Source organism: Prionailurus bengalensis, chromosome F2, assembly GCF_016509475.1.
Source record: "Prionailurus bengalensis isolate Pbe53 chromosome F2, Fcat_Pben_1.1_paternal_pri, whole genome shotgun sequence".
Lineage (NCBI taxonomy): Eukaryota > Metazoa > Chordata > Mammalia > Carnivora > Felidae > Prionailurus > Prionailurus bengalensis.
The window spans coordinates 63,984,374-64,213,462 of NC_057353.1; the positions used below are offsets into that span (position 1 = coordinate 63,984,374).

Consider the following 229,089-nt stretch of genomic DNA (forward strand, 5'->3'; position numbering starts at 1 on the left):
CTCTAGGGTGAGATGCAATATTGATGGCAGGGACATCCATCAATTAGAAGGTACATCAGCCCTTGACTATGGGGCAGGGTCGGGAAGGTTCCCTGCTGTGCAGGAGGTTAATTCTCTCTTACTAGCTGTGCTGATGCAAGATCATGACAAACACTAGGAGTCTCAAGAGCAGGGATGGGATAGTCAGCATGGAAAGGGGGAATATGGGAGCAGGGGCGTGGGCCATGGGTATGGCTTGAAGGCATGGTGTATTGTCAGCTGGTGCCTGCCTACTGGCTGAGGGTGAACCCTCTGTTAACAAAAGAAGGGTAAATGGATGCTAGGCTGAGGAAAAAAAATCATAGCTGCCTGTTACCGGGGGGTTGGAGAAGAATTGCAAATAACTCATGAAGCTGGAAACTGTTTTGCTACAGAGTGTATGAGAAAATGCATGGTGGTATTTTGGGTTTTCATAGTGACTAGGTGAAGAGGAGAGTGCTACTGGAAATTGGTGATGGAGTCAGAAATAATTAATATCCTGCCATGATGGGGGAAGTCATGCTGTCCTACCAAAATGCCAATAGCACTTCTGTTGAGAAACATCGCAAGGAGAATTTTCTGGAAGGGGCTGCTGAAGAGGGTATAGCCATATGCAATGGGCAGAAGAGGGACAGTCCTGGTTTGGGTGATACAGCTACCATTTATCATTATCATGGATAGGTCCATAAACCCATGTGTCCTTTAATCCACATGGCCATGCCCTGAGATGCAATTACTGACTCCCTTCTTATACACAAGGAGTTAGGCTCAGAGAGGCAAAATAACTTCACCAAAGTGACACAAGCAAGAGACAGAGGCCCTTCAATTCAAGTTTGGATGCACAGTCTTCTTGTAAGTTTTCAGGTGATTGGCGGGAGAAGGGAAACAGTGTGTGTGGGGTCCTTAGGGAGAAACAACGTCACAGTCATGTCAAGCTCAGGATGAGAGTCTAAGAAGAGTTGCTGAGTCCTGAAATCAATTACTGTGGGAAGCTGACGTTTTTTGGATATCTTTGGGAAGGCCCAGATGTTCACATGTTCATTCAGATATAGTTTTTTCTAGATTGAGGGAGGAGACCATCTAGTCTTGTTTCTATGATTCTGTTCTCAGTACTCTACCAGGTTCTGAGGGCTGACCTTAAGATAAATGTTGAATAAACACCCCTTTGAAGGGGCTGGAAATTTACACACAACTGCAACCTAATGGACAGCTGATTAAAACCAGTCATTCTGATTCAACATTAACTGAAATTTGTTTACATTCAAAGCGAAATGCCACAAGTCAAAAGTTAAAGAGATGAAGGTAGGATGAGTTAAACTTTTAAAAAATAACCTTTTGTACCATTACAAAATCAATATTCATTATTGTATAGGATTTTTACCAAATAGTATGCTCCTCTATTTGCTGCATATGGATTCTTGTGCACATATTTCACATTTAAAAACCATTTCTACTTTTCTATAGTTTTATCCTAAATACTTTTTCTCCCTCTGCCTAAAACTTTGTGCTAATATGCCACTACCTCTCCCAGTGGAATTGCAGAAGCTGATTTTACACTAGTCGTCTACATCTTGGTAAAAATGAAAGACATGAGTAGATTTTTTAATGTTCATTTATTTTTGAGAGAGAGAGAGAGAGAGAGAGTGTGTGTGTGTGTGTGTGTGTTTGTGTATGTGTGTGTGCGTGAATGGGGGAGGGGCAGAGAGAGGTAGGGGACAAAGGATGCTAAGTAGGCTCTGCACTGACAGCAGCGAGCCCAATGTGGGGCTCCAACTCAGGAGTAGTGAGATCATGACCTGAGCCGAAGTTGGACGCTCAACCAACTGAGCCCCCCAGGCACCCCAACATGAATATATTTTATTTAAAAACAGAAATATCATACAATCATGATCCCAAGGTTCTTGAGTTTGAACCAAGCATCAGGCTTTGTGCTGACAGCTCAGAGCCTGGAGCCTGCTTCAGATTCTGGATGTCCCTCTCTCTCTGCACCTCCCCTGCTCACGCTCCGTCTCTGTCTCTCTCAAAAATAAACAAACATAAAAAAAATATACAATCCAGTAATTCCACCATTGGGTATTTACCCAAAGAAAATAAAAACACGAATTCAAAAAGATATGTGTACCCCTACGTTTACTGCAGCATTACTTACAAAAGCCAAGTTATAGAAGCAAATTAAGTGTCCGCCGATAGAAGAATGGATGAAGAAAGTGTCTCACACACACACACACACACACACACACACACACACACACACACACTGGAATATTACTCAGCCATAAACAAGAACGAGATCTTGCCATTGTGACAATATGGATGGACTGAGAGGGTATTATGCTAAGTGAAATAAGTCGGAGAAAGACAAATGCCATATGATTTCACTTATGTGTGGAATTTGAAAAACAAAATGAAGCAGAAACAGGCCCATAAACGCAGAGAACAAATTGTTGGTTGCCAGAGTGGAGGGGGTAGAGGGATGGGCAAAATGGGCGAAGGGGAGTGGGAAATAGCGGTTTCCAGGTATGGAATGAATAAGTCCCAGGGATGAAAGGCACGGCATAGGGAATATAGTCAATGATACTGTAATCGCATTGCATGGTGACAGATGGTAGCGACACCTGGGGTGAGCTTAGCATAAGCTAAATCACTGTGTTGTACACCTGAAACTAATGTAATATTGTGAGTCGGCTATACTTAAATTTTACAAAAGAGATTTTATTAGTGAAAAGAGGGGACCGGCACTTGCAGGGGGAGGTGGGGCAGAGGAGCAACCAAAGTGGTTGCTGTCTCCAGGAGTAAATTTTGCATTTCCCTCCCTCTCCCAAACCCCCAGGCGGAACCAGCAGGTGGCGCTCGCACCCTTGCAGTCTATCTGGAGCGCTCGGACGCGGTCGGCCTCCTTGCACCCGCTGCCTGACCCCCGAGAAGTGAAGCCCAGTTTGCAAAACCGCGCCTAGCTTGGGCCCCGCCCTGTGGCGGACCAAGGCCAATTTGAAAAGGGACCAATGGAGGCAGAGCGTCGGTGCGCAGGACCAGCGAGGAAGTTCAGAGCACTGACAAGGAGATAAAACAGCACGCAAAATCGGGGAAAGGGGAGTTGGTGGCTGACAGCGGTTGGGCCGGTTAGAATGTCCAAGGGACCTCCCTCTAAAGGTTTCAAACGCCCCTCTTTCTGTATTCTCAGCTGGGCTTGTGGGAAGCAGGTTAAGAAGACCGCTTGCCCTTTCTCTTCTATCATGAGCCGTTAGCTGTTTTCCAACGTGAGAGAGCGTTTTCCTGCACAAATGAGTTCTTGCTAAATTGTTTCTGTAACTCCCTCCCCAACGTTTGTGTGCACACAAGCTGTAATGTAAAGAACGCCGAAGGGGACTTGTGCACGGTTCAAAAATGGGTAACCATGATGACTTTTTTAGGGGGCCCAGAGGGTGACTGCGCAGCCCCAGTCCCTTGACACTGGACACGGGGTCTTCATATCTCAGGGTAGAGACCCTCACAGGGTGGCCTGCATGCATCAGAACCACCAGGGCGTTTGAGAAATGCAGAGTCCCGGCCTCAGCCCAGACCTGTTGAAACAGGATCTTTGCGAGTGGGAATCTGCAGTTCGGGGAGTTGCAGCTGTGGACACTGCCGACATTCGTCCTCATAAGCCTACAAAAACATCCATTTCAACACCCTCAGATGATTCTGCACGTCACAATTTGAACGTCGCTGCGTTGGCAGCCCCCGGTTCGGACAAGGAAGCGAGAAGAGGGGAGGAAGGGTACCTTCCGCGCTCAGTGGGTGCGCGCTCCCAAGCTCAAAGTCCTTGACGCGGGAAGACACGCCGGGTTTGGGGGACGGGTAGTGGGCGCACAGTAGCTGAGTCCTGGAGGGGGTGCCACACCTCGCAAAGCGGCCGCAGGGCCTGGCTCAGCAGCCCCACACTAGCCACGGTCCGAGGGGGCTCACGACACCCGGCTGCGGCGCGCACCTGGGGCCGCAGCCAGGTCAGGGGCGGCGCAGGGGAGGCGCCCGGGCGGGCTCCTCTAGTGGGGAGGGGGTGGGGAGAGGAGGAGGAGATAAGGTAGGGGGCGTTTGAGACTTAGGCCTGCCTCCCACCCCCCCCAACCTCCGCCCCCGCGGCCACCTTCCGCTCTATAATTGGCCGCCCGTTGGCCTTCCTTTCCTCTTATCTGATCCTGGGCGCCTGGCAGGAGGGAAGCGCCGGAGAGGAGGTAGCTCCGGGTTGCCGAGTGGGAGCTGGAGTGGGAGAGGGAGAGGGGGAGAGGGAATAGGGAAGAGGGAAAGGGAGAGCGAGAGGCTAATTAAAAGGGGCACAAGGCGGGAAGCGAGTGAGAGCAGTGCGCCGCCAAGAACCAACTCTCGGCGGAACTTGGATCCTACCTAGGCATCGAGAGGTCCCCAACCTGGGCTAGAACATTCCCCTGCACAGGTCAGTTCTAATGTTTCTCTGCCCTACTTCGGGCCGGCCTTGAAAAATCTATTTGTGAGGAAGGAAAAGTGGAGAGAGAGGGTGAGCCACCTGCAGACGCAGCGCAATTCCATGGACCTTATCAGAGCGGGCTCCCCGGATGGCCGGGGACCTCTGGGGTGGGATGGGCTGGTGCACCCAGATGCCTCCTAGCGGGGTTCGCTGGGCAGGGAGTTTGGAGGTGCTACGTGCTGCGAATGCAAAGCCAGTGTGATGCCTTGTGTTGCTCCCGGGAACTTTGCCCTGTACGTGGGTGCCTTGAGCGCGCGGCGGCAAGAAGAGGTTTTGGCTTGGAGTCACGGGCAATTCCAGCATTTCCAAGTGGAAGCGGCTTAGTCAAGGCGACAGTCTGGTGAGAAAGGGGTTTAGGAATTTGTCTTGGAGGGCTGTATATAAATAGACAGCACGCTCTTTTCATTTAGATTGTATTTGGGGGCTCTTGGAAGAGCAGTTGATAGAGGTCATGGGAGACCAAATTTACCCAGCCACAGATCAGCGCTGGGGTCAGGCGCTAGACGCAAAGAGGAGCAAAAAGAGCGCATAGATGGAGGACGTTGGCGGTAGCTGCTCTTCTGTGTCTGCGCCAGGAAACCCGGATGCTGCGGGCTTTTTTCTCGCCGGAGGTTGCGGCTTTGACGCGCACCGCCAGGCAGTGGTGTCGGAGGGTCTTCTCCGCCCTGGCTTTTCCGTCCCTCATCTCCTCCAGGTTTATCCCTCTGCACCCCTTCCCTGCTTGAAGCCTCCGGGTACGCACGCTGCCCCCGGGCAGGGATGCATCCAGGAGAGCTGGGCTTTGGCGTGCAGCGCGCACCGGCAGGGCAGGGTTAGGGAAGGGCCAGGAGGAACCGGCGTGGGGCCACAGGAGTGCCTTCTGTCCTAGGCGAGTCTGGACGCCGCCCGCAAGTCCAGGACTAGAGGCACTCGGACTGTAGTAGTGGGTTCTTGGGTCCTCTGTGTGAAGCACGCCCTGTGGCACACGAGCTCAGGGTTGACTGGGGGTCTCCCTTCCTACGTAGGCCCAGGCTTTGGACTTGTCTTTAGGGAAGATGCCCAAATGGAGCCCGTGTGCAGCTCTCACCGGGGGCCAGGATTTCCCCCCTGAAAATTGCTTCTGGAGCTGCTACTGAAAGCCTCATTCCCTCTGGAAGTTTTGGACTCCCTTTTGGAAGTTTTAGAGAGTCTGCTGGGCAGAGGCTGAAGGGGGAGGAACAGGGAGAGGGAGGAGCAGAGAAAGATAATGGGATAAGACTTGGTGGCAAAAATGCGAACAGATGTTCCTGAAACTCCCCTTTAAAGACTTTGGGGCCCCTCACCTAGGAAGGGCTTAGGAGGGCGCTTCCTAGTTTCAGCCTGTGACAAAGGGGTTGTATTCAAATCCAGCAAGCAGACTCGTGCTGGGTGCCATTAGGAAAATTGGTGTTCTGTTTCTGATAAGGTGGTCCAGTTGTGCACACAGAGAACTCACTGGTAAATTTAGAATGAGTGAATGAAGGAGTGACTGAATGAAGGGATAACGTTTGGACTTTTGCTTATTCCAAAACAGCAGCTTGGATGGATTTGCTCTGAATCTGGCCCTAATGGCTTGCTTACTGTCATAGGCTTCAGGATGTTTTTTTTCAACAGCTTTATTGAGATATTAATTCTTATACTATACAAGTATACAATTCCATGGTTTTTATATTCAGAGAGTATATTCACAGAGTGGTGCAGCCATCCCCACAATCAATTTTAGAACATTTTTATCATACTTATCATATTCCATACTTCTTGGCAGGAACTTCCCATTTCTTCTCAATCTGACCATCCCCCACCCCTCAGCCCCTGGCAACCACTGACCTATACTTTCTGTTGACATTTCATGTAAATGGAGGCATACGATATGCACGTGGTCCTTGTGACTGGCTTCTTTCACCTGGCAAAATGTTTTCAAGGTTTATCCATGTACAGTATACACACTCACTAAACACTGGGCATCTCTGTTTCTGCCTGGAGAGCCCTGTGCCAGGATGGACCTGAGCCTCCACTGCAGCCCTGGCCTCCTGGGGGTCCCTTTGGAAGGACGGGAGCCACACTGGTGAGGCCTCTCAGTAAATCCCCGAGAAGGCTTTCTTGGAACCCATCAGAATTCCTGGAACAATTTTGGGCAGGTCCCAGGCTTCAGGATTGATGGGAGGAGCCCTTTGGCCCTTTTCCTGCTGCTAACGGTCCAGCTGAGGATTTCGGAGAACTCTTGGGGCCTTCCACGTGCGCGTCTTGGTTTTCCGGATCAGCCAGGGCTGCCTGAAGAATGGGCTGAGCAAAGTGGTATGACTTAAGGGGCACTAGGTCAAGCCCCAGCCCACACACCAAAAAAAAAAAAAAAAAAATTCCTTGGGGTGTGTGCCCTTTGGCTCCTAAATGCTTCCTAATGTCACCTAGTAAAGCACAAAAATCTTTTGCCTGTTTTAAGCTGACAATTTTAGCAGTTATGTGACTCCAGAGCCACGTTTGCCGTCATTTTTATCCAAACGCAGCCAAATGACTGCTGTTTTCCTGGCCTGTTGTGTGTAACCCAAGATTCCTTTAAAGGACAAAGGCCTTCCTGAATTGCCGCAGGCTGAGGTGGTATTATTTGAGTACCGCTGAGCTAACAAATTATCTGAGATGAGGACAGTTTATATAGAACAAGGTTGTTGTTAAATGAGACACTAGATGGTGCCCCCAAGGTACAGAGGAGACAGCTGGAGTCCGGGGTGGGGAGTGGAGAGCTTAAAGGAAAATGACAAAAACAAACTTCCTCCTTGGCAGTTTTGCCCTTGATAGTGCTGGGTGTCGGGAAAACAATCTCTTCTTGCTTCTTCTATAACTAAATACAAAGTGGCAGGGATCCAGTTACTCTTCTGTATACAATAAGCCTTGAGTGAAGACCAACCTGTTCCAGCGGAGGTGGTGAGTGTGTGTGTGTGTGTGTGTGTGTGTGTGTGTGTGTGTGTGTGAAAGAGAGAGAGAGAGAGAGTACTGGCATTTTTTTTTGAATACCTATTGAATACCTGCCTTTTTGTCTTTCAGAAACACATTTAAGTCTCTCAAATACTTGCAGAAGTAAATATTATTCTTCTTTTAGAGTTCACATCACTGAGCTCCCAGGATAGAACTACCTTGCCTGGGGTCACAAAACAGACACACGGTTAAGGAAAGTCTGTATAAGATTTGAATGGGAATGCCTGGGTGGCTCAGCTGGTTAGGTGTCAGGCTCTTGATTTTGGCTAGGGTCATATTCCTCAGGTTGTGGGATTCAGCCCTGCATGGGGCTTCATGCTGGGCATGGGTCCTGTTTGAGATATTCTCTCTCTCTCTCTCTCTCTCTCTCTCTCTCTCTCTCTCCCTTTCCCTCTCCCCTGTCCCTGGCTTGCTCTCTGTCTCTGTCTCTCTCTCAGTCTCTAAAAATTAAAAAAAAAAAAAAAGATTTGAACCCAGATCCCACTGGATATATTCTCCATCAGCTTCTTTGATGGGGTTGGGGAGGGGTGTGTGAATGACATGGACGATGTCAACTGAGGCCATACAGTCTAGTAGCTGAAACAGGGGATGGAACTTGCTCCTCTGTGCCCCTGTCCATGTTTCTTAACCTCTCTGAGCTTTATTTTCGTCATCTAGAAGACAGGGATAACAATAGCCACACTGGAGGGTCAAGATCTATGATCCAGTACAGAGCCTGAAAAACAAAAATGGCTGCTCTCATCCCTTATTCTCCCTTCCCACTTTCCCCCCTCTCTCTTTCTCTTCTCCATTTTTGAGAGGGTGGTGACTAGAAAGGCCATGGGAATTTCTGAGAGTTGAGGGTCTAAGTCAGGACTTGGAGACTAGACTCCCCATTTCTTCAAGGTGATTTTTTTTTTTTTAATTTTTTTTCAACGTTTATTTATTTTGGGGACAGAGAGAGACAGAGCATGAACGGGGGAGGGGCAGAGAGAGAGGGAGACACAGAATCGGAAACAGGCTCCAGGCTCTGAGCCATCAGCCCAGAGCCTGACGCGGGGCTTCAAGGTGATTTTTTTTATCTATGCTCTTGGCAAGCTTAGCCGTCAGTGGGCCTTTGTTGGATCTATCTGTTATGCCCAGAATTCGTGATCCCCAAAGACCACTAGGGAGCCGAGTCCGATGCAAAAGCAAAGAGCCTTTATTCGAGCTAGCTCGAGCTCAATCCCCTACCTGCACCGACGCAGCGGTGAGATACCAGGGAAAGAGAGCGAGTTTCAAAAGCACAAAGGTTTTATAGGGGTCTAGGGGCAGCCGATTGGCTGGGGAAGTGGCGTGTTTTGATCAGGAAGCTTGAATGGGTGAGCGGGAGGTCACTCAAAGGGAGGAGGCGTGGTCTAGGTGAAGGACACAGAACAAGATGGAGTCGGCTGGTGTAGGCCCGCCCTTTCATTCCCCCCTTGTCATGTAGCTTACGGACCCAATCATGGGACCGGCTGCATTTATGGTGACAAAGAGAGCAGAGTCTGGAGGTTTACGCAAAGTTCTGGGAAGCAAGTGTCCCTGGGGTGGCTCTGGGAGGTCTGATTAAGTATTGTCTCTGAGCTGGTGTCTATGATCTGCCAGGTGATGTTTTGGGGGGCATATGAGCAATGACAAGCAGAGTTAACAGAGTTACCAATATTAGGTGGGTCGAATGTGCTGTAGCTTGAGCTTGAGCGGGTTATGTTGGTCCCGACTGATGGCCCATCGCGTGACGAAGTCCTTCCGGATCGAGGAGGGGTCCGCTGGCTGGGCGTGGGTGTGATGGACCCAGGTCGCAATGCCGTCTACCTTGAGAGCGGTGGGGGTTGTCAACACCACGATGTAGGGTCCCTTCCAGCGCGGCTCGAGAGTCTCTCGGTGGTGCCTCTTGACGTAGACCCAGTCTCCCGGCCTGTACTGATGAGGTGTCGGGATCGGGCCAGCCTCGTAGATGGCACGGAGACGCGGCCAAATGTCCTCGTGCGCCCTCTGGAGCCCGCTCAAGGAAAGAAAAAGTTCTTGATCTTTAAACTCAGCAATAAGTTCAGCTCGAAGGCTGGGAATAACAGGGGGTGGCCTGCCAAACATGATCTTGTAGGGAGTAAAACCCAGAGTGTAAGGAGTGTTTCTAACCCGGTAAAGGGCAAACGGTAGGAGAGTCACCCAGTCCCCGCCAGTCTCCATGGTTAATTTGGTAAGGGTCTCTTTTAGGGTTCTATTCATTCTTTCTACCTGTCCTGAGCTCTGGGGCCTATAAGCACAATGTAATTTCCAGTTTGCCCCCACCACCTTGGCTACTGCCTGTGTTACCTGCGAGATAAAAGCTGGTCCATTGTCTGATCCTACCAGGGCAGGAAAACCATACCTGGGTAAGATGTCTTCTAGTAGCTTCTTAGCCACCGTCTGAGCCGTTTCATGCTTGGTTGGGTATGCCTCCACCCAGCCAGAGAAGGTGTCTGTAAATACTAAAAGATATTTAAAACCATACTTTCCTGGTTTGACTTCAGTGAAGTCGACTTCCCATTGGGCTCCCGGTCTGGTGCCTCTGAGCCTGGTTCCTTTTTTATTTGATGTGGCCCTCGCGTTGGTGAGTTGGCAGGTCTTGCAGGCAGATACAATTTGCTCTATTTTGGTGTCCTGTTGGTGAATCTTAATTCTGGCATGTCGGATTAAGTCTTTTAATTTTCGGGCCCCCATGTGAGTAGACCGATGCATGTGCTCTAATATTGAGACTCCGAGCTGGTCTGGCAACACGAGCTCCTTGTTAGGTGTATACCACCATCCCTTTATCTCCTGGGCCATGGGGAGTTTCTTGATCCGCTGTAATTCCTCCTGGGAGTACTTGGGCTGGTCTGGTAAAACTGGGTCTCCCGGGTCTGGTAGTTGTATGGTCATGGTGGGGACTGGAGTAAGGGCTACTGCCTTGGCTGCCTGGTCAGCCTTTCGATTACCTCTAGTTACTGGGTTATCAGCTTTTTGGTGCCCTTGGCAGTGGATAATGGCTAGCTTGGCAGGAAGCCATAAGGCCGTAAGCAGGTTAAGTATCTCCTGCTTATTTTTTATAGTCCGTCCTTCTGCCGTCAGTAACCCCCTCTCCTGATAAATTGCCCCATGAATATGAGCTGTGGCAAATGCATAACGGCTGTCTGTGTAGATGTTGAGCCGTTTTCCAGCTCCCAGCATCAGCGCCTTGGTGAGGGCTATGAGCTCTGCTCGCTGGGCTGACGTTCCGGAGGGTAGAGCCTCCGCCCATACGGTATCGGTTTCGGTGACCACCGCTGCACCCGCATACCTGTGTCCGCCTCGCACAAAGCTGCTGCCATCAGTGAACCAAGTAGCCTCAGCATCGGGGAGGGGCCGGTCGGTCAGGTCCGTTCGGAATCCATGTACTTGTTCCAGGATTCCCGCACAGTCATGTAATGGAGCACCTAGGTCAGGGTCAGGCAGCAGGGTTGCAGGATTGAGGGCTGCACTGGGGTGGAACCGCACTCGTGGAGGGTTGAGTAGGAGGCTCTGGTAATGAGTCATGCGTGTATTGCTCATCCATCTATCTGGAGGCTGTTTCAGGACCCCTTCAATAGCGTGTGGGGTCGTGATCCAGATCTCCTGTCCTAGGGTCAGTTTGTCTGCATCCTTGACTAGGAGTGCTGTCGCTGCAATAATTCTTAGGCATGGCGGCCAGCCGGCAGCCACTGGGTCTAGTTTCTTAGACAGGTAAGCCACTGGACGGTTCCAGGGGCCTAAGGCTTGAGTTAGAACTCCTTTTGCTATTCCCTTATGCTCGTCTACAAAGAGGTGGAAGGGCTTCGTAATGTCCGGTAGGCCCAGGGCTGGGGCACTTAGGAGGGCCCTTTTTAACTGATTAAAGGCAGTTTCTTCTTTTTCAGCCCATTTAAATGTTTTCCCCTCTTTGGTAGCTTCATATAGAGGCCTGGCGATCTCAGCAAAACCTGGAACCCAGAGGCGGCAGTAGCCGGCTGATCCTAGGAATTCCCTCACTTCTCTTCGGGAGGTGGGAGTAGGGATCTTTAGGACAGTTTCTTTTCTGGCTTCTGATAACCGCCGCTGTCCACCCTCCAGGATATATCCCAGGTAACTTACCCTCTCCCTGCATATCTGAGCCTTCTTCACGGATGCGCGGTATCCTAAGGCCCCCAGGGTAGCCAGCAGGTCCTGGGTCCCTCGCTCACAGTCTTTGGCAGTGTCGGCAGCAATCAGGATGTCATCTACATACTGTAGAAGGGTGAGGCCAGGTTGCTCCCTTCTGTACTCACCCAGGTCCTCGTGTAGTGCCTCGTCGAAGATGGTGGGTGAATTTTTGAATCCCTGAGGTAGCCGTGTCCAGGTGAGTTGTCCACTGTAGCCCTCCTCCGGATCATGCCACTCGAAGGCGAACAAGGGTTGGCTCTGGGGTGCCAGCGGCAGACTGAAGAAGGCATCCTTTAAATCTAGTACAGTATACCAGACCCTAGAGGGCGCTAAGGAGCTCAAGAGAGTATATGGGTTGGGAACAGTTGGGTGTATGTCCACGACCCTCTTATTTACTTCCCGGAGGTCTTGTACCGGTCGGTAGTCATTTGCGTGAGGCTTTTTGACCGGCAGTAAGGGGGTGTTCCAGGCAGACTGGCAAGGAACTAGTACCCCTAGGCTTCGTAGTCTCCGGATGTGTGGCTGGATCCCCTTCCGGGCCTCCTGAGACATGGGGTATTGTTTGATCCTTACCGGACTCTCTCCTGGCTTGAGCTCTACCAGGACTGGGGTCCTATGAGCGGCTAGTCCCATCCCCCCTGTCTCTGCCCAAACCGAGGGGAATTCTTGTAGCCATCTGTCTATATTATCCTCTCTCGGGAGCGCCTCCTGGTGGAGGAGATATTCATCCTCCAGTTTCATGGTCAGGACCTGGATGGTGTGGCCCTTGCCATCGGTGACCTGAGGCCCCCCTTGTCTGAAAGTTATCTGAGCTCCAATCTTGGTCAGTAAGTCCCGTCCTAACAGCGGGTAGGGGCATTCTGGTATTACCATAAAGGAGTGGGATACCCGGCCCGTTCCCAAATCTACTGTTCTTCGGGTAGTCCATGAATACTGGCTCATACCAGTTGCCCCTTGTACCCAGGACTTCTTGCTAGCTAGTTTTCCTTGTGGGGTGCGGAGGACCGAATGTTGTGCTCCGGTGTCGACAAGGAAGTCAATAGGGGTCCCCTCCACTTTAAGAGTTACCCTGGGTTCGGGGAGAGGGTCCGAACCCTGACTCCCCTAATCACTTAGTTCATCCAGCTCTAGGACTTTTACTCGATCCGTCTTGCTTCCCTTCCCGCCGGCCCTTTTCAGACAATCTCGGGCCCAATGCCCTATCTCCTTGCAGTATGCGCACTGATCCTTCTGCAGCCTCTGCTTCCCCCCCTTGGTGGTGCTTTTACCTTTTCTTGCGTCGCCTGCCAGTTGCCGGAGACGGCAGTCTCGTTCCTCGGGGAAGTCAGCAGTGGTAGCTAGCAGTATTCTGGCCAGGTCTCGAGTCTGCTTACTGCTGGTAGCCGCCATGGCGCGAGCCTGCTTGTCCTCAGGAGGCTCCCGGTTATTATATACCTTTTCAGCTACCACCAGTAAGTCCTGCAGACTTTTTTCTCCTAGTCTATCTATTTTCTGTAATTTTCTCCTAATGTCTACGGCTGATTGGTTTACAAAGGCCATGATAACAGCTGCCTTGCTTTCCGGAGCCTCTGGATCCATGGGGGTATAGGTACGGAATGCCTCCATGATCCTTTCTAAAAAGGCAGCCGGAGATTCATCTTTTCCCTGTTGTACATTTCCTACCTTGGCCAAATTGGTTGGCTTTCTAGCAGCCATTCGGAGACCCCCCATTAGAGTCTGGCGGTAGACCCGGAGCCTCTCCTTACCTTCTGCCGTGTTGAAATCCCACTGGGGCCGAGTTAAGGGGAAGGAGGCATCTATCTGAGCCTGGTTGGTGGTGGGATTCCCGTCTGCGCCCGGAACTAGTTTTCGGGCCCCATTGAGGATTCTTTCTCTTTCTTCAGTCGTGAACAGGACCTGCAAAAGCTGCTGGCAATCATCCCACGTGGGCTGATGGGTAAAAAGAACAGAGTCTAATAAATCAATAAGCCCTGCCGGTTTCTCGGAAAACTTAGGATTCTGAGCTTTCCAATTGTAGAGGTCACTAGTGGCGAAAGGCCAATAGTGATGGGGCTGATTCCCCTCCGCGTCTGGGGGTCCGGTGGCTCGCAGGGGCAGAATAGTGGAGTCGGCGGCGGAGGCGGATTGCTCCCTCTGAGCCCTTTGTCTGGTAAAGGGCGGGCTTCCCCCTGGAGCGTTTCCGCCTCCCGCTCTCGGAACAGCGTCTGCCTCCCCCGGAGGGGGAGGATGGTGTTCTTCCGGCATCCTAGAGGGGTTATACGGGGGAGGAAAAATTAATTCTTCTTCAGTACCCCCCTGTAAGACAGGGTAGAGGGGTGCTGAAGGCTGGATAAGACGTTTCCTCTTCTCTGTCTCCTGCAAAACAAGAATGGGTTTTGGCTCTGGGGGGAGCAGGGTTAGGAAGGGCTTAAGCCAAGAGGGTGGGTAGAGGCGTAGTCTGAGTCTGTCCCATAACATCCGTCCAGTAAGTCCACAGAGCAAAACAGAGAAACACAAAAACAGACAAACAGAGGGCCCCTAGAAAGTCTTCCAACTCCATGGAAGCAAAACTGAAAGCTAGCTTAGACCTTTGAGGGGATTCCACGTCCCTCCAAAACCGATGAGGGGATTCCACGTCCCTCCAAAACCGATGAGGGGATTCCACGTCCCTCCAAAACCGATGAGGGGATTCCACGTCCCTCCAAAGACGACGGCCTCACGCCGACCAGCGGGAGCGACCCGCCTCGTCTCAGACCTTTGAGGGGATTCCACGTCCCTCCGAAACAGATGAGGGGATTCCACGTCCCTCCAGAAGGGAGAATCGGAACGTCTTCCGAAACTCCCGGCCCGTGGCCCTCCAGTGCGTCCACTTAGACCGCGTCGGGCACTACCAGAATTCCAGAAATGAGCTCACACAGAAAAGACAGAACAAACAGACACTAACCGTGGCCAGTCAGGCTCTCCGGGTCGGGGGTCCCTTGGGGGTCTTGGGGATCCCGGGCCGAGCCCCCAAATGTTATGCCCAGAATTCGTGATCCCCAAAGACCACTAGGGAGCCGAGTCCGATGCAAAAGCAAAGAGCCTTTATTCGAGCTAGCTCGAGCTCAATCCCCTACCTGCACCGACGCAGCGGTGAGATACCAGGGAAAGAGAGCGAGTTTCAAAAGCACAAAGGTTTTATAGGGGTCTAGGGGCAGCCGATTGGCTGGGGAAGTGGCGTGTTTTGATCAGGAAGCTTGAATGGGTGAGCGGGAGGTCACTCAAAGGGAGGAGGCGTGGTCTAGGTGAAGGACACAGAACAAGATGGAGTCGGCTGGTGTAGGCCCGCCCTTTCACTATCCAGGCAGGTGTCTCTAACTTTCAATTTTTGGGAGCAGCGCTTGGTCTCTTGCTTCCCAGAAATTACCTGGATTGTTTATGAAAATTGATCTAGAGGGAGGCTGGGCTTTGCTGAGTCCATCGATTGTCTTAGGATGTGTCTATAACTAGGGGCACTAAGGGGACACTATTAGACAACCGTCTGTTCCTTCCTGGGTGGCTCTCTGTCTGTTTTTATAGACAGATTGATAATCTACATTGAAATGAATTGATACCTAAAAAGAGTTTACTGCAGGTTTTTGGCTTCCATTCTTCCTCAACTTCCCTGAGCTGCCTCCTGCCATGTACCAAAATTGTGCCAACCATTCAAAATACAATACGCGTTGGTAGGTGAAATACAAATAGCCAATTACAGTACAGTGTTAGGTGCTTCAGAGTGCAGTATAAAGATTACTACCATAGGCCCCATGGTGGAGCATGTAACCCACACCTGGGAGATCAGGGAAGCCTTCCTAAAGGATGAGATACCTACACTGAGATGTGCAGCTACTTATAGTATAGAGTTTAGTTAAAGACAACCCTCCAGGGGTGCCTGGGTGGCATAGTCGGTTAAGCGTCCGACTTCAGCCAGGTCACGATCTTGCGGTCCGTGAGTTCGAGCCCCGCGTCAGGCTCTGGGCTGATGGCTCAGAGCCTGGAGCCTGTTTCCGATTCTGTGTCTCCCTCTCTCTCTGCCCTTCCCCCGTTCATGCTCTGTCTCTCTCTGTCCCAACAATAAATAAACGTGGAAAAAAAAATTTTAAAGACAACCCTCCATTTCTTTGACCAAGGAGTTATGTCAGTCCTTAAAAAAAGAAGGAGGTAAAAAGAAAGAGCCAGCTCATGGATCATTCCTGAATCAAGGAGTTGTCACTCTAATTTGTCATGCTTTGGGGATGGCTGTGCCTTCTATCCTGTAGAACTTACAGTACCTAGTTTAAGATTGAGCGGTCTTCTGAGGTCAATTTGCAGTCAAGTCCCTTGCATTTGAGTCATTCACAGGACTGCTGTTAATCTACATAGGGTCTTTCTATGAATTAGAAAAAGGTGGTCTCTCTGGGCAAACCCATGCCATTGGAAGAAGAAAATAGTACCCTTTCCTCTGAATAACACAGCTTTGCATTCAACTCGGAAAGCAGAGTGCCAGTTTCAAGCATCGCTCACTCTCGGCCAAGTGCAAATTGTACAGTGCATCAACTGTAACCTATACACATCAGCCCTGATCATTCAGTCATCTATTATTCAATCAATCAACACTTATTCATGACCTATTATGCACTTTGAACCTTTTTTATTATGGGCTAAGCTGCCATCTAGATGTCTTATAGTATCCAAAACCCAGAAGGTAAAAATAGTTACCAAGGCTCTGTGGTTTGCTGGAGAGTTACGCTGGACAGAGGGGTAGATGCAATCCGTTGGGAGGTCTGCAGTGAGGGATCTAAGCCAGTGCTAGGCAAATTATAGTCTGCTGATTGGTGTCTATCCACAAACTGTTACTTCTGCCTGCTGAGATAAAACTGTACCAGGATGTAAATCAAATATGTCAGTAAGCAAACTGTTAGTTCAGCATAGATATTTTTTTTTCATAGCAAAGCTTTCTTGAAGAAGAAAGCAAACCAATGCATTGATTTACATTTTGGCATAATTTCCTTATCTCATCGTTCATAGACTGAACTATTTTGAGGACTACCAATCTAGGCAACACTGGCCCATATTTGGCCAGGAAGGTGATCTTGGATCCTTTCTGTCTTTCTCTCTTTTTTTTAATGTTTATTTACTTTTGAGAGAGAGAGGGAGAGAGAGCGAGCAGGGGAGGGGCAGAAAGAGAGGGAGACACAGAATCTGATATAAGTCTGTATAAGATTTGAACATGGGGCAGTATGTACTGTCTTCCTCTTTCCTTTGTTTTTTTCTGTATTTTTACTACTTTCTCGTCTTTATAATTTTTCCTCTCCTCCCTGTTTCCTTATTTCTAGCTTACTGCTTCTTTTCTTTCTACTTTGATGTTGTGAATTTGATAGTTTTTTTATTTTTTTTTTGTAATTTAAGAAGCAAAGTGAGAGGAGCCCAAATGTTTAAGTAATGAAAATAGAAAACAATCACAAAATTACAGGAATTTATAAGAATTGAATACTAATTACAATTATTGTATGTTGATAAATTAGAAAACAAGGATGAAATGGATTACTTTTAAGCAAAGTACAAATTAGTAAAACATCCTAAGTTTATAGAAATTATAAATAAGACAACAGGCATAAAAAATTTGAAAAATTTGTTAAAAAGTAGCCTCCCCCTTGGGGCACCCAGGTGGCTCAGTCTGTTGAGCATCTGACTTCGGCCCAGGTCATGATCTCACAGTTCGTGAGTTCGAGCCCCGCATCGGGCTCTGTGCTGACAGCTCAGAGCCTGGAGCCTGCTTCAGATTCTGTGTCTCCCTCTCTCTCTGCCCCATCCCCACTCATGCTCTGTCTCTCTCTCTCTGTCTTAAAAGTAAATAAAACATTAAAAACAATTAAAAGAAAAAAGTAGCCTCCCCCAAATCCCAAACTTCCATGATTTTGTAATTAAATGGTTAACAAAAATGTACAAGAAATCAATAATACCAATACTGTTATAACTGTTCCAAAGGACCATTTACAGAAAGAAAGGAAAAATCAAAATTAAATTTATGAAATCAGAAAAATAATGCTGATATACACACTTGACACAGCATAAAAAGAAAGCTACAAACTAATCTCACTTATTAATATTAGTGCATTTATTCATATGAAAATTTTATTAGCAAGTTTTATCAAAGAATAATCTGCCTCTCTATTGTCACTGCAGTTGCTTTTATAGTAAGGCTTGTTATCAGGAATTATGAGTCATCTGACTTTGTTCTCCTTTTCAAAGATTGTTTTGATTGTTCTAAGTCCTTTGCATTTCCCTGCAAATTTTTTGAACCAATTAGTTAATTTCTATAAAAAATGACCTGAAATTTTGATTAAACTTGCTTTGAACATATAGATTAATTTGAAGACATTTTAACAATTGGGTTTTCAATCCATGAACATAGTATACTGGGTTTTTCAATCCATGAGCATAGTATACTACTCGATGTATTTAATTAAGCCTTTTTAAATTTCTCTCAGGAATTCAGTTTTGTATTTTTATAGTTTTTACATCAAAGAGTGTAGAGCATACCATGTCTTAATTGATTTTTAAGTATTTTGTGTTTTTTGATGTTATCATATATGGAATTTTAAAAACTATTTTCTTTTCCATTTGTTTGTTGCTATAAGAATATGATTAATTTTCACCTATTGATCTGTGTTCTGCAGACTTCCTAAATTTACTTATTAGTTCAAGTAGGTCTTTTTTTTCTTTGATATGTTTTTTTTTTTATGAAATTTATTGACAAATTGGTTTCCGTACAACACCCAGTGCTCATCCCAAAAGGTGCCCTCCTCAATACCCATCACCCACCCTCTCCTCCCTCCCACCCCCATTTGATATGTTCTTTAGGGTTTTCTGTGCAAAAAATCATGTTGGTTTTATTTATTTATTTATTTTTTAATTTTTTTTTTCAACGTTTATTTATTTATTTTTTGGGGGGGACAGAGAGAGACAGAGCATGAACGGGGGAAGGGCAGAGAGAGAGGGAGACACAGAATCGGAAACAGGCTCCAGGCTCTGAGCCATCAGCCCAGAGCCTGACGCGGGGCTCGAACTCACGGACCGCAAGATCCTGACCTGGCTAAAGTCGGATGCTTAACCGGCTGCGCCACCCAGGCGCCCCCATGTTGGTTTTAAATAAAGATACTTTTACTTTTGCCTTCCCATTATTTCTGCCTTTTCTTTTCTTTTCTTTCTTTTTTTTTTCCACCTTATTGCCCTGGTTAAGACCTCTAGTACAATGTTGAATGAAATGGTAAACATGTTACAATGCTGACATCCATTTCCTTTTTTTTTTGTTTCATTCAGAAGGAAATTTTTTTAATTTCTTTTTTCAATTAATTTCTTTTTTATTTTACATCCAAGTTAGTATATAATGCAACAATGATTTCAGGAGTAGATTCCTTAATGCCCCTTACCCATTTAGCCCATCCCCCCTCCCACAACCCCTCAAGCAACCCTGTTTGTTCTCTATATTTAAGAGTCTCTTATGTTGTCCCCCTCCCTGTTTTTATATTATTTTTGCTTGCCTTCCCTTATGTTCATCTGTTTTGTATCTTAAAGTCCTCATATGAGTGAAGTCATATGATATTTGTCTTTCTCTGACTAATTTCGATTAGCATAATACCCTCTAGTTCCATCCATGTAGCTGCAAATGGCAAGATTTCATTCTTTTTGATTGCTGAGTAATACTCCAATATATATATATCTATATATATATATACCACATCTTCTCTTTCCATTCATCCATCGATGGATTTTTGGGCTCTTTCCATACTTTGGCTATTGTTGATAGTGCTGCTATAAACATTGGGGTGAATGTGACCCTTCGAAACAACACACCTGTATACCTTGGATAAATACCTAGTAGTGCAATTGCTGGGTCATAGGGTAGTTCTAGTTTTACTTTTTTGAGGAAACTCCCTACTGTTTTCCAGAGTGGCTTCACCAGTTTGCATTCCCATCCATTTCCTATTCTTGATCTTAGGAGAAAAGCATTCAATATTTCTCCATTATATATGATTTTTTTTCATAGATGCCCTTTGTCAGATTAATAAAGTTCCCCTCTATTATTCGTTTGCTAGGTTTCTTTTAAATCATGAATGGGTAGTGAATTTTCTCAAGTGTTTTCTCTGTTTCTATTGAGAGGATATGTATATTTATTTATATATTGTCTAACATGCTGAGTGATATTGATTTTAAAATATTAAACTAGTCATAACATTTCTTGAATATACCCCATTTGGTAATGATTTTTATATATATTGGTGAATGGATTTTTTATCTATGTTCATGAAGGACATCCTGTAATTTAAATTTTTTGTAATGACATTGGTTTTTGATAAAAAGATACTAGTTCACCTCTGTTTTCTGAAAAGTTTTGTGTGGAATTGATATTATATCTCCCTTAAATATTTGATAGAATTCACTAGTGAAACCATCTCTAACTTTGCTTAACATATGTATACATATATATACATATATATTCATAAAAAGAAAAAAATATATATATTTGAGTATAATTGGCACACAATGTTACATTAGTCTCAGATTTACAACAGGTGTGATTCAACAAGTTTATACATTATACATTATATTATGTTATGTTATGTTCACCACAAGTGTAGCCACCATCTGTCCTGATACATTACCATTATAATGTCACTGACATATTCTTTATGCTGTGTCTTTTATTCTCATGACCTATTCATTCCATAACCACAAGCCTGTATATCTCACTCCCCTTCACCCATTTTGCCCAATTCCCATTCCCCTCCCCTCTGGCAACCATTAGGTTGTGAATATTTTTAATAACAAATTTAATCTCTATAATACATATAGGGCTGTTTGGATTTTCTGTTTCTTCATATGTCTGTTTTAGCAAGTTCAGTGTTTCAAAGATTTTTTCCAATTTAACTAAATTCTTGGACTTACTGGCATAAAGTTATTAATGTTTTTCCTTTTTATCATTTGTTGGTTTGTGAAATATGTAGTGATATAATTTCTTTTATTCCTGGTATTGTTAGTTGTGTTCCCTATCTTTGTTTCTTGATCACTCTTTCTTAAGATCTTTCAAGTTTATTACTATTTCAGAGAAGCAAATTTTGGCTTTGTTAATTTTCACTAATATGAGTTTATGTAGTTCCTTGGTTTGTACTCTTTATTAATCCCTTTCTTCAATTTAATTTGGATTTAATTTGCTCTTTTTTTCCTGGCTTTTTTAGGTAGAACATTAGATCAGTGATTTTAAATGTTTTTTCTTTTTTATGTAAATATTTTAACTTAGAGATTTCTCTCTAATCCCTCAACTGCATTCCACAGATGTTCATGTGTTGTCTTTTTATTTTTATTGACTTCCAAATATTTTTAATTTCTATTGTGATTTCTTCTTTGACCTATGGATTAATTAGAAACATGTTCAATCTCTAGATACTTTGAATTTTTAAAGATATTGTAATATTTTTGATTAAAAAAAATTTTTTTTAAATGTTTATTTACTTTTGAGAGAAAGAGGCAGAGACAGAATGTGAGCGGGGGTGGGCAGAGAGCCAGGGAGACACAGAATCCGAAGCAGGCTCCAGGCTCTGAGCTGTCAGCACAAAGCCCTATGCAGGGCTCGAACTTGTGAACCATGAAATCATGACCTGAGCTGAAGTTAGACACTTAACCAGCTGAGCCACCCAGGTGCCCCTGATATTGTTGGCTTGTAATTTAATTCTGTTACTGTCAGAAACCATACTCTGTAAACTTTCAAGCTTTTGAAATTTTTTGAATCCCATTTTATTGTCCAGTATATGGCCCGTTTTATAAAACTTTCTGTGTACACTTAAAAAAAAAGAAGTACATTCTGCAGTTGTTGGATGTAATGATCATTACAGATTAATTTGGTGGTAGAGTTATTCACATCTGCTGTGTTGTTATTGATATTTTGTCTAGTTTTTCAGTCAGTTTCTGAGAGAAGTGTTAACATCTGTAATTTTGCTTATTATTCCTTTCTTTAGTTTATCATATTGTGCTTCATGTATTTTGAAGCTCTACTATTAAATGCACACACATTTATGATGGCTAAGTTTTCTTGATTATTTGACTCTTTACTATTCTGAAGTATCCAGGATTTGAGGAGAGTTTTTATGCTGATTTTATTTCTCCTCATTGTGGCACACTCGTCTCTGACATGTCCCTTCTCAATTTGCAGTTTCTAGAGTTCCTGAACTCTTTTTGCCCTTTGATACTTTATGCTAATAAGACTATGGCTTTCCACTTAATTTCTGGTCACAATGCCATGCGCAATGGGGAGTTCACTGGGGGCAGGGGTGGGGGGTGGGAAAGGCTAATCACCAAACTAATAGCATCAAAGCTAGGTCTTCTTTATTCCTAACGTAGAGTTGTTTTCTACTATGTCATGGTGCTCACAGATAAGAGTAATAATCACTAACTTCCTCTGGGGCTTAAGTCAACCTCATTAGCCAATCCTAGAAACTTCTTTGGTTATTCTGGATGTGAGGAGGGTGGTATTTTCACTGCAGAGAAGAAATAAAGAATGCTAAACGATGTTAACACACTGGACCAAAGCAATAGATCTAAAAACTATAGACCTGTTTTTAGTCTTTGCTTTTTTATCTGCAAATCTGTATGACCTAGATAATCAGTTGACTATAAAATTCTCCTTTTATAAAGTGAACATTAAAGTATAAACAGTAGAGGGTTGGAGAAAGCATCTTAGAGGTCATTTTGTCCAGTTCCCTTTCCCTTCTATAGTATCTCTTATAGGCTACTGCCTCAGAACTTCTAGTAAAAGAGAAGACCCAGTTCTAAGTTAGAGAGTTTTTACATCTAAATCCACATCTCTTTGGGTTGGTTCATTGATTCAACTTCGATTTGCAGAAGTTGCACAAAATAGCTTGTTTTATTTTCTATGTGAAATCTCTTCAAGTATTTGAAGACATTCATCATATGCCTCTGATTCTTATTTTTCCTAGGCTTAAAACATGCTTCAACATTCCCATTTTTTTTCACATCCTCATTTCTTTTAAATCTTTGCATGAACTTGTCAACTAGAACTGCTAAGTCTTTTTTTTTAAAGTCTATGAGTTGCTCTTAAGTCAAATTTTTCACATGCTCGTATGGTTGATGATTTTCAATCTATATAGAGCTGTCATGTAGGAAATGATAAAACATGGATAGGAGCATATTTTGAAAAGTTTAAAGCAGTTCACTCATGCGAATAATTGTGTCTCTGTCATTATCTGGGTCTTCGGTTTTTACCTAAGCCTTTTGCCAAGTTAGTCCTACAACCGTAACATGATGGGATAGATAAAGACATCCTGCATTTCCTTCCTCCTTTAGTGTCTACTCCAGTAGCAAAATTTATTGATTCTATCATTCCCTTGTCCTTCATGTTCTTAGAATGTGTTGCTAACTTGGAACTAGTTAGAACTTTCTGAGAGCTACCTTTGTTCTAAATACATTATCTGCATTATCTCAATCACTGTATCAGATAGATGCTAATTTGCACATTTTGTATGAAGAAACCAAGTCAGAGTGGTTACACCAGTTAGCCAAGTACCCCTAACAAATTATTGGCAGAATTGTCCTCCTAACTCCCAGTTTTCTATTTATATTACCACTTTGTGCTAAGTCTTTCTTCTATTTCATACTTACTTTTATTAAGCTTTGCAATGTATTTGCTTGTGATCTTTCTTTTCAATAAAATTGTGAGATCGCTGAGGGCAGGGATTGTATAGTATAAAGTTTTGTATTTTCCTTAGTAGCAAGTAGAGAGCTTTGGTTATATAGTGGGACTCTCAACAAGAGATTGTTGGAATGGAAATCTCAATACTACAAATAACAAACTCTCTCAAGACCAAATGCCAGATAGCTAGCAAAGATTTTGTTGAAGTTCATGGTTTGTTTGGTTGGGTTTTTTTTGTAAGTCAGCACTGATTGAAGAGAACATTATGCAAGATTGGAATGTACATGTGTGTGTAAGTCTGTACAAGTGTTCGTGTGTATGTACGTTTGTGTGTGTATCAGTGGTTTACAAAAACTTTAGAATAAATATTTTAAGGAATTTTGATAAAACTGGCTATACTCAGGGCCTTTGCTCCTTATTAATCTCAACTATACAAATGAGATTAAATAAAACAGAACACATGAAGTAGAAGGGCAAATTAGCCCTAATTGGGATAGTTTTAAATTATGGACCACAAAATTGTGACAGTGTTTTGAGAAAACTTATACTAAACATTATCAACTTTCCCAGAATTGGGTGTATACCTTCTGAACTTAGAACTAAGTACCCATTTTTAATATGATGTTTTTAAACCAACAAAACAAAATGAACGAACAAACAAACAAAAAAAACCAAGGCAGAGTTATTTGTGTTGGGCAGGATTTTGGGCAAAGTTTCAACAAATTAGGCTTTGACATTTTGGTAAATGTTAAAGTGTCTCATGGCACTTTAATAGGAATTGGGATTCTTCTTGCCCCTATTTTACTGTCCAAAAATTTGGAGACTTGGCAGAAAACCTTGGGAAAACTAAAATTCCACTTCTCTCAATATGGTATTACTCATCCTAATTTAAAGTAAACAACAAAAAGGAAGATTTAAAGATAAGCTATGGCACAATTTTTTCCATCTAAATAATACTGTTTGTTTTTAAATTACCAAGAGTAGGGTAGAATAGTTGATTAGTTAATTAATTAGTTAAAATTAAATTTTGTGAAATGCAAATTAGCTTCCATTGTGTTGCGTTAATTATTGCTTCAAAACACCTGGACACAGGACTTGTGTTTTGAAGAGAACAGAGAAAGTCTTTTGGCTTATGGTTTGTAAAAGGATCGTTTTCTCCTATGTTAAAATCCTATCGTGTGGTATCTAACCAAAAGTCCCCTGATCTTAAAATGTATGCCAGAAACACAAATGTGGCCTATTTCCTTACCTTTCTTCCCCTTGCCTGGTTCTGGTTGAAACCTACAGTTATAATGTTGGGGTACAAAATCTTAGAATATTTTGTTTGAGTTGAGAGGGTGATTCTGCTGGTATGGTTTTTTGGGGGCTGTACAGGACAGCTGTCTGGGTGACTGGCAGATTTATTGATTTCTTGGTTGTGTTAGGGCTGAAGCCCACTCCCATATCTTTTGAAATCCTCTGTATTCATGCCTTCTGTCTACATAAGTGCCACTCATATCTCTTTGGATAATCCATCTAATCTTATTCTTGCCTTTGTAGAGTGAGGGTTCTATATATACCCCAAGGTCTTTGCTCCTTTAATTTATCAAAATTTGCTCACTGTTTATTCAATTTCCTTTGTGTTCTGACAAATGGTTGGTTTACTAATCTGTGATGAATCAACCCATGCTAAAATGCTAAATATATATATAGTAAATACATATATTAGTCACTTAATGTGTTGCTTATTCTTTTAGAATAGGCACTTAATGTATTGCCTTTCCATTTGGAATTTTAAGGAGCTTCCAGTATGTGAATATTTCAGTCCAAGGAAATATTCTTTGAAAAAAATTTTTTTTTAATTTAAAAAAAAAATTTTTTTTTTCAACGTTTATTTATTTTTGGGACAGAGAGACAGAGCATGAACGGGGGAGGGACAGAGAGAGAGGGAGACACAGAATCGGAAACAGGCTCCAGGCTCTGAGCCATCAGCCCAGAGCCTGACGCGGGGCTCGAACTCACGGACCGCGAGATCGTGACCTGGCTGAAGTCGGACGCTTAACCGACTGCGCCACCCAGGCGCCCCTGAAAAAAATTTTTTTAATGTTTATTTTTGAGAGAGAGAGAGAGAGAGAGAGAGTGTGTGAGCAGGGTGGAGCAGAGAGAGAGGGAGACACAGAATCCGAAGCAGGCTCCAGGCTCTGAGCTGTCAGCACAGAGCTCAATGCAGGGCTCGAACCCACGAACCGCGAGATCTTGACCTGAACCGAAGTCAGATGCTTAACCGACTGAGCCACCCAGGTGCCCCAAAGAAATAGTCTTTTGTAATTAGTATTTTGGAACTATGGTAGGATGATAGGAGAAGATATTTTTTGGGTTTCTAGGCACAATTGAGTACATTTTTAAATTTTTATTATAGGATCTTAGCTTGTTTATTTACATGAATATCAAAGCTTACAGATTTCCCTTTTATTGGCAACACAAAAGAGTTGTACACAAGACTATTATTGGGTATTATACAAAAAGTACTTGTCCCCCAATTTGTTTTTGAATGATTGCCTGAGGGAAATACAATTTATTCCTCTGGATATACACTGTATTACTCTGGAATTACACCAGAATCTCAGAGGTTTAAATGCATTAGTCCTATTGCTTTCTCTGTTCATAGACTTTTAGGCTTTGCTGCATTCACTGAAATAACTCTTCAGTTAAAAAGGAAGTTGAAGCTTATATGATGTGGCCAAAGCATATTCAGAGGAAAATTAATGGCCTCAAAAAAAGAATAATATCACATTAAGATTTGGCAAAAAACAAAATCACAAAGAAAAACAAAAAGCAAATAAAACAATAAGAAGAGAAAAGCAAAAAGAAGCAATTCCTGATGATACGCGCAGAAATAAATCAGAAAACAAAACAGCATTGATGAGTAAAAAAAAAACGCAAAAAAAAAAACTTGTTCTCAAAAAAACCCTCGCAAAGTGGATAAATATATAGATTCTCTATTCTGGAGGGAGAAGAGAAGTCAGAAACACACCCCTTGAATACTGATAAGGGAGCAAGAACCAAGAAAGATAAGGTTTAAGCTGAGAGATCACACAATTTTGCTAATAAATTGTGTAATTAAATATGTTCTAAATATCACAGTGGACATACTAAAAACATTATTTGCTATTTATCTGAAATTTGCCTCAGATCTTTTGTGAAACAATATTGGAGAATGAATGAAAGAATACATGAATGAAAAAATGCCCTAGGTAGAAGAAAACTTTTCAGATGTCTTTTTATCCTTTGAGGAAATTTCTTGGAATTTCTCCTTTGTAGTGGCTTATAAAATAATTATGGTCAACAATTTGTAGACTGCGCTCGTAAATTGACCAGTCACTCTTGCTTCTTCTCTCTTCACACTTCCTCTTTCCCTCCCTCCCTCTTTTCTTCCTTACCTACCTTCTTTTGCCCCTTTTCATTTCTCTTTTCCTTGTAGTTTTTCTTTCGTTGATTTCCTTGTGAAAAAGAAAACCTCGGAAGAGTTTTTAGATTTACACGCAGGACAAAAAAATTTATAAGAAAAGGTGAAACGCTTATAGATTTTTCAGCCCAGTGAAATAGAGGCAGAACAGTGATTTAGTATTAGCACAAAGTGGTTTTTCAAATTCTCTTTAATTACCAGAAGAAAGGTCCTATATATCTTCACTTTGTAGGCAGATAGAAGGACTTTTGACTTTATGTGAAAAATCCTGGAGGAACACATTCCTGTCAAGTAAATTGTGATTGTCTCATTTATAATGCTCATTTCACAGAAACTTTTGGAATGTAACCATTTGGAAAATTCACTGTGCAATTTATGCCTTACAAGGAGTCACAAAGTACTTTCTGAACTTCTTTCCCAAATCTTTCAGATCATTCTCTCCATTTGCAGCATCTTCTCAAAAGGTTTTCTTTTATCAGTTCATATTTCAGAGTGAAGTATACGGTGCCCGGGAGAATGAATTACTTCCTGACGTTACTAATCCATGTTGGGTGGTTGGCCTGTCTTAGAGGACGCATATACATTATTTTCAGGCTTCTCAAAACATTCCTGTGCTCTCTATTTCCAGGATTGCTGCATCTCATGTGAAAAGCAGAGGATAAAATGAAGATTTTTCAGTGCGACATGCAATACTGGTTGTTTCCAGCTTTTCTGGCAATTGCTTATTTTTGCACCATTGTCCAGGGTCAAGGTAACGCAAAACTTTAAGATAATCATTAGGGCTGGGACTCTAGCTGCACTGGTTCCGATTATTATTTTTTATTTTACCTGCCCTAATAGTGTTTCACTGGTTCTACTGTGTTTCTAGGCAGGGTCATATGTTGGCTTTTACTCAGTTTTACCAACTGTTTGCCTTGTAGAAATGTGCCACGCAACTTTGATGACGGTTGAGACCTCACCAGTGACTGAGCATAGTCATTTTGTGGTGGTTTGTTAAATAGCTCATTCTTCACGTGCTTCTGAAAAGGCTGTGCAGATTTAATCGGCAGAAGCCAAATTTGCATGCTACCAAATCAGTTCCATTAATGAGGAGCTATAATGTGTGTATGTAGGTACCTGAGTCATGCCTTGTCTCTTAAATAGAAGGTCTACAAAATATTTCTACCACTTGATACCTGGTCCTTATTTTGTTCCTTTCTTTAAAAATTGAGCACACAATGTAGAGTTTCCTAAGAGTCTGACAGAAACTGCTGATACACCATTTTAAGCATTTCCGGCTATCTCTAGCTTCGTTTTCATTGAACTTCATTTTTGAAATCTACTGTTTGTATTACTGGGATCTGCACCTTTATTTTTGGTTTTGACTCATTTTTCTAAAGTATGTTAAGAGTGGGTAAACTACCACTCGTGGGCCAAATAACAGAAGACTGCTTGCTTTTGTCATTAACGTTTTATTGGAATGCAGCTATCTGTTTACATATGTCTGTGGCTGCTTCACATTGAGAATTTGAGTAGTTGTGACAGAAACTGTATAGCCCCCAAGGCCTAAAATATTTATTATCTGGCCTTTTGCAGAAGAAGTGTGCTAACCTCCGGAGTAAGTGCACAACGCGTATAAATGAGCAAAACTACCTTACTGGGTAAACACGATAATCTTGCAGAAACAGAAATGTTGGTACAGAGATCGTCATTCATCAGCTTAGCAAGGAAATGTAAATGAGATAAAGAAAGTTGTTTTAGGAGTGTTTATGTCTAATGCTTGGAATTTACAGTCGTAGAAAAGTCAAATGTTAAGAACCACCACACCCTGCTTCCTTAAAGTGAGGCGTGCTTGTTTGCAAAGGCATGGAACGTGACTCTTGGCAGGCTCGAACAGTGTTCAAACACTGAGCAAAAGACCATATTTCTGACTACTTCATGCAACACACAGGGAACAGTTAGACAAATTCCACTTACCCTGTTTACATTAATGTAAGAACACTTTCCGCAGTGGTACTAGAAATCTCAGGTAACTCACCATCGAAACTGTGGGATACAAGCACGGGTCCTTAGGAACAAAGAGCAGGCAAATCACAAAGCCCTTCAGAGCCACTATCTTAGTCTCACTTAATTCAGAAATGGTCATTGGTGGAGTAACTGATCGCACAGAGACCCTTCTGGGGTGCTTTCAGGGATGCCGTCAGTTAAGCAGATAACTCACAGTATAAGTTCTGTGTGTGGGGTGGGGTTGTAGCAAAAGACAAAGCTGGAAAGGTAGATTGGAGCCAAATTGTGGAGGATTTTAAACAGCTCTGTTTTTAGAGACACTGATAGCAATATCGCTGCTACTCATATTTGTGACCCATAGTGGCTTGGGGAATAAGAATTAAGTAGGAGAGACCATTGGAAGATTATACTAATGTGTCTGGGAAGTAGAGGTTGAGGGTCTGAGCCAGGTGGGGGAACAGAGAGAAGAGAGTGAATCCAAGAACCATTTCAGAGGTAGAAGAGAGAAGACTTCCTTCCTGATTAGATATGGAGGGAGGTGTAAAAGGGAAATATCAAAGAGGACTGTAAGGCTTTTTGCTCGGTAGACGGGACCTTTAATTTCAACTCACGTGTTATTATTGCTTCTGTACCTTTGCGTCATAATTGCTTGTTTACCTATACTTCAGTACGTCTCTTATTGGTGTCTGTATCTCTGATGCAGACCAATGCCTCAGTCATAGTAGACATTTGTTGAAGAGATTAATAAAAGAATAGGGGTGACTGGGTAGCTCATTCGGTTAAGCGTCCGACTCTTGATTTCAGCTCAGGTCATGATCTCATGGTTCATGGATTGGCCCCGCGTCAGGTTCTGTGCTGACAGGGCAGAACCTGCTTGGGATTCTCTCTTTCCCTCTCTCTCTACCTCTCTCTGTCTCTCTGTCTCTCAGTATTAAAAGAAAAAAAAAACTTGAAAAAGAATAAATGATGAAGCAAGTTTAATCTGCAGATGATGTCAGTCTCAGACACATATGTGGAGCTTCCACTGTTTGTGGAACATCCAGGACAAGATGTCTGGTGGGTAGTGGGTGGTCTGGAGCTTAGGTGAAAGGGATGAGACAGGGGATATATCTGAACTGTTTTGTGCTTGGAGGTTATCTGATGGGGACCTTTGAGGTCTCAGAGGTGAATTGAAAACGCATGGTCCAGTGGAGAAACTTTCTAGAAGGAAGATGGTGGGCACCTGCTGGAGGAAATCCCAGTAAGAAAAGACTTCAGATGTCATTGGCTTCTTTGGCTTTTAGGAAAGTACGTGAGATGTTTGAGAAACTGGATCTTATTTCTATCTACCATGACACCATTTATTTATGTGATTGATTTTGAGCAGAGAATAGATCATTGGAGTTGCTTAAAAAATTTTACTTTAAGTTTTATCTATTTGAAAGGGAGAGAGAGTGTAATTATCACTGGAAGTTAAGTGTACGTATAGAAGGACCTCCTTGGGGCTGCAGAAAGAAAAAGCATGGGTCTGGCATTAAAGATCCACAACTTTTTGTTCCATGAGACATTTATTTGTGCACTGGATTTAAAATGTTTCTGTCGGTCTTGCTACCCTTGCTCTGGCACAAGTCCCAGTGTCTTCCATACAGAGAAAAAGGAGCTAATTTTGAAGTTTGATACTATGACCTCATGCCTTCTTCTTTCTTAACTAGCATTTTTTCTGTTCAATGTTTTTCCCCGATAGGCAAAAACCTAAAGGAAATGTGAACTCTGTGTCTACCCAAGATTTTCTTTTAATGATTGAGAGAGTATTTTTGCGTATATAGGCAATAGGTGTGGTCTGTTGATGAAAGAAAATGGTGGTATTGCTTTTTGCTAGCAGTTGTAATGGGACTGTAGTCATCCGCGTCCTTTATAAATTGTTTAAAAAGTTGAACGTGGATGGATATTGTTGTTGTAGTTGTTTCACATTGTATTTCTTTGAGCAGTTCAAAGGAAGCCAGTGCCCTCTGGGTCTGGAGCACCCTCTGTATTTTCTGGGCATGGAATCAGAGCATGACCATTGTTATCCCAATCACTTTCTCCTGGAGGTTCAGGAGGCTGTGGCTGTTGACTAAAAAAATGTGTCAGGCTATAAACTCAGACCACATTTGAAGAACAGTAGCCTGGCCAGAGAATGCTGAAAAGATTTCTAATCTTTAACCTAGGAATCCTGGGTTGACTTATTTGCCCTCCTTGAGAAGTCCGCACACCTGGGGTACCAACAGAATGGGTTGATCTTCTTGCAACTGCCTAGACCTGAGGCCCTCATCCTATTTACTGTACTTTTCCACTTGACGATTCCCAGGCGTGTCAGCTGTCTTTCACCAGGGCGTTCGGGCAGAAGTCTTTCATGAGCTTGGCCCGTGATGTCTAGCAGCCCACTGGCAAGATTTGGTGGAGACACTTGATATATTGTTTAAAATGGTTTAATTCTTACTTTAAATTCTCTTCCATAAGTAATAAGAGCCTACCTATGAATACATTATTCTCCCCAAGTTCCAGACTGAGCAAAATAGTAATAGTTTTTCTGTTCATCCAGATGTTAGGTTCAGCTATCTTCCTCTTGAATTGCAGTGTAGTTGTTCTTATGATAAATCCATATTATCCCATAAACCAGAAATGTAAACTCTTCCATTCATGTCAAATTGAGAATGGTAAGCTAATGTTTTTGTTTTGTATGGCTAGCATTCTCTGCTAAGAGGCAGTAAAGGACAACAGGAAGAGAATAATTATTCTTTTTAAAAAAAATTTTAATGGTTTTATTTATTTTCAAGAGAGAGACAGAGCATGAACAGGGGAGGGGAGGGAGAGAGAGGGAGACACAGAATCTGAAACAGGCTCCAGGCTCTGAGCTGTCAGCACAGAGCCCGATGTGGGGCTTGAACTTGTGAACCGTGAGATCATGATCTGAGCTGAAGTTGGACACTTAACCAACTGAGCCACCCAGGCACCCCAGAGAATAACTATTCTTGATTATGTCCTTCACTGCTCATTGATTTTGAATGAGTGGATAGTTTGTAGAGAAGTAAATCACTCATTCACCTAGCTCATAAAGGGTGCCTTCTTAATATGGTTCTTCTGCCAAAGAAACAGAGCATTTTGCTTGGGGTCAGAGCTTGTCATTCACCAGTATGTAAACTTGGACACATCTCTAGCTTCTCTTTGGTTCCTTTATATGTAAAGTTGGGATAGCTGTGTATTTTTTGTGAGAATCCAGTGAGCTTTTGAGATCACCCATTAGTTGAAGTGAGGGCAAGAGGAGCAAACATTTACTGACCACCTGTTATAATACATTGTATCCATTATCCTATTGTCTATTGCCATCTATGTTGTGCAGAAAGTATTGCTGTCACCTTTTCTAAAAATAAGGCTTTGGAAGAAACAATCACTTGCTCAAGGTTCTTTATCTAATAAGTGACAGAACTAGAATCGAATTTGTGTCCAAACTCCATGTCATGCTACATCCCTGTGAAAGAGAATGTTTATTTCCTCCCCCTCCCTGTGTTTTCTCAAGCGAGAAAGAAAAGCAGGGCATAAAAATGGGTAGTAAGTGCTAACTTTTCTGTTATACATTAACTTTTCTTTTTTGACAAACTAATTTCGATATTATATCATTAAAATCTTCTTCTTAAAGGATTTCTTTTGAAATTCTGGGACACTGATAGTAGGGTTCCAAAAACATGTTTTGAAGTTTGAATGACATATGTAAAAAGTAATATAGACGTACCCATTGTGTGAACTATCAGAAAAGATTAAATATACTGGGATGATTCATGACCATGTGCTATGGATCTTGCCAAAAGATACAAATCAGCCAAATTTCAAGAATGGATCAAAGTTTATAAAACATAATTATCTTTTATTGGTCTTTTTTATTTTGGTCCCTTTTAATCTCTTTCTCAGATGTTTTTAAATGAAGATCTTATTACTCTAATATGTCCATGATAGCCTTCTTAAATGACCTTATCATAAAATATATTGGATTACTAAAGTAAAAAACCTGAAGGCATAAAACAGGCCCCAGGAGAGTAGATTATAAAAGCTCACATGTTCCAAGTAGGGACACACACACACACACACACACACACACACACACACACACACACAATGTTTGTAACATAATGAACACATTTTGCAAGATTGCCTTCAGTTTAAAGTCGACCAGATTATTAAATTTTAACCCTAAGTCACAGTTTTTTGTCATAAGGTCAATACTATTTGACAAATGCTTATCTCTTAAGAAACAGATACTCTTGGGTTTGTATCATTGTGCAAACTGATCAATTCATTAATGGGGTTATAGAAAGAGCATATTTTGAGGTTGGTGAAGTCATATATTTTGATTTCATTACTTTGACTCTTCAGTTTAACTAATGGAAACTTAAATGTTTCAATACTTAAGCAATTTTTTGTTTTTCTTTTTCAGTGGCTCCACCCACAAGGTTACGATATAATGTATTATCTCAGGACAGTATACAGATTTCATGGAAGGCTCCAAGGGGAAAATTTGGTGGATACAAACTTCTTGTGACTCCAGCTTCAGGTAAAATAGAGCTGTTTGTATTTTGTGGAGTATTAGCAACTTTTTACACATAGATAACTAAAAATGTGAAATACTGAGTGTTGCTTTAAAGTCATTTGTAAGAGGATTTTTGGAAAGTTTTCTTTTTAATTTAATATTTGAACTTGAAATCTCACCCTCTAACCAAGGAAATAATGTTCCTAATAATGTTCCTAAAGTCTAAAGAGTCACTATTGAGCTCACCATAATTCTCCGCAGGAGAAGTTTCCAGATTAAAATCTTCACTTCTGTTTTGACATAGGATGAATATTTTTGGTGTGTTGACACTTAAAAAAAAATCCAATACATCTGGAAGGCCGATGGTTGTGACCAGCTGAGTAAATTATGATTAATTAACTTGATAGTATATTATTCAGCAATTACACATTAAAATTATAAAAACTAAGTATACATTATAAAAATAAGTGAGAAGTTAAAACAGGAAAGACAAAAGTTAAATTTATTGATCATGAAGATAAAGTAGTTATGTACATTTTTATACATTAAATTTTGGTTGACTTTTTTCTTCTATTTTATGTTTTTACTGTACACATCTGATCAACTAAAATAATACAGAGTATGTGGAGGAATCTCCACTGCCGCATGGTGGTCATGGAGACAAAGAAGGGATCAAGAAAACAGACTGCTTGCTTTTAGAACTTGGTTCTGTGGGGCGTAAGATGTCATGTGGGCAAGTTATTCAGTCTCTCAGTTCCTCAGTTTCTTCTTACACAAGATGCACAAACAGCACTAGTACCCACCTCGTGGAGTTGTTGTAAGGCTTGGAACTCAAAATGTGCTCTGGGAATCAGCAGCAGAAGCATCAGTTGAGAGCAAATGCAGACTATTGGTCCCCACCCCCCACTTACTGAACTGGCATCTAATTTTTACCAAGACTCACAGAGGATTCCTATGCGTATTAAATTTGGGAAACACTTGTTGTAAGGACTAAATTAATTTATAAATGCCAAGCACTTAAGAGAGTGACTGCCAAATAGTAGGAGCTCAGTCATATTCACCCATGATTGATTTAAAGATGATCTTGAGTACGTCTCTCAGGCCTCAGTTCCTTTCCTAGGATACATTTTCACATAGTACATAACAAATATTTCACATCTGTATAATATATTTATATAAGTATAATTTTTTCCTCTTTACTGGTGATAAAGAGATTTATAAGAACCTGGACTCCTTGCTGTTAGACACCTTTCTGCAACTCATTTAATGAGGTCAACAGATGCTCTGTTGTTCATAGTTGTGGACATTTTACCCAATGGTGGATTTAAATTTTTTTTTTCCAACGTTTATTTATTTTTGGGACAGAGAGAGACAGAGCATGAATGGGGGAGGGGCAGAGAGAGAGGGAGACACAGAATCGGAAACAGGCTCCAGGCTCTGAGCCATCAGCCCAGAGCCTGACCCGGGGCTCAAACTCACGGACCGCGAGATCGTGACCTGGCTGAAGTCGGACACTTAACCGACTGCACCACCCAGGCGCCCACCCAGTGGTGGATTTAAAACAAGCAGATGAAACACCTGGTTTCTTGCTCGGCCACTACTAAAAAGGAACCTTCTTCTATTAACAAATTTTACCCATAGGCTCCTTAGAATGATTCTTGGTTCAGTGTTACCGATGCCAACTTTTCCCATGGTGGCCCACAGAAGTGACTCACTTGCAGAAAACGGTATTTCATTCTCAAGCCTGGTTCAGAATTTTCATTTTGAAGCATGGCCCACTTTTGAAATAACTTTGACTTCTGAAAATGCAGTTTACATTCTAAAATAAGTCATCATGGGAAATTCAAGTTAAAGAGATTCTTAAACATCATGACTTTAAAGGTCAAAATACAAGTTTTCAATTTGCGGTACCTCTGAGAATTCCCCATATTGGATCTTGAAAGGTTATTCTTTTTTTTTGTTCCTTCAGGTTATCAGTGTTTTAACTACCTGATTAATTGATGATAATACTAAACTATTGAGTACCTCACGTAGGTGTCATAAAGGAATCAGGGAGTCTTGGAAGTGACTCGTGTAGCTTTGGAACCAAAGCTCAGCCAGATCTTTCAATCCCCTCCACCACAACATACCCACAAAGCAGACCTCCAGCTCTTGCTTAAACACCTCCAGAGACAAACTAAAAATTGAGAATGAAAGCAAATGATTTCTTAATGAATACTCGTTACATTTTTTCCAGTGACCCCATGTCCTTGCTGCCGTGACCCAAGCCAATAACACAGTATCGACACTCTGGTATCTCCTTGATAAAACATAAACAGCGTAAATAAAGAGTAATAAACGCGTCTAGACACAAAATGTAGACATTTGAACACTGCAAGAGATGTTCCAAGTATTGTTTATATCAGTCTTTCCCAAAGCATGGTCCATGGTAATCTGAAAGATGCTACAGCTCTTTTTTTTTTTAATTTTTTTTTCAACGTTTATTTATTTTTGGGACAGAGAGAGACAGAGCATGAACGGGGGAGGGGCAGAGAGAGAGGGAGACACAGAATCGGAAACAGGCTCCAGGCTCTGAGCCATCAGCCCAGAGCCTGACGCGGGGCTCGAACTCACGGACCGCGAGATCGTGACCTGGCTGAAGTCGGACGCTTAACCGACTGCGCCACCCAGGCGCCCCACGCTACAGCTCTTAATACGACCTAATGGTTTAATGGTCAAATAAAGTTAAGAACTCCTGTCTTAAAGAGTTTAAAGCTTTTTTATTGCAAGATTCTCAAGGCTTTTAGTAAAATAATACACCCTATGCCTCTCAGAGTGGGGCTCTAATACAAAGTATCCTAAGACACTTTTTTTTTTTTTTAGTGATGCACACATTAAGAAAGATTTATTTGTAAGTATTTGTAGGAGGTGAGTTTTAAGCAATAGAACTTTGTGAAACCAGGTTTAACATCTCGGACATAAATGCATTTAAAGAAATGGGTTTTGGCAAGAGAAAGGTTTCAGATTTCAGACATAACATCATTAGTTTTATTAGAATATGATTAAAATTTATTATAAACTGTGTTATGTTTAATTCATTCAGCAAATTTCAGATGCTTTTTGCTATTAGTGTTAGTGAGGCAGAGGTTTTAAATTTCTCCTTTCTCAGACTTAGTAAGTGCTATTAGAAATCAGAAAAGAAATCTATCTTTGGAATTTTGCATAAAAGTTGAATATTAATCAACAGTATTTCCAAGAAAGCCTTAGATGTTAGTCTAATTTGATGGAGAGATCATGGAGGTTTGAAATCTTTTCATGAACCAAGCTAACTTTTAAGTAGCCAGGCAATGATTTGTTCCATCAACATCCTGAGCCAGTTATGCTCAGATTTGAGATAATTAAATTGCTAGTGCTTCAGGGATGCTCTGACTCAGTTTAGAGAGACTATAGCAAAAATTCCACTGTAGACAATGACATTCAGCCTGCCCATACCTTTCCCTGCACTTTTAAGTGGAATTCTTTCCTTGAAGAATATATCTGATGGGAAGGGCTTACTGTCTTCTGATCCTGTACTATGACTTTCCCTAGCATATAAAAGCAATAATGCATTGTGATGAATGATTTTTCTGAATGTGTTTTGTCCTATTTAGACAACTGTTTAAGTTATACAAAGAGTAGAGCTAAGAATGAGAAGGAACAATATATTAAAGTTAAGTGCAACGTACATATGCACCATTGTATATATTTTTAAATGTCTTGATTGCTTGACTAATAAATTTTCTTAATGTATACAGTTAACCTGTTTCTTAGTACTGATTTATCTTTCTGTTTTATTATAGGTGGAAAAACCAATCAATTGAATCTCCAGAACACTGCAACTAAAGCAATTATTCAAGGTCTTATGCCAGACCAGAATTATACAGTTCAAATTATTGCATACAATAAAGACAAAGAAAGCAAGCCAGCCCAAGGCCAATTCAGAAGTACGTTTTACAGTTCTGAAAGTGTCAGCATGGGACTCTGTTCCAGCTCTGAGTTTGCCTATAGTAAACATTGTAACAGGTTAAAATTGGATTGTTTCGATTTGAGGAGATCTTGAAAAGCATTTTAGTACAATCTTCCATGAGTTCCTGTCACTGATGCACCTCTGCTTCTCCCTTTACCCATTTCACTGCACGCCTACTTAAATCCGTTAATTTTTACTTTTTTTAAAGTTACATCACACTTTTTTTTTAATGTTTGTTTATTTTTGAGAGAGAGAGAGAGAGAGAGCGAGAGAGAGCACGAGCAGGAGAGGGGCAGAGAGAGAGGGAGACACAGAATCCAAAGCAGGCTCCAGGCTCTGAGCTGTCAGCACAGAGCCCGAGGTGGGGCTCGAACCCACGAACCACGAGATCATGACCTGAGCCAAAGTCAGACGCTTAAGCAACTGAGCCACCCAGGTGCCCCTAATTTTTACTTTTCAAATGCTTTTCCTAATACTGTTCCCTGAACCTTACCCAGACAACTCATCTACCTAGCACATAGCAGGTGCTCAATAAATACTTAGTGACTCAATAGATGATGCCTGTACCTTCTTTATAGTATCCCTAGCAAATGCCAGTCCAGCCTCTATGTAAACAGTCTATACAATAAGAAATTTAACTTTTTCTCATAATTAATCCGCTGATTTTTATCATTGGCCTGTTATGTGCCAAGTCCTATGACAAACAGATTTGTGAATATGGTAAGTATTGGCTAGAGACATACATTCAGGGCTCTGTGAAGGGAGGTGATCTCTCTGCCCCAATAATGGGCTAGGATGAGAATGGACGGGGGATGGCTTCATATTTGAGACAGTTCTCAAATAGTAAGTTGGGCAGACAGGGAAAGGCAGGGCCTGCAGAGATATTCTAAGCAGGAGAGAAAGCTCCGAGGTAGCCCAATCTGTGTCTGCATTAGAAAGCCTTTCCTTATACCGAGTTTAAAAGTTGTTCATACAGACAGTGATTCTTCTTTCAGGAAGATACTCATTCATTCATTCATGCATTCACTGTTTTTTTTTTTTTTATTTACCAAATATATACTGCATGACTACTAAGTGTCAGGCTCTATTTTAGGCACTGGGAACATGGCAGATCCCTTCCCCTGTGACCTTATATTCTCATGATCAGAGACCACAGCAACTCCCTCTTCCTGGGAGGGGCCATTTAAATGTGGACGGGAAAGTTTTGTGTATCGTGAATGCAAACAGAAGAGGCCTGTCCTAGTTAACTTTCTGTGTTACTTCATTGTTAATATAGACTCTTTAAAAAATCCAACTTATTAAAGGATAATTTTAAACATTTTAAAAATCAGGATAGTATAATAAATCCCTAAGTATCCATCCATCAGTCACTTCAGCAGTGAGCCATTCATGGCCAGTCTTGTTTCATGTATTATCCCCCTACCCCACACTCTGCCCTAATTTTGAAGCAAATCTAGACATTTCAAATAACAATAGCTTTTAAAATCATGCCATTAGATTAATCCACAAATCTGGGAGGCTGTGGTTTCTAGAACTCTGTGTGTAGCAGTGTTCTATCTGGATTTTCTGCCCCTCTTTCCTTTTTTTTTTTCTTCCTCTTCTAAGTAATGTTTTAGGACATGTATTTTGTGATTTTTTTTTTAATTAAAAAAAAAACCTTTTTAAACCAGCTACCTCTTAAAACTTCTGAATAAAGACATTTGGTAAATCCACCTGTCAATAGGACAGGGAGATGTTTCAACATGCCATTCTTTTGAGATTCACATTGTCTGGAGCCTCTGGAAAAGGTTTTTATGTTATTTTCCATATAAATCAGCCTCTGTCTCCCTTTATGGCACCGTATTTCAGTTTCTGGCCTTGGACATTCCGAGTAAGCAAAATAACACTTCTTAAAATTTGTGAGAAGCAGTAAAAAGACAAGGAGACATTTAGCTTAGGCTGAAGTTATTACAATTGATTATTTCAGGTAGTTCACTGATTGAGCAGCGTAAGAAACAGGTGACCTTAAAAAGCTTTCCCAATAGCTATTTACTCAAAACACAAAAGGAAATGCAGTTAGGGGTCCCTGGATGACTCAGTCAGTTGAGTGTCTGACTCCTGATTTTGGCTCAGATCATGATCTCAAGATTCTGGGATCGAGCCCCACATCAGGCTCAGCACTGACAGCACAGAACCTGCTTGAGATTCTCTCTCTCCCTCTCTTTCTGCTCCTTGCCTGCTCATGCACTCAATCTCTCTCTCTCTCTCTCTCAAAATAAATAAACATTTTAAAAGAAGGAAATGTAGTTTTCAGCTTGCTTAAACTGAAATAATCTTAGTGAGACAGTCTAACTAAGACTAGTGGGATAACTTATATGTAAGCATATATATTTCTTAGCTGCATTGTTTTTATTGTCAAGCTGGAGGGATTAGTTCTTCCCAAATAAAAGTGTGTAACAAGGAAATTAAAATAACTTTGGTTGGTTTTCTTTTTTGTTTTGCTCCTTGTGAAATGGAGCTATCAGTCTGGTCTCCCCTCCCTGGAAGACTTTCATGGTTGGGTCCAAAAAAATGATGATCCAGACAAATGCTGTTCATATGGGTTTATAATTAGTGTAGAGACTTGAGTTCCTCATGAGTCCATCTTCTGAACACAGGGAAGCACGAGAAACAATATTTGGAGTTTGAAGATAGAAAAGCATGTTGATTTGGTGTGTATATTTGGCCAAGCAAATCAAGCATGGCCTCAGTTTTCAGCAAATGGGAGTAATGATATATGCCTATTACTGTGTGGATTAACTTACTTCAGCACATACTAGGGGCAAGGTTGCTGTTGTTACGATTAATGCCACTTTGCTTATGACAGTCTGTTTTCCAATTTAGTCTGCCTCCTGCATGAGGAAGACAGCAGCTTGGTATGACATATGTATTACATCTTATATGTAACCTAAGGGCAAAATTGAAAGATGACTTCTGTAGATAGATAGATAGATAGATAGATAGATATAGATGATATAGATATAGATATAGATATAGATATAGATATAGATCAGAATGGTTTATGGCTCTATTTGGCAAACTTTCTTTTTGGCTACCATTTTCCTGTCATTTTGGAATGACATTTTGTTAATCTCTGCCTACAAAATTGTGTTCATCTTTTCATCTTTCCAAGTCTGGCTTAAATGTCACCTTCTCTGTGAAGTTTCCATGAGTCTCCACCTCTGGAATTATTCTTTGCCAGATCTATTTCTGCTTCTATCACTACTCGGCACAATTGTTCTCACATTAAAGTTGCAGCCTTCTTTTACAGAATGTAAGCAATTTGAGGCCATGGCCTATGGGTGGGTGGGGTTGAAGATGTAGATTTGGAAAATTTCCACAGGAGGGTGAGCATTACACTTGTGGGATGATAAGAGTGTAGGCGGGCTGTACGGAGATGCAAGGCAACTTTAGTATATGATCATGTTTCAGGAATGGAAAACAGAAAAAGGAGCCAAAAAATGAGAATGTAAAGGAGGGGTCTGAGGCGTACAAGAAAATCCAGGATAGTGCCTTGGTAAAAACTCACAAGGAGAAGAATTTACAGAAGGTGGTGTTCCAAAGTGGCCAAGACTCATAAAAAAGCCAGAGAGTGAGGTCTAAAAAAAAAAAAAAAAAAAAAAGGATTTAGAAAATTAAAGGTTCAGTGGGAATAGCAGGATCAAGGCATCTTGTACTGTTATTTTTATTTTTATTTTTATTTTTATTTTTAATCTTGGAATTTAACCTCTAGGGTACCAGAAAGCCAAGGAAGGTTTCTAAGGAAACAAATAACAGAACTAGAGCAACATGACTTTGGTAGTTGGCAAGTCTCAAACTCTTTCAGCAAAGGGATCGAAGCCAGTAGAAAGAAGAGGAGGAGAGGAGGGAATGACAGAGATAGCATTAATGGAATAACACCTCAGAGAAAGCAGGAATAATGGTTCGGAGAAAATCATTCCTTCCCCTCCATAGTCCACGGTGCAATAAATTTGCTGATTTCTTTGAAGTGAATGCAACAATTAAATGAAGTATCTCATCATAAGATAGCTTCTGCCTTTTCGTGGGGGTTTTGTTTGTGCAGAAACCATCGCCATTGGTGGTGGTCTTGACTGACTCAAGCAAGCGAACGTGCCAAGCAATAGCAGGAAATGGCTGTGGAGTTTCAAGCAGTGGAAAGTGAAGCTATGAGGGAGTAGATTGGTACAGATGTATTAATTAATTCAGTATTAATTTTATACCGAAATTGACAAAGAAATACTACTCTTTATTAGTAGGGACGCTTTTTTTTAAGTTTGAAAGGAAATTATTTTGGATTCTCCACCTTCTATCGCAGATAGCCCAACTCCAAATGAAGATATTTCTGGACATGATCTTCCTAGAACAAAGGCCAACTCACTGACCTTGTTCAGAGACCAGAAGACTTGGCTTGAATCCTGAGCCAACACTTTCTGGTTTTATGAAATATGTTTTAATTACTTAGTCCTTTGTTCCCTCATGTACAAAATGGGAATAATCATGCTGATTTCATAGCAGTTGATGAAAGGTTGAATTTATTAGATACAGCCGCCCATAATGAGTCCTTGACCAAAGTAATTCCTTAGGTGTTTTCCACACCTTCCCATGACAAGGTTAAAATAGCAGTTCTAATCTTTGGGAGTGGAATTCTACCATGGAGCTAATTTCTACTTAATACTCTCAATACTTGCAAAGATTTTAGTAAAACTCACTGAATATTTTCTTTCAGACATTAACATAACATGTTGCTGTGTTTCTACTTTCCTTCCAGTTAAAGATTTGGAAAAAAGAAAGGATCCAAAACCCAGAGTCAAGATTGTGGATAAAGGAAACGGGAACAAACCATCTCCACCAGAAGAAGGTCAGATTATTTTTTTTATTTGCTTATTTTGGCAGTTGAGTTTTAATAACACAAGCAATACACACATACCTGGCCGTCGCCCCATCAGAAGAGTGCAGATCTGATATGGAACTCTCCTTCATCCCCATGTCACTCCTGCCTTCCTCACTTGTAGAAACTGTCAGCACTTTTCTCTCACTTCCTCTCCATCTTTTAGTACATCACCGGGTTCTTGTGAATTTTTTTTTTTTATTGAAATACTGACAGAATCTGTTCATGTCTTTCCATGTCAATTGCCAGTTCTTTTCTGGTGTACAGGATTATTTAGCAAAATCTCTATTTGTTTTCTACTCAGAAGTTTGAGCAATCTTTTCAAAAACAAATCTGAACTTATGCTCTCCCCACACACATCTTAAAACCCACTCAGTGGCTTCCAACTGCTCTTAGGATACAGGCCAGAATTTTTAACTAGACCTCCAAGCCCTGCCTACCCTTGGAACCTACCTGTATCTTCCTCTCCTTCCTCATCTAACAGCTCACTGCTTTCTAGCCCTGCCGGCTCTCTTTCAGATCCTTTAAAGATCTGGTCTCTCTCTGCTGCACTGTCTGCATGAGATACTCTCCCCATCACTATGCTGCTTAAATACGTCCTCTTCTTCCTGCAAAGCTCAGTTCGATCTCCTCCTTCACATGCCCTCATGCAACAACTAGCTTTCCTTCATAGCATTTTATATTTACTTATAATTTGTTTTTTTTAATATTTACTTATAATTTGAATGTCTTTTCCACTAGACTGTAAGATCTGAGAGAACAACGATTTGTCTATTTTTGCTCCTCACTCACTCCTCAGTATCTAGAACTGAGTAGTAATTACTGATACATAACAGGCATCTAAGTAAAGATTCACTGAATGCAAAGATACGTAAATGGTCTCCTAAAAATGTAGAATACTAATGGATAAAAAATATTGTCACCCAGCAATAAACACTCAGTGTTTATTTTCATGCTTTGGCATATGACTTTTCAGTCACTTTTCTGTGAATATACAGACACATATGCAGAGCCTGCCATATTGTATTTCTTATTCTGTGCATTGACAAAACTTTCCATGTGACTGCGTATAGGAGGTATGACAGCCTAGTGGCAAATTGCATCAACATGCCATTTACCTGCCTGAATTCAAAGCCTGCCTTTGCCTTAAGTTTGAGTGATTCATACTGGTTATACTAAATTCTTTCCTTTTTTTTTTTTAATGTTTATTGATTTTTGAGAGAGAGAGAGAGAGAGCAAGCAGGAGAGGGGCAGAGAGAGAGGGAGACACAGAATCTGAAGCAGGCTCCAGGCTCTGAGCCGTCAGCACAGAGCTCAACATGGGGCTCGAACTCACAAACTGTGAGATTATGACCGGAACCGAAATCAAGAGTCGGACACTCAGTTGACAGAGCCACCTGAGTGCCCCCAATTTTTTTCTTGTTTTTTTTTTTAAATACATTTTTCCCCTCTGCTGGACTTAAAGTCCTTTTGTATTTTTTGTATGGTTATAATTAAATTTTAACATACATATAAAATCAAAAGCTACAACTAATCCATATCTTTACTCTTTCCTAACCAATACAAAATTCTGTAATACTTTAACTTCAACTCTCCATCTCCTGTATTTTACACCACTCAAGGCAGATACATTAAATTTAGCTTCTTTTTTTGCCTCATGAAGTATGCAGTTTAAAATAATTATTTTAACAGTCAGGGTTTGTCCAGATATCAAGATTTCCCATGTTTATGAATTTATTTGCTCATCATTCCATCTTGTATCTCTGATACAGAGAGAGGATCTCTGTTGGTAAACTCAATTTTATTCATACAAAAATATGTTCATCTCCCACTTGGTGTTGAAAGATTAGCTGTCGTCTCCGGTTATTTAGAAGATGTGTCACTATCTTCTGGCTCCTGTTTTTGACAAGCCTGTTGTTAGTCTAAATATTATTCCTTTTCAGGTAGTTTCTCTTTTCTCTCCAGATGCCTTTCAGACATTCTGCCCTTTTTCTTTGGTGTTCTCTTGTTTCACTATAATAACCTAGTTACAGATTTCTTTGTGCTCCCAGAACTAAGAGCTCTATCTTTCACCAGCTTTGAAAACTACTTAACGTTTAGCGCTTCAAATATTTTTTTCTCAGTTATCTATTCCTTTTTCTCTCCTCTCTTTCTCTGTATTTAAATTAGATTTATCATAGATAGTCTCCTCCAATGATCTATATCTCTTCATTTTCATATTTTCTACCTCTGTGACTTTATCAGTGACATTTTGGATAACTTCCTTTGCCTTTCTATTAGTGCACTAATTATCTCTTTTCCTTTTTCAGATCTGCTTTTTAATGTGTACTTTCCAATGAATAAATCTTTCATTTCTAGAAATTGTATTTAGTTCTTTAATAAGTTTGCTAATAATTTTTATGGTAGTTTGTTCTATTTTAGTGCTTTAAAAATTATTACAATATTTCTTTAAAAAATTTTTTGTAAGTTTATTTTGAAACAGAGAGAGAGCATGAGCAGGGGAGGGGCAGAGACAGAGGGAAAGAGAGAATCCCAAGCAGGCTCTGCACCACCAGCCCAGAGCCCAGTGCAGGGCTTGAACCCATGAATCATGAGATCATGACCTGAGCTGAAACCAACTGTCAGGCTCTTAACTGACTGAACCACCCAGGCACCCCAAATTATTACAATATTTCAAAAATATTTCTTTTATATTCTGAGCCCAATAATTATATTATCTAAAGTATTTTGGAGCTAAATTCTTCTTTTCTTTTTTTATGCTGGTTTTCATTCATGGTGCTTGTTTTCTTGTTTGATGTGTCACATTGGTTTGTGAGCTCATTTGTGGGAATTCTTCACAGTATGGTTTAGGGGTGTGCCTTTCCAGAGAGGTACCCTTAGGTAGTAACTATTTATGTTAATTTCTTGTCTTAGAACACTCAGAATTTGTCCATGGTTACAAATTCATAGGAGAGACACTTTTCTTCCACATAGAGCTTAGGCCAATACAAACTCTTTGTTATTGCCCTTGCTGGAAAGTAGATATTTTTCTAGTCCATCATTTCACTAAGGGTATAGCCTTTTGAGGGTGCTTCCTTTACTTGGGAAGTATCAATTTCAACCGCCCACATAGAATGCATGCAAGGTCTTGTTCTTATATGAGTATTAAAGCTGAACTTCTTGACTTGCAAATTCCTGGTTGATATGAAATGTATCAGATATATATTTCTCATTACAATAAATAATTTGTGAGAAGAGATTTTTGAGACTATGCATATGTTGCTTTTCTCATTAAATTTTTACCCACTTGTTTTAACATTCATTGATGATTCTTGCCTCCATCAGTGGCTACTATAGTGTTTATAAAAATGGTAATTTTCTTCACTCCATTGTTTACATGTATTAATGGGCTTTCTACTGTAAGGGCTATCTTTCCCTTTGCCCACATATATTTGTCTATTTGTATCAAAATGGACTCATGGATTCTTATTTTAGGGGATGGATTAAAATCCATTACTATCATTATTTATTTTGATGCTCAAATTCTTCCAGATTTGTTCAGTGGGAGCTATTTCAAGCCGTGCTCTATGCCTATCATTCTTTAAGCTTTTCTTACTTTATGGCACCAACCTTACATTGCAGAGTCTTCTTGTATTTTTTCTGTCCTGCTCTGAAATCAATCAGTAATTCAAGAAATTCTGGTTTCTTTTCATAGAATGGTATTTAGATACCAAGATGTGGGCACTAGATGTGCTCATTGCTTCTAGGTTGTTATTGTTTCTAGGTCCTCTTAGCTGAGAGTACACATGCACTGCACACACACACTCCTCTGTTTATCTATCATCTGTCTTAAAGCTACAACTTGTATCTACTTTAGACTGATATCACGGGGTTCATTCTAGCCCCTCCCCTTTCCATATTTATAATCCCTTTGCAAGGGATTTGGGACACGTGGCTCCCAAAATCTTAAATATATCTGCTTATATGCTCAGTCATAAAAGTCATTTTAGGATTTCTAATCTATACACACTGTAAAAAATATCTGTTAATTAGAGTTCAATATTTGCCTTTAGTGTGGGTCTACAATAAAACAAACATCTGTGTTCAAAAGGATCTTGGGTTAGTTCTTTTCTTCCCTATTCACTGTGGTTTTGTTATTCATTTTTAATACAGCTAGGTTAATTTATGAGTATGTAAAACACTAATGTAGTTCCAAGAGCAAAAAAAAAAAATTATACAAAAGGTAACACTCAAAAGAAGTATCAGTCCCCTTTTCATCTACCTAGCTTTACTCACCCATTCTAAGTAACCAAACTCATTAGTTTTGGATTTGTCTTTCCTATTCATTTTTGAAAAGAGAGATTTGTAAATATTTTTATGGAGGATTCTACATGTAAGCTCTTAGCTGAGTTTTAGCTTAGCATTCTTCACCATGCAGTGTTTAAAGAATGGCACTCAAGGTGAGATCTATCTTCCATCCATGGATTAGAGTTGGTCCCAGAATTTAGGTATAACTAGATATTACTAAATATCCTAAGTTCTTCATTTTTCCCCCCGATTCCCCTTCCTCCTGCCCTTCTAAAATCAAGGATTAAATGAAGTGAATTAAATACAGGAAAATGGACAATGAAACAGTAAGAGTAATGTGGACACATGTTTTGATAACTGTAAATGAACATCTGGAGGACTGGTCCTTCAGCAAAGCATTGGCTTTACTCACTAAACATGATTATGGAAGGACCTTCCCTTAACCCACTGTCAGGCAGAAGCTGTTTCAAGGTCTTTATTGCAGTGATCAGGACGTGGGCTAAGGCAAACACTCTCAGCAGTTTTGTGGAAACAAAGATGGCTTCCACTTTTAGGCAGGGGCTCCTGTGAGGTGTGTGCAGAGACAGTGTGGTTCTGAGGGCACTGGCTGTGGAGAATTGTCTTAAGACATAAATTGTAAACAGTGGTGACAGTCCAGGCCAGAGTTAGGGCTCCCAGGAGATTGAGGAGGAGCGTTCATGGAGCCCACTGGCAACCAGAAGGCCTTCCCCACCCAAGTGTTAATGTACCACTTGCCATAGCCCCTCTTCTAAATGTGCTAGCCCCAGAATTCACGTTGAACCGTGTTGCTGTTTGTTCTATTTATGGCCTACAATTTTTGGTACAAGAGTTGACATTGATAGTGGCTGAGATACAATCAGACATTTCACATAATTTAGAATTTTAGTTTCAAAGGTTAAGAGACTTAACAGAAGTTGCTGTGCAGTGAAATAGTTACGTGTTTTCAATCTACTGTACGTTTCTTCAATAATCCAAAGCAAACTCCCAAACAAAAGTGGTATTTGCCTTTAAGCATAATATTGGCATTTTTGCCTCAACAGCTATTTCTCCATTGTCCAAACAGCTTTCTTCAGTTATTTTTGGTGTTTTGACCAAGAATGCAGAGCCCAACTGAAAAAGATTATGAAACAGATAGGAAAAGTCACATAAAGTTTTTCCCCCCCTCTTAATGGTTTTTAAAGGATCTGACCCTCTTTGTTTTCTTTTAATAAAAAAAAATTATTTTAAGTTTTTTACAATGAGAAGATAAAGTCTTTTTTTTCTTAGGAAAAAATATGAGCTGAGCACAAGTTACTCTTCCAACGATTGGCAAACTGTGGCTCGCAGTCCAAGTGCATCCTCTGTTTTCTTACACCGTATAAGGGTTTATTGGCATACAGCTATGCTCAATCTTTTACATACGGTCTATAGCTGCTTTCCCGCAAAACCAGAGTTGAGCAGATAGAACAAGTATCATAGGACCTGCAAAGACTAAAAGATTTTCTACCCTGCCCTTTTCATAAAATGATCGCTGTTCCTTGCTTTTGAATGTGCTGGAACAGAATCACTTGATGAACTGAGTAATTAATCGCTTTTCTGAGGAGTGCTGGTCTGTGTTGGTATTTTCAATAAGAATTGCATAGGATGGGGTACCTGGGTGGCTCAGCTGGTTAAGCGTCTGACTCTTGATCTTGGCTCAGGTCATGTTTGTGAGATAGAGCCACACATCGAGCTCTGTACTGACAGGGCAGATCTGCTTGGGATTCTCTCTCTCCCTTTCTCTCTGCCCTTTTCCCACTCTTTCTCTCATGCATGCTCTCTTTCTCTCTCTCAAAATAAATAAATAAACTTAAAAAAAAAAGAATTGCATAGGATGTGCTCTTATATATAAAACCTTCAATGGATCCTACTTCTCCTACAATCACATTTGACCTCTTAAAATCTGAAACATGACAACTCCCAAAATTTAGTTGTGAGGACTAAATTTGTTAGCATGCGTGAAGTGCCTAGAACATAGTAAGTGCTACATAAGTATTTGCTACTGATATTGCAGTGTATAATTTGCATGAATCAATATAATCACAGACCAAACTTTTATGTTATTGATTTAACAATAAATGCATAGAGGAGGTTTGGTGATTACCCCTTAGTGCTGAGCGCTGAGTTAGGCACTGAGACTTAACTAGTGATCACAGTTGAAAGGATTCTACCCTCAGTCCACTCATGTAGTCTGGCAGGGACTCAGCACTCTTGGAGAAGAGTCAGTTTTGCCTTGGGTATCATCATTATGGTTGAACAATAGCCAGGGCTCACGATTGTTCTGAAGGTATGTTATTACTAGGACCACCTATTTCCCATTAATAGTTTCATGATTTCTGGGCTCACTGTTAAGAGATAAATTTGAAATGTTAACACCTTTTCCACCAGTTATTCTGGGTCTTAGATCTGCCGAACCCAGGATTATGAGTTCAGTTCAACAGGAGTGGGACTGTTGGGGATGTGAATTTTGGTAAGGCAGGAGTGAGAAGATCAGCCACAGTATGGGAGAATGGGTGGGGTGTGTAGGTTAATGCTGGCTACATCTTTACTCTTAGAGATTAGAGGGAATGGATTGGGTCCATTCATAAACTGGACACTGGAGTTAGGTTGTGGGCTGGAATTCATGTGTTAAAGTATTTAGGAGGGTGCCTGACCCCCAGAGCATGCTCTGTAGATCTTCCTCTTCCTCCTCCTTTTCCTTCTTGTGCTTCACTATCCTCTGACTCCTTTTCATTTTTCTCATTATTGTTATAATTACTATTATCTAGACAGTGGATATAGTGTATCAGCAACAGCACTAGGGTGGACTAGAATATCTCTGCTCATAAGCATAGAGAGAATTTGAGGAAGCACCTCTGTCTATTTGTGCCTGTGCCGAGTGGGGGGAAATGTCTTGAGAATTCATAACGATGGGCCCATACCGTGTTCAAATTAAGCATTCAAATTTACCTTCCTCACATGCTCTGGGAACCTTCCATTCAAGAGATTAATGTGAAAAATTGCTCAGCGTTAGTAAAAGTAGGGTACCTGGCAGCAGTAGACACAAAATCACATTTGAGGCACATATGTATGACTCAAATTCCAAAGATTGCCACAGATACAGCAATGCCAAGAAAGAGCTCAGAATCCAAACTTGTGAAGCATAGAAGTAAACCATGTGCTATGAATAACAATCAGAAGACACAGAAAGGGTGGTCTCAGAATCCCGGGGGTTTCAATTGTGGAATGATTACATACAGACTATAAAATAAACAACATTATTAAAGTCATAGAAATATTAAAAATGAGAGAAGGAAAGATTGAGAGACTATGAAAAAGAGAATATCTGGATTTGAGAAGTGATCAAATAGAAGATAAAGAATTGTGAAGAGCATAAATGGATAGCCACACCCTGAATCGTGTTGGGGAATCTTTGACCAGAGTCAAAGATAAGACTTTGAGAGACAAAATCGGAATGAGGAGGGGTGAAGGGACTGGTTGAAGCCATTTCTTAAAAAAATTTTTTTTTTCAACGTTTATTTATTTTTGGGACAGAGAGAGACAGAGGATGAACGGGGGAGGGGCAGAGAGAGAGGGAGACACAGAATCGGAAACAGGCTCCAGGCTCTGAGCCGTCAGCCCAGAGCCTGACGCGGGGCTCGAACTCCCGGACCGCGAGATCGTGACCTGGCTGAAGTCGGACGCCTAACCGACTGCGCCACCCAGGCGCCCCATGGTTGAAGCCATTTCTAAATGACAGAGAACTAGCTGCGTGCTGTGGTATGTTCTTCAGGGGTTTTTGTATATTAGATACACCACTCTTTTTAAAAAATGATGTTAAGTAATTTTATTTATTAATTCGTTCAGAAAAAGGTTGAGAAGTTTAGCAAGTTCAGCTTGCTCAATAAACTGGTGACCTGTGTTTGAGGAAGAAAAGAATTATTGTATTAATTTTAAAATAAATCCTGATCTGTTACAACTGTGTAATAGAAAAGCTGTGATATAATTATGGCCCTGTTTATCCTCGCTTCGCTCTAAGCATTTCGTAGCATTTCATGGAAGCACAGAACAAGCAAAGATAGTCTATGAAGCACGAGGCATTAGACACATCACAGGTTTCTGGAGTCTGTGTAACATGCTCAGAGGAGACGTCAGAAGGTGATATGAATTGCTTCCCAGCCTGAGGTTTAAGAGAAGAAATAAAAAACATTTTCATCAGAATACTTTTTTCTTCCCATACTGAACCTTCCTTTTTCCATCTTGTTTTCCCTTTTACTTACTGAGATCACTATGACTTAGAATACAGCACACAAGCTTTGTGGTCAAACATCTCTTGATGTAAAATCTTCCCTGGCTTGTTACCTAGGTCTGCAACCTTAGGCACACAGCAGTGCGCCCTTATCTGCAGGAGACGCGTTACAATACCCCCAGTGGGTGCCTGAAAGCACAGACAGTACCGAACTCTCTACATCTGATGCTTTTTCCTATATATATGCACACCTATGATAAAGTTTAATTTGTAAATTAGGCACAGTAAGAGATCAACAACTACTAATCAATAACTACTAATAAAAGAGAACAATTATAACAACATATGGTCATAAAAGTGCTGTGAATGTGGTCTCTCTTTCTCTCTTCAAATTACCCTGGTGTCCTGTTCTCATTTTCTTCCTGGGACAATGTGTGATGATAGCATGGCCACCCACGTGGTGAGATGAAGGGAAGGGGATGACGTGTAATGAAGTGATAGGCCGTTGTTGACCTTCTGATGATACCTCAGAGAGATGATTGTCTTCTCCTAGACCGAGTTGACCTCAGGGATAAAGGAGGACCATGGATAAGGGAGGACTACTCCATTAACCTCCCTAAGCCCTAGTTTCTTCACTGGAAAAAGCAGCATAGTAGTCAAAATAAGCATATGCCTAGTTGTGAGAATGAAATGCTAGCACATATATGACATGCCTGGGCACTTAAGGAATGTCAGGTTCTACCCCATTTTCCATTTCCTTTTTTAAAAAGTATATTTATTTATTTGGAGAGGAGAGAGAGAGAGAGAGAGAGAGAGAGAGAGAATGAGAAGGGGTAGGGAAGAGAGAGAGGGAGAGAGAGAGAGAGAATCCTTAACAGGCTCCACTCTGTCAGCACAGAGCCCGACTCAGGACTCAATCCCACAAACCATGAGATCATGGCCTGAGCCAAAATCAAGAGTCGGACGCTTAGCCAACTGAGCCACCCAGGTACCCTTCCATTTATTATTATTATTATTATTATTATTATTATTATTATTATTTTAATGGCTTGATTTCAAGGAGAAAATAGCATACAGAATGCAACAGAGTATCTTACATGATCAACAACTATTTGTTGAATATTTGGATGTGGCTTCTTTGAGACTCAAGGAGAGAGTCACAATTCTGTGGAGAAGATTAATAAAAACTGCGTTAATGAAAAGAATGTTTTTATCACAAAAAAGGCAGAAAGTTGATTTCTGTTTTTCTCCTTGATGTGAAGCATTACAATTCATGTTTTCAGGAATTCAGAGAGACATGAGGCAGAATCAGTCACTCAGAAAATAATCATTGAACACCTGCAAAGTACGTTATACCTGTACGTGAAATGGCAGGATTTCCTGAGGGCAAGGAGATGAGCTTCACCTCTCAATATACTTCAAGTTTTCTTAGTCTTCCCCTCCCCAGTACTTAATAAGCCATTTTAGAAGGATTTTGACACCTTGTCTGTGGGCTGTTGGCCTCCAGCAACTTTTACCATTCTTAGCCTGTGAATTCTCCATTGGTAAGAAATCATAGTTTTTCCTTAAATAAGTTTTCAAATGTCCTCATTTTTAAGAGCTAGTAATGTGTGTGTGTGTATGTGTGTGTGTATAAAAGTGCTGTGAATGTGGTCTCTCTTTCTCTATATACATATACTATATACTACACATATAGTATACATATAGTATACTATATACTATATGTATGCTATATATATATATATACTATATACTATACATATACTATACATATAGTATACATATACTATACACACAGTATACACACACATACACACACATATATAAATATATATACACACAATTTACACACACACACACACACACACACACAGACAATTTTTCCATCGGGCACCACTATGGGCACTGCTATAGATTTTGGCAGTCTGTCCCCCTTAGGAATGCTTGGACTCATGTGATCGATACCTTCCTTCTTGTCTAAGGATTTTGTGTTAAACATCTTATTTCTATACCTGCAGTCCTGTTGAGCAGGTGTTTCGACCTTAGAAATTGCAAGATGTCAGGATCTGTTCTTTATGGATGAATCGGAATTACAGGGATGATTGAGTTATTGCAATTTTTCAGAAAAGCAACAACCAAAGTAAACACATACCCAAATCATGTCGTACTATCTACAGAGGTGAAAATAAAAGAGAAGGTAATACACTGGCTTCTGAGGTTGAGCAAGTTTTATTTTTAAACCAAGATAGTAAGGTGAAATAGCTTCTCTTGGGTCAGTATTATCTTGGAAAAATCAGGAAATAACCAGATAATTGTACAAATAAGTTTTAGAGTAAACTCTATATAAAAGTATTTTAAAAGGACCATATATTTTCACTGGAAGTAAAACCTATTTTAAGTATTTTGCATTGGGGTAAGTAAAGCTTGGAGAAGGTAGTGGGAAGAAATGGTGGGGGGCAAGTGGAGAGATAAAAATTGAGGCAAAAGTCTCAGAGATGGAACTGTTTTGCGGGGAAAGAAGGGTAATTTTATTGGGATGAAGAGTGAGATAAATATGGATAGGTCAAGTGGATTTGAATTAGGGAAGGTTTTGAAGAGTACAATGAATAGTTTAGGTTTAATTTGGTAGGTGAGGGAGGGAAGAAATAATCTTAAAATTTAGAATTGGGAGGTACTTTGAGAGCCATTTAGGTCAATCAGTTGAGAGGTTGGTTGAGACTCCTCGGTCATGCCTTTGAAGGTTGACCTGCACCTGCTTTTATTGACAGAGATCTGTGGAGGATCTCTGTCTTTCCCAAGGCAGTATCTATGGAAATCTTGACCGTTAGAAAGTGTTTTCTTTCTTTTTTTTTAAGTTCATTTATTTATTTATTTATTTATTTATTTTTAAACTTTTTTTTTTTTTCAACGTTTATTTATTTTTGGGACAGAGAGAGACAGAGCATGAACGGGCGAAGGGCAGAGAGAGAGGGAGACACAGATTCGGAAACAGGCTCCAGGCTCTGAGCCATCTGCCCAGAGCCCGACGCGGGGCTCGAGCTCACGGACTGCGAGATCGTGACCTGGCTGAAGTCGGATGCTTAACCGACTGCGCCACCCAGGCACCCCCATTTATTTATTTTTGAGGTGTGTGTGTGGGGGGTGGGGGGAGGATGAACAATCGGAGGAGGGACAGAGAGAGAGAGGGAGACACAGAATCCAAAGCAGGTTCCAGGCTCTGAGCTGTCAGCACAGAGCCTGATGCGGGGCTTGAACTCACGAACCGCTAGATCATGACCTGAGCCGAAGTTGGACGCTCAACCGACTGAGCCACCCAGGCGCCCCTATTTAAAATTTTTTTAAACGTTTATTTATTTTTGAATGACAGAGACAGAGCACGAATGCAAGAGAGAGAGAGAGAGAGAGAGAGAGAGAGAGAGAGAGAGGGCAATACAGAATCCGAAGCAGGCTCCAGGCCCTCAGCCGTCAGCACAGAGCCTGACACAGGGCTCAAACCCATGGACCGTGAGATCATGATCTGGGCTGAAGCCAGACCTTTAACCGACTGAGCCACCCAGGCACCCCAAAAGTTCTTTCTTGAATTGAGTTGAATCTGTCTCCTGTGGGCATACAGAGCACTCCTAATCCCCCTTTTGTATGTCAGTCATTTAAATAGTTGAAGACAGCTGTAGTGTCTTCTGGTCTCTTACAGCTTTTGAGCAGAGAAGAAATGTAATGAATGTGATGTTTATGGGATTGTCAGTAACTGTTAAGATGCAGGGCTCTGAATGACAGCTGAAATGCTCTTTTGGCTCTGGTTCAGGGATTGGGCTTTCCATACCTGCAAATTGTCATGGTATCATTCATCCCAGGTTGGATATAGGACAAGTCAGTATGACTTTGATGTCATGTTCTTTTTAGTGGCAAGGCTTGACATTCTTCCCCCCCATCTTCCTTCCTTTGTACTCCCTTCCTTTCCCCCTTCCTTCCTTGCAAATACTTCTCTTCTGTGAAAGGAGTTGCATAGCACAATGGCTAAGTGGTTCAGCCCTTGGAGTTGGTCCTGGATTTTAATTTCAGCCTTCCCAGCTGCTCAATGTGTGATGATGGGCAAATTGTTTAACTTTTCTAAGTTTCTAACCTTTCTTTTTCAATGGAGTGAGAACACATACCTTGTAGTATGAATATCAGGCTTAAATGGAAAAGACACAAAGAAAGCATCTGATGAAAGTGGTCACTAAATGGCAAGTCTTTTTATTATTGTAAAAAAAAGGAAACCATGACAACTGTTTGCCTCAGTCAATAAATAAATAACTATATATATTTAAGTTTAATAACTAAATAACTATATATCTATATCAATGCCTATTGAGATCTATATCTCTCTCTCCCTCTTTATCTCTATAGATAGATAGATAGACAGATATATTTATATCTATATATCTCCTTATATTTATTATAAGGAGTTGGTTCACATGATCAGGGAGGCTAAGAAGTCCCTAGGTCTGCAGTCAGCAAGCTGGAGACACAGGAGAGCTGATAATGTAGGTTTTAGTAGGGAAACTGTTAGGTTCCAGGTCCCAAAAGAGCCAGTGTTGCAGTTTGAGTCCACCCCGTTGTTCCCTTTCACTTAGTCTTCTGTTCTGTTCAGGTCTTCAGTGCATTGGATGAGGACCACCCACATTGGGGAGGGCAAGGTACTTACGCAGGCTGTAGATTCAAATGGTAATCTCATCCTGAAACACGCTTACAGACATACTCGGAATGACATTCGGTTCCATTCAACCAAATGTCCGGGCACCCTGCGGACCCATCAGGCTGACCCATAAAATTAACCATTCCACTAAATAACAAACTTCTAGGAAGTAAGAAGTTCCGCAAACAAATAATAAAAACAGAATAAAGGAAGAGAATGATGGAGGGGTGCTGTCGTAGATAGGGCAGACATCTGTCAGGGATGCTCTGAAAGGTAAGCCTCTGCCAAGACTGGATTAAATGAGTGCTAAACTCATTCTGATTAATGTGAGCAAACACAGCTGACGGGAGGCTTCTGTTGCTCACCTGCTAGAGGGACAACTTGTAACATTAATGTGACAGGTAACCAGTGGCCATCCATGTTGCCTTAGGTGAGCACATTTTCTATGGCGGTGGTAGCATGGACCAAACCTTTGGAAGACCTGGAAGCCAGCCCTGGCTGTGCAGAAACCACTGATTCATTCGCTTGTCTCTCTGAACCTCAATTTCTCTTCTGAAAAATGAGGATGACAATGGCACCCCCAAGAGTATTGCCAGAATCAGAATGTGCCTATGTACTGAAAAGCCCTTTTTAGAACCATTGGTAAAATAATGTTAACTCTTAAAAAAAAAAAATCTTCAGTGATGCAGCTGAAGCCAGTCTTGGAAATGAGCTCTTGGTTTGGAAATCTGAACTTAACCTCATGAGAGACTTAAGTGAAAAATTGTTCTGTGACCACAGTTTTCCTTCAGATGTCTTGGTTAATGAATGGCCTCGCTACGTATTTTGCTAGTGGCAGAGAGAAAATAATTTGAAGCCACTAAATGAATCTGAATCTGACCAGTTGTAGCGAAAATCATCATGAGAGCTTTTTGAGTGCATACTCAAATAATATGAGTAAAAATAGTACACGCTCTCCTTTCATTCGGCCTCCAGCATTGGAAAAATAGCAAGTCAGACAAACCTGATACAATATCCCTGATCCCTAAGTAACTTTCCCAGCGTGATAGAACACCAGGGTGGGAGGAGAGACCACGTTTGGGCTGTCGTCGTTCATTTTTTTCTAGTGCTTTGCCAGAGGTATAAATTATGTGAGAAGAGGTATTCCTTTTTAACAACACAATTCAATGTAGTTCCCATTCACTGATGTACTTCATGCCAAAAGCGGAGCCAGACAAAGGAGATGGAAAGATAAGATGCAAATTTCTCATCTCTCAATGAGTTCAGTCACATCGGAGAGGCAGAAATGGAAACAAATCGTATTAGTCCAGCACTGTGAATACAGCAAAGCATGTGCAAATGCAGAGACAGTGAAGAGGGGCAGATAATGAGTCCTATCTGAGGACTGTTGGAAAAGCTGCATGAAGTGGTGAAGTGTGACCTGGGTTTTGAAGGATGAATAGGAGTTTATCTGGCAGAAAAAGGCAGTTTCTGTCAATTCTCTCTTTTTTATTTTCATTAACTATGTTGGTGAATACTTTTATCCGTAAATACATTGTACCTATTTCTATATAAGCCATACTTAGGTCACTAATTTGAATGCTATTAGAACAAAAAGAATAATATGATATAAAAGGAAGAGTTTTAACTTGTAATTTCCTGTCATTTTAACCAGAGTAGTACCTCCCCCCCCCCCACATACACAACTCTCTTTATATCATTCTGTTTATTTTGTTGTAGTTTTATTTTGTTTTTATAAGTAGGTGCCACACCCAGTGCAGAGCCTGGTGTGGGACTTGAACTCATAACCCTGAAATCAAGACCTGAGCTGAGATCAAGAGTCAGATGCTTAACTGACTGAGCCACTCAGGTGCCCCCTGATTCTGTTTATTTTTATAAAGCACTTTTAAAAAAAATCTGAATTCGGGGTGCCTGGGTGGCTCAGTTGGTTAGGTGTCTGACTTTGGCTCATGTTGTGATCTCATGGCCCATGAGTTCAAGCCCCGCATCGGGCTCTATGCTGACAGCTGAGAACCTGGGGCCTGCTTTGGATTCTGTGTCTCCCTCTCTCTCTGCCCCTCCCCTGCTCATGCTCTGTTTGTCTCTCTCTCTCTCTCTCAAAAATAAAGATTTAAAAAAATCTGAATTTATGTTATCTTGTTAGATTTTTTTTTCCCCTCACTGAGAAATTAAGCAGCTGGAAGGCAAGAACGTTGTATGTTCCTGGTTGCCCGGAACAGCGCCTGATATGTAGTAAATGTTAAATACATTTTTTAATAAGTAAATACATTTTATCCAGAGAATTAGTCTCATAATACCAAATTAATAAACAAGTTTAGACTAGACTGATTTATACTAATTCAGGGTTGTTGGGGTTTTTTTTTTTTGTGATCCACTGAAAAGCTTTTATTAAGCACTCTGGGGCAGTGGTGGAGGGGGAAGGTTCAGTTCTGCACCTTGTCTGGAGCAGCTGGCCTGGAGCACAGCCCCTGCGGACAGGTAGGGGTGCTTGAATTAACTTTGATTTTCAACACAGAGTTCTACCATGATGTCAGTAGCACAGTAAAATTGGGATAAAATTGTTAAAGAGACACTTTTCAAAAGGGGTGTTTAGGTCCTAAGTGCATTTACAGTTGGAAGGGAAAAAGTTTTAGAGGGACAATTGGAAATGTTTGCAAATGGCACATACTAGCTGTGGATGTCACAGCAGGGGGAAGTTCTGTGGGGACACTGCTCCATTTTGGAGACTTTTCCCCCTATTTTCTAAATTTATATAATGTTGAGTACCTCACAGACGTCTGTATAGCCCTGTGGCTAAAGCTTAGATTTTATAATTTTTTTAATGTTTGTTCATTTATTTTCAGAGAGACAGAATGCGAGTGGGGGGAGGAGCAGAGAGAGAGAGAGGGAGAGAGAGAATCCTAAGCAGGCTCCACACTGTCAGCGGAGAGCCTGATGTGGGGTTTGGACCCACGAACTGTGAGATCATGACCTGAGCTGAAATCGAGAGTTGGATGCTTAACCGACTGAGCCACCTGGGTGCCCCTAAGAGCTTAGATTTTAAAGACATGTTACTAGGCTTTGCCACTCCTTCACTGTGTGGCCTCCCCTGAGAAAATCACTCAGCCGCATGTATCGTACTTTTTGTCCTGGAGTGGGACTGAGAATAATTGTATGCGTCTCATAGAGCTGTTATGACGTACATCACTAGACGAGAATAGAGGGCTTAACGTTTAGTATCGTGATGTACCTAACTGTCAGATAGGGAGTTGTCATTTTCTCCTGGGGCCCCTTGTCATGCAAATCCAGAAGCTGTAGGACCTAAAGGGAATTGCTCCTTTGGATGCTGTGACCTCAGTGTTATGTTTGTGACCTAGCCCATATATTGGGTGCTTTCCTTTTTTTTTTTTTTCTATGTTTATTTATTTACCGAGAGGGAGAGAGAGAGGGAGAGAGAGAGAGGGAGGGAAGAAGTAGGGGAGGGGCAGAAAGAGGGAGAGAGAGAATCCCGAGCAGGCTTTGGGCTCTCAGCACAAAGCTTGATGCAGGGCTCCAACTTTGAAATGTGAGACCATGACCTGAGCAGAAACCAAGAGTTGGTGGCTTAACCCACTGAGCCACCCAGGCACCCCTGGGTGCTTTCCTTTGATTGCAGTTAGCTGCTTGTTTGTTTGTTTTTCTTTTTTCTTTTTACACTCCCTGCATTTTCAGAATTGCATTTAGACAAAGACTATGTTAAGCCAAGAGCGGAATTAAAATACATTCAAGAAACCATTTTCCCTGCCCCTTTTCTTTAACTTTAAATACAGTGTGAAGAGCAAAAAAGATTTATTTTATTAAAATAATTAATTACAGAATAATGTTTTAACAATAAAATGATATGTACTTACCTCTTTTAAATGCTGTTTTAAATTACATTTGACTGCAGAGTTTTACACAATATTTACCTGGGCTCCCAGGTGTGTCTGGTTTCCACCACTTGATTCCTTAACACATTTTAAGATGCTTAATTTTTGTGTTTTTTTTCTGATTGGTCTCTCTCCATTTGAGAATGCTGACATCGGTCACATATTTTCCAGTGGAAGGAGATATCATTTGCATCAGTGCTGAATCTGGGCTGTTATTTTTTATTTTTTATTAAAAAAATTTTTTTTAACGTTTATTTATTTTTGAGATAGAGACAGAGCTGAACGGGAGAGGGTCAGAGAGAGAGGGAGACACAGAATCTGAAGCAGGCTCCAGGCTCCGAGCTGTCAGCACAGAGCCCGACGCGGGGCTCGAACTCACGGACTGCGAGATCATGACCTGAGCCAAAGTCGGCTGCTTAACCAACTGAGCCACCCAGGAGCCCCTGGGCTGTTATTTTTAATAAGATTTGAACATATTCAAAATTTAATAAAATTTGAATATAGTTTTTAAAAGATTCACTGCAGCAGCTGGAGTTATGTTTGAGATGTGTGACTATTTTTAAAAACATTTTTTCAGTTATTAATTTATTTATTTATTGTGAGAGAGACAGAGACAGTGTGAGTGGGGAAGAGGCAGAGAGAGGGAGACAGAGAATCCCAAGCAGCCTCTGCACTGTCAGCACAGAGCCGGATGTGGGGCTAGAACCCATGAAACCACGAGATTGTGACCCGAGTGAAAAATCAAGAGTCGGATGCTTAACTGACTGAGCCACCCAGGCACCCCAAGATGTGTGATTGTTGAATTTGAGCATGGCAGTTTTAAAACTACCTCCTGTCCCAAGTATTTGATCATTTATCTGCTTCTGGCAGAGACACGCTTATTGGCAAGGTTAAGCATGGCACACACTATATAGCTAGTTCTACCTACGCTAAATTTTTTTTTTTTTTGAGAGAGAGAGACAGAGAGTGAGTATGCACACCCCCATATGTGATTGGGGGAGGGCAGAGAGTGAGGAAGAGAGAATCTTAAGCAGGCTCCGCCCAGTTCGGAGCCCCACCTGGGGCTGTGAGATCATGATCTGAGCCAAAATCAAGAGTCGATTGCTTAACAAACTCAACCACCCAGGCGCCCCCCTGGCATCCATATATACTTCTAAAAAGAGAGTATTTTTTATTTTAGTTATTTTTACCTTTGTAAAAAAGATGTCATGCTAATAGCAATCTTTTGGGACTTATTTTTCCCCCACCAAATGTTGCTACCTACCAAAATAGAAGTATGTTGCTAAGATTCATCCAGATTGTTGCATTTCAATATAGCTCATTTATGTTTGCTTTTATATAATATTTCATTATGCCACAGTTATTGGTACACTCTTCTGTTGATGGGCATTTGCATTGTTTTTAGGATTTTGCTATTGCTAACAGTGCTGTTGCCAAACATCTCGCTTCCTGTCGTACACGTGCAAGCATTTCCTTCAGGTATAGACTTAAGAAGAGAACTACTGGGTGGAAACATAGGCGAATATTCAGCTTTAGAAGGAAACGCCCAGGCGAGTTCAGGTGGCTCAGTTGGTTAAGTGTCTGACTCTTGATTTTTGTCTCAGGTCAAGATCTCACAGTCCCGAGATGAAGTCCTGTGTCGAGGTCTGTGCTGAGTATGGAGCCTGCTTAAGATTTTCTCTCTCTGCCCTCCCCACCCAGCACCCCCCCCCCCCCGCCCCAACATGTGCACACACACACACTCTCTCTCTCAAAGAAAAAAAATGTCAAAAAATGTGTTCTGAGGAGCTTCCAACAATTTACATTTCTACCAGCAAAGTACATATCTTTTCTTATACATAGTATTATTATACATTATTTTTGTCATGTATGCCTTTCTTAAAACTTTTTTTTAGTGTTTAATATTTTTGAGAGAGAGAGAAGGAGAGGGGCAGAGAGAGAGAGAGAGAGAGAGAGAGAGAGAATCCTAAGCAGGCTCTGCACTGTCAGCACAGGGCCCGATGTGGGGCTAGAACTCACAACCTATGAGATCATGACCTGAGCTGAAACCAAGAGTCGGATGCTTACCCAACTAAGCTTCCCAGGCACCCCTGTTATGTATGCTTTTTAAGTTGATTTTTTATTAAGATAATTGTAGATTCACAAGAATAATAAGGAATAGTAAAAATCTGTGTACCCTTTACTTAATTTCCCTTAGTAGTAACATTTTGCAAAATTACAATACAGTATCACAACCAGCATATTGACATTGATACAATATAGCTGCTCAGATCTCCCCAATTTTACTTATTCATGTGTGTGTGTGTGTGTGTGTGTGTGTGTGTGTGTGTGTGTGTGTTTAGTTCTATGCAGTTTCATCACCTGTATGTTTGTGTATCCATAACTATAGTCAAGATGCTAAACAATTGTATCATCATAAAGATTCCCATGTTGTCCTTTTAGAACCACATCTACCTCCTTCTCACTCCCACCCTTGACCTTTAACAACCACAAATCAGTCCTCAATTTCTAATTTTTTTTTAAATTTAAAAAGTGTTATATAAGTGGAATTGTGAAATAACTAGCCTTTTGGAAGGGGGCTTTTTTCATTCAGGATAATTCCTTGAAGATTAACTTAAGTTGTGTATCAATAGTTCTTTCCTTTTTTTAACTTTTAAAACAATATTTATTTTTGAGAGAGAGAGAGAGAGAGAGAGAGAGCGAGAGCTAATGGGAGAGGGGCAAAGAGAACAGAGGATAGAGAATCTGAAGTGGGCTCTGTGCTGAGAGAACCCAATGCATGTCCCGAACCAAGAACTGTGAGATCATGACCTAAACGGAAGTTGGATGCTTAACTGACTGAGCCACCCAGGTGCCCAAGTTCTTTCCTTTTTATTACTGAGTAGTATTACATAGTATGGACCTACCACAGTTTAACCATTAACCTATTGATGGACATCTGGACTAATTTCAGTTTTGGACTATTATTGAATAAAACTGCTATGAACATTTTAATTTAGTTTTTTCTTGTGTGGGTGTCATTTTTGAGTTCTCTGGAATAAATGTCCAAGAGTGCAATTGCTGGGTTGCAGAGTAATTTTATATATATGCGTAAAAGAAACTGCCAAACTGTGGGGCGCCTGGATGGCTCAGTCGGTTGAGCTTCCAACTCTTGATTTCAGCTCAGGTCATGATCTCACAGTTCGTGAGTTTGAGCCCCACATTGAGCTCTGTGCTAAGAACACAGAGCTTGCTTCAGATTCTCTCTCTCCCTCTCTTCATCCCTTCCCTGTTTGCATGTTCTCTGTCTCTCAAAATAAGCAAACTGAAAAAAAACTAAGAAAAAATAAAAGAAACTGCCAACCTGTTTTCAGAATCGTTATGACATTTTATATTCCCATGACACAATGTATGTGATCAGTTTCTACACATCCTTGTAAGCATTTATTATTATCACTGTGTTATATTTTAGCCATTTGATAGGTATGCATAGTGAAATCTCCTTGTGGTTTTAATTTGCATTGCCCTGATGGCTGATGATGTTGAATATCTTTTCATGTCCTTACTTGCCATCAGTATATTCTCTTTGGTGAAATATCTGTTCAAGTATTTTACCAATATTTTAATTGGATTGCTTGGTTGTATTTACTAGTGAGTTTTGAGAGTTCTTTATGTATTCTAGAAACTAATCCTTTGTCAGGTGTGGTTTGCAAATATTTTCTCTGTCCGTAGTTTCTCTTTTACTCTTATTTCCATGGGCTTTCACAGAGTACAAATATTTTATTTTGATGAAGTCAAATTTATTGACTTTTCTTTTTATGGATTTGCACTTTTGGTATCAACTCTAAACATTCTTTCTTTTGTTTGTTTTTAATGTATTTATTGTCAAGTTGGCTTCCATACAACACCCAGTGCTCATCCCAACAAGTGCCCTCCTCAATGCCCATCACCCACTTTCCCTCTCCCCCGCCCCCCATCAACCCTCAGTTTGTTCTTTGTATTTAAGAGTCTCTTAACTCTAAGAATTCTTTATCTTGCTCTACATTCTATTTTGTTCCCAAGTTCTGTAATTTTTACTTTTTACATTTAAGTTGATAATCTACTTTGAATTTTGATGTAAGTTATGAAGTTTAGGTTAAGTTTTATCTATCTATCTATCTATCTATCTATCTATCTATCTATCTATCTACCTACCTACCTATCCATCCATCCATCCATCTATCATTTATCTATCATTTGTCTATCATCATCATCTATCTGTTGCATGGATGTCCAATCGCTTGAGCACCATCTGTTGAAGTAGTTTTGCACATTTGTATAAAATCATATTTAGATTTAAAATCATAGAGTTGAGCATATGTGTATGAGTCTATTTGTGGCTTTTCTGTCCATTTCATTGACATATGTGTCTATCCCTCTCAAATATCACATGTACTGATTACTATAGCTGTATAGACAATAGGCTCAATATCTGGTAAAATGGTTTCTTCCACTCTCTTCTTTTCTTCATGATTGTTTCAGCTATTCTAGGGTCTATGACTTCCCATATAAATTTTAGAATAAGCTTGTCTATTTCTAAAACAAACAAACAAACCTTTTCTGGGATTTTGGTAGGAATCATATTAAGCCTGTAGATCAATTTGAGGATAATTGACATCTCTACTATGTTCAGTTTTTCAGTCCATGAACATGGTAAACCTCTTCATTTATTTATATCTTCTTTTATTTCTCCTATCAATAGTATAATTTTCAGCACACATATTTTGCAAATGCTTTATGTGCAAATATTTCATTATCTTTGGGGAAATTCTAAATGGTATTTATTTTATTATTTTTTCCCACTGAATGAGCACAAATTATATCCCATTGTGATCTTGATTTTTTAATTACTGTGATCACTAATGTAGTTAAATATTTTCTTCATTCATTTATTGTTCATATATATTTCTTATTCTCTATTCTTATTGTCTATTCATGATTTATTTGTTCTCAGTACTGATTCTTTTCCAGTTTCCTATACTGTACTTGTCTACTCCCAGTTGTAACTTGTCTTTTTATTTTCTTTAAGGTGTTTTTGATGAACCACTTTAAAAATTTTAATATCATTAAATTTATCAATCTTCTAACGTATAGTCAATTAATTTTTTTGCTTGCTTTGGATCCATATAGAATTTATATCTCCAGGTCAAAATGACTTGAATGAGCTAAATAAATAGAAAATTTTTATTGGAAATAATTGTAAAATAGAAAATACCAGTTTTCATCATCCTCTTCTAAATGAGCAGGGGGAAATTGTTCCTTTTTAAGAAAGACCCTATATACAATGTACCCAAACAATTAATTAAAAAGTAAAACAGTATCCACCAATAGTTTTGGAAATTAAAGAAAAAGACTCTCCATTTGAAGTTCCCCCATAAAAACTGAGAGAAAGAGATTCTTAAAGCTTCAAAAGATTTTAATTTTCCTTGATTATTTCCAAAAACTAAATTAATTTTTATTCCATGACTTCTGGCAATACTACTATAATATTTCAGTGTAGTAGCGTTGTATTTGGTTATTAAGGAAGGGAGATTTGGTGCCCCAAAATGTAATATATAAACTTTGGATTGAGCTGTTCTGTTGAGCTTTCATAATGAGTATCTGATTATTTCATTGGCAAATACATTTTTTTTCCCCTTCAGGTAAAAGGATCTAGGTATTCCATGCATATTTATGTCTGGGGGGAAAAGAAAAACAAGATTTTTTTTTTTTTAGCATAATGTAGCCTGATAGGCCTAGGGACATATACTGAATTGCCTACTCCAACCATATAGGTTGATTATGTTTCCTCTGGGGGAAAATATATTCAACTTATTCATAATCACTTCTGTGTTTTGGTTTTCATTATATGAATGTATTTCAAATATTGTTTTATTGTCATTTTAATGTTAGATTACAAACAAAATAGGGATTTACTGGACAATTTCAAGAAGTTGACATGGTCACAAAGAAACATGCACCCACTATTCGTGATTGCCAGTCTTAATATGAACATTGAGCAAAGTTATGCAGCCCACTTGAAAGCACAAACTAGGGTATGAATCAATGCCGCTGAAGGTACTACCAATACTGAAGAACTCTAAGGGTTCTGAAATACACTAAAGATATGTTAGTATCTTGGCTCTGTGTGACGGTTAAGTGGTGGTTTTCACCTAGTCAAGCACAGACCACCCTCCATCAGACAGCTCTTGCTTTGTCGCAAAGATCACTGCCAGCTGAGAGTTTCCCTGGGTGTAAAGCTCAGAGTGTAGCACTGTGGCCTCAGGGCATCCTTTCCTGGCTCCTTATTCTAAAGCCTGATTGAGCCATTTAAAAAGATAAATTACGAAGTGATTTTTAGGGACAAAATCTTACCATTACATAGAGACAATATACGAAAGAATTTGAATTTGGGTAAACTCCTGGGCCCTTTCCCAATTTTCTTCTTCCACAAACCTTCCCTGTGTACCTTTCTTAGATTAAATGCATGGCTGCGACTTTTCCGTGGACTCAGGAAGCCCGTGTTTCTCTTCTATCACTTCCGCCAGCACACTTATCAGCCCAGGAGAGTCGCCTCTCTGCTTTCTGGCCGTCTTCCCATCTGTGCTGACTCTCCCACACTGTTGCTAAGACCTTTCCTGGAAAGAATCTAGAGGCTAAAACCCAAATCTGGATGATTTTTCACAGACAGTACTTTCTAAAATACACAGAAGTCTTGAGTTGCCAGGACGGTGTGAACCTGCCAGTGTTTTGCTAACTATTTCCAGAACATTGGCCCTGCTGCCAGCTGTAACCACAAGTTTTCCTAGTAAGAATGCATTTAAGGGAAGAGTTGTAAAAACATGGTTGCTTTCATAGGAACTTTATTGTGTTCTTAGCACTAAGTTATCTGAAAGGTGTAAAATAGAATCACTCTTTTCAAAGTTCCAGCAGTGATATACTTCTCTGGTTTGTGCTGTGCAGAAGTGAAGTTTTTCTGTGAAACGCCAGCTATCGCTGACATCGTAATCCTGGTTGATGGTTCCTGGAGCATTGGAAGATTCAACTTCAGACTGGTTCGGCTTTTCTTGGAGAATCTGGTTACAGCATTCAATGTGGGCTCAGAGAAGACACGGATTGGTATATGTTCCATTATTAGCAGAATAATGTGTAAATCTGCTAGGAAGCATCATAAGAGATTTCAAAAATTTTTTACAGAGCAGCTTCCAGAATTCCAGGATCAACTATCATGATATTCCCAAGAGCGCAAGTTTGGATCAATAAATATTTATTCCCACTAATTTATGCTGAATGACATTCAGTTAATCATTAAGCACATTTTAATTTCCTAAAAAGTCAAAATCTTCTCTGCCTAATAATAATAACTTTTAAAGTTGCAGCTGGTTTAAGAATTTATCAGGTATAAGCTTTCTTTTTATTTAAAAGAATCAGCTGAATCCAGTGGAATTTTGAACTAAGAAAATTGGAAATTGGAAATAGTCTTTTAGTACAAACTAATCTTTGCCAAGTTAATTCCAGCCAAGATAAAAAAAAAACCCACAAAAAATGTTATGAATCTTTGAGCAATATGTCTACTTTATCATATACAGTCTTATAGTTCCACTTTTAAATAGCCATTAAGGAAAGCCATTCCTTTGAGAATAAAAATGCACCAATAAATCTAGACCGTTTATCTACAAATACAATCAGATTTGTTTTTTAAATACCAAGTGCCTAATTAGGTGCTCACTTCTAAATGGCTAGAAAATATGTACATTCCTCCTGCCCCAAGATATGTCCAAACTAATTCCTTAAATTGATGCCAAGAATTCTCTTTGAAAATACATAGTGAGGCAGAGCAAAAAATTGTTACAAAGATCAGGCCCTTTATTATGCTAGTTTCACGAACAGTCCACTAGATCTTTGAATAACTCATCATTTCTGGGTGGGCTTTCTCGTCTTTTTTACCAGGTCTTGCACAGTATAGTGGTGACCCCAGAATAGAATGGCACCTGAATGCCTTTAACACAAAAGATGAGGTCATCGAAGCTGTCCGGAATCTACCATACAAGGGAGGAAATACATTAACAGGTATGTTCTGTTCAGTTCATGTTTTAGCAACATACCTTGCCAAAGATTAGTTTCATTATTTCTTTCTGCCACTTTGTAAGGTTTGGCATAGTGCTTCTAAATCAAACTAAAATCTAAACTTCTTAAATGGCTCGTTTCTCAAACTTAGCATTAAGAATTAAAACCCAGACACCCCATTTTTTATGCTGTATGAATGTAATATCCCCAGAATGGTTTGGCTGGGCCAGAAGGAGACAGAATGATCCTGAAGGCTGACAGTCTTTGCCAGCTGTTCTAGCTTTTGCCATTCATTCGCTTCTTTTCACCTGTTTTCTCCTCCAGCCACCCCTTCATTTAAACAAAAACAAATTTCTACCTTATTTTCAAGGAAGGTATTTTCTTTGGCCTTGTTTTGCCATAAGTAGTTATCATAAAAATATTTGTGAATCTTTGGCTCACTGGTATTTTTGATAAAAAAGGAGTGTAAGAATATTGAGATTATAATTATTCCAGCCACAGAGGTTGTCACAGGTTTTAACCTTGGTACACGCTATTTTCTTCTATAGACGCACAACGTACATGATTGTTTTAAACAGTAATGATGCTGTCAGTGGCTTTTAAGTAAACTGTTGAAATCTTGATAATTTCTTTGCCAATCTGAGGCATAATCTTTTTGTTAATACAACAAAAAATTTTATTAAACATAAATCTTATAACAATATTGCAGTGTTTCTTTTTTTTTTTTTCTGGATGAAAAGTGTCCCACTCAAAAGTCAGGAATTCAATGATCATTTTGGATGTGTCCCCACTATCCCTAAAAAAAGAGAGAAAGAATATTTGGTTCTTCAGCCCAACGTGTATTGGCCATGAATTTAATATTCTTTTAAATTTTTTTTTCAACGTTTATTTATTTTTGGGACAGAGAGAGACAGAGCATGAACGGGGGAGGGGCAGAGAGAGAGGGAGACACAGAATCGGAAACAGGCTCCAGGCTCTGAGCCATCAGCCCAGAGCCTGACGCGGGGCTCGAACTCACGGACCGCGAGATCGTGACCTGGCTGAAGTCGGCCGCTTAACCGACTGCGCCACCCAGGCGCCCCTTTAATATTCTTTATAAATGCTAGTTACTGAAATGATGGAGTATTCAGTTATTTGTCTTACCTCTATTCTGGTGTTATATTTTTCATCAGATCTGTTGAGTAAAGAGTCATTGTAAACAGGAAGATGAAAGTTCATATCTAGTAAAATATTCTTGTAGCTCAATAAGTTATTCATCTTATTGTTATATTTTGCAGAATTGGAAGGCTTTTTATTAGAGATGGTTGGTGTGTGTTTATTTTTCCCCCAGGTCTTGCTTTGAACTACATTTTTGAGAACAGCTTTAAACCAGAAGCAGGAGCAAGGACTGGAGTGTCCAAAATTGGCATTTTAATCACAGATGGCAAATCCCAAGATGACATTATCCCACCATCCAGAAACCTTCGTGAATCCGGTGTAGAACTGTTTGCCATAGGTATGTGCTATTCATGGTCCTGTTTCCACCATGGCCACAGACACACAACCACTTAAAACAATATATAATGCAAAGTGCACTTCACTGAAAGCCAGAAGACCTGGCTAGTTTCTACTCCTGGCTCTAGGGGGAGCCAGTCTTGTGATCTGAGCCCAGTTTGATTTCATGTAAGATGGAAGTGGTGGGAACTTTCATGCGCCCTACAGTGCAAGGCTCTCTGGGTGAGATACCATCGATACAGTGTTGTGAAAAGCAGCAAGTGGAATGCAAAAGTTAGGCACATGTTTGTTAGCTTTTAGTTAGTGACGGCTTTATCTTTAATACCGCTTGATGCAGGTCTTTTCTCTGGTAGTATAGGGAGAAACCAGTTCACTGTTTTTGCGGAATTAAAGTCCCACAGCTCTTTAGAAAGCAGGAAGTTCTAGCTATGCGGTATTATTTCTTTATAAGGTATTATTCTCATGGAAAAGGAGACGTATGGCACACATTCAGAATAACCGCAAAACATTTAGATGATGTCACTGCTCTTGATTAAAATGTTTACGTTCTCTTTGGCAGCAGCAAGGTCTTTTACTAAGTAGAGACCAAGCAAAACAAAGCAAAATAAAATACAGTAAAACGAGGCAAAACAAAATCCCCAAACAAGCAACAATTCCTCTGACCCATTCCTAGATTTTCTACTGGAAATGTGGTTTAAAGAGTGTTCCATTCAAGAAGTTTGTGTATCAGCCATTGTGGTGGGTGCTGGGGCGCAGAGATGAGCCGCGCAAAATCCTTACAAGACAAATTCCTTCCAAGTCATCATGACCTTTTCTTCTCTTTTCCAAGCTGTTTGCAACAAACTATTTAGTTTGGAAAGGTGAGAGAGAGAAGAGATTTGGGGCTATCTTCCCCAGAATATACATGTTGTTGTTGTCAGGGTTTTCTTTTTTCCTAGAATATTCTTTTTCTTTCCTTTTTTTTTTTTCTTTTGAGAGAGAGGGAGAGAGAGAATGTGCACACATGCATGAGCGAGCAAGGACCAGAGACAGGGAGAGAGAGAATCCCAAGCAGACTCCATGCTGTCAGCACAGAGCCCTACATGGGGTTCAAGCTCATGAAGGAACTGTGAGATTGTGACCTGAGCCTGACACCAAGAGTCAGATACTTAACCACTGAGCCACCCAGGCGCCCCTCCCTAAAATATTCTTATATAAATACAAACTTGTTGGTTTTACCTAAATGCCATCAAAAGCATTATTGACATGAAGCTCATTGTCTCTTCATGCACTCAGTGTTATTTTGTTCCTGTGGACACAGATCCAACTGTACATTTTTTAAACATTTTTGTTAATTTTTTTTAATACTTATTTTTGAGAGAGAGGGGCGGGGAGGGGCAGAGAGAGGGGGAAAGAGAGAATCCCAAGCAGGCCCCACACTGTCAGTGCAGAGCCTGACATGGGGCTTGAACCCACAAACCATGAGATCATGACCTGAGCTGAAACCAAGAATCAGACGCTTAATACGCTGAGCCACCCAGGTACCCCAGCTATACATTTTAGAAGCTTTTGTTGAAGTCCTTCAGGCAAGAAACATCAGAGAAATTTACTTAATTTTTATTTTTTATTTTATCCTTTTGTCCAACAGAGGAAATCCTTTCGGATGACCAACTAATGGGGTTAATTTATGTGTTTAGTCTCCATCCTGTTGTCTTATTGGTAATGAATGCATGAGTTTTTATTTATTTATTTATTTATTTATTATTATTTTTTTTATTTTTTTTTAATTTTTGGGACAGAGAGAGACAGAGCATGAACAGGGGAGGGGCAGAGAGAGAGGGAGACACAGAATCGGAAACAGGCTCAAGGCTCCGAGCCATCAGCCCAGAGCCTGACGCGGGGCTCGAACTCACGGACCGCGAGATCGTGACCTGGCTGAAGTCGGCCGCTTAACCGACTGTGCCACCCAGGCGCCCCAAGAATGCATGAGTTTTTAAACAAAACTTTCAGTGACCTCCTACAGATGTGATTTGGGCTTTTTCTCTGGAAATTACCTGGAAATCATTAGTATTTATTATCTTATAACCCCCTGAAGCAAATAGCTTGGAGACAGCCAGCACTTTGTCACTTAATATGCCGAGGTTGGAGAATAAATTACATGGTACAGCCAGGCATCTAAGAAGTAATTCATGCTGCCCTAGGTAATCTCTCTTCCTTGCTTCCACAGTACCTTTTTTTAAAAGAAAGTATACTTAGATGATTACAGTGACAGGGATTTATAAAGAAAGGCTCCTTGTTTGCTGAAGACTGGGGAAGAGAAACCTTCCTCTGCACCCATAAAACCCAACCCTATGCCCACCTTTTCTATTTATGCTTCCACTTACTCATTTTAATGTGTCGTCTTCTGAGAAGCAGCATGAGAAAGTGGTTACGGGCACATGACTTTGGATCTAGACTACCTGGGAATCCCAACTGTCCACTGACTGGTGTGTTTCCTTAAGCAAGCTAATTAACCCCTCTGGGTGTCAGTTTACTGATTCATACAATGGGAGAAACAATAGTGCCAGACTCCTAGGGTTGGTTGTGGGGATTAAATATGTTCATGTAAATGAAACACTGCAGTTCCCAGGATAGAGCAGGTACACTCGAAGTGTTAGCATCCGCTGCTAAGAAAGACTGGAAAAGTTGCATGGGGGCTGAGGATTTTCTGTCCCCCTCTGTTCCCTGCTACATTCTAAACACCCAGCACTGGGCTTGACTTGTAGCAATGGAATTTCACAAACACTGTGGGAGAACCAGAGCTTCCCTATTTGCATTAGCAAAATTGCAGTGGTTTCTAGTCAGCCAGTTGTACTTAAATATGTTAAAAAATTGTTTTGCCCCCAAGCTTTCCCTTAATGCTATATAATAATACTATAAATAATCAGAACGGTTCCTTTATGTATATAATTTTTATTCCAATAGTAGCTCTCAATTTAAGTAAACTTATTTTATAGAAATTTAAACCTAAGGTTTTGATAGTTCAGAAAGCTGGCTTAATTACTGTTGCTTTGGCAATATTCATGCAAGACAAATGTTAATTTCACTAATACATCTTCTTGCTAAGATATACCGAACAAAATTAGGATATAATCATTTAAAAGAGATTCTGAAGGTGACTTTTACAAAACACTCTAACATAAGATGCACCTCTTTAAAGTAGCAGATGCTTTGATTGCAGGTGGGGGGCACTGATGGCTGGTGTTTCAAATGGGGCATGAATGTCACGACCCTCCCTGTTGTCCTCCACACAAGGGGTGAAAAACGCAGATGAGAATGAACTGCGGGAGATTGCCTCTGAACCAGACAGCACTCATGTGTACAATGTCGCTGAATTTGACCTGATGCACACAGTTGTGGAGAGCCTGACGAGGACAGTCTGCTCCCGGGTAGAAGAACAGGACAGGGAGATCAAAGGTAAACAAGGAACAGAGGGCGGTCATTCTATGCATGTGGATATTACCCTGTGCAAAAGTCTATCATGGATTATGAAAATTCTTACCATTTTTTTATGTTGACTTTCTAAAAGAGTCCTTTATTCCCCTAAGACGTGAATCATCAGAGTAGAAAAGGGAATATACTGACATCCCACTGAGAGAGGAATAGTTTAACCACTAGATAATTTTCTCCATGGTGTTGCATTTAGACCATCATGTTTGTTTGCTTTTTTTAACTAAGCTTTGGGTTTTGAGATAATTGTACATTTATATAAAGTTTTAAGAAAGAATGTAGAGAGAGATCACGTATACTTTACCATTTCCCCTTATGGTAACGTAACAAAAGTACAATACAATATCCCAGTCAGGATACTAGCATTGATAGCCACAACACAGAACATTTCCATCACCATGGAGATCATTCCTGTTGTCCTTTTATGGCCACATTCAGTTATCCCTCCCCACAACCTCTCCCTCACCCCTGACGACCACTAATGGGTTCTCCATCTCTAAATGTTTTCCATTTTGAAATTACATAAATGGAGTTATGCGGTATATAATCTTTGGGGACTGGCTTTTTTCCTTCAGGATAATTCCTGGCCATTCATCTTGCTTGTTGCATGTATCAGTAGCTCTTTCCTTTTTACTGTTGTGTCATATTCCAGGGTACAGATGGACCACAGTCTGTTTAACCATGAACACATTGAAAGACATCTGAGTGGTCTCTATTTTTGGCTGTTAGAAACAGAGCTGCTATGAACATTCATGTATAGGTTCTTGTATGAACATAAGTTTTCTTTTCTGTGGGATAGTGCCCAGGACTGCATTTGCTGCACCATATTGTAGAACCATGTTTAGTTTAGCTTAGTTTTAGTTAAGAAACTGCCAAACTATTTTCCAGAGTGGCCGTAGCATTCTACATTCCCACCAGCAATATATGAGTGATTATGTTTCTGTGCATTGTCACCAATATTTGCTGTTGTTACTATATTTTATTTTGGGCATTCTGATAGGTGTGTAGTGATATTTCACTGTGGTTTTCACTTGCATTCCCCCGATGACTAATGAAGTTGGACATCTTTCCACATGCTTATTTTGCATCTGTATTTGCTCTTTGCTTGTTCATGTCTTTTGCCCATTTTCTAGTTAGACGTGTGAGTGTGTGTGCATGTGTATGTCTAGTTTTTAACTGTTGAGTTTTGAGAATTCATTTATATTTTAGGTACTTATCCTTTGTTAGATATGTGGTTTGTTAACTATTTTCTCCCAATCTGTAGCTTGTCCTTTCATCCTTTTAACAAGGTCTTTTGCAGAGCAAAAGTTTTAAATTTTAATGACGTCCAGTTTATCAATTTTTCATTTTATGGTTATTGCTTTTGGTATCAAACCTAAGGATTCTTGGCCATAAATTGTAAAAATCCCCCTTTGTATTTTTATTCTAAAAGTTTAATGTTTTACATTTAAGTCCATGATCTGAGTTAAATTTTGTAAAAGATTTGAAGTTTAGTTCAAGGCTTTTTTTTTTTTTTTTTGCCTGTCAACGTGCAATTACTCCAGCACTACTTACTGAAAATGCTCCATTTCTGCTGCTGAATTGCTTTATACCTTTGTCAAGTATCAGTTAGGCAGATCTGTGTGGGTTATATCTGGGTTCTCTAATCTGCTCGTTTGAATCTATGAGTCTAAACCTTTTCTAATATCATACAATCTTGATGTACTGGAGCTCCAGAAGTCTTGAGATTGAACAGACTGTGTTCTCCCTCTCGATTCTTCTGTTTCAAAATTGTTTTCACTGTTTTACTTTCTTTACCTTTCTATATAAGTGTGAGAAGAATCTTTTTTTTAATTAAAAACATTTTTTTACTGCTTATTTATTTTTGAGAGACAGAGACACGGTGTGAGCGGGGGAGGGGTAGAGAGAGAGAGAGAGGGAAACACAGAATCTGCAGCATGCTTCAGGCCCTGAGCTGTCAGCACAGAGCCCGAGGCAGGGCTTGAACCCACCAATGGCGAGATCATGACCTGAGCCAAAGTCAGAGATTTAACCAACTGAGCCACCCAGGTGCCCCAAATGTGAGAAAAACCTTTATCCTACAAAAAATCTTGTTGGGATTTTGTTTGGAATTGCATTAAATCAATTCTCAATTATCAAATATTAATATGAGAAGAATTGACATCCTTCCTGTGTTGATTCTTCCAGTCCTCAAAATTGGTAAGTCCTTCCATTTGTTTAGATGTTCTCTGATTTCTTCATCAGCATTTTGTAATTCTCAGAATACAGGTTCTATACAGATTTTGGTCTATGTACATCTAAGTGTTTCAGTTTATTTTGAGTGATTTTTATTGTATTTTATTTTTTAATTTGGTATCCACATGTTTATTGCCAGTATATACAGATCCAATTATATTTTTGTATGTTTATTTTGTATCCTATGACCTTGTTATTTGAACGTGCTAATTAATCCTAGGTTTTTTTTTCCTCTAGATTTTCAGGAATTGTCTATTTAGGAAATAAATCATACCCTTCACAAATAGGGATAGTTTTATTTCTGTGGTTTTTATCTCTGTGCTTTTTATTTTCTTGCCTTATTTCACTGGCTAAAATTTCCAGCACCATGATGACTAGGAGTGATGAGATGAACATCCTTGCCTTATTCCTCATCCTGGGAGGAGAATTTCTGCTTTTCAAGGAATTAGTTTATTCCATAGAATTTGTAGAATATAGGTGTGGAGAGTTATTCATAGTATTCCCTTATTATTTATGTCTGCAGGGTCTATAGTTTTTCCCCCGATATAGGTAGTTTTTGTGTTCTCTCTCTCACTCATTTTTTCCTTTTTCAGGCTTGCTAGAGGTTTGTTCTTAAATAAAAAAACAAAAACTTTTAAGAGAACTGGCTCTTGGTTTCATTGATTTTCTCTGTTTTTCTTCTGTTTTTAATTTCATTGATCTCTTCTCTTATTTTTCTTATTTTCTTTCTTTTACTGGTTTTGAGTTCATCTTGCTCATACTTTTCTAGATCGTTGAGGTGAGAACTTAAATTACTGATTTGAGATGTTTCCTCTTTTCTAATGTAATTACTTACATGTGATAATTTTCCTTCTCAGCACTGCTTTAGAAGAGCTCTACAAATTTCAATATTTTGTATTTTCATTTTCATTCATTTCAAAATATTTTTTGATCTTCTTTGACATGTCCTCTCTGACTCATTGATTATTTAGAAGTGGTTGTTTATAGTTTCACAGTGCTTGCATGTTTTTCTATTACCTGTCTGTGATTAGTTTCTAGTTTGATTTCATTGTCATTAGAGAACATTCTCTGTGTGATTTTTACTGTTTTAAATTTTCCGATGTGTGTTTTATGGCCTAGAATGTGGTTTATCTTGGTACATGCTCTGTGGGTGCGTGAAAAGGGTGTGTATTCTGCTGTTGTCATGTACAGTGTTCTGTGAGTTTTGACTGGATCCCGTTGGTTGATGGTCTTTTTGAGTTCTATATCCTTGTTAATTTTTCTGTCTAGTCATCTTATCAATGGTTGAGGGAGAGATGTTGAAGTCTCCATCTATAATTATGGATTTGTCTATTTCTTCTTTCAGTTCCATGGGTTTTACTTTATATATATTGCAGCTTGTTGTTTGGTGCACACATATTTAGGATGCTATGTTTTCCTGGTGGATTAGCCATTTATCATTATGTAATGTCCCTCTTGCCTTTACTAATTTTCTTTGTTATGAGGTCTGATATTAATATATTTGTCTGATATTAATATAGCCATGCCTATTTCCTTTTGATTAATGTTTACATGATACAACTTTTAAAATCCGTTTATGTTCAACCTACCTATATCATATTTGAAGTGAATTTCATGTAGACATATGGTCATATGTTTTAATCCACTCTGATAACCTCTTCCTTTTAATTGGTATGTTTAGGCAGTTTCCATTAATGTAGGTACTGATATATTTGGGTTTAGGCCTGATATTTATTTGTTGGTTTTTTTTTTTCTTATTTTTTCTCTCTGGTTTTCATTTCTCTGTGCTCCTTATCTTTTTTTCCCTGTGGGTTTCTTATAGTTCTTAGAACTCTGTTTTTGTGTATTCATAGTGGTTTTTTTTTTTTTCTGGAATTTCTTCGTATGGCTTTTTTAGTGGTTGTTCTAGGTATGATGTTATATATACATATAAATTATTCCAGTCTGCCTGTGTTGACATTTGGCATTTTGAGTGAGGTGTAGTTATTTATTACCTCTTTTCAAGTTCCTTTATCACAACTGTGTATAATATAATTGGCTTAAATGTTTCCTCTCTATATCTTCAGAACCGTATCAGAAAATATTGTAATTCTTTAACTATAAAACATAACTTAGGAAACTCAAAAAGAGAAGTAAAGTATATTTATCCATATTTTTATGCCCTCATTCTTTCTTCTTTTCTGTGGCCGCAGGATTCTTTCTTTTCATTATTGGGTTTTGTTTTTTTTTTTCTATTTAAAGAACTTCCTTTAACTCATTCTTTTAGGATAGGTCTGTTGGTGGAAAACCCTCTGATTATTAATTTTATTTCATCTGAGAATGCGTTGATTTTCTCTTCATCCTTGAAAGCCATGTGTGCTAGATATAAAGTTTGGGATGGACAGCTCTTTTGTTTTAATACTTGAACAATGTGCCACTTCCTTCTGGCCTGCATGGTTTCTGATGAGGAATCTGCTGTGACTAGAATTTCCCACCACCATAGATAAGGTGTCATTTTGCCCCTGTGGCTCCTAAGATTTTTCTTTTGAGTTTAGTTTTCAGAAGTTTGGTTGTGGTATGCCTTGGTGTCAGTTTCAATGGTCCTTTTTTGGGGTACCCTTATTTCCTTGAATCTGTAGTTTGTTTGTTTATTTATTTATTTATTTATTTATTTATTTTGCCAAATTTGGGAAATTTTCAGGCATTATTTCTTCAAGTACTGATTCACTGCTAGATGTCCTCTGACACCATCCCAGAGGGGACAGGGAGTGGTGTTTCAATACTAGTAGGTGGGGTTGGAAGTCCAGGCTCTTCATATGGTCTCCACTGATACCACAGATGGGGGTGTGGTGGAAAGATTTCTTACCACCTGTCAGGGGTGATTATCTCTCTTCCCTACTTGACCTTTTCTCACACGGCTCTGGCTGTGGGCTGGGAGGGGGAGAATGTTGGAGCATGCCATTACAGCCAAGAAAGTTGGAAGTGTTAGCTACCCACTTAGTAGCCTTTGCTGACATGAATAGGGGTGGGGCCACAGGTTTTTTGTGTTGTATTTGTCGAGAATAGAACAGTTATTGCCTGAAATTTTTCTGTCTTGGCAGGCTGACCCTTTTCTTGTCCTTTGGCTGGAGAGAGCAGGCTTTGTTGGGGCTTTTTTTTTTTGTCTGTATCTGTTGGTGTTTCTAGGTTGCTGGATTCTTTAGTTCCATGTGTAGGACATATGAGGTGAAAGGAAAACTCAGGAACTCATCACTGTAGTATTCCTTGGGTCCTGCCATCCCTTATTTGCCATCCCACATACAAGGTTGTGATCTGAGAAGAGGGTGATATCCATATCCTCCTTTGAGAATTTGGTTTTATATCCTGCTTTCATTGTATCCAGGGTGTGGAATGATTCTATTTGGCTACATGTCTTCCATCATTCCTCTTTCCCTGGACCAGATCTCTTGGGACTAGGTTGGACAGCCAAGCGGTAGTTTCTTGAACACATTTTTCTGAGTATCTTAATGAGACTACTTTAGAGACCGACTTTTCCCACAAAAAAACTCTGCATGTGGTTCTTGATAGAGCATATAATATAGTTCCCAACCACAGTTAAGTGTTCAATAACTATGGTTTCCTCCCCCCCATCATTATTCTGGTTACTAAAGTCCCTAGATGGTAAGAAATCCTAAAGGTCAAGGACTTTTAAATTTACATTTACATGTCCCAATCTTTTATAGAATCATTTGTTTTAACATGTATATAATACACACAGAATGCTAATATAGTGTCTAGCTATATTAGCTAGACTGAGCTATTCAGTATATGTTAGTTGCCTTTTCTTCTCTTTTTACTTTCAGATACTGATCATTTGTTGAATTGAAGTCTTCAGAAAAGACTGTACCCCTTGATGCTTAAAAATATAGACACTTAGGTCAAAAACTCAAGTACCAATCTCAGCTCTGATATTTACTAATTGTGAGAGTTGGTCATTATTTAACTTCATTGTACCTTGGTTTTCTCTCGTACCAAATGGAAACAGTAATAGTAACTATTAGAGTTAAATAAAATAATACTTCTAAAGAACTCAAGAGAGTACCTTTAGATACACACATGCTCAATCAATGTTGTGTTTTTTTTTTTTAATTGTTATATAGCAATGTCTTTAAGAAAGTATTTTGGAGTCAAGGCCTGGCTTATTTAAGTCCATATTCTCAGAACCTAGCATAGTGATTGGTACATATCAGGCAGTTAAATGTTTCAGTGTTTCATACGTCAGAATGAATAATTGAATCAACTTGGCTAGAAATGAAATATTAGAGGTAGCATGAAACCAATAGGCATTTCTAACTAATGGGGTTTCCTGGGTACATAAGAAGTAAGTTTGGGAAAAAGGTTCACTTTATGTGTTTTTCTACTCTAGCGTCAGCCCTTGCCACCATTGGGCCGCCTACACAGCTGATTACTTCTGAAGTCACTGCCAGGAGCTTTATGGTTAACTGGACTCACGCCCCAGGAAAAGTGGAAAAATACAGAGTCGTGTATTATCCTGCCAGGGGCGGAAAACCAGACGAGGTAATAAGGAGATGATATTTTCAAACCATTATTTTCATTCCCTCTAGTCTTCCACTGTAGTGAGGACAAGACAGAAATGCATATATGAGGAGATGATTCTGTCACAAACATTTAAAATTCTTTGGACTGAAGTACGTTTGCATGTGTCCACTTTGTTCTCCCATCTCTCTGGTTGTGGCATTTATACCTTCTCCTCCCACCTCTGTCCAATAACCCTCGGGGCTGGTCATGTGTTCATTTCTAACATGACTTATTTTGACTTTTCTTCTTTGTAAAATCAATACGTTCTAAAGCGGAAGGAATCAGTAGTTAATTACGTGGCCAGAGCCCCTTTTTGCTATTCATGTATTCTTTCTACTTTGGGAGTGGTCTGAACTTTCTGCCTTAATGAAGTATGTACGTTCCAAATTATGTGGTCATATCGTCCTCCAGGGTTTGGGATTTCCTAGACATTTGTGGAGAGATTAGTGCCATAGAGAAGCCACAGTAAAGTATCTGTAGCCAGATTTTTTCATGGTTTGGCCATCACAGGAGAGACTACCTATTGCCAGATGACTGGGTCTTTCCCATTTCCTACCTTTGACACAGTAGTCACAGGGAATATGTTAAAATGTGATGAAATTTCCCTTTCTTGCTTTTTTTTTGAAGTGCTGACCTTAACCTTTTGTTGTTCCAACCTCTGATTGACCTCAACGTGTCTCACAATTTTTTATGTATTATGGCAGGATTTTTAATTTTTTCTTGAATGTTAGAGAAGTAGATCTGGGAGATTTAAATCATCTGGACCCCCCCCCCAAAAAAAAGTGCTTCCAGTGATTCTTTTTCATGACTACTAAGTCACTTAAATGCTTCCCAAAACTCCATGGAAAAATATCACACATCAACTGTTTTAAATAGAGGTGGTTAGGATAACAGTTAGCCAGGGAAAGATATTCTCCGTCGGGTATGGATTACTAAGGGACTTTTGGATATATCCCATGAAAGGTGCCTCGCTTCACATAGGAATTCAAGGAGAATTAACTGCCACAGTGGAAAAGAGGATGTGGCACAAGTAAGAAAATATTTAATGAGGGGAGCCTGGGTGGCTTAGTCAGTTAAGGGTCCAACTTCGGCTCAGGCCACGATATCACAATTTGTGAGTTCGAGCCCCGCGTCAGGCTCTGTGCTGACAGCTCAGAATTTGGAGCCTGCCTCGGATTCTGTGTCTCCCTCTCTCTCTGCCCCTCGCCTGCTTGCACTCTGTCTCTCTCTGTCTCCAAAATAAATAAACCTTTAAAAAATAAAAAAAAAATTTAATGAAACATTCTTGCTAGAGATATTTTGCTGTTTGGTTTCAATTCTGCATGTCAATTCAATTCAATTCAATTTCATATTCTCGTTCCTTGAACTGTTCTTTGATCAGGTGGTGGTGGATGGAAGCGTATCTTCTACGGTGTTGAAAAATTTAATGTCTTTAACTGAATATCAGATAGCAGTCTTCGCAATATATGCTCACACGGCTAGTGAAGGCCTGCGGGGAACTGAAACCACACGTATGTATTGAACGTCTGACTTTGTATGGCGTTGCTTCAGTGGCCTTTCCTAAACTGGAATTCCTCTCAGGTTGTCCTGATGGCCATCCTGAATCAAAGTCATAGAAAATAATAGCGGTGCCATACGTGGTATTGGCCCATCCTGTAATTGCACTTGGCAGATGCTGCCTATTGAGAGGGATATCATAAAACTTGGGTATGTTTAGGTGGTTAAGGGTGCAATACATGTATTAACTCAACAAATGTTTGGTGAATGTGTATTATGAACTAATTTAACTGCTGACTCATTCACGTCTCTTCACTGTCTCTGATTGAATGCGTTGTTGACGGGTATCTATTCACTCATATATTTGTTCATTCAACCACCCATTCTGTCATTTACTAAGTGACATGACTGTTTTTAATTGCTGCTTCATGTCAGACTCTATGCTTGATGATGGGTATAAAATAATGGTCAGAAGAGTCTCCTTGCTCTTGACTGGCTCCCAGAGAAATGTGCCCATCACTGTAGTGGGTTATAAGAAACTAGAAGATGTTGTTTCTGCTTTTAAACATTCACTGTGTTTTCCCTCTCAGAAGGGGTTTGCATGGCTGTACGAACATATTTAAGGATGAGTATCATCTGAAAAATAAGCAAGCACGCTGATAAATGGCAGAGGATTAAAAAAAAATTATCTTGCAGTTGCTTTACCCATGGCTTCTGACCTTGAACTGTACGATGTGACTGAGAATAGTCTGAGGGTAAAATGGAATGCAGTGCCCGGAGCCTCAGGATACCTGATCCTCTATGCTCCTCTCACAGAAGGTCTGGCTGGGGATGAAAAAGAGGTAAACACCTGCTGTCTACTAGAGTCCCAGAATCTTTGACTTCCTGAAAATGAATTTTTTAATTATAAAAATTTAATGTATAATACTTAGAAAATTCACATTAGTAAAAAGGGGAAAAAAATCACCTGTAATCCTGCCACCTAGAAATCGCTATTGTTAACATTTACTTAAGTCCTTTTCAATGCATTTTTAAACACAGCAAATGGGAATGGTTTTGTAGTCTTCTGTTTTCATTTTGTTTATTGTGAATACATTTTCTTACCATTAGAGAATATTTTATATGTTCCTTTTAAACAGTTGGTTCGTTGGTTTGTACCAGGTCATGTTTAATTAATTGCATGTTATTGGACATTTAGATAATGTGTTGTATAAATATGCTTTTGTGATCATTCTTAACACGTAACTTCGCAAGGTTGTCAGATTGTTTCCTTAGGATACATTTGTAGAAACGGAGTTTCTTTTTTCAAATGGCATGCAAATTATTAAGGCTTATGCTAAGCATTAGCAAATGATTCTAGAGAAATTTGTTATAATTTATATTGCTATATGCAATTCACAAATGGCTATTTCCCTCTATGTTCACTGACTTAGAAACTTTTTCTTACAAATTTGAGAAGTAGAAAATGCATTGCATTGGTATGGATTATTTTTTTTTGCATGTATTCCATTTTAAATGTTGAATCTTTGACTTTCAAATGATTTAGTCTTTGTTTTTAATTTATAGGGAATGATGAGTATAATAGAGATATTCAAGGAATAAAGAGGAATTGTCTGTAACACTTGGGAGTGTGAGACCAGGCAGATAGAGTGATTAATAGGGGGGGTTCAGAACTCAAGTCTTTGATATTGTCTAACCATTGTCTTTAACATTGCCTCTGGCGACAGAAATGTTTAGGACAAAAAATGTGGTGAATCTGAGTATCAGGAACAGAGCATTGGTGACATGTGGGTTTTTTCTTATTTCCAGGGCTTAGACAGCTTTACTTCATTTGGATTTAATGTTGATCTGAATTATTTTGGCAGAAGGGAGGCTTCAAAAATGATGCTAGAAAGATGATCAGCTTCACCAAGAAGGAAAAAAATAAGAAAGAAAGGAAATACCAGTTCACACCCAGTAGATTAGCAAACAGTTTTTAAAGTCTAATAATAACTGCATATTAGTGAGTGTACAGGAAACAAAATCATTCATGTAAATTGGTATGCAAATTGGTACAGCTGCTTGGAGAATAATTTGAAATAATATCATCAAGTTGAAGATGTGTACCATTTTTTTTAGGAATATATCTTAAGGAAACCTCCTGCAAGGCTTTTTTTGGATGCAAGCACTTGGTCAGAACAGAATGTTGCAAACGACCAACATGTTCATCAATAGAGGAATGGAAAATAGCAACATATTTATACAAACAAATGCCATAAAAAATATAAATATAATCTCTGTCCCCTTATATCAATGTGGATAAACATAGCATTGACAGAGAAAAAAATTGCAAAAAATTATGTTCACATGGTTCCATTTATGTACATAGTTAAACATACAGAACTATATATTATTTACAGATATAAACATAGTAGAAGTAAAAAACTGGATCAGTAAGATGCATCTCATCCCTAGGGTGGAGGTAGTGAACAGAAAGAATGAGACAGAACTTTGGTTTTATCTGAATATATTAGCTCTTTTTAAAATAAGATCGGAAGTCAATATGACAAAATGTTCCTATCTGTTAAATTTGAGTGGTGGGTGGAGGGTGAATTATATTCTTTTCTCCACATTTATTTTCTATATGTTGAAATACTTCGACATTAAAATTTCTAATTTGACAATAACATTGACAGTTGTGTGGCTGGAGACTGACTATGGAGATATTTTTCTTTCTTCCAAAACAAAAATAAAACCATGCTGTGATGCACTTGTCACACTGCTGAGAATGTTGGCTAGTTTCTTTGACTTCAAGGGTCAGAAAAATCATTCTGGAATCAAAAAGCAAATTGCAACATTGGAGGTCAAGGTGGGTTGATTGGATCTCTTCTGAATCCTGGGAGAAAACTGCGATCCCAAGTGCACGGGCCCCTTTGTTGAATGGAGCGACAAAACTGGTCCAGTTCAATCAGGCTTGAGGCAAACACTGGGCACCCAGCCGAGGGAGTGGTTAGAATTAGCCAGTGGTGAGAGGTGCCCACTTGGCTGTGTCCCCAGTTTGCTTAGAGCTTATACTCTTTCTAGACAACATTTGTGACTCAGTTCCACCCACACTCCTTTGAGGACTAAATTTTTGACACTGTTATCCTCTCTGAGATTACTACTTGTCCAGATGTAAAGAGTTATCCTAAAACAGCATGCGTGGTACATTCATTTTTGTATGGTCCCGTGGCATCTGTTCCTAATATAAAGTGACACAAGACAGTGAAAAATTATGACTGAAGCCTGTCTGAATAAGGGGTTGCAAGGAGACAAAATTCTCACCTGAACTCAGTTGCACTCTGGTCACCAGGAGTGGTGCACACTGGCAAATGATCTGATAACGTGTGTTCTTTTCAGATGAAAATTGGAGAGACCCACACAGATATTGAATTGAGTGGGTTGTTGCCCAATACGGAATACACAGTTACAGTTTATGCTATGTTTGGAGAAGAGGCCAGCGATCCTGTTACGGGCCAAGAAACGACATGTGAGCAATTCAATTGTTCAGAAGAAATGCTGTAATAAAAACCCAAATAAATGTTGGGATTCTAAATTGGAAATACTGGTTTAAGTTGAAACTTCTTAAGAGCTAATTGTAACTTTAGAAAATGTAAATTTTATTTAGGGGAAGGAAATGTACTAATTGATTAAAAGAAAGGAGGGGGCAGTCCTAAAAAGTGATGTCCCTGGGTACCTGTTCCTAGGACGGGCATTGTTTTTTTGGTTGTTATCAAAAAAATTTTTTTAACATTTATTTATTTTTGAAAGACAGAGAGACAGAGTATGAGTAGGGGAGGGCCAGAAAGAGAGGGAAACAAAGAATCTGAAGCAGGCTCCAGGCTCTGAGCTGTCGGCACAGAGCCTGTTGCAGGTCTCAAACTCACAAACCGTGAGATCATGACCTGAGCAGAAGTTGGATGTTCAACCAACTGAGCCACCCAAGGCACCCTGAGGACTGGCATTTTTTTTTTTAATTTTTTTCAACATTTATTTATTTTTGGGACAGAGAGAGACAGAGCATGAATGGGGGAGGGGCAGAGAGAGAGGGAGACACAGAATCGGAAACAGGCTCCAGGCTCTGAGCCATCAGCCCAAAGCCTGACGCGGGGCTCGAACTCCCGGACCACGAGATCGTGACCTGGCTGAAGTCGGAGGCTTAACCGACTGCGCCACCTAGGCGCCCCGAGGACTGGCATTTTTAATGCAGTAAGGAAACTAGACATTGTTCCACCATGCTGCTATATTTAACTGGACTCCAGAAAATTTTAGAGCAAAGTGTGCACAATTCTTGAAATCATTCTATTGCTTTTCTCTCTCCTATACTTTCTTTCCAGCCCTTTAAGTATTAAGAGAGTCACTAAGTTCTATAGGCTCTTTAATGACAAATAATCAATGTGTATTGAATTAATGAAAATAATCAGCCTTTGGGGTGAGGAAGCATTATACTTTGTGGCTATGGCTGACAACCATGGTTATTTGTCTTCTAGGTTTTTTTTTTCTGCTGGCCCTTTCAGCAGTATGTCACAGGCTCTCACATCAATGATCGATTGCCTGGGTTAAACTCTAATTGCTCTTCTGCTCCAACTGCGACTTTGACCAAGTTACCTCAATCTTATGACCTATATAATGGGGATGTTGTAATCTCTTTGCAGTCTATTGTCAGGGTTTAATGAGATACATGAGTTATTATAATGATCAGTTCCAGATCTTCTCTGATTCATACAGAGCACGTGATAGACCTTCACAATGGTTTTTACTGTAAACCTGTAAAAGCTCACGAAACTGTCAAAGATTATTGATAAATTTTAATCTGTTGAATTGGAAGGGGGGCCTTGAAGAAGTACAAAAAGCTGTGGAATTGATGGTCAAGAATCTGCAGAAATACCATTACCTCTTTTTTTTTTAATAACTTTTTTTTTAAGTATTTAACGTTTATTTATTTTTGAGACAGAGAGAGACACAGCATGAACGGGGGAGGGGCAGAGAGAGAGGGAGACACAGAATCGGAAGCAGGCTCCAGGCTCTGAGCCATCAGCCCAGAGCCTGACGCGGGGCTCGAACTCACGGACCGCGAGATCGTGACCTGAGCTGAAGTCGGACGCTTAACCGACTGCGCCACCCAGGCGCCCCTACCATTACCTCTTTAAATAGTTTTAAAACAACAGCAAAGTGTTTGTTTTTATTTAGTTTCACAAAGCCACTGGGATTTATCCAGGGCAGGACTCCTACTCATTGAGTCAACAAATATATATTGAGAACCTGCTATATTGGGGATAAAGCCAAGAACAAAATTAATCCCTAATCCTCTAAAATTACAGTATATTGAGTGAGAGATATAGTAGACCAATAAAAGTGCAATATAAAAAATAAACCAGGGGTAAAAGGTAGCATTGGAGTGGAAGGATTACTTTACATACAGTGATCATGGAATACTTCAGTGAGAAGGTGACGTGTTCAGAAAACTGAATCTTCGATGACTCAAAGGTTTCTGGCCTAAGCAGTGGGAAGAATGGAATTTCTATTTGCTCAGAGGGAGAGATTGAGAGAAGATTGGAAGAGATGGCTGAGTCAGTGGTTCAGTTTTGGACAAGTTAAGTTGGAAGTGCCTAATGGATACCTAGATGGAAAGGACAGAGGCCATCAACCTCATTTTCCACATGGGAAATTGCAGAGAGGAGGAGTAGAGTGACTTTGCCAGAATCATATGACAGTTGAATGAAATAGCTAAGACTTAATTTCAGGTGCTCTGGTTTTTGATCCAGTAGGTTTCTTATTTACAGCAGGTCTTAATAATAGCCTTGATTGGAGAAGAAGGGCACAAAGAATTTATCTAAATCTTACTTATTTCTTAGCATGTATAATTTATCAATACTATTCATTCTTTTCAAGGAAATTTTTTTTTGTTAATTTGTTAATTTTCTTTGTTATAAGTTATTATCTGGGTGAAATTTTTCATATATAAGTAGTTGAGAAGTCAAAGATACTGGGGGTTTTGTGGCTTTTTAACATATATGTTATTTAACATTTTAATTATGTTCTATTCCTCTTACTCCAAAGTGCCTTTAAGTCCACCAAGAAACCTGAGAATCTCCAATGTTGGCTCTAACAGTGCTCGGTTAGCCTGGGACCCAGCTTCAAGAAAGGTCACTGGTTATCGAATTGTGTATAACAACGCAGATGGGACTGAAATTAATGAGGTAAACTGTGGATCACAATGTCTTTTTTTAAAATTTTTTGAAATGTTTATTTATTTTTGAGAGAGAGAGAGAAAGAGAGAGTGGCAGAGTGCAAGCGGGGGAGGGGCAGAGAGCGAGGGAGACACAGAATCTAAAGCAGCGTCCAGGCTCCGAGCTGTCAGCACAGAGCCCAACATGGGGCCCGAACCCATGAACTATGAGATCATGACCTGAACCAAAGTTGGAGGCTTAACCGACTGAGCCATCCAGGCGCCCCACAATGTCTTTTCTTTTGGTGGTTGTATATTAGTTTTTAATGGCTGCAGAACCGAATCATCCCAAACTATAATGGCTTAAAACAATACTAATTGTTTATATTATCTCATGGTTTCTGTGTGTCAGGAATTAATGTGTCAACTACTTGGACATGTAGTTCTGGCTTGGGGTCACTCATGAGATGGTAGCCAGAGAGTGGCTGGAGCTGGTGTCATCATAATGGCTCCTTCATTCATATGTCTGGTGCCTGGTCTGGGAAGACTGAATCAGCTGGGAGCCAGCACAGCTCTCTGTATCTCTAAGTAGATCCCTCCAGCATGGCAGCTGTAGGGGAATTAGACTTTTTGCATGTTTGCTCAGGAGTCCCTAGACATGTGTCCAGAGAGACAGGGAGAGAGACAGAGAGAGAGAGAGAGAGAGAGAGAGAGAGAGAGAGTGCAAATATGTGCTAGGTGGAAGCTGTGTCACCTTCTGCCACACTCCACTGGTAGGAGATATCACAAGTCTCTACATGGATTCAACATGGGGAGGAACACAGGTCCCTCCTATGGTGGGAGGCAGGAGGGATGGGAGACATATGTTGATGTGGCCATCTTTGAAGTATATAGTCTGCCCCTGTGGAAGGAGGTGGAGAAGTAGGTGTCTTCCTAGATGTTGTTAACGAGAAATAATGACTGTTATCCAGGGTATCCTTCTGCTGTTGAGTAAACTAACATCTGAAAGATGCAAGTCAGATGAGTTAAATACAAAACTGAAGAATTCAAGTTTTGTGTAGGAAGATGCTTTGAAATAACAGAACTTATTAAAACTCATGATGATGCAGTATCTTATACTCAGTGACTAATACTTTTAATTAATTCTTTCCTTGGGAATATATTTTAACAGGATTGATAGCAGAGTTATTATTATTTTTCCTCAGCTTGGTCCAAGAAATTAAGACCAAGAGGGAAGTATGTTGGATTACATCACTTCTAGTTTCTGACCAAGTAAAGAAACTGTTTTCATTTGCAGAGACAAACTGTTTCCTACAATTAAATCCAAACAGTAGTTTGCAGAATGGCCCCTCATACAGGACATTGGGTAATGAATGGACAATACTGCACATTTGCTGTTATTTGATATTTGTATATATTGTAAAATGATCAGCACAAGAAATCTACTTAACATCCACTTAAAAAATATATAGCTGTTGTGGCCTCTTATGATATTTTATTTATTTGCCTTAATGAAGAATGACCCCAGGCTATTTATTTGTTGAGAGCTACATATGCTTTTTTTGTAGGGTTTTCAATCTTGGAGATGCCTTTGGCACTTAGTATTTCTACTTTGTGTTGTGCTGGAAAACTAGAAAACTGTATTTAGTAAAACTGAATTTAAAGCATGAGAAAATGGACTACAAATGAAAATCTGAGAAAACATTGTTTGAGTAAAATACATAAACAATGTGTGGTTTTGTAACATTTCCATCTTAACTGGTGTGTGTGTGTGTGTGTGTGTGTGTGGGTGTGTGTGTTCTTATTTCTTAATTCTTAACCATGCAATTGAGATTAGATGTGGCTAGACAAATATCTTTTGTTTACATGTAATATTACTTTGCCTAATTTGTAATATTACTGATTTGCCTAATATATGATTTTAAGGGTGAGTATTCCTACCATATTTTAATAACTTTAACTTTAACTTCTATTAATTAAGCTTTTACTTATAGGTAATACTACAATTGGGCTTTTAGGAAATTTCCAATACATTCTGAAATGAACTTTAAAATGTCCCAAATAAAATCTACTTCTATGTAACATGCAATTGATTGTAAGCTTTTGTTTACATGTTATATATCTGTGCTTTACCTCCTGTTCCTCCCAACTTCCTTCCTTCACTTCCTCTTCCTTGTATCCTTTCTGCATTACCTGTCTCCCCGACTGCTTGGAGACCAAGGAAGAAAAATAAAACAGAGCACCCAAATGTCAGTGATGATGATGATGATGATGATGGTGGTGGTGGCTCACACGTGTTGAGCACTTACCTTGAGCCAGCCACTGTTCCGAGAGCCCCCTCATGCAATCCTTAGAGAAACATGCTGAAAACATGTTGTCAAACGGAAGACAGAGCCGTCTTAGATAGCATGTGCTAGGAGGGGATTTGGGGAAACGTACAAGCATGATGGAAAACTAAAGTGCTGCCATTTGAGTTTTATACACGAAAGGCCAGTTTTCAGACTCCAAGGCAAGTCCAGTTCCCGACAGCTATGACTCAACAACAGAGCCCAAAGTGGAGCCCAGTCCCTCTTTCCTCATCAAGGGCTCTATCTTCATCCCTCCCAGAATTAGGCTGAAATTAAGCTTTTAAGCCAGACTGTTTGAAAAATTTTCAAAAATGGTTGCATAACCGTGAGATCATGGTCATTTGTTACCATTTTCCCAAATTCTTCTACATCTTGAAAGTCCTACCAACAGAATCAGTTCCAGAACTTAGTCTAAAACATAATATAACTAACAAAAATACATGACACCTTAAAGGTTTCATTTGGTCAAATAAAATAATCAATAGTTAATGCATAAAATATGGTCTCTTCAGAGTCAAATAAAATGCTTTAATAAATAAAATAGATCTTTTCAACAGATACAAGGATATATGTAGAAACATATATTGAAAAGGTATACACTTACACATATATGCTTTTATATATATAAATACGTATATAAAGGGGCAAAACTGTGTGTGTATATACACACTATTCCCCTTTTCATCTCTTGGTGTACCTGAGAAACTTTAATTTTTAACTGCTTTTGTGGATGTTTGATATCCTCACTAAATTGCTATTGGTCACAGATTTGAGACTTAGAAGTCAAGGCATAAGTATCCATTCCAGTTAGTAGTTTTGTATCTGGAAAGCTAGTTAAAGATCTTTGGGCCTCCTATTCCTTCTTTGTGAAATAGCTATTATAAATACCCAGGGTTTGGTGGAGGGAGGAGGAGGCTTAATAAGACAATGAATGTAAAGTTCTTGACACATCGTGAGTGCTCAGTAGATAGACTCAGCTATTATTTTTTTAAGTTTTTTTTTTAATATTTATTTTTCAGAGAGAGAGAGAGAGAGGAGAGAGTGCGATCAGGGGAGGGGCAAAGAAAGAGGGAGACACAGAATCCAAAGCAGGCTCCAGGCTCTGAGCTGTCAGCACAGAGCCCCACGCAGGGCTGGAACCCACGAACCACGAGATCATGGCCTAAGCCGAAGTTGGACGCTTAACCGACTGAGCCACTCAGGTGCCCCTAAACTCAGCTATTATAATCCAAAACAACAGAAGCAATATGCAAATATAACTTAGAAGAACATGTCTTGAACTCATATTTTAAATAAGCATTTGTCTTTTTCTGTGAGTTGAAGTAATGAAGCCATACTGTAAATAGTGTTTACAAGCGTAGGATTTAGAATCTGAAACATTTGTGTGGAGGTACTAGGTACTAGCTGGTTTTCCACTGGGCAAGTTCCTTAACTTTTCAGAGTCTCAAGTTTACCGTCTTCAAATTAAGCATAAAGATTAGCTAGACTACAAGACTGTGGGCTAACGATTAAGTGAACTAATACACGTGAACCATACAGACAATACCCAAACCAAAGTAAACATTAAATGCTAAGGATGACCTATAATATTATAAGGCCCAGACTCAGAAGAAGATAACCCCGTATTTTCAGTTAACTCCTGCTGTGTAACTAACACCCCAGCTGAAAATGACAATCCATGATTATGTAACCTGGGCAGAGCTCAGCAAGGACAGCTTGGCTCTGCTGCTCCTTGTAGTGTCAGCCGAGGTGACTCTTGCATTCGTGTGGGAGCTTGACTGGGCCAGACCTTCCAAGATGACTTCACTTCTGCGTCTGGTGTCTCAGCTGGGGTAGCTGAGAAGGCTGGGGACGGTTGGCCCTCTCTGGCGGAGTGGCTCAGGGCTCCGATTGTGTGAAAATGGAAGCTCCTCCTCCAGGGCTGACCCTCTCCTTTTTGACCTGTGGTTGATTTCTTAGTGATGCATATGGTTTCTGGATTGGTTCTTAGTTCAGATGAGTCCTTTATTATCTCTCTTATAAAGGAGATTTGGTGTCTCCTCTATGTACTCAAAAGCAAATATAATTCAACACGCAGTACTGAAGGAGCAAAGCAAGGTCCTGCCCTGAGGGGGCTTACACTCAATGCATAGGATATAAAATAATTTCAGGCTGTGTTTAGTACTGGGGAGGGAACAAAAAAGGACGATGTTAGGGGGTAACACTATGAGATAGGTGGAAAGAGAAACCCCCTGTGAGGAGGTAAAAGTTAAGCACAGTCCTGAGAGATGACATAAGTCTAGTTTTGAAAAGAGCTAGGGAGAGAGGGTCCCAGACAGAATGAATTGTGCATGCAAAGGCCCTGAGGTGGGAAAGACATGGACCTGACAGGTCAGTGTGACTGGGACTCAGCAGGTGATTAGAACTTCGGCAAGAAGGGTGCCTGGGTGGCTCAGTTGGTTAAGCGTCCAACTCTTGATTTCCGCTCAGGTCATGATCTCATGGTTTATGTGATTGATCCCTACATCGGGCTTTATGCTGACAGCAGAAGAGCCTGCTTGGGATTCTCTCTGTCTCTCTGTCTCTCTCTCTCTCTCTCTGCCCCTCCCCCTACTCACGTGTGCTCTCTCTCTCTCAAAAATAAAGAAATTATTATTTTTTTTTTTAAAAAGAACTATGGCAAGAAAAAGGATCACTGCTCCAGATAATGCAAAGCCAAGGCTGCGGGATGCTCTGTTTTGGTTTGGAAGGCAAATGATAGCCAAGGAAGATTTTAAGTAGGAAAATGGCTCATTTTAGATTTTGATAAAGGTCACATTGACTGCTGTGAGCAAATCCCTACAGGAAGCTTAGTCACTTTCCCCTTAACTTCAGGTACTCTCAAGGTTAGTCATCGTTAGTATCATAAATAACAGATCTCACGGACATTGCTCTGAATGTCTCTTGAAAATATTTTAAGTGGGATCTTTTTTTTGGGGGGGGGGGTGTCAGAGTCTGCTTTCAGGTAAATAGATTCATTTCTTCAATTCCCCAGAGTCTCTTTATAGCTAGAGTGAGTGTCTTATTGTTAGTACCTCTCTTATAGGGGTTTTGTGAGGGTTAAATGAGAGAATGTACAGAAAGTGCTTAAGCGGGACACCACTTACTCGGTCTATAATATGCCCTCATTGCAACATACGTCAGAGGCCCAAGATCCAACCTTTCAGTGATAAAGCTGCATCTATTTTTTCTCTTAGTTGAGGATGGTTTCGCTCAGGGTTCTGTATTCTAGATCCTGCTTCCATTTCTTCTTACTTTATGGTTTCTTTCTTCATTTTTTGCTGTTCCTATTTCTAATCCTTCCCTTTCCTATACCCTAGGTCCTTATCCTTGGGCTTCATCCCTTATGCCCTCTAAAGAGATCGGTACATATCTTTCCCAAATATGTCTTTCTGTGACATAAAGATAAAGGGATATTTCACACATTTACTATTATCCTTGTATGGATATCCCCTGCATGGCTGCTCATCTGTGCAGCTTGTATAGAAGTTATTGTGTGTTACTTAGTCACAAGTTAGTGGAGACCAGGCCGTGAAACCAAAAACTGGCCACCCCTAGCTGATCAGGCTGGAAACATTAGATTTATTTCTAGTAGCACTGTAAATTGTGGGCACTTTCCTTTCTATGTCTTTAACGGGTGAGAATAATATTGGTTGCAAAGACATCCTGAGAATTAACTGATAGATAATCTATTTAAAGTTGAAGATTAGAAATGTGTAATATAGAAGTTGTTTGTATAATCCAGTAATTTTTGAAGTATTTAGAGCTCAGCTGCCAGGCCAAATAAACTACAGACAATAATAAAATGCCTATACTTCTTGTGTCTAGAGAGTATCCTGTATAGCTATTATGACTTCTCTCTTTTGCAGGTTGAAGTCGACCCTGTTACCACCTTCCCTCTGAAGGGCCTAACGCCACTCACCGAGTACACGGTCGCCATTTTCTCTATCTATGATGAAGGGCAGTCAGAGCCCCTGACTGGAATTTTTACCACAGGTAAGTCTTATTACGGTTTGAAATTTTATAAGAGAAACTATATAGAAACCAGAAGCTGGAGCATCTTCTTCAATTGTGATTTTGAAGAGACTGCATTTTAATCTTTGTTTACATTGTATTATTGTTAACAAATGAACAATTGGGTGACTAGAATGTGTACTGGCTAATTATTTTCTGTCAAAGCAAGGGAAAAAGAGGAAAGATTATCTGAATTCCAAAGGTCCCAGTTAAGTAAATGCATGTTCTTTTGTTTCATGGATCTAAAAATTTCACAGCTTGTATTTTCATGTGTGTGTATTAAGTTGAACTTCTAAAATTGCTGATACCCAATAATGTTTTGACCTGCAGAAATGTTAGTTTCATACTATTTAATGTTTTATTTATTTTTAAGACAGAGAGAGACAGAGCATGAGTGGGGATGGGGCAGAGAGAGACGGAGACACAGAATCCGAAGCAGGCTCCAGGCTCTGAGCTGTCAGCACAGAGCCCGACGTGAGGCTTGAACTCATGAACTGTGAGATCATGACCTGAGCCGAAGTCAGACGCTTAACCAACTGAGCCACCCCAGCGCCTTTTTTTTTTATTAAAATTTTTAAAAATGTTTATTTTTGAGACACAGAGAGATAGAGCATGAATGGAGGAGGGTCAGAGAGAGAGGGAGACATAGAATCCGAAGCAGGCTCCAGGCTCTGAGCTGTCAACACAGAGCCCGAAGTGGGGCTCGAACCCACGGACCGTCATATCATGACCTGGGACGAAGTCAGACACTTCACTGACTGAGCCACCCAGGCACCCCAGTTTCATACTATTTAACCTGAAACATCAATCGATGGCCAATAATGTATTTTCATGCAGACTGAAATACTAATGCAACAATATGGGGTCTTTTAAATACTAAAATAAAAAAAATAAGGCATGACTGCATGAGTTTCCTTTTTGATATATACCCTGGAGTCAATAAATATAAAGCTTTTTTGCCTCTTGGTGGCAACAATTCTGTTGTTTGCTTTCTGAGCTTAACATTGATTGCACTTGGAAAACAGGTGAGTGCTATACTGAGGAGATGAGAAGCTATTTTGGGGACATAAGAAATATGCCCCACTGAGAAATAATGTTCACAGAAAAAAGTTCAGTAAGTTCACAAAATCTCCTGAGGGCTAATTCCAGTTGGGATTTTCCTGGTATCCTGTGAAAGAGTTTTAAAATCTCTGATTTCAGAGGTGCCTGGGTGGCTCGGTTGAGCATCTGACTATTGATTTCAGCTCCAGTCACAATCACCCAGTTTTATGAGTTCAAGCCCTGCATCGGGGAGAGAGAGCCTGCTTGGGCTTCTGTCTCCCCACCCCTCTCTCTCTCTGCCCCTCCCCCGCTTGTTCTCTGTTTCTCTCTAATAAATAAACTTAAAATTTTTTTTTAAATTAAAAAAAATTTTTTTTTAACGTTTATTTATTTTTGAGACAGAGAGAGACAGAGCATGAACGGGGGAGGGGCAGAGAGAGAGGGAGACACAGAATCGGAAGCAGGCTCCAAGCTCTGAGCCATCAGCCCAGAGCCCGACGCGGGGCTCGAACTCACGGACCGCGAGATCGCGACCTGAGCTGAAGTCTGATGCTTAACTGACTGAGCCACCCAGGCGCCCCCAAATTTTTTTTAAATAAATAAAATCTCTGATTTCATGTCATAAAAATCAAAATGACTGACAATGACTGATAATGGTTGGATGCTGTGCTCTAGCCGTACATCCCAGAAGTGTGAAACTGTGGAAGGTCTGATAAATCCTTTTTCACTTCCGATGACACCCATATATACAAGATTAAAAGGATGAAGGTTCTTCTTTAATTTGTCACTAGTGCATGAGTTAGGCACAAAAGCAAATAAAACTAAAAGGGGCATATCTCAGGCCTCAGGGGCACCCATTTGTTAATTTCGTCAACATATTAAGAAAATAATGTTTTTGTAAAATAATGAATACAGCACTCTTACTGTTTTTTTTACAATTAGTGAAAAGAACCAATAGAGAATCTAAGAGTTCTGGAAATTAGTGGAAGACTTAAAAAATGTGCTGTGTCCATGGTCTTCCTAATTATACTGTGGGTAAATGCTGGCAAAAGAAACTTAAGGCCACACCGGACTGATGGGCGATGCTTTCTCGGCTCCCATGTGCTTTCCTAATGCTAGAGTTCTTCAGAGACTCTTTTCTTCTTGCGGTCCCGGGAGCTGCTTGAGTTTGGCTTTCCTGCCTTCTCTATTCCCTGACAAAGTGTCCTTCCTTGGCTCACAGAGGAAGTTCCAGCCCAGCAATACTTGGAAATTGATGAGGTGACGACAGATAGTTTCAGAGTGACCTGGCATCCCCTCTCAGCTGATGAAGGGCAACACAAGTTGATGTGGATTCCAGTCTATGGAGGGAACACCGAAGAAGTGAGTTGTCTGAAACAGACTGAAAAGTAATCCGGAGCATTTTCTCTGGAAGTGAATACCACTGCTGCATTTGAGGTGGTCTCCACTTTAAAAGAGATTGAGAATCCCAGAAGTAATTAACATTTTGCCTGGCATCGAGTTTTAGAAATGTCAAATTATATGATTTTTGTAAGATTAAAATGGCATTTCTAAGATTAAAATGGCTTAAGTCTGTATTTTATATATTTTTCACATTCTTTGACTTTCATAAATGTGAATAAAACTTCAAAATGGCACTTTTACCATACTAATACCTTATTTGTTGAGGGAATTGAAAGGAATGAAGTCTCTGGTTTGACTTTAAAATTGAATTCAATGACCCTGGAGTTCTTTATGCTCAGTCGAATCTTGCTTATGTTTAGGATGCCATTTTTCCTTTTTATTATTTTTTCTTAAATTTCACCTCTGTTTTTCAAGTAAATCCAGTTACTGAGCACCAAATGCTTTCTAGGTCATCCTAAAAGAAGACCAAGACTCACATGTTATTGAAGGCCTGGAGCCCGGCACTGAATATGAAGTCTCGTTGTTGGCGGTACTGGATGATGGAAGCGAGAGTGAGGTGGTGACTGCCGTAGGGACCACGCGTAAGTCTCGGTCTGGCTGAGATGGACTTCATCAATTCTCATACCCTCCCTCCTCCGAGGTTCCCTTCCCATCCACCTCATCCGGGGCTACAGAGGCTTCCATTTCTCTGTGTCCCCCAGAATTCTTCCTGTGTCTCCACTTTTCGTGAAACTGATACGTGAAGCATAGTAGAATCTTGGCTATTATCACCATAAAAGCAGAGGTCATATCTGTCTTGTTCACCATTATGTCCCCAGGACTGAGCACAGTACTTGTGATATTTTGACTGTGTAATAAACACTTATTGAATGGATGGAGGGATGGATAAAATAATTTATAAGTGAATAAATGAGTGAACGAATAAACCTAGGGCAAGCATGTCCAAGAGCTTTTGGAATTTCCTGAGTCAATCTTGGTTCCAAGAATCTTGTATGAAATGCACTTACTGATTCATTCATCCCTTCATTTTTTAAATATGAGGTATTAACCACATATTAAATTTTCTTTGATTGGGTTCCCTGGAATCAGATTCTGAAACAGCAAATTGCATCCAGAAGGTTAATTGGAGAGTGTAATTGGGAGGTACATCTGTAAGGAAGTAAGGATGGCAGGATGAGGCACAGGGAGAAGCTAAAACTGAGCGTTTGGCTAATTCTATTAGGACTTCTGGACCTGGGATGACCCTCCCGAGTTGTCCAAACTGAGTCAAAGGCGGTAAGCCTTTGTGCCCCTGCATCCCCAGTCACTGGAGATAGGCCATCCCCTGACAGAGCCTGTGACCTCAGACGAGGCAGTTCCCAGAGCTCTGAGCCATTGGCAGCCAGTATTTCAGAAGCTGGTGATGAGTGTGTTGACCCCAAAGAGGGACTCTGGGCGGAGAACCACACAACTGCTCCATTCCACTGGTTGTCCAGGGTGAATACAAGGAATAGAAAACGTGCTTATTTTCCTCCTTGGTGGTCTTGTTTGAAAGCCCTTCCCCAAGGTGATCTTCAGCACTGTTTATCTCCCCTTAATTACCATGGTTATGCCCCATTTCACAGTAACTGGGAGGTTTCACAGTTTTATATGTGTAATTCAGATGTTTATATGAAGGCTGGTGTCTGTGATTAGAAATGTTATTTCTTTGGGTTTTAGTTTCCTTAGCAGAATAGGTATCATGTCTGCCTTATTTACAGCTCATGTCTTCATGCTTGCAACCATCGTCAAGGTGGAGGGAAGAAGCAAGTGAGATAATATAGGTGAAATTTTCCTCAAAAATTATAAAATGCTATAAAAAATATGTAGTTGCTATTATTACAGAATTGTAAAGTAATGAGTATTTTTTTAGTTGACAGTATTTGGACAGAACCAGCTACGACCATCGTCCCCACCAGACCCGTGACAACAGGTAAGGAGAAATAGAAGTCCATTTCCCCATGAGAAAAGTTTGATTAGAAGTCATGTTATCCCAGTTTTATTGATATGATATGATATAATATGTTTATATTATTATCATTTTTTTGGTATTCCAGTTCAAATTTTACCCCCTCAGAACCTCTCAACATCTTCTTAGCTCTAAATGCCAATGAGTCTTCTCACCTCATTGTTACATCTCTCTACATTTTCCATCTTTGTTTTGGGTTCCTATTTAGTCTTTCAGAGGATGTTAGCACAACAAGCCCCAAGAGTTTCTCCCTTCTCTTGATCTCAGTGACTTGTATTGCTGTCTGTTGAGAATCACTCACATCATGGCCTCCTTGCATTTCTGTGGGTAACAGAGACTTGGCTGGTCTAATGGGCTTCCTACCTCTGCTGTTTTCTCCCTCAGCTTAACTTTCCCCCTGCCTTTATAATACACCTTTCAACTAGCTGTCAAAGTCAACTAAGTAAAACACAAGTTCAGTTATACCATTTATTTCCCTACCTAAAACCCTTCAGTGGCTCTCCATTGCCCATTCATTCATTCACGGGTTCATTCATGTTCCAGTTAATCTTTATTGAGCCCTTCTTTATCACAGTGCCCTACAATCTCTTTCCATGACATCCAAGATCCTTCTGCTTTTCTTCTTGGACTCTACCATATTTTTCAAGCTCTCCCATTTCCTGCTGCCATCCAGAACTTCTAGCCCTCTGAAGGTGAGACCTTGTCTCCCATTCCCACTGCCTGAAACCTCCCCCAATTTTTCCTGCTACATGTCCTGCCTCTTCTGTGACATTTTTAATATTTTTATCAAGTGTTAATCACTGTGTATCCTAAGGCCTAACATGATCTGACATACAAGAAAAGCTCAATGAATGTTTACGGGAACAGCTCAATGAATGTTTGCTGGATGAATAAATGAATGAATGAAGAGAAGAAAGAGTCGCTGGAGCTGGATAGAATGACAGGAAGTCAGATGGGATAAATGAGGGAGCTGGCATCTTGGGAGATGAGGAAGAATGTGTCAGAGAGCACAGGTGAAGGAGTTTGGTCAGATATCAGAGAATGGATAATGTCCACGTGGGCTGAGTGGATAGAGGCAGCCATGGTGAGAGATGCGTGGTTTGAGTGATGAGCGTTGAAATAGAAATGGGGGAACAGGGGAATAGGATGTATGTTGGATGGCGAATCGTACACTGAGGCTGACCACATCTGCCCCCCCCATTTCTGCTTCTCCAGTGGAATGGTGAGAGGGCATGCCGCCCTGTAGGCTTCCCTAGTCTAAGGGTTTCTCCCCTCTTCCCTTTACTGGCTATATACAGAGCTGATAGTTTTGAGGGGTCCATAGTCTCACCTTGTAAGCATCATTCAAACTAATTTCTTTTTAACATTTATTTATTTTTGAGAGAGAGAGAGAGACAGAGCATGAGCAGGGGAGGGGCAGAGAGAGAAAGAGAGATAGAATCTGAGGCAGGGTCCAGGCTCTGAGCTATCAGCCCAGAGCCCAACATGGGGCTCAAACTCATGAACTGCGATCATGACCTGAGCCAAAGTCAGATACTTAACTGAGCCACCCGGGTGCTCCCAAACTCATCTCTATTTGCTAACAGGAAGTATGATGGCCCCCCCATTAACCACTAAAGCTGAGTTGTTCTTCATATGGCTCTACATTAGAGAAATACGTTCAGTGATATTTGTTGCCATGCCCACCAATGGTGTCTGGAGCTCATTTTTGAATATGATGAGTTAAAAGTTCTTTAATCCTTGATTGTGCTTATTCCAGTTTTCCGGACAGGAATCAGAAACCTGGTTGTAGATGATGAAACCACTTCTAGCCTGCGGGTAAAATGGGACATTTCAGACAGCAGTGTGCAGCAGTTCAGGGTGACCTACCTGACTGCTCAAGGGGACCACGCGGAAGAAGTGGTAGGAACGGTCTGTATTCAAACAGCTGGCTGGAAACCACACAATTTCCCGATTAACAGACCTAACAAGGCTATCTCCAGATACCAGTGCAAGCTTTTCTGCTCATTTATTTCTTGGTGACTCTACCGTCTCCAGAAACTAATGTTTTCTGTTAATCCAAACTTTACTGGTTTCTTGATGACCTTTCCATCTCTGAAACGTGATCCACATGCAACTTACTTCAAACAGATAAAGCTTCTGAACCTCGTTTCCTGTGCTGCTTCTGTGGCCTTGATGGCTCGTTAGAGCACCGAAGCTGAGTCCATTGCACACTTGTCTCTATGTATAAATATGGTTCACCCTTGAACAACACGGGCTTGAACTGCACAGACCCACTTACATGTGGATTTTTTGGTAAATACAGTACTGTGTATGTATTTTCTCTTCTTTCTGATTTTCTTAAAAAAATTTTTTTTCAGTGTATTTATTTTCAGAGAGAGTGCATGCGTGCATGTGCAGGTGTGCACGAGTGAGCTGGCGGGGGGTGGGGGGGGTTGTGGTGCAGAGAGACAGGGGGAGAGAGAATCCCAAGCAGGCTCTAAAGTGTCAGTGCTAGCCGATGCGGGGATTGAATTCCTTGTCATTTTCTTAATAACATTTTATTTTCTCTAGCGTACTTTATAGCAAGAATACAGTATGTATGCATATGTAATATATATATAACATACGTGTATATATATATATGTATATATATAACATACGTACATATATAACATATGTATGTGTTAATTGACTGTTTATGTTATTGATAAGGCTTATGGTTAAAAGAAGGCTATTGGTAGTTATCTTTTGGGGGAATCAAAGGTTATACATGGATTTTGGACTGTGCAGAAGGGTCTCCAGCTATAACGCCCATGTTGTTCAAGATCAACCATATATAATAAATAAATAAATAAATAAATAAATAAATAAGCCTTATATATACATTAAATATATATATTTAATTAAATATATATATATATATTTTTAAACTCCTGCTCTTGGGAATATGATTACAAGTTTCTAAGCAAAACATGCATGAAAGGTCATCTTTATGTAGTTGAAATGTTCCTAATAAAATAGCTTCCGTTAACACATATTTACATTTTTCACTGACATCAACTCATTTTGAGCAGCTTTATAGTAATTTCTAACTTATTCTTAAATATGAATATGTCCCTTAGGGGATTTGGATTTTTATATGCTGAGTTTTCTTTGTTTTATCTAATTTGTTTTTCTGCATTAGAAATCTGGGTACACTTTTAGTCATGGCCTTCCTGTATTTTCTTTATTTATATATATTTTATTTATTTTTGAGAGAGAGAGAGAGAGAGAGAGAGAGCAAGCGAGCATGAGTGGGGGAGGGGCAGAGAGAGAGGGAACAGAATTCAAAGCAGGCTCCAGACTCTGACCTGTCAGCACAGAGCCCTACCTGGCGCTTGAACTCATGAACCATGAGATCGTGACCTGAGCTGAAGTCAGAGTCTTAACCGAATTAGCCACCCATGCGACCCCTGTATTTTCTTAATTTATACCATATCATTCCTTTTACTCAAGAACCTGAAAATTGTTTCCTAGACATGCTTCCTATGAGACCAGATAACTCCAGTTTTCATTGAAATGAATTTTTTCTTTTTCATCATGGAATATGCTTTAGTTAGCTTCATTACTTGCATTTCTTGCCCTCTGGTGCATTATTTGAGACACTCTAGGAAAGGTGTCTCCAAATTCATTATTGCTCAAGAATGACATTATTGTCCTTTCTTCCTCCTCCTTACTTATAAAGCCTTTGATGGAAAATTATTTATGTGCTTACATAAACAATTATTTGAGCCCAAATTCTCTCAGCAAAGTACTTAATTTCAGGCTGATAGAGGAATTACTGCAGAACACAGTGATAACCCTGAGAATAGACACATCCAGTGTGAATAGCCAGAAGGTCCATGAAATTGGTCTGGGAGGACTTTTAGAAAGTTAATGGACACTTAAAATAAATTGTGTTATAAATTCACTCAGATCATACATTTCAAATGACCCATGATTGAAAAATTCAAAATAAAATTGTACCTAACAATGGGAACTAGGGACATAATTTAGAGGTTTTATTTTCCCTGTCACTGTCCCATATTTCAATTTAGTTTCTAAAAATGAGATCCTTAAAAACTTCCCAGAATAAAAGTTTTATTTTTTATTTTTTTGTTTCTACTCTTTCCAAGAAACACATTAAACATCTTGCTAAATTATTCTTGCTAATTTGGAAAGAGTAACAATTTAATCTCATGCATGCACTTGTAAGCTATGCAAGGTAAAATAATAATAATATTTAGTTTGGGTTGTCTCTAGATAATTTTCCCTTTGCTAGTTTCTTTCATTTCACACTGTTTATTTTGAAACACTTGGACACCTACATGCAGGGAAAAAAAAAAGATCAAAAGTCTGAAACACCCATGTGCCCCAGTTAAGCAAACCCTTCATAAAAATGAAAAATATTGATAAATTTGGTGGTGATTATTTACTGCATAGAAATGTTTTTGCTAAACAGAAGAAAGTACCGTAGAATTCTTTAAATATCATGCCCCCTTCCAGTCAAATTGGATTTGTGCACACTTAATTTACAGGCATATTTTCAGGGACCCAATTGAGGGTTAATTGAGAATTTATATCTCAGTGTTTTAGGAACTGTTACTTCTACATAAGTGTATTATTATTGGAGACAGAAAGTGGGTGCATCTAGATTTAGTTTATAAAACAAAAGTAAGGCAGACAGCTACAGATCTCTATCAAAATCCAAGGGCCTTGAACTCCTACCAAATGAATATCTTGAAATAATAATGCATGTCAGGGAAAAGAAGGTAGCCAAAGCCCATTATAAAAGTGAGAAAGGAGATATGTCCAGATGAGAGAAATGCCTCTTATCATCTTTCCAAATTTTCCTTAACTATAAAAGCTAATTAGATTTGTTTCAGGAAATGATGGATCAAATGAGAGAATGGTTGGTGTATATAACATTTGTAAACCAAAGTAAAGCTTCAGTACATGTAAAACAAGAAGAATTCAACTTATTTTTCCAGTTGAGTAAGTGAAGTATTAATATATTTTCTCCGCACAATCCAATCTACCAAGTCTTTCCAATGAAAAGATTTTGAACTATTAGAAAGTAAAGCTACCCGTCCAGTATTTCGTAAGGATTGACTTCTACCTCTGCTCTGAAATACAGAGGAGTGGCAATGACTTTGCCCTGAGTTTGTTGTCAGGGTCTGGAAGTCTCACATTTCTTTATTTGTGAAAGGCTGATCAGGATTTCAGACTTTTCTAGAGCCCACATGTCAGCATCCATAACCATGACCTGAGTTCTGAGTTGCAAGAAATGTTCCAGAACACGTATGCTCAGAGTGTGGCTCTGTCTCCTATAAGACAAGTTTAGTTCTTAAAATTAAGCTTTTAGAAACATTTACAGCAACTTGGCATTGTGCAGCATCCAATAACATAATCATTTTTTTCTAGCAATTTTGTTTTATTGTATTTTATAAAAATATTAGTCTTCAATACTTTGGAATTAAAACAGCAACACCAACACTACCTAGTTCTCTACTGCAGATAGAATGAGAATCGCTATTTAGACACAGAACTTTATAACATGGGACCACAATGAGATGCAGGGAACCCTATTTCTACTGATGGGATCCAGGCTGCTCTGACAGCTTTGGGCAATATGGAGCCAGACATGAAGTTCCATTTCTAAAATAAAAAACTTAAAACGTGGAAGTTCACGGGTTAGATTTGCATCTCATTTAACCATAAGCATCTTTTACAGAATTGTTTTATAAACAAAACCACCATCTGCAATGATCTATGGCATCTGTTTTTAGTAAGAGCCCATCTTTACCCTGCTTTGTGCAAACAAGCAGAAGCCAAGTAGAAGGAACTTTGCATTCCCAAGAGGAGATTTACATTTTATTCTTGGAACTGAGTATCATTAGTGTAAAAAGTTTCAAGCGGTGTAGCCACACTGAACAGAGTGCAGCCTTTAAAGCAAGGCTCAGACCAGATATCCAGGATTTCCATATGGCTTCTTTACTCACAAGCTGTGGGCCTCAGTTTCCCCATATGTAAAATTAATGTAATGTTCCTCCTTACCTGAAAGAGTTGTGGTGAAGAGTAAGTGACTTACTGTATTAAAATTCTTAGGGTAGCACCTGGTGCATAATAATTGCTAGGTAAATGATGACTGTTACTATAAACCATAGCAACTATTTCCTGGCGAGCTGAGGGATTCCTCCAAAATGGCCCTACCACTTTTCAGAATTCCACAGTCTAGATGTGATAGGTTCCAAGCCCATGTATTTCTCAGCTTGAGTGATGATGACCTTATTGAAGGAGTATCAACATGGGTGGTTTGCTAAACAGACAGCCTGGACCGAATGCCCGGCTCTGTACTCCGAAGGAGTTACATTTACAAGCAGTGCCCTGAAAGAAGCTACATTGACAGGGCAATGCAAGTCAGGGCAACTACTGTTCTTCCTTTACCTGTCTTTAATGCCCTGGTTATTGAATTTATTATAAAGCAGAGCTCTTTTTAAAAAACCTCCCTCCCAGGTCCACATCAACACGCCCCCTAGTGTATTTCAGTGTCCCTTTCATATAAGGAGTAAAATCATACTCATTCAATGTAAATCACCTGATTCAGACTTCCTTTTTAACAATATCGTTTAGAAAATTGCTTCTAGAGCTTAGCAGTATCTTAGCAACAGCTGCTTCTGGGTTCAACTCGAGGCTTCCGAGGGCTTATTCCATGATTTATAGGTCTCTTCCCTGATCCAGAAGTAGACAGCACAGCCCTTTGCCTGCTGGCATTTTATCCAGCCCTTGAATCAAAAAGCATCTCCAGCTGTCCCAGTCTTGTGACTCCTTTAAACGCATTTGAGTCAGTGCTTAGATCTTACATAGCATTTTTCCAGCCATGATTAAATTCCTTAAATGGCCCAGAGGTGTGCCAGCATCTGACTGCTGAAGCAGAGGCAGAAAGTTTTGTGGTTTTAACATTGAGAACATGTGGCTTCCCTAGTCCATATGTTCTTTGAGGGATGACAGAATTTGCACCGTGGAGCCACATGGCACATTATGCCATGGTGTGGACCTCACCACTGCATTTCAGTTTGTGCAGCCTTGAGAGGTAGAGTGATGATGATTTAGATTGAGGAAGACCTCTCCTTTCAAAAAAAAAAAAAAACTAAGCTGCCACATTTTTTAGTGGTAGTGGTAAATCTGTTTCTCTCTGGAAAACTTGGATTCAATCTGTGGTTAATCTGTCGTTCTTGGCTGGCTTTCAGTCTTTTCTAAGATGCTGGGAGTAGATTATCTCTGAAAGGATAAAGAACGGAAGGCTGAATTTTCAAGAGGATACTTAAGTAGAAGAAAAAATCATAAGCAGGCTGTGTTAGAGAATGGACACTCCTAAACTATAAACACCCACTTTCCAAAGCAATGATTATTCTCACTCCTGAATACTTTGCAAAAGCTGAAAAGCTGTGAGCAGACTATTCCTCAGAACCTACACGCTTCAAAGTTAAACCTGCATTAGAGGTTCAAAGCTGAGGGCTGCTGTAAGGGGAATTTCAGGAAGAGATGATTTTGCATGGATGCCTATTTTTCTGTCCTATTTCACTGTCCAAGCGCATCGCCTTGCTTCTGATGATTTCAAAGTCCCCCGTAGTAGTCCTGCTCCATTGGTTGACCAACAGGAACAAAGGTCTTAATTAAGACCATCCTCCTTTGCTTTTCCGTTCAGGTGATGGTGGCTGGAAGCCAGAACAATCTCCTTCTGAAGCCTCTGCTTCCCAATACCGAGTACAAAGTCACGGTGACTCCCATCTATGATGATGGAGAAGGCGTCAGCGTCTCTGCCCCTGGAAAAACCTGTGAGTGAAGCTTTCTCCCTGTGCATACTAGCTGGCCAATTAATTGAAAATGCTCACCCCCTGCAATGTGCCCTGAATGCCACGGTGTAGTGTAGTGATAAGAGCAAAAGAGATCAGGAGACGGGAAATCTGTGTCTGAATCCAGGGAAGCTGTGTGGCTTTGAGCAAGGTGAACTAGCTGCTCTGGGCTTATGTTTTCTTTTGCATTAAAAGCTAAGACTTAAGAAACAACTATGTCTTCCTCAGCAGCATCTGATTCATCACAAGTCCTGCTGACTACCCAAAATGTGTTCTGCAGACCAGCCCTCTTTGTCTTCGTCTGTCTGCTCCGCCCTGATCTACGCCTCACTCTCCGTCACTAAAATGAGTGCACCAGCCTCCTCGGGAGGCTTCCTGCTGACACTCTTGAATCCTCTATTCTCCTCCCTGCAGCCCAAGAAGCTTCTGAAAATATAAATGATCTCATGTCAGGCCTGTTTCAAGTCTCCCAGTGGCTTCCCACTGTGCTCAGGATAAAACCCAACATCCCTCCCATAGCCCTACAAGGCCCTCTAAGACCTGGACCCTGCCGATTTCCTTAATCTCACCCGCTAACAGGTGCCCCAGCCATCCTTCCTTTCCTGCTCTTCACACTTAAGCTTGTCCCTGCCTTAGGACTGATGTACTCGCTGTTCCTTCCATATGGAATATCCTTCCCAGATATTTGCCTTTCTGGCTTTTTCTTGTCATTTTGGCTGCAGCTCAAAGCCACCTCCTCAGACTTTGCCAACCACTCCATGCAAAATAGCTCCCAATCTCTGTGCTATCAACCTGTTTTTTGGTTGTTGTGTTGTTGTTGTTGTTGTTGTCTTATCATGTTACGGCACTAATTACCATCTGATATTTTCTTATGTACTCATGTATTTGTTCATCGTCTGTCTCCCTTCCTTGGAGAGCAGCATCACGAGAGCCCAGGACCTCATCCGTACTGTTTGCCTCTCCATGCAAAGCTCCTCTGGTACTGTGTGGCACAGAGGGGGCACCACTCAATGTTTGTTTGGGGCGAATTGGCCCTGATGATCAAGCGAGGAGCACGCACCAAGGAGCAAACGCTTGGTCAAAGCACCACAGAGTCCTTACCGTGCGGTTATCTGTACTTGCATGAACTACCTCAGAACCTAGTGGCTTAAAGTAGGAGCTATTTTATTATATTGCATGATTTTAAAGGTCAGGAAATTAGTCAGGGCTTGTTGGGAGATTCTTCTGCCCCACAGGGTATGGATTAAGGTCACCTGGCAAGTGGGTTGGTCTAGGGCGTCCAAGACAACTTTACCCACATGTCTGGCATGTTGGTGGGGACGCCTGGAAGGCTGGACTCAGCTGATCCTGTCTCTCTTCATGTCGGGTCGGAGCCTCTCCATGTGCTCTTTCCAGCGGGATAGTCATACTTCGGACATGAATACTTGTTTCGAAGACAAGAGTTCCAGGAGGTGGAAAGCAGAAACTGTCAGGACACTTACGGGCTGTGCTTGGAACTGGAATGGTGTCATTTCTGTTATAGTCTGTTGGGTGAGGGGGTCATAGAACCCACCCAGATTTAAAGGGAGGGCCATAGCCTCCACCGCTCAATGTGAGGAGGGTGAAAAACCTGCACCCATCTTTCATCTACCACAATTACCAAACAGTCATGTGTGATTAGGAACAGAATGGTGGCAAGGGCTGAATGAATTCTGTACCTGGGCACTTAAATGTGGAATTTTCAAGTAAGTGTACACGTCATTAAATTTCCGTAGCTGCAGCCCCAAGTCCTGACTCTGCTCTGCTGAGAAAGTGGATATTATTTCCTTAGTTAACAGTGCTGGCACCTCTCCCTCTTCCTGGTGCCCATGCTGTGAGTGCCTCCACCCAGACTCCCACCAAACTTCCACATTTTGTTACAGATCATACAGAGTATTAGGAGCCTCGGGAGCTGCTACAGTTATTTCCTCTGGGGTCATGTGGAAGGAGGGAGGAAAAGGGGGGGAAGAGCAGAGCAGTGGGAGAACACTGCGCCTTTCTTCCACTCTTACCAGGACGCCGGCAACTTGATCTTGACTTGATCTGCACGTTCAAACTTTGAGCATACTTTGGTATTTTGCTGCTACACAAATATTTGGGAACCAAAGACTTAAACAACAATTAAAGAAGAAAGTCAAGTAGTAGATAGTATGGAGCACCTATACCGTATGCTTTTGTTTGTCTCAAATCCAGGTTATTAGGAGAAAAAGAAAAAGCAAGCAAGAATGGTTTATTTTTATTTAGTTTTTTAAACACTGCTTTTTAAAATTCCTTTATTTATTTTGAGAGAGAGAGAGAGAGAGAGAGCAAGAGCGGGGAAGGGGCAGGGAGGGAGAATCCCAAGCAGGCTCTCCACCACCAAACACAGAGCCTGATGTGGGGTCACAGGAACCGCAAGATCATGACCTGAGCTGAGATCAAAAGTCAGACGCTTAACTGGCTGAGCCACCCAGGTGCCCCAAGAATGGGTTCAAATAAGCATAGTGAATTCTGCTCTGCTGAGTTGGTTTGGGGTTGTTTTTAACTGTCTAATGTTCCATAAAGTTACCATAAGCCCTGCCGCTGTGGGGAGAGGTAGGAAAGGGAGGAAAGGGGTGATGGGGAGGCCGAGGGGCTCCATCTAACTACTGCTGACCTGGGCTTAAAGATCTCCTTTTAACTTTCACATGTTAGAAATTAGCATAATATGTAAAAGGCTTCCATGATAAACAAATATATATACACTTACACAAAACCCATTTAAAGACTTTTACTCTAGAAATATGGCTTAAATCTCATTGCAGAGATACCACCACATGTAACAAAATCTATGTAGTAACATTACTTTGAAGTGCTAGTGGATGGTCTCTTTATTTTATTTTTTTTTAATTTTTTTTTTAACGTTTATTTATTTTTGGGACAGAGAGAGACAGAGCATGAATGGGGGAGGGGCAGAGAGAGAGGGAGACACAGAATCGGAAGCAGGCTCCAGGCTCCGAGCCATCAGTCCAGAGCCCGACGCGGGGCTCGAACTCACGAACCACGAGATCGTGACCTGAGCTGAAGTCGGACGCTTAACCGACTGAGCCACCCAGGCGCCCCGAGGTCTCTTTATTTTAAACAGTGGTCAGCACAACTACATTCTATCAACAATAACAAAAGTGGTAACGATAATATATATCAGTATGCACAATTGTTTACAAAGGTTCTCTATATAAATGGCTTAATGTTGTGATAGAAAATAGGTGAACAATAACATAAAATTTCAAACAATATAGGCAACATGAAGATGAAAGAAAAAAAAATTACCAGAATCTAACCTCCTAGAATTACCATCAGTACCCTGGTGTGAGCCCCCTCGATATTGCTGTACAAATATACTTTGATAGTGGAACATGGTGTGTAGACAGAAATTTTTGATCAACACGATTCAATCCAACTTTACTCAAAATAAGTTAAAGAAAAAGGAACCGGAACAACCATGAATGAACAACTGATCTTCAGATGAATGTGTTTCACCAGAAGAGCAGTAATTTCCTGTACATTCCATTTTTAAAACAACCATAGACTCTCCAAAGATTCTCACTGTGTGTTATAATGCATTTTTTCTTGTAAATACTTTAACGTTATGGGAAGATAGCTTAGATTTTGCTAACAGCATAGTTTGTAAAACTAGAAACCACACCAAATCACTGTTTTTCCTTTTCTCTGCTCAGTGCCACCCTCTGGTCCCCAAAACTTCCGGGTCTCAGAAGAATGGTATAACAGGTTGCGCATTACATGGGATCCCCCGTCTTCCCCCGCAAAGGGCTATAGGATTGTCTACAAACCTGTTAGTGGTAAGTAATGCTTTTAAAAAAAATATTGTTACCATGATTAGACATCTAAAATGGTTTCTTTTTAAAAAAAAATTTTTTAACGTTTATTTAAACAGAGAGAGAGAGACAGAGCATGAGTGGGGGAGGGGCAGAGAGAGAGAGAGAGAATCACAGAATCCGAAGCAGGCTCCAATCTCTGAGCTGTCAGCACAGAGCCCAATGCGGGGCTCGAACTCAGGAGCAGTGAGGTCATGATCTGAGCGGAAGTCAGACGCTTAACAGACCGAGCCACCCAGGCGCCCCTAAAATGGTTTCTTTGTTTTAAAGTTTATTATTTATTTTGAGAGAAAAGAAAGTGAGAGCACTTGTATGAAGAGGGAAGGGGCAGAGAGAAAGAAAGAATTCCAAGCAGTCTCTGTGCTGTCAGTGCAGAGCCCTACATGGGGCTTGACCTCACAGATTGCAAGATCCTGACCTGAGCCTAAATCAAAAGTCAGATGCTTACCTGACTGAGCCCCTCAGGTGCACCTAAAATCGATTTTAAGATGTTATTTTTGTTTTGTTTTTCCATCTATCTTTGATTTCATCTTTAGTTTTGAGAAGTGGGAAGAGTCCCACCTTTTATGAAAAAAACTTTTTTTCCTTGTATGATCATTGTTAGGATAGATATTATTAGAACGTTAAAGTTATGACCCCACCTAAAAAATGACTGGGACCCCAAAAACAAATAATCCAGTGAAGAAATGGGCAGAAGACATGAATAGACATTTCTCTAAGGAAGACATCCAGATGGCCAACAGGCACATGAAAAGATGCTCAACGTCACTCCACATCAGGGAAATACAAATCAAAACCACACTCAGATATCATCTCATACCAGTCAGAGTGGCTAAAATGAACAAATCAGGAGACTATAGATGCTGGAGAGGATGTGGAGAAATGGGAACCCTCTTGCACTGTTGGTGGGAATGCAAACTGGTGCAGCCGCTCTGGAAAACAGTGTGGAGTTTCCTCAAAAAATTAAAAATAGACCTACCCTATGACCCAGCAGTAGCACTGCTAGGAATTTACCAAAGGGATACAGGAGTGCTGACTCATAGGGGCACTTGTACCCCAATGTTTATAGCAGCACTCTCAACAATAGCCAAATTATGGAAAGAGCCTAAATGTCCATCAACTGATGAAAGGATAAAGAAATTGTGCTTTATGTACCCAATGGAGTACTACATGGCAATGAGAAAGAATGAAATCTGGCCTTTTGTAGCAACGTGGATGGAACTGGAGAGTGTGATGCTAAGTGAAATAAGTCATACAGAGAAAGACAGATACCATATGTTTTCACTTTTATGTGGATCCTGAGAAACTTAACAGAAGTCCATGGGGGAGGGGAAGAAAAAAAGAAAAGAAAAAAAAAAGAGGTTAGAGAGGGAGAGAGCCAAAGCATAAGAAACTCTTAAAAACTGAGAACAAACTGAGGGTAGATGGGGGGTGGGAGGGAGGGGAGGGTGGGTGATGGGTATTGAGGAGAGCACCTTTTGGGATGAGCGCTGTGTGTTGTATGGAAACCAATTTGACAATAAATTTCATGTTAAAAACAAAACAAAACAAAACAAAACAAAAATGACTGGGCACGTTTATGAGCAGAATACATACTTGTTATGCACCTAACCTAGGCACATCCCAGACAAGGAACCAGCTGAAGGAAACCTTGACTTGGTAGGAGTAGGAAGCTTCCATGGCCCAGTGGATATATAAACCCTAAACACTTAGAATCTCTAATTTCTAATTCCTCCTCTACCTTTTACTTCTTGGATTAGTAAAAGTTTGACTTACCAACTTCTTAGTCTCTTCATTTTGGAAGCTGTGTTGGGGTATAAAATTCCTCAAAGCCCTGAGGTCCTGGTAGTAAAAGGCTTTTCCATTAGCCCCTTAGCCGCCTTCATGAGGAGATCCCTCCCTCCTTACCTGCCACATCTTTACATCCTGAAAACAGGAGAATGGTGCAAACGGGGGCGGTTGTACCCTGGATCCACACGTCTGTGGAGATGAGGCCATGAATGACTTCACCTGTTACAGTATCAGCGCCCGACACTTAGCACTTGTGTGAAGTTTAAACAGGAGACTAAATATAGATACTAGAGGGGTTTTGTCCATTTTCTGGACCTGGGCCTTCATACTCTGATTATTCATAAGAAAGATCTTCTCTCCTTATGTTTACTTATTTGGCAAGAAAACGTAAAGAGTATTCTTCGGCCATTAAAAAACTCTTTCTGCCCTCAAAGAGCACATTAGGCTCGATGTGTCCTCTGAGCTGTTGCTCTTGCCTCTGTAACACTTTTCAGCTTTTTCTCTTGTGTCCTATTATCCAGGTCCATACAAGTAAAATACCCGCCCCCCTCCAATTTCTCTGGACAAACATCTCTATGAACCATGAAGGTGAAATAGCAAGAATATACCATGGGTGAATTAGCCTGCTTAAGACTGGTTCTTTAGGATCCATCACGGTTTTTTGGTTTCTTTTCTTTAGGCTCGAGGCATGTGTTAATTTGTAAAACAGCGTTGCTGGATTTGTTCTTGGACCATTTTGTAGATGTCTATCAGATTTTCTGAGGGAAAGTAGCTTTGTGTTGAGCCAGTGGTTCTCAATTGATGGAGTTTTGCTGCCCAACAGAGATGTTTTGGGTTGCTACAACTTGGGGGGGTAGGGGGTTGCTATTGGCATCTGGTGGGTACTGTTAAGCATCCTACGAGTCACAGTACCTGCCCCCCGCTGCCCCAGAGTTAAGAATTATCCAGCCCAAAATGTCAGTAGCACTGAGGCTGAGACATCTTGCTCTAAATCAAGTGGAATGTGGTATGTGGTCATTTGAATGGAGAGTTTGGTTCCTGAGAAAATCTCTATGGAGATAACATGTACGTACAGAAATATATAAATGCATTGTTGGAAGGGGGTTCTGAAGTAAAGTCAGAAGTATTTTAGGAACTTGTTACTAACTCAAAACTCTTAAAGAATGAGTACAGATGGGAAAAGGCAGGAGGTAAATAAGTTTGTAGAGGGCTTATCCAGGAATGTTTTTAATGCTAAAGACTCCACTGGGCTGAAAAAGAGGTGAAAAATGTAAAGGCTCAACAAAGCTAACTGGTCAAGGGCCTTGGAACAGTAGTAGTGTCATCTGTCTATTTTTAAAAATGCTAGGAGAGGGGCTCCTGGGTGGCTCAGTAGGTTGAGCCTCCAACTCTTGAATTCAGCTCAGGGTGTGAGCTCATGGTTTGTGGGATCGAGCCCCACATCGGTCTGTACACCGACAGCACAGAGCCTGCTTGGGATTCTCTTTCTCCCTCTTTCTCTGCCCTTCATCCACAAATACTCTTGCGCTCTTTCTCTCTCTCTCTCTCTCTCTCTCTCTCTCAAAGTAAATAAATAAACTTAAAAAAAAATGTTAAGGGGAGGGGATAGAACTAATAGTGGCAACATATAGGCTGAACCCCCATGTGGCAAGGTATAGCATAGCGTCTGTGACAAATTTGCTGCTACTGCCACTTGCATGCCTCCTGGAGACAAGGGGTGTCTCAAAGGGGCAATTGAGAACGGCTTCTTTAGTTTGGCAAGTGCCCCAAAGCCTATGACTAGACAGTAGCTCCACTGTGAAGGCCGCACAGTATGGCGGACGGTGGATTGTGAGGTGGACCCGCTTCTCTGAGTAAGCACTAGGGAAAGAACTATATTTGAGAAGAAGGAGTAGATTCCTAAAAAGAGCCCTAGCATGGTAGTCAGGTATGTAAGTTCCAGAGCCACATGGGGCTAGGTTCAAACCCCAGCTCTGCTGTTTATCTTCTATGTAATTCCGAGCAACTGTAACACAGTCGAATAAGTACAATTCCTGTCAAGAGTGTTTCCATTTTTCCATCTTCTGGTGTAACAGAAATATACTCTTTCTCCCCTAGTTGCTGGCCCAACACTGGAGACGTTTGTGGGATCTGGCACTAACACCATTCTTATCACAAACCTCCTCAGCGGAATGGACTACAATGTGAAAATATTTGCCTCCCAGGCCTCAGGCTTCAGCGACGCTCTGACAGGCGTGGTGAAAACACGTAAGACCGATGTCCCATTGCCTCAGCCCCTGCATGTGGTTTTGCTGCTTTGTTTTCACTGTAACTCAACCCCTGCTTTAACTTGGTGGTTGTTTTTTTATTTTCCTCAGCATTGCCCTTTCTGGATGGTGTTTCATGGAAAGAAAGGTGTGCTCCTTACTCAGGGCTGTAGTTCAGAGTCCTGGTTGGCAGGCGGAATGTCAGAACCTGGCATGCAAATATACTTGATGGTGGCGGATAGGATTTCCTTCTGGAAAGTCTTTGTTGGCATTTTTCACGTTAGGTGAAATTTTCCAACCAGTCTGTAGCGACATGGCCAACGCCAGTCAAAGTTGGACCAAAGTTTAGCTTTTCTCAAAGTCTTTGCCCCTCCCCACTTATGTGAACACACACACACACACACACACACACCATCCATAAAAGATACAAAAAGGACTTCCTTCTGTACCTTTTAAGGGTTTTCACGCAGTCTGCATACCATCTGGGACTTCTCGTTGGCCACGCCATCTGTTTAATATATTTCTTTAAATTGACTTACATTTTTTTACTTAAATACTTTTCAAAACCCACATAATTACTCTAAACAAAAGACCAGGATTTTCAATACACACGAAAGATGATACATAAATGACAAAAATAAAAATGGTGTGGCTGTGTGCTAGTTGACATCATCCTTAGTGCTATCAGCTCCACCTACCCCACACTGGAGAATGATACTTACGGTATAATCAAAAGTAGAAACCTTAAATTTGCTACTTAATAACAGTGACCTTGAGCAGATTACTAAACTTCTCTGAGCTCAAGTTCTCTCAACTCTAAAATGAAGACAATATCCTGATTGTGAGGCCTCCAGAAATAATGTGTAAAAATGATCTGCCATATGGCAAGCACTAGTGAATAACCATTATTATTATTGTAATAATTGTGCTTTACACCTTTGGCCCATATGTCATTGTCATCCCTAACCAAATAATTAATCAATGAATGGAACAATCAAGAATGAGGCATATATTAAACCAGACCCCAAGCCACCTCTATTTGGCCACCTAAATTTTAGATAGGTCCAGGCTTTTCATTAGAGGAGGCTTCCTGAACCTTTTTTAATGGAATATCTTAAGACCTTAAAGGCTAGATTACAGAATCAATTTAATCTCAAAAGAAATAGTCTATCTTCAACAGATCTAGGAAGGCCTTGGTCTATGGTTCTGATGTTGTACTTGGCTGGTAAAGTAATGCCATTCTGGGCAATACAGTAACCTCCAAGTGATTTCCCTCTGTTGTTCTATTACAGCAATCCCATTCCTTAGGAGCACCTAGAATCCCCTGTGCACTTTCCCACTCAGCCTCTCCCCTTCACTAGCTGATTTTAATTTCCTCCTCTAGACTAATTACCCTTTCTGTCTGGGCCACTTTTTCTGTCTCTGTGATTTTTTTTATTGACCTCTCTTCTCCCTGCTCTGTCTTGTTTCCATTTATCTTCCTTTCTTTGCATCTTTCTTTCTTCTGCTCCATCCCTCTTCTCTTCTTCAAGAAGTATGTTGGGTATTCCAAATATATTTTAAAACATTAAGAGCATTGAATTGTTTTATATTCTGTCTTTAAAGGAAAAGTTAGATGGGCTTATTATTTGTTTTCTCTCTTTCTCCCAAGCAAAATAAAAGCCCATACAATGGCAAATAAGTTAATTTAAGGTTTCTTTAAAATTTGGTGTGGTTACATAAATCATTAACAATTTCCTTTTTTTTATGGAACAACAGGGCTCATTTATTTGGCCTTTGGAAAAGAGGTCTTCTCTCTCTGGTCTAACAGAAAAGAACAATGTGAAAATGTAAATTTTGATTAGATAAGATTTTTTTTTTACCATTTTTAAAAATAATTTTAAACTATTTTTATTATAAAGGTAGCTAAGAGAGAGCGAAAAGTAAGAAAATGATGTGGATGAAAGTCAGAGGTCATTGGAGAATATACATATTAATTTTTAATTGTGTTCTTTTTGAGTCTAAATGATAAATGCCAGATACTTACTCCTTTGTTGTATTGGAGAAATACTATTTTTATTGCTTCCCAAAATAACCTTTCTGTGAATCATTTTTGTATATCACAGTATTCTAAAATTAATAGGAATCTTTGTGTTTGATTTTTATAATTTTTTATCTGTGTTAAATCTTGCATTTTTTTACATTTTCAAAAATATGTTCATTTCCCTTCAATCATGTTTTGAAGGCCGGTCCTTATGAAACGCCTGTTTGAGTAAGACTTCCCTTTGTCTATTTTGCTTTCCTTTTTATTTAAGCCAAGGCTATCCTTCGATGGTTGATAAGTGCATATTGTATTTGATTTTTTGTTATAAAAGTATTATATATTAATTGTGGAATATTTAGAAAGCATAAATAAATAAAGAGAGATTAAAAATCAGATAAAAAAAACAGAATTTCACCATCCATTACATCTGGTCTTTTTTCTGTGACTATTTCCCTTTTTGTTTACAAGTGTAAAACAGAACATATTTATACATGTTTTGCAACTTCTCTCTCAAGTAATAAAATAGTTATCTTTTGTGCACTAATTTATCGTGAGTTCATGGATTTCCCACCACTGGCTATGGGAACTTTGAATTAGAATGTTATTGGGTTAAAGTTAATTTCAGACTTGGGGACATTTGTGCCGTTGTCTGTAGTGTGACATAGGTGTGTTTCTTTTGATTATAGTGTTTTTGGGTGTGACCAATCTTCAAGCAGAGCAGGTTCAAATGACCAGCTTGTGTGCCCGGTGGCAGGTGCATCGCCATGCCACTGCCTACAGAGTGGTCATCGAATCGCTCCAGGGTAAGTGCCACCTATCACAGATGATTTTGTCAAGCGCTCACGTACTTAGTTCTGTGCAAATCTCTGTGGACAACATGCAAGTAACAGACTAGAGCTCTCTTCTTGAGGAGCCAATGTTATATGATGGATCATGCGGGGTATGGAGTCAGAATGGCTAGGTAAGCCGATTATTTAACCTCTCCAAATGATTGTTTTCTCATCTGTTAATGGGTATAACCACAGTGCTGATCTTGTGGCATTCTGGAGGATTACGTGGTGATAACTCCGTGTGAAACATTTGCAACAGTGCTTTGCCCACGTTAACCTCCAGAGAGTGGAAGCTGCTATTGGCAATAGACAAATAGCCATGACTAACGTACGTTAAAATGATATGGTGTTATTATTTTAGTGTTACTCCATGGGGATCTCATTTTGATTTTAATGGTTTTCTTACTGACTGACTCTCTTTATTTTGGAGGATAAATGGTGAACAATAAACTCTCATTCAAGAGATGGTTTAAGATCTATGCCATCATAGGCAGGTTTTTCAGCATTACTGTTCTCAAGAACATCTAAATTTGGAACTTTGTTTCAAAGTTGAAAAACTAGAAATATCTGCCTATTTTCATTAAAAGTTTGAAGAACAACAACAAAAGGCTGATTCCCAAAAAGTAAGTTTGTAGGGACTATTATCAGCTTGCATAATATTCAGAAGATGAGATCAAATAATGAAAATTACTTTAATCTGATTTATCAGATTAAATACTGTATTATCGGTGCAAAAGATATATCTTGTTATTTGGGGGAGACTCTAGAAGACGCTGGAGAATTCCAAGTGATTCTTTTAATCTTTCAAAATTGGTAATAAAATTGTTAAAAAATTTTCTTTCTGGACAAATAATCATGGTTTCCTCATGATTATTTCTTATTCATTCTTGTTTAATTGAAAAAAGCAGGCTTTTTTTTTTTTTTTTGGCTCAGTCCATTGAACATCTGACTCTTGATTTCAGCTCAGGTCATGATCCCAGGGTTGTGGGATCAAGCCCCACATTGGGCTCCACTCTGAGCGTGGAACCTGCTTGGGATTCTCTTTCTCCTTCTGTCCCTCGCTTGTTTTCATTCTCTCTCTTAAAAAAAGCAGGAAAGTGGAAAGCACAGGTTAGTAGAGAGGTGAGAGCATTTGGAAATATGTTGAGAATATGAGAATAGAATACAAGTGACACAAAAAGAGACTTCTGTCAACCCCAGCCAAGGCATTGTCTCAATCGACATGCTAAACCACTAATTCCTTGATTCCCTGTGTGTGATACTTCAAGGATCCCTTTAGCCTGGCATGACTAACCATATAGGAGTGGCTTTATGCTGAAATAAACACTGAGTGAGGAAATGTCAGGACAAGTCATATGGATTCTGTGGTTGTATTTAATATGATTTATGAGATGTTTAAGCAGAAGTACATGAAAGGTATGCTACTGTTTGAGAAATGACTACAAAATCTTGAGGAGTCATGTTTCACATATCTTTATGAGACAGGCTAAATCACATTTTCATAGAGAAGGGTTGACATTTAGTGGTATTTGTTAAGCTTTAAAAAATTACTAATGATAAAAATCACATTCCTAAACTGCCCCACAATACTTTTATCCTTTTGCGTCATTTAAGAAGTTGACATGAAGGTACATAGGCTCCTATGGATATTCACTGGCTTTCATAAAAATTTCAGTTATATAGACTGACATAAACATACATTGAAACTGACTTTGTTAATGGAATTAGTAAGCTCTATAAGTATATTTTTTATTTAAATGTTTTCATCGTAGCATATTTGCAAAATAGCACTGGGATTGTCATCAGAGGACATGATAGATGTGTGTGATAGCATTGATCTGGTAGTCTAAAACCTCACAAAGCTCTTTTTTGAAGCCAAGATCTTTGTTAACAAACAAACAAGCAAACAAATGAGTCCACATTTCCTTCTGTCTTCAAGTGAAGTTAACTTGTCCTCCCTTGGTATTATCTCCAGGCTGCCAAAAACCTCTTCAACTGAGCCTTACATTCAAGGCTCAATTAAACAAGAATGAGCAAAGTGTTGCTCAATTGGTTTTTCATCAACATTTATAGCTGGGAGATTTATGAGCCCAATTAGCTTACATCTCATTCATCCAGTTGTCTAACTGAAGAATATTAATTAATGGGCAGCAACAGTTTCTAACTGACAGTCTACCTCAAAGAGGACTGTTGGGAGTGGGGAGGGAGTATGGGGATAGCAGTAGGGAATATGTTTAAATGGTTTAACATATAGTTTATTTAGATCAAGGGATAGTCTTCCTACTTTAGAGTAGGGAAAAATTCAGTTGCATTTCTTTTTTCTTTCTTTCTTTCTTTCTTTCTTTCTTTCTTTCTTTCTTTCTTTCTTTCTTTCTCTTTCTCTCTCTAACATTTTTTAACTTCCTTCACCCATTTCTCCTACCCCCCCCCCCAACACCTGCCTCTGGCCACCATGAGTCTGTTCTCTGTATCTAGGAGCTTGATTTGAGGTGGAGTTTGTTTATTTTACAGAGAAATAAAATCATTATCCTGATTGGTGCCTTTGAAGGACTTGTGGTCAGATGCAGATTCTTCCATGGGGAGATGAGTTTCAGGGCCCCCTCTGTTTTAACTTTGTAGTGTCTCCCATTGGCTACATATGCTACCTGTGCAGAATGTTTAGTCCTTCTATCCCAGAGGAGATACTAGAGAGAAATGGGATCTGATTCCTCCATGTGATGGAGAAAAGCTTTATCCCAGAGTGACGTATTTTTTAATGTTTCTGATAAATTCTTACTGTTTGACAGGTAATTTTTTCCAGTTTTTTAAAAAATATAATCCCCATCGTCTGGTCACATGCACTTGTATTCTGAGATGAAGTCAGTGGACAGGCCCTCGGCTTTGACCATAATTGCTGGTCAACTCTCTGGGCTTCAGTTTCTCTAAAATTGAGGCTTTTTTTTGAGGCTTTTATCTAAGGTAATACCTACAAATTTCCAAGATTTTTGTGAATAAAGTGGCCAGGCTGTATCATTCAGGTTTGTTTGTAAATGGTAGGGATGCAGATAAAAGGAGCTTAAACAAAAGGGTCAATTTATTGACTACTGAGAAGTTTAGAAGTGTCCGGCACCAGGCACATCTGGATCTAAGTGTTCAAACAATGCCATCAAGATGAAGTCTTGCTCCCTTCTCTTGCTCTGTACTCATCCTCGGCCAGATTCTCTGAGTTGGCCCCAGTCGGATCCAGAATGACACCTCCCAGTTTACAGCTTAACCAGCCTGAGTAAAAAAAGAGCTTTTCTTTCATAATAATTCCAACAAAAGTCCAGGAACTGAGTCATACTGGCTTGGCTTGGGTCACATGCCCCTAAATCTGTCATTGAGTTCAAGGGCATGAAATAAACTGACTGGCCGGACCTGGTTGCCTCCCACCTCTGTATCTGGAGGGGAGAAGGGTTGTTACTCAGTTTTTTCCCAAATCATAAAGACCAAGAGTGGGGAAAAATAGATTCAAAGAAAGGGAGAATGGTTGCAAGACAGGCAAAAACAACAGATGTCCTCTACCCATTTAATATTATGACATTTTTTTATAGCCAAGAAGGAAAAAAAAAAAAGAAAGAAAGATTACCAGAAGGATGAGGTCCTCTCAGGAGAGACTGAAATAAATCTGTGTTTGAGTCACTCATCCATTTGCCAAATTAAATTGTAGGCTTTTGGTTAATGATAGGACAGACCAAGTCAGAGACTTTTGGTTGGTCTTAGGTAGCTCAGAACTCCAAGAGAGTTTCCGTTAGTTCTGTGGATGCTCTGGAATTCTGTCTCGTTCTCCAAGCTATTTTTGAGTTGACTTGGCATCCAAGGTTGGGTATATCATTTCCCTTTAAGTTCATGTATTTAGATGCCACATGATCCCAAATACTTTATTCCCTTTGTAGTCCCCATAACTTGGTGAATTTCTTGTTAGACTGCTTAAGGAAGATTTCAAAGAATGCTCAACTTGTCTTCTGTCACTGAATGTTGAAATGCCAATTTTGCAGTATCATCAACAGAATTGCAGCGTAGTGGAGAGCCTACCTTACCAGACACCAGATCCAAAACAAAAGGTCGCATGAAACAAAACATAGTCTCAAGATTAAGCTTTTTGAGGCAGTGACATTATGACCATTTTATTTATTTTTCAATGTTTATTTATTTTTGAGAGAGAGAGAGCGAGTGAGCATGCAAGTCGGGGAGGCGCAGCAACAGGAGGACAGAGGATCTCAAGTGGGCCTTTCTCTGGCAGCAGCCAGCCTGAGATGGGGCTCAGACTCAGAAACCACGAGATCATAACCTAAGACAAAGTCAGACGCTTAACCGACTGAGCTACCCAGGTGCCCCGGCAGTGACATTATGATTGTGTGTCAGGATATTTGAGAGACCTAGGGATTGGAAGCATTTATGTCATAAAATTCCAGCAGAGTATCCTGGATCCTGGATATTCTTTGCTTGTGCATCTCGGTAACTACTCATAGGACATTTTGGTGAGTCAAGCTGGTGGCATCGTTTTCAGCACAATAACCCAGAGAATGTATTTAGCCATGGTTCATAAGAATGAATGCACAAAGACAGAATTTCTTCTCCTGTTCCAAAAAAATAAATTAACTCCTTGCTTTCGGCACAAAGAGTTGAGGAAATCAGTCATCATTTGATCAGTTTAAATGTTTTCTTTTAAGGCTAAGCCATTAGACCTAAATCACACATGCCAAAAGCAACATGGGTACATCCCCATTCATGTAACCCCTCTTTGTTATTATTGGGAATTAAAGTAATATCATTTCCCAAAATTTTACAGTGCCTGTTCCAGTTTTCCCATGGCTTTGAGATTTTTATGTTGTTGCTTAACAGTAAAATCAATTTATATTCTATTGTTGAGGGTTGATAAAGTGCATGAACATCCATGAGAAATAGAGATGACAGAAAAGCACTTTTCTAGAATTGATTCCTGTAGAGTTCCTGGAAGCTTTTATGAAAATGGATAAATATCCATGCCATAAGGGTTTAGAAAATTTTTGTTTTATAGGTGACTCACAAAAGCTTGCAAGAGGCTCCAAAGTTGTGGGTAAGGGTTAGAAAGAAACAGCTCATGTGGGGTCTTGAACCTGGGAACCACAGACTGAACTGGGACACCAACAAAACAGAGTGCAGGGTTTATGAACATTTCCTTACTATCAAATTCCTATCACAGCAAGATGTAATCTGACAAACACCTGGGAAAAATTTTAAGTCATTTTTAAAATTTTATTTTGAGAGAGACAGAAAAAGAGAGAGAGAGAGAGAGAGAGAGAGAGAGAGAGAGAGAGAGAGAGAGAGAACCAGCGGGGGAGAAGCAGAGACGAGGGGGCTTACAGAGGATCTGAAGTGGTCTCTGTGCTGACAACAGAGAGCCTGATGCAGGGCTCAAACTCATGAACTGTAGATCATGACCTGAGCCAAAGTCAGATGCTTATCCAACTGAGCCAACCAGGTGCCCCAACAATTTTTTATTTCATCATTTTTTCACATAGATAAGAAAATTTTTGAAGTAGACCTTAAGTCACTCTGAACAAATATATTACTAAAGATTATATGAAGTTCACTTTTGAAACTCCTTTATATTATCAATCATAAAAATAAAAAAATAAATTTCATGTTCCATTTAATAAGTGGCTTTAATTTACTTACAGTTTTAAAAATCTTATTTGTATTTTTCAAAGAAGGATTTTGTCCATGGACAAGTTTTAAATGATATATATCATGTCTGTTCTAATAAATGTATGTTATAACACATGTATGTTTTGTTCCATTATATATTAAATTACAGATTGAAATTTAATAGATGTTATTCTTTCAAAATAGAAAAATTAACATTTTTATATTTTATGCTGTTCTGTTTTTGTTTTCTATATTTTATTTATATTTAATAAACTTCAATTAACAGTTTGAAGGAGTTCTTTTTTAACCAGCAAATAATATGTGTAATGTGTTTAATCAATGCAGTTTTTTAACACTGGATTTTTAAATTCCTAGAAATAAAGTTATATAAGGCATTAAGTAGATGGATACAACTTATGGGTAAAACTAAGATCAATCTAGATCTTTTTAAATAATTGTTCTTTTCATGGTAGCATCAATTCTTCCTTTTAACCAATTAACTATGTAGTATAAAATAATAAATGCTCTATGCCAATGAAGAAAACCCATTTGAGACTCTTCAGTAATTAAAGCCACCAAGGTAGGCAGCTTTGTCCAATGGAGTGATAAAGCCCCGACTCGTAAGGGGTCCTCATCTGATCTCTGCAAGCTATCATGTTTGCTCATTTCATATGCACTCAGCCTCTCTGAAACTTTTATTTAGAAAAACCATTTAACTTACATTATTTTATGATATATTAATGGAAATTAAAGCAGTGTCCTCTGAGACTGTGATTTAGAGTTCTGAATTTAATTTCAGTTCTGCTACTTAGCCATATGGACTTGATTAAGTTACTAACTTTTCTGGCCTTCGGTTTCTTGTCTTTAGATTGGAGCAATTATAACTATTATAAGGATCAAATGAGCCGATACATGTAAAATCTTTAGGATAGTGCCTGGCACATGGTCAGTGCTCATTAAATGCTGGCTAATATTATCTTTCTGGTTATTGTATCACTAAATACAAAGCACAGAACCTGGCACATAGTAAGCCCTCAGAAAATGATGAGTATAATAAATCCAACTACCCTAGACTCCAGACCCAAGGGCCAGCACTAATTTCTCCAGAAAGGGAGAAAGCAATCTTGCTGTGAGTATGGGAATAAAGAAAGTAGCCAACAGTTAATCAGGTCTGCTAGGTTCTTTGTGCTTCTGCCATGGTGGAGACAAGAAAGAGAAGGTTCTTTGTGGAGATGGCTGTATACTGCTGTCTTCTTCGTAGAACAAAAAGAACTTTGGAACTAGGGCCTTGAGCCACCGAAGCACCATGGTTTACTTACTCAGTTGTGATTTTGAAAGAATAGAAAATGATTTTCAGAGTAGAGGCAGCTTTCTCCAAGCTTCCTAGGAGTCTTTATTGCAGTTGAAAGAAATCATGAGTGTTGGTTAAAAATTAAGGCTGAGAGGTAGGAAATCGGACATTCTGAGGACTTCCTGGCTGTCTCAGTGACGCTCTAAGCTCTTGCCTGCATTTGTAGCAGTTCTGAAAATAATCTGGACCTGTGGATGAAGTTCCGGAAACCCTGGAGGAGCACCTCTTCATCCACAGGCATAAGGATTGCCTAGCATCCTATAATTTCTAACTCCATACCTATATTTTTAGGCCACTGCCAAGAAGGGCATCTTTTTGCATGGTAGTAAGTTGTATGGGGCCAAAAGGATGTATCTTTTTGTCAATTTGTAACTGCTTGACTATATTCTGGAGAATCATGTTTGTAAAAGAATATTCTAATTTCTAAAAAATATACTCACCTCCACACCAAGAGATCCAAGAGATCAATTATGATGTGCACACACAATTATATGCATTAATAATTTTCCATTAAAGGGTTGATCTCTGGAGTCTTTTATTCTCATTTTTTTTAACATAGAAAATGTGATTTTCAATTACAAAAAAAATCAGTGGATGTATTAACTCTTTAGGAAAAGATACAGCACCTAAACAAGTGTAATTCGTTCTGAAGTTATCTGATTAGGCCATGCATAGTAAGTGTTTCAGAAGCAAGTTATCTACTGGTAGCTGTTTTTAAAAATTTCATGCATGTACATTTTGTTCTACTTTTATTTTAGATACAAAAAAGCAAGAATCCACTGTGGGCGGAGGGACAACCAGGCATTGCTTCTACGGACTTCAGCCTGATTCAGAATATAAAATCAGTGTTTACACAAAACTTCAGGAGATTGAGGGACCCAGTGTCAGCATAATGGAAAAAACACGTAAGTTAAGTGTGTCCTCTCCTGATCCCTGTCTCTGTGAACAAACAGTATTTTAGGCATCCTGTTTTGATTCAAAAACCTTATTCCATTTAGAAAAATGTTAGCTATTGCTGCCCAGGAATATCTGTAATACAAGTTTTTGGTCCTCTTCTCCAGTCCCATAATTCACCGCATGTGGCCCACTGATGTCATCTGTATGGGTTTTTTCCATCCTCCATATGCTTCACAAGGGACTATAAGGCCATATGATAGCAAAGTGCCTGAAACAATGACCTATATTGTGATCTATATCCATAAGAAACTTTTGTGGTATGTGGAGTGTGAAATGAAGTTTAAGGACCGGGTCCTGACATTCAAACAATGGCATATTACCACAGCTATGAGGTGGGAATGGAGCCAAGATGTTCCAAATGGCTGACCCTCGAGTTATTGCCTACTTAAGAGGCTCTTGCACTTTTTCCAAGTTGGCTGCAGATCTGATGTACTGAAGGGAAAGGCAAAGTATAAAATTAAAACAAAGCACTTTTTACATGTTCTAAAGACCAAGGAGAGTGTCAACTTCTTAGAATGGCTTTTAATAAAGGATTCCTGACGTAAAGGCCACAAACATGAGAATGGTTTTAATTGTAGTGAATTCTGGGAAAACGTTTGTGGGCTAACTCAGTATCTTGAACTTAGGCTCGAAGTCTCTGATGATTTAGATCTGAATAGGTGGAAGGCGATGGGTTTTCTTGGTAGCCCCTCTATCATGTATCTGACATTTGGAAAGTTCTATTGTCTATGTGGTCTGGCATAAGCAGGAAGAAATCATCAACAATGAGTGACCTTCAAATGAAACCGTAATAAATGGAATCATCCATTTTTTTTTTAAATAAAAGACTTCATTTCATAACTCTAAAATAGAGTTTGCATGTGCACTATATATGCATTTTATATTGCGTATGTAGTTTTGAGGTGTAACCTATATATCATAAAGGTCACCCATTTTAAGTGTACAATTCAGTGATTTTTAGTACATCCCAAGAATTGTATAGTCAATACTACAATCCAGTTTTAGAACATTTCTATCCACCCAAAGAAATCTTTCATACCCATTCACAGACAATCCTCTGTGTTTAACCTCAGGCAACTTGCTTTCTTTTCTTACACATTTGCGTTTTCTGGACATTTTATTTAAATGGAAATAAGGAATATGTGGTCTTTTGCATCTGACATCTTTCACTTAGCGTGTGTTTTTGAGGTTTATTCATGTTGTAGGATGTATCAGTAGTATGTTTCTCTTCATTGCTGATTAGAGTTCTGTTTTTTGGATAGAGAGGATCATATAATTTTAAAGTTATTAGGGTCCTGGTAGTGCACAAGATTTAGAGTCAAACAGGCTTGGTTGGGACTCTTTCTCACATTTACAGCCTTGGGCATTTGTACATCACTGAGCTTCTCTTTGCTCGGCAGTAAAATTTAATACCTACTATCTCATGTCATATGGTGGTGAAGATCCAAGAGAACCTGTTGAGGAAATTTTCTACCTGTATCTTATTGAACATGTATTTGTTATCACCATGACTTTCTTCTTAGAAGTCACAAACTGATACTCATGGGTTAGATATCACCATCAGATATGTTTTCTCTGAGCCATACTTCCCTGCCCCCCGCCTCCCCCCCCCAAGCTTTAAAGTATTTGTTGAAGGTTCAAGAGATTTGACAACACAGGACAGGCATATATCCTCATGGTGCTAATCTGCTGAGACCAACTGCTGTCTCTTTTTACACACTAAATGTGCTCTCAAGTTTGCCACTCAATGTTTAGGCTAGTTCTTTGCTCATATTCATTACTTGCATGACCTCTAAAAATTTTTGAGTTTGCGATCCCTGGTCTATTTCAACTCCCCCTAACCCTAACTCCACAACTGTTAACTACCAACCCAGGGTTAATTTGGATAGCTCTGTGTGATGTAAATGTTTTCCTTATATTGGGGATGTCTATCTTCTTGTAGCTTCTACCCACTGGTTCTAGTTCAACCTTTGGAAGCAATGCAGATCAAGACTGCTCTGTCTTCTATGTGACAACCGCTCACGTATTGAAGTCAAGGGCCATCTGTATGCCACATAGAGAATATAAATATGTGTTAATAGTTCGTTGTGGTTCTTCCCACCCAAAGGATTCTTTGGCCAGATGTTCTGACCCAAACATACTGATCTGTCTGCCATTGCTTCTCATTGATTTGGTTCTTAGGATTTAGAACTTAGGATATGCCTCAATTTTCCACATTAAAGAAGATGGACAATTATAAAGATGACCCATTACTTCCACAGATTTTAAGATAAATAAATCTGGCTATGGAAGCATTTTACGGTGTTTTCAAGAGAGCTTTACAATCCTAGTTTTGGTATTAAGATATCTCAATTTGTATTTTATTTTTGAAATGTTTTAGCTTCAAAAATTGTCTCTAAAAGATAAAAATGATGTGTGTGTATATATATATACACATATATATATGTATATATATGTATATATGTATATACATATGTAGGTATATACATATGTATACATATGTATATACATATATATATGTATATATACATATATATATGTGTATATATATATATATCCATAATAATGCAACAAAGGTATAAAGCACTTTGTTGACCTCCCTCTTTCCCCATTTTTCTTCCCAGTTTGGTCTCCTTCAAGAAATTCTACCTGATAGATTCTATCCAATCTACATCTATATAGACATATACAGATAAATTGATATATATATATATATATATATATATATCAGATTTTTTTATGTTTCACAAATGGGATCATACCATGGTATTATATGTCTTGCTTCATTTCACATACTAATTAATCTCAGTTTCCATGTCAGTAATATGCAGTTATCTCATTTTTTAATGTTGATTTTACTTAAATAATTTCATTTGATTGTCTCTTAGAATTGGAAAAGACCTTAAAATTAAAATTCATCTCTTCCAACCTTCCTGCCAGTGAAGGAATTCTGTTTACAACCATCCTGAAAAATAATCAGTCTGCCTGAACTCCAATCTTTCCCGCTGTTTGGTGCTTACTATCTCCAGAGTGAATGGCTATGCTTAGTTGAGAGATTTCCCTCAAATTAAACTAAGATAATAAAAAGACATTTCTCAGTTTTCCTTAAACTTTTAGTGTCAGATGAGAATAAGAAAAGAATATAGTAACATTTGGGATGTTTACCTAATGATGCCATAATTTTCTTGCCCTTTGCCACATGAACGGCTATGATAGGCACCGCTCTCACTGAACTTTCCTCTGTTCCTTTCGCTAACCACACTTTGCATATTACATGAACTTCTCATCCCTCCTCATCCAGGTTAAACTGATGTGGATACACAGTAGTCTCCCAATGTCCTGCCATTTGGTCCTCAGAACTGAAAGTTTTCCAGATTCAGTCTGAGCAGAACAGAGAGCAAATTAGATTCCACTGGGGACCATATCTGGGGGATGCAGGGTGAGAAAGGAGAGAGGGCTATTGAGCAAGGATTGATGGTCAGTCCTTAGTTAGGCAGAATGGAAATGACGTTTATTATATGTGTGAAAGCAGCCAGAGACTAATCTGAAATAGGTTGGCAAGATTCTTGCCTTAAATCAGCATTAGAACCACTTTGTAGTTGACAGTTTGATTGCATTGACTCCTGCTGGGTAAACTGAATTGTGGCAAAATGGTATTTCAAGCTTTCAGTCTGAGTTTTAGGGGATGCAGGGAGCCAGTTTTCACAGGCTGAGGCTGATTTATAGTAGACGCTAAATTCTCCAAGAAGACAATAGTCAAAATCATTGACTTTCCTGAAGAACTATGACTCCATGACCTCCCTCTCTTCGCCACAGATGTGATGGCTAATTGATGTTCTCTTGCCCTCTCCTTTACAGAATCACTTCCTACTCAACCACCTACTTTTCCTCCGACCATTCCACCAGCAAAAGAAGGTAAAAGAATAACATGATAATGCTGTGATTTTAGGTTTAGGGTTTCTGTTGGGTTTGTTTATTAAACAAACATTAAAAAGTAGAAAAGAGTACAAAGAAGAAAATTAAAAACACAATTTCATATCCCAGAGGTAATTCCTTCGTGCATTTTGGTGTATTTGTGCTCTCTGATTAAGTAAAATTTTCATTTTGAGTATATTTTCAAATAGATTTTGCTCTCATTTCAAAGTTGGAATCTAATCTTGATTTAATTTTTCCTTGGAAACAGAGGACGGGGTTTTCTTTAATAAGCTTATAATTAGCATATCTTGTGATCCTTTTTAGCTTTAAATTCAAACCATAAATTTATAAAATTTTATTAATCTCAGAATTTAAGAGAACAACCACACCAGATCCTGGAGTATTACCTCACCTGGAGATGGTTTATTCTATATTATAAATAGCTTTAAGGGAATAAAGTTGCACTTAATAAAATAAAAACCCAGTATGTTTTTTTTTCCCTAAAGAAAGGAGAAAGGCACATTATCTCATAGAATATTTGTGTGCAGCTGGCCTAAGATTAAAAGATTCAGATTATTGAAGATTAAATTGTTTGTTTCATCATAAAACAGAGTTAGCCACAATGATCCATACTAATAAGGGGAAGAGAGGCATAGATAATCTGAAACAACACAGGATACCAACAAAGGACTACTAAAAAATGCTTTCAGTAGAGTAGGTTTTTCTTGGTGTGTTTTTTGCTTGTTATGTTGAAATCAGTAATACCCACTGATAATAGTTTCCCTGGGCTAGCGTTAGGGTACATTTCTTGACATGTACCTATGGGTGGCAGGAAAGTATAGAGAGAATTGTAGAGCAAGGCTGAAATCTTGCTTATGGCCTCAGCCCAAATGCATACCACGTTGCAGATTAATCTGCTTCCATTGTGTCCCACGGTTTTCTTCTGAATTTGAATCTCTCTGAAGTTACTGACTCAATAAGCAGAGGACAGGGTGCTCAGAGTAATAGTTTGGGCTTTCTTTTAATAAGTGAGCACTATAGAGCATTTGTTGATACTTCTGTCTCTAAATTGCTTTAGTCCCTCATTTTTCTATTCTTTCATTTTCTGTTTTTGGGGACTGAGATTGGTGGATTTTTTTTTTCCTCTTCTGATTCCACCTGTTTGATAAAAGCTTCTCAGTCATGAATAGGAAGTTGACCATAGGAAAGAAATGATTGTCAGGAAGTGTAATGATTAAAAGCTTAGAATATTATTTATACCTTTTCTATGGGAATGGGCTCTAGTTACCAGAAGGAAAAGATCATCTACTTTGTTTATTTGACAACTACTATGTTTTCTCCTTATCTCTGATTCAAAATTCATTCTTGGTCTTTAGTATGTAGAGCTGCCAAGGCAGACCTGGTGTTTATGGTGGATGGATCCTGGAGTATTGGAGATGAAAATTTCAATAAGATCATTAACTTTCTGTATAGCACTGTTGGAGCCCTGAACAAGATCGGTGCAGATGGAACTCAAGTAAGGCTAATAGAACAATCTTTTTTTTTTAATAAATTTTTTATTAAGCTTATTTATTTATTTTGAGAGAGAGAGAGAGAAAGAGCAAGTGAGCATGAGTGGGGGAGGGGCAGAGAGAGAAGGAGAGAGAGAGAATTCCAAGCAGGCTCCGCACTGTCAGTGAAGAGCCCAACGTGGGGCTTGAACTCACAAACTGTGAGATCATGACCTGACCCAAAATCAAGAGCCAGATACTCAACCAACTGAGCCACCGAGGCACCCCCATAGAACAATCTTTAACTCATTGTATGTATTAAAAAAAAGTATCCCAAGCTATTGTTAGGGCTAGTTGATATGGGTAATATAATGATCGGATTTGCCCTTGAATGAGAGAATAGACAAGTCTGAGTTTGGAAGCAGCTTACTCATGCCTGACAGAGCTTGGGAAGATGCTAGTCCTTAAAAGCTATTGAATTCAGCAAACTAAGACAGGTTGGAATGTTAACATCAGTAGATGTTTATGTACACAACAAAGTAGCTCCTCTAAGGATATACCCAATATTTTCCCTGCCCTCTTAAATTACATTAAAATCTTGAAAGAGAGGGTTATGGCCACAAATTACTGTAGATCAAGTAACACATAAAGCAAATCAAATTTATTCATTCAATCAAATAAATATTTATTGAGGATTTATTCTGGTCAGGTATACTGTCACAATGGTCATGACAACATCCCCAGTTTCAGAGTGCTCATCTTCTTAAAGGCAGGAAGAGGATGAGGATGAGAGGCAGATGTAAAACAGGAAACAAATAAATTCATAAAGTAGGGATGCAAGCGGGGTGCCTGGGTGGCTCAGTCAGTTGAGCGTCCGACTTCAGCTCAGGTCATGATCTCACAGTCCGAGAGTTCGAGCCCCACGTCGGGCTCTGTGCTGACAGCTCAGAGCCTGGAGCCTGCTTCGGATTCTGTGTCTCCCTCTCTCTCTGCCCCTCCCCCACTCACACTCTGACTCTCCTTCAAAAATAAATAAACATGAAAAAAAATTTAAAAAGTAGGGATACAAGCTATGAAAACAGTTATATGATTTAAGTTCACTGAAGATTCTCTTAAACTGTGTGGTCAGCAAAGACCTCTTTGAAAGGTGGCCTCCAAACTGAGATGAGGATGATGTGAGGAGGAGCCCGAAAGTAGAATTTCCAGAAAGGGAAGGTAGGAAGTACAAAGGGCCCAAGATGAAAATAAGTTTTGGGGCTTCAGATGCTAAAACTTGTGGCTAGAACATAGTGGGTAGGCATGTAGGGGGTAGGAAACAAGGTGGAAGAAAAAGAGAAAGCCAGATCATCTTAATTCTTGTGAAACATTGAAGGAATTGATGTCATCACAAATGCGGTGGGAAGCCACTGGAAAGCTTTCAACGTTTATTTATTTTTGGGACAGAGAGAGACAGAGCATGAACGGGGGAGGGGCAGAGAGAGAGGGAGACACAGAATCGGAAACAGGCTCCAGGCTCTGAGCCATCGGCCCAGAGCCCGACGCGGGGCTCGAACTCACGGACCGCAAGATCGTGACCTGGCTGAAGTCGGACGCTTAACCGACTGCGCCACCCAGGCACCCCTGCCACTGGAAAGCTTTAAGGAGAGATCCGATGTGCTTTTTTGTTGTTGTTTTTTTAATGTTTGTTTACTTTCGAGAGATAGGGAAGAGCACGAGCAGGGGAGGGGCAGAGAGAGACACACAGAATCCACAGCAGGCTCCAGGCTCTGAGCTGTCAGCACAGGGCCCGACACAGGGCTCGAACTCACTGACCGTGAGATCATGACCTGAGCCGAAGCCAGATGCTCAACTGACTGAGCCACCCAGGCGCCCCCCGGTGTGGTTTTTCAAAAAAGGTCATTTTTGGCTTTTGTGGAGGGAATAGTCACACGGGTAAGAGTAAGAGTGGAAGCGGCAAGACCGTTTGGGATGCTGCTCTCATGGTCCGGCACGGAGATGAGGGAGGCCTGGGGGTGGGTGGTAGCAAGGAGATGCATGGATGGGAACAGATTTGGAATAGATTCTGAAGGAATGGCTGAGGAACGTGGGATGTAAGGGGAACATAAGAGAGAAATAGATAAAGTGCTGAGGCATTTCGGGGAAGAAGAAACTTCTTGGGAAAGGCAGAGACAGGGTCAGTTCTCTAGAGATGGTAGCCTCCTCGGCTGTGGACCTTGATAAGCTGGTGGCCACTGAAGTCTCACACGATCAAAGAAAGCACTTTGAAGATGCTGTATTTACTCCCTCCATCATCATTCTGAAAAACAAACAAAACCCCAATAAATTAAAAATGGCTCCAGAGTTCCACTGGAATAAAAGCAAACTGTAAGAAATGAAGCCAGGGAGGTTTTTATTGCAGTGTTTAAGAACACAGATTTTGAAGTAGGATTTATCTGGCTTTGACTGTGGGTTCTGCCAGTGGCCGCTTTTGGGATTTGGGGTAAGGTAAGGGGCTTTGAGTGCCTCCATCTCCTCGTGTGTAAAACAGTGGAAGAGTAGTAATTACTTTACAGGTTTGCTTCATGAGGAAAGCCTTGTAAATAATCCACCTCCAATTATCTGACATTTGTCCAATTACAGGGGTGCTTTTTTCCCATCTGTCAAATGACATAGCAAAAGGCCTATATACTATAGAGAGAGTTTTGTGAGCCCAAGGGAGATTTTAAAAGATTAACTGCTTCCACAGGGCGCCTGGTTGGCTCAGTCAGTTAAGCATCTGACTTTGGCTCAGGTAATGCTCTCACGGCTCTGGAGTTCAAACCCCATGTCAGGATCTGTGCTGACAGCTCAGAGCCTGGAGCCTGCATCAGATTCTGTATCTCCCTCTCTCTCTGCCCCTCCCCTGCTGACAGTCTGTCTCCCTCTGAAAAATAAATAAACATTTAAAAATTTAAAAATAAAATAAATTGCTTCCATGGAATATTACTTGGTGATCAAAAAAGAATGAAATCTTGCCATTTGCAACAACATGGATTGAACTAGATTAGAGTGTATTATACTAAGTGAAATAAGTCAGTCAGAGAAAGACAAATATAAGATTTCATGCATGTGTGGAATTTAAGAAACAAAACATATGAACATAGGGGAAGGGAAGGAAAAATAAGATAAAGACAGAGAGGGAAACAAACCATAAAAGACTCTTAAATACAGAGAACAAACTGAGGGTTGATGGAGGGGAGGTGGGTGGGGGGATGAGCTAATGGGTGATGGGCATTAAGAAGGGCACTTCTTGGGATGAGCACTGGGTGTTACATGTAAGTGATGAATCACTAAATTCTATTCCTGAAATCATTATTACACTATATGTTAACTAACTTGGATTTAAATTAAAAAAAATAATAAAATAAAACAAAATAGACTGTTTCCTGGGGCGTCTGGGTGGCTCAGTTGTAAAGTGTCTGATTATTGATTTCAGCTCAGGTCATGATCTCACAGTTCGTGGGCTTGAACCCTGTGTAGGGCTCAGCGCTGACAGTGTGGAGCCTGCTTGGGATTCTCTCTCTCCTTCTCTATGCCCTTCCCCCACTCTTTCTCTCGTTCTCTCTCTCAAAATAAATAAATAAACTTAAAAAAACTGCTTCTTGAAAAATACTTAGAGAACAAACCTGCTCTTTAATGTGTTGTCAGATTTGGTATGTAACCTGTGTAAAATTTTAAGCCAAGGAAATTGTGTTTGGGAAAAAGGAAATTAAAATTATAGGTGAATCATGCCATTGTGTGTGCTCTTTGGCCCAGGGAAAGTTCTTTATATATGTGAAAACAAATACATCTTCTCTCTCCAGGTTGCAATCGTTCAGTTCACTGATGACCCCAGAACAGAATTTAAACTAAACGCCTACCAAACCAAAGAGACCCTTCTTGATGCAATTAAACATATTTCATACAAAGGAGGAAATACCAAAACAGGTAAGAACAACAACAACAACAACAAAAACTCAGCAAAGACCCAAAGTAATTAATTACTAGTAATTACTGATATGACAATTTTGGAGGCATAGTAATATAGATTTTTTTGAAAAAGACTTTTCACTCATCTAAGAATTTCCTTCCCACCCTTCCCTCCCCAGTAAAACAAAAGTGGGAAGGAATAAAATTGAACTGTTGTCTTCCTTTGTTTCAGGAAAAGCGATTAAGCATGTCCGAGATAGTCTGTTTACTGCAGAGTCAGGTACCAGGAGAGGCATCCCAAAGGTCATCGTGGTCATAACTGATGGCAGGTCACAAGATGATGTGAACAAAATCTCTGGGGAGATGCAATCAAATGGTAAGTTTTACACAGATAAATAGTAGTGACCACCAGTCATGTTGCCATTGTTTTGTGAGTACAAATTTATAGGCTACATCAGAATGACTTTAATGTTTCTAAATCTTTCTTAATATTTAATCTAAACCTTTCTTAATATTAACTGGACAATGTACTTTCTAAGAACTTTCCAGGTCATAAATCTATTATTTTGCTGTATTTTCCCTAATACTTTATTTACATACAGGGCACCCTATATAAGAAATTATAGCAATTAAGTGCAATACTGTGAAAAGGCCCATTATAAAGGGCCAGGGAGGGACCCTGATCACAGGAACTCCTCAAGCCTCCTCATCTGTAAAATGGAAATTCTCCTTGGATTATCATGAAGATTACATTATTTTTTTGAATTTCTTTTTTAATGTTTATTTTTGAGAGAGAGAAAGAGAGACAGAGACAGAGACAGAGACAGAGACAGAGACAGAGCGTGAGCCGGGGAGGGGCAGAGAGAGAGGGAGACACAGAACCCGAAGCAGGCTCCAGGCTCTGAGCTGTCAGCACAGAGCCCAATGTGGGGCTCAAACTAACAAACCATGAGATCATGACTTGAGCTGAAGTAGGACACTTAACCGACTGAGCCACCCAGGCGCCCTGAAGATTACATTATTTAAGACATGCCTGGCAAATAATAGGTTAATATTTATTTGCATTGAAGCATGACCCATTTCAGGCTGCTAAACCTATTAATATCTGGGCTTTTACATGGAAAAAAGAAAACTAAGATAAAGTTTCTCTGTTTCAACTCCATTTCATCCCATAAATCTTAAAATAATTATTATATATATGTAGAATAAAGATGTTCCTCCAGTGGCAACGATATCGTCTCAAGCACTCATTGGGGCATTGATCACCCTGGGTTTCTTTAAAATGGAAAACTGCCTCAGGGATGATGGAGTCATTATCATGTAGTGAAATATGTGCATGCAGAATTCTGGTGGACTGTGGAAAATGACTTTTCCACCCCCCACCTGGCCTCCTTCATAAACACATTTTAAATATTGGAACGTGTCTTATATTGCATTATTTGTATCTTGTACAGTTTGAAGTAATCGAAATCCCTTCCCCTTCCCCAGGCTACAGCATCTTTGCTGTTGGTGTGGCCGATGCGGATTACTCAGAGCTGGTTAGCATTGGCAGCAAGCCCAGCTCACGGCATGTCTTCTTCGTGGATGACTTTGACGCCTTTAAGAAAATTGAAGATGAGTTGATTACTTTTGTCTGTGAAACCGCATCAGCAAGTTAGTTCTTTGGAATTTGTACTTCACTCATGTTGCTTAATGGTTGAAATATTTAATACCGGTTAAATCATGAGTCCTGTCTTGATCCAAGGAAAGGGTATTGACTCGCAAGCTGTTTATTATGCGGACATGAAGTTTTGTGGTTTTGAGCATTGGGAAGTAAACCTCCCCTCTCCCTGTTTTCGGGTTTTAGGTAAAGACTTTTCCTAATGAGGGGAGAGTCTGTGCCTAAAAACAGCCCTGCTTAAAAGCTGCAGCAAATGGTTTCAAATGTATTAAGACTGCTCATCAGGGTAGCACATTAGAAGTGAGACTTCTCCCAACACGTGCTCTCAAGAGACCACCATAGATTTTAATAGACGCGTGAGAGGAGAAGGAAGCCTTGTCCTTTTGGTTGTAATGGGCCAAGCGAGAGCATTTCAGTCTTTAGGAATCCACAGAAAACCATAGGCACATCTGGTTTGGATTCCCTTCACAGTTGACTTCCGCAAAGATTATGTTAGCTTCCTGTTCTCAGGATGGGGAAAGAATATGTTTGGAAAATATCTAAATTAGTGTTTTATATTGTTTGTTTCGTTTCCTAGCCTGCCCACTGGTGTTCAAGGATGGCATTGATCTTGCAGGTATGCATTATCACAATTTTTCCAAAAGCAAATACATTAGCTCTCATTTGGGGTCCAGAATTTTTTCATAGACTAATTTTGAAATTTAAAATCCTTAAATGCCTGTGTTTTTCTTTCTTTCTCTCTCTTTTTAGGATTTAAGATGATGGAAATGTTTGGTTTGGTTGAAAAGGATTTTTCATCTGTGGAAGGGGTTTCTATGGAGCCTGGTACCTTCAATGTGTATCCCTGTTACCGAATTCATAAAGATGCTTTGGTTTCCCAGCCAACCAAGTACGTTTCCTTTGCAAGATGTTAAAGCCAATCATTTGTTACTATAGCTCAATGTGAAAATTGTGTCAACTTGAAATACGCTATAATAGTTCCCAGTAGGATTTTCCATGATGATAAAAACAGGTGATGTTCAGATTGCTTTGTTTAGAAACCTCAGACTCATGCATAATGCTGGTTGAATTTTAATATCTGTTAGTCTGAGGAAATGTATATAGATAGTTTACACTTACCTAGTGCTGCTGTATACTAGTTTCTCTGTTTCAAGTGATTATGTATATTAACTCACTCAAAGCTCCAAACATTTCTATGGATTAGATTCAGTTATTGTCTCAATTCTGCAAATAATAAAACTGAAGCACAAAGAAGCTAAAAGACTTGAATGAGATCACATGGTTTGTTTACTGAAAATACTGGGATTTGCACTTGGCAATCAGGCTCCAGGGCCCACACCCTGAACCATTTCATGCCAGTGCCGTGAATTCAGCTGATTTTTAATCTTTGAGAGATCACAACAGCAACTCCATATAGTTGAAAAGTAGTGTCGGGATTATGTAAAAGTCACATTAGCTACTCGCTTTACAGTTTGTGATGCACCTATGGATTCTTGCCCATTTATATCAATTCTGCAAACTCTGGGGGTACTTGAGATTGCAGGTTGGGAATTCCTGGTTCAAGGAATCATCTCTCAAGATGTTGGATATTTTACATTCCAAATCAACATTTGTTTTTGTCTCCAAATGCCTTCGGTATTGTAATGTGAAACATTTTCAAAGTCCAGATTTTGATGTAGTGCACGCGTGTGCATGAAAAAATGGGAGAGAACGTATTAGAGTATTAAACTCATCTATCCAATTTATCCACAAGTTGCTTTTCCATCTTCTTCAAAATATTATTTATTAAATTCTAGCCTATTACAGTAGTATCCAAATTATTGTGTTGTGCTTCATTTGGGGGAATAATATTTGAAATGAGATCTCTATTAGTAATTTAAACTATTTACTGTTAAAAGTATAGCTTCATTTTCTAGAAAAGTGTTATAAATGCCTTTGACCTATATAGAATATATGTGGTTTTCGTTTTTTGTTTTCTTTTTTTTACGTAGTCTAGGAATGAATATTAAATTTGTTTTTACATTTATTTATTTTTGAGAGACAGAGAGAAACAGAGCACAAGTTGGGGAGGGGCAGAGAGAGAGGGAGACCCAGAATCTGAAGCAGGCTCCAGGCTCTGAGCCGTCAGCCCAGGGCCCAATGAGGGGCTTGAACTCACGAACCGTGAGATCATGACCTGAGCCGAAGTCAGACGCTCAACCGACTGAGCCACCCAGGAGCCCCTAGGAATGAATATTAAAATGGATATTTGAAAAGTTCTTCCTGGAAGCCTAGCCAAAAATGAGAATTGTCAAAGGGAAGATCCTCTGCCCCACTGAAATGGCTCATCCAGTGGGCAATGCTGTCCAGTTGCTAAATCCATTCAATGGCTCCCAGCCCTCATCTCACTCCACCTGTCACCAGCATTTGACAATTTCTCACTTCCTCCTCCAGGTTTCACTCTCCTCATTGGACTTCTGGGACACACCCTCTTGAGCTTCTGTCTACATTACTGGCTGTTCCATTTCAGTGCTGCCTCTTGCCTCCACTTCTTCATGTTGGAGGGATTAGGCCTGGACCCTTGTTTTCCCTGTCTATACCCTGATGATCTTTTGAATAGTATTCAGCATTGTTTATATGCCAATGACTCCTAAGTTTGTATTTCCAGTCTAGACCTATTTCCCTAATTTAGACCTGTGTGTGTAATGGTGTACTAGACATCTTGCTTGGATATCTAAATGGACATTTCAAACTTTGCATGTTCAAGACCACATCCCTGACCCTTACTCCAGAACCAGCTTCACTTATTACCTTTTTCATCTTAATGACAGATACATCTAATTAGTTTCTCATGCAAAATATTTGACACTTGCTCTCATGCTCTATATCCATTCTACCGAGGAATCCTATTGTCTGTGCCTTCTTATCACCTCCATTGCCTTCACCCCATATGAGGCACTGTCATCTCTTCCCTAGATCACTGCAGCAGGCTTTTAATGCTTCCTGCTCCTACCTTTGCTTTCCCAGAGTCTATTCCCCAAGAAGCAGTCAGAGTGATTCTTTTAAAATGTAAATCATGCCATTCCAAAATCTGAAATTGATTCTCCATTCCCCTTGAATTAAAAGTCAAAGCTCTTGGGGCACCTGGGTGGCTCAGTCAGTTAAGCGTCCGACTTCAGCCAGGTCACAATCTCGCGGTCCGTGAGTTCGAGCCCCGCGTCGGGCTCTGTGCTGACAGCTCAGAGCCTGGAGCCTGTTTCAGATTCTGTGTCTCCCTCTCTCTCTGTCCCTCCCCCATTCATGCTCTGTCTCTCTCTGTCTCAAAAATAAATAAACGTTAAAAAAAAATTAAAAAAAAAAAGTCAAAGCTTTTGAATGGCCCATCTGGCTCAACCTTATTTGGGTACCTATCACCTCTTTGACTTTACTTCCTTCTTAGCTGTCTCCTTCAGTCCATTCTCCAGACACATAAGGCACACTCCGTTTTGGTGTCTTTGTACTAGGTGGATGCCTTTGTCTTTGAGTTTTTCTTCAGATATAACCTTTTCAATGAACCTTTGTTCAAATGTAACCTTCTCAATGAGGCTTTGAAGTGAAACCGGCAGTGAGGACTTCAATTAACATTGCAAAATAGTACATTCCAGCATTCCCAATCCCTATTAAACGGCTCTATTGTTCTTGTTTTGTTTTTTGTATGGCATGTTTGCCTTCTAATACACTGTTTAATCCATGCTGCTGGAATTTAATGTTTCTACAAAGAGAGGAACATTGTTGGTTTTATTCATTGACATAGCTTAAGTGCCTATTACAATGTCTGGCACATAGTAGGCACACAATAAATGTTAGATGAATGAATGAACTAATATATAAACAAAATGAATGAAATGAAACATTTTTATTTATTCAAATCAAACTTTCATTTTCAAATTCATGCTAAATTCCCATATTCTCAAATTTATCCACTGTTATGGGGCTCCTACATGTGGAAAGGGCTATATTTGTTGCTTCAAGGAAAAAGTTTAAAATATATAAGAGATCCACTTAATTGTTAGAGAGAGATAAGCTGGTGTTGCAGGTGTGGTTTCCTGGAGGCAGATCCAGAGGTGGAGACAAGTATGCAAGGAAGTTGACATGGGTATACTCTCCTGCAAGGGAACAGAAAGAGGTGAGATGAGACAAAAGAGAGAAATGAAGCTATGAAGCAACATCAGTGAGACTCTAAGTTGCTCCATATACAGGAGTTCTGAAAATGGAGCTACCTCGATTGGAATGAGAGGCTCTGGTCTTCATATGCCCTCAAACACCAGCTATTGAAACAGCTGCCAAAAAAAAAGTTGGCATAACTTTGGGGGAGGCTTTTCTTCTGCTGAGGCAATTTTAGAAGCAAGTTGGTATTTGAGAGTTGTCTACACACATCACTCCCAGAAGCAGGAGTTACATATTCTCAATTCTTGAAGGTAGATCTGGAATGGTACATCCCAGCACGAAGCATGCACAAGAATGCAACTAACTACAACTTACAGTAGAAAGTGCAAATGTCTTTATAAAACGACTGTTGTTGAGATGAGCACTAGGTGTTATATGTAAGTGATGAATCACCGAATTCTACTCCTGAAACCATTATTACATGATATGATAACTAACTTGGACTTAAATAAAATGAAAAATAAATAAATAAAAAGTCTGTACATAAACATTATTTCTAATACCAAAACTTTTGAAATGACTTAAATGTTTGATAAGAAGTGACCAGTTAGATAAATTACAGAACAGCCAGACAAGAAAAGATTGTACAGACGTTAAACATCATACTTTAAAAAAAAAAAAAAAATTGAAGGAAATACGAACGGTGTAGTAATTGCTGCTAAGAAGAAAGAAGGGGTAGCATTATATAGATTGGAGAAATACTTACAGACATTCTTTAAAAACTGGAGGGAAATGTACCGCATCAAAACAGTGGTCACCTCCATGGGATTAATGGTGATGTGTTATTTTTTTTTCTGTTTTTCCTAAATGTTTTAAGTGTATTTGCTTTTATAATCAGATAAATAACTTTTTTTAAAGGAATGCAATAAATGTTTTTTTTCCCATTTTTCAGGTATTTGCATCCAGAAGGATTGCCCTCTGACTACACAATGAGTTTTCTATTCCGGATTCTTCCTGACACTCCAGAAGAGCCATTTGCTCTTTGGGAGATTTTAAATAAAAATTCTGACCCATTGGTTGGAGTCATTTTGGATAGTAAGTGTATCTATTTACATATTTGCACCCACATGTGTGAGTACTGTGTATAACATACCATGCTGCCTTGCCTGTTTTGTGTACGATTGGCCTTGAAGAGCATGGGTTTGAACTGCCTGAGTCCACTTCCACAAGGATATTTTTTGGTAAATGTAGCGCAATATTGTAAGTGCATTTTCTCTTCCTTATAATTTTCTTCATAACATTTTATTTTCTCTAGCTTCCTTTATTGTAGGAATACAATATATAATACCTAGAACATACAGAATATGTGTTGATGGACTGTTTGTGTTAGAAGTAAGGCTTCTGGCCAACAGTAGGCCATGTGTAGTGAAGTTCGGGGGAGTCAAAAGTTACATGTAGATTTTCTGCTACTTGGGGTGTTGGTGGCCCTAACCCTCACATTATTCAAGGGTCAATTATATATTGTAGAGTAACTCATTTATCTTAAACCCTGAGTAAATACTGACAACAAATTATGTGCCAGTTGATTCATTCACTGATCCACTCATTCTTTCAACAAACATTCATTGAATTTCTACTATGTGCCAGTGCTAGGCTCTGGGATTCGGTAGTGGGCAAGGTAGAGAGAGAGAGACAATTACTGAGATAGTAAAGATTTTAGGAAGAGCAAAGTTGATGGTGGGGGAATGGGGAAGGCCAGTGGGAGGGGAGAAACCAGAATCATTTTTTGTACATGGATATGATAAGAGGAAGATTCTTTTGGGGTTTCTTGACCCAGTTCCAGTGTGTGTGTGGGAGGGGTGTCGGGAGGGTGGAGAGTTTTGCACACAACATCAAGCAGTTCTCAGATACCAGCAGGATGTCTGAGAATTCAGCTCAATTCTAATACTGTCAACCCAGACATAGCATCAGATTCCGTAGGTTAACGGTTCAGTCCCATAAGACTGTATCCTGCCACCCCTGTTTCAGACGCCAGTTGCAAGCCAGGCTGTTACCTGTGTTTCTGGTTGGCTACAAATCAGAAGTTTTCCCACAACACGCCCCCCGCCCCCTGCCCAAAGAAAATCAGTTAATCAATCCCACGAGCTTGTCCTTGGATTTGATTAATTTGCTAGAGTGGCTCATGGAACTCAGAGAAACATTTTGCCTGCTAGATTACTGCTTTATTATGAAATGATATAGCTCAGAGACAGCCAGGTGAAACAGATGCATACGGCCAGGTATGTGGGAAGAGGCACAGAGGGTCTCTGCCCTCTCCAGGCATGCCACTTTCCCTGGTCTCCATGTAGTCAGCAACCTAAAAGCTCTCTGAACCCTGTTGTTTGGGTTTTTATGAGGTTTCATTAAACAGGCGTGATTTATTAAATCATTGGCCATTGGCAATTGAACTCAATTTCTAGCAACTCTCCACTCCCAAGAGGTGGGGGAAGAAGTGGGATTGAAGGTTCCAACTGTAATCACAGGATTGGTTCTCTTGGCAATCAGCCCTCCATCCTTAGGTTGCCTAAGGGCTTTCCAAAAGTTACCTCATTAATGTAACAAAAGACATCTTTGTAGCTCTTATCACAGAAAATTCCAAGCGCTTTAGGAGCTGTGAGCCAGGCACCATGGACCAAGACCAAATACATATGAGAAATACTTATTTGTTCATCTGAATGACCAAATATATATCACAGTGCCTATTTCATATCCCAGAAAAAATGCCAGATTTGCAGCAACATATTTGGGGAAGAATTCTGGGATGGGGATATAAATTTGCAAGTTGTATATGTGTGGCATATAAGCCATGATACTGTGTGAGATCATCTAGAGAGTGAGTGGGAAGAGAAGAGGTCTGAAGACAGGGGCATCCCATTGTTTGGAGGTTAGAAAGTTGAGGGGAGCCAGTGAAAGAAGCTTCTCAGTCACATGCTCTTGGATGTCACCCATGATGATCATTTAAGAGGATCATCAGGTTTTCGGTTAATGTCACTAAGTTTTCTAAAGACGTTTTTAGTTTAGGATTCCAATCAAGCTAGGAACCAAAATTTGGTGGCTATTGTTAGGTGCTAACTCACAGCCAAATATGATATTGTGAAAGCATTTTGCATGCATAAACTAAGGGAAAGCCGTAGATTAAAGGGGTATAAATAATTAGCTCCCTATGCACATGAAACTTAAAAATCAAGAAATCTCTCAAAATGATTAAGACTAGCTCGTTCCCTTTGATATCACAATGAATAATTACCATGTAACCTAGGAATTAATTAGTGAAAAAAAATGCCTTTTTAAATTTTTTGTAATATAGTATTCCTTGTAACATGAAATCCTGAAGATTAGGAAGATTTCATTTGTTTGTGGATTTAGTTTGTTCATAATAAAAGGCATACTGGAATATCACTCTTCTGAAACAGTATAAATTGCATGTCCTAGAAAAGCTGGTTGCTCCAGTGGGTCAATAAAGCAAAGGGTCTGGTTTCTAGGTCTTAAGATATGATTAGCTTTATTCTCCCTTTTTGTCTGCCTCTAGTCCCAGCTTCAGACAACCGTCTCTGAGCAAGGTGTTGGGGATGAAAGTACAGGGAAGAAAGTACAGAGGAAGAGTATATGTAGGGGCCCAGCCTCACCATCATCACCACATGGTTAACTGGCCAGCTGAAAGCCTGGGGCAACCCAAGGACTATAGATCATTTCCGTACTTACTCATCACTCTGTTCTAAACACAGCCTTAAGGGACGCCTGGGTGCCTCTGTTTGGGCTCAGGTTGCGATCTCACAGTTTATGTGTTCAAGTCCTGCGTCGGGCTCTGTGCTGACCGCTCAGAGCCTGGAGCCTGCTTCAGATTCTGTATCTCCCTCTCTCTCTCCTCCTTCTCCTCTCCTGCTCATGCTCTGTTTGTCTGTCTGTCTCTCTCTCAAAAATAAATAAGCATTAAAAAAATTTTTTTAAATATAGCCTCAAAACAAAGGATGCATTATTTTCAGTCTTGAATTTTTTGTAAAAAGTTTAAAAAAAATTTTTATGTGTTTATTTTATTACTTATTTTTGAGAGAGAGACAGAGTGTGAGTGGGGGAGTAGCAGAGAGGGAGACACAGAATCTGAGGCAGGCTCCAGGCTCTGAGCTGTTAGCACAGAGCCCGACGTGGGGCTTGAACCCACCAACCACAAGATCATGACCTGAGCCAAAGTAGGATGCTTAACCGACTGAGCCACCCAGGCAACTTGAATTTTAGAAAAATTATTTACCCATTATAATACATTGTAAACTTTATTTTTCTTTGATTAGATGGTGGTAAAACCTTAACATATTTCAACTATGACTACAGTGGGGATTTTCAAACAGTTACTTTTGAAGGACCTGAAATTAGGAAAATTTTCCATGGCAGCTTTCACAAGGTGAGTAATGCTTTGTACACATATTTTCTTTGTTTGCTGTGTGCAAAGCAACACAGACGTATATTCTTTATTCTATTTGTTGTGGACCAAGCAGCAGAGAAGTGTAAAAAAAAAAAAAAATCCCACGGAGCTTTAGATCTCATATTTTCATTGGAGTAAGAATTATCTGTGGGCTTATTCTGGTTTGGTAGTTCTAAGATGCGACCCCAAGCTGTGCATTTTTCTCAGGTACCCAAAAAGTGGTCCAGGCTCACACTTGGAGGAACAATTACAGGGTACTGTATTACTAGGAGGACAGTTGTTAATTTGCTACATGATGTGTGATGTGGAGAGGATTGCTGGTCTACCCAGCCGCCAGTGTAGATGAAAGCCCAGTCAGCTAAATCAGCTAAAACATGAAGATAGTTTGTACTGATATTTTTACACATACACAGATAACCCCTCACTACCATTATAAAAGTTATTGTGAGGAAGAATTTTGTAAAACCTGACTGACTGTAGTTCTCATTTCTACCTGGTATTTGTGATAGAACTCTGCCCCTTACCACTTCGTATCTCTGAAACACTTAGTTTTGGGGTTGTAAGAGTAGATCCCACATTTACTGCTTCCTTTGTGCTTAGCAAATGACCCCACTGATCTCTGGGCTGTGAAGGAATGCAGTCTGCCAAGACCACAGGGAGAGCAGCATTTAGAGGTGGTGCTGCAAAAAGCCTTGCCTCTTGACCCTCCTTCTTGTGTGTTCAGTGAAGGAAGGGATGTTGCAAGCAGTCTTCCTCTTGGCTTCTGTCTCCTGACCTAGATCACGGTCAAGTCCTAACTGACACAACTTTGCTACTTTTTGGAGTTTCAGCTACCATAGCTGCATAAGAACAACTGCATACCAACGTTCTTAATCGTCTTGGCACAAAAACAGTTGCATACAAAAAACTGTTTATGTTTAAAAGAACCGTACAACCAGAAGTAAAGTATCTTAAAAACATGAGATGCAGGTAGAGATTTATTAGTTCATGATTGAAAATAGTTCCATTAGCATCTCTTTGGATTTATTGTCATTTACTCACCACATTCCTCTTGGTATGATTCGTTCTTGGTTAAGCAGAGTCCATTGCAAAGCGGTCAAGAAAAATTATAAGGGAGATGAAAGCATGTGAGATCCGTGAGTATTAAAAACCACATGGCCGGGGGTTCCTGAGACTGCTGCTTTGGATTCTGTGTCTCCCCCTCTCTCTGTTCCTCCCCTGCTTGCTCTCTCTCTCTCTCTCTCTCTCTCAAAAATAAAAAAGATAACACACATTTTTACAAATCCTTACAAAGAATGTATACACTCCTGAATATATTACTATAGACCTGAAAATTCTAGAAATTTCACTTTGAGAAAATTGTGCCACACATTAAGCCAAAAGGTTTTATTTCTTTTGGTCCTGGAGTCGCCAGAAAGAATTCCTCCTTCCTCTTTAGATTCTAGATCTCCTCTCTTCATCTTAAATTAAATAAGTATTATGAACATGAGGTTTGCGAACAACTGGAAGGTACCATAGATAACTTTTGCTGGTAAGTCAGTTAGCATTTTTTATTTTAATATTTTCATGTTCATTTCCACGTGCATTCAGAAAAGGTATTACTAGTGCACCCATCCTGTCATTTCAGGATATTGCTGCTTTAAACATGTTTTTAAAATTTTTTAATGTTTATTTTAGTTCTGAGGGAGAGAGAGAGAGAGAGAGAGAGAGAGAGAGAGAGAGAGAGAGAGAAACAGAGCATGAGTGGGGAAAGGCAGAGAGAGAGGGAGGCACAGAATCTGAAGCAGGTTCCCAGGCACCCCAGGATATTGCTGCTTTAAAGAAACACTAGATTGGGAACGCTTTTGAAGTCATTTTGAAAGAAAATGTTAATTAAATAAAGATAGAAGTGCTACCTGAATGTGGGACAGTCATGGTGGTAGTAAAAGTAGAACCTTTCTCTTGTAGCAAAATGCATAGTGCCAGAATTCCTTCCCTTCCCTTTCCTACTTTTTAGTGATGAATCATGCAGTTATGTAAGTTTGGTTGATATTTCTTCCTGCCTCTTACCTCCTGAAACATCTTTACTTTTACCCAGATACACATTGTTGTCAGCAAGACTTTGGTCCAAGTGGTTATTGACTGCAAGCACGTGGCTGAGAAGGCAATAAATGCCTCAGCTAATATCACGTTGGATGGTGTTGAAGTCCTGGGAAGAATGGTCAGATCAAGGGGACCAAATGGAAATTCTGCACCAGTAAGTGGATAAACAAGTGAAGCTGTGCTGTTATAGGGGGAAAACAAGGGTTTTCCAGGGGGGAAATTTGGTAAGAGAATGGATGGATGGATGGATGGATGGATGGATGGATGGTTGGGTAAATAGATAACAGCCTCTTTAAATGAATGAAAATATACATTCAAAGTTCTTGGCAGTAAACCTCTGCTATATTGTAATAAGGATAATGTTCCAGGAATTAGACTAGTGTGTTTTCTAAAGGCATTTTAAAATGAATATGGTAAAATATTCATCAAATGGTTTATGGCATAAATGGTTTGTTAATGAGAATCGAAACTGTAAATCAGGCCTCTAAATAAGGAAATATACATTCGTACAAAATATATGACTATAATACACAGGAGATTTTTGTAAATTTCTCATTTGGGTTAGATTTGGACATTTTTAAATGAGATTTTTATTATTGGTAATGTGAAGTTTACCCTTTAATCATTATTTAAGTAACAAATCATTTTAAGACAATATATTTTCATCATATAGCATAGAATTTAAGACTAGGAGACTTCCAATTGGCAAAGAAATCACATTCCTTTCTTTCACTACCCACAAAAAAGAATAGTGTACATAAGCTTTTGTTTTTACACCTTGTGTTCACAGCCAATTAGCGACATTCTCTCATTTGAGTCATTCTGTAATTAGAACCAATTAGCCTAGAAGGCATTTTATTCTTGGAAGCAATTCCAACTATTTTAATGAACATTTCTATGTAACAGAATAATCAAGTTAATTATGAGTCACTATTATTGTCTTCCGCTTTCTAGATTTGTAGAACTAGCCAGCAATATGGAACTGGAGAATGCCTTGATGGTTTTCAAAGTCTTTCTAAGCTGAAGATCACTTTATACAAATGAAATCTTCTAGTATGTCAAATAAATAAATAAGATTAAAACAGTCTCATGCTAATTGAAGGGGAGAGAGGACATGGAGGAGCAGGTGTCCCCACCCTTCAAAGCAGTTCTGTTCAAAACAGTTTCAGAGTGGTCAAGTGATTTCCTCCTGGACACTTCACTATATAGTGGCATTTCTCTTTGTAACAATACAAGGGAAATCTTTGTGTATATAGGGAAACCTTAATGCTTTCAGACCTTGAGAGATGTGTGCTGATTAGCTTAACAATTAGTGTTGATGTATCTTTAAAAATACTTTTGTTTCTACTTTCCTTTGGAGAAGCATGGATTAGATGTTCAGAAAGAGAGACTATGAAAGCTATGGAAGGCTCTCTTATTTTTGGTTATGGTAAGGGACTTTTAAGAATGCTTACATTAGTGCAATTGTTGGGTCATAGGGTAATTCTATTTTTAATTTTTTGAGGAACCTCCGTATTGATGGGCAGTAAGGAGGGCACTTGTTGGGATGAGCACTGGGTGTCATATGTAAGTGATGAATCACTGGGTTCTACTCTTGAAACCATTACTACACTGTATGTTAACTAACTTGAATTTAAGTAAATAAATTTTTAAAAAGTATATTTACATTATAACCTTTTGCAAGGATAGTGCCTAAAGTGAAGAAGGAAGCCCTGTGCTCCTCCCAAAGCCGAAGTCAAAACAAAGGCTTTGAGGGGCAAGAAAACAGTGCTGAAAGGCATCCACAAACACATCCACACACATACACACACACTTCCTAAACTTCTGAGGGTCCAAGACATTGTGTCTCCAAAGGCAGCCCAAATATCCTCAAAAGAGTGCCCCCAGGAGAAACAGGCTTGACCAATATGCCATCCTCAAGTTCCCCCTGACCACCAAGTCAGCTATCAAGAAAATAAAAGTCATCAACACACTTGTGTTCATTGTGGACATCAAGGCCAACAAGTACCAGATCAAACAGACTGAAGAAGCTATATGGCATTGTCTTGGCCAAAGTCGACACCCTGATCAGGTCCAATGGAGAGAAGAAAGCATATGTTTGAATGACTCCTGATTATAATGCTTTCAATGTTGCCAACAAAATTGGGAACATCTAAACTGAGTCCAGCTGGCTAAATCTAAATACAGGTGTTTTTTACCATAAAAACAAGAACGTTTACATTATATTGAGGAATTATCAACTCTTAATGTTTTGTATTTCATACTGATTAAGAAACACACCATCTTCTGCTTCATAGAAGATACCTTTTGATAGCACACTCCAGAATTTATAAGACTCCATAATTAGCAAACTAAGGATATCTTGTGGGGATAAATGGATGTCTATAGATAGATGCTTGGATGGGTGAATGAATAGACTGCAATTTAAGAAAGAGAAACAATGCTAGCTGTTTGAGATTCTGGACCCAAGTCACTTAGTACTATTATTTTTTTTTTCATTTTAGAAATAATGCATATAAAATCCCTGACACATAGTGCCATTCAATGAAGAACGGTAGTTATTAGTAATGTCAATATTACCTCCTCCACCTTACCTTTTCTAAACCTCTAGTGCTTGTTTAACACTCAATTATTTGTAGCCATCTATTATGTTCTTGCACTTCTATTTATCTACATTTAGCCCCTCTAGCCAGAGTATAAATCCCTTAAAAGAGATACCATGCCATGGTCTTCATTTACAACTACCACCTTCTACCCCACATCACAGTATCTAATAAGTTCGGATCAAAGGAGTAAGCTCTCAAGACATACTTGATAGACATTAAGTAGAATGTCATCTATTTGAATTTTATCGTGTCTTTTCTTAAAATGTTGTTTCGTATATATTGTATTCCATATGTGGCATTGACGGTAGTCCAGTTATATATATATCCTACCTTCTTCTAATTTGTATTTTACAATTACAGTTTTATAATTATAATTACAATAATTATATTTCAAATTAAGCTCTCTGTAATAATTGTACTCCAAGTATATGACCAATTATATATCAAAGAATTTATTTCTGAAAGCAAACGTGCCTGTAGGTTTTAAATCTACGGGCAATAAATCTTTACTTTTGGGCACGAAAGAAAAGCAATTAAACAGAGCACCCTCTGTGGTAACTTTCAGCCAGTAGCAGACAAAGGGGAATTTATAGAAGTCAATAATTAAAGAGTTCTTTGTAAGGCTCCCAAGGAAAAAGTTGTGGCTTTTGTTAGAATCTGGAAGTCTACAAAGGATCACTAAATAGATTTTCAGTGTGCCCACTTATTAAAGAATTTGATTACGTTGAAATGGATAATATTAGATTAGATCTCAAGAATGTGATTGGAAACTCACTTGTTCTTTTGGGTGATTATTTCATTGTTTCAGTGCAAAGCAAAAAGAGGTTTCAGTCTGCAGCTTTCAACTTAGAAGTCACAAATTAGTAACATAATTTTGATAGATATCTGTACCCCAGTACTCAGCAAAAGGGAACATGTAATGTGCAAGTACTGGATTATTCCAGGTGGAGTAATTGTCATATAAGAGAGATGAGTAGTTTATAGGCCAGCATTCGCTAGCAAATTCCGCAGTGATTCAAAAAATGCCAGATGATGGGAAAACTATAATATTCAGTCTTTAAAGAAAATAGATTCTTCTTAAACCAAAGTTGAGTGGAAGAGAGATGAGTGGATTTAGGGATACAGTAACTACTGTATTAAAATTGCTCACATTCGTAATAAAAACAGCTTGTGTTCAGTAATGTGAGATTTTATAGTTCCTAGTGGGACTAAGCTAAGAAGCTGGCTTAACTAAGCTGTCAAAACACATGTGGGAAGAAACCTAACAACTGTGCTTCTCCTTTCTGTTCTCTCTCCTAAGAAGTTTCTTCTTTTTTGATACCTGATAAAATTATAATGCTGCCAGATGATCCTAGAAATATTTTCAGCTTTCTGGCATGTGATCATGTTCTTTGTGCCTTTCTTTCCCCCTTTCCAAATCTAACACATATAACTATCCAATTGACATTTCTTTAGTCCTCTGCTATATAGATAAACACGAGTACAAGTTATGTTATGGAGTTTTTTTATAACATAATTTACTGAGTTAAAGCTTTTATGTGGGAATCAACAGTAGACTAGTCTATGATGGTATAGAAACAAGTGTTTTAATTTTTTTAATGTGTATTTATTTTTGAAAGAGAGAGAGAGAGAGAGACCGAGTGTGAGTGGGGGAGGGGCAGACAGAGAGGGAGACACAGAATCCGAAGCACGCTCCAGGCTCTGAGCTGTCAGCACAGAGCCTGATGCAGGACTTGAACTCACCGTGAGATCATGACCTGAGCCAAAGATGGACGCTTAACTAACTGAGCCACCCAGGCACCCTGAAACAAGTGTTTTTAAATTACAAGAAAATGATCATGTTTTCATATGAATTATGTATTTTAATCCTTAAAATAACAGTAGCTCATATTTATGCCTACTATGGACCAGGCAGTGTGTGCTTTTCTGAGATTATCTTGTTTAATCCTCCAATAACTGTAGGAAGAGATCCTTATATTATCCCCACTTTATAGATTCAGAAACTGAGACTTCAAGAAGTTAGAGAGGGATCCCCTTTGAAAAAGTGAGGAAAGCAAGATATGAGACTGTATGTGACTTGCCCAAGATTACCTGCCTGACTTGGTAAGCTCTCTACCACTGGGTCAGACTGATTCTTATAGAATTTAAAGCATAGGAGGGAGTCTGGTCTGTGCCTATGCCCTGTCTATTCACCAACATATTCAAAGACTCATCATTTTTTAAATTCTGACCCTGAAAGTAAATGCAGTCAAGATGTCCTCCCGAAGGGATGCCTACACCTAAACATTTTAATTACAACCAATAGGTACAACAGCTGTTAATTTTCATCTCCTCATTTAATTAGTGCCATTATGGTTTCCCTTAAATTCAATAAACTGACTGAGACCAAGTAAGACAACCATGCTCAATAGCTGAGAAGGGGTCAGTGCTTAATAAATCTTAGCTTTGAGATGGAGTCTGTAAAAGTTAAACACCAGCTTAAAGCAGAAGATGACTGAGGTCCTCAGTTGTTCTTTCCCTAGTATTCCTGTGCAGTGTAAATCTCTCTAAGTATTTGTATAATTTCAGGTACAGCTTGACTTCAAGTTATAAGCTTAGTAATGCAATGCTGGAGAAAAATCAGAGGATAAAATCTGGTTATCAGTAGAAAGTTGAGCCAGGCTACATTTTCATTCCCATTCACATCACAATGACTCAACCGATGAGAAATATTTTATTCTCATTTTCGTGTTAACTTTTGACCCCAAATGACTTGCCTTTTGTGTTACACCCAGACCAAAATGTCCAATAATGAAAAAAGAGCACTTGTAATTGACTAAGCGTTCCCCTGGAAGGTATTATAACAAATGAAAGTAGGAGCTTATGCACCCCTGTCTCTTTTCTCTCTTTTTTCACACATATATTTTTTATAATGTTCAGTTAGTTACAAAAGCAAAAAGAGGCTGACTCTTGCGTTAGTTGCTTAAAGTATGATTGATTTTGAACCACATTGTCTTGTATTTTCAGGCACTCAAATATAAGATCTTTTGACATACTATGTCTGTACTGTTTCCTACACAATTTCTACAAATATGTATGTCATTGCTTTTGGAATAAAATTCAGAGGTTTTTTTTTTAATCAATCTTCAGAAATGTGCCTTGGAAAAGAAGTCCCTAAATAAAGGCTGAGGAATCCAAGCAATTACAAATACAAAACAATTATGAATAAATTTGTTGTACTCACAAAAAAAGGCTGCTGACTTCATCAAACTTGAAAAAGAAAAGACAGCCCACAGCATTCCACAAATGATAGTATTGGCTTCATTCAGCACTTAGTAGGCATTCAACCCCTTGAATAAATAAAATGAACTCCTAAGGATCCCAATAGCTCAATGAGACAGAAGGTTAGCCAAAACTTTGTTTGTAGACATCATCCTGTTAAAGGTGATTAGGTAGTGAATGTTTATTTGAAAAACATCAAGAAAGCCTGGTCCTTACTGGGGTTCGTGACCCTTCTTTCTTTTACTTACATCTTTCCATTCACTAAAAAGCTTTTACACTGTGGGCTCTATTCAGAAATGGGGAATTTCTTAATGGATGAATGACTAACAGACTGAACTGAATCTAATACTGTCATAATGGGGTCCATTTAATAAATGCCCCAGACAAATAGCATTGTAAAGTTAGGCTGGGGTGTCTGCATTTTAAACATGAGACCAAAGATCCTTTCACTGAAAAATGAAGCACAAGAAAATGAAATGTGCTGTTCAAATCCCAACCAGAACTCTGCTTTCAGCTCGTGCTTACGTTTCTTAGGCTCTTTCTTCCCAGGTCCTGATCAGCAGAATGGGGTTGGCATTGCTATTATACCTCACAGTGGTGAGCTGAGGATTAAAAGATACATGCAGGGGCGCCTGGGTGGCTCAGTCGGTTAGACGTCCGACTTCAGCCCAGGTCACGATCTTGCAGTCTGTGAGCTCGAGCCCCGCATCGGGCTCGGGCTGATGGCTCAGAGCCTGGAGCCTGCTTCTGATTCTGTGTCTCCCTCTCTCTCTGCCCCTCCTCTGTTCATGCTCTGTCTCTCTGTGTCTCAAAAATAAATAAACGTTAAAAAAAATTTAAAATAAAAAAAAAGATACATGCAAATTCCTTAGGATAGTGCCTGGCACATAGTAGGTTTTCAGCAAATGTCCACTGCTATTGTCATTATTTGCTTAGATTTTTCTCAAAGTGTTAAACAGATATGGTTAATGTGGAAACAGACTACTGTTATGTTTCTGTCCTTGATAATACCACTTTCATTTTGATTCCATTCTTTTGGCCATTGTATGATAGACTCCTAAACCTTAAATAATTCAGTTATGAAAGGGCTGTACATGCTTCATTAAAATAATATGTATTATTTATAATGACTGTATTCTAGGCGCTGTTATAAATATTTCACTACATTAACTCATGTTATTGTTTTTTTTTTCAATTTTATTTAAATCTAAGTTAGTGAACATACAGTGTAATGATGATTTCAAGAATAGAATTTAGTAATTCATCACTTACATATAACACCCAGTGCTCATCCCAACAAGTGCCCTCTTCAATACCCATCATCCATTTAGCCAATCCTCCCACCCACCACCCCTCCAGCAACCCCAGTTTGTTCTCTGTCTTTAAGAGTCTCTTATGGTTTATCTCCCTCTCTGTTTTATATTATTTTTGCTTCCCTTCCCTTATGTTCATCTGTTTTGTGTCTTAAATTTCACTTATGAGTGAAATGCTAGGATATTTGTCTTTCTCTGACTGACTTATTTTGCTTAGCATAATACACTCTAGATCCATCCACGTTGTTGCAAATGGCAAGATTTCATTCTTTTTGATCGCCGAGTAATATTCCATTGTTTATTATACACCACATCTTCTTTATCCATTCATTAGTCAATGGAAATTTGGGCTCTTTCCATAATTTGGCTATTGTTGATAGTACTGCTATAAACAATGGGGTGCATGTGCCCCTTCAAATGAGAATTTTTGTATTCTTTGAATAAATACCTAGCAGTGCAATTGCTGAGTCATAAGGTAGCTCTATTTTTAATTTTTGAGGAACCTCCATATCATTTTCCAAAGTGGCTGCATTGCTGGTGGGAACTCGCTTTATTGTTATAGCTATTATTATTATTACACTAATGTCTAGCTATAATTAAAGAGCTACTATTATTACATTAACTTTACAGATGAGGGAACTTGAGACTTGAACACATTACATCATCATTCAAAATGACTTTGTGAGTGATTCAAGGACTACACCCAGGCAGTTTAGCTCCATAGCCTCCTAACGTCTATGGTCCTTGAAATCTCTTTGTTGCTATTAATCATAAAAATCAGCATCCGTGTTCCTTAAAAATGTTTTAGTTTTAAAAACCTATTTTTTCTTGGTTTGAAAATCTTAAAAGCCTAATTTTTTTTAAACGTGAAATTTATTGTCAAATTGGTTTCCATACAACACCCAGTGCTCATCCCAACAGGTGCCCTCCTCAATGTCCATCACCCACCATCCCTTCCCTCCCAACCCCCATCAACCCTCAGTTTATTCTCAGTTTTTAAGAGTCTCTTATGGTTTGGCTTAACTGTTTTTTTTTCCGTCCCTTCCCCCATGGTCTTCTGTTAAGTTTCTCAGGAACCACATAAGAGTGAAAACATATGGCATCTGTCTTTCTCTGTATGACTTATTTCACTTAGCATAACACTCTCCAGTTCCATCCGCATTGCTACAAAAGGCCATATTTCATTCTTTCTCATTGCCAAGTAGTATTCCATTGTGTATATGAACCACAATTTCTTTATCCATTCATCAATTGATGGACATTTAGGCTCTTTCCATAATTTGAAAAGCCTAATTTTTAAATGATCATTATTTTGCTGTATGGTTGCCCTCCACAGACTCAGATATCATACCCATTGGGAATTTTTTTTAATATGGAGAAAAATGAGCAGTGAGCCATGCACATATTTCTTCAAACAACTCAACAGTTGTATATAGAAATAAACAAACAAAAACCCTGTGGTGCTTTGATTCATGAATGTGCTTTCAATATTTAAGCTTTATTTTATTAATCTTGCAAAACTCTTGGGAAAGGATATTTACAGCAAAGCACAATTCTTTCATATTACAAAAGAAAGCCTGATTTTATTTTCTGTACTGTCAGAGCAGGCTCTTCTGCGATGCTGTATGCATTGTTAACAACCTATTTCAGGAGTACTGTCTTCTCGGGCATTCTCATTCTCATCCAGAGGACCCCTGACAGAGACAAGTAGTATTCCTTGGGAGAAAATAAGGCACCAAAAGAGTTTCTAGAACTTGCTGAAAACACCACTCCCTCAAGGAAGGTTGTAGATGTAAAATGAAAAGATTTCACCCTTCTCCCAGCTCTGTAATTGGTGACATTTCTAATACTTGAAAATAATATGGGAAGAGATATATTAGAAATGATTAGGTCATGAAGCTAATGTTAGCCCTCAATAATGTTATAGTGATATTTCTGTATATTTCAAAATGAACACTGAGTTTCACCAACATACATGAATAGAACGAGACTAAATATTTATGGCATGATCAATGGCTTACATAAAAATAGACTTAGCACAGATTCTCACAATTCCATTTGTGAATTTGTCATGACATTTACAATGTTGTATACAGTATTCCTGTGCCTACCTGTCACTCCCAGTAAGATCTTTCAGGGCAAGATTTTGATTTTGTTCATTTTCATATTCTAAAGGTTGATGTAGTATCTGGTTTGCATTATACACTAAAGAAAAATCTGTTGAATGTATGCGTAAGTGATTGAAGTCAGAATTCATTTGACAAGGCTTTGTGAATACCTACTACATATCACATATTATGATGGGGACACAAAGATGAATTAGTGGTTCTCTGTTCCTTGAAGAGCTCACAGTCTAAGGAGGAGCTAATATAAATAATCATACTGTATGGTGGGTGATATGCTGTGAAAGAAACATGTGGAATGTTGTAGGATTACAGAGACACTGGTTGTAACCATGAAGACAGTACTGGCCGACTTTTAACTGAGGTACTAAGCTTCTTTGGGCAGAAATGAGAGGTGAAGTTGTGATAAATAAGGGAATTTTTGATGGATTAATTATACATGAAATCTTAAGTCACTGTGTGCTTGAGGAACAAAATTAGTTTTATATTTTGGAATGGATTTCTTATTTATTTACTGTAGTGTTACATTACAAACATATCAGTGTTCTATTATGTGATGCAGAATATGAAATCATAATTCTAGACACAGTGTGTCTATTTTTAATTAAATGACAATTTCATTTTAAATTGCAGTTCCAGTTACAGATGTTTGATATTATTTGTTCCACATCATGGGCCAATAAAGACAAATGCTGTGAACTTCCAGGCCTGGTAAGAATTCTTCTTTTATTAATAGGCCTGTTCTTTATTGAAAAGTTCTAAAATTATATTTAATTTTCTCTGAAAGTTAAATGTGATTTCATAACATTCATAACAAGATAATTCATTGTAATGATCACAATGAAAAGCCGAAGAGATTGAGAAGGAGGCGTGTCTGACATCAGCAGGATATACTGACTTACATGATGGGGACTGCCCAGATCCAGGCGTGCAATTTACACATAGTCCAGAGGTTCTCAAATTTCCTGGTTCACGAAACCTTTAGTGTTGCAATCATTTTGTTCATAGCGCCCCTAAACCAAAGGAAATGCCTAACAAATCTCTAGATGAAGGAATTAGGTCCAAAAATCTTAAACATTGATGCTCTAAACTCAGTAGCTGCATAAAAAAAAAACACATGAATTGAAAGCAAAAAATGGTATTTTCATTTTATTCTTAAAAAACCACATTACTTACTAATGGGATGCACATGCCTATCGAGAGTGCATGATTTTTCATATGTTAGAATCTGATTGGATGTCGCCACCCTCACCTCTTTTTTTACATTGATGTTTCCCATGGTACTTGCTTTCCATCATAGCAACTGCCAAAATCCCAGATTTGCAAGTATCTGACGTCATCAAAAAGAGTATTTCAGTATCTAATGTTAAGACTGTGAACTACCTTGAGCTAGTTGTTCATATGAAGTCCTATGGGTGCCGAATATTGCTATTTCTCTTGAGTTTTTAAAAACATTCACCGTGCCCCTGTGAGTTTGCTAAGGTGCCTCAGAGAATCTTGACACACAGTTCTGAAATTGTAGTCATAATCTGTTCGACATACGCGATGCTATTAGAAAATCAAATGTTTTTCACATTATTAATAGCAAGTGTGGTTCACGGGGTTATACCTGTATGTATAAAACCAGATTCATATTTTAGGATCCTTGAAGACAGCAAGCTGAAAGGGATGACCCTGTAGTGGTTGGGTAATAGTCATGTCTTAATAATTAAACTTGGAGAATGTGCATGGAGTAACCTTCATGAAGTCTAGAGATTTGCCTTTTTAACTACTTTCTCCAGATCACATCCTCTGTTGCAAGCATTACATTCATGGTGACTATGTTTTAGAAGAAAATACAGTTGGCCTTGAACAGTGTGGGGGTTGGAGTCATCAGCTCTCCTCCCCACTCAGGAAAACGTCTGCATATGACCTTGGACTTACCCAAAACTTAACTACTACTAGTCTTACTGATAACAGAAACAGTTGATTAACACATATTTTGTATGTTATATGCATTATATACTATATTCTTACAGTAAAGTAAGCTAGAGAAAAGATGTTATTAAGACAATCACAAGGAAGAGAAAATATATTTACAGCATTGCATTGTATTTATTGAAAAACCAATCCAAGTGGTTTGGTAAGTGGACCAGTGCAGTTCAAACACATGTTGTTCAAGAGTTAACTGATGGGGCGCCTGTGTGGCTCAGTTGGTTGAGCATCGGACTTTGGCTCAGGTCATGATCTCGCAGTTCATGGGTTTGAGCCTCGTGTCCGGCTCTGGGCTGACAGCTCAGAGCCTGGAACCTGCTTTGGATTGTGTCTCCCTCTATCTGCCCCTCTCCTCCTTTTACTCTGTCTCTTTTTAACATTTAAAAAAATTAAAGGGTTAATTCTAACTTGCTCTTTCTTCATCAAAATTAATTTCCAAGTAAACTCTGGTGAAGAATTAAATCAGAGACACCGTGATATCACGCTTAAGCACAGATGGATTGGAAATTAGAAGCAGAAACACTCAGAATCCTATGCTGTCTCTAGCCAAATGCTATCACCACTTTTCCTAGGAAGGACTCAGGCCTGATGAGAGCTTTTCTTTTCATTTCTATCACTGAAGATAGGCCAATTCCATAGTAGGAAGGCATGTATAGTCAGCAGCAGTGGCAAAACCATTATGGCCTCTGGTCACAAGAGGCCTTGTATCAGCCTTGTTAGGGGGCTCTTTCTGGATACTTAAGTTTGTATTTCACTCTAGCTGCCCACATGTCAGGCCAGATGTGGTAGCAGGGGGCTTTCCTGTAATGAGCTGAAAGCTTTGACTATTGTCCAACATTTAGAGAAAAGTATATACAGTATATATAGATCCCCTGCTCAACCTTTTTTGGGTTTCTGTTGTGAACATTTTAGATACTGAGATTATTTTCAACTTGATCACTTAATTATCATCTGTGTTCTATTCAGTTTCAGCTTTATTTTTCCCCAGTCTTAAATAATGATGTTTATTTTCTCTCTATCCAATGGGACTGGTGAACCCTATGAAGTTCTGTAGTGTCTTATCCCAGTGCAGACTTCATTTTTGGCTGGTGCTTCAAATGAGATAGTCATAAATTTTTCGATAGCTGTTAGCAGGTACTCTGTCTTCATACCCCGGTAACTCATCCAGAGATGTTCAACCGGATGTTCATAATCTATCTTTAATGTCATGTGGCAACAAAACCATGCTAAGAAGCAAAATGAGCCACTGTCCCAAAGCTTTAGATTGATGCTATGATGTTTCCTAATTTCAACCACAGAATGTGAGTCGTAATTAAAGTTGCTGTGGGGAATTGACAATACATTTAAGCACTGTTTTTACTTTGTTTTGTGTGTTTTAGTGTAGATGCAGTTCCGAGTGACTATTCCAACACATTTTTTTTTATCCTTTTGAAAGGAAAAAATATCCTTTGAAATAGAAAAAAGAAAATTTTCAAGACCTGTAGTTCATAGAGTACTCCTACTCAAAATGAAGGAAATAGTAACCAGGAATTTTTTCTGCACCCACTTCTGCCTTTCTTTCTTCACCTGCATTTCATTTTTCTTCACCTCCAAGCTCATTTTATCAACATCCTTTGGTAAGGGTGATGATCAGTGACTCACTAGACACTCATTCATTTTTCTTTAAGGAAAATATTTTGTGAGCAGGAGAGAATATTCTTTGCCTTTCCACACCAATGTTCACTTAAAAGTTTTTTTTAAGTGTCTTAAATCAAAGTGTTTTCCTTGATCCATAAAGCCATTTGTATTGTCTTGTTAACAGTTATGGTTTGTTTGTTTTTGTTGTTTTTTTTTCCTCTCAGAGGGATGAGGAGACCTGCCCGGAGCTACCACATTCCTGCTCCTGTTCTGAAGTCAATACAGGGACTCTGGGACCAGCAGGCCCACCAGTAAGTCTTGCCTAATTTAGACTTAAATGTTCTTTAGCAATATTTATAGCTATTATCTATTGTGTGTCTAATATGTGTTTGCCACTGTGCTAATAAACATATACTTAATTCTGTGAGCAAACTGAAGCACAGAGATGTTAAGTAACTTGCCTAAAGAACACATCTTTTCTTCAAATCCAGGTCTCCATGACTCCTACAGATGACCCTCTTTAACCTCTATAGCATACTTATCTTTCAAATGGTTATGTATTTCAAAATCTCCCCTTTAAACTCCTGTGGTTCATTTTCAGTGTGAATGTTTCAAAGATTGGCCCTCTACTTGTAACTTTAAGATTTGCATACCCTCCCTTTGCCCATTCTGTATTACAATTGATCCATGAGGAAAATTCAGCAGGAAAATTACCCTATCTGAATATGAAGTTCCCCACCACTGATGGGAACTTCCTGCAAAAAGGAGAGAGAGGGGGGCACGTGGGTGGCTTAGTCGGTTAAATATCTGACTTCAGCTCAAGTCACGATCTCACAGTTTGTGAGTTTGAGCCCCACGTCGGGCTCTGTGCTGACAGTTCAGATGGCCTAGAGCCTGCTTCAGATTCTGTGTCTCCCTCTCTCTCTACTCCTCCCCCACTTGCACTCTGTCTCTCTCTCAAATATAAAAAAAAATTTTTAAAGAAGAAAAACAAAAGGAGAGAGAAGGAGATTGGCCAGGGTGAGGGTGAGGGGGGAGGAGGAGGAAGGAAGGAGGGAGACACAGAAAACATCTCTGTAAAACATAAAATGTATGTAATTGCACTATGTGGGTCTTCAGATTTGCCATGATGAATTTTTCCATATAATGTGTTTAAGTGCTGATTTTATGTCTAATCGCCTCAACTGGGGTTATCGGTGTTTCCTTGAGGTGAGTATGATATAGTTGGTCTGTGGCTAGGAAGTAGCTAATGGATCAAGGCAGAAAGACAAAGGAAGCAGGGAGAAGAATCCCAAGCAAATAAAGAAATCCAGACCTTGCAGGAGGAATGTTCTGATGCCCGAGCAGCCCTTGCACTCCAGTGTGGCCCCACCACCATGGTTTTCCTTCATCTGTGCGCCACATTTCCTGAACTGAACAAAAAGGAAGAGAACCTACTGAATGTATCTGAAATATATCCCAGCAGTTTCTCCTTTACCTTTGGCACAGAGAACATTCTTTCAAGTGCAGATGTGGAACCCAAGTCCCCCCCCCCCCTTTTTTGGAGCAGGAGACTCTTTATCCCAAAGAAGCAAATGTGGAGTGATGGTAAAAGCATTAAGTTTAAATCATAAAACTGGGCAAATCTTGGGGCACCTGGGGGACTCAGTCGGTTAAGTGTCTGACTCTTGGTTTCAGCTCAGGTCATGATCTCACGGTTGTGTGTTCAAGCCTGGTGTCTGGATTCTCTCTCTCCCTCTCTCTCTCTCTCTGTCCTCCCCCCCCCCCCCACCTCAAAGTAAATAAATAAACTTTTAAGAAAAGGCTAGGCAAATCTTTGAACCACAGTGAAACTCCATGTCCTCATATGTCAAATAGCACCCTTCTGTGATGTTATGAGGAATACGTGAGAAAAAGTGTATGTAAGTATTCTGTGCATTACAAAATTTAAATCAAATGAGGGGCCTGGGTGGCTCAGTTGGATAAGCATCTGTCTTCAGCTCAGGTCATGATCTCAAGGTTCAGAGCCCGCATTGGGCTCTGTGCTGTCAGATCCTCTTCCCCTGTCTCTCTCTGCCTCTCCCCCGCTCATTCTCTCTCTCTCTCTCTCTCTCTCTCTCTCTCTCTCTCTCTCTCTCTCTCTCAAAATAAACACATAAACTTAAAATAAAACTTAAATGTAAGGAGTGATCTTTAGTTTAATCTTGGAATTAGAAACACAGATTTATTTTCAACTGTGTAGCTTGCTTTTTTTTTTAACCCAAAAGCATGTCTTTGAACTTTATCAAGGGTAATGCACATTGTTCCATTATATAAACTACAGTTTATTGACCCACTACTGTGGAGTATTTGCCTACTGAACATCCTTTGTGTGTCTCTGCAAACGTAAGTCGAGTGCTATTACAATAACACTTAGAATCAGATTTGTTGGAGAATAGGGATGGTGTACCTTCAGCTTCATGAAGAAGCCACTAATTGCCTTTCAGGGTGGTTGTCCCAATATCTTTTCCCACAAAATCTAGAAGAGTTCTGGCTTTTAAGCATCTCACCAGCACTGTCTGTTGTTGCCAAACATGAGAACTTTTGCTTATCTGATGACTGTAAAACCCTCTGTGGCTGTTATTTGAAATAAGACTTTCCCTCTCTGCTAGTGACATGGGGCAGTTGTTCATTTGTGTCTGAGCCATTTGGATTCCTTTTTTTTTTTTTAATGTTTGTTTGTTTATTTGTGTGTGTGTGTGTGTGTGTGTGTGTGTGTGAGAGAGAGAGAGAGAGAGAGAGAGAGAGCGAGCCAGCAGGGGAGGGGCCGAGAGAAAGGGAGAGTCCCAAGGAGGCTCCATACTCAGTGCAGAGCCAGACATGGGGCTCAATCCCACGAACTGTGAGATCATGACATGAGTCGAAATCAAGAGTTAGATGCTCAACTGACTGAACCACCCAGGTGCGTCAGATTTCTTTCTATATAAATACCTGTTTATAAACTTTTTTCTTGGTTTTGTCATGCAGGTTTTTTGCTCATTAGTATCTAAGAGATTTTAGGTATTCTGGACACTAATCTTTATTAATGAAACGGTTTGCAAATATCATTTCATGGTCTATGGCTTTCTTGTTGTTTATGGGACTTTTTATTGTCTGTACATTTTAATTACAGTGTAGTGAAACTTAAGATTTCTGTGAGCTATCATCCTTTATGTCTTTTTTTTAATTCCTCTTTTAGCCATGATTTACTTAAAAGTGCCTTTTTAAATTTCCAATTGTATGTGCAGTTTTTACTGTTTTCTTGGTGGATTAATTTTATTGTACCTTATCATGGGAGATAGTCTATATAGTACCAATTTTTTGACATTTGTTGATTCTTTGACATTGCCTTGTGGCCTTGGTCAGGTTTTACAGATGTTCCATGCATGCTCTAGAAGAATGTGCATGTTCTAATTGTGGAGTTCAGAATTCTAAATATAAATACCCAGTAAATCAAATTGTAAATTGTGTTGTTAGAATCTCCTTTGTCTGCATTAATTTTTTATCTTTCAATTAGTGACATAAGTGTTTAAAGTCTTCTACTTCAGTGTCCTTCTGTTAAATTTTGTTTGTAATTCTGCATTGTATATCTTGAGTTTGTGTTACAGTGTGCAAAAAACTGAGAACAACTTGCTATATCAACATTTCTTGCTTGACTTATTTTCCTGGTAGGTATTTTCTCCAGCCTCTTAAGTTTCAGCCTTTCCATGTCTTTATGTTTGAGATGTGTTCTCTTTAAATAGCATATGGTTAGATTTTGTTTTCAATCTGGTTTTGCAATCTTTCTTTTTAGAGTTTAGTCCATTCTATTGTTTTTGATCATTAACCTCTTGGGGCAAATATTCCTATATCCATCCATCACTGAAATTTTTGCTATTTGTCCCACATGATATATGTGTGGATTTCTTGGTTTGTTGAAGTTTTATCTACTTTTTGACTTTTTGTTATTATTCTCATTCTTTTCTCCCCTCCACTAATTCAGAAATTATTCTTCTATAGCTGTTTTTTCAGTAGTTAACCAAGAGATTTTAACAAACATATTTAATGTGACAAAGTCCAAAATGAACCATAATTTCTACCTTATTTCAACCAACACAATATTCTTGGAATTTTTTTCTCTTGGATCATCCTTTTTATAATTTATGTGCTGTTGCTATCTGGTATTTTAGTACTTTTTTTAACATCACAAATTAGACATTTTATTATTATTTGTTATAAATTAACATGTGGTAAGACTTGCTCCATATTTGATATTTCTTGGCTTACAATATCTTCTGGTATCATTTTTATTTCTCCTGGAAGACACCCCTTGGGTATTCCTTTAATGAGAGACTATTGGTAGTAAATTTTCATTTTTTGTTCATCTTAAAATGTTTTTATTCCCCATATTATCAAAAGATAGTTTTGCTGGTTGTTACAGAGATTGTTAATTGCACCCCCCCCCACCCCGTATTCATTGCCATGGCTTCTTTTTCATAGTAGAATTCCCTGAGTTTTAGCTAAGTACATGGCCATTCAGCTAGTGACTTGATTTCCTAGCATCTATTCAAGTAGGTATGACCTTATGACTAAGTGCTGGTAGCGAGAGGAAAGGTGTATGTAATCACCCTAGACATTGTTCTTAAATGAAAATGAAGGGCCCTCCTTATCCATGCTTACCTTTCTCAACAGACTACTGTGGGAACTTGTGGTAGGGAGTTCACGTTGGTAAGCAGTGTCCTGGAACATAGAGCAATAAAAGGAAAGCAACAAAGCTTCCACATTGTCTTACACGGTAAGGCTTCTCTACTATACTGAACCATTATCAGCTCAGATGTTAATATAAGAGAATAATAAGCCTCCTGTCTTGCTTAGAATTTTAAATATTGACCTCAATTAAAGCAGTCAGACAACTTTCCAAACTAATCAACAGGAAGATCTTGGTGTCAAGATCCCTTTGTCTTTAGTGATCTGAAGTTTCACCACAGTTATGTTTGGTGTGGGGTTTTCATGTTATTATTCTGCCATTTTGGAAAATTTATGACTTCATGGCTTGAATACCAGTGTTCTCATTAAATTTGGAGTTTTCTTAGTCGTTATCTCTTTGAAGATTGCCTCTCTCCTGTCATCTCTATTATGTTTTTCTGAAACTCAATTAGAAGTACATTGTAACTTCTCATTTTACTGTCATGTCTCTTAACCTTTTTTACTTATTTCTCCTTGTGTTTCCAGGATTCATTCTGTGTAGTTTCTTCAAATCTACCTTCTGGTGTACTCTGTGTTTAGCTATGTGTAATATGCTATTTAACCTATCCATTGTATTTCTGATTTTGATGGTAATATTTAGCATATCTAGAAGTTCTGTTTGGTTCCTTTTCTAAACTTCTGGGCATTTCTTTTTGGTTGTTGTTTGTTTGTTTCAGGAGTATAATTTAGTGATTCATTACTTACATATAACACCCAGTGCTCATCACAACAAGTGCCTTCCTTACCACTCATCACCGATTTAGCCCATCCCCCACCCACCTCCCTCCATCAATTCCCAGTTTGTTCTTTATTGTTAAGAGTCTCTTATGGTTTGCTTCCCTCTTTTTCCCCTCGTCCCATATGCTCATCTGTTTTGTTTCCTAAATTCCACATTTGAGTGAAATCATACAGTATTTGTTCTTTTCTGGCTCACTTATTTCACTTAGCATAATATACTCTAACTCTATCAGCATTGTTGCAAATGGCAAGATTTCATTTTTTCATGACTGAGCAATATTCCAGTGTGTGTGTGTGTGTGTGTGTGTGTGTGTGTGTGTTTATTATCTTTATTCATCAGTTGATGGACACTTGGGCTCTTTCTATAGTTTGGCTATTTTTATAATGCTGCTATAAACATTGTGGTTCATGTACTCCTTTGAATCTGTATTTTTGTATCCTTTGGGTAAATATCTAGTAGTGCAATTGCTGGGTTGTAGAGTAGTTCTATTTTTAACTTTTTGAGGAACCTCCATACTGTTTTCCAGAATGGCTGCACCAGTTTGTGTTCCCACTAACAATGTAAGAGGGTTCCCCTTTCTCTGCCTCCCTGCCAACATCTGTTGTTTTCTGAGTTGTTAATTTTAGCCATTCTGACAGGTGTGAGGTGGTATCTTATTGTGGTTTTGATTTGTATTTCCATGATGAGGAGTGATGTTGAGCATCTTTTCATGTGTCTTTCAGCCGTCTGTATGTCTTCTTTGGAAAAATGTCTATTCATGTTTTATTCAAACCTTGTGGGCATTTCTGTAATATTTCTTCTTTTGTAACACATCAAAACTATTTTTTTCTTTCAGTATTTTAAATACAGTTTATTTTTTTAATCTGATCATTTCAATATCTGCATTGTATGTGGTTCTGATTCTGCCATTTTTTTTTTCTGCTGATGTTATTCATGTTATCTTGTTTTCACATGTATTTTGTGAATTTTTTGGGGGGTGGGGGGTGTATATTGGAGTTTTGTTAGATCCTGACAGGCAATATGAATTCTGTCCCTAGATTGTATGAGAATCAGCTTCTGTGTAATATTCTTTAGTAGAAATGTTTCTTACTCCTCCCATAGCTAAATTGGAAACAACACCTTTGTCATCCACCTGCTAGTTTTTTGGGTTTTTTTCCCTAGCTGATTCACAGTGCAGCCTTACAAGTTCCTCAGCTTTAAAGAACATTTAATTTTCCACCCTGCCCCCACTTATCTTTGCCCTAGTTCACATTTCTGTGCTTTGTGTGAACTTTAAAATACAAACTTTGCAGCAAACCTGAACCATTTTCCCCATGCTCCCCCAGGGCGATCTCCGTGCACATGTCTGCTTCTCTGTTTTTGTTTGTTTGTTTGTTTCTTCTTCATTCCTAGTGCTTATGCATTCAGTTCTTAACTATAATAATGTTTATTTTATTTTAAGCAGCATTAATAAGCTTTTTTAGCTGGAGGGTTTTCACATTTTTTTCATCTGTGATACTGCTGGAACAAGTTATAAAATATTTACATATGACTTAGAGTCAAACTTTGTAATGAGAAAAAAGCAGCAGAGAAGCAAAAGGGAAGAGTTGAGTTCTGACTTGGAGAGAAAGATGTAAATTAGGAGAAAAACTATTGAAATATTTGAATGTTTAAAGTATAATAAACTATACTTTTATAGTTTATAATATAACTTATAAACTATTCAAGAGATAGTATCCCAAACAATGTGCAATAAGCCCATCTAATGATTTAACATAGTTGTGATTATTTTCTCATTCAAGAATTTCCACAATGGTGTTTTGTGCCAGGAAAGCTATAAGAGAGCTAGCTACAAGAAGGCATGGGTGAAAGAACCACATTTCCTTGGCCTAGACTAATAACCCTTTTTTATTAAAAGGATAGAAGTTAACATCCAAAAAAAATATGTTGAATTCTTATGTGCTCAGTGATGAAGGTTAGGGATAAGGTACAAAGTAAGTTCGAAATATAAAAAGGTTTGGGGCACCAGGGTGGCTCAGTTGATTATGCTTCGGATTCTGTGTCTCCCTCTCTCTCTGCCCCTCCCCTGCTTGTGCTCTATCTCTCTCTCTCTCTCTCTCAAAAAATAAATAAACATTAAAAATTTTTTTAAAAAAGAAAAGAAATATAAAAAGGTTCTAGGCTTTTAGATGTGGTGCCTTTGGTGTGAATATCCATGAGTCACTGGAACAAAACCTGTAGTTAAAAACCAATCATTGAAAATGCGCAGACAAGAAGAGTGGTGCCAGAATGGTATATTAATTGGGGTGCATTGGGCTTGCTGCAAGGAACATATGATATGACTGACACAGTGGTGTAAACCATTGGGACATTGAGACATTTATCGTTCTCACAGCAACAGCTGTAGAGGTGGATGATCCCAAAGCAAATGTGGCTGCTCAACAAATTCATCAAGGACCCAAGCTTGTCCCAGCTCCCCAGTTTCCTTTCGATAGGCCTGTGGCCTCTTCATCAAATTGGCCCAAAGTGTTTAATGTGCCCATTCTTGGGTGCAGAAAGGGGGCTGGGCAAGCAAATCTATCTTCTTTAGCCCTTACGGTAGGAGAAATAAAATGGAGAAGGGAGTCAGGAAAGATTCTTTGGTAGCCAATCAACAGTCTGCCACTCTGGGGAAAAAGATTTGCATCTCATAACAGTGAAAGGTGTGGTATCCAAATATATGAAAAATTTCTGCACAATAAAAAGAAGAAGACACTCAGCCCATTAGAGTATATATAACAGGTAAAGAATATAAATAGGGAGTCGCACTGAGATAAAATGCAAATGGACAAATGTTATGAAAAGATGTTCTGTGACAGTAGTTTCAAGGGAAGTGAAAATTCAAATAAGAGTAAAATATTATTTTTACCTTAGTTTGGTCAAAATGTAAAGTTTAACAATATTATAGGAGAGGAAAAATAATTTTCCCTCTACCCTTCTGGGTTCTTGGCTAAGATACCCCTGTTATAAAAAGACAGATGAACAGGAGAAAAACAGTCAAGAGTTCAATAAGACATATATCTCTTGAATACATGGGAGATACCCAGGAAAGCTGAGAAGCCCCCCAGCGTGGCTGAAGCCATCACTTTCAATGTCCTCTTCAGCTAAAGACACAAAAAGGTGTTGGGGGTGGGGATTATTACCAGGAATGGCATAGCAAATGAGGGTGAGGCTGATGTGCAGACCCAAGTCTCTGCTTTCTTCATAAGTAAGTTTCTAGAGATTTAGAGGCATCCCTTCCTTCCTGGTAAAAAAAAGAGAAATGGAAATTTCCCTTACAAATGTAAATGCATAAATATAAATGTCTCTTATCAAACTTTTACTAGGTTTTTGGTTTTCAGGGTTTCTCCTGAGTTTCTTAAGTAATCAGACTAAAATAATCCTTATGCCAGAGAGGCATACTGTGAAGTACCAAATCCCACTCCCCTTCAGTATCAAGTGGTGACTAAGGTTTAGAGAAGCAGGAACTGTCTTAAACTCTTGGTCGATGAATCAAGTAGCACAGCTCTTTTGGAGCACAGCTGGACAATATATCTGCTGATCTGCACATTTCATTTATAATCCTACTTGTTTATATACTAAATATTAACATTTGTTCTTAAATATTGAGGTTTATATTTAAGGGATGTATAGGGATGTTAATTATAGAACTGTTTAAACAGCAAAAAAAAAATGTGCAAAAAACCCCTACATTTCCCATAAAGAAGAATGGTTAGACAAACAATTATATAATCCAAGGTTTGGAAAACTATGCAACTCATTCAGAATGAGCTAAATCATATGTTATGTCATGGGAAAAATCTCCAAAATACATGAAGTTAAAATATGTAAGTAAAAGTAAAATATGAGAAATATGTAAAAAGTGTGATATCATGTATGTAAATTTTAATACATCATGTAATAGCACAAAAATACTATAGGCAATATTCTCTATAGATACATGTACACATAAAATGCAATTTTATAATTGTATTTTAAAAGTCTGGAAAATAAGCAACCTGATGTTATTGGGGAGGGGAGTGAATTTAAGTGGTGAAAACAAGTTGGAAGAAACCTTGAAAGGTCTCCTGATCATTCTTTCCCCACGTGCTGTAAGCGTTCCACTGATGGTAACAAAACGCTTTCTGGTAGTCGCATACGTAGCAGGAAATGAATTAGAATCACACACTGAGAAAGTTATTCCATTTTTAATGAGCTTTTAACCCTTCTGCTCAGGTGAAAGAGATATTCTGTATTCTTACTCACCTCCCTTTTTAACAGAGCAAGTCCATGGCTCGCAGACTTCAATAGGAACAAAATCTAGCTAAATTTAATAGCATTATTTATAGTATATTTTTAAGGTTACCTTCTATTCTTAATAAGTAATACGTTTTCCCCTTAACTTTAGAACTATAATGTTTGCTTTTTTTAAAAAAAATTTTTTTTTAACGTTTATTTTATTTTTGGGACAGAGAGAGACAGAGCATGAACAGGGGAGGGGCAGAGAGAGAGGGAGACACAGAATCGGAAACAGGCTCCAGTCTCCGAGCCATCAGCCCAGAGCCTGACGCGGGGCTCCAACTCACGGGCCGCGAGATCGTGACCTGGCTGAAGTCGGACGCTTAACCGATTGTGCCACCCAGGCGCCCCTAATGTTTGCTTTTAAGATCAGATTTAAGTGAAATAGTGAGTCAGTTGAAAAATAGAGTATAAATGCCCATATGTATTTATGCACATATATACAAAGACTGTGTTCACAAGGAATACATATACACATACTTACATATGTATATATTATGTATGTACATATATATCTAGATAAAGAAAATGCTATTAAGTAATTGTGCAGATGATACATTAATAGGGCAAAAATATTAGGGAAATTCAAATAACTGAAGTTTCAGTAACACTAATTATCCTTTTACGGTGTAAATAAAATTAAATTGTTACTATTTTTATAGTATATAATAATGTATGGTATATATATCTTTTATAATTTAATTGAAGAATCTCAAAGTTGTGGTATAAGACACACGCAATTTTAGATTAGCAGTGTACTTTATTATTTGCATCCATTAATAGCAGTAGTCTTACACACTAAAGTTCCAAATACTGTAAGTTTTTTTAATGTGAAAGGATTTGGCATTGAAAGCTTTCTCAAAGTATGAGATCATCAGCCGGAAGAGGGGAGTCTGGCAGGTTTTCAGTAAAAGATCATAATGAACATATACCATTACACAATGAGCTGGCCTTTATTCAAAATAAGAATTACATAATCCATATTATTGAGGAAAATGGATGAAATATGCTGCTTTAAGACTTGTCTTTGTGCTAATAGTTAACATCTGTTTGCCAGGGTGGTCCAGGACTCCGAGGACCAAAGGGCCAACGAGGTGACCAGGGTCCAAAGGTAATGTTCTTTCTGTCTCTCTGCATCTCTGTCTCTCATAACTGGCAATAATGTAATTTTGGAGCCTAGTACCATCTACCCTTTGTGATCCAAAACTCATTATATTTTTATGAAAGTTGTATCTAAGTCTTTTCCCTTATTCTTAAAGACTTCATTTTTTTCATAAAAATATTTAATAACTTAGTAAAAGAAAGGTTTGTTTCTGGGTCAAAAATCGGATGTTGATGTTCTGAGTGGTTTAGTTTCCAAGGTAGTATTCCCTCGTGTGTGTTCTGCTCTTCCTCGACCTGCAACAAAGTAAGGAGAAAACTGAATCACAACTAGGGAGCACTGCATCCCAGGTGATTTCTCAAGTTTTAGAGTCCTCCTTCCTCCCCACTATGTATAATCAAACACACAACTCTATTTTCCTTTCTCGCTGCCCAGGGCCACCAACTGTGCTGGTTTAGGCCATGCACTGCACAAAGGCACCAGCTAAGAAGGCCAAACCATGCCAAGCCATGTCCAGGGACACGTTTTACTACTTTGCACAAAGGTGCCCTAAGGGATGGGCAGGAGCCCAGTCAGTAATTGAATTCAGGCCTCACCATCTTCTACCTGGCTTTTGGCAAATATTAAAACTGGTCTCCTGGCTCCAGTAATTTTGATTTTCTGACTGATTCTTCACATCTGCCCCCAGGTTTATTTCTTTAAATTTCTGATAGGTCATATCATACTTTTAAACTTGCAGTCATATGTTAGTGCCTTGAGAATACAATTCACCTTCCTTGGCACAGCATTCAAGGCCCTCTATTATTTGACTCCTTGTTTCATTTTCACCCTGTCGCCCCACATGATCTCCCCTCCACCACCTTGCTTGACTCACTGACTTGTTTGGTCACTTGCTAAATTTGCATGGTATTTATTCATGGTGAAGAGAACATTGCAAAAATGTTTACTATAAAATTGGAAACAAATGAAGCAAGGTGAGAGATAATATGGGGTGGGGGGCAAGAAGTAAATGAAAGAAGACTGAGAATAATCAAGCACTAGTCAACTCAAAACTCAGACCTTGAGATATCTCCTTTTTTGTTTGTTGAAATTTCTGAGATTGTGACACATATCTTAGGCATAGACTTGATGTTTCTTATGGTGCTACTAGGAAGGCCAGTGATTTGAGGGCCTCTTCTCAGACAGCAAAACAGTGGGTCTTCCTCGGTTCCACTCTAGGGCAGTGCCCAAGAGCCCATGTACATTCTGGCTTCCTGTTCCCATTGGGATCCCAGCACAATCCCATTGTCTTTCCAGTGTTCCCTCTGGATGGTGTTTCTGATCATGAAGACACATTAAGAGTTCAAAGATGTTTGATGATCCCAACATTTACCCCTTACCTCTAATAATCCATTTATTAGACCACTGGACCACTACTGATGTGGCTATTTTTATATAATGATATTGATGAATCACAGATACAAATATGAAGTGGTTTTAGGAAAAGGTCTTGTTGGACAAAGGATGCTCACATGTCCACCAATGTGGTAGTGGAGGAACAGATAAAGTATACCTTACACATGGAAAGCCCCACTCTGTATTATTTTCCATTTTGTGGCTCCATATTTCAGTTGTAGCAAGCAGATAAAAAGAATTTAGAACCACAAAGCAGCCATGCTGTTGATCTCTCTGAGTTGTCTTTGTCTCCTACCATCCAGAATGAAATGAGACCCTTATTTGCTGCCTTTCTGCTCCATTCTCCATTCCTCAATATATTTAAGTGACATATGATTAAATGATTGCAAGTATTAACTAATATTTGTCAATTACCAGCTTGTCTCTTCCATATTTTTAAATCTAGCTACCTTGGTCTCCCCTCCTGTTATATACTGTGTTTCTTTTAAGAATAGTTTTCATTCAGTTTCTGCATTCTACTTATAAAATAGTTCTTTTTTTTTTTGGTGCATAAATGTTCATAGCACCTTTATTCACAATAGCAAAAAACTGAAAACAATTCAAGTATTCAGCTGCAGGTGAATGAACAATTTTCTATATTCATGCAGTGGATACTACTCACAAATCAAAAGGAACAGACTATGGAAACATGCAATGAAATGTATGAACCTCAACAACACTCTGCCACACAAAAGAGGCAAGAACCAATGAAGTGTATGGTGTATAATTCCATTTCTGTACAACCAGCATCATACTTAACCTGCAGATGATTTCTGTTCCTATAAGAACTCTGTAAAATTGTCATGAAGGCCACCAATTACCTCCTTGTAATCCAATCCGCAGGCTATGGTTTAATTCCTGTCTTACTTGAGATCTCTACAGCATCCGGCATGGTTGAACACCTCTCTCTTTGAAATGTTCTCCCCCTTTGGCCTTTCCTACACTGCTCTTTCTTCTTCTCCCTCCTACCCAGTTTTCATCTCATAACCTCACCCACAAACACACCTTGAACTACTCCAAAATCCAATCTGGCTCAGATCTCTCTTGATCCCCAGACTACTGGACATGTCCCCATGGCTATTCCCATGCACCTAGAACTTAGACTGTGCTCGTTATTTATCCCCACTTCTGTATTGCTTGTCTCAAGTGATGGAATCGTCAGTCCCCCTTTTAATACGATACCCAGGTGTTGGAAGTCTTAACTTATACTAGTTTTCCCTGGAGTCACAGAACCAGAGAGGGGAAGGAAGAAGTTGAGGTAGTTTTTCTGGATCGGAGATTACAGAGGTGGTATAGCTTTAGCTAAACCACAAGGTCCAAACTACAGAAATAAGAGTTGCTGATGTGAAGGAGTGCCTGATCCCGAGAAGAAAGAAAATCAAGTAATATTGCGTTGAGGACAGGTCATTAAGCAGACAGTCAAGAGGCACAGAGCGGTGGTGGGATCAAGGTGAGGAAGAAAGGAACTGGGTGCAAAGTCTTCAGTAGTGCAGGCGTGCCCCTGAGATGAGTGGCTGACAGCTGTGGAGGTGGAGAGAATGTAGGTCAGCTAGATGGTATGAACCTGCACAGACCAGGAGGGTGGTCTTGAAACACTTTTGTCTTTTGGATTTGTTATGGAGTATGGGGGGTCTAGTTACTCACATAGTTGGCACAGCTTTCTTATTTATGGAAGCAAACAATTAAAGTTGCAGCAACCCCTGTGTGTTTACTCTTTTGGTTTCCTGATGACATCTTACCTGGGAGGTGCACCCTTTGAAGCATGTTGTCTTGCCATCCTATCAGTGTTCTGTGTCTTAGGGAAATTTATTTAAGGAAATAAATCATAAGGGCTCTAAGCAGAAATATCTTTTGAGTACTGAGAATCTAACTTACCTCTGGAATGACTTTTTTCTCTTGTGTTCCAGGGACCAGAGGGCCCTCGGGGTGAAATAGGCCTTCCGGGACCTCAGGGTCCCCCTGGACCCCAAGGACCAAGTGGTCTGTCCATTCAGGGAATGCCTGTGAGTTGTGTGTAGACATTTGGGTGGATTGTATTGTGATCACTTTTTCATGAGTCACAGATGAACTTTTGTCTTCTATACCCTTTATAATGAGCCTCAGTTCCTTCCTACTCCTAAAAATAAAAATTCAGAAATGGAAGTAGTTACTGAGAGTTCATTCATCAGCCAGTTTTGTTGTTATTGTTGTTAAATGATGAGTGTCTTTTACAAATAGATGCCTCCACTCAGAGTAAGCATATCCATAAGCAATTTGTCTATAGAAGAGAATCAGGGCTGTGATATTTTCTTGTTGGATCAAGTCCTTAACAGATGTAATAAAATCTAGAAAGTAACAAATGCTACACAAATTTAGGTTGTTCATTATGTCTTTGTAGTAATCATGGATACAGATTCATCACTTATTTATGATTTTTATCTCAGTGGGCATCAAAGTACAATGCACTTAGTCGAAGTTTTAGATTATAGACAGTGTACTTTATATAGGCACTTTGTAAAAGCTGTTCGTATCACTGAAAGCAAATTTAATGCAACTTGCTGGTTTTCATTAATCTTGCTAGGATCTAGGTTTAAAGAATAAAACCAACTTCTATTAATTAAAATTAATATTTGAAGCCAACAAGCCTTTTAAGCACACGTTTCACAATCTTTCTGGGCATACGTTTGTATCTCCCTAGCTGAGAAGTTTTCTGCTCCAGGGTTATTTTCACATGTTAGAAAGCATTAGCATGCCAGATACGTAATTACTACTACTACTAAGCCTTTGGTAAGGTCTTGCTATGTGCCAGAGTCTATGTTTGCTTCTCCATTTTTATAAATTTCTAGCCAAAATGAAGCCAAAACTCTATAGATATGAACTTTAAAAATCTAAACCATAAATGGTATTGAACTGTCCAATCTCTCCTCCACCTATCTCCAGGATGGGCTTAGCCATAGCAGACTGTATGTTCTGTGTTTGAACTGCTCTGCTGTATAAACGTTCAACTCCATAGGAATGCTTACATACATGGGGTAGTGGATGTGAGAAGTGAAACATGCTGTATTGGATGTTAACATCAAAGCAAGTTAGTGGTAAAAACGTTAGAACAGTCTGTGGAGAAGATGAAGAGACTAAGAACTTACCCTATGTGAACTTAACCCTGTGTAATTTTGGATATTCAGGGAATGCCCGGTGCCAAAGGAGAAAAAGGAGAAACTGGCCTTCCTGGTCCACAGGTATTATTACTGTTATTATTATTATTATTATCGTCATCTGCTAAAAAATGCTCTTAGGTCTAGAGCATTGCAAAGGGGCAAAATAAAGGCTGTCGCTTCTGAAGTCAGCTTTGATTTTAGCAATAGGTGGTTTCTATATTAAAGACTGTTAGCCTGTATTCATTTATGTTAGCCCCCACTGAGCATCATACTGTTGCTCTTGAGGGCAAGGCCGGGGCGGGGGGAGGCATTTCTTTCCCATAAATAACTTCAGGGTTCTTCATTTGCCTTTATGCTATTAGGTGTGTTTGGAGGCCTTACTCTATTTCAGGGAAGCTGGGTGAAAAGGGACTTGATTGCCAATTTCCGTGGCTCTGACTTTTTTTGGTCCTTGCTCTACCTAGGGTATTCCAGGAGGCATTGGTTCACCAGGACGTGATGGCTCTCCAGGCCAGAGGGTAAGGACCTGCCCGAGGTTGTTAGCACAGTAGATTCCTTACCAAGGCATTCTTTTCTATGCAACAAAATCAAACAAGGTTGTTTTTTTTCCCCTTATTATCTCTTCTGTCTATCTATATCCTACTATCCTGTGTCTATTTCCCTATCTTCTATGTCCGTTAGTTTCATCAAAACCTGAGAACTTTTATCAAACCTTTCCAAATGAGCAACACCTTTTTCTGAATGTTCCCATAACCTGAATATAATTTGCACTGAATTGTGTGCATTGGCTTAGCAGATTTTCCCGTTCTTTTCAAATTCTCAAGGCATAAACATAAAAGAAGGATCATATAGGTTCATATGGATCATACAGGTTGAAATTTAAGTACTATGCTATCTACAGTATTTTTTATTTATTTAATAGTTGTCACTTATCTCTTCTTTTAACCTGTTCACATGGACAGCAGTGAAAGAAATTATAAGGATGGTCAGGAGAGGAATGAGTTAACACCCAGTGTTTGTTTAGCCAGCACATTTTCACTGAGCCAGGTTTAAGGTTCTTATCCTCAAAGAGTTTATAGTTCAGTGGAAGAAAATATCACCAAATAAGAAACTGTAATACATGCAATAATGGGGGTATTTGCATAGCCTGATGAGAGTATTTACAAAGAATAGATAACTAAGCCAGACTTGGAGGGTTGGGGAAAGCTTCCTGGGGGAGGCACCATCAGGGCTGAGCCTCAAATGAGAGATAGAAATTAACCAGGTCATGAGGATAGGAAAGCTACTGCAAGCAGAGAACAGCATGCACAAAGGTGTGGTGATGAAGAGAAGGCGGGGCATTTCCAGTATTGCACAGAGCTCAGTGTGGCTGGAGAGTACAGTGTGTGTATGTGTGCGTGTGTATCATGTACGTACACACTCAGATCTGGGCAGATTGTCAAGAAATGAAGCTGTAGGAGTAAACACAAATTCAAGTAAATATTTTATTTTTAGGCTAAGAATTTTGTGCTTTATCAGGAAGGCAATAGGAAGTCATTAAATTTTCAGCAATGGCTAGTCTTTCTTAAATGCTCTCTGATTTAGGATTTGGGTAGCTCCACAAATTCTGTCAAGACTGAATTATATGGAGTGGCAACTACTTGGATCCGATCCAATGAAGGACAACACATTTGGCATGCCCTGGTTATTGTTGGTACAACTTACCCACTGGGTTGGCAAATGACCGGCTGAAAGGCTCACTTCTCTACTCAAACAAGATCCGCCTTTAGCTCAGGATAGTTATACGGCTCAAGAATAAGGAAATTGTTTTTTCTATAGACATGTAGGTGTGGGGCCTTAAATTCCTTCCATGTTCTTTTTTTTTTATTACGTCAAACTTTCATTTGCTTAAAATCTGTTTAGTCTCTGCCCATTAAATGGAACTACTCAGTCTGTAAATCATATCCAAGTAACCGTATCTAAAGGAGGCATTCTCTAAAAGTTAGATTTATATAGGTTTCTTGTGAATGTACAAAGAGTGTCTAGAAGTATTTATATGTTTTGGCAAAGGGCTTAGGCTAAGATCCTGCTCCGTTGCACATCTAGGTTCTTTCGTGATTCCTGAAACTCTGAAAATGGCAATTCTAAAGATTTGGTGCAGGGAATTTACTTGGTTTATCTATGCAGGGAGACGAGTCTTGGCAAAGAACTCCCAAATCAAACGTATCGTATTGGTGTTTGGATCATTTGGTTTGGGAATACTTTCTTTTTTTTTTTTTCTTTTTTTTTTTTTTTTTTTGATTTTTTTTTTCAACGTTTATTTTATTTTTTGGGACAGAGAGAGACAGAGCATGAACGGGGGAGGGGCAGAGAGAGAGGGAGACACAGAATCGGAAACAGGCTCCGGTTCTGAGCCATCAGCCCAGAGCCTGACGCGGGGCTCGAACTCACGGACCGCGAGATCGTGACCTGGCTGAAGTCGGACGCTTAACCGACTGCGCCACCCAGGCGCCCCTGGGAATACTTTCTTTTAAAAATTCACTTTTTTTTCTTTTAAAGCTACTTTTTTTTTCTTTTCATACCAACACAGGCTTTTAATAAAAATTTTGCTATTCCTTCAAACATGTTTTCTTTTAGAGAATGAACAGCCTTAGAGCTGTAATAAAGTGATAAAATATCTACATGTGGATTTTATTGTCCTCCCTCCTTCAATCTGGAGGCAAAACTTTCAGAATGCATCCCATTCCTATTTTGAAAAATTCTTGGATAGAAATGGACTTATTTCTAAGTAATCCGCTTTTCGGGAGGTACTCATTCTTATAGGGTCATGTTTTAAAAATATTACACAAATTCTGTGACAATTGTTTTAGAAAAAGACAATGCTATTTCAGCGTATAATTTGAGGGGGTGCCGTTCACACAGAATAGAATATACTGGTGCCTCCCGGAATTGTGTAACATGGTTGCCCTGCTTGCAGGGGTGGAGGGACTGCCTACATCTTATTTAATAAGATATTACTTGAGCACACATCTTACCTGAGGACATGCTATGTGCCACGTGCTGTGCTCAGCCTAGAGAGGGTTGTCCATTACTGCGACCAAAGGGGAAGGATCCAGAAGAGGAGAGACTTTTAATAGCTAAAGGAGGCAATTCCTAGACCATCCACCTAGAGGTCAGGGAAGGATATGGTGGCGTCAGGGGCATGACACTTACCCTGGGCCGGGAAAACAAATGGGTGTTCCTCAGAGACAGTTGGAGAAGGAAGGACAAGTGGGTGAAAACGGTTACTTAGGTGGCTCTGATGTGTTTAGTCAAATATCTGGGAGCTTAAGGAAAGTGAAACGTCCAAAACGATGAGATAGTTACTTAGCAGCACTGTAAAGGAGGAGGTCCGGAACCAGTGTTCATGGCCATCATGGCAGATCCGGACACAGAGCACCTTCATGAAGTGCCAAGTCTCTGTGGAGCAGCAGCAGTATCTAGGTCTCTGTGGCTCGGCAGTGAGAGAGGGGTGTTGCTGAGAGTACTAAGGACAAAACTTGAGGATTATTCCTGCTCTGCTGTTGGCCATCTTCAAAGGCAAAGCTGCAATCAGAAAAAAATAAAATAAACAGTAACAACCATGGTGTAGAACAGACTGAAAGCAAATGTCAGATGATGAAACTTCCCATTAAAATGCCTGGAAAGCCACTTGCAGAAAACTGCCCAGTTAGAACTCAGGGAGGCAGAGTTATTTTGTCTTTTCTTGTCACTACCCCCTTAAATCGCTTCCTATTACTGTACCTTCATTGCCGATCCTGAGTGAGGAAAGCACATTCGAGACAGAGGAGGAAGCTGCTGGGATAAATCTGTGTGATGATGTCCAGTTTGTGCTTCTACGTCCTTGGAGAGCCTCGGCAGGAAGGGGAGTGAGTGGGATTTGCTCTAAGAGTGGTAGGCTACTCATTACTGCCCATTCGTCTTCCTTTTCAATCTTTGTCTTCTCTTATTGACAGATAAGAACTCCCAGCCCAAAGCTAGCACCAGCACCTTGACTATCGGTTTACAAGCCAGTTAGCACCTCTTCCCTGGGGCCAGTGTCAATGTTGCCTCTTAGTTTAGCTGGAAAGAGGGAAAGGTGAGCAAAAATAAAAAGGAGAAGATTAAACCTCTCCTCTTTAAGCACGGAACATGTTTTCTAATGTTTCTAGCTTATTCTGGCTTTCCCCGTGAGGAATCTTTGACTCTTAGAGGCAACTCACATTCAGCTCTGGGCCTGGGGCCATAAGCAAGTCCAGCAAAAGTTGGACTTCCTCACTGAACAAGTCTCAGCCTCCTGCTGGCAAGTGATGGAGCGCAGTGCAGAACCACAGTTGATTTGATTTTACTTTTTTATTTTATTATTTTTAAATACCTGAATTGTTTTTATGAAGTGTAATGGATGCATCTGGAATTAGGAGCATACTTAGCTCCTAAAGAATAATAAGAAACAACTTGTTTATACAACATGTGGCAAAAATGCAGCTCCATTAGGAATAACACCTTTAAAAACACAGCATAAAGGTGATACATTATTTTAGCATCTAGCAGTCACTCTAATTGTGTTTTCCAATTCTGTCACTGAGGTTGGAAACATATTTTCATAGAATGTTTCCCATATGTACATTTAATCTTTCCATAAAACACTTAGTTGCATAAGAATATAGCTTATTTTTTCTTTATTTTTAATTTACTTTTTTAAAAATTTACATCCAAATTAGCATATAGTGCAACAATGTTTTCAGGAGTAGATTCCTTAGTGCCCCTTACCCATTTAGCCCATCCCCCCTCCCACACCCCCTCCAGTAACCCTCTGTTTGTTCTCCATATTTATGAGTCTCTTCTCTTTTGTCCCCCTCCCTGTTTTTATATTATTTTTGTTTCCCTTCCCTTATGTTCATATGTTTTGTCTCTTGAAGTCCTCATATGAGTGAAGTCAGATGATATTTGTCTTTCTCTGACTAATTTTGCTTAGCAGAATGCCTTCCAGTTCCATCCACGTAGTTGCAAATGGCAAGATTTCATTCTTTTTGATTGCCAAGTAATACTCCATTGTGTGTGTGTGTGTGTGTGTGTGTGTGTGTGTGTGTATGTGTGTATATATATATATATATATATATATATATATATACACCACATCTTCTTTATCCATTCATCCATCGATGGACATTTGGGCTCTTTCCATACTTTGGCTATTGTTGATAGTGCTGCTATAAACATTGGAGTGCATGTGTCCTTTCAAAACAGCCTACCTGTATCCCTTGGATAAATACCTAGTAGTGCAATTGCTGGGTCGTAGGGTACTTCTATTTTTAGTTTTTTGAGGAACCTCCATACTGTTTTCCAGAGTGGCTGCACCAGCTTGCATTCCCACCAGCAGTGCAAAAGAGATCCTCTTTCTCCGCATCCTCACCAACATCGGTTGTTGCCTGAGTTGTTAATGTTAGCCATTCTGACAGGTGCGAGGCAGTATCTCATTGTGGTTTTGATTTGTATTTCCCTGATGATGAATGAAGTTGAGCATTTTTTCTTGTGTCGGTTGGCCATCTGGATGTCTTCTTTGGAGAAGTGTCTATTCATGCCTTTTGCCCATTTCTTCACTGGATTATTTGTTTTTTGGATGTTGAGTTTGATAAGTTCTTTATAGATTTTGGATACTAACCCTTTATCTGATATGTCGTTTGCAAATATCTTCTCCCATTCCATTGGTTGCCTTTTAGTTTTGCTGATTGTTTCCTTCGCTATGCAGAAGCTTTTTATTTTGATGAGGTCCAGGACCACATTTTAAAAGGCAGCTTTGGGGGCGCCTGGGTGGCGCAGTCGGTTAAGCGTCCGACTTCAGCCAGGCCACGATCTCACGGTCCGTGAGTTCGAGCCCCGCGTCAGGTTCTGGGCTGATGGCTCGGAGCCTGGAGACTGTTTCCGATTCTGTGTCTCCCTCTCTCTCTGCCCCTCCCCCGTTCATGCTCTGTCTCTCTCTGTCCCAAAAATAAATAAACGTTGAAAAAAAAAATTAAAAAAAAAAAATAATAAATAAATAAATAAAAGGCAGCTTTGGCTAAGGGAGTAGGTCCCAAATGTTCATACCACAAAAAATAAGTGGTCATTGTGTGATGGGATGGAGGCGGTAGCTGAAGCTATGGAGGCAATCACTGTGCACTATATAAATGCATCAAATCAACAAGTTGACACCTTAGACTTACACAGTGTTATATGTCAATTATATTTCAGTATGGCTGAGAAAAAATTGTGTCTTCAAAAAATTAGAATTTAAGAAAGTAAAAATCAAAGCAACAGTGCACATCCACAGTGGAATGCGTTCAGCTTCATTCTGAGCCATTCCCACCAATAGCATTCAGGTCTCATCTTCCTTTCTCACTGTGTATCCTGCCACTTCCCTCTGGCTCCTTCCTCTTCTTTCCTTGGTGTCTGTGACCTGAGGGCCTTCCTGTGATCTTTGAGCTCCTCTGATGTAGAGTGGGTCTCTCAGCCCCCACCCTGGGCGTCAGGTGATCCTTAGCGAAACTAGAAAGAACAGGCAAGATGTGGTTGATAAATATAAGAAGTGAGAGAAAGAATTTGAAAAGGGAAGAAAGAAAAGAAAACACAACCTCTTTTCCAGTTCGGGGCTCACTTACTTCCAAGAGCATGATCTTTCTGTCAAACACTCCAAATAGAAATAGTAAAAATTATTTTTATTTTCCAGTTCTTAATATGGTTATATAAAAAGTCGGAGAGACAAGAAACAAAAATGACAAGGAGATAGATACTTTATGGCACCTGGTGGATAGTAATTCCTCCATAGTACGGAGGGTATTCATCTTTAAATTCCAAGTGAACTTCATTTGGAATGCGTCCTTTGCCCCAGGTTACTGGTCCTCCCATATCCATGCCATAACCACAGCTTCCCTTTCTCAGCTGGAAAAGATCGAATAGTAGAAAAAAAATCTTCTACACATGAATTCTGCTGAACTTGCGAGGTTATGAGAAGCAGGGCCAGTGGTGAATATTGTAGATTTGGTCTGTTCGCCAGACCTGAGTTTGAACCCCTGCTGTAATGACATTGGGCCAGTTACTTGCTATCTCCAAGCCTCACTTTACTCATCTGTGAAGTGGAAAAAATATTTGACTCCATAGAGTTACTGTGGGAATTGATTCATATAAAGAATTTCTATATAAAAATTTAATTTTAGCTAATATTAGTATTAACTATTTTCAATGTAACCTAATAAGTCAGGACAGTATATTTTATAATGCCTGTGCTTGCCATATCAAGATGCCTTGGAGGATTTTAAAGAACTCTAAAAAGGAGTCTAAAGAAAAAGCAAGTGGTTTGTTGCTGTTGTTTAACTTTCTTGGGTTCCACATTGAAAGTACACTGGGAACGTGCTTCCTTTTGATGTGGCTTTGATGTATATAAAGGCCATTTTTGTGATGAATGTTCCATTTCATCGAAGTGAATTGGATTTAAAATATTATTGACAAATGGAACTTGAGTCAATTATCTGGATTTAATTCCTATCATAAATGCTAAGCAGTGATAAGAGATTTATCCAAGGAACATTTTCTTAAATACAAAGATTCATGACACTATCCCCCTTGAGTATTTTCCTCCTTCAGAAGAAGAAATGTAAAAAGCCATCACAAAGCCAGTGGAGAGGATGATTTGGTTTTCTTTTTTTGTGGGTCTAGATGGGTTTTTATAAAACCCAGGGAAACATTCTCACAGTCAGCCACAGTGATGATAGTACTTGCTGTTAGGACTTGGCAGCTTATCTGAATAAAAATAACGGGAATCACTATTACTAATTATTGACTAAGTGCAGGTGCTTTATGATGTGAGTTCTATAATCCTCAGAAAGCCCACAAATGCTAAGCACTTTTACCCCCATTTTACAGAGGAAGACTCGAGCTTAGAAAATGGAAGTCTTTCAACAATGCCATACAGCTAGTAAGTGTTGGAACCAGGATTATAATCCATCCCTGTGGCTCCAACACTGAGCTCTTTCTTTCTAAACGTTATGTTTAATAAAGGTCATTATGGGATCATGTTCATGTAGGAAAGTCTTGCATTAAGGATATTTAATAAACAGGACTGAAGATACCTCGCCTAGAATTTTGGGGCTGTAAGGACCCAGTTTGGGTTACTTTCTTGGTGAAGTAGAAGTTGATAGTTCACACATAGGAATATGTTTCAATTAGTTTTCACCTTCATTTGGATAGTGGCACATCTGGGACACATTTGAGAACAGTTAGGGGATTTGTTGTATGTTATTCCTGGCTTTACAGATCCTTCTGTTGGAGCACGGGGTGCAGATCATATCTGCCTTGCACTCTGGTTCCAAGGCCATCCTTCGGGGCCAGGCCAGACATTTCATATTCATAGACCAGCAGTTCTACAGCTTAAGGGATCAGGTTGTTGTTTCAAGTTTTGCTTTCTTTTTAAATACACTGATTCCTGGGCTTAGACTTCAAGATTCCAATACACAAGGTCTTGTGTGTGACTTTGGAATCGATAGTTTTAAAAAGCTTAATGATTCTGATAATCAGCTAGGTTTTTAGAAACACTGGATAGTATAGTGGGTTGCTATACTATTACGCCTACTGTATGTCTAAGTAATTTCTTTCATAGAATTTTACTGCTGTTTCAATTCACTGAATTTTTAGGTTACTGAAAATATGTTTATATATGTGTATATATATGTTTATATATGTGTGTATATGTATGTGGAAATTTACATACATTTAAATTTATGTAAATGTAGGGGCACCTGGGTGGCTCAGTTAGTTAAGTGTTCAATTCTTGATTTCGGCTCCGGTCATCATCTCACATCTCATGGGATTGAGCCCCACATTGGGCTCTGTGCTGACAACGTGGAGCCTGCTTGGGATACTTTCACTCCCTCTATCTCTGCCCCTCTCCCCTGCTCACTCGCTCTCTCTTTCAAAATAAATAAACATTAAACAATTCTTAAATTACATATGTAATATATACATATATGACTATAGTAAAAGGTATAGTGTGTATATATATGTAAATATATGCACATGTTTATATATACATTTATACACACATAGATTGTGTGTGTGTGTGTGTGTGTCTGAAAATTCCCCAGTGTGACTCAACGTGGTACCAACACTTAATGACTGATCTAACCTGGGCCAGTATTTACAGAGTCTGTGGCTTTTTGGTGCTTGGCCTCTTAATCTGGTGGTTGGTCTTAATCCTTTGCTGCAAGTAGCAACCTTATTTCCCATGGCTGACTGCCATGCTGGTACATTGGCTGGTGCTCACAGCAGTCCAGAGCCATGCCACAGGGTTGAAATTGTGCAGCAAGAATGTCTTCAAGTTTTTCTCTAGGCCTCACTAGAGAGGTTTGGTTCCTCTAAACAAACCCATCAGATGCCTGTTGCTTAAAGATCCCCACTGTACCTGAGGGTGTAGTGTAAGAGGACCTTAACAATTGGCATGTTCCAGAATCTTAAGGTTAATATTTGTGACTCACCATTTAAGTCTTCAAAAAAGGCATGGGTGGTTTGTATCAGGATTGAGTCACCGGTTCTGAACACTGATAGCTACCTAAACATAAATATTCTAGCTTCTGACTTTAATTTTAGTTACAACACTCTTTGTGGGCACATTGGTTTCATCCTTTAAATTTCATAGACACAGAACTTAGAAACTACAGACTTTTTAAGGCTCCGTAGGAAATTCTTGCCACCTCAATGTGTGTATATATGCTCCAGAACATGGAAAAGAAAACAGCAAAATGGAAATGAATGAATGGCTAATTAAATGTCTATAAAACAGTACACTTTGCCAATTTCAGCCATAAGTAAATTTAGTATTCATTCAAGCATCAGTGATTTTGAAAGCAAATGTTGGGGGAGATTTCCTTTTGCTGACAAATTATAGCCAACCATAACTTAACAGCTTGCTCATAGCCGACTGTTTTCAAAAACAAATTATAAAAATCCTTTCAAGCTTTTATAGCAAAACTTACTTTTAATGTGGGTTGTGGGTGCATATTAATATTTTAAGGTGGGAATCTCAGGAAAAGAAAAATGCCTGGATCTAGTCATGTCATAAAACATCCCTGTTTGTGGGTGGCTGATTTCATGCACTTGAAAAAATATATTTGTCGGCTTCAGTGAATGTCTATATTATGCTTATCACTTAATCTTCTATTCCCTACTCTTCATTCTTCATTGCTTAATTAGGGGCTTCTGCTTTTTCTGGGAGTGCTTAATTCCCAAACATACGTCTTCTCAGATTGGCTACCTAACATGAAATGGAAAACGTATAGACATAGAAATGTTCTGGGAAATGCAAACACATTTTTAGTTGATAAGGGTTGATGGCCATTCATTCAATGAGCTTTGATTTAGGTTAAGCTGAATCCCAAGGCTAGGATTTGCCAATTATTTTGCCTTGTAACATGCGGACATTTTACAGAGTTTTTCTCTTCACCAGGTTTATTGCTCTTATATAGAAAAGGTCCTGCCCTTGCTCCTCACCCTGAGGTGAAGGGATGAGAGGCAGGATCTGAGCCCTGGCTGAATGTTGCCTGGTTTGCAAAGATGAGCCGTAATGTGTTGTCATGGAGGCCCACAAGCAGGGAAACTAATGCAGTGACCCAGTCATCCTGGGTCCCTTGATTCACACGTCTCTCCAGTCAAGCCCTCTCTCCATTCCCTTGCCAGGATTCTGTGTTCTTCCTACATGTTTCCATGGAACTCTTCTCATCCATCATCATAGCACATTGTCATTTTCTTTCAATCATTGACTTTGCTCAAAACTGGAAACTTCTTGGAAAGACTGTGTTGTTCCTCATTAGCTATCCAAATCCTACCAGAAAGCACAGCACAGAGTAGCTCTGCAAATAATTTTCTAATGTGACAAATGTGAGGCTTCCAAGTAAAAAAACATGTTTACTCATGTGATTAAAAAATTAAACTGCAAATCATATTTACATGATGAAAAATGTGAACCTTTTATTTTGTAGGGTTAGGAAGAAAATTTGGGGAAAAATGGGTTGGATGATTCTAAAATGGTATTAATTTTAATATCATCTTAGTTATAACAATATGGAACCAGTGCTTTTTATTTTGGAATCAGAGAAGCCGGTAACCCACGGTAACCTTAAGAATGCTTTTATTCTTGAACCGTCATAACCAAACATGCTCAATTGTTCATGACAATCCTTGAAAGAAGGTGCTAGCGTAAAATGCACTGGAGTGGCCACTGTTAGTGTCCTGATCAGATCCCCCTTTCCTGGCAGGTGTCCTGCATCCTGTAGCTACATCCTGTAGCTGTGGATGTTGACTGCTAATGGTTCAGAATTGTCCCTTCCACAGAGAATTGCCCTGGGAAATGCCACCTTGGTCCCGGTTAATGACTAACTGATAGGAATGAATAAAACCTTACAATAGGTTATATCTGGGCTATAACTCCCACTCCAGCTCTCCTCATGGGATAAGCTGAGGCCAGACTTCAGCGATAGCCAATTCTCATGCCTCTTCCCAGGCCCTCTCCTGCCTCCTTTCCTCCCTAGCAGGTGCCTCCCAAGTACAGTCCCTCTAGATATCAAAGGCATAATATCCAGGTCTGCTTCTAGAAAATTACCCCTAAGATATTCACTGAAATGAAATTTCAGCTTCTGAAAGTCCCTGACTCCTGATGCCTTTCTCCTGCGTTGTGGACAGCTCAGCAGCAAGGGCGATGACACTGGCATTTCCCCCCTGCCCTACACACATTTCCAGACTAATTATGCTTGAGATTAATACTTATTGGGGCGCCTGGGTGGCACAGTCGGTTAAGCGTCCAACTTCAGCCAGGTCATGATCTCGCGTTCCGAGAGTTCGAGCCCCGCGTCGGGCTCTGGGCTGATGGCTCAGAGCCTGGAGCCTGTTTCCGATTCTGTGTCTCCCTCTCTCTCTGCCCCTCCCCCGTTCATGCTCTGTCTCTCTCTGTCCCAAAAATAAATAAACGTTGAAAAAAAAATTTAAAAAAAATACTTATTTAGTCCACACTGTAATCAGAATACTTCTTCCAGCATCCTCAATTCTATTCGAATTCTAACTAACATTTTGTTAGTGCCTAGTTTTGTGCCAGCAATGTGCTAGGAAAATATTAGGAATGGAACAATGAGTAAAACTTAATGTCTATGACACAGAGTAAGCAAACATCTTGTCTAGCATCCTTTTTTCTTTAATATGAAATTTATTGTCAAATTAGTTCCTATACAACACCTAGTGCTCATCCCGACAGGTGCCCTCCTCAGTACCCCTCACCCACCCTCCCCTCCCTCCCACCCCCCATCAACCCTCAGTTTGTTCTCAGTTTTTAGGAGTCTCTTATGTTTTGGCTCTCTCTAGCATCCTCTTTTGATCACACTCAACCATGAGCCCCTCCGCCAAATTTAGCTCCTATGATGTAGGAACATTGCTCTGTCTTCCCTTCCAGATGAGTCACATGTGGGGTCCAGAAATCAGGAGAATTCAGAACTGTTCACAAGAACATCCTTCAGTGCCGCTGTGGAGGACAGAACTGATGTGTCTCTTTTTCAGCTCCTTCCTCATGATTGGGAGGGGGGCGTAAATGTGTTATTTCCTGCAGATCTTCCTTGGAATCATGCAGTTTTCTTTTTTTTTTTTTTTTTTAGGGTTTATTTATTTTTGAGAGAGAGACAGAGTGTGAGCAGGGGAGGGGCAGGAGAGGGAGTTACAGAATCCAAAGCAGGCTCCAGGCTCTGAGCTGTCAGCACAGAGCCCAACACGGGGCTCGAACTCACCAGCTGTGAGATGATGAGCCGAGGTCGGAGGCTTAACCAACTGATCCACCCAGGTGCCCCTGATGCACTTTTCTTTTAAGAAAATATGCCATGGCTTGCCTCCCTCTGTGAATAAACTTGCCCCTGCTTGTTTTGGGGAAGGCCTCCTGCAGCAACACTACGGTGTTAATTGCTGGGCGTTGTGTTGACGGTGTGTCATGTGTGGGTTACACACGGGTCCGTGTTTGCTTCCCGTCCACTGCTGGAAGAGTTTTAAGGCAGGAAGCAAAAAATTTTCTTTTTAAAATGTCATCTTAAATTATCGAATACGTGCCCAGAGTCCATTTTTTTCTTATGTGAACTTCATTGAGAAAATAATACATTTTTTTAAAATTCCTTTTTATTTTTAATTATAAGGTCTCCTAACTTCTCTTGGTCCCACGTTTTCTCACTTACACCATGAGAGGATTGAACTGAAGGAGCTCTTAGGTCCTGTTCATCTCTCACATATTCTGATCTTTTATGCTATATTTAAACAACATGCAAAATAATTTCTTTCAGACTATGTCAGCATTAATTTTTGCTATTTAGTTAACAAATCCCCAAAAGGGTGTGTGTGTGCGTGTGTGTGTGTGTGTGTGTGTGTGTGTGTGTAACTTAATCTGTATCGGGGTCTATTACTGCAGCTTTTTGAATTAATTTTTTTAAGTAAGTTCTAAACCCAACATGGGGCTGGAACTCATGACCCTGAGATCAAGAGCCATGCTTTAGTGACTGAGCCAGCCAGGTGCCCCCTGACTTAATATTTTTGACTGAATGTCTTAAGTGAAAAAACAGAAATAGTAGTAAAAAAACCCACAACTAGTGGCAGGTATATTAGTGTAGGATAACTGATATCACAAACAACCCTAAAATCTCAGTGGTTTAATGCAATAAAATAAAATAAAATAAAATAAAATAAAATAAAATAAAGTCTATTGTTGGCTCACAACCCAATGCTATCAACAAGATAGACAGAGGAGTGGGGAGGTCTAGTCTCTGCTCCATATGGTCATTTAGAAACTCGGGGTCTTTCCATCCTGGGACACTTTAATCTTTAACATGTGCGCTCTGAAGTTGCTACAAAAGGGGAAAAGAGAGTGGAGGATTACCCACAGGAAATTTTCATAAGCCAGAACTGGAACTGGCCCCTTTCCATTGGCCAGAATTCAGCACTGTGGCTCCAACATGATTCCTGGAACCGGAGCCTGGGAATTTAGCCTCACAATGTGCCTGGGCAGAAAAGGAAAATCACAAATATCGGTGAGCTCTAGACTCATCAACCTTATCTAGTTTTCAGAGTTGCCAGTATTTGAGCTTGAGAGCATGACAGGGCCTTGCTGGCCCTCCACTGCTGTTCCTACATACTTATCTTACCCCCTCATCATGCCCCCTTTGGTTCCTTTCTTCCCAGTCACACCCCGTATCCTTTTGTCCAGTCTCATCTTTACTCCTCTATTTGATACCTTGAAGTAGGGAGAGAGAATGGGAATGTGGACAGGAACCCCTAAGATGATTTTCATGGACAAGACAAAGAGGGAAAAAACAGCTCACTGGAAAAGTGGCACAGATTTCAGAAAAGGAATTGGGAGAGGCAACAAGTGAGCCAAGAGAGGTTGATTTGACTTGGGTTGAGTTGGTTTGAGATGGAAATGGATTTTATTCCGAAGAGAGACAAATCTCAAGACAAAAAGTTCACTTCTCCATGTAGAAGAACACGATGTTTTGATTAATATTTTATTAACCTGTTATAAAATTCAGACTGAAGATCCTTTTTCCTGTCTTTAACTGGATTGGAAGGACCGGCATCCACAGTTTAGAACCATAACCATTCAAGAATCACTCATGCCGACGGTTATATTTTTCACATAAAACCAACACACACTTACCCACATTAAATCATTTAGGAAGATACTTTCAGAAAGAATATCATTTGCCTTCTGCCTTAAGCCCTTCCAACATGGAATGGGAAGCCAGCATGCACTCATTTGTAAGCTCGTGATGACACATTGAACAAGTTGGCCCAGCAGTCAAAACCATATCATTGCAACAGGAAACCCACCCCACTGTTCTCCAGGCTGCTCCTGAAGAGTTGCAGTTTCAGATATTATAGTAATTTTGTAATGTCGATTTCTTTGATAGTCCTTGCCCCAAATGCTCTCTGACTTCAGATCATGAAGGATACTGACTCGTCTTTTTGTCTTTTTGTCTGATTGATTACCAAAACTTCATCTCCCTTTTCATTTGTTATGCTTGGTTTAAGAAAAACACTTTCTGGAAACAAGTTCCTGTTTAAGTTTGTAAGTGGCATGTCTTACTTAGACCTAAAATTCTTGTGCTAGACAATTTCACAGAGCCAACAGACACAAAAGTCTTGCCAAGAACAATTCTTATGAAGGGTTTAGAAGCGGTGAATCCTTAGAAGTCCAGAGTAAGCAACAGCACTTGCCCCCTCCAAATATTAAATGGGATTAAGTACATCTATCTGAAAACCATATAAAGCAATTGCATAGTTAACACACTGTTTCTTTTCCCCAGGGCTTTCCTGGAAAAGATGGGTCCTCTGGCCCTCCAGGACCACCTGGGCCAATTGTAAGTATTTCCGGAAACTACTAGGATATGTTCTGCTTTAGAGCATTTCACTTCTTTTGAGAAATTTTCTTTTGCTCAACCTTCACCTTGGCAGCCATCTTTGCTCTGGGTTAACAACTCACTCCTTGGTACAGAGCTCTACCTAATATATCCATGTTGCTTGATAATTCTATCAGAGCCCCTTTGCCTATACAATCCCCTGCATTGATTTAGTTTTCCTTAAACATAGCTAAGGCTCAAATTTGAACAAACTATGCCTAATAGTGTGGCTTCTGAAAAATATCTCCCCTACTTTTATGGTAGTTGGGAACAGGAATGAGCAATGGATATTGCTCCAAGTCTTGGTATTGAGGGAGAAGGAAGCTATCGCTGTGTGTGTTTGTTACTCCTTCTTGAGAACTGGCTGTCTTCGATGAGAATGTATGAGTACTCACCTTTGTTCCATTCTCCTCTCTCTCTATTCAGGGCATTCCCGGCGCCCCTGGAGTCCCAGGGATCACAGGAAGCATGGGGCCTCAAGGTGCCCTTGGGCCACCTGTGAGTATGCAGCAGTAGCAGTTGCTCAGTCATCCCTTGGTTTATGTATGTGTTTAAATTTACCAGCATCTGTGTTGGCCAAAAATGTTTCTTCAGTATTGGACTCTGTGGGAATGTATGAAGGAAACCAGAGAAGCTTCTGGGGGAAAGAGTAAGATCAGACTGTGCATATATCATGGCTAGAGACAGATGGTCCCCATAGGGAATAATCAGCTATGCTTCTGCTTATGTATATTTCCATTGTTTGCAATTCTCTGTTTGTCTAGGTGAGTTCAGTGTCATCTTTACAGGGATTGGGTGTAATAGCTATGTGTTAATTAGGCCTGTCTCCTGGGGGAAAAATACAAAGTTGAGAAATTCAAGCATTAATAAGAATGGGAATAGATTTTTCTTTCGAAATCCTGCAAGAAAGACAAGATTTCTCGTCGAAACACACACTCACACGTAAGCAAATAAGTGAAAGCCAGTAAGTGGAACTAATTACCTCCCATTTTTGTGCTTCTAGTTTCTGAGGGTTTTTAAGTGTGATCAACGGGAGGGATAGAGATAGACTCAAGGAGAGAGAGAGATAGGAGAGAAAGAAATGAGCACATCCGGGTCGGTTTCCTCATCTGTAGGCTGAGGTGGTTACATTTAATGGCCTCCAAAACCACATATGGCATCTTCTGTGACTTTCAAGTTGTTCCTTCTATGTGTCGGTATTAGTCAGCCCTCTGACATTATCTGTGACACACTAAATCTGTATCCGTAAACTGAAGTAATTGGAGATGCGTAAAGGTATGCAGTACCGCAAACAGGTGAAGAAGTTGTGGAAGAGTGAAATCTGAAGGGTGAGGGCGGAGATGTTAACGAGCTAAGATTCTATGGCTGCCATAACAGATTACTGCAATCTTGGTGCCTTAAAACTACACAAATTTATTAATTTATAGTTCTTTAGGTCAGAAGTCTGACATGGTCTCATTGGGTTAAAATCAAGGTGTTGGCATTTCCTTTTTGGAGCTTCTAGGGGAGAATCTATTTCTTTGTCTTTTCTAGTGTCCAAAGACCCCCACATTCCTTGGCTTATGGCCTACTTCCATCTCCAAAGTCGGCAGTGTTTCAGCTCTCTGGCCATTCTTCCCTAATCACATCTCCCTCTGAGCACAGTCTAGAAAGGTTTTTTGCCTTGAGGGCCTACATGATTATATCTGGGCCACCGGATAATCCTAGAGAGTGTCCCTAGATAACCTCAAAATGCTTGACTAAGTCACATTTGCAGAGTCTCTCTTGCCACATAAGGTAATATATTTACAGGCCTGGGGATTAGGACATGGACACTCTGGGGGATGCTTTTTCTGCCTACCACAGTCAACAAAACATTACAGAAACATTGGTTCTCATTTGGAAAGACACCACTCTCCCTCTGGCTACCCAGACTGCCATACTACTTTTTGTTCTCTAAACTTATTTCAGTATAATTATTTCATCCTCAGAGTTCTTTCCCAAGCTAAGATTTACATGACACATATGCAGGTGTATACACACACACACACACACACACACACACACACAAGATATGAACATAAAAAATGCCTCCAGATTTTAGCAAGCACATCCTCATTTGCACACCCAAATGAATGCTCTTCTCAGCAGTTACTTTACAAAGCCCTATACTCATTCCAAATACAATGTCATTGTTCAAACACTTTTATATCTCCTCTTTTCAAATCCAGCTGTAATGGGTCACAGAAGAAAATTTGATTGCTTTCTCTTCACACATATAGTTTTAATCCAAAATGGTACGACTAATTATGGTCATGCATGTGGAAACATACTCTAACACTCACCTTCATGGTCATGCAGAAGCACACATGCAGGCACATGTGCATAGACACACACACACACGCACACACACGCACACACACACACACTCCTGTCTCTACCATCCTTTCACTGTAAACTTTTCCGTTCATTTGGTCCTAGTCTATTCCTCACCAGAAAAGAGATTTGAAAACATGATCTCTCCTACCAGGCTTTAGTCTGCTTCCCAAACTGTTCTTGGGAACAAGAGTTCTGGAATATGTCAGTGGGGCTCGGAGAGTAAGGGGTGCTGGTTAAAGCAGTGTCAGAGACTGTGCATACTAAATCTGTTTCTCAGAAAGTCATGAGGGATTTCAGGACATCAAAGACTTTGAGGCATCCTGAAATGAAATGAGAAAAAGCAAGAGCCGGTTAATTTGGTTAATAAAATCACGTGTGCACGAGCTGATCTTTTTGTTCCTTGAACTTTTGCTGACACCTCCTAGAACTAGTTTCCCTTAACCTGAGCTGGGTTCATATGATCTATGAGAGATGGGATAGGAGAGAAGAACCAGCTCCAGGATCCTACGGAGAAGAAAATGGGGTGTACGAAGGGTGGAGAATGTGTTAGGTAAGCAGAACCCCACTCTGCTTATCCACCTGGCCTGTTGTAGCTCTTGAATATGGCCATACAGAAATGCCAACAAACTATTTCCTGGAAAGAAAGCACTCATTAATAATATTGTCTTCGATCATTGTAAATCAACAGAAAAGGGCCCCCGTGGCCCTGGAATTTTTATCCAAGACAGAAACCATTTAGTGTATAGGCACTGGGCGGGGACGCCACAGTGGTAGGCTGTGGGTATTCTGTCAAAAGCCAGTTGTTCTCTGAACTGTCCCGCCCAGACTTTTCCTCGTGCTCCGTGCTCCGGGAGGTGAGCAGCCAGATGCCTGCTGGCTGCCAGACTGGCGTGACTAGTAAAGCAGGCTCGGTGTCGTGGTGTTAAGGCCTTGATTGATTTCCCATGGATGTCTGTCTAGGAAGGCAGGAGGGAAAGAGACCAAGAAAGACAGACTGCCCTACTGAAAATAGCAACGTGTTTCCTAGGCCGGTGCCAGGAACGTGTGCTTTCATGCACTCTGCCTGCAGCCACCGACTTCCCCGGGTGGACCGTGCTTTGCTGCGGCTGCCGGCGTAGCTCCTACCTGAGGTTTAAGACTCGGCTAAAATACAGTGCCTCCCCTGCAGGGGAGCACACAGAGATGAAGCTCATGTAAGAAGGGGCCATGAGTTTAGCTTGAGATCAATATAGGGAGACAGGTCCACTACATCATTTAAAGAGCACTGCATTAGAAGTCAGGATTCCTGGGTTCTAGATGTGGCCCTGACATGACCTTAACTAGCTGTGTGAGCCACATCACTGAAGCCATTTATCTAGACTCTCAGGACGTCAATTTCCTAAGTCAATCATGTAAAAATATTTGCTGGGTAGTCACAATATATGCAAGAGACATGGGGAAGAGGGGTTCCAAGGGGTACAAAAGATGACCAAGGAATTTTCCCACTTCATGGAAAATCTAGAGAGTGATTTTGTTTTAAGATTTTTTTTAAGGGACACCTGGGTGGCTCTGTCAGTTAAGTGTCTGACTTCAGCTCAGGTCATGATCTCCCAGTCCGGGAGTTCAAGCCCTGCGTTGGCCCCTGTGCTGACAACTCAGAGCCTGGAGCCTGCTTCAGATTCTGTGTCTCCCTCTCTCTCTGCCCCTTCCCTGCTTGTGCTCTGTTCTCTCTCTCTCTCTCTCTCTCTCTCTCTCTCTCTCAAAAATAAATAAACATTAAGATAAATTTTAAAAAATACATAAATAAATGATTTTTAAAAGTGTATTTAGGGGCGCCTGGGTGGCGCAGTCGGTTAAGCGTCCGACTTCAGCCAGGTCACGATCTCGCGGTCCGTGAGTTCGAGCCCCGCGTCAGGCTCTGGGCTGATGGCTCAGAGCCTGGAGCCTGTTTCCGATTCTGTGTCTCCCTCTCTCTGCCCCTCCCCCGTTCATGCTCTGTCTCTCTCTGTCCCAAAAATAAATAAATGTTGAAAAAAAAAATTAAAAAAAAAAAGTGTATTTATTTATTCTAAGAGGGAGAGAAAGCACAAGTGGGGGGAGGGGCAGAAAGAGAAAGAGGGAGACAGAGGATCCCAAGCAGGCTCCACACTGTGCGCACAGAGCCCAACTCGAGGCTCGAACTCACAAAACTGTACGATCATGACCTGAGCCCAAACCAAGAGTCGGATACTCAACCGACTAAGCCACCTGGGTACCCCAAGAGTGATTTTTTTAAATGTAAGTAGATATAATAAAAGGCAAAAAGTGAGAAATGGTTTAAGGGAAAGACAACAAAATTGCTATGAAAGTCCCATTGAGAGACAGAGACCTACAGAAAGACAGAGAGGAAGAGGCAGAGAGGGAGCTATCCCCTGAGCTGATGCGATGGGGAGAATAGCTCCTGAAGGAGGCAGCATTTCCTTTGGATCTTGAAAGGAGGGTGTGCTTTGCTTCCACAAAGGCAGGGAGTTGGCATTGTTTCAATGGGGATTGCGGTAAAACATAAAGCCAACACAAAGCACTGCATCTTTTGTACCTTTTATCTTTTTCGACTCTTTCTCTTGCTTCGTGGCACCTGCCACAATTATATTTTGCACCCTTGTTGTTTCTCACCGAGTTTATCACAGGAAGCTCTAACCTGCTCCCTGGCCTCTGCTCTAGCCCTGGTCTCATCCATTCCCCAGTTGCTGGACAATCCTTCTAGTATATCTTTGATGTGTCATTCCCTGGCTTGAATCTCCTCACCAGATCCTGTTACCAGAGGATGGGTCCCACATATTCAGCCAGGTATATGTGGCCCTTCATGATGAGCCCTTCCTTTCCCTTCCAACTGACCTCCCACTATCCCTTCATCTGCAGTTGAGTCGTTCCAAGTTATGTAAAGCTCTCCCAACACGTGCTATACTGTTTCATACTTGTTTGGTCTCTGGGACATTTTTCCATTTGTCTGGGCTGCTTTCTCCTCCTTGCCCCACCTGGTGAGCTCCTGGCTAGTCTCTCTTTAAAACTGTGCATTTTCTGTGTGAGGACCTTCCCTCCCCCACCTCCTTAGGCTGAGACATTTCATATAAATCTCCATGCCAAGTCCTCCACTGAAATGACCATTCCTCAAGGGCAGAAAGGTCATCATACCCATGTACTCATGTTTTTATTCCTAGATTCCAGCTCAGTTTCATAGAAGTTTCTTAATCAGTCTTTGTTAAAAGGAAGAAAGAATAAGGATCAGTGTTTATTCTAGTTAGGCTGATGTGCAGGGGAGTCTAGGAGATTATTCTTAAACATGGAGGGTCAGACCATGGAAGACCTTTAGAGCTGAGCGAGGATGTTTTGATTCGTGTTAACAGACATCTTTAATGTGTGGGACTTGGACCATGATGAGATCATTCCTCTTCCCTCAGCACTAAACTTCTGTGAACCTATGAATGTAACTACTGTAGTTTCTTTTCTTTACATTTCAGCGATTCCTAAAATTATAGGAAAATGTGCCACTTTTTCTTGCCTACGTTTACAGGGAATATGTGTTTTCCCTCAAAGCATACTTTGGTGGAGTTATGGACCTTCCCTTGCTCAGGAATTTTTATTTTGTTTTTGTTTTACTTTGCAAAAATCAAAGGAAAAGATGTCAGAGACGTTGGAATAACAAATAACTTCTTGCCATACAGATATTCTACTAAATGGATCTTTCACTGAAATTGCCTAGCTGTGCCCTGTAGCTACTTAATAACCTGCATCGTGAGGCTGAGTTTGAGGGATTTCAGGCCGGATTAAACATATCCATCCCTATGTACCAGAAGGGGCTGACCTGTCAGGTTTTGTTATCAGTCAGGTTGGCCCTCTAATTCCTAAGTTTTAAACATTTGGAGGAAGCCAATTTAATAAACAATAGCTAGCAATGGAGATGTCAAATAGTGTATTGGTTCAAAAATAAATATATTCTAGATCAACTGGTTTTTAAGAAATGACTCAAGTTAGGGGTGCCTGGGTAGCTCAGCCAGTTAAGTGTCCAACTTCAGCTCTGGTCATGATCTTGGGGTCTGTGGGTTCGAGCCCCACGTTGGGCTCTGTGCTGACAGCTCAGAGCCTGGAGCCTGCTTCAGATTCTGTGTCTCCCTCTCTCCCTGCCCCTCCCCCACTCACAATCTCTCTCTCTCTCTCTCTCTCTTTCTCTCTCTCTCTCTCTCTCTCTCAAAAATAAACATTAAAAAAAATTTTTTTAAAAAGAAATAAATGGCCCAAGTTAACACTGAATTCTGAATTGTGAGGGTTAAGTTGGAGGGATGCATGATTGCTTTTTTATTATTGTGTAATTAGGAAATGGAATGGAAGACACTGGCTGGCAAATTGTCGAATAGTGTTCTCATTCACTTTGCTGAAAGCACACTTTGCTGGGGAGGCAACAGACTCTGGAGGCTGGCTGATGGGGTTCTGGTCCCAGCTTTTCCATTTTCTCACTGTGTGACCATGGGCGAGTTGAGTTGTTCAACCTCTTCCTGCATTACTTTTCTTATATGCAAAATGGAAATAATCTCTCCTAGGGCTGCGACAAAGAATAAATTAGTCTACTTTCTAGGAGTCTTACAAGGATTAAATAAATGAGTTAATCTTACAAGCCTATTATAGGGTTAAATAGGTTAACACGCCGAGAACAATCTGGTATTTGCAGATGGTGTCTGAATATATTTAAATGCAGTCTGAATATTTACTTTTTTTTTTTTTTTTTGCTAATTTTTGGCTTTTGTTGTACATTTAATGCTTGAAAAGCTGGTTCCATTAAAGATTTATTTCATGGTAACATAAGTAGCTCTTTTCTCCAGTTAGACCTATAAGGGGACATTGCTGCATCTTTGGGGACTTGGCCATTTGTGGAGTCTAAGAAATGAAGAGGACAACACCAGTACATCTATAAGAATCTGAAAAGAATTGTGAGGGAAGGATGCCTTGTAAATCTTTCTTTAGCCAAAAAAAAAAAAAAGTTTTATAAAGGAAATTGGATACTTCTAACAGAATCAACTCTTTTTCTAATGGTCTAGGAGCTCAATGCCTGAGAATGTCTTAAGTATCTTTTTTTTTTCAATCAAGGAAGTTAAAATGAAGCTGCCATCCAGATTTGAAGTAAAATTCAGCCATTCGTTCATTCAGTTAACATATTTTTGAGTACCTGCTATGTCCCAAGCATAGTCCCAAGAAACGGGGAGACGGGAGTTTGGGAACTAGACACAGACTGAGTATGGAACCTACATGTGGAGAGAGGTTATAGTGAGGATATGCTTTCTTTGTAGAGTCTGAGATTCTGCCCTGGCAAACCCAGCTTGTATTTTTCATAAATCCTGTTCCTTGAGCTACCTCATTCCAAAAAATGACGACATTGTGAGATGCTAGCACGTTAGCCTTGTAAGGAACCCCAGAGACCATTTAATTTACTGGCCTGATACTACAAAGAAAGAAGCTCAGAGAGTTTAAGTGGCTTACAGATCCCATGTCTCATCTATTTTTTTCCAAAAATACTAGTATGAAAAATTTCAAACAATCACAAAGTGGTAAGAATTTAGAGTGAGCACCCATGTACCCAGAACTAATGTTCATTATGTGTATGAGTGTGTGTATGTTTTTAAATAAAGTTCTCTTGGGCTTTGTTTTTTTTTAAATATTTTTTAAATGTTTATTTTTGAGAGAGACAGACAGACAGAATGTGAGCAGGGGAGGGACAGAGAGGGAGGCACAGAATCCAAAGCAGGCTTCAGGCTCTGAGCTGTCGCACAGAACTCAACGCAGGGCTCAAACTCAAGCTATGAGATGATGACCTCAACCTAAGTCAGCCGCTCAACCGACAGAGCCACCCGGGTGCCCCATCTTGGGCTTTGTTGATTGTAATCTTGAAAAATTATCATATGGTACACTAAAGGGTAGGTTTATTTTTATGGTTGAAGTCACTTAATATTTTTCTTCTCACTTTATTAACATAACAAAAGGAAACTCAAGGTCAGAAGAAGCAGACAAAAGTCCTAGATTTATAATAAATGTTTCAGTTTAATATTGGACTTAGTTGAATGTTTGAGCAACTCTTTTATGCGGAAACAGGCTAGGTGGTTTTAGAAATATAAATAGGGGCGCCTGGGTGGCTCAATCGGTTGAGCATCTGACTCTTGATTTCAGCTCAGGTCATGGTCTCGCGGTTTGTGGGATCAAACCCGCTGTCGGGCTCCACACTGATGGTGCACAGAGCCTGCTTCTGATTCTCTCTTTTCCTCTCTGTCTGCTCCTCCCCAGCTCATGCTCTCTCTCTCAAAATAAAAACTTCAGTGCTCGCTTCGGCAGCACATATACAAAACAAAAACTTTAAAAAAAGAAATATAAAGTAATGTAAGTTATGGTTTCCAGTTTGGGAGATCCTACCATCTACAGAGAGACAAGAAATCCATAAGCTGATTTGCAGTTAAGTAAATAGGACAAGAAAACATGCAGTGTCAAATAACTGATATTAGAATATTCCTACCGTTGATACTTCACTCATAAGATTTATGTTTCTAAATACTTTAATATTTTTCTTACATTTCAAATGTTTTCATGCACTGGGTAGGTCAGGTCTGTGAGAATGAGAAAGTGTAATTTTGAGGAGTAGCAGATAGGGAGGCTGGAGGTAGATAACAAAAGACTGAACTGAAGAACCAACTTTGTCTCATGGGTGTCTAAGAACCAATGAGTGATTCTGAATAGAGGAGGAGCTGCCATCATTCAGTGGTCTCTGAGCTTTGTGAGTTGTATGCTGGTGGTATCTGAGGAAGGACTAGTGGTTATGTGGGGAAGGGTTTGGAAGGGGGGGTCTTTAGTTAGGGAAGTCAGTTAGAAGGAAGTTGCAAATGGCCTGGTGTGAGATTGTGACATGGTAAGGGTAGCACTTGGGTGGGGGAATAGAAGGAATGGCTATGAGAAATTGCAGTGCAAAAGTGTGTGTGTGTGTGTGTGTGTGTGTGTGTGTGTGTGCTGAATAGACATGCGAGATGCAAGGGGAGAGAGGAGAAAAGACAACCAGTGGTGGGCTCCAACTGCTTGCAGCTGCTCAGGAGAGTAGGTTACGTGCTTCTCTTCCCATCTCATTTCTGTCTTGAGTGACAGCACATTTGTAGCTTGAAATCAACCACAGTAGATGGATTTACACCTCCAAAAACGGCTAACACTACAATTCAGAGCATCTTATTTTTCCAGAAAGTCAATATCCCTGCACACCATGGGGTGAACCACAATTTTGAAGGTGACTGTTGATCCAGTAGAGATTCTGGAGACGATACTTGGGTAGGACCTGTTGAGATTATTGTAACAACTCCAACAGTCTGACCATGTGGGTACATTCCATCTGTAAATGCCATTTACTATCCTTTTGGTAGAGACTATAAAAATGTTGTTCAGTGAATTCTACTATGTTGTTTTAGAGTCGAAACGATAGGTGGAATGCTCTGAAGACATATGTTTTGCTTTTTAGTGTCACTTCATTACAGATACCTTGAAAACTCCCTTATCTTTTCAGTAAAAATGTGTGCAATAATAATAGTTTCTTATGGGTCAAAGAGTAGCTAAGCCACGAAACAAAATAATAATTTAACTGAGAATTCATGTTAATATGAGTTCCCGTTATCAGGGAGAACTGTGGGGAAGGAATTGTGTGCTGTGACGCCAGATGGAAAGCGGAGTCGGGTTATGGGGTTTCACAAATGTCATCTCTTACCCTGAACTCTTACGGTGGAAGATCTTTTACTTCCTTCTTTTAAAAATGGAAACAATTTAGCTATTCAGCAGAGGTTTGTGAGATAAATCAGGAAGCATCAGTAGAGTACAAGGTAGAGTACAATCCGAGGGCGGGAGGTGTTTAGTGTGAAAAGATGTGAGCGATCTATTCAGTGAAACTACATGGCAAAACAGCATTGCCCCATGATCCCAATTTTGTGTTAAAAAAATGCTCTCTCTACCTATTCAAAGGCTGGGGGAGCAAAATGTTTCAAAGAGCGACTTCTGTTTGGTGGGTTTACAGGTCACTATTTGTTTATTCCTGTTGTGTACCTGTTTGTGCTGCACAATCACTAGAGCTAAGAAAAACAGCTTAACAAAATAAGAAAAGATGCATCCTCATTATGCCCAGCTGAATGCAGTGTGCTAAGTAACTTGACGATTTACGTTTTTTACAGGGTATCCCTGGAGCAAAGGGGGAACGAGGAGAAAGAGTAAGTACCCTCCGGCTCTGTTTATCACACACAGCTGGCTGCACATCTTTCATCACCAAAGCCTGATAAAGGATGACCATTTATACTGTCATGATTATTCATTGCTCTTATTTCATTCCCTCCCGCCTCGCTCTCCTCAACTCATTGGACTGTGAGCACATTGTCAGGTGGAAAAACACCCTGTGGGCTAGAAGTCAGGAGAGCAGGTTTCTAGTTGTATATCTGCTGCCATTCAGCTAAATGACCTCAGGCCCATTTCTTTAAGGATCAGAGGGAGAGAATCAAACTTCTCTGAACACCAGAGTGAATTTGAGGACAGACGTATACAATGGATGTAAAAAGGCATCAGAGAAACAAAAGCCCTGTACGTTTGCCAAGTAGTAGAAATGGGGCTTGTGTCTTGCCTGATGGGCCAATATTAACAGCCAATGGCAGACATACATCAATGAACTGGCTGTGTCATGTAAGTCAGTTTGTTTTAGGGACCTTCTCTCCCTTTTGAGAAACTGTGCAGCTGCTGGTAGAATTGTGCTGTTGCCTGATAGAATTGGGCTGGGTAGTAGAAACAGCAGCGGCTTTGGGCTCAGCCAGTCAGTTACCTTTGTGAAACTTTGGGCAACGTGTTTAACTCTGTTCATCTATAAAATGGGTTTAATGTCTTTCCTTTGAGTTGTAATTGATAGTAAATAAGCCACAGCCTGAAAAAGTGCTATATTTTATAAGCTCTAAATAACTATAAAGGAGGCATTAAATACATATGGGTTTGTTTCAAAACTTAAATTTTTTAGAATCTGGGAACAGAAATACGTACTTGAGCCTTTACATTTAATATAGACTCCCAGGAAACTGACACCATGAGTGTCAAATTCCATGACCTTCTCTGCACATGGTGGTCAATCCTATCTGTCGCGGGAGCCACAGGGACCAGGCGGGAACAGCTAATGAAGCCAGGTCTGCATCCTGGAAGTATTGCCATGCAGCTGGGCTTGGGCCTGAGAGTCAGGAAGATGCTTCTTTTTCATCCAGGGCGATCTGCAGTCTCAGGCCATGGTCCGAGCAGTGGCGCGTCAGGTGTGCGAGCAGCTGATCCAAAGTAAGTGCGTGACACGGGGCGCCTGGGTGGCTCAGTCGGTTAAGTGGCCGACTTCAGCTCGGGTCACGATCTCGCGGTCCGGGAGTTCGAGCCCCGCGTCAGGCTCTGTGCTGACCGCTCAGAGCCTGGAGCCTGTTTCAGATTCTGTGTCTCCCTCTCTCTGACCCTCCCCTGTTCATGCTCTGTCTCTGTCTCTGTCTCTCAAAAATAAATAAACGTTAAAAAAAATTAAAAAAAAAAAACAAAACAAAGTAAGTGCATGACAGTTTCGGATATTGTTCTCTGTGGTTCATCCAGATGGGAATCTGCCCCTCCCAAGAGTTAGTGACTCAAGAGAACACCTCCAAAGCTTTGTCTTGGTGCAGATGGGTAAGCTTTACAGCTGGCCATAACTAACCCATTACAGAGGTCATTACAGATCACCCTTGAGTTCTGTGTCGATGTCACAGATACCTAATTCCTCTGTGGCATCTGTCCAAGAGCTCTCCTTTTGCCCATATAGATCTAACTTGACTGCCCCGATCAGATCTTTTGTTCTTTCTTCATCTTCAAGTGGATAGATTTTTTTTCCTCAAGTACTCAGCACTTGAAATCTGCCAGACGAAGGAATCCGAAGCTGCTTTCAAAGAGATGATTCATGGTGTTGATTTCTATCAACTCGCTAGATTTAAATCAATACCTCCTTTTTGTCCTTTTCTTTGGACTGGCCTAAGGCCCTTCACTTTATTCTGTAACATTTATGTAAATACAACATAATAATGCCCCTACACGCACACAGGGGTGGCCTTCACGTGACATTTTTGACATGACACTGGTGCTCATGCCAAAAATTACACTGGAACATGCTTTATATGACACCCAACTTTCCCACAGAACAGTATTCCAATTACTGATTCGTGTTCATTCACTTGTATATCTACCCGTTTTGTGTTTCTCCCAGGCCCTCTGACGTTTTGTCTCAATAATCTAACCAGAGGGTTACTAGTGTGGGCCCTTCCTTCTGCCAATGATTTGTTCGATTCCAGGAAGATCTAAGGCCTTGTAGAGACGAAATATTCAAACCCAGCCATCTCTGGCTTAGCTCTAGCTGTCAAGCCCACTACTCTGGTAGCACACGCCCCTCCCATGAGCTGAGTGGCTGCCTCAGCTCTGAAAGGTTCCATTTTTTTTTGACCCAAGGACGTCTAGGAGTCTCATAAGCATCCAGGTAGGCCTTTTGGCTGGTAGCAGATATCCCAAATTCCATCTGTAGTAGAGAAACCCAGACCTCATCTTTGGGAAGGCATGGAGTTACTGTCCACACCATCTTGGGAGCATTTTCATTAAGACATAAATCATGCAGACCATGTACAAAGCTACAGTCTTCAGGCATAGGAGTAATGCTTCCTATATTTTAACTTTATTTCATTTTATACGTTGCCCAAACTAAATGTGTGTGTGTGAGTTTACCAGTTTTATTTTTTTTATTTAAATTTATTTATTCTGAGAGAGAGAGGGAGAGGGAGAGACAGAGAGTGTGTGTGGAAGGGGCAGAGAGGGAGGGAGAGAAAGGGAATCCCAAGCAGGCTCTGCACTGTCAGCACAGAGCCCAATGTGGGACTCGAACGCACAAACCGTGAGATCATGACCTGAGTGGAGATCGAGAGTCAGATGCTTAACCGACTGAGCCACCCAGACGCCCTGAGAATTTACTAGTTTTAAACGAAACTATTAAAGTTTAATGCCACAATAAGATCATTAAAAACATAGTAAATTGTAAAAGCTAAATGGAACATTAAGTGGAATATGTCCAAAGCTAACCTGTACCTTGGATTATCTTGTAGGTTTCTCATTTCAAGTAAATGAAAGTAAATGAGCAGGTAATTATTTTAAGGAAGCCTAAGGGTTAAATCCAAATAGGACTCACTGACCACAAAATGTGGAAGATTTCACAATAGTTGTTGTCATATTCCACGGTAGAATAAAAATCTTTTGAAAGTATATGATTATTTAAGACGTGCCCTACAAACTCAGAGTTCAAAATGGAGTTTTTTCCCTCAGGAAATCTCAGATTCTTGTGAATGACTTGGAGGAAATGAAAGCCAGCAGGGAGTTATACAAGAAAGCTGAAATGAGCCCGTAGAATAGGAAGGCCCTGCCTGTGAGTGCCGTTGTGAGAGAAGAAATAGAAAAGATTGCGTGCAACTTTATGAGCAAGCCCCGACCTGCCCAGAGGCTGTTTCTGGCACCTCAGCCATCTTCCCACATCCCGCCTCAGGTCCTTCCCACGTGCCGCCTCAGGTTCCTCTGGGCTCCTTACTTCATGGCTTAGGTTTCTGCTCAGAACTTCATTCATCAGTTAGCTTCTAAGTATAATAAAACCATGAGTTATCTGGTTTTTGGTCCAGAGCTGATCAGAAGAATGACTCGAGGAAAGGTTATGTGGGGAACTGTGTGAGGTCAAAGTGATGACAGGTAGAGAAAGGGATGAAGGACGGCCCCTTGTCAAAAGAGAAAGGTGGAAAAGCACACGCCTACAGGTGGCCCCTGAGTCACCAGGAAGCCAATCCCAGTTGCGGTCATGGTCCTATGCTTAGGAATGCATTGAATGTATTCTAGAAATAATCCCTCTAAAAATGGTTACTATTCTTTATTTAGATTTGAATGTTTGAAAAGGGTGAGATTTTCATCTAGGAAATTCACTTATGTGGGAAATCTTACCTTCTGATGTTACCGGAAAACTGAATGAAGCATTATGGTAGCAAGCTCTTTATCAATCTATACTTCTGATTATTAAGATACATTCTTCCAGGGGCGCCCAACTCTTGATTTTGGCTCAGGTCATGATCTCGTGGTTCATGGGTTCGAGCCCCACATGGGCCTCTGCGCTGACAGGACAGAGCCCGCTTAGGAATCTCTCTCTCTCCCTCTCTCCCTGCCTCTCCCTCATTCACGCTCACTCACTTGCTCTCAAAATAAATAAATAAACTTAAAAATAAATAAAATAAAGTACATTCTTCCAGCCATAACTGAGTTAAGGGATTATAGGAGAGAGCACCAGATTTTCTTTCTTTTTTTTTTTTTTTAATAAAGCTCGTGGGAGTTTCTGCAGCTGGGACCCAAGTAAAGGTTCCTGCAAAAAGGCTTGGCGACGAAGAGACGAATTGAAACAGAACACTTGTCTGGGGATTTGTGAGCAAGAGGGTGGAGCAGTCTTTGTGGGTTTGGAAAAAAGGCAAATAAATTGGTGGGGTTGTTGCTAGAGAAAAGGGGCAGCTGGGTGAGGGTTTGGGGGTCAGATAAATGTAGGGGGTGAAGATCAAATTTATGACTTCTGCCCATTGATGTTTACTGGGATGCTGATGTGAGCTGTAGGATTCCAAACTATTGAGATGTGTCTTGAATACAGTCCAGCTGTTCATATCATCCAGAGTAAAATGTAATAATTTTTAACTTGGAAAGCAACATATTTCAGAGGGGTGTGCTTTTCCTCTTGTGGTTATCTGACAGAATTGTTTGGAACCTTGACAAATAAAACCGCTTGTCTCCCCTTTCTGTGTGTGACAGTTCATTGAATGTTGTCTTTGCCCTTTGTGTCTCAGGTCACATGGCCAGGTACACAGCCATCCTCAACCAGATTCCCAGCCACTCCTCATCAGTGCGGACCATCCAGGGGCCTCCCGGGGAGCCTGGCAGACCAGGCTCACCTGGAGCCCCTGGTGAACAAGGGCCCCCCGGGACCCCAGGTTTCCCAGGAAATGCAGGTGTGCCGGGGACCCCAGGAGAACGAGGTAAGCTGGGGCGCCTCTCTCGTTGGAACACCACTGAGGTGTGTACAGTGAAGCAGGGTGGAACAGTGGTGCTCATGCAATGACGAAGTCCAAAATAATGAGTGTAAATTCGTTTCACCCCATCTATTCTCTAGCTTCTTATTTATCCATCTCCAAGATTGAGAAATTGAGTAATCTACAAAGCATTTCATCAAAAGCCATGTCTGCTCATATGAAAAAGGAGGATCAGGACCCTCAACTCACCTCTAAGAAGCTTTTGAGCTAATGAGAGGAAGGTATCCCCTCTTAGATGGAGGAATTAAGAACAGGTGCCCCTTCCAGGTAGAAGAATTAGAAAATGGTGCCCTCCTCTGATGTGGCAACACACATATGTCATGCTAAGCCAAGAGTTCACTTCGTAGGTCTGGTGCCTTTTTTGTGCAGTGCCCATACTGGGCAACAGTTGGTGGCATCCCTCAAGTGAGTCATGAGTCGTATCGACCTATGGTTTACGTATGTCTATGTAGACCATGCCAACTATAAACTTCGGATGAAAATACTGTTTGTGGTTCCTCTTTCTATAATATAAGGCAGCATTTTATTTAATAGTTTCACGGGCCAATGTTTTGTCTTTCCTACTAAAGTTTCTTGAAAATAGAAATACTACTTAGCCTTTGCTGTTATCCTCTACAGGTTTTAGCAGTGTCGTGTAATACAATAATAAGACTGGCTGAATGTCACCCAACTCTATAATTGGCCAAGGTCTCCCACTCCAGAAGCAGATTAAAGAGATGTGGGAAATTGGGGTTCCATATTAACCACAAAGAAAGCAATGGGGAGAAAGACAACCGATACAAGTGTTTTCTAAGACACAATTTTATAGAATGTGGGTCTGGGGAAGAGCTAAGTATTATCTGTTTGCCCTGTGAATCCTACTACTTTTGTGAGATGGATAGGATATATTCCTTTTGTAACATCAGAGATATAAAATGCGGATGACAAAGGTGATACTTTATGTTCATTCTTGATCCGTGCCAACAGGCCACGTGCGTTCTGCCTCTGCGCTTTTGTACGCATTGCCCCCCGCTTTGGAAATGTCCTTTTCTCTGCCTGTCTTGTGCGTGTCTTACTCTTAGCTCAGGGCCCAACTTCCCTTCTGTTTCAGGAATGAGGTTGTTGTCGATCGCCCCAGACCACAAACGGCTTCACCCCCTGAGCACCTGCCACACCAACTGTCTCTCCCACCCATTTGAGCACTCATCAGGGGTGGGGGAACAGCTAGACTGCCAAGACAGGGTCAGGTCTGAATTGTATCGCACACCCAGTAGCTGTTGCTCTAATGGGAACCCAGCTCTGGTTTTCCTTTCTGAAGGTTTTTCCTGGGCCAGGGCACTAAATCAGCACATGTAGAGAGGGGCATAATTCCCTCACAGCACATGGAAGATCTGGCAGCTAGGAAGGTGGCCACCTCTGTCAGCCGGGCACCCTCTAACGGTGTCGGTGATGGATCACCTGTGACTCAGGGGGCACAGGGCCAGCGCCTGAGTCACTCTCAGCAAGTCACAAGTTGTGTTTGTTCTTTTTGGAAGTCCTGTTCTTGTTCTTGCCAGACTGAGTCTCTCCTGCCCTGCAAGAGGACGCGAATGCTTAGACTGGAGGAAAATCATCCAGGAATTCTCAGTGACCCAGACAAACTTCGAAATAAGAATTTCCGTGATGTAATTTTCCTACCTACCTATAGCTGTACAGGTATTCCTAAAGAGTGTAGAAGACAAAGCAAAATCCTGTCCTGCAATTCACAAATACGTGGAGGATGACAGTAGGACAAGAAAGTGAGAGATGCCCTTTGCACATGAGGGGGAAAGTGATTTTGGCTTATTACCAATTGAGGGGAATGGTTTGGGGCTTAGGGTTAGGGTTTATTGACCAACGCCTAAGGACTCTTTATTCCTAGCAGAGTATTTCAGTCCTGTTGCGCTTGGGATTTGTTGCTGCAAGGAAGAGAGTGATTTTTTTTTTTATCTTGTGGTCCAAATGCCCAGAAAGTATTGAGAGAGACCAGTATCTACTTTTCCACTAAGTCAAAACAATAGAAGAGTCTTGAAATCAGCCAACATCAGGACTAGAGAGAAAACCCAGACACCATGGAATTTCTTCGTTGTTGTTATTGTTCCTTGCTATATGAAATATGATTATCATGGTACTCCCTATAATGTAATTTTAAAAGAACACTATGTTATAGTAAGTAAAAATAAGTATTGTTACTCAGGAGTGTATTTAGCCAAATACTGAGCTACAAAAACAAGGCAAAAAGCATGATGCAGTATGTACGTGCATGTGTATGCATGCACACATGTGTAACTGAGGCAAAAAGAAATACTACTGACCCTTACTATCATTTCTGTCCTCTTCTAGTGTTAAAAGGCCAAGGGGCAACCTTGGATTTTATGTCCTCTTCGAAATACACTGTTCTAGTACAAATGTGTACTTTGATTAATCCAATCATTATCATTGAACTAGCCAAAGAGTATGCATTTTGGAAAACAGAAAAGAAGTGACACTCTCCCCATATTTGCAGTGTAGACATTGTTCATGACTTTCCTGATCACCTAACAGAAGCCTATGTTTTGCCTCCATTTGAATAGCTACCTCCCTCTCATTAACCCTTTGTCTCCTTTAGCTTAAAGTATTTTTCATGAGTTTGTGTGGAACAGTCTTTTTAGCTACATTCTCACATGGATCGCAATATATACGGAATCCTTAGAATTTAAGGATTCATTCAAAGGATTCCTGCAGCTCCCATTGTTCATCTAAAGCTTGACTCCAACTCAGGCTTGTCTAATTATTAGCACCCAGAAGTGAAGAGGTCCCATTTGCATAGCATAAGCAAAATGTCGTGTAGCTCAATTTCTCACCCACTTTTCTCTTCTTGTCACTGACACTACATGGCTCATTGGCAGCAAAGAAAAGCTATCCCTCCATGGGCTACGGTTTTGTGGCTTCTCCCCATTAAACGCTGTGCTGTCTTCAGGTAAATGGCTCTGTACCCTGGCTTCCAAAGTTCACCAGAGCTCTACAGTTCCCCGTTAGTCCCCAGAACTGAAACAACAGCGTCCTGACTTTTCTGACGTGAACTCACTCTCCAGTCACAGCCTTGCTTCTAACTAGACCCCTAGATCATCTCTCCAGTGCTAGTTCTGATCTTCGTGTACCATTCCCAGAGGATGCACCTGTTACTTCCTCATTCCATTTAGTTAAATAATGTTCATATTCCACGTTGGTGTCTCGAACCATATATTAACCCAAGTCAAAAATAAGTTCGTTGGTCTGTAGTTGGCAAAATTAAATTTCTTTATTTGAAAAGAACTGGGAGCGTTTTCTGATTTCAGTCTTTAGGCTTCAGTTTGTGTTGCTACCCAGAAAGTATTGGATCACAGGAATCATCCAACTGAAGATTTTCATGTTGAGATTGTACACCCGTAAAGCCGGAATTTAATCTGGTTTATTTTGTATAATAAATCAGTAAACATTTGTTGAATGCAGGGTTCACATAAGGCTTTTGGCTTGACAGTGTGTGAGATAATACTATTATTTACGGCTTTCACTTATTAGGCACTAAACGTTATCTGCCAATGTTGTGCTTATACTATATACACAGTATCTCATTTGGATAAAATAGAAGACATGGTTTGGGTAAGGAAGGAACACAGAACATTAGTGGATGCTCCAGTTAGGAGAGTAGATAGATGCTAAGTGAGTTATGTAGAGAGTACATGCTGTCAGAGCTTAGAGGAAGACATCACGCAGCCTTTGAAAAGAAAAGGTGCCAGCACTGATTAAGCAACTACTGTTGTGGAGCGACTGTTAGCTGCTTTGCACCTTATTAGTGCTCATAGAAGTCTTACGAGGTCAGTATTAGCTCCATTTTTAAGTGGGGAAACGGAGGCTTAGCTAGTTTGTCAGTTGTCTGAGGTTACACCGCTGGACAGGGGGGACTAGAATTCAAGTGCACATCTGCATGGTTCCAGATTATCTGTGCTTGCACCTTTCCACCCTCTTGCCACCTTTGAGTTCATTGTGTAGCGGGGGAATCACATGGGAGAGGCCAGAACCGTGCAGCGTCTGGTGGACCCCTGTTTCCTGATGGCTTCTAATCACCACAGTTCACAGCTCAGTTCACAAAAACCAGTCAACTGCCAGACTGACCAGAAGGCAGAAGCGGGTCATGGTTGTACTATTTGCAAGCTCTTTGCACACTCCGTTCTGTATTTGGAGAGCCTTGGGACACCCGTGACCCAGCAAGTGACCAGCTTGGAGGTGAAGCCAGGTGATTTGTAGGATAAATATGAATGTGAATAAATTATTTTCCATGATTATACATTTTGACACTTGAGGAGTTTTTCTAGGATTTTAACATGTTCCCAGGCTGTATAAGAATCCAAATAGGGAAACTGCCTGAAGGAAAACTGGCCATGGGTCTGGCAATAGAATTATACTTCTATTATAACTTCTCACCCTAGGGGACATAGAGGAGAAACCTGGAGCAAGGCAATTCAGTCTTGTTTCACTTGTGATATTTTAGGTGAGACACCGGTTTCACTTCACTATTTGTGATGCTGCTTTAGCCAGAAACAGGTGATGAGATGTGGTTTGGGGCATCAATCATATATATGTCAGGATCTGAGCTTTGCCACTTGCTACCCGTGTAAGCTTGGCTGCTTAGTCGTACAACTTGATTGTTTTGGGATCTTTATTCATTCATCTAACCAGCATTTACTGAGCATCTACACCACATCAGGCATGGTGCTGGGTGTTAATGACATAGTGGTTAACCGGGCTTATATTTCCTACCTTTCATGTACCTAGCATGGAGACAGATATTAAAGAGACTAATAAAAAAATACATGAATGGTTTCATTGTGTTACCATCATTGTAAGTGCCATGAAAAAATACATGATGCTATGCAACCTAGAAGAGGGGACTCTGACTTACTTTGTCAAGTCAGGGATGTTTTAGCTGGGACCTGAAAGTTTAGCAGTTTGGCATATCAAGAAGAGAGTCAGAGGAGAGCATTCTAGGCAGAGACAGCAATAACGTGTATAAAGGTCCTGAGGTGGAAAAAGGCTTGAAACCTTTAAAGCCATGATTCTCAACACCAGTAAACATATCATCTCTTTTTCTTTTTTTAAATTTTTTTAATGTTTTATTTATTTTTGACACAGAGAGAGACAGAGCATGAGCAGGGGAGGGGCAGAGAGAGAGCAAGACAGAATCTGAAGCAGGCTCCAGGCTCTGAGCTGTCAGCACAGAGCCCGACATGGGGCTTGAACTCATGAACCGTGAGATCATGACCTGAGCCGAAGTTGGACTTCAGACATATTTTTTTTTAAAAAAACGAGAGTGCCATCTAGTGTAATAGAAAGAAGTAAAAAGAAAATAATGTATAGTTAAATCATTTATTCTAATGGGCAAATTCTCAGCATGACTACACAGGAAACATAATGAAGAAGTCAAAATGTATTTATATTAAAGAACTACTGGGAATACAATAGCTGTAAATTCAGGCTGATGTAGCTGACCTTTATCAATAACATGTCTTTCTGGGGCGCCTGGATGGCTCAGTTAGTTAAGCATCTGGCTTTGGCTCAGGTCATGATCTCATGGTTTGTGACCTCAAGCCCCACTTCAGGTAAAAACACTAGCCCTGCCATCTCTCAATCTCTCTCTCTCTCTCTCTCTCTCTCTCTCTCTCTCTCTTTCTGTCTCTGTCTCTGTCTCTCTCTCTCTCTCTCTCTCTCTCTTTCTTCCTCTTTCTCTCTCCCCCCCCCCAACCCCTGCCCTCGTGGGAGTCTCTCTCTCTCTCTCCCCCTCTCTCTCTGCCCCTCGCTCACTTGCGTGCCCCTCCTCAAAAACATTGCCTTTCTGTATTGGTCTCTGTTGTGTTCACAGTGAAGATCGTTTGATAGTAAATACATCATTGGCACTGTGCAAATAAATGTAAATTCTATTCTATTTTTTTTAACTTTTCCATTATATTTTGTTTTCCAATGTGGGCAGAGAAGCCTTATACTACCCACTACCTCCTCCTACCCATTGACAGTGTCAATGTCTTTATCCATGTTAGTGCCTGGCAAAAGCTGAGTGGAAATGAATGGGAGGTATCATTCCAAAGATTTTCCCCACTGGAACTCGTTAGTTTCTTTAAGTGTCATTAGCACTTGTACCCACTCTGTGGGATCAAATATTTTGGGTGCAATCTTACTATTGAGGCTCAAAAAAATAACAGTGTTGGGATGTCATCTTTAATCACAACAAAATTGCATGTCTTTGTGTAGAGCTTGATGCCAGGGCAATTCTCCCCTCTGTTTGTTACCCAGGTTAATTTTTTATAGTCCTTTGAGGATAAAATCCCTGAATGACTTTTGAAGTTGGAAAATTATCCCCCTCGAACATTCCCTGCCACAGGAGACTGAATTTCTAAGGATTGAATGTAAAGAAAGACAAGATTTAAGGATCAGTTTTGATGCGTCCTGAGGTTCTGTGGTTAATTTGAAAAAGATGGACTTTGTTCCAGAAAATGAGAAAGGGGGAATGTGAAAAGAAGATGCAACCCAGCCGAGTTCCCCCGAGCAAACACAGGTAGGAAAGGAATCCGCCACTCTCCAGTTGCTGAAAGTCCATGATAGCGCCGCTCAGGGACATAGAAATGGCAGTCAGAGCAGAGAAATGTTTGCGGACACACAAAAGCTAAATCCGAGTCCCTAATGCTCATGCCCATTTCCTGTGAATCAACAAGCCTGAGAAACCTGGAGAGAAAACTGGGTCCCAGGTTGGTTCAAAGCTGGGAGAGAGAAGTAGGGTCCTTGTGTTCAATATTTCTGTGGTTGAGAAGAGCTGTTGGCACTGAAGATACATCTGACTGAAAACTTTGGCCACAAATTCAGAATAAAAGTGTAGCAGTTGTGAGACAGGAGTGCCTCAGTGGTAAGTGTCCGTAGAACTTCCTAATGTCCCTTTTCTCCTGGTTTATTCCTGGAAAAATGATCTTTATGGGACAGGTCAACTTGATTAAAGATAGAGGGTTGGCAGGGCTCTGGTAATAATTTTCTGGCTGATACTTAAATATTTACAGGTCTTCTCTGTGATGTTGTATTATATTGGATATTCAGTTGCATGAGGCATAGCCTTTTCATTGCTGTTCAAAATCTGCTGAAATGCATGTTTCTTTTCTCATCTCCTGCCTCCCCATTCCCTGCCTCTCATCTCCTGAGAGGTAATCTCTGGATAAATAAAGGTAGTTTTCTCTTTCCTCACCCCATAATTATCTGATAAAGTCCAATGCGACTGTCCTTTGGAACAAGACTCTGTTCTCTGAAGGGTTAGTGGATTGTTTTCTCCTAACGTATAGTAACCTTAGTGCACTGGAAAGGAATGCTCTTTTTTTTTTTCTTGTATCATCTTTTATTTTGTAAGGGTTTTTTTCCCCTATTACAAAGTGACTCTGTACATTCAACATGACTGCAAAGAGGAGCTCTATGTGTTAGTCATTTATTACTATATAATAAGCTACTGTAGAATTTAGCAGCTTAAAACAATGAAACATATATGCTCATGGTTTTTATGGGTGAGGGATTCGAGAAGGGTCTAGCTGTGTGCTTCTGACTCAGGGTCTTTCACGAGCTTGAGTCAAGATGTCAGCAAGGCTGTGGTCTGTTTTGTCTTTTTTTTTTTTTTCCGTGAAAGCTATTATAATTGTTTCTGTGGCTTAAAATATTTTGAAACCCTTAATTGGAGGGTCTGTATAGTAGATCTTATCAGATTCTTGCATTGGATTTCAGTCTCTGTCTGGGGTAATGGGTATCATGTTAGAAATATCACTCTGATATTGGAAGGTTAATGCCATCTCAGTTAAGATGTCTTTATATGGTCCCGGTTTATATTTTCTGCTTCACTTCAAGTATGTACTTTTCCCTTTGGCCAAACTGAACTGCTCAGTGCTCTCAGTATTGGTCAGCTCTTGCTGCATAACAAACCACAAAAATCTCAGTAGGATACAACAATAAATATTTTTTTCACCACATATCTGTGGGAAACAGGGGCAGTTCTGCTCGGCTGGGGCCATGGCTGGAGGAGCTAATAGTTTCCTAGAGGATGTAATCCTTATGGCAGTGGCAGAAACAAAACAGGGCAACCCATCCACCTAATCATATTTCAAGCCTCTGTTCCTGACATCGCCACCAACGCCCCATTGGTCAAAGCAGGTCACGTGACCGAGCCCAACTCGAAGAAGTCAGGAAATACATGGACCTGAAGTAAGAGAATGCGGGGGCGTATAAGTCTTTTGCAGAGTAATGAGGAGTCGAGACCGCTAATTCGGCTTACCGCATTCTTCATACATGTCTTTTCCCTTCCTACAGCCCTCAGTGCTAATCCCTGTTGTGCCCTGTTCTTGTACCATTTCATGGATTTTTTCACCTGCTCTTCTCACTCCCCAGAACCCTCTTTTTTCCTCTGGCTCATTCATACTCAAACTTCAAAACTCATCCTAAGACTCACGTCTGCCAGACCACTCATTCCTCCCCATGGTTTATTTGTTTGGCCAGTGTATTGGTTGTTGCTACCCTGCTCGATTCCAGCTGAGCCCGACTGAGTAAGATCTCCCTGGTTTGTGCTCCCCAAGCACATGTCTCCACCACAGAAGTTTCTCATTAAACCGTAATCGGCGATGTAGTTGTTTGTCTTCCCACTGGACTGCGAGTTCCTTGAATGGGGCTGTGCCTTTCATCTTTACATGCCACCCTGCAAGAAGCCTGAGCAAATATTTGATAAATGAATAGACACCTATCTCATTAGACTATGAAACGTATCATTTAGCACCCAGGTAGAATATACTTTCTTGAATTGTCTTTTAATGATATCACTTCTGTTAATCCTGTCTCACCAGTAAGGCCACATGCTCCCCAAAGACCAAACTTGATGTCTATTTTCCTTTTGTTTTTCATCGTACCTGAAGTACAATAGTCATTTCATGAATCATAAGTGATTTATGGTGTTGATTACTACTTGGCTAGCTTTTTTGGCTGCCATTTGTCTTTCACCCTAAAGTCATGATAAAAACAGAAGTCCATGTGGCTATAGTACATCAATCCTAAGACATCCTGTTAATAGCCAGTTACTGCCAACTTGACAATGTCAGCATTTTCTTCAAGTCATTATCATGTAAATTCAGCCAGAAAAACAGGGTGAGATTTTTAAATAGGAGGTTTGGTTTTACTGGATAGGAAATACATATAAAATAGAAAATACATTGGACATTTCAGTGCCCAAATTTTGGTGTGTCTAATTTAGATGTCTGTAGTCAAAAGATCAAGGGACCTCCTGCTTATAATGCCTGTGTGTGTGTGTGTGTGTGTGTGTGTGTGTGTACTTTATGTGTATCTATCCTTTGAGAAACAGAGACACAGAGACAGAGGCAGAGATATTTCTTTTATTTTTTTATTTTTTGTAATTTTTATTTATTTTTGAGAGGGAGATAGACTATGAGTAGGGGAGGAAGAGAGGGAGAGGGAGACACAGAATCCAAAGCAGGCTCCAGGCCTTGAGCTGTCAGACAGAGCCCAATATGAAGGCTCAAACTCACGAACAGTGAGATCATGACCTGAGCTGAAGTTGGATGCTTAACTGCCTGAGCCACCCAGGGGCCCCAGAGGTATTTTCTTTTAAATGTAGGAATGTACTTTGCCATTTTCTAAATTTCTGGCCTTGTACACAAACAAGTAAAGTGGAAATAAAACATATGCTTACTTAGATGATAAAATTAAAGCTGTTTATATTAGCTATGATAAACCATTTTCTGTGGATTTTTTAACATGGTTTTTAAAACAATAAATACATTACAACCAATAAATATACCAAAACATATTTGTATAGCTGGGCAAAACATATATAGAAATGACATATTCATTAATTCTTTTCATTTTGATTGGTTCTAGATTTAATTAGATAGGAGATGTATTTATCTTAATAGTGGACTCTTCATGCTTATTATGAAGGGCTGTTGGTCATAACACATTTTGTTTTACACTCTGCAGACTCTGGCCTTATCCCAATGCCTGACAGAGCTTTCTTCTTTTCCAAGAGCAGAGAGCATCATAGCACTTTTCATTTCTGCAAGGAATAAAAACTAGACCAGGCACTAATTTAAATATCATCAACTGGTTGAATATTCATACCTAACCCAGAAAGTTCATTTTTGAACCCATAGAAATTGGCTCATTTTTCTTAGAATTATTTATCATTTTCCAAACAGTCCATGCTAGAAATAACATAATAGCATTTATGGGGGATCAGTCAAAACTTTGGAGCTGAAACTGATAGATGGGTATTTGGTCTGACAGTCTTATTATAGATCATCGTATCGGTTTGCAAAACTATGGGGACAAAAATCCAGGATTTCTGGTGCCCGATTTAATCCCTGTTCGTTTTTACCATGCACCTGCAGGTGTGAACAGTTAACCTGCACATGACAACATGGGGTTGGTATGCACTGATGAGGGGTGCTCCTCATCTTCTTTCCTGTCTTTTCCCTTTTCCCTTTACAACCTCCATCCTACCCCTTTCCCCTCCCCCCTCCCTGCTGCACTCCCTTCCCCTCTCTCACTGGCCAGATGTCAGTGTGTCTAATTTAGACATGTGTGATCAGAAGACCAAAGGACCTCCTGACAATGTTACCATGCCTCTAACTGATAGGAAACCCTAAAGTGCAAATATCTTATTGTCTTGATCTTGATCTGGTAGTGGTTCCTTTGGCCACTGGGTAGCCCTACTTAATGATTCAACATGTTTTCCTCTGGCTTTTCTGTGGGATTAGCTCAGTGTAGAGTTGGGCTCTGCAGGATTTTCCAGTCCACCTGAACGAATTTCATTGCTTTGTAGCGCCCCACGGGGGCGGACCCAGGTTTTATGAGGCCCGGGATTTAAATGATAGGGGGCTCCTCTTTCAGAAAAAGAGTATGAAGTTACAAAAAATTAGGTAGATGGTATTGAAGGATTTTTTTTCTTTTTGCAGTGGAATAGCTATCCATTGGGCCATATCCAAACTCCTTAGCATGTCATGACCTGGCCTAGACTGCCTGCTTACTCTACCAGTCCCCAACCTGCAGCTGTAAAAGTCATAGGAAACCACTTGGAGTTGCCCTTGCACACCTGCCTTTGAAGACTTAACTTCAAGGGTCAGCTCTATCGGAAAGCTTCCTGTGATTTCCCACAGATGCCTCAGTTCTGTACTTTCATATCTTGTCGTAGCTATTCTCACACCACGTGTTATAGTTGTCCGTTTGTCTGTTTCCCTGCTACGTGGTGACCTGCTACAGACAGGAAGGTGCCTTCTACTCTGAATACTCAGAGCCTGATATTGGGATAGACCAGGTGGTTTGCTTTCAGTCTGCTCTTCCCCTTCCATTAGCTATGCCTCACTGTCTTTCCAGGCTCCCTTGGCCTCTGCTCCTGAGAAGGTTCAGCCAATAGGAAGCATTGAGGAGGATTAGAGAATTTGAAGAGGGGAGAAGCCAGGATATTTCTCCCCTCACCCCAATCCCTGCTTCCCCTGGAATTCCTGTTGTGGTGATGACTTTTACGTGGCTCTTGTTTCCACTGGAAGTCTTTCCCTCTGGTTCTAGATCCTATCAGAAGGCTCTAGGCTCTGGGCTCCAGTCACACCATTTCTTCCCATTGTCCCTGTGCTCCTAAAGGTGAGAGTGACTTCCTGTTGTTACTACTTTATCAATTGCCTCATCATCTTTCATTGGCTGCTCAGCCCTTCCATCACCCATGTAAACAAGTCCCTGCATTAAATTCTCTCTGCCTGAACCATCTGGAGGGCTTTATCTTTCCCTAAGTCCTGAATTATATAGTCATAGTAGATGGGCAGTTGTTGTATATAAAAAAAAAATACAATAAGGAGCAACTCTTAGCAATGATTTGCGAAGTTTGTTTACATTTGAAAACAATCATGTATTTTCCAATCTTGGCCCCCTTAGCCGAGACCTTAGCCAAAACATGGAGTCCCACATGCTGGTACTAATCCCACAGGCCAAAAATGTAGCAATAGCAGACTCTGGAAAAGTGCACAAAACACTTAGTGAATTAAATCCAATTATTCTGCCATCTTGTAGCTAGGTGCCTCTCCAGTGCCTTGCACTTGCGTCTAGGAGGCATTCAAACATATTTTGAATGGAAAACAGACTGTGCTTGCCATTCATTGTCAGCATTTCCTAGGCAACAGACAATATAATAACATAACTGAAGCTTTGTCTCCCAGTTTCTGTGACTTTTTGGTACAGTTACAATGAAAGCATTGCCCAGGCTTTGCATATGTGCCCGGGCATAAATCCTGGGAGTTGCTCAAAATGTCTGGGATGAAGAGAATAAATGTGCTCCCTGGAAATAGCATGAGACTCTAGCGTGGAGTGCTTGGTATGGTTGGGGGGGGGGTGCAGAGAAATGAGTAAAATCTCTCTATTCAGAGACCAACGGGCCAAAGAAAATAGGAAGTAGACAACCAAGGGCCCAATCCTGGACATGCAGTCAGTGTGAGCAGGATAAATCCTCCAAATAGCAATGCTGAATCTCGCTCAGAGCAGAGGACAAGTATGCAAACTAAGGGAAATAAGCAGAGGAAATGTGATGACCAGAGGGTTGATTTCTGAACATGGGACCGGAGAAACCGTGCACACTGACTCAGCAGGCAGTTCTGGAGCCTCACCTGCAGTGAACAGGGCAAAAATGCAGCCTGCCTTTTGGGATGAAAAGGCAGGGAGGGCAGTGGTTCAGTGTATAGGCTTCAGTGCCAACCTGCTTGGCTTGAAATCTTGGCTCAGGGACTTATTAGGGCAGGTATCACAGCCTTCTCTTGCATTAATAGTAGTGCCCGCCCTCTTGGTTCTTGTAAAGACTGAATGAGTTTATACATGTCAAGCATCTAGCATTCAAAAGTCTACCAAAGTAATTTATAGGCCTAGTTGATAAACTGACTAGCCACATTTTTTGGTTTGTCAAAGTCTGCCCTTGAACTTAGGATTTCATCCATTCATCCATTTGTTTGACACATATTTCTTGAGTGCCTTAATATGTGACTGGAACTAGGAATATAATGAAAAACTAAAACAAACGGGTCTCTGTCTTAGTAGACCTGTAAAAATATATATATATATATAATAAACATAAAATATAAAAAATAGTAAATATAATATATAAAATATAAATAAATATAAAATATTTAAAAAGTATAATAAATACATGTATATTGCAGGGTCAGTGTTAGGTTAGTGATAAAAGAGAATCAGGTAACCCTGAAATGGTTTCTAATGAGACTCTTAAAAAAGAATGAATACGACAAAGGTACCTCTCTACTGGGGGATGTTGCTAATGCATGTGTAGGGGCAGTAGATACATGGGAAATCTCTGTACTTTGTACTCAACATTGCTGTGAACCTAAAACCAACCTAAAAAAATAAATGTTTTAAAATATTTTTAAAAGAAAGAACAAATGAATGAATGAATGAATAATAATCATCTCTCTGATTCTCCTAAATATTTTTGGTAACTCAAAAGAAAACTAAAGATATTTTAATCTTACCTAAATCATATTTTTGGTAAGCTGTGCTCAGTTTTTAGAAATGGCAGAAACTTAAACTTATTGTAATCTATTATATTCATCTCTTAAGAAGCACCGGCAGTTGATATTGTCAAACAAAGAACTTGTTACAAAAAGCTGTGTTCCCGGAAGCCAGGCATGTGAAAGTAAAAAGCAAAGCTCCAGCGTAAAGCATTTTGTTTGTTGATCCTTCAGAGGTCATGCTTGCTTATAAGAGTCAGCTACATGTTGGTGTAGACATTATCATTCAGTTAGTCTTCTAGTATTTACTGGGCCACCTACTCTGTGTGAGGTTCTGCTTGGATCTGACACTAACAATAAATACGACACGATCCCTACTGCAGTCAGTAGGCTCCTGGGCTCAGGCTAGATGAACAGGAGAACAAGCAATGCAATGAGGTAGGTGCCAGAGGAGGCGTGGACAATACGGAAGCAGAGAATTTATTCGTTCATGAATTCGTTCACTCAGTCAGTATGTAAGTTCCATACAATGTGGAAGGTGCTCTAGCGGTGTCAGGGATATAGCCATGAATCAGATAGACAATCCCTGGCGTCTGGAATCCATTGTGCATCTGCTCATTATGGTTGCAGAGAACCCTTGAGTTGGGTCTTGAAGAATGAGAAGTATTTATGAAGACGGCCAGTGTGAAAAGGGTATTCCAGAAGGAGGGGCTATACTGTGCACTCAGAGGTCCCAGTGCCCTTTGAAGAAAGGATGATGGCACATGACTCTGGTGACTACATCTCAACACCAAGTGGCTTCACATTCAGTCCTCATAAAGAAGGACAGGCTGACATTTGATTTCTTTCCTTTTAATCATACATGGCTTATAAGGCTTATCAAAAGTATATGTGGATCTATTTTTTAGAGATCTGAGGTCTCTAAGCTTAGTCTTTAATTTCAATCCTCATCTTAGGTACTTAATTATTGATTTTTAACATGAGTTTTTCATTCCAAGAAAAAGATTTACAACCAAATTCAGTTGTCATGGACATGAATATTCCTTCAGTCTCAGAACCATAAGTAAATACATGGACGAATATTAATATATTAGCCTACATGTAGTTGGAACATATCTTTACTTCAAGGATAATAAAATCTAAAATTCTCTGTTCATATCATTATATCCTTAGAATTTTTTCAAGGCATTTTGAGGGGCTGGAATATTTTTGTGAGACTCTTCCTCTCTTTCCTTGATTTGTAGTACAGATAATATCAAATGCCATTTGTTTTTCCTTACATAACTAGAAAATTAAAACAACTAGGCTTTCTACTGCCCAATCTTTCCCACCTTTCACTTTTCTTAATGAAGAAGCAAAGGATAAATCAAGAAACTCTTATCAGAGAGTTACTCCTGAGAATACTTTCCTGGATGTGCTGTACAGCCTCAACTGCATTTCCCACTTTGGAGAATCATTGAGAAGCCATGTTGTTAATGTTGATCCTTGAGTACCGTAAGGTCATGGGAGGCCTCTGAGTCACCACACACTTAATCATGAGCAGCCTGCCATTAGTCATCTGTATATGTGTTCTAATTCTTGAAAAATTAGTGGTTCCCTGTGGGGAAAGTGACTCTCATTCAAACAGAAGAAGAGGCAGTTTCTGCTCAATTCCCAGATGCACGTTAGGACACATTTGCATCTGAGAGAACACCTACCAGCTAAAAAGTACTTCTTTCAATTAGCTACTAAACTAAGAGCTAAACTGGGAGCTAATTGGGTGATATCTAGTAGATGCACCCAGTGTGGTTTTCTGTCTAAACAACTTGATAGCAACTGAGTATTACATGTTGGTTAGTCTGAGTACATTGTGTGCTTTTTGAACTCAGATGCAACTGTATTTTTACTTCTTAGAAATTACCATCTTCCTTATGGGCTCCTAAGAGAAGAGTCAGACCCAAAACAAGAGGTCATAACAGGCTCAGTGGTCAGTGTCCTGCTCTCTCCCTGCTGTGCTGGTCTCTCCTGAGCTCAGAAAATACCACTAAGGCCACGTGCGATAGGCCTGGGTGTTGGGGAGGCATAGCAGTGGGTGAAGGAGCCCTGATGACCACTAACAAGGAAGGAGCACTTAAATGCCAGGTATACCTTGACCCCAAAAGGTGGTCCCAAGGAACACAGCAGACACCGAAGCTTCAAATCAAGGGACAGTCATTATGTGTGCAGTATAAAAAAAGCTGTTAGTTGCTCACTGATCTTTCTCTCCCTCTCTCTCTCTCTCTTTGCCAACTATTCCCAGAGCAAATACTACATGAATGCCTTTATTTCTGGAAGTTATAAACCAAGATGTTAAAAGTGATTATTTTCAAGGGCTGAAGTCCTTGCTTGTGGTGTCTTTTAATTTGTCTACAGTGAATACGCGTTGCCTTTAGTAAAAGGGAAAAGTTATTTGTAATTTTAAACATTCTAAATCACTTGCATGCCTGCCCCCTATCAAATTGGTTACTGTCATTTGTTTATGTTTCCTTCTTGGCTTTGCCAATTCATACATAATTTCTCTGTAAGTGTAATTACATACAGATGCAATTCTGCATTCTGCTACTTCAAAGCATTGTTGTCCATGAAAAACAGACACCAGAGACCTTCTGTGATGTGAGCCTGGGTAACCCGGCCCTCATCTGATGCAACTCTGTCTCTCGGACTGGTGGTCCTCAATATGGCATGTTCTCACCTGTCCAGCAACCTTGTGATAGAAGCTGTTGGGATGATGAGGTGTCAGAGTATATGTTTCTTTGTTTTTCCCCTGTGAAAATGTATAGTTTTGTTAATAGCACTGTAAATTATTTGGAATAAGGAGTCAGCTCAGTGGAAAAGAGACATGAATAGGTTTAGACTTTTATGGGGCTGAATCAGCCAAATCAAACACAGGCTTTCCTGAAGCTTCCAAGTTTTTAATGGAAACTCACGCTCTTCAGAACTTTGCTGCCTAATTATAATTCATGCCTTTTGCAGATACATTACAGAGTGGACCAAAAGGAAAATGTTAGACATGTCCACTTGTGATTTCTATTGTGTTACTCTGGAGTGCCAACTGCATACGTCGAATGGCCTGGTGCGTGCAAAGACACGGGCCGGTTCCTGGCAGGCTGACCCACTTCAGTAGGAAGGAGGAAAATAAACTTGCAGTACCACAAATACGGACAGCATGCTCAGCCACAGAACCGGGCTCCCCTCTATGACTGTACATGATTCACAGTGTCAGAATTTAATCTCAAAGTCCCCTGGTAACCATCACCCCCAACCAACCCACACCATTCTCTTTACCAGAGAGGTAATTTTGAAGCCTGGAAACATGGAACTACCTAGATTTTTGTCTTAAGGACTTTTCCCTCTTTTCTTTTTTCCTTCTCAACAGGTCTAACTGGCATCAAAGGAGAAAAAGGAAACCCAGGCATTGGAACCCAAGGTCCAAGAGGCCCCCCTGGACCAGCAGGTAAATCTTTCTACCTAACAGGAAGCTGCACAATGGGTGTCCTAAATCTTTATATTTCCCTTGACATCACTGGTGAAGAAAATGGCCGTGTTACGTCCTTGCATCTAACTGGAATGGCTGTATTTCTCATTCGCTTTATTAGAAGGCCAGTTTGTTAAGTGATGATTCTCCCAGAAGCTTATAGCATATTCTGGGATCCAGTTGGCTTCATGAGTTAGGCTATGCTAGGCTATCCTGAGGTAACAAATCAATCCCAAATGCTTAGTAGATATAGCTAAAGTTTGAGGTGAGTAAGGTGGCTTTCCCCCATTTTGGAACAAAAGGCTTTTAGGAGAAAGATAAGGAGGCACATCAGCCTTCACCTTCCTACATGGAGAAGGCCATATGTCACAGCCATGCATATTTCACTGGCTGGTACTAGCCACACTCTCAGTTGAACTGCACGGCAGGCTCCAAATATAGAGGAACACATGGGTATTTGATAAACACTCAGAGTCTCTGCCACCATGGCATTCTTACTGAATGACTTTTGTGTAAGTTTTGTGCACATTACTATGTGCTTTGACAATGGTCTCTAGATTATCATCCTCGTTATTAGAATTATAAGTTTGCAGTTCTATTGGACGTTTATAATCCAGTTTTAGCCACATTGAATCAAATGCTTTACAGATTTTTCTTTCCAGTCTAATGATGATTTTGGAAAGTGCTTTTTCTAGGAGGGATTCCTAATGGAATAAATCGACTGAGCATAAATGCTCCTAGCATTAGAGCCTGCGTGAGAGGCTGATCTAGGATCATGTGTTCCACAAAAACAGTGATTGGTGAATGTTGACTGGATGGAATTGAATGTATCTAAGAGCCGCAGCACTTTTCAAATATAAGGGGATACTTGTTCCTAATTTCCATTTAGGTTTTAGTTGAAAGAATGTCATTCTTGGTTGAGGAATGCCTTTGAAGCACTATTGGAATCCGGGCCTGAAAGCAAACATAAAAACAAACAAAAACACTCAGCTCAATACACTTCCTAATATCAGAAAACTTTTAGTCTCTCTCCCATTTTCACTCAATCTAAGTTCTCAATTGATATGAGGTAGCCTTAAAGAAATTTTGGATTAGTATTTTAGGCCCGGTTTCAGACTTTTCCTTCTTCTCCTGCAGGATAATTTCTTTCACACTCAGGCTAATTTATTTCGATGATCTGAGGCCATAAAGCAGTATAGATTACGAGGCTGAGATTGAGTGTGTTTGTGTGTGTACATGTGTGCACGTGTTCATGTATGCACGTATGCTGGATTCCCACTGAACTGCACTGGGAAACAGGAATTCTGTAATGAAAACCAGGTCGAGAGTGGTATGTTCCTTTCCCTTTAATATCCAAGAGGTGATAGAAAAGAATACATCCATTTTGCTTTCCAGTTTCCTGAGCTGATTGAAAGCACTGACCTCCAGGAGAATGTATGATTACAGTACGATCCAGTTTAGGAATAAAAACTCAATGAGCAGGGAGAGGCAGACTATCCTAATTGTTAAAATGTGTGAGGTGGCTTTTTTTAAGAGTTAGTTTACTTCTTGGGAGTCTCAAAACTCACTCTGTGATGGTGAAGACCAACTGTTTTCATTTGTTGGTGCTTCTTAGGACCATCGGGGGAGAGTCGGCCAGGAAGCCCTGGGCCCCCTGGCTCTCCTGGGCCCAGGGGTCCACCTGGTCACCTGGGGGTTCCTGGACCACAAGGTCCTTCTGGCCAGCCTGGATACTGCGACCCCTCTTCGTGTTCTGCCTACGGGGTAGGAGGTAAGTGCCGGCCTCTCGTGGGCTTTGAGCAGTGTTTTGCTACGGTTAGAACTATATGATGGGGGTACAATGAAAAGTAGACCAATTAGGGGAGGGAGGCAGAAGTTGAGCACCTCACTACCTTAAATTATTCAGAGATATCTTCTATGAAGTGCTAATGACTCTAGAGGCTACCCCTTTAAAAACCTTAAGAGGAAAATGAAAATAGCATCATATGTAAATCTTTCTTGTTTACAAATGGCAGTCCACACCTTCTTGGCCTCCGACCTCACGTTTGGTCATTGCGGGGCATGTCTGAACTTTCTTCGGGTGCCCTAATTCTGTGTTACTGCTGTGGTGTGGTCGTGATGCCCTGTAATTTTTTACTCTTGTTTTGGATAAACCTCAAACTTAGAGCTTTCCCTAGCGAGGAGGGCCCCCTAGATTCTTTTGGGTGACCTTCTGCGCACCACATGCATGTTACGTGACCAAAGATAGTTTTAAGAAGAAACAAGAGTGGCCATGCTGTCCTTGCCTCGTTACTAACGACTGGACCGAGACTCTGAAAGATAATGCTTCCTAAAAACATCTGCAGCCTGCATGTCGGCGAGTTGTGCAATGGGACATTTTCTGACATAGTCACTCTTGGAAGCATCAAGAGACATGTTCACAGACTGCTTTGGGGCAATAAACTTATTAGGCAAAGAATTTTAAGTTTTCTGCTTTAGGAGAAATTTAACCTTATTTGCCAGAGGAACTGGTCAGAGTTTTGCTGATGTGTTTTTCTCTGTTCATCTCTTCCCTCCTTGTTCTCTCAAATCTCCCTGTCCCTTGTTAAGATCTGATCCCTTACAATGATTACCAGCACTGAGGTGCATCTCCTCCACTCCGATTACATTGGCCTGGGCAATTGGCTATGGATACAGAACTGTCCTGTTGACTACCACCACCCAGCCCCTGCCCCTAACAATGGGCACCCTGCTTTCCTGCCTCACCTGCTTCCCTCCCTGCCCACTGTCACATCTCTTGCCCTCCCTACTCGAAACACGTACACTGAGAATACTGAAACTTCACCAAATCCCATGGGTCAATTGTATTAGCAACCGACCGCTCTGTATCAGCCTGGCTAAGGGTGTATGATTGTGTACCAAGGATTTATCCCTAACTTTTCTATGTGAAGGCTCAGTAGTAGTTGTTGAATGAAGCGTGCCTTCTCCTCTTTCCTGTCCCCGCACAAGACTGATGGGCATCTTCCTCCCTGACCACCCTACTCTCCATTCTCCTCTGACCCCCTCCCTTCCTGACTGTCCCCTGGTGATGGGTTTCTAACCTGAGATGGGTTTTGGTAAGATTTATTGTTCTGTTACAATTCTGCTGAGATTCAGGGTTCCTTTTGTAAATAAAACACATAATATTTAAGCAGCTGGCTGTGATCTGGTTTTCTAACAATTTCTGCCATGTATCCGTCCCTTCCTTCACTAACCATCTGAAACCTCCTGGGGAAGGCGCAAGCGGCGTGGTGGGTCAAGGTGGCTACTGCTTTCTACCCAAGCAGGATATCTCTGTAGTTTAGTGACCAAATCTGCCTCTTACGGACCCACACGAGGAGAGAATATCAGTTTATGGTTCCTGGGTCCTATCAAGTCCCACCCCACTCTTCCTCTCTAGCTCCTCATCCTGATCAACCAGAATTCACTCCTGTCCAAGACGAGCTGGAAGCCATGGAACTGTGGGGCTCGGGGATCTGATAGCCTCCGGACAAATATGAAGACCAGCTACAAGAACTCTTAGAGAAACTTATTCAAGAAGAATGTTGCGATGTGGTTTGTATGCTACCTTTTGGGGGCTCGTTTCATCACCCTAAGTGTCCTTGGGTATTGTTAATATTGCTATCATTAACAAAAAATTGTATTTAAAAAACTCCCTTCATCTATGACACCACAGGATTTACTTCTCTCTGCTATTTTAATGGCATGCCAGATTATTTGTTTGTCCAAAGAAGAGTGCTCAAAGAAAAATTGGCAAGAAAAAAAAATTGAACACTGGACTCTTTTCTGTGTTAGATGATCTCAAGTTCTAAAATGTATCAAGACAAGACAGCTATGATTGTATTCAAAGGAAACAGAGTTAAAATTTAAAGAGATTCAAAGATTATGCCATTTATCTCTATCTCCTATAGCCTTGCTAAAAAGAAAAAGGGATATTATTAGAGAAACTACCTCTTGATTAACTGATCTGCCCGCCTCTGAGATCACTTGGTAACTCGTTTCACTGGTATCTAAGAATATGTTTTAGACTATAACCTTTCTGAAGTTGGTGACTTTAAAAATAGATTCAGTGTTTCAGTGGTTTTGACATGTAAAATAATGACTTGCCACCAGTTCTGATGCCAGGAGGTCCAATTTTGATGAACAGTTTATCCAGCAGTATTCCAAGGCTTGCCCTCTTTATCTACATGGATTACTTTGTACATGCAGATAAGTTCTTGCAAACCCATTTCCATTCTCTTTTATAAGCAAATAAAATTTTAAAATAACATCTGTGGGTTCTTTTTATTGCATTTCTAAATGCCACCTTAAACTTTTAGTAGTCTTAGCTGAGTTTTAACCAGAAAAACAACAGTTGGCTTCCTTTAGACAGGCATTCAAATTTTCATTTATTCATCCATTCATTCATTCATTCGTTCATTCTCCACGCATCCATTCTGACTGTAGTTAGAAGCTAAACAGAAGAAGCAGTTGACGTGGGCCTAAGGTAGAATTTTATCATTCATTTATAATCCATCAGAAAATTCAAGACTGGTGCTAAATAATTGTTTACCAATAGTTGACTGAAGAGTTGTCTTTTTTCTGATATTAAGAAGAGTCTGAAAAACTCCAGAAAGGAAGAAAGGAAATGAGGGTGAATCTAACCGACTTAACACCTAAACCATAATATGTCTTTTGCTCACAAAGGAAAAATCTAGATACTTGAGAGATATTTAGGTTATATTATCTGCTTGTTGAAAATAAAATGAAAGAGAATTATAAACTTAGCGTATGCTCCTTTTCCAGTGGCATCTCTCTAGTAGCAGCTAATTTAAAAGGTAGAGGTGGGGTCATTTATAACCAGAAGTTGGATTCTTCCAAGATCAATGAGGTCTTCTGACCTTCTTCGGTTTCCCTCACCAAACGGATCTGATCCAAGACCTTTCCAGCCAAAGGATTCAAAGGTCTACTTATGTGCCTTTGGAGATCCAGGCAAAGACATTTTTGGTGCCTTTTCGGGAAATGAAAGAAGAGAGTGAGAAGATGCCCAACAGCACTTGCCTTCTAGTTATGGCAAATCATTCCACATGTAAGAAGCAGGACTGATGAGGAGGAGAGGTTGCACAAGGGTGAGCAGGATGACTTCACCCAGAATCACGTAAGAGACTAGGGTGTGTCGTTAGTTACATCCGACCTAAGAGAGCCCTCCTTAAATGACTGGGGTATGTTCGTAGTTACATCAGACCTTTGTATCAGATTTCTTAATCTTTTAACGAGCGAGTAGAGAGAAGAATATTCTGTGTGTTTGGCTCTTGGAAATGCATAGTCTAGTGTCATGTCACTAAGAAGACTCTCAAAGTCGGTTATAAACAGTGAAGTATAAGCCACTGGGGGTTCTACTCCATTCATACCATTCTTGAGTTGTTCAGTTACACTTGGATTTGATTTTACTTGATGGTCTAAATTTGTTTATTTATGCTACAGAAAAGTTTCATTAGTTTGGAAGGTGTCATCACCTAGACCCAGTATATCAGATTTCTGTTGAGTGAAATGTTCAAAATAAAAGGTATAATTCAGATGTAGGACTTTTGTGTTTATAATACATTGCCTTGTTAAAAGCTGGTTTAGAATTGCATTTAAAAAAATTTCTTTTAATGTTTATTTTTGAGAGAGAGAGCGAGAGCGAGCACAAGTCGGGGAGGGACACAGAGAAATGGAGACACAGAATCCGAAGCAGGCTCCAGGCTCTGAGCTGTCAGCACAGAGCCCTATGTGGGGCTCGAATTCATGAACCATGAGAACATGACCTGAGCCAAAGTCAGATACTTAACCATCCGAGCCATCCAGGTGCCCCTAGATTTAAAGTTTTATTTATTTATTTTTGGGAGAGAGAGAGAGTAAGAGCAAGCAAGGGAAGGACAGAGAGAAAGGGAGAGAAAGAGAATCCCAAGCAGACTCCACACTGCCAGCACAGAGCCTGATGTGGGGCTCGAACTCATGAAACCGAGATCATGACCTGAGCAGAAACCAAGAGTCGGACACTCAACCGATTGAGCCACCCAGGCGCTGCTTGAATTGCATTCTTATTGACTTGCCTATTTTGGCAGGAATATATTTATATCTTAATTTATAGTTTATACCATTTGTGAAAGTGTATCTTCTCATATACAGAAAAACATTAGTTTTCAGAATTTTCATCACTTTTGTTAGAAACTCTCAATTTCTTTTGGGAATAATCATTTAAAGGTAGTATTTCGTATTCAGTAAATACTCGATTTAACTCCAGGACAACTCTCCCTCTTTCATTTCAACCTCCTCTGCCCCACTCTGTCCTCCCATAACCAGTCCTGCTGTGTACCAGGAACTGTTCTAGTTTTTAGGATAAATATATGAATGAGAGAGATGTGGCCTTGTCCTCATGGAGCTTCCTGTCTAGTACTAGAAAAAGATGGGAAATGAGTGAATAAACGAGCAAAATTTATCTCAAATTGTGATGAATAGTTTAAAAGACACAGGAAAAATGCTGAGAAAGGACTAAAACGAGAATGTAAAAGAGCATTTGCTCCCACCTGGGTGAACAGAGGTGACCTCCCTGAGGAGCTGAGATTTAAGTTGACACATGAAGATAAAAAAAGACGAGGAAGGAGGATTCAGGCTCAGATCTTGTCAAATATAAAGTCCCTTTGTCAGGAAGGTGCTTGTTCATGTTCAAGGAGCTAAAAGGCCAGTATGGCAGGAGAGTGAACAAGATATGGCTGGCGACCAAAGCAATTTAGGCAGTGTGCCGGTTAGTGATTTTGGTTTTATTTTAAATTCCATGAGAAATGATTGATGGTTTCAACAGAGGAGCGACATGAGCAGTTAGTGAAGGGAAAACTGCTTTTCCATTGAACTATATTGCTGGGCTTGTCTAAAGCTGTCATTGGGGCGCCTGGGTGGCTTGGTCAGTTAAGCGTCTGACTTCGGCTC

General features: G+C 40.0%; 1 protein-coding gene across 5 annotated transcripts; it reads left to right on the forward strand.

Moving 5' to 3' along the window:
- The first annotated feature begins 4,124 nt into the window (after window positions 1-4,124).
- COL14A1 (collagen type XIV alpha 1 chain) lies at window positions 4,125-226,411 on the forward strand. 5 transcript variants are annotated; one of them, XM_043601666.1, is made up of 48 exons: window positions 4,125-4,229; window positions 27,374-27,496; window positions 33,179-33,295; window positions 37,090-37,233; window positions 42,043-42,132; window positions 66,239-66,394; window positions 67,226-67,345; window positions 68,673-68,837; window positions 72,110-72,271; window positions 78,924-79,075; window positions 80,478-80,607; window positions 81,290-81,435; window positions 83,972-84,101; window positions 86,672-86,811; window positions 93,016-93,142; window positions 95,424-95,563; window positions 96,054-96,186; window positions 97,497-97,556; window positions 99,352-99,503; window positions 105,301-105,430; window positions 109,162-109,284; window positions 113,209-113,358; window positions 116,067-116,183; window positions 123,969-124,115; window positions 128,026-128,082; window positions 129,459-129,598; window positions 133,394-133,517; window positions 133,732-133,875; window positions 134,988-135,152; window positions 135,737-135,775; window positions 135,910-136,048; window positions 140,237-140,379; window positions 143,610-143,719; window positions 145,818-145,976; window positions 155,759-155,836; window positions 158,941-159,027; window positions 169,531-169,584; window positions 172,917-173,012; window positions 174,171-174,224; window positions 174,608-174,661; window positions 189,491-189,544; window positions 190,010-190,081; window positions 200,137-200,172; window positions 201,199-201,265; window positions 204,847-205,035; window positions 222,025-222,102; window positions 223,739-223,894; window positions 225,542-226,411. In XM_043601666.1, the coding sequence occupies exons 2-48, from the start codon at window positions 27,409-27,411 to the stop codon at window positions 225,619-225,621; spliced, it is 5,394 nt and encodes a 1,797-aa protein (XP_043457601.1). In that variant the 5' UTR covers window positions 4,125-4,229; window positions 27,374-27,408; the 3' UTR covers window positions 225,622-226,411. The 5 variants fall into 5 exon arrangements, with proteins under 5 accessions (XP_043457601.1, XP_043457605.1, XP_043457606.1 ...); XM_043601670.1 differs by having other exon boundaries at window positions 4,184-4,447; XM_043601671.1 differs by having other exon boundaries at window positions 4,216-4,447; window positions 224,713-226,411.
- Window positions 226,412-229,089: the final 2,678 nt, after the last annotated feature.

What these genes read in the sequence shown, in the direction of transcription:
- COL14A1 (XM_043601666.1), top strand. Translation starts at nt 27,409, where the DNA reads ATGAAGATTTTTCAGTGCGACATGCAATACTGGTTGTTTCCAGCTTTT. An exon ending in ATGGAGGGAACACCGAAGAA is followed by an intron (nt 95,564 to 96,053) that starts GTGAGTTGTCTG and finishes AATGCTTTCTAG; the next exon opens with GTCATCCTAAAAGAAGACCA. An exon ending in TCGGTGCAGATGGAACTCAA is followed by an intron (nt 129,599 to 133,393) that starts GTAAGGCTAATA and finishes TTCTCTCTCCAG; the next exon opens with GTTGCAATCGTTCAGTTCAC.